Source organism: Pteronotus mesoamericanus, unplaced genomic scaffold (genome assembly GCF_021234165.1).
Source record: "Pteronotus mesoamericanus isolate MK-2021 breed Mesoamerican mustached bat unplaced genomic scaffold, CSHL_Meso_final contig_94, whole genome shotgun sequence".
NCBI classification, from domain to species: Eukaryota; Metazoa; Chordata; class Mammalia; order Chiroptera; family Mormoopidae; genus Pteronotus; species Pteronotus mesoamericanus.
The window spans coordinates 50894304-51142756 of NW_026555285.1; the positions used below are offsets into that span (position 1 = coordinate 50894304).

Consider the following 248453-nt stretch of genomic DNA (forward strand, 5'->3'; position numbering starts at 1 on the left):
CCCTGTTCACGCTCCGATATCCGCCTTGTCGGTTCGCCTGCCCCGGGAGGAATGGAGCTGTCGCGGTGTGCGTGCGCACACGTGTGTGAGTGCGCGTGTCTCTGACCTCGCTTCCGGCCTGGCCCTGTCCCCCGAGGGCGTTCTGTGGCTCTCAGGGGGTCCAAGTGCATGCCGGCCCGTGGCTGCCGTTCGGCACGCAAACCGCTGGACCTAGGATCCGTGTCCCGATGCTGTTGCTTACTGCCCTTTTGGCTCTGGGCTTGCTTATTTATTTATTTATTTATTTATGTTTAGAGTGCGGGGAAGGGAGGGAGAAAGGGAGGGAGAGAAACACCGAGGGGAGAGAGACACATCAGTCGGTTGCCTCTTGCACGCTCCTAGGCTAGGAACTGAAACCGCACCCCCGGCCTGTGCCCTGACCAGGAATCGAACTGGCGACCGTTTGCTTTGCGGGATGAGCCACATCGGTCAGGACTGGGCTCATTCATGAATAACTATTTAGCCCAGTTGCGAAAATTTACTGAGGCCGTGCCGGCGAAGGCATGGAGTCCATATCTGGGGGGTAGAGGGTGCTCCTCACACCTTTCTTGTGTTGAGTAAACTTATTTTCACCTCACGAAACATTCTCTCCAATCTGAATCTCTGACTATAAAAATGCCCTCCCTTAAACAGGAATGCAAGACAACAGCCACTCACTGTGGCTGGAACATAAATCGGCACAGCTTTTCTGGAGAGCAGTGTTTTCATGAGCCAAACAATTAAAGGGGCACACACTGTCTGACCCAGCCGTTCCGACGGGAGGGATTTGGGCGCAGGAAGGAGTGCGCCTGCCCGGAGATCCAGCTCTGAGGGCACGCGCCGGAGCCTTCCCACAAAGCCCTGGGAACACCACGTGCTCGTCGGTGGGGAAGGACCGACAAGATCACGGGACGTCCATGCAAGGAATCTGATGTTGTCATCACCCCCACCCCCCGCAGCCTAAAAACCCACCAGTTCCCCCCCAGGGATAAAGATGAGCCCCCGCTCTGCCCGTAAGACCCGCCCAGCCCACCTCGCTCAGGGGTGCCCCGCGCGTCTCCTCCACCGCGGCCAGGTTTCAGAGGAGCCGGGGCTCGGCCTCTTTGATTCTGTGTTGTATTCTCAGTAGCCAGCACATGCCTGGTACGAACCATTTGCGGGATGCATGCGTGTGCCATACTAAGAAGTTTGCAATTCATCCTGTGGGCCTCCCTGAGAGAACATCAGCAAAAAAACAAGGTGGTTTGACTCTGAAAAAGAAAACTCAGTCAACAGTTCTGAGGCAGGACGGCAGGGGCTGCAGGGACCGGTTTGAGGTGGGGGCGGGGGCGGGGGCGGGGATGATGTTCAGGAGGAAGCACCTACAGCCGTCACCCCCTCATATCTCCCGGTGGGAGAGCAGCACACCGACTAACGCGGCGTTTATAGGATGTGGAACTTGTTTGTCGCGGGCGAGAGGGCACGCTCAGCGTCGGACTTGCTGACCTCAAGGCCACGTAGGCCACGCAGGGGAAGAGGCGTCTCACGCAGCCTTCTCCTTCCGGGCCTTCCACGGCGGCTTCCTCTGGCCTATCAGCAAGGCCGCGGCTCGTTCTTGTAAGAACAGAGCACTTCCTGGAGCTTTGTTTCCTCCTCCTCCCAACACAGTGTCTGTGGGAAGGTGTGACATATGTTCTGTCTACAGGTGCTTACCGGCCCTCTGCTCTCTTGGCAGCTCTGAAATGCTTTCCGGAAGGTTCCCCGAAGCCAAATCTGTGCATCGGAGAGCCGGAATGCACAGATGGACAAGGCCAGGCCCTGTCTCAAAATAGCACTTTGACCCACAACCTGCAGCGAGATCCGCCCAGGAAGCTCCCGAAAGGCAGCCCGCAACCCAGGCAGCGGGTCTGCAGAAGCCAGCCTTGCAGGGAGCCCGACTGCTGTCCTTCGCGACAACCCAGGAAGCCGAACCACCTCTGTGACAATCTGCCCCGACGGCCAGGACTTGATTAATCACTGACAGTGCCCCTACTTTCGTTCCGGCTTCCAGCAGGAAGAACTGGACAGAGCCAGATAGGAGCCCTCCCCTCGCCCTGGCTGCCGCAGCCCCGGGGAGTCCTCCCCAGCGCTCTGCCGCAGAGACACACACGGCGCCGGCACACACCGCACACGTACGCAGGCCACACACAGGACACAGCCATGCCTATGTGCAGCACAGGCACACACTACAGACACACGTGCGCGCATACATGCACGTGTACCCACGTCACTCGTCGGTCCCCCACGGGGAGCCCAGGCACAGGCTCTGCCCCCGACGCAGCCCAGGAAGCCGCAAGGGGACCCCGCAGGCCTGGGCGGCGTGTTGCTGGGGGTCAGGGCTCTTCACGCTCAGCGTTGCCACGGGGGCTTCGGAGCAAAAAGCCCCGCGCGGGCTCCGGGGCGCGCAGTGCTGATGCACGACCCCCGAGCGGCTCTGGCTCCCTCCACGCGGCCTGCGCCCTCCCGACAGCCCAGCCGGCCTTCCTGGGGCAGCTCCCAAGCCCGCCCAGGTCGGGCACACAGAGGCCACGGCCGGAGGGGGCCCTAAACCCGAGGCCGGCCTGGATTTAGGGCCACATAAAAGAGACGCGAGCCGGACTTTACGGTGCAGAGCCCACGTGGTGCTGTGGAGCGGGGCGGGGGGTTGGGCGGCGATGGGCCTCTGGGGGCCGCAGGTGGCAGCCTCGGTGTCGCTGGCCCGCGTTTATGGGGCTGCTTTTGCTCAGACAGGCCAGCGGAGCTGGGCCGCGGGAGGTGGTCGGAGCCTAGGAATGTCCCGTCCAGTCCCGTGCGCCCTGCAGTCAGGCTGGGGCGGAGCAGAGTCGCGCCATCTCGGCTGTGACTCGGAGGAGTGATCCCGTGGGCCGAGGGTGCCCTCTGCCGCTCTGGGCCTGGTGGCCCTTTGGGGCTCTGGTGAGGAGGGGCCCCCAGTGGCTGCGATCAGCTGGCACAGGCCGGACACGAGGCTCTGCGGTGGACAGACGTCCTGCCAGCGTCCCGGGCCCGGCCGGCGGGGTCCGCCCTGCTTTGGAAAGGCTCCTCCGGGCGGGCCGCAGGCTCAGTTACTGAGCCCGGCGGCTTTCTCCTCCGGCCCCGCGCGGCCCTCCGCGGGTGCTCCTCAGACCCCTGCAGGGCACACTTGGCGGGAGGGGAGGCCGGGGGCGCAGGAGGCAGGGCGCCCACAGGCCTGTGCGCGGCACTGTTGCAGAAAAGCGCCCCGAGGTGCGGGCAGAATCCCTGCGGGGGCAGGGGGAGGTGGAGCCTGGAGCAAACCAGTGGGTGCCCCGAGCTCTCGGTTCCCCAGTTTCAGAAACCGGTGCGGGCAAACTCTTCGGCCTCCTCTGCAGAGCCGGCAGGAACAATGGGGGCTCCTGACGAGGCAGCACTGGTTTGCTCAGCCAGGGAACCGGGGGCTTAGAAAACGCTGTTCAAAATCTTAAAAAATGGGGTATCTGCAAGGGTGAGACCAGGGAGGCCAGGTCAAGAGCGGAAATGGAAAATGTCCCGCTGGGTCCGGGCTTTGACGGGCCTGTGGGAAAGGAGAGGCTCTTTCACACGCGAACGGCCCGCCAGCTCCCGTCAGAAGAATCCAACAGATTAATAGGTGATTCTGATGGAATAACGAAGCCTCTGTCTCGGGTGGAACGTTAATTATCACCCCGCTGTGGAGAAAGCTGACAACGTGGATCTGCCCGGGAAGAGGAGAGAGTGCTCTTTTTCGGTCAGTGGAGTTCTCTCTCTCTCTCGCTTTCAGAAGTGATGCAACGTGAGGGAGAGGAATGCGATTTTTCCCTGGGAGCGGGGAGCGGATGATTGGCTCTGTGAGTTGGGAGCCTGCTGCTTTCAGGGCAGGATTAATAATGGACGGCCTGCTCCCTGCGCGGGGCGGCTGCCCTCGCGGTGGCCGGGGGGGCGGGGGGGGGGGGGGGGCGGGGGGGGCCCATGAGGAGCCCAGCTGCTTCGGGAAGCCTCTGTGGCAGCTCCTCGGGCCCCAGCGCCGGCTCGGCCTCCCTCTCCCCAGCCCGGGGGCCTGGCATCGGGCTGTCTCCTTTTCCGCTCACGGCCACTTTCCGAGCGCGCCCAGCGGGGCCGCGGCCCGGCCCCGTGCCCGCTCCCTGGCGTGGCCGCCGAGGGTCGGTGAGGCCGGGCGCCCGGCGCTGCGCCCCGCCCTTGCTGGGGCTGAGTCCCAGCCTCCGTCTGACCCACCGTGAGCGCCGCCGCATTCCCTGAGCAGGGTCCCGCGGCCTGGGGTCCCTTCCTCCGCCTCCTCCCCGCCCGCTCCTCCGTACCCCTCAGGCCCTCATTCGGGGGTGCCCTCTGGGGGGAGCCTCCTCTGAACCCCCCTCCCAATCCCCGTCAGATGGACACCCAAAGTGTCCCCTGCTCCCCGTGCCCCAGCCTGATCATGTGGCGACAGCTCCCTTACTGGCTGCCTTCCCTCCCAGGACGCTGACCGTGGAAGGCAGGGCACCTGGTCGCAACGTGCTAGAACCGGAAGCAGCCGATGAGCCCTGGGCGGCAGACGGGCGCGGGCACCGCGGGCTGAAGCGCCCCTGGCGCCGGCGGGGCCTGCGCTTCCGGGCCGTGGCCGTGGGGGAGGAGCGCTCGGAGGGGGCCTGGCCGCCCGGGCGGGGCCGGGCAGTGAGGTGGGCGGGGCCGGGCACGCCCGGGAGATGCCCCGCTGGTGCGTGGACGGGTCTCGTTAGCCGCCCCGTTCGGGGGGGCTGCTCATCCGCATGAAGATCTAGAAAAAACCAAAGGTCATGTTCTGTCCGCGCTAATTCCGTCCACGATTCCCGCGGAGCATCTCCTCAGGCTGTTCTGAGGGATGCGCTGTCAGGCATCGAAACGCCTCCTTCCTCTTAAACTCTCCCACTGAGGCCCCGGAACGTGAGACCGTGGCAGTTGTGGCCTAAGGCGCCCTCCTGCCTTCCCTGCTTCCCCCCCGCCCCCCCCCCCCCGCCGGTCTTCCCGGGCTTTTCCTCCTTCCAGGGGTTTTCCGAGGGCGGCGCCCCCGCCGCTGTGACAGACAGGGCCACAGACGTGTCTGCAGGTGACGGCCGCCGGGGCGCGCTCCCCGCATCCTCCCCGGCGCAGGGCTCACGGTGGCGCCCGGGCAACGCTTGCCGCACAGACGGACGTCGTTCAGCAGGCGACTGCGGCGCGCTTGCAGGCGAGGGCCCGTTGCAGATGGCAGGGAGGGCGCCGGGCGGCCTCGGAGGTCCGAGGCCAGGAGCGGAGCCAAGAGCTCCAGTGGGCACGGGCGCCGCCCGACGGGCAGATGGCAGCCGCCCGCTCCCGGGAGGCGGCCTCGCCGCCGCCGCCGCCCGCTCGGCCTCCCCGGCGGTGGGGCCTGTGTGCCTGCGCTCTGGACCGAGAGTCTCAGAAGACACCGCAGGCCGTCCAGCCGGGGGCCTCCCCTCGCCTCTTCCAAGTCCCCTGACCCACAGAGGAAATAAAACCGGACAATGGAGTGGCCCCTTCACTCGCCTAAGCCGAAGGGAAGCGCCTCGTGTGCCGCTGGCACTCGCTCAAGAAGCGTTTGAATGAATGATTTGAATGTGCAGGCAAGCTGGCAGGGACATCTGTCACCGTGCGGGCGGCCAGCGCGGGTTTGGCTGGTCCAGCTGGCTGGGCGGGGTCCTCGTCCTCCCCGGGAGCCCCTCCCGGGGTGCGGGGAAAGGCTACCTTCTAAGGCAGAGCGGAGCCTTTCTTCTGTGTGAGGAGATGTTGTAAGACAGTGCCCAGAGTGCTTCTTGCCCTATTTCTTTTACCCATGTACCTCCTTCCTTATCTGGACAGAACAAATCGCACCTCTCCAACCACCGGCCACGGGAGCCGTGGAGCCCTTTCCTGTCCGGCTCCCCCCCCCCCCCCCCCCCCCGAGGAAGGAGTTTCCCCCATTTCTCATCCTCTTCAGGGCTCAGGTTTTGGGCGGCAGGTTTGGTGGCGCTGCCAGCCCTCCCGAAACAACCCTGGGCCTTAGGGGGCAACCCCTTGGGCTCCTGTGTCCCAGCCATTGCCCCGGGAGTCGGGAGAGGACCCCTGGACCTCGCACCAGGAACCGGCGGGAGGCCAGCCCGCGGCAGCCGCCTGGGCACAGAAGGGAGTGGCGGCTGCTGATGTTACAAGGGCCGGGAGGTATTCTGGCACCTTCAGGGGACAGCAGGGCACCGGCCGTCACTTTTGCCGGCTGCCTCTCCAATCTCCTGGCATCGGAAAAACCTCAGAGCAAAGGACGGGACGCCGTGGCGCCGTTTGGCAGTGTTTCCTAAGGTCGACGCGGCCCGTGGAAGGCCTGAGGGGAAACCGCGCTAAAGATGGCAGCTGAGTCCAGGTCAGGGGTACGACGCCCCTCTTCTCCCGAGACCTGGTGCGCCCAGGCTGGGGGAGAAATTAAGGCTGAGCTGTGCTGCCTTGGGGTTCTCCACGTCCCTGGCCCAGGCGGGCTGGTAACGCCTGAAGAGGGACATTTTTGGAATAGCTGTTTCTGAACGATTCTCATGAAATGGACACTCTGCTCGGAGGCACATGTGGGAAAGCTGCATTCTGACCGCATGACTAATTTGTAAAGCCTCGCTCCGAGAGACAGCTCCCCAGGAGCGCAGCTGGGCTCTTCCTTTGTGGGCTGGGTCGGTTACGAGCTGAACTGAAGTGAAACTGTATTCCGTCCCGGCCGAGGGAGCCGAGGAGGGGACGCCGCGGTGAGGGCGCCACGCAGCCGCTCGTACACCGAGTACTATTCTTTTATTAACTTTAAGAACATGTTTTACATAAAAACAGGCAACATCAAAAAAGCTCAGTCGATAAATGAACATCATATATCACAGCTGACTTCATTCCACATTCACCTACATGTATGAGCTTAAACGGAGAGGTTAGGAAAAAAAATTGGATCTCATTCCAGCTTTAATCATGGATACAAATCGTCGGAAAGTTCTTTCATTAAGATTCTCAAAATCAAAAATTACCCTCTGCCCTCTGATCCATGCAGCAATTGATAAATTCAGTCTTTTCAAAGGAGACGTCGAACTTTTTTTCTTGCCCCAAATTGAAACCTTTCAGAAACTTGCTTAAACGCAGCAAGTCCCTAGCCTACCTTTTTAGTATGCATGAGCAAAATACTATTTAATTTCACACTCAACTAATCCTTTGATAATTCTCTCTCCGCCAGAATGAAAAATGCTGTTATTAATTTCTTAATAAAATTTTCAAAAAGTTATCGAGGATGTGACTCTAACCTTGGACCAGTTTCAATTTCTTTTTATTTTTTCTGAGGCTACATTGAAGATTAATGTCGATGGCAAGTGAGAAATTGCCCCTAGAGAACTATCCAAGGTGTTTTTCTTACCACACTGAATTGGACTGGAAGGAACTGACATTATAGCATCTTTATCATCCCTCGTGAAGTCCCACTTCCTCTTCATACCAACAGTGAAGGCTTGTAGAACCATGATTTACTCTAAATTAATCAAGTGTGTCACAGACAAAAATGTACAATTTTACATCGGAGGAACACGAAGGGCTCTCACTTCGGCTGACGGAAAGGAACGCGGAGGAGATTCGTGGGTTTGGTTTAATTGCAGACCGTGCTTTTCCTCTCGAGAGAAAAGAACAAAATGAGACCTCGCGCTTGTCTCCAAGGGCAAGATATGGTAAACCTCACGACCAAAACACCTGCCCGGTAGAAACTCCCTCCCTGAAAAACGATCCCCGCAGTTTCAGCGTGGAAGCCCAACAGCAGCAGCAGCGGGGGCGGGGAGGGGGCAAAAACGAAGGGGAAAGCCCCCACCTCAACCAGAGACACCCTAAGACTCTGCAGAGAACTTCCTGGTTCCCACCATTGAAGACCCTTAACGTTACTCAAGGTATGGCTGCGTGTCTGAGCTAATAAAAAGTCAGGGACCTCCCCCTGCACCTCCAGAACGTCCTTACACACGAATTACAGGCCCCTGTGATGACGTGTGTCCGCGGGCCCCACTCGTTCCGTTCCGTGTGCAAGCACCGCTGAGCTGATTTTAAAAGCACACATTTGCAGGGATCCGGTGGTCGGCGCGTCCTCAAGGTGGTGGATTGATTTGCTTTTAAACAGAAGTAGTTTGAAGCGTGTTAATTTATGCCCTTCTTATCTCTGAACTGACAAAAAATTGTTAGTTTGGGGAAGTGCTTTTAATCACTGTTTTCCCTTTGGACTTCTGGCTTCGTGGAACTTGATGTTGAAGTAAAAAAAGAAAAACAAACAAACGAAACCCCCCCTCCCCTGAAGAAGCGTGTGCCTGCCCCCCCCCCCCCCGCCATCGCTGCACGCAAAGCGGGGGCCTGTCTGAGAGGCCCCTCCCACGCCCCGAGCAAGCAGGTGGGCGGCTCGCAGAGGACACTAGCCTTTGAAAGGAGTGCCTTCAAGTTTTTAAAAATCTTTGCTGGGACAGAAAAAGATCACGGAGCATTTAAAAAGGTAATGATTTATGAATTACAGAAAAGATACGTTATCTACAATCTATGCCAGGTGGCTCGGTATTTATTTTTTTGAAATGCATCCCAATGAATAATCCCATCACCTGCCAGCTGGGAGCGCGGGGCTTTCCGAAGCCCTGAAACCGCGATGAGGGGGAGACGCACCAGGCTCTCGGTGGGTCTTCTCTCCGGAGGATCGGGCAGGGCAGAGAACAGGGGCAGCGAACCTTCACTCGGGTTCAGGCCTTCCGTCTGGAGTAAACCAGCCCGGGGCACCTTTTTACGGTCAAATTAAAAACCTTTGAAAATAGTTCATCACGGAAAAACGACAGTCTTGCCTGGAGAAGGGCGAGCGGGCAGCGCCGTAACGCTAAGGAGGCCCTCCCTCAACCACGGCCGCTCCCCCGCGCGGGGACAGAGGTGTCTCGCGGGCGCCCTCGGCCAGCAAAGAGCCGTGATTTAATGTGCGTGAGCTCTGGTCAGACGGTAGCTCCGTGACCCTCTCAGCGAAGCCAATTTTTCTTTCCTCTTTTTTTTTTCCAACTGAAATATGTTTCAAAGGGTGAAGGAGCGCAGTTTCAGCCTTCATTCACGTATATATTGCTTGCTGTCAACAATGCCTTATGGGGCTGTTAACCGCAACCCGGGGCGGGTGGGGTGGGGGCCGCCGGCAGGCCACACGAGTCTCACTGAATACAAAACACCAAGCGTTTTCAGTTGTTTATTGGCATTTTTGTCTCTGCTTATTTTAATATGCACCATGTGTAAGTTAGATGAGGGCTACTGTAAAAACATTTCCAGGGACTGAAATCTTACGTTTCCTTCTAACAGGTGGGAGCAAAGCACACATTCGTCGACTGTGAGGAGTAAAATGATTTCTGCTACAACGTCAGAAGAAACGCGTTCATCGCTAGGAACAGTTCTCATCTACAGAGGACGCACACAAGGCGAGGAATGAAAGAGTCCTTTCCCAACTAGCCTACCACCCAATGGAAAAGTCGAATCTTAAAACTCCCTTGAAAATACCACATGGCCGGTCCTGTGTTGCCAAAGGAAAGACAGCCCTGTCCCCAGACCACCACCGCGAGAGCGCGATTCACTACTGAGAAAAAATGTGGCAACACGTGCGGCAATGATCGAATCGATAATTACAGAGATACACTGCCGTAATGATACATGTTTATTCGATGACAAACTGGGGAAAAAAACAAGATCCATTTGGTCAGAGGAATTCCTTAAAGAACACCACCACTTCATTATTTCAGACTCGAACTATCCCGAGAATGTCAGGAAAAAAGAAAGACGAGAAAGCGCTGGCTGAAGGCCAGGCAGCCCGGACACACCCACGCTGTCAGCCTGCCTTGTGCTTGTCGGTTAACCCTCTGGGTGCCACGTCCCCGGCGGCAAGGGTCCTGATCGCGCGATGCTGAGAGATGGCTTTCCATCTGGTCACTTGATGTTTCTCCTTGACAGGCCACACCCCACTGTGGATTCAGTGTGGGCCCCACACCCTGCGGCGAGGTGCTGGGCCCTCCACGCTGGACGGGCGCCACGCCGCCCTCTGTCGTGTGCTGGGAAACCCCGCACAGCCTCACGGGGTCCCCGGCCCCCGGAGACGCGGAGGGGGAAGGGCCGGAGCCATGCGCCATGCGTTCTGTGCGCTGGATGCTGGAGCGCCGCCCTTAACGCCCGCGGGGAAAGCCGCGACTCGGAGGGAAAAGGGCGCGCGCAGCCTGCGGCCGGCGGGTCGCTATCCTCTGTGTCCCCGCAGCTGGAGCCGAGGCCACGCTGCGTGGCTACTCTGCTGCCACTCAGAGCAGTGCTTCGCTTTATCGTTCTAGAGAAAGCAGGGATTTCTGACCTAGTCAGGCTCCTTGACTGATGCGGACTCTTTCTACGCAGCGACACCCTTCCTGGTGTTCTGCCCTGCGCCCCTGCTCCAGACCTGACTGAGCCGGGCGACGCGGCGACGCGGCGCGTTACGGTCTCAGGACTCTCTGAAGGAGGGGACTCTCAGTAAATAACCTACTGTTCACATGTCAGGACGACACAGTCCAAAGGAGGAGTAAACCTGAAGGGGGAAGAGCAAAAAACTGAGAAAGCCACGATGCAAAAATCATGACATGATGGGATCCTAACACCTCTATTAGCAGAGCCCACAGTCCATGAGTCAAAGGGTAAAAAGCAGCCATTGAAGACCAATGTGTATTTGAAAGTAAGAACTGACTCTAGGAAGGCCGAAGACCGGCAGGTAGCGGAATAGAGTCAACACAGAGACGGGACGCGCTGCCAGCCATCCGGATGCAAACGGCACAAGGCGGCACTCGTGGGTCTCCTGGGTCACACACCGAGCAAACCAAACCTGCCTCCGCGGCCCCCGGCCGGCCTCTCTCCTACGCATCGCGGCGACGTCCGTCCCAGCAGCAGCTCGACAGGAACGGGAGGGAAGGTGCAGGTCTCACACGGCACGCAACCCAGAGAGGAAAACCACCTGTCCCTCTGGACAGCAGCAGACGGAGGCCTGCAGGAAGGGCACCTGGGGGCGGGGGGTCTGGCCCCCGAAGCGCTCCCTGTCATCTTCTGCTCTGCCCAGGAGAGTCTAGTAGGGAACCCAGAGGTACACACGGAACAGCCTCACCGGTGGTCCATTTCCTTCAAAGCCATTTTAGAAATGCTCTGGACAGTTTTCTCACTGTGCTTTCTCCTTGGCTGCCTTGCCAAGCCCGGGGCTCCCGTGTAAGGATTCGGCACTCGGGACGGATGTCACACTGAAGACGGCAGCACGGGAAAAAGCAGGTGAGAAAAAGACCAGGATCTGGTTTCCTCTGTTTGAAATTCCAGCCCTAGAGAGCACCTGGCAGTTTATTGCTCTTGTCCACCAGTTGTTGTTTTGTTTGGCCTTTCCCGGAGATGTCCCACAGCGAGACCCTCCCTCAGCAGGCGCGAGCCCAGGCGGGAGGCTGCCCGAGGTCCGCGCCCGCGCCAGCAGCAGCTGAGGTGGAAGCAGCATTTCTGGGGCGTCATCAGCACATCTTTATAGGGGAACAGGGTGGAGGGGGAGGGGCACCTTTTTTGGGGGTGGATATCAGGCTGTTTGCCACAGACTCGGTTCCCTCCGCTCGGGCTGCGGGACTCATGGCAGCTGCCAGTCATACGGAAAAAGGCTCTTTCTTAATCGGATCGGGAGGAGGAGACAGGGGGGCTTCTGCCTGCGGTATAAACCTGCCACATTCTGAACCTACAGGGAAGGACAAGCGAGCTATTATTCCGGGTGTCTTTCTCGTCCAGAGCTCAGCATCTGAAAACACACCTTGATCTGCAGCAAAACCAAGACACGTGTGCATACGTCCACAGGCCTGCGGGATGCCCCGCGGGGCGTCCACACGCAATCCATGCACTCAGAGGGTTAACGTGTGCGTATTACACACGAGCTTGACAGAGGAAAAGAGTCATTGCTTTTGGGTGTAAGGAGTCGCCAAGTCGCCTTAACCCCTTGAGGACCCTATGCACGGCAAGTCACCGTCCTCACGCAGAACATGCCATCGCCGGGTGCAGCCGGGGGAGGTCGCCACGGAGAGGCCCTAAAACACACCCGCTGTTTTGCCGCTCGGGTGTCGCGTGCCGGAGAGATCGGATGGAACTGCTTCACGGAAATAAATTTGGGAAAACGTCCCCGAGGCGCGGAGGGTCAGGCTAGGACTCGGAGGGCGAGGGGCTCGTTAAAAGGGCGAGTTGGGGGAGCGCACGGTCTCGGAGGAGCTCGGGGAGAAGTCTTCGGACTCCGAGTTGAGCTCGGGCGGAGCTGGCGGCGCCGGGTACCGGCTCCTCACATCCGGGTGGCGTCTTCGTCGGAAAACCTGCCTCTCCTTATCAAGAGCGGTGGTCTAGCAGGGGCATAAAATGAGAAAGAGGACAATTAGGCCAAAGGGAGTGGCCCCCGGCGCCCTTCCCGAAGCTTCCTGAGGCCAGAGAAAGAGGCTGGCTCGTCAGCCCCTCCATCGGGGTGCCTCGCTTCTGTTGGCAGCGCTTAACCGCCGTGGGGGCTCTCGGCTCCCCGCGAGGGGCCGAGGAGCCCGTGGCCGTGGCACCGGCAGGCACCGGCAGGGTGGACGAGGTAGGGGTTCCCCGCTCCACGGCCCTACCCACGCGCCCCCAGCCTGTCTCCTGCCCCGGGCGCCTGCGGTCCGCCCTGCGGACTGGCCCCAGGGCCGCCGTGTGACCCAGGGACACCAGGCAGGGCCGCCTCCGTCCGCACTCAGCTCAAGGCAGCTCTAGAGTAACGGTCAAAGGCGAGGGCGTCGTGGGACGGGGACACAGGGCCACGAGCCGCCCCACCCCCACTGTTTCAGCGCCTCCTCCTTCCCAGCGGTCTGTCTGCTGCCCAGGGGGTGCCAGGCCTCCGGGGAGAACCGTTTCAGTGTGAATGAAACCAGCGCCTGCAGCAGAAAACAGCTCCCCGTGCACTGAACTCGGAGGGAGACCTTGCCAGCGATTTCACTGTGTAAAAAGCTTGTTTTCCCTGTGGTGTGCGCTCATTAACCAACGGAGGCCCAACTCCGTAGGTGCTCCGACCGCCGGTCGCTGGGCCTCTTTCTCCCTCAGTTTACCCCCGGGTGTGCGCCCCGCCACGGCTCTGCCCTCTGGGAGTGGCATGGCTGCGAGACAGATTTACTGGGTGCGGGAGGGACGGGGCCGTTACAGACAAACCCCACGCAGAGCGCGCAGCAGCGGGTACAGAGCCCGAAGAAACACACTGAGCACATTTAAAAGTCGAAGGCATCCCGGTTTCAAAGTCCCTCTTTAAAAGGATGTAGCCTGGAGGTTATTCCGCTTTTAAGAGATTACTTTTCCTCTACAGGGATATACCCCACCATTTCCCCCCTTGAAAATTTACTATTCGCTTCTTCAAAGAACAGAGATAAATTTATAGCCGGCCTGGTTCGGAGAACAAAGTGAAAACTAAGCCCCTCGTATGGCTGGGCGTAGCAGCAGGGCCAGGGCGGGGCGGGAGCCGCCGCTGCAAGCTCCCAAACGAGGCAGAAAAGCCGGCAGAGGCGGCCGCTTTAAAAACGGGCCGCTCGCGGAGGGCCAGTGCCGCAGTCTCCGCGGGGACGACTGGGGACGACCGACCGGGCGCTTCGCTTCTGGTCTCCCCAGGCTGTCCCTGCGATGCTTCGATGACCGGCCTGTGGAAGCGTCTACGTCTCGTTCCTCCACTTGCCAAAGTGTTGAGGGCCAAGGTCTTACACCCGCTGGCTGTGCGCACGTTTCAGTGCCCCAAACCCAAATCCCTAACTTTATTTAAAACGCTGTGAAGTCACAACACGGTGTTCCGCTTTCAGAGCACGTGGAACACATCCCGCGCGCGGAGATGGACGTTTGTGAAAGGCACTGTGTCGGGCCTGACTGATGTAAAAACCACTCGGTTGTTAACTCCAGGAGTAACGTAAACTCTCCTCTGGCTCATAAAACAACAATCCTAGTCTACATCCCCTGAGGACCAGGGGAGCCCTTGGCGTTGGGCGCAACGGAGGCTTTGCGGCGTGGGGCCGGCGGGCCCGCGGGCCGCGGCCGGGTTCGGGGGGGGGGGTTCCGAGGCCCACTCTGCCCGCCACTGGCCATGCGGCCGCTCGGTTCCCAGGTAAGCGGGGGGCAGGCTCCCCCCTCCCCCTCAGATGTGCTGGAGGTGAAGGGGGATGTGCACAGTCTGTCTACACGGTGAAGGTCCCAGAAACACAACAGTTTGTTTTCTTCACAATTTGACGTACGATGTTGTTTTAAAGTTAAGGACCTGCAGGTCAGAGGAAGACAAGGCGAGGACCAGCTCACAACAGTAAAACTCACCTCCGAGTACTCGCCCCGCCCCGCCCGCACGTCTCCACGGTCACCTCCTCCCCACAACCTCGGGGCTGCGGCCACGGCAGCAGGCCACGGCTCTGCGAGGACCGCAGTCCTGTCCCCGTGGCAGCTGGGGACAGGGTGCAGGCCCTGCCCCGTGGCCCTCAGTCTTCCTCTCATTTCTCCGTGTCCCTGGAAGGGCCACCCTCCTCTCTGCCCTGTCCCTGGAAGGGGCCACTTCTGGCCACCCCTACCAATTTCTCTAAGTAGCAGCTCTAGCGGGGCGCCCTCTGCAGGCGACCCCCGGGCTCACACGCCCTGCGCGTTCCCGTGTGCGTGGGGTGGGGGAGCGGGCCCAGCGACGTCCTGGCAGCTGTGTTTGGAAACATCATGGCAGATCACGTAGGTGCCAGGGAATCAGGATGAGGGTTGTTTCTGCTGGACTTGCAGACCCTTAGGACGGACGGGCAGCTGTCAAGCATTCTCTGTTCGATGCTTTGCCTCTCCAGGCCGGGAGCTGAGGCCCAGGCACGGGGAGGGTCTTCCCCGCGCCGCGTCCCTAGGAACAGAGCTGAGTTCTCCTGCGTGGGGCCCGAGCGATTCTTCCCCTTGGCCCTGGCGTCTGCGGACACAGGCTTCAACGGCGCCGTGCGCTCCGGGGGCCCCTTCCACCCGCCCCCCGCCCGGGCTGCACGGGGAGGGCACACCTACCACGGGCAGCGCCAAGGCCACGGACCGGGCTTTCCCATCCGGTGGCCCGAGTGGCCTGGCAGGGTCTGCAAGCACAGGGTCCACGGTGTGCCCAGTCCCGCCCCGGAGCCAGCAGCCCCGGGGGAGGCCGGGGCGGAAGAAGAAAGGCAGCCGCCCAGCCGCCCGGGCCCTCGCAGTGCTCCCCATCGCTGCGCGGGGGAGGGGGCCCCGGCGGACTTGCCCTCCCGGACGTCCGGGGGTGTGGGGGGGGAGCCACCGTCCGCAGGCCTCTCCTCCCCGCTCCCAGCTCCACGGACCGTGGTTCCTCTCACACTTCTTCCCTCCCTGCGGCCCTGAAGCCTGGTGCTGCCGCCACCGTGCATCCTGGCGGCACCACCAGCGTCTCCCCGGCCACACGGCAGACGCCGCGGGGGGCAAGGTCAAGGCCGGGGCGCCCCTCTGCGCTCGGCACAGCTCACCGCACACAACGGATGCCGGCAAAGGCGGTGGCTTTAGAAATGGAGAGACGTGCGAGGAGGTCGCTGTATTTCCCTCCCGAGCACTCAGCCGCCGCTCCACCCTCCACGCTGAAACCTCCTGTTTATACCAAATCTCCACCTTGGCGGGATGGTAGGCCCAGGGCCACTTCCCACATCCTGGTCCAAGGAGAGCCAGCGCCCCGGTGGCGGGGGCGGGGCGGGGGGGGGGCGGAGGTGGCGCGCGCAGAGAGCAGGGATGAAAAGGAAGAAGCTCCCACCGCGAGCCAAGCCAGGCCCAACCGTGGGGCCGTCCAGATTTTAAACAGTGACACATTTCCTCTCGGCCTCAGCCCGTTTGGTTTGGTTTGGGTTTGCTTTACTTGCGATCAAAACAGTCCTACCGGGTACACCCGTGCGCGTCCTTTCGCCACGCTCCCCTCCGGAGCTCGGCCAGGGCTTCCTTCCCGCCTGCTCAGGTCTAAACGTTTTCCCGGATCTGATCCACTGTCTCCTCGCACACCGCCCCTTCTCGTCCCAAATTTCTGAGGCCAGTGCTGTCTCATCCAAACGCCTGCCACTTCTTGCGCACAGGACTCCTACCGTCTTTTCTGGGCTTACCTCCCCCAACCCCGCCGGCTTCTCCGTGGGGGAATCTGAAACTCCCCCGCACTCTGAGTGCCTAGCGGACTGCGGCACACGTGTTAGGGGCTTATTCAGTATTTCTTTACGAATACGGAATTAAATTATTTCAGATGAGTGCATGCTTCCTGAGTAACAAAAAAAGAACCCCACGCAACTCCTTAATACAAAAGAGTAAGAAGTTGAAAGTATTATGAGTCAATATTTAAGTATACGATTTATACTTTAGATATGATCCAATGCTGACATTAAGTAATGTTAATACCCTCTTATATTCATATATTTTATCAACTCACATCCACTTACTGCAGTTCAAAGTCAGCACTGTGATATACGAAACCTTTAGAATCTTAATTACGGCCATAAAATTACGCTGTTTAAATTCCACAACTGAATTCTGTAGCCCCCCTACATAGGACAGATGAATTCAGCAGGAAAATAGAACAATGGCCTATCCCATAATTTTTTACAGGCATTTCTATAAAATATATATATTTTTCAACGGGCAATTTGCCCATCAAAGCATTCGAAGTATAGGGCTTTCTGTGAAGAGCTTCATCACAAACCTAAATTCTGAGCCCTTTCTAACATTTCTGGAGGCTGCTTTGCTTTGTATTGATCACAAAAAAGTCCCCAGACATCCAGCCCAGGAGGCCTCTCCTCCCCAAGGCCCGCCTTTGTGAGGCTAGTCTGTCCTCAGGGGTCCCTGTGACCAGCCTCACAACTGCGGCCCCTGGCAGGCTGCTCGTCTGAGAGTCTTTGGCACACACGGTGCACAGCTCTGCTGGGGCCCGCAGGCCTGGGCTTGCCGCAGGCGCGTCCTCCGAAAGTCGCCCCTCATTAGGAGCTCCTAAGGGAACCTGAAACCCGCGTTACCCCATCTTGGCGCTAATGACCCCAGGTTAGAGGTGAGCAAGAAACCTCTTGGGATACTGGAGCTGACCAGTAGTAACCAGAGACGACGCTCTAGTCTAGTTCCTTAAAATATGCTCTTCTAGTTCCACTAACAACGGCTCTTCTGAGCCCTGGGCTTAGCTAAGCAAGAGTGGACAGGGCGTCCTGGGAAATAAATAGTAGACCAAATACAATCATGTAGGTCAACGAATAGAAACCTACTCCACACAGAGGAAACACTGTGCGCCGCCACCCCAAGCTGCCACAGCAAGTGTGAGCTACGCTGGGCAAGCCCACGTCACAACATAGCACCTCAGGGAGCCGCCCGTGCAGCCGCTGGGACTCTCGGAGGGAGGAATGGACGCCTGTGGTCGCTGGCGGCGCCTCCCACAGGCCAGGCAGGCCTCGGTGGCACGGTGCTTGCTCACACCTAGGACGGCCACTCCACCGCCAGATCCAGGCAGGGGTGAGCCTTTGGGAAGAAGAGTTGTCTTGGGCCACGCGTTAAATACATTGTGACATGGAATCACAAAAAGACCTTACCATGTTTTAAGTAAATTTATGGTTTTGTGGTGGGCTGTGTTCACAGCCGTCCTGGCCTGTGGGTTGGATGCCCCGATACTGAATTTCGCTGGTGGCCTCCTCTGTCCCAATGAAGTGGCACCCAGCCCTCGGGTACTTTAAGTCCTATGGCTGACACTGAATTTGGAAATTGGCATAAATGCATAGGACCCACCCGTGGCACATCTATGCCACGCCAAGGGGACATGCAGCGGGCGGAGGAGGGTCAGGCGTGACGTGCAGACGTGAACCGAGGCCTGAGCTTTATTCTGCCGGCCTGCACCGCGCCCAACTCTGTGACGCTTGTCTGGCCTGGCAGCCTTAGCCGAAACCCCTTTCGGAGCAGCGGTGGAGGAGCAACAGGAGACCAAGCTTTGTGTCCTGGTGCAGCTAACGGCGTGACCACGGACCATGGGTGAGAGCCCTGGCGTCCCAGCCTGCGTGGCGGCGGGTGCGGCTCCCCACGGCTGCACCCCCCTAGAAAACACGGGGACCGCACTGCACGGCGCCCGCGAGCTGCCGTGACGGGCTCCGTCTGTCTCTAAGCAAACAACGGGCCTTACGGTCCACGGGTCCGCCCGCTGCCGCGCGGGCTGGCCCCACCGGAGTGGCGCACACATGCACGTGGCCCGGTGGCGTGTTCGGCGTGCGGCGACTACTGGATCTACTGACTGCGTCTTCAGAGGCGCGTGTGCACGGCTTTCCCTGCCTCATCGCTGGCCATCACCAATCGTCTTCATTAATAAAAGAACAATGTAGTGCCTTTGCCTTGCAGCCCATCCATTATTTGCACTCCCCGGGGGCAGAAGCGGGGCGGCTGCGCGCGCTCATCCCCGGAGCCTTCTCCGTCGCTGGCCCTCTTCCTGCAGGACAGGATGGACGGGCGGGCCACTTCAGAAAGGCTTGGTCTGCTGGGAAAACTGAATGGGGAAATCGGTAGAAATCGGCTCCCTCCTCACTGGAGTCAGCTTACTGCCACGGTTATGATGATCGTTTTGTTTTGCTTCGCCATCCGACTGGGGTCTCGCCAGCCAAGGGCAAGGATCGAGATGCACCACCGCGTGGCGTTTCCCTGCAGGGAGAGCGACCATTTCCAGGGCAGGAGGCAGCTTTGCAGAGCCCAGCCCAGCGGCCTGCTGAACTGCTTCCAGGGGCGACTCTCTTCGAAGTGGATCCCAGGTCCCCCCTTCAGCTCCTCGGCGCCTGCTGCTCACCCGGTTCTTTCTAGAACCCCAGATGCGCCCAGCTCTGCCGGGGCCCCCTCCGCAGGTGCCACCGTGTGCTCTGCGCTGCACCGCGATGTTCTCAGCGTCAAGGCTGAGCTGCCCTGCCCTGTTGTCTTTCCTCCATCATCCCAGTAGCTGGAGAACAAGCGCAGGTGTCATGTATTTAAGGTAAATCTGTGAGAATTCAGAGCTCACGATGCGGGCCTGCGAGGGAGTAGCTCCTTCCAGCGCAGAAGCAAGGCTGTGGCTAGGCCGGAAGACTTGCTCTCGAGATGTTCATGGGATCTCACTGTCCCAACTTTGATTTACCCCAAACTCTTCAGAAAACACATTTACCGTTTATATTAACTTCCCCTTCATCGGAAAGGTCGATCGTTTATTAACAGATTAGCTAATGCAATAAATATGGAGGATCTTCTGCGCGCCAAGCACTCCACCAGGTGGTGGAGAGGCGGCTTTTAACAAGCCCAGCAGGTGGTGCCTCTTAATTTGGAAACATTTCCCCCATCGAACAAGAGTTGGAGAACTTCTGGAGAGACCAGATAATTAATATTCGAGGGTTTGCAGGCCATATGGTTCTTTGACACAGCTTCTCGCGTCGACCGCCGCAGGGCCCGGGCAGCCGCAGGCAATTCGTAAATGAATGGGCACGGCTGTGTTTCAGTCCGGCTCTGTTTACAGAAACAGGCAATGAGCTAATTGGGCCGATTGGCCGCGGTTTGCCAGTCCCTGCCGAGGAGGCAAACATTCTAAACCTAGGCTTAGTCGGGATCCGGGGCTGCAGCCTCCGCTAAGTGAGATGGTACGTGGCTTGTTAAATCCTCACCGCAGAGGTGGAAGGTTGATAACCCTCTTCTCATTGTCACGACGGGGAAGAGGAAAATCAGAAAAGGGACACGTACCCTGGCCAAGGTCACACTGCAGGACGCAGACGCCCTGACAGCAAAGCCACCAAGCCTCTGTGCTCGGCGCCGCTGATCTGGGATCCAGTTCTTCTCCATTTGTAGGACTTTTTTTTTTTTTTCTTCTCTGTCACATGTGGGACATCGAGTCAAGAATTGCTTGACTTTCGGGTGTTGACATTTAACCCGGTTCTTAACAGCGTTAGTGTGTCAGGGCTTATGCTTGAGGTCTTCACGATCAATTCTTCGCTGCACACTTAACAGCTCCTAAAATCCAGAGCGTACCAGGCCGTGAACATCACCGGGGAACGGCTGCCACGCAAGCGTGGCAGGAAAGAACACACAGGAACGAGTGAGGGTTTTTTTTTAAATCAAAAAGAGGGAAAGAGATTCTGAAGCAAGGTCCAACTCAACGGTATCACCGAGTTTTTGATCAGTCGTGTATCGTCGAGAATCTCGGGGAGCCGCGCGGAATCTCACTTCAGCTTACACCTAGCCAGCACGTCTCGGGACGCCACGGCCACTTCTCATTTCTAATAGTAAGTCCGTTACATTTTAAAAGGACACACACACAGCATCTGGCAGAGGTAACGCCCCTGAGTGCGCTCGGCAGGGGGCGTGAACGTTGCGCAGGAGATGGCCAGCGATTTGAACGTGTCGCCTAAAACGCCCAGGGTGCGCTTGAGTGCAGTATTGTTATGTTAGAGTTCCATGCTAACGATCTCTTGTAATAAAAGATCTTGCAATGAAAAAGGAGGCGTTATTTGTGCTGGACCCTGTATATTCTTGCCGTCCTCTCTTAGGAGAGTTCAAAGAAAATGAACTCTCCAGCGGCCACCAACCCGCATGATGTGGTCAATCAACACAGGCGCCTCACTGCCCCCGTTTGCCCTTCAGCCACCGCTTCTGGACAGCGCCCAGCCTCTGAGCCTCCTGCAGCGGGTCGCTCGCTTCCTGGCACCCAGGCTTCACTACAAACCCCGTCACAGCTCCCCACACGGGCCTCCGTGCGCCCAGTGTGAGCGGTTTTAACGTTTCAACCTCTGCCCTTTCTGGGTGTTCAACTGTCTGTCCCAAGGGAGGGGCAGGGTCCCGGGGGCTCTGACACCGGCAGCACCGCTGTCTGATGGGCAGAGCCACCTGCCGCGCGGGACAGCTCGCTGTGCGCCCTCGGCTGCTGGCTGAGGCTGCTGGGGAGCTGGGGTTCCTCTGGCTTCACGGGAACCTGTTTTCAACCCTGTGCTGAGGAAGACGCCTCCAAGGAGCCCCGTTCTCTTTAACTACTACTGAGCCTGAAGACGTTGAGTAGCCTCCCGAAGACCGCGCTCAGCCCGGCCACCCCGAGCGCAGGCCCTGGCGCTCGCGGGGGCCCCCACGGCCTGGCTCCCCGCCTTCTGTTACCTTCCGCGGCCTTCTGAGCTGGCCTTGCTTTGGTATTTGCTTTCTTTAACTGGCTCCCCGGTCCTGGGGGTGCTCTTCTCCACGTGGTGCTGGCCATCACACCTGCCACAGGACGGCCCCACGTGGGAGAGGCGGCCACGCCCCCCAGGGGTAAGGAGGCGTTCTCAGGAGGGAGCAAGGACTGAGGGCGGGATGTCTTCTTGTGGCCGGTAGCAGAGCCAGGAGGGAGGGAGGGAGTGGCCCAGGCGGCCCACTCCTGGGCGGGTGTCCCCCAGGCTGGGGGCGACAGGAGCAAGGTCTTCTGGGAAAACCAGCCCCGCAGACCCTGCCTACGGCTACCAGCAGGCAGGGGGGTGAAGGAGAGCAGGAGGAACCCCGCTGCCCCCAACACTCCTGTCACCAAAAAGCCTGTTCAGAGAGACAGGCTGCTCCGGGCGCTGGGAGGAGGTGCCTTCCTGGCCCAGGCGCCTCCGCCAGCAGCTTCACCAAAAGCCGGGGGGGCTCCCGTGTGTTCCGCCCAGAGCCGCGAAACCCACCGTGAGCGCCCGGAAACCCACGGAAGCTGAGCGAGGACGCTCCCCTGTAACGATTGTTTATGTCAGGCGGTTGGCTGCCACCGTGGGGCGACAAATGCTTCCACTTCTGCGGAGATAAAAGGCAAGCATTTGCAATCAGGGAGCAGAGCGTGTGCGTTCCGGGGCTAAATGGCGTTATAAAACTTCCTAATTAAGCATATATGCCAGCGAGGTTTTAGCATCGTTTCTCCAATTTAGCTTTACATACTGGGCGCGCTGTCTCGCTCGGCGTTAACTATAAACATTGTTGTTACTGCCCCCGGCTGGAAGGCAGAGCCGTTTACGGCGGAAAGAAAAAGAGATTATCTCCCATCTGCTCCTGCCCATTATTCAGAGACGTGTCATTTTGTCTGCTGATGGGCCCATCCCCAGGACGGTAGTCAAACGGCCCCTTCATACTCGGCCATGTTTATTAATTATCGTGTTCACGTGGCGCTTCGCCCCCCCTCCCCGCCCCCCGTAGTCCCGCACATTTGCTGATCTCACTTTTCAAGCATTTTGGAAATTAATTTATATGTGTGATTTTTGTCCTGCAAAGATGCACCACTGCAATTAGACATGTCCAATGCCTATTTTTAATTGTATCTCCACTTCACTCATATGTGCTTGGGTACTTTTATGCCTGAGGTTAGGAGACATACAATTAAAAAAGGATGGGACATGGTGTGATTCAATTTATATAAAGGACAAAAACCAGGCAAAGCTAATTAAGGCAGATCGAGTCCCGGTCGGTGTTTGGCCTCGAGGCGAGTGACCCCCCTGCAGGGGGTCGGGGGCGGGGGTGCCGCCAACAGTCCGTCTGACCTGGGTGCTGCTTACGGGCCGTGTGCAGTGTGCGCACATGCGTGGAGATGTTCACTCATGATGTCCGCTTTCTTCTGAATGTATGCTATCTTCCAGGAAAGCGTGGAAGATGGGTGATCATCTTCACATAGAAGAGTCCACACAAAGGCACATTGTGGCCCATTCGCCACCGCCCCCAGCAAAGAAGGTCGGAAATAAAACAGCGTCCTGTCTCCACCTGCAGAGCTCATTTCCTCAGGTGACTGGAAAGGCGGCTGCGCACCCCTGCACGCCTCTCCGGCTGGGGACACACACAGCCTTTTATGTCAAACAGGCTTTCAAAGGTTTGGGTGAAGTCTGGGTATTTTCTTGCTTGGAAAAGAGTGAGAAATTAGCAGGATCACAGTGCATTTGAAGAGTCTGTCAAAATGTCACCTTTTCTGCTTCCCTAAATCCTTTGTTTCAAGTGTCTAATTACAGAAAAAAATTAGCACCAATAATTGGCGGTTAGGATGGTATATAGAGAGGGTGGGGCAAAAGCAGGTTTACAGTTGTGAGTACAGGAAACAGCTTCATGTATGAATATTTATTAATTAGTGTATTACTTTCCATATAAACTGCAAACCTACTTTCGTCCCACCCTGAGTATATCTGTATGTATGTGTGTATACATATACACACACTTTTTTTTGTCTTTTTTTTTTTACAATTTAGTCTTCTAATCCATGAAATGACATCAGAAAGCTGCTACATCGCTGCAGATCGGCTCCATCACGTGGGAGAGACAAGTGCCAAAGCAAGTGGCATTTCTCTTAGCACATGCTAAGATGTGGGGCTTCACCGAGAGGTCACTTCAGAAACGTTAGGGTGGAGCCAAGTTCCCTAGGAAGCCTCAGAGTTCGTCGCTCACTGCATCAGAAACACCCTGTCTGTGGGTAACTTACAAGACACAAACAACACCCGCTGAAGGAAATGCCAGGTGGCGGGAACAGAAAAACGACTGGATAGAATTCTTAACCCAGTTAAAAAAAAAAAAAAATCGATACCTCCCATAGTCCCCTTTGCTTGAGCAGATAAGCCAGCTAAGAAATCTGACAGTTACAGAATATTGAAAAATAAATTCATGCAATAGCTAGTACATAAAGGGGTTACCGGGGGGAGAGAGGTAACAATAAAATGAGAACCAAACCAAACCAAACAGAAAGGTGGAGTGTTTGAAAACACAAGCTTGTCAACACACACAATGCATTCTACAGCTCGCTGTTACTGGGAGGAGCTTCACTTCTAACGGTGAATGCATTGCTTCATTCCTCTAATAAGGTCAAGGTCGGGCTTGCTGACTTTAAAATGACAGTATATACTTCTATAGAACATACACTCCGGTACTGTTGTCGTTCCATTTGTTAAGGGACAGAAGAGCACTGGAAATCATTCTTTTAATTGACAACGTCAGGAAAATGCTTTGGCATTAACTCTAAATATACTGTCCTTTTAACTGCAGGGAAACTTGATACTGAGCATGTGCAATGGAAAGAAAGCTGGCAAATGTCAGTGTGAATAATGGGTGAAAAAAAGGCATGAGGGGGTGGGGCATCTCAATCAAGATTAAAATGAAACCGATAAAGCAGCATATGGACTGGATAACAAATCAAAAGCATGTTTATCCACCGAAGGAACTGGTGAATGGAGACTGCCAGCACGTTGCCATGGAGACACTGACTGTTGAGCTGCACCATCTCATACCTTATCCAATACATTCCTGGTTGTTGGTAGTAGTCCAAAGACCCTGATCTCTTGATGGTAAACCCGTGGTCCAGCTGAGCAGAGAGAAATGGGGGCAACTCAGTGGATCGACATTGTGCTAAAGCGTTAAGACTCCAGACCAAGCTGTTCTTCACTGACTGCCTATGGACATGCAGTTACCACGCCTCTTCTGCAGGGCGACTAGCTAACGTGCTAAGCCTGCACACTGAAAAAGAGAAAGGCGAGAGAAGACGCTAATCCCTCATGAATACTCGGAGGCCGGTTGTTAGGGAAAAAATCTAATTTGTCCAGTAAGTTTTTGAATGCACATTTAACAATATCCTCTCAGTTTCAAAAGACATAAACACCTCTTCGTAGTCCACAGAATGGAAAAAAGGTGTGACAATTACATAAAGTACTGAAAGCGGCCTTAGCTACCTACGAGGGAGCGGACTGGACCCCCAAAGTCTCACCCCATTGGGCTTCACTTTTGAGGGCTTCGTAAATGTGAAATAAAGGATGAAAAGAATCGGGTTTGGCTCCCCCATAATCGCAGCTACTTGGCTGTCCTCCTTGAGGGGTTAACCTTCAAAAGCAGATCTACGCTTTAAAAAGTCAATTCTCCTTCTGAACTGAAAAGCTAGAATGGAAAACAGTAATTTTTTTTCTCTGAAAATATAGAAAATAAGAATAGTTTCCATTGCATATTAAAAATGCTTATTACAGTGAAGGGCTTATGACTCCCAAAAGGCGCAGTCACTAGAAGACAGGGTAGTTCCCTGCGTGGTTCCTCCCGGAATGAGACGCTGGCCTAGGGCTACCGCGGAATAAAAGGCTCGGCCCCTCCATTTGAAAAGCAGGCACTATGGCGGACACCCAACACTGCTCACTCGGAGGGCTTGCTGCTCTGATTACAAACCGGGCTCTCCCAGTGTTCACAAAACAGCAGTGTGGGATTTCGGCCTTGTTTAAAATGCACGTTTTATTTTGGTGAGAAGAAAAATGGAAGGACCCTTGATCCTGGGGAGGAGGCTGCCCGGCTCCGTCCGGCTCCGTCCGCGCCGGCGGCCCGGGAGTAGCTGGCTCTCTGCTGCCACCTACAGGCCGCGTGCCCGTTACGCCGCGCCCGGCAGCGCCCCTGCGCCAAGGTCGCTCAGGACGGAGCTTCCCAGAACCACAATTATTTGTACACTGATTAGTATGGATTTGTTCCATTAGACCGAAATGCTCCATTTGCATGAGCAAAATGCAAACGAAGAACTTTGAAGCATTTTGAAAATTATTGGTTAAAATAATAAACAGCATTAAATGAGGAAAAATAAATTGGAACTGACATCTTAGTCATCGGTTCTTCATCAAGCTGGGCAAATCTAATAAAGCCTCCCTCCCCCCCTGAGCTCTCAAGAAGTCCACCGTTAAAACGTCATCTCTAATTTCATTTTATGTCTATAAATTGCATTTTAATAACCTTTTGTTTCCCCTTCTCTGCTCTGGTTTTTTTTTTTTTTTTTTTTTGGTTTTTTTTTTTTTTAATCCTCCAACTACTGGCAAAGGTAGCAGAGAGACAATGGAAGCTTTCTGAGAGGTAGAGTGCGGCACTTGGGAGACAAGCGATGGGTCTCTGCCTCTTCCCGCTGCCTGACCTGCGTGTCAGAGCATCTTTCTGCTGTGAGCCTCCAGCTGGTAATTACTCTCCCCGCCAACTCAAGGACCTCATGCCACCTTAATATAAAGTTATCATTTGTCCTCTCTTTGGTGTTAATAACAGAGGGGGTGGGAGGCAGAGGAGAAAAAATGACCACCAACAAAAGCACCGCGGCTCCGAACCACGCGTGCGTATTCAACTGCGCTCAGGGGATCAGCTGCACTGGGTCTAGCGTCTGTTTACTGTGCGGTCGGTCCGTTTTTCCTTTGTCACTCTACGAAAGAACAAGTGCCATAAACTCCTTTATAAGCATCATTAATTTCCAGCAGGTAGTTAGGTTTCTAATGAAAGAAAGAGAAATTACCATTTAAAGACTAATGATTTAATACTTGATTTCCTGGAAGTAGTTGATCTCCTGATAGATACTACATTTTAGGTGGTAGTTTTTTAGTGTTAAAGGCTGTATATAATTCCCAAATTCAGTTCCACGATAGAGGCAGGTTAAAATAAAATACAGCACTTGACACAGCTCCTGGGGCAAGCATGCGTGCTCGTCGGGCGGGGGGGGGGGGGCGAATTCTGTCTGAATAAGGCTGATGCTGACAGCAGTTTCTTCTGTCTCTATCAAACAGAAGCTGCGGCAGTATTATATTAATTACAGGAATTCCTGCCATGTGGGTGCATTAATAGTTGCCCTGTGTTATGAAATCGTCAGACGGGCTCCGTGGATGCAGCGTCTGTGACGCTTCCTTCTCCTGCCTGCCCCTTAGATCCCGCCATCTAGCCCGAGAGCTTCTTTGCGGCTGCACTTGAGTGTGACTCAGAATGTCACTTAATTCCAAGGCTGCTTTTCCTTGTGGGGGGGGTCCCCTGAGACTCTGTTTTTGCACTCTAAGAATGGGAATGACATTATAGAATATAAATCCACTGCGCCCCTACGATTTTGGAAGGTAGTAACAAAGGCGGCCGTACTGGCCGGTCTCCCATTCCCAGCCCCCTCTGGGCCGGGGTCCCCCCGCCCCCCCGCTCCCGGATCTTGTGGAGGGCGTGGGCCTGGAGGAGGGAAAAGCATTCTGGAGAAGCTGCGTAAACACGAGCCCGATGTCAGGGCACTGTCTCCAGAAACGGCCCTGAAATCCACAGCCACTCTCTTCTGGGCTTGAGGTGTTAATGGTAACAGCCAACACGTGAGTTGTGCTTTAGTGCTGACAAGGCACTTTTTCAGCTACTTCTCCAAAAAGGTAATTATTTTGCGTCTGAGTTCAGCCGATCATTATTTTAAAAAAATTTTGTAGTGGGTGTAGTGGATAAAGAAGATTAAGCCTGCCACTGATGCATAACTCAGCATCGCAAAACCCATTTTACAATTTGTTAAGTCTATTACCCGTTTGTACAGTTTCCATGGAAACAGGTTAGTGATGATCTCAGAAACTGCATTCAAAATGGCCCAATCATCATATGTAGGGAAAATAAGATCAGCGGACCTTTGATCATCCAATACTAACTGGAGTTCCTGAAACCTACTTAGACGAAGTGTTAGTGAGCTGATCTGGCTTAGGTTTCGGAATTCATCCAGGTGCGATTCAAGCCGGCTTCTCCCTCACACCTGCGCCATCTGTCCGTGGGAAACCGCGCTGGTGTCCCTGCCCTCCGTCCCTGCGAGACTCCTGGACCGCCCTGAACAAAGCCATCACCGAGCAACCGAGGCAAACTGAACCAAAGGCTAATTAAAATTTAAAAAAACAAAAACAAAAAACAAAACAAACCCAGGAAAACGAAAACTCAGTGCCAGCAGTGGAGGAAGCAGCCTTGCTGGCCCCGTGAGCCCTGAGCGGGGACAGGAAAACAGCCCTGTTCATGGACACGCGTGCTGGCAGCTCGTTCCAGAGGGGAGCGTGGCGTCAGAAGTTTTGGAACAGACATGCCTCCCGCATGAATGATGAGAACAGAGTGTCTGGGTGGAGCCGAGAACCGCCACAAGACTGCGACGTCCAAAAATTGCTGGTTGGATATGAGCTGATAACAAAGAACGCTGACCATCTGCAGAGACAGGCAGGACAACGACCTCCACAGGGGACCTCCTCAGAAAGGACTCGAGGGAGGGGGCGGCAAGAGCGACGGACACCACAAGGTCCTCAGCAGCCCTGAAGTTCAGGAATGCGTCCCGTTTAGCACGGCCACGTGTGCTATGAGCTGGTGGTTGCGCTCATGCGACTCACAGCCGAAAGGCTTCAATCAAAAAACACGAAATGCAAACCGTACAAGAAAGTGCATGCATGCATGCGCGCTACCTGCAAGATCTGGCAGCCCCTGCCAGATATCTGTAACCCAGGCCTGGGCTTGGTGGCCTCGAGTATGTCACTACCATACGCTTAGCTCTATCGAGAGCTCCAGCACAACCAAAAAAAGAAAAAATAAAAACACTGTCAAAGTTGTTAAATATTTAGTGTTGCTGGGGAGCAGGCGGTACTGCTGAGCAGCACCAGTACTTTTCAACATTCGACAACATAGTGTCTCATTTCTTTGTTTAGAAAGAAAAACAGCTTGAGTGATTTCACATTGACTACGCTGTTAAAAAACAGGAAGTGATTAAAAACAAGTGATCTGGGGCTTGAATATATTTACTCTAGAATTTGACACCAGGAAGTATGAGGTTTCATTATTTCTCTACCCAATTTAATCTTTGCCTGGAGCTGCTCTCAAGTTGCGTGCAGTGTGTGTCTGCATGTACAGAACAGAAAAAAAAAAAAAAATTCCTCGTGCGGCCGCCTCCATAAAACGGTAAATGTTAAAAGATTTTCAACTTTAAAAAAACGAGCTTCCTAAGGAGCAAGACGTCATGATTTCCGTGGGTGCTCGCAGCATCTGGCTTCCCTAAAAGTCTCCCTGGGTGAGCGCCCTGCCCTGGGTGGCTTTCCCCCGGGTCCCACCCCGAAACCCAGTGTCCCCACTGTCTCCGCAGCGCCGTCGGCTCAGCGCCCCCTGCCTCCCACGCCCTGGCAAGAGGACACCGCGAACTCCTCTCCACAGAGCCCAGAAGTTGGCACCAGTGCCCAGTCCAGGGCGCGGGAGGTTTCCTGCTTTTAAAAATACCTCACGGAATGAATGGAAACGGCAAGACACCCTGGAGGCGTCAGGTAATGAGGTGTCCCTGCCGGAGCCCATCAGCGCAGAACGCAAGACGTGTTCCAGCCCTGAGCTGCCTGGGTGCTGTCTCAAGAAGTGACCCCTCTCTGCCATGTCTAGGGGCAGCCCTCCAAGGAAGGCCAAGGGCGTTAGGAGAGTCCGAGGCGGGTATTTCAGATGCTTACTGCTAGGACGGAAACGCCAGCCGCCGTGCTGTTCGGTTTGGGGCCGGTGTTGAAATGCTTCTTGATCTTCCCAGCTACTGACAGCTGATGTTCATTTTCTGGGAGGCCATCATCCTGGGGGGCGGGGGGAGCAGGAAGGAGTGAAAGGAGGAGAAAAAGAAAAAAAAAATGAGAGACATGGAAAAGGAGGCCAAGATCTGCTAGTAACAAATAGGCAGGGATCTTAAAATTCGTAAGGTATCGGAAATAAACCGACCGACGCTTTCCCGTTAAACGCTGCGGTTGGAAGAGCTGCTCCAAGGTCTCGTTCGGTTTCCACATCTGCCCCCAAATTAGTTTGTCCTGTCATCTGATCCTCAGAATTTTGTCCCTAAATAAAATATTTTACCTCTGTTTTCCATTTCTAACGAAATCACTTTCAGCCATGGTCCTCGGGACATACGTCAAAGAGCCAGTTAATCTGGACCACCGCCACCACGACAAAAGTCAATGGAAACATCTTTTTTTTTTCCTGACCCAAAAGTTTTATCCTCTTACCCCATCATTCGGACCTACGGCCGAGGGCCCGCTAGGGCCAGCAATGAACTCAGCCTGGTTCCAGGGCTACGCATCAGCTGTTCGCTAATCCGAGACAAGCGTCCAGGCAGAAGGTGCCTCCCTGAGTCCTGAACCCCGCTGCGGCCTAGCAGACCCCTGCGACCGCGACGCGGCTCCCGCTGGGGCTGGCTTCAACGAAGGCCTCTGCTCTCGGCCACAGCTGCCTCTTGTGGGGGCTGGACAGGCTGTGCTCTTTCGTTACATGCTGTTAGAAGGACAGCAACCGAGTCCTAAACACGGTGCCGTCACGTGCTGGATCTTGGAGAAACGTCTGCGTGGACTTCGGAGCCCCGAGGCTGTGTCTCACCCAAGTGCTTTGGCACCGAGCAGAGGCCTAACAAGCGCGTGGGGAACAAATGAACGGAGGGAGAGTGGAAGGTTCGTTACGAGCTCTGAAAACCCAAGTCTGGAGTGGGACTTGGCTGCCATTCGCCATGTCCCTCCTCCCCTTCCCCGCCGCCATCCTGCCTGTCCGTGCCCGGCTGCGCCCAGGGCGGTCCGTGGGCCGCTCTCCACGCCGGACGCGCCTGCTCTCCTGCACAACGCGGGCTGTCGGCGGGGGGCCTGCGGCTTCTTTCCACATCTGGCGACCCGTCGATTCCGCCAACACTCACTGCGCGCCACAGAGCGCCTGGCCCTACGGGACGCGGTGGGGACGCGAGGGCGGGCCAGAAGCCGCAGGGGCGCGGCTCCCGGGCACACGGGCCATCGCTCTCTCTTCAAAACACGGGTCCGAGCCACTGTCCCCACACACTTTCCCCAGTGAAGCACGGTTTGTTCTCACGGTGCTTCTGTAAACTCTTCTGGATGAGGGTGGCCTGTTGCCACCCAGGTCGTGTTTAACAGCCTGGGCACAAGTACGGGGACAGCACACAGGGCCCCCCCCCGCCCCTCCCCCAGCAGCCCTGGCCCCGCAGATGGAGGGGCCGGGCCTGGGTGCCCCGCCCTGCCTCCTCCTCATGGCCCTGCCCCCGCCGCCTGCCTTCCCTGCGAGGTGCCGGCCAGCTCCAGAGCTGAGCGCTCATTTTCTCCGCGCGCTCCTGGTGGACTTCGCGATCCCTGCCCTGCCCTGCCCTGGTCCTAACCTTCTGCCAGGATTCCTAGCAACCCTCCTAGACCTGGCGCCGGGCGCTCGGGCCCCCGGCTTTACATTCTAGGGAAGGTCTCCGCTTCCCCTGGGTGAGCGGTCCTGGCGAAGCAAGGAAAGTGGTGAGGCGGCCCCCGCCCCCGAGCCGTCAGAGCCGGGCTGGAACACAGAAACCTTAGAACCTCTCGGGATTTGTTCCTAAGAAAATACGGAATCTCAGCCAGAGAAGGTGACTTGCACATACACTCACACACACCCCCACAGCGACTACAAAGTCTGCGGAGTTGCCACATCAATTCTGAAGGCTTCGAGCACAATTGGATTAAAAGGCATAAACAGCTGGCTTTGCAGGGACCTAATCTGTACCTGAGGCACGTGGATCGATGACGGAGATTTAACTAATTTACTGTCTTGCATCAATAAAATAAATAGGGCCATTAAAAACATGCATTTTATATATACATCTCTATCGCCATTATCCTGAATAGATTATGTGCCAAAAATGTGCTATGAATTTTCTCAACGTGACAGACCTGGAAGTATGTTACAAATAGTCCTAGTATGACTACCATACGTTCTGGTGGGTAGTTCCTGGGAGGAGTTTCTTGTTGGACACAGGCTGGTTGTGGTTTGAGGTCGGTGGGTTTTGATTTAGAAATTCCCATCCACCACTTGACAGAGCATTGCAACTGACAAGCACAAAATAAGTTTGCAAAGTGGAAAATGAACTCTCCCAGCTGCCTGCAGGAGACCCAGGCTCCTGGGCTCCATTTCGCAGGCGGGTGCCGCGCAGGTGGCCTGGGGAGGCCGTGGGGGCTCAGCCGCGAAGACACTCAGCCGCCCGAGCTCCCCGCTTCCTTCGGGGGGCCCTGCCCCGCCCCGGCCCGCCGTGGAGCCCTCTTTCTTGGGTCGTGGGTCTGGGCTGCCGTGTGTGCACTGCAGACTCAATGATGAGTATCTGTAAAATGCACGAGAAACGTGGCAACCTCAAGCGCTTTACCACCAGAACATGGAGGGTTGGCTTTAAACAATCCCGTGTGTTTCCATTCGCCCAGCAGCAGCGCCAGGTCTCCTGCCTGCGGGCAGCCCCTCCGCGTGTGCGGACCATCCCCAGCTACACGGCACCCCGGGACCCGCGACGCCCCAGGCACACCCTCTGTGCCTGTAGTTCGCGCTGCCCTTGGGGAGAACACGTGAAGGAAATGAAGGTCTCCCTGGGAGAAAGGAGAGGGAGACATGCCCGAGCAGACGCGGAACTCCGGGTCCTCGCCCCCAATTTACGGATCTGGACAAGTGGCGTTGTGGGATCCTCTTACTTTCTAACAAATTCCGCCAACACCGGAAGCTGAAATGTTTATATATTTTTGTGGGCAGGGCTGAATGTTATTAGCATGGAATGTCTGGGTAGGTTATCCAGGCTCCTGTTCTGTTCTCTTTCCTAGCTTCTTCATTGTTAAAACAGTATTTTAGCTTAGCAGTAGTTCTTCAGAAGAGCAGGCAGTGAGATAGAGGAGGCCAATTAAAACAGAAAGGCCAGGGAGCGGAGGGAGGCTGGGTGGTGGCCCGGACTTACGTCCAGCCACCCAGGCTCCCGTACGACCAGCACGGGGGCTCCCGGCCTTTGCCCGTGTCGCAGTCGCCTGGGAACCGTAGACATTCTCAATGCCCGGACGCCCGTGCAGACCAGTTAAGTCAGAACCTCGAGGGGCAAACCCAGGCATCGGCCTTGGGCTAGAGACCCCCCTGAGCGCCATGTAAAACTGGGAAAATAATTGGAGGCGCCACATAGACTCCCAGAACTCACGACCGAGGCGGACCTTTGCCCTAGAGCATCAGAAAAGAGCACGCACTAAGGCAGGTCAACGCTTGGAAAATCAAACTGCAAAAATTGTGTTCGAAATGTTAACATGGTTGATACGTTAATCCTCATTGTGAATACGAATTCAAGGGACTCGACTTTCTCCCTGGGCGCCAGAATGTTCTAGATATAGGACTGCCTGTTCCATTCTTATGCTGGATGTGCCTCAATCATTTTGTTTCTGTACTAGATGAGTAATACGGCGACTGACCTTAGCCAGGGCAATTCCTGCTGGTATTCTGCAGCTACGTCCATGGAAACGGCCGTGCTGCGGGAGGTCAAAGCCGAGCTGATAATCCGCATCATCAATGTGACCTTGGAGCACACCCACCGGATCGCTGTTTTGGAGGCGGATGGGGCTTCCCCTCCCACATCAAGCCCCTCCGGTGCCGACAGTGATTCCCCTCCGCATCCCGCCAGCGCGCGGCCATGGAGCACAGCGTGGGTGCCTCTCTCGGACGCTCCCGTCTAGCGAGCACCGAGAGCCCCGGCCCTCCGGACGCCCTCTCCACCCTCAGAACCACCTGGGGGCTGGATTCTGTTATCTCCATTTCAGAGGCGGAAACACAAGGTACAAAAGCGCCCACCCCGCGCTCCTTCCGAACCTACGTTCTCCCCCAGACGCCGGGCTGGCTAGAACCGCGCCGGCACCCGCCTCGCTCACGACGTCCCCCGTAACGGAGGCTCAGCCCCGGCGAGCACGGTGGGATGTGCACCCCAAGTGCACAAAAAGGTAAAAACAGGAGCCCCAAGGACGCTCCGGGGTGAGGTCAGAGCAAGCAGCTTCCGCTGCCCAGATCTTCGGATCCTACTGCTCCGCGCCATTTCGTAAGAGACTGCCTCTTCAAGGCCAAGGGCGCCAGGCGAAAAGGTCATGCTGTGAGCAGCGGAGAGAACGGAGAGAACGAGGATAAATGAGAGCCCGGGAAGAGCTTTCTGATGACCTCCTTAGGGCTCATGTAATTATTTCCTTTTTTATTTTTCAATTACAGTTGACATTCCATATTATTTCATCTAATTGGTCTTCCTCTCCGCCTCAGGTAGTGGCCTCGGCGCTCATCAGATACAATCTCATCCCCGAACGCGCAGTGTCCAGTTAAATGGACTCGCGTTGGAAGTCCTGATTTATTTATTTGGGTCGCTTGGCTGTTCACTTGGTGCGCTTGGAGACCTCAACGAATACTTACTGCTGGCTATGAAAGCCCATATATATCTCTATTATTTTGAGACAAAATAGTTTTCTGATTCAGTGACTACATAAATACACCGTATAACTTCAAAAATTAAGCAGTCACTCTCTACATTAAATGTTTAAAGGTTTTCAGCTAAAATCATCTGGGGTTTTTTTTCCTGTCGAATTAGACAAAGGGCATTCTTTAGCTGGAAGTCACCTGCACAGCTCCCTAAATGCTACCCTTGCTTTTAGCAGATGCCTTTAGGGGGTGGGAGCGGGACCCAGAGCCAACGGCAGAGGCCGCAGCGCCAGAGCGAGCTGCGGACCCGACCGCCACACGGTGGGGCCGCGTGCTGGGAACGCAGACGTTCCGGCGGAGGCGTGTCAACGCCACCCCAGGAGCAGGAGCAACTTAGTTCTGCCGTGGTAACAGTCACATTTTTGTTTCTTTACCCCACCGAGTTGGGATAGACTGAGGTGGGGTCCTATGTCTTGGAATCAGGGCATGGAATCGTGTGATTTTAATGGCCTTCCTGCCCCTCACCTACGTGGACAGATTTGCCCGCGGTTACAAAGTTATCTTAGAGCGCATACTCGGGACCTGCCAGAGCCGCCCTGCTGGTCCCCCGCCCCCAGCGCCCCCCAGGATGGAGCTCTGGCTCCTCCATGACGCCTCTACCAAGGCCATGGGGACAGACCCTCCCCGCTGCGCGTGACCGTCTGGTGGCACCCAACACGGCTCCTGGAGGGCGGGCCGGTCAGCAGTGGCTCCCTGACGGCAGCACATTTAAAATACCTCAGACACACCTATGAACCTCTTCCCTCTCTAGCTCTTCATTCTAACCTTGCAAAAGCCACGTTACAAACTCCGGTTGCCGGTTCATTCTCTGGTCCCACGTTCAGTCTTTCCGGGGCAGTGGGGCCCTTTGGGGCCCACGGGCTTTTCAACGGCGTGCGTATCAATCAGAACTGACCGCTCCACCAAGAGGAGCTGCCGTGCCTCTCCTACCCCGCGCAGGTAAGGGACGGGGCCGGGCACGGCCCAGGTAAGCGCTTCGGGAAGGCTGCTCGCCTGCACGAACAGCCGTCACCGGGGCGACGATGGGCCTTGGCCACATTCGCGGCGCCCTCGGGGGCACCAGCGGGAGCGGGGACAGCCTGGCGCAGGGCACTCAGAGGCAACGGGCTCGGAGCGTGGACGTCGCACTGCGAATTTTGGCCCAACTACACACTTCGCTGCTTCCGACAGGCCCCCAGCAGACCCTCCGTCTCCTCATCTGTACAGTGGGTCGAGCACTGCCCGCCCACCCCGCCGGCCCATCGTGCAGGCTATTGCCAGGCCTCCGAGGGAGGCTTCCCGACCTTTCCCAGGTCATCGCAAAGCACGACTGTTGATGAGCACCCTGGGGCCAATGCACAGGTCGGGAGGCCGCCGGTGGCCGCGGGGGACGCGGGCTGCCCGGCCTGCCTCCCCCAGGGGCTGAGGGGAGCCGTAGCTTTGCGCAGCTGTGGGCCCACCAGGAAGCGCTGCTGTGGAAGCGCACTTCACACACACCTTCGCCGCCCACCCAGACAAGCTCACGCTCACACACGTCCTCCCGCCACACACGTCACCCTCCGCGCGGGCGAGCGGGTGGGTTCAGCTGCGCGAAGCGCCGGCGAGGGCTGTCCGGGCACGAGACCCCGCGGCCTTCGGGGTCTGGCTCAACGCTGCGCGCCCACCCTGCCTGACCCTCAAAAGTTAGTCATGCTGGGAGGCACCCGCGGGAAGGGCAAGGCGGCACCTCGGAGAAGCGGGGCGCCCGGCTGGCTCTGACGGGCCCCCGGATCATTCCAAGCAGACGTCCCGGAGCTGACGGTTCGAGCCCGTCCCCACCGGGGCCCCTGTCCCCACGCACGCCCACGCCGCCGCGCCTTCCAGCCTGGCCACGGACTCCGCGCGCCCACGGAGGGTTACGGCGAGGGTGCGCCGTTGTGGGGCGCTTAAAGCAGCGCTGGCCACGCTCGAAGGTGGGCACACTGTAGTGTTAATTACTGTTATCGTTCAAAACAAATCGCACTGTTCAAAACAAATCATGTCCGTCGGTCGGAGGGCCAAAAACTAATGACTCCACTCTGAAAATCCCCTTCGGCTGAAGAGGCATCCTCAGACCTTCGTGCTCGTGTGAGGGCAGCGGCGCCTGGGAGCTCTTAGAAACGCAGCACCTCACACCCGCCCCAGGAGAGCGGCACCTCCAGGAGAGCCCGGGCGAGGGGTGGGCACCGGCCAGCCACCGCGGGTCCCTTGTATTTTAGGCAGGAAGGAGGCAGAAGCAGTACCGACTCCGGGGGGTCTGCTCTGCTTGATCGAGGCCCCAGCACGTGGGTGGGGGGTGGGGGAGCGACCGCGCGCCCCTCCCCGCTAGGAGGAAGCTGCAGCTGAATCGGACGAAGCGCTTTGAGCAGGGCACTGCGACAGCGCCCACCCGCGCGGAGGGTCCCGGCCCTCGGGGCACCCGTCACGGCCCCGTGGCTGAACGTTCCAGCACGTTGACCGGGGAGTAGCTAACACCAGCGCGACAGTCTCATGAGGAGGTGGCATCGGGAGGAAATCCGCAACGGGGCAAAGGGGCGTGGGGGGTACCCGCGGGGACGGGAGGGAGCCACTTACGTTTACCCAGGGATGTTCGAGGACCTGCACGGCGGAGAACCGCGGCTCCACGTCGACCAGCAGCATCATGGTGATGAGCTCCTGTGGGAGGAAGGGCCGTGGGGCTCGCCTTTCAGGTCGGAATCGGGGCGTTTTCAAGCGCAGCCGTTCTATTCGGGACGGCTCTAAACCTTAAGGGTATCAACTCAGCTGACCCGTGGCTACCTACGCCTTTACACGTCAAAGGAGCAGTGGACATTGGGAATTGTATTCCAAAGAGCTTGTAGTTGATGGGGAAAAAATAAGGTGAAATGATCATTGAAGCCAATTTAATAAACATGCTTTTAGTAGAAGAGAAATAGATGCACAAGTTAAAGGATTATGATTACTGTCTTTGTCCAGGATTTTGCACTTTAAAAACAGATTTCTAAATAAATTTAATATAAAAATCACATTTTAAAAACATCTTAAATTTTCATTTTGGAAGCTGAAAGTGAAAATGTGGGTTTTTTTTCCCTCTTAACTACAAGGTGGCAGATTTGTTTGAAAGAAAGTTCTGAGAAAAAACACAGAACTGCCAACAGCTAGTTGGTGTAACAGAAACTATTTTTAGTAGCCAAAGAATTCTAAGGAAATATGTCAGAATCGCTTCAAAAGTTTCCAGGTCAATCACCACACATAAAATAGAACTATGAAGCAGGGAACGACTCAACGGTCCTGGAACCAGGACCGCGCCCTCGTCAGCTCCCGCCGCGGTGGAGCAGGAAAGCCCAGCGGGGCCAACGCTAGCCTCTCACACATCTGCCCGCTTCGTAAGGGACTGCGCGGACAGGTGTGTTCCCGTCGCTCACGTTCCCGGCCCCGGGGGCCGCTCCGGGGCGGAGACGACCGAATTCTGCCGAAGGAAGCATCCGCCTCCATGTTCTCACTGGGCCAGGGCCCACTAAGGCAGCTACCGTGTGTGATGCTCTCTGCCAGGTGCACGGGGACAGGCCTCTCCAGCGGTGACCTCCAGCCCGTGCTCACTGGTGGTGGCACGCCGTGGAAAGGGTTGGACAGGCTCCGGCAGAGCCGCTCGCAGGGGAATCACGTGCACGCCCCTGCGGCAGCGCTGTCCCGGCTCCCTCCCCCTGTGCCCCTCCCCCTGTGCCCCCCCCCCCCGCCCCCTGCCCCTCTGCGGTTTCCTTCGTCCAGACGCAGGTTCTGGCACAGCTGACGACCACACGAGGCCTCGGCCCGCTCTGCGTCCTTTTCCACAGAAAGCGGCCAGGCCCGCGGAGTCTGACGCTAAACTGAGCTCATACTCAGGACCCAGCGAAAGAAAAGCTATGCACCCCCAGTAGTCAGAAGATAATCACTTCTCCCCTTCAGCGTTTCAAATGAAGTCGGTGTTTGGATACATAAGTTGAAGGGATCAACTAAAATATATATATATATTTTAATCTCAGGGTCTACTAACGTCTCAGAGTAAGATTGTAGGTTTTCTTAGAGGTTGATCTTTTAGTTTAATGGAGCAAATCCACATGCCTCGTCCCCCCTTCCTCTAAACCCTGGTTGTTTTTCAAGATCCAAGTTAAACCATAGCTTCCCTATGAGGTCTTGCTGGATAATTTCAACTCATGTTGAGCTTTCTCCACTTTGCCTAATTAACTGTTCCATTCATTCGCTCCTCCATTTATTTATGTATCCACTCAATATGCACTGAGTACCAGTTATGTGCTGGCCAGTATGTAGGCACTAATGATACAGTAACGAACAAAATAGACAAAAATCTTTGTCTTGACAGAATTTGCATTCTAGTGGGAAGAGTGAGAAAATAAGTTATGTAAATAAAACGTGTCCGCCTCTCACTCTCTACAAGGGCAGACAGAGAAAGGTAATGAGGTGGTATACCAGATGGACGTAACGAGGTAAGCGCTACGGAGAAAAATAAAGCAGAGGAAGAAAATGAAATGAGCCCGTCGGGTTTTAGAGCTGTAGGTGGGAACCGGGTGGCCTGGGAAGGCTTCACTGGGAAGATAAAATTAGGTCAAGACCTAGAAGAGCTGAAACACTAAGCTAAGCAGAAGCCTAAGGTGGCTGAAGCCTAGTGTGGGTGGGGCACGGCCAGAGGCTGGAGCAATGGAAAGGGCTGAGAACAGGGAGGGAGGAAGCCAGGGAGGTGGGGGCACTTGAAGAGGTGGGGTGGCTGGGAACAGGTGACTTGATGGCTGTGAATCTTAGAAACAACTGGCAACAAAACCAAAATGTGTATGGAAATCATAGTCACAATATCATTTCGTCTCTGTGCACAGTGAGTCCGAGTCGCTAATTCCATTAAGCCGCACAGGCTCTAAGGAAGAGGAAGGTGCTAGAAACCTACCTTTGCGGAATCAGAGACGTTATCCCAGTAGGGAGAAGGGAAGTCCACCTGCCCCATCAAAATCTGGTCAAACAGCACCTCCTGGTCATCGCCGCTTCTGTTGGGATGAAGGACAACAGTAAGGAAACCGTGGGCCCAGAACGTCAGCTCAGGGTGTGTCACGTCATTCTTGGGCGTCGGACCCCTTCCCTTCCCCATAAACGGGTAAAATGACGTTTTACGCATTCAAAATGTCCGTAGGGAACCGTGCTGGCAAATTAAGATGGAGTGCGTTTTTAGATGATACGAAGGAGATCGATGGAGAGCATGTGAACCAGCAGGCCCAACATGGGAAAAGAGCAGGCGGGGTAAGTGACATCCTTCCTGTTGTCCCTTCCCGCTGCAGGCCCCCTGGCCCGAGAAGGCCACTCAGAGGCCCGGGCAGGGCCCCGCGGGACGCATGCCGGGGCCCGCCCGTACCCGCGGAACGGAGGGAAGCCGCAGAGCAGGATGTAGGTGATCACGCCGGCCGCCCAGATGTCCACCTTGAGGCCGTACCTGCAAAAGCCAGGGACGCTGGCATTAGCAACGTCAGGCCCACGGGGCATGGCCAAGCGGCGCCACCCTGGCCAAGCGGGCAGCACGGAAAGCCCGCCGACAGACACGGACCAAAACCCGCCGGCCACACGGGACTCAGGGAAAGAGTAACGAACAGAGAGGCCAACTGAGGCACAGGAACAAGAGCCACGGCGAGGCGCGGCTAGGCTCGTGGGCAGGCTCAGCGAGCGACGGGCTGCCGCCAAGACGTTTGTTCCAGGCGTGTCAGTTTTAACACGGGGTGGACCCTTGAGACTCGCTCACTCCCTATTTGAGAAATAATAATTACATACAGGACATTTTCCAATTTATAAAGCGCTGACCTATGTTATCTTTCTTTGTTTCCCCAACAACTCTGTTTTCCAAAACAGACCGTCTACTGGGAGAGCAGCAAGGACAAGTGAGGGAGCTTAGGGCTGCGAGGGCTGGTCCATGGTAAGCACGGGGCCAGCCCGCCTTCCCTCCCCGATCCAGAGGTTTTCATTCTCACGCTGCTGCACAGAAACCAGCCAGTTGCCCTCTGATGCCTGAGGGTGTGCGCACCTCGCAGGGAGGCAAGGGCACCAAGTGGGCCCAAAGGGACCAGTGGGGCGCATCAGGCCAGCTGGGTGGAGGGAGCTCAGGAGGCGGTGCTCATTGCACACAGAGCCGCCTGCTTCTCGCGTCCCCAAAGAGACTTAATTGCCACCATTGTATGTTTCTCTGTTAGTCTGAACACTTTTTACTCTGGGCTTAATAACTGCCATTCTACCTCTAACCACGGCCAACGGAAGCCTTCAACGGGATTGCAGGAATGCCGGCAATGCAACTGGGTGGGGAAAACAGAGGACAAGGCTCCCACTATCAAGTAAGACAAGAAAAAGAGTTGAAGAAACCTGGTCACTGATTCTGCGCGGTGGGACCCTCGGTCCCGTCTCTCCCACCCTCGAAGCAGACGGGCGGGTTCCTGGGCAAGCACAGCGCTTCCGTGCCCCCGCGGGAAGCACTCACCCGGTCTCCGCGATGATTTCCGGAGCCACGTAGGTCGGGGTGCCGCAGACGGTGTACAGGGGGCCGTCCACGATGGTGGCCAGGCCGAAGTCCCCCAGCTTCAGGGACTTGCTGCCGTCCTGGTGTTCATATACCTGGAGGGAGGCACAGAGCAAACCGCCTTCACCGAGGGCTCGGGGGTGCTTTCTGGACCGAGGCACAAGGAGCGCTGTGGTCCACGCCTCCTGTGTCTGTCGCAGAAACATCAGGCCCTTGGGCAAGGATGCGCCTGGGCGAACAGCTCTCTTCAGATCACTGCAGAATTAGAACCGCGGGGAAGGACCAGCAAACGGAAATCCGCTACGCAGACTGTGGCGCCTTCGCACAATGGGGCGTCCCGGACCTACACAAACGGGGGTGCCAATTCGCACTTACTGAAATGCATCAAGTTTGGAAGTGAGGGCAGCAGAGCTCCGATATTGGTTTGCATTAAATGTCTATTAAAGAAAAAAAAAAAAAAAAAACGCAGGAAGGAAAATGAGAGACTGTGGTGTGTCTGTCTCTGGGTGGTAGAATTACGGGAGTTCTTTTTTCCTTTGCTTGTCTGTATCGGATGTTTCTACAGTTAAAGCTGATTTGCACAATCCAAGGAAATACAGAAAGTCTCTAGTGCAGTATCCCCAAGATCTGAACATGATTACCACTTTATCTTAATATAAGAAGCTTTAAAAATGCAATTTTTCAGTAATTGAAAGGAAAAATCTACATGAGTATTAAAGCACTTTATTTTTTAAAATAAACCATTGAAAGGGAAATTAACATTTCAGTTCCCCTGCGGCAATTTGGAAAGATTTATCCAGTGCAGAGTCCGCTTCCGGTCCAGGTTTCCGTATGGAGGCAGTAAAAGTCTCCAGTCCTTCACCCGACAAATTAAGAAAAGGATGCACGTGACCATAGGCAAGTGTTTCCACGGCGATAGTGCTAGCCCAGGATCCAACCACATGAATCTGCTCTGAACAGCATCTCAAAACAACTTCCACTGTGTCAAAGAAAAGGTCAAAGGGGACTCGGAATTCCGGGGCAGCGCCCCCCACCGGAACCAGTAAGATGGAGAGGCCAACAGCGCGAGGCTGGCATTCCCAGCAGGGGCGGGAGGAGCCGCCGGGACACGGGGACATGCGCTCCCAGTACCGAGCTGGCCAAAAAGTCCGGTACGTTTTTTCCGTAAGAGGGCTCCAGCAGCTAGCGCTTCGCTGTCTTGAACTTCGTTCGACACCATTTTGTTAGCTTGTATTGCGACAGCTGTCACATCCATGTGCATTTTTTAAAAACTATCAAAGTTGGTGAATTTTTGTGAGGCTGTTTTAATACTGAAGATGGGAGAAGATGTGCAACATTTTCGGCCTGTTGTGCTTTATTATTTCAGAAGAGGAAAAAACGCAACTGAAACGCACTAAAAGATTTGTGCAGCGTATGGAGGAGGTGCTGTGACTGATCGAACGTGTCAAAAGTGGTTCGCGGCATTTCTTGGTACTATTGACATTTGGGCCAAGTAATTCCGTGCTGCGGGGCTGTCTTAGGCACCGGAAGATGTTCAGCCGCGCCCCTGGCCTCTACCCCCTAGACGCCAATAGCGGGAGATTGCCAACATACTCAAAATACTCGAATCAGGAAAGCTATTGGTGAAAATGAAAAATGTGACTTTTATTTTAAGGAAGAAGCATAAGGTACTTTTTGGCCAACCCAATACATCGGAATCGGTCTCCCAGCGGGTTGCGCCCCGTGCACCCCGCCCCGCCCCGCGGCCGGCCGTGTTCAGGCGCACTCGCTACAGCCATGCGAGCCTCCTGCGCGGCCGGCGCCTCTCTGCACGCCAGGAGCGCCCCGCCGCTCCCCGGCCGCATCTGCCTGCCTTCAGCAGAGGAGACGGACTGCTCGCTGCACGGCAGCCCACATGCGCGCGTTTGGCCCGCTGAGCCGCCGCGCCCGCAGTGACCCCTCGGACCCACTGTCCTGGCAGAGTCAGGCGGATCCTCCGCTCCGGAGAGGCTGCGTCTTTTTCTGGGCAGAGAAGCAGCCTTGCGCTTTCTCGACCCTTTACACTCAGAGCTCGGAGCCTCTCCCCGGGGCTCGCCCATGGTCAGTGTGGGCTGCCCTGCACTTGGATTGTTAGCGGAGGGACAACCGCAGGTCCCTCACAGAGGTGGCTTTGTCCTACTGTCGTCTGGGATGGACACCGCCCCCCGGCTGGGACGAAGCAGCTGGCCAGCCCTGGTCGGCACAAACAAATCTGAGGGATGAACTTGAAGGCGTCAGAGCTGCAAAGGACGACGTCCCCAAACTGCAGCGCCCACCGTTCTGTCATCCAACGGACACGCCGATGTCCCCCACGAAGACGGAAACATCGAGGAGGTCAGCAGGTGTATTCCCCAGAAAGAGCCTGATTGTTTACCTTCTTCATTCCATTCTGTTACCGAAAACCTTTCTGAACACATGAAGTACTCTCTTTCTTTGAGGTTCTATTAGGTCCACACATTCATGGCGAGTGTTTTGTGGAATTGTGAAGATTTCGATGTTCACAACTCCATTTACACAGGAATCTCCTGCGCTTTCCTAACCACACTCTCCGAATCACGTGACTTGACTCAAAAGTCGGACAAAAGCAGAGGCTGGCAGGCGCGGCCGTGAGACGTGTATCGGTTCTGAATAGGGCCATGTAATTCTCGTACGCGAAGCAAGGTTTTATTTTTGAATGTCTACGTTTTGATAGAAAGTCTATCTTACCTATAGCCAGCCATATGCCAATTTCATTAATACAGCTGAACGATAAAATCCAAAGTTTCATTAACCACGAAAAAAGCATTAAGAAAACTATCTAAAATAAAGAAAAAGAGGATTAACTAAAAGTAACAATATCCCTTAAATAAACCAATGCCATTTCCAAAAAATACCTCGAACTCTCATTTTGATGGAGTCTGTTCCTCTCTTTGACCACGTCTACCATGCCCCCCTCGGCTGCTTTGGAAACGGTGCGGCAGAACTTTCGTGAACATCGGGGAGGTTGCAGCAATACTTAGAAGAGACAATAGGAGCTGAGAGACAAAGGCCTACACCATGTAATTGAAAACATTTGTAGACACAAGTGCACTCAAAATGCTTCAGCAAAAATGTTTTCGCAGGTGAATAAACGTCCAGGCCTCTAGTTCGGAATTCTGTTTAACTTCACTTAGTGTCAGCGGGGCAGGAGGCTGGGATGCTTGGGGTTTTTCTCTGTCAACACTTTGAGCGGAGGGTACGGAAGAATACATTCCAGCTCCCCTCCCCTCCAAGGGGGGGCCTCTGCTGGCGGGCGCAAGGGGCCCGCTCACACCTGGGCTCCCCCGGCACCGGGCTCGCCCTTCCCTCTCCCCGCCCCGCCGCAGACGGGCGCGGGGGAGGCCGCCCGACAACGTAATTAAAACCCTGAAAATCGCGGATGGCCAACCCATCTGTTTCAAACACATACGCGTTCACACACACACACACACTCACAAAATCATCTCCAGAAAGTCTTTTCCTAAATGGAGGCTATAAATTCACTTTGAACCAAGTTTTTAATTAAAACGTAGGAATCGGAAACGCTTCTAACAAGTTCGCGTTTAAAATGCAGAGCCCTTGGCTTCTCGACCCCCTGCCTCGATTCCGTCCCGGCTCCTCCCCGTGTCTCCGCAGCCCGACCGCGTGCCAGGAAGGACGGTACAGGCTGCAGGCGGCGGCGGGGACGGCCTACGCCGGCGAGCGCCGTCCCGGTGTAAGGAGACGCTTGTGCTGTATTTTAAAGCCTTCATAAAACACGACCCACACGTGAGGTGGGACTGCATTAATTGTCCATCAAAGAGCAGTCACAACGTGAGATGTAATTTACCGTTCATCCCGGGCCCTTTAAATACTATAGATGTTCTCCCACATTTTAAACGCCGAGGGGCCATTAAAGAGATGAGGATTAGTGCAAATTACCCAGTATGTAGTGCTTTCACTGTTTTAACTAAGCAATAAAACTGTGTAATTGTACAACACTAATTGAATGCAGCCACACATAATTGTGGGCTGCCATATGCATCCTATTACCACGAAGACTGTTGGTATTTTGTAAGCCACTCTTGTGATCATTGCAGATGGATACAGCCAGAGAGGCTGTTCTCTAGGGTTTATTATATGGCTATAAAGACATCCCATGATTTGACAGACTAAATGTGTTAAATGGCAACAATTATGAAAAAGGTTCCAATTAGAAGCTGAAGGCATGTTCTACCGCGAACAGGCAGGTGAAAGGTCAGGTGTCGGAGCTCTGGCACGCTTTTACACAAGGTTTTTCTCTTCCTAAAGAAGCGTTTTATTTCTGCTTCTTTTGCATTTATTTAGGGTTTCGCTGTAGCTGTAACTTGATGAACGGTAGATGTTTGGGCATATGCCTGATTTCCCATGGATTAGAAACTGACACCATTCGGAAAAGATCTTTGAAAAAAATAAAAGAGTTGAAATAAATCATAAAATGCAGCCGGTGGCCATAAAATAATAGTAAAGGTCACAGATAACCTGAACCCAGTCAAATGGTTCCTATAATTCCCATAACAGAAGACTGTAAGGTGGCTAATGCAACAGATGTGTTGGAACAAACAAAGTTCTCAATCTTGCTGTGAATTCAAAGATAACCCTGTCACAACGCTGGCTAATGAATCATTAGCGGCCACTAAACTGTTTTTCACAGGGGAGCTCCATAAGTACTAAAAATTATTTCACCAAATAAAATGGAACAAAAGTGGCATGAAATCGACAAAAGCCATGGAAAAAAGTTAATTTACTTTTTCACAAATTTGGTTCTCCTTTAAAAAGACATAGACGGCCACAGTAGACGGCCTTGATCATTCTAAGGGAAACGGGTTAAATGTAAATCTCGGTCTTTAAGGGGTAAAACGAAGGGTTCAGCGGAAGTCAGGCTTTGCTTGAGTGTGGTTGGCAGGGTACGAGAATGTCGCGCACCAGACGGACAGCGATTTGAACATGCCACCAAAAATGGCATGTGGTGCGCTTGAGTGTGATATTGTTATGTTACAGAATTACATGCTTATGATTTTGTCATTTTAAAAAAGGGGGGCGTATTATTTGTGCCGGACCCTGTATAACAACATCTATACAATTGTTTTGCAAAATATCCTTGTGGCACACATACCTTAGAAGTAACTCTCTTAGGAAAAAACGATGAATTTTTTTTAAACTAAATACCTATGTGTAAAATTTGTATGAAATCAAACGTTAAGTGAAATAATAAAATGAGAAAAGTTGTATAGAAGTCAGAAGTCCGAGGAGGCATACCCATATGGGAGGGAAACGGGAAACAGTTCTTCTGAGGGTTCCGGGAAGGCGGAACGTTAACACGCACCGCGGGACCCTGCTTCTCACCCCCACTAAGAGCCCTGAAGCTACCCACGAAGAGCTCCGCGCGCCACGGCGAGACGCGAGACACGCGCCCCGCGCGCACCCCGGGCTCCGCGCGACACGGCGCAATCCCAGGCCGCTGTTACAACTGCAGGCGGTGAAGGTCGCCACCACTTTTAACAGTCATTACCTTTTTGTCACGCAAGTAAGATCCAACAAGGCACTGTAGGGAAATTACAGAAGACGGAGAATTATGCAGAAAAGGACTTAAACTCACCCCTGTTCCTGATGCCTGGAAGCAGCCCTCGGTGCCCTTCGGAAGCGTGGCCTTCCAGGGCTGCCTCGCTCGCTCGCTCGCTCCCGCTGGTGGGCGTGCAGCCGACACTCCCCCCTGAAGCCTTCCCACCATCCACCGGGCTGCCGTGCCCCACGTGACGAGCGTCACCGCGCGCTGCTCGGTCCACCCCTCCGCTGGCCAACCTGCAGGCCCCTGACGCGCGAGTTCCGGTCCCTCGCCACCGGGGGCAAGTGGCAAGAGCGCCATCTGTTGGTGGCGACACTGATTTAGTGCCGAAGTCTAAGGCACATGGGTGCGCCCGAGACTCACACCGACTTGTGTCCATCCATCGCCCGCCTTTGCCCGCGCCAGGCCACGTTCTCTTGCTACTGCTTTTCTGCTGCGATCACCAAAACCGCCACCCCAAGCCCCGCAGTCCATCGGGGCTTGTGCTCACTCCCCGTTGAGCTCCAGCTTACTGATTGCGGGACTTGACGGAGCTAAGATAGTTCTGGACCTTAACTGCCACTTGACGTAACACACCTACACTGCGGCTCACGGCGCCGCCGATTAGGTCTCCTGCTCGGGAGACCCACAGCCCCTCCCTTTGGCTGACCCCCAATCCTTTAGTCAACTGTGGCGGCTCAGGGTCATCGCAGAGGCCGGGCGAGTGCGCCCTGCGCGGTCCCTGAAGGGCTGCGCTTGCCCACGAATCGGCTGCCGCGCTGCCCTATGGTTAAGAAGAGCCGGAGCACTGCCCGCCTACTTGGGGAAAAAGGGACAATCTCGGCATGGAAAACGAGGGCCACGCGCCACGCAGGCCATCCCTGACGCACAGGCAGGAGCAGGCGCAGGACGGATGCGCAAAGGAAGTTCCTGCCCCAGAGCGACATGGTTTCTGAACATAACTGTTTACATTGCAAGAAAATGACTGTGTTTATTTCTGGGATCTAACAAAAACTACGGAGGTAAGCTCTATTTTTGCCAGTAAAGACCTTCGTTTTCCTAAGGAACCGGTGTCTGCGCCTACGGATTACGAAGGCCCCTTCCCCCAGCGCCCTGGGCAGTGGCTGCTCCTGGTTTTGCTGCCGAGGCTACACGCTTGCCACCTAGTGGTGACCCGTGGGAACTGACGGCAGTTGCTCTTCCTAAGATGGGAGCTTTTGTTTGGAAAAAAGCAAAGGGTTCCTTTTACTCATAAGCTCCCACGTCCGGCACGCGCGCGTGCACGCCCACACCCACCCGTGGTCCCAGGCATCAGCCGCTGGGAATACCGTTCTGCCTCCTCCCGTTCAGCGAGGTTGGGGCCGAGGCCCGTGTGACTCCTCAACTTAAAAAGGAACCAAGGAAGGACTTGCACTGTTGCGTGGAGCCCGTCCTCTTTGGCGTGAAGAAGTTTCATACGCTCACGTCTCCTCTGACCTCACGTGCGCTCTCGTCCACATGACACTCACCCATACCTGAGGGAGGTCGCCGTCAAAAAATTACAGCGTGGGTCGCGGACATCGGAGAGATCCATTCACTACTAGCGTGTGCTGAAAAGCGAAAAGACCTTAAAAACCCTGCAAACGCACAGCTAGTCATGGCCTTGAACCTGTGCGCCGGATATATGCGACAATCTTAAAGGGAAGTTTCTTGGTATCTCTCAGATCAGCCACAACCTCCGCAGCATCCGGCCTGCAGAGCAAAACGCACTGCATAAAATCTTTGGCATAATTAACTTGGTAAAAAACAACTTGGTAACAGTACAATAATAAAATTGTAAAAGATGCCGATATTGCCTCGGTTCCCAATTTTTTGCCTAAAATGTGGCTGGAAACATCGCTGCAAGTCAAATCATAGTTTCTCATTACAATACTTTGACCTGACCAAATACTTGGGTTTCAATAAATCATTCATATATATAATCACAACAGATCCTTACAGCCAAACTACAGTATTTTTAGATTGTCCTGTAAGGATTAAAAATGTAAAAGTCTAAACTTGTTCCGTGTATGCAATCATACTACATAAAATAAAACCTAGAGCTTAGTTATCATTTATAAACAATGCCTTGCTAGTTATAACAAATACTTAACTAGCAAAAACCTTGTGAGTTAGAAGTTCTTTTGAGCCCCTTCATAAAACAGCAGTGCAAAGTGTGCAGTGAGGCCTTCCTATTTATTTGATGAATTTACCTGTACTGAGAAAATGGATTTAAAAATCTCTATATAAAATTCATGACAGTGTTGTTCAAAAATAGCCTTTAGGGCTATGTTTTGCCCTGATGGAGCAAATCCATACATGGTAAAGAGTAAATTTTTTTTTAAAACCATGTCAAAAAAGATAAGAGATAATTTCTACAATATGCAATTTTATTGTTAAAGTTTTACTTTTAGGAATAATTTGATTTTGATCACAAATAAAAGGGGAATAAAAGGGACTGGAACTACTAGTTGCATGTTTTCCTTTTATCTTCAAAAAGCGCCCTGGAAGGAGGTCCAGAGGAGCTGAGTCCCTTGTTCAAGGTCAGGGGAGCGGCCTGAGAGGCGCCAAGCCCTGGCTTGACCTTTCGTGCGGCCGACAACAAATCCAGACACGGGAGCACGAACCTCCCAGGCGGCTCCCTTTCCCACAGGAAGCTGAACCCGATGTGAAATTAGCAGAGGCCTCACGTGCCATTCGTGAATTCGTCCTGATTTTGTTACACCCATTCTGTGCTCCCACCTATTTTATCCCCTGGCAGGCTGATGGCCGCAGGCCTCGCCAGGGGCCTCCCCGCGGCAGGACACCCCGGTTCTGGGGAAGCAGGCCGATGTCGGTGTCTCGTGCGAATGTGTCTTAAACCGAGACTGTGAGCAACTACAATGGCGCGAGTGTGAACACTTGTACGCAGATGCTATTTCACGTTCTTAAGTTAGAAAAGAAAGAAAAAGGAGAGAACTTCCTTCTTCTCGAGTCATTGAAAATACAGTCGCCTGCGCTCAAGACTTACCCAGCACCCTGTAAACTGTACAGTCAGCCAAGAGCGCTGCCCTGTGATCCGTTACGGCGTTTGTGGAGACAGGCGGCGCTCCGCTGAGAAGCGAAGCGGACCGGCCAAAGGGGAAAGGGACCTGAAACTTGACTTCTCCATCACTGACTCTTCGGAGCTCGGAGGGGTGTTTAAACAAAGGCCCGGTTGTGAGCCTGTCCCTCGAGAGGGTCCCACGTGATCCAGGAGTAGCGATCGCCGCGGGGACAACGTGGCTGCCGCCGGCAGGGGGACGTGCAGGCCACGGCGGAATCCGCCGTGCAATCAAGTCGGAGCGCCGTCCTCTGACCCCGGCTGCCTGCCTTAGCCAGGAGCTGGCAGATGACTGACCCCGCTGCAATCAACGCGCTGTGCGTGTGTTTATTTCTGAAATGCCTGTTTCCTGCTTGGATGCCGCCTCCCTGAGGACCGATGTCTCACTTCTGGGCACAGCAGCCGGCACGGGGCTGACATGCCGTCAGCCTGGCATGTCCTGGCATGTCCTGGCTTGAAGCGCTCTGGCACCTCCAGCCCGGGCCCTGAGTGGGCCAGGGCGAGGGCAGGGACCCCGCCTTTCCGTGAGTTGTGACGGCCGCAGGCAGCCCTTTGAGCCCCCAGGCGCCCCGCTTCCTCACTGTCACATGGCACAGCAGGGGAATGCACCCCTCCCTGTGGGAACTCAGAGGGACAGCGAGTGTGGAGCCTGCACCCACGCGGCGCACACGATGGCTCTCCAGCGCGGTGGCCTCATCGGCCTTGACTGGGTGGCCGGGCCAGGCCGGGCCGCCCCTTTGCTCATACACCCTGTGGACACGGACCGTGGAGGCGCCTGCTGCCGCCGCACCCACCTGCCCCACCGTCCGGTTCGGGGGGGCGGGGCTGCGAGGAGGCTCGGAAATTCACCTGTTAACAGGCATCTGGGAGTAATTCGGAGGTGGGGGGATCTTTAGACCACCCTGGGAGAAACGCTGCTTTAGAGAGAGGCTCCTCAGCTCACAGGTTTCTGAAGAGACGGACAAGCTCATAGCCACACGGCGTTCTCAGGGCTGGGTAAGGGAAGGAGGGAAAAATACCACCTTGGGGGGAATTGAGTCAATTCATTAAGATTCCAGCCCGACCAGCTGACAGGACTTGCTGCTGCCGCGCTCACCAGGGGCAGCTCTCGGATGCCCAGTCCGTCCCTCGGCTCTTTCCAGTATGTCCCCGCACAACAGACTCGCAAACAGTACCCATCTGCTTGCAGGGCGAACTCTCGCTGCCTCCCCGGAGATGGGGGGCTCGCGGAAAGCCCCCCAAACCGCTGCAAGAGGGGTGAGAACGTCGCTGATTTTTAAAGTCAGCCTTCATCATGGTTACTTTTACGCTGAGGGGCTGGTGTCCTTAAACACCTATTAGGATTTATTCTCCTAGCTTTCAGACCATACCAGTGGTAGGGGGGCCCGGGGGGTGGGGGGCGGGGGGGCAAAACGTAGGGTTACCATTGTGAGTGCCCGAAACAGAATTAATCCTTGCATTGATATGCATTATTATATTCTTTTCCATGCCAACAACTGTAACCCTACTTTTGCCGGCCCTTGCCTTGTTGGGATAGAAATTTGGGAGACAAAGAGGAACAGAAAGGGCTCCCTTTTTTCCCCCCCAAGGAGAACTTTCTAACATGAAAGTGCTGTTGATAAATAAGAAGCGTGTGAATAAATGCTCCCCGTGACCCTTGGCCTGGCCCTCAGCCTTGGCCACCCGGGGCGTCCAACCCCCGGGCCCCACGCGGCCCAGGGTGGCTGTGAATGCGGCCCAACACATGATCGGAAGTTGACTTAAAGCCTTTTTTTTGCTCATCCGCTCTCACTCATGTTTGTGTATTTCACGTGCGGCCCAAGACAGCTCTTCTACCACTGTGGCCCGGAGGCGCCCCAAGGTCGGACGCCCCTGCTGGGCCCCCAGTTCGGTTCGCACCTGCTCCCAGCCACGCACCGGCCCCCGCCGGTCCACACGGCAGACCCCTTCCCTGCCAGCCCGGCGGCCGGCGGAAAACTAGCCCGTGAGGAGCCGTGTGGAAGGAAAGCCGAGCAAACGGCAAAGACAAGGCAGGGGCGCGTCGCAGCCCCTCGCGCGCGCACGGGGCTCGGGAGCCCCTGGGGTCGCGCTTCTCTCACCAGCAGGTTCTCGGGCTTGATGTCGCGGTGCACGATGTTCAGGCTGTGCAGGTACTTGACGGCGCTGGCCAGGTTGTACAGCATCCCGCTGGCGTCTCGCTCGGTGTATTTGTTCGTGGAAGTGATGGCGTCGAAGAGGTCGCCTCCCTGCGGAGAGACCAGCGGGCGGCACGTTAGCGCTGCCGGGGGCGGGGGGCCCCCCCAGGCTCTAAGCGGGTGAGGGGCCCGCAGCGGCGTCGGCTCCGCAGGGCCGCCCCGCCCCCTCCGCCCCAAGGCCCGGAGCCCTTGCGGGGCTCGCGCTCCACGCCACAGCCTTCCCTCCAGCGCTCCAGGGGAGACGCGGCGAGGAGCCTCTGCCGCAGACGGCCGGCCCCCGCCGGCGAGGCGGCCAGAGGCCTGGGACGCCGGGGTGTCCTGGTGGCACCCGGTACGTGCCTCACGCCAGCTCCCCGCAGGAGTTCCCATTCAGAACCTAACCCCCCACCCACCGAACGGAGAAACGGGTAGTAATGCAAACAGCCCCCTTGTGCCCCGGGAAATCCTCAGGGAGACACACACGAGTCCCTGCGCCCTCCAGACTGAGCGCTCCCGGGGTGGGCGTGGCGTTTTCTCTTTCCATACTGTGCCTCTTTGTAAGACCCGGAGAGAAGGGCCCGACGCTGGCGTTGCAGAGATGAGAGAGAGAGAGAGAGCGGGAGGAGGGCGGAGAAATTGCAAAGGCGGTTTCCCAGGACCGTTACGAGGGGTACCCCCCAAAAACCTGAACTTTTATAAAAAAGGAGCATGTATGCGCACAAGTTTAAACGTCAGTCACCTGCAAAGTCCTCGCCACGTGGTACAACACACCGATCCAGACTTTTTCCCGCTGCGCGACCGTTTTTGAACTCCTCAGTTTGGATGACTTTTAGTGCTACTGCCATTTTTTTTGTTTTACTTCTTCCATGTCGGCAAAACGTTTCACTTTGGGAACTTTTTTAATCAGGAGAAACAATCACTGGGGGCAAGGTTGGGCGAACAAGGAGGGCGGGGCACAGGGGTCATGCTGTTTGGGGTCAAAAACTGCGGAACACTCAGCGCCCCGGGGGCAGGTGCACCCGTGAATCGCCCGTCATGAGATGGGAAAACACGCTGAAAGAATCTTCAAACAGAACTTACTGGAGCCGAACCCAGCCTCTCACAACAACGCCCGCTGGTGCGCCGATCCAGAAGGGCTCCTAGAACACTCACCCAGCAGGAAGCCTGGACGACCAGGGGCCTGGCCTTCGGAAGGTAACTCTGGGGTTTTTGCGCCCTTCCTCGTATTCACCCGAACTTGTATCTCCCCTGTTCCCGGCTGACTTATTGGTGTTTGGTGAGACAAGGAGGCTAGACTCCCATCTTAGTTTGGTTGATCTGAACCGGGTGAGAAACCTCGGGCCGGATGTAAGGCACAGCGTTTGCATCGCCTTGCCTCCACGCACCCGCCCAACAGCTGAGCACGGTACTCAGTGGTGTTCATCGGCTCCCTGGGTGGCGGGGACTGGACTTTCCTTTTTAAATAGGCTCACAATTTCCAGATCCCCGCGCGGCCTGACCTCCCGCCCTGCGCCCTCTCTACTCGGCAGGCTCCCCGTCCCTGCAGCCTCGGCGTGTCCCCCGCTACTGCCGCAACACGGAGTTGTTTTCCGAATGAGCACGTCCGCTCTGGACTTCCTGTTTCTCCCAAAGGCAAGGCCGTCCGTGCCCCCCGGGAGGCAGGATGGCCCCCGTGCTCCGTGTGAGCAGCCGCCGTGCGCCGGTGCGGCCTGCAGGGCCCCGCCCTCTCCCGAGGTGTCCCCGCCAGGCCTCCCGGAGTCTCCTGCCCCTTCATCCTCAACAAAGCAGCCGCGAAGCCGGCCAGCCCTTCCATGAGGGCCTGCAGGCCCGTCTTCCACACCCTCCCATCCCGGGGGAGGGCGTGCTTGTCGCTTGTCCCGGGGTGGCTGGGAGGAAGCTGACTGTCGCCTGCCCACGGGGCGCGTGGGTGTGGGTTTCCTGTCTCTCTTCAAGGAGCCGGCAGCCTGGCCTGCGGCACCGCACGTTCCGCCCCCACCCTTCCCTCTGCCTTGTCTAACCTCTTCTCCTGCCCCTCCTGCCCCTTCGCGGTCGCCGGCCCCAGAGCTGGCCCCGGCCACCCTGGGGCCGAGCCTGTCCTCGCTGGAGCTCCTTCCCGGGAGTCCCGTGCTCTGTGCTGAACTCCCAGGGCCGGGCCCCGGGGCCGCCCCCCGGACGGGCCCGCCCTCTGCAGTCTGCACGTGCGCCCTGCTCCCGGCTCAGGCCCAGGGTCCTGTCCTTCCTTGTTACGGGACTGGGCGTTGAATCTCGGTTCCCTCGCTTCCCGCAGCGCAGGCCTTGCCCGTCCTGTGGCTGCAGGCACCCGGGCCCGCAGGCTCAGAGAAGCGCGGCCCCAGCCAAACTGCTCAGGCAAGTGCAACAGGCGCCTTCGGTCGCGCCTGGGGCGGGCCTTCGCTTCCAGACCTGGCCTGGCAGCAGCTGTGGCTCAGGCCGAATTTAGGGGCAGGGTCCAGTGGCCCACGCTGGGCTCTGCAGACTCTCCCGTCCGGGGAGGCTCTGTTGGCCACCTCGAGAAAACCTGCTGAGTCTCCTTGGCTGCCCTTAGCTATTGTCACCAGACCGAGCCTGCGCCTGGCAGACCATGTTCTGAGCTGCTGGGCCTCGGCCTCGCTCATTCCTCACCTGCACGCTGAACTTCGTCTCCGCCCTCTAAGGCTCGAGGACGGGGGGCCAGCTGCTGCGTCACAGCACTCGGGGCGACAGGGCTGGTGTGACGGTGTAGCTACACACAACAGAGAGGTACCCCAAGGCCGGGAGCTACTTAGGCCAAGGCCAGGACTTGAACTCGTGGTGTAATTCTAATATCAAGACTCTTCGCCATGACGCCAGTGTATACAGATGGAAGCCTGACTATCGATGGGAGGAGACAAGAGCTGAGTTACACGGAACAGCAGGCGGCCTTGCACAGGTTGGTTTCATTTTTCCGAAATACGCACCTTCACCAACTCCATGACGAGATACAGTTCCGTTGGCACATCCATCTCTTCAATCAGAAGAACGATATTGGGGTGCTTCACTCTTCTTAGGATGGACACCTCGTTCTGGATCATGTGCTCCTGCCAAGAAGAAAGCGACCGTCACACACACACCCAACGCGGGAGGAGCTGCCTCAGAAGGGGCAGGTCGTACTCAGCGAAGGGCAAGGGGGATGAGTTTTGGTAAAATGCCGGGAGTGTATCTGGGGTCCTGGTCTTGGGAGAGCCTAGAATTGCCCACAGATGTTGAGGAGGTCCTTAGATGATGCCTGTAATGTCAGAACTTTTCACAACAACTACAAGTTCCTATACGAGTCGGGAATAAAACCTAAGATCGCAAAAGTAATGGAATGAAGTAGCCAAACAAGCAAATACGGAGAAGGAACAAAAATAACACATAATCATTCTAGCTCACTTTTACTCCAGAACTGTTTATAAAGGCATAATCTAATTAGCCTATGACTTCTATTCCACAAATGCAGCAGCCGGGGTGAACGTATGCTCATTTGGGACCTGGTTTCTGTGTCTCTTTCCACCCCCTGATACTGTATTTTCACAAGAATAACCCTCATACATACTTTGCCTCGACATTTGCTTTTCTTGATAATTTTCAGAGCATACTCCCTCGCCGTAGACCTGCAAAGAGAAAAAAATTTTTTTAAAAATAAACTTAATTTCAGATACATTGAATCATCTCATGAAGGATTTCTCTCTTCTCCCATAGACCTTGCATCATGGTATGAACATTTTGTGAATGACTCTTTACCTTTTTTCCCAAGAAACATTTCAACTGAGCCAATGGAAAGACAACACACACGCGAGGGCAGACGCCCCGTGAGCGGCCCGTGCATCCGTGGGGCCGCGCCCTCCTGGATCCCGCTCCCGCCCCGGCCCGCGCCACGTCTGCAGGCTGCCCTGCCCTGCGCTGCCATTGGGGCCTGAAACACACGCGAGTCTCCGCCCTCCTCTTCCCAGCTATCGGAGGTGCCGGCTCCATGAACTGTGGCCGTGGCCGCCTCCTGAATAGGCCACAGGCACGGCCTCCTCGAACACTCTGCAGGGGCCGTGCACACTCTTCAGACCTGGTTCCGGGTGCAAGCCCATGAGGTCTGCTGGAGAGCTCACGGCTAACAGGACTGCAGTGGAGAAAGGGCTACACTTGCCCTGGCTGGCGTGGCTCCGTGGATTGAGCACCAGCCTGCAAACCGAAAGGTCGTGGGTTCGATTCCCAGTCAGGGCACAGGCCTGGGCTACGGGCCAGGCCCCTAGCAGGGGGCACGCGAGGGGCAACCACACACCGATGTTTCTCTCCATCTTTCTCTCTCCCTTCCCCTCTCTCTAAAAATAAATAGAAAGAAAGGGATACAACGGTTACCCGAGCTTCCTTTGACCTCTTGGTGATGGCTGTCCCATGTCACAGAAATGACAGGGAGGGGACAGGGGAAATCAGCTCACGCTCCCAAAGCCACGGGGTGGCATTACAGGCAGGACTCCGAGCTTTTGGGGACTCTGCTTCTCATAGACCCCAACCAACACCACCTGCCTCCATGGCGGGCGTCGTAGGGAGGGTCTGGTCACCGCTCCCTGTGACCGGCTTCCTAAGCCGCGCGGCCGTCGCTGAGACACTGCTGTGCCGGACACCACGTTTTCCTGTCCAAGGACACCACGCGGGCTCAACGGTCATGACCAACCCCTGCTTGAATGGCAACAAGCGACACCATTTCCCTGCTGGTGGGAAGCCAGGACCGCCAGGCCTCTTCCCTGCAGACAAAGCCGGCCTTAGGGGTCCAGGCGAGCCCAGCGGGCGTGCGGCGGGCGAAGACCGGCACTGTCAGATAGGGGTTTAAACGCGTCACTGCGGAAAATCAAAGCGGGTCTCCCGGGTACGCGGGTGAGGAAGAGAGCGGTTCGCTGTGAACGGATGAAGAGGCCGGACATCAGCTACATGTTTCAGGGGAACGGCAGACACGGTCCTGTCATTTGCTCCTAAAAATGCTTCTTCCGCCCCAGTCCCAGACCCCCGCGCGATGCTAGCTCACAGAAGACAATAAACGTGGGCTGAATTGTTGTCATTACGTCCGGTGACTGAAACCGGAATAAACTAATCCCGCGGAAGCCTGTTTTCTCCACCAGAGGGCCTTTCAGATCCGGTGGGAGGAGGGGAGCCCCGCTCGGTGCCTCAGAGGCTCCCCAGCAGGGAAACCGCCGGCGCCCTTGGCTGACTCGGTCGTGGTCGGTCCTTCGAGCCCCACCTGGGCGGAGAGCAGGTGACAAAGGACACGTGAGCTGGCCTTGGCCCGATGCCGGGCCTGGGTGCTCAATATCCCCACCCCCGCCCCGGCTGACACCTGACCACCGGCCAGGCCACGGCGCAGGGGACAGGAAAAGCACTTCAGTGAGAGGAAAACGAAACAGCGACCATTAGAAACGTGGAATGTATGGGCAAGTAGATACACAGAAAGCGAAATTACAAAGGGACTCCGCACATCCTAGATGAACCACAGGGCCTTTAAGTAGCCTCCTCTTAAGAGGCTTTCGAAGACTCGGTTTGCAAATTTAAGAATCCTTTAATAGTGAGGAAAACAAAGGGCAGAAGTCTTTCTGGATTCTGCTTTTTGCGAATCACTGAAAAAATTATGATAATGCCAATCGGAGGCTAGAGTCCGGGAGCAATTCCCTAGCTGGTTGCGAAGGGTTCCTGCGATGGCAGGAAGGCTGGCCTCGCGGGCTGGCTGCTGGCAGCAAAGCCGGCCGGCCCAGAGCGGCCGGAGACGAGGCAGGAGCCGCCGCCACGCAGCGGGTGGACGGAAGGCCGGTGCGGTGGCGGGGAGGGAGGTTTCCCCGCGTTGCCACCTCACCCTCGGTTCCCATGGGATGAGGAACCCCGAAGCACTCAAAGCAAAGGGCTGGTACAGGACCCAGGAAGGCGGAGTAGCCGCCACGGCCACCGGACTAGGAGCGGGGTCCCCAGGGAGGCAGCCGGCGGCTCGGGGGAAATGTGTGTGAGCTGACCTGCCGAGGCCCCGGGCGCCCTAGGAAAGAGAGCCTTCTGGGGCCCCCGCCCCGCCCCCGGAATATTACACAGTGGGACCAAACACGCCCTGAGCTGCCGCACATGTTACATCCGACGCGAGCCCCGTGGGGGACCACCAGAATCCATCCTGCCGACTTCCTGCCCCGACTCCTCCAGGGCAGGACTATAAAGCCGGAATTGAATCCTCATTCTGGAAGCACATGTTTGCGGGGGGGGGGCTAGAAAGGCGCCCGCCGCCCAGGTGCAGGGGCCGCGCGGGGCCGCACAGTAAAGTCTGACGGCCGCTTTGAGCCGGTGAGTGGAAACAGGTGGGGAGAGCGGGGCCGGCAGTCAAGCGCCTGCCACCTGTGTGCTTTGACCCCCGGCGGGGTGCCCGTGTGGCTCGTCAGCGAGCAGTTCCAAGCATGTGCGGAGGGAGGGCGCCTGGTCCTTGTCCCCAAGGAGACTGTGGTGTGGCGTTTTGAGAATAGTGAACACCTGAATCCCTGGAGAGGTGCCGGCCGCCGGCTTGCTTGCTCCTGAAGGGGGACCTGGGGACCCCCGACCGCCGTGGCCAAAGCTGCCCCGCGAGCTTTGCTTTCCTGCTGGTCCGTGGGAACCCGGTTTGTAAGGTCCCCTTCCTACTGAGTTTGACCCAAGGTTAGGACACGCACGCTGGAGAGGAATCTCCCGACTCCACCCGCTTGAACAGACTCTCATGTTTAACGCTGGGGCTGAGGACGGCTTGGAGAAAGCCGCCTGGTTTCACGCAGTGGCTCGCAGCCCCGGCCAGCCTCCCAGCCGCCCCCCGCCCCGCCCCGCCCCGCAGGGGGCAGAAGGGTGCTCAGAAAGGCACCGCGCGGGGAGGGTGCAGCTGCCCTAGGCTGACGCGCTTTCCCTTGTTGCTTGCTGTGCTGGGAAGGTTTTTAAAAATAGTAGGTGGACCTGGAAAAGGAAGAACAGCTTCGTAACCGTTCCCCCACCACAGCATTTGCTGAATTTGGGGCAAGGGCTTGTGCACGGGGTGGGGGGGTCCTGCTGGGGAGGGGCGGCTGCCTGGCCCCCGGGGCAGCCCACAGGGCCCGGCGCGGGCCTGGGCCGGCGGGAGCCGCAGACCGGCGAACACAGCGGCGGGAACAACGGCCCTCCGCAGAGAGGGTCGGTCCACAGCCCACGGCGTCCAGCGGGTAACGACACCGAAGCTGCCGCGCAGCCTGGGTCGGCGGCGGCGGCCGCGCGCCCGCGATCACACATCCCCGCAGTGGGGCTGCAGTCTGACTCTGAGCTGCGCCCGAGGCCGTGGGCCCCGGAGCATCCCCCCGAGGGAGCGGCGGGAGAGCCCCGCCAGAGGGCGGCTTCGAAGCCTCTTCACCGGCCGTTTCCCGGTCCGCCCTCTTCGCAGGACCCGCCCCTGAACCGCAGGCGGGTCGCCCTGGAGGCCCGAGAGCCGGCCTGCGGAGACCCGTTGGGGCTCCTGACCGCGACGGCTGACCCTTGGTGGGAGCGGTGAGCAGGCCCGGGAAGCGGGGGCCGCGGCCTCCCCGCGGCCCCCTGCCGGCTCCAGCCTCTGCTCGCGCCTCTCAGCGCTTTGCCTTTTCTCTGGGGCCTCAGAACGCTGCCCAAAACGGCTTCAAAACAGGACGCGTCTCTGCCCGCCAGCTGCCGTTAGCAGGTCCCAGGGGCGCCTGAGGCTGCGAGGACATGGCAGCCACCACCGACAGATGCTGGCGTGGGGCCGTGGGAAGGAAGGCCGGGGCAGCACGGTCGTCGTGGCCACAGAGGGAGGAAGCATCTCCCCCGCGACAGCGCGTCATTAACAGAGGAGCCACATACTTGCTCTGGTGAATACATATTCATCCTTCAAAACACGGCTGAGTGTCCCCGCCAGCCATGTGTGCCATCCGGGCCCTCCCAGCATGCATGTGTTTCCCGGGACCTCTGGAAGCTCTGGGAGAGTGCTTCCTGGTGCCTCGGGGGGGCAGGGGGAGGGCACCTGCCATCTGTCCTCGGCAGGAGAGGGGTACGAACGCTCTTCGGAGCAATCTGGTGTTTAGACTCCGAGGGTTCGTACAAGGCGACCCACGATGTGAACTCAGGCAAAATAAACACCAGCGGAACTGGAAAGAAATCAATGAATTCTGGACGGGAAAATGAGGCGTTTCTACCGGGGGACGAGCAGGGCTGTTGAGCTAGGACGCCACCCTGATCCGTGTGCTCGCGGGGACCAGCAGCGGGGGCCGCCGCCCCTGGCTCAGCAGATGGCAGGCCCTGGCCAACACCCAGACACCCCGCCGGCCGCGGGAGGGCGCAGCGGCCTGTTAACAATGGGATTCTCTGCTGCGGTGGAAGCGAGCGTTTCCCATCGTGAAAGGCGCCCACGACATGTGAAATTACACACGCACGCATGCTTCCCCCGACTGCCTCTGCAGCCTCTGCAGAGGCTCGTCTGAGTTAGTTCCTGACCTCGCTGCACAGGGACAAACGTGTGTGCGGCTGCGCCGCGCCGAAGTCGGTGGGAGCCGCCGCGTCGGGGACAGCGGAGAAGAGTGGCTGGGGGCGGGCCTGAGCCGGGCTGGGACCTGCGCCTGGCTGAGGGCTTGCGAGCTGAGCGGTCGTGGCCCTTCTTTGTAGAAAACAGAAACAATACGGACAGTATGAAATCATTACGGTCACTAAGGGAAACATCGGACGGTAAGGGCCTTCGGCGCCGTTTTTGCTCAGGAAGCAGGGTCGCTCCTGGTTCTGGATGCGGGAGGCCCAGGGCAGTTAACGGGACGCGCTCTCTGTCTGGCAGAGACCCAACGGCGGTTGGGCTGTGGGTCGGGGGGTGGGGGTGGTGCGAGGCAGCGAGGGCAGCGAAGGGCTCTTCCGAGCCACCAGTGGCACCAGCCTGTCCTCCCTCACAGAGGGCAGCTGCCCCAGCGTGTGCGGTCACCGCCAGGGAGACCCCGCCCGGCGGGTATGTGGGCGGAGTGAAGGTTGGGGTCCCCTGCCTCCATCTGGAAGGAAGTACCTTCCAAAGCATGGCAGCGGGCTCCTGGAGCAAATCAGGGGACCCTGGCCACACGAGGGACGCCCCCCCTGCCCGAAGCCCGGCACAGGCTGGGGACAAGGACAAGGTCTGCTCCTCAGGCTGCGGCTTCTTCTCGGGTCCGGGCGCTCTCTCTGCGAGGGCCATGTGCGGAGGGGCGCGGGGCTCGCACGCGTGAAACGGCGGCCCGCGGGGCAGAGCCGGCTGCCCCCGGGGAGGAGGCGGGTCCCCTGACTTGTTTGGCCGGCCCAGCCCCGAGGGGACACTGCCCGCTGAAAGCGCAAGAAACGGAGCCCAACCTGACACCGAGCTTCGGGCTTGAGGCTCGTCTGTCGGGCCTGCAGCCCTAGCGGTTGCCACCCCTCCCTCTCGCAGCCGCCAGCCCCTGTCCTCGACTGCGTGTCCAGGTCCCACGGACGAACCTTCCCCCGCACCCTTCCCTGTGGCTCCCGCGGGACCTGGCTCGCTCGCTGTGAACACTGTAACGCATGCGTGCCTTTTTTGCTGGAATCAGTACATAAGCACTTTGAAGCTTTTCAAGGTCATTATAGTTAATTTCATGATTGCATGTGACCCCCATGTGTAGACATATATTCTATACAAGGACGTCTGATCGCTACAAAGTGCCCCCCAAAAATGTGGGGAAAAAGTTACTCAATGTACGTACATACCTTTTTTTTTTTGACAAAATAAATGGACTTACTTGAAAAATCTGGCACAGTTTCACCAAGTACGTTAAAAAGAAAAATCAACGCCCTTAATTTATAGATTGTCCCCAGGAATCACTACATTTTTTAAATCCCCCCCCCCCCCACCCCAATGTGGACCTGCGGCATTAACCGATCCCACGCGTGTCTGCAGGCTGCCCACAAAGACGCGATCTCGGAACACGCGACGCCGAGCTCCCTTCAGCGCCGGCGCACGCGACCGCCCCCTCACCTCTCCACGCACTCCTTGACGACAGCGAAGTTTCCATCCCCTATTGTCCTCCCGACTTTGTAGCGCTCGGTGATGGTGGCCGGGATCTGGAAGCCTTCCTCCGACACATCTGAAAGAGGCGTCAGTGCGTTTTTATTGGGAGGGGAGGGAACGCAGATGCTGCACAAGAGGCCGTTACAGGCACCACCTCATCGGCGGGACCTGACGCAGGGCCCGTGGGTCCTTCTCCGGGCGGCGAGGCCAGCCGCGCTCTGCGGACGGCATTACTAGGCCGACATCGAGCGGCCCAGGCGCACACCCGCCCGCGTCCAGGCAGCTCGCACTCTGCGGCAGGGGGTTCGGAGGACCCCCTCTCTCTGCGTCACGTCAACAGCATTGACTGCACACCCACGGTGTGCAGGGCAAGGCCGTTTCTGCGTGTGGCTCGGGAGGGGTTCCCGGCGGCCGCGTGCACCACGAGCCTCAGGCCGCCCGAAGCGGAGGGCTCCGGAGACTTCCATGGGAACGCGCCCCGAAGGCCACCCCTCCCCGTATCCACGAGCCGATCTCACAGTTCTCACCAGCAACCTGCGGAGCAGATGTTGGGTGAAAACTGCAGTATCGATTATGTCTGCGAACAGAACAGTTTTGTAGTTTCAATTACGTGAGCGCCGCTAACACAACACATTTTCCCCCTTAAACTGTACTTTGAAAGTTGCTACAAATGCCTAATAATGCCTTATATATTCAAGGCCATAAAACTCAATAAGGCACACGTAGGTCACATAAATATACTGGGTAACCTTTCACATCTTGGCGGTGTAAAAAGCCTTTTATGGGCGGGCTCTAAAATTTAGTTGCTTGAAAGTTATAAATCCCCGCTCTGCCTCCAGCAGCCTGAATACGGAACGGGATGGAGGCCTGGCGCGCCGTCCCAACGGGCTCCTGCTCTGACCTTGAACCATACGCCGAGACTAACCATTTCTTCTCCGAGTGAAACTGGAACCTCAGGCGGGGAACGGGGCTTCCTGGGTGAGCCCCATTTTCGCGTTTCATCGGGGTTGCTAGGGAACAGCAAATGGACGCTGAGAGCCGTCAGACACCTGCTGGGGGCCCCCGGCGCTGGGTCTCGGGGAGACGGCGTTCCGCCGGCTCCACCCGGGGTTCTGGGGCGGGCGGGGTTCCCGCAGAGCGTGGTACCAACGGGGGGGCTTCTGCAGCCGCCTCACCGGACGCCCTCGCAGTGGTTTCCAGAACAAAGTGAGAGCCGGAGCCGGTGAAGCCCCGGCCCCCATCCTCCCTCCGGCAAAGGAGCCAACCATTGTGCCCGTTTGAAAGGCTCAGCCTGGTTTGTTTGTTTGTTTGTTTGTTTTATAATCTACACGGGAGTTCGAGGAGGTGGCTGGCGATGTTTCTGATGCACTGCCAAGCACCCAAGTTCACGAGACCTCTCTCAGAGGATGTGCGTTTGAGGCCCTTCAGGACACAGGCCGGGGAAGTCAGCGTCCGGGGCTGCTGGGCGGGAGAAGGAAGAAGGTGCCACCATCCCTCCCCCGTCCCCCACCTCATGGGAGCGCCAGCTCTGGGACCAGTGACAGAGTCAATGTGTCTGTTGGGCTAAGGAGGCCTCGCCAAGGGCTTGCCTACTCGAGGACCTCGTCACGTCATTAGGGAAATAGGACACATGGCACCGAGAGTCTTCTGGAAGGCTGGGTTTCATCTCATGGAAATACAAAGAACAGTCTGATATTTCAGGGCCGCTGGGAAATGAGCCTTGCGTAAGCTGGTTCCCTCACGTGCTCCCCCCACAAGGGCCTTTTGGGGGACACTGAGCCAACTCATTGAAAACAAATGTGAGGAGCTGACTGTCGCAGGGGTTCGATCTCGTTCCTAGAGGCCTCCCCGGAACTGGCTGGAGCCGGCCAGGTGTCTCGCCACCTCGCCTGCCGGAAGAGGGGCGGGGCAGGGAGAGCCGGGGCGCTGCTTCCCAAACCGCGGGGCCCCCGGCCGTCTGGCCGCATCTGTGACCGCGTCCCAGAGGCATTCTCAAGCGCGCTGGTTCACGGGACAGAGACCGCCTTCCCAACCGTCACCGGCTCATTCTCCCTGTAAGTCCGTGTTTTCACCGACCGAGCTCCCTTAAGTTAGAGGCCGCCTGCAGGGCTGCAACAGGGGACCCAGACAGGGTGCTGAGAGCCAGCAGGACGCGGACACGCAAAGGCAGAAGCGGCGCCCTTCCGCTTCCCACGGCCGGCGCGCCGAGGCGCCTTCCGCGCCCAGAGCACAGACACGCCCCCAGGTTAGGCCGCGGCTTTCTCTGCCGGGGCCCGCAGGGCGGGCGTCGCCCGCCTGGCTCTGCCGGAGCAGCCACGGCGCCCTGGAGCCAACCTCGCCGCCCCGCCCGCCGCCCCCAGCAAGCCCCGCGCTCACCGCCGTCTCCAGACCCGTCGTTCTCATCCATCGAGCTGCACACTTTGGTGGACGCGAGGGAGGTGGAGGAGCCGCCATGCTGGGAGCTCTGCAGGGGAACAGACCAGAACGGGGACACGTGGTCAGGGCGCCCCGCCCCCAGGCACCACGCGCCGCCGGGAGCCCCGGGAGACAACGGCACCCACCGCCCAGGAGGAAGGGGGGACTCGAGACCGTTCAGCTAGGAGCGCACCTGCTCCCCAGCCGGGTAGCTGGGGACAGACTGGGCTAACTGGGCCCAGCTCGTCATCTTCCATCTGGACGTCCCCTGGCTTTGATTCCTTCGACTCCCAACGCACGCCTTCTGCTCCGGGGCCCGGCGACAGGAAGCACCCCCGCCCGCCCCCGCTGTCTGCCTGCCTACGCGCCTCGCACTCGGTGCTCTTCAGAGCACACGGACTGTGTTTCTATTCTTACCACGGGAAAATGTTCTCTTCAGTGTGTTCTTAAGATAGAGCCTAAAGAAATTATCCAGCCTTACCACATCCTCGGAGGAGGGGCCAAGAGCGGGTTTAAGTCCACTTTGCAATGAAGACACAGCCCTCAGCGGGTGATCGATACACTAAACGTTACCCAAAAATCTGAGGAAAGACAGGAGTGGACGGCTGTGCCTGGTGACTGCCCGTATTTGGGGGGAACCTGGACCCAAGACCCACGAGAGCAAACAGGGTAACCGCTCGAACAGAAAGCTCAGAGGATGCAACCACCAAATATTTAACACTGCGCTCAGCCACGGGGCAGAGCGTTAACAACGAACGTGCCCATCTCTGCATCTGTTCCTTGAGAAAACCGTGTGCGCATTTCAGTGCTATTTCTAAATAGCGAACACAGCCTGTCCTAAAAGCTCTTCCTTCTGTCTCCCTGCTTCCTCCACTTGGTCGGCCTGATGGGAGCCGGCGGTGGTGAGGGGGCCGCAGCGGCGCGGGGCCGGCTGTCCGCGGAGCGGGGAAGGGACAGAGCAGCTGCAGGTGAATTAAAATTGGCAAGGTGGCGAGAAGCACAGTTGACCTATTTTTCCGCTGCTTACCTGTCTCCCTTCCACCTCCTCCCCACGCCAGCCGGCCCGACCGAAGTAGGAGGGAAGAGAAGTTTTTGTATAATTTCAATACGACCTACAGTATCTTGCCCGGATTTTCATTTTCACCCAAGATGAATGTAAGGGGGGAAATGCTACCTCAGTCTCTGCGGGGCCACCTGCGTCCACAGCCACAAAACATTTTCCTGAGTGCAGCGCCGATGAGCACGTTCCCCCGGACGAGTTCGTCAAAGAGGACAGTTGACGTAGCTGGGACAGACGCCCAGTCCACAGCAGTGATGGACCTGCTTCCTTCGAGGACACTCGAGAGGTTCTGTGGTTGATCTAGTGCCCCTCCGAACGGCACACAGCCTGTGTGGTGTGCCCTTTGTTTCCTGGTGCCAGCAGAACCCTCCGTTAACCAGCCTGGGGACTTGAGCTCTTTCCCCAGCCCCCCTCTGCGACCCAGCGCAGACGTTCAGCCTACGCCAGGCTAGGAGGAGGAGTTCAGAGTTCTTCCGGGTGGGACACTACCTAGTCCCAGCCCACTCTGTCGCTGGCATCGCGACTGCGAGCCTCTGAGCCCTGCTCTGGGACAAGACGGATTTACGGTGTTGGTGCCCGGGAAAAATAAACAGCAACATTACCACGTTTGAGGGGATGGCGTGTGCTTTCCAAAGGCGCGGTCTTCCAAGCGGAAGGGCAGTGAGACAATTTCTGAAGTGCGGTCTCTTCTTCTGGGCTTTCCCGCCCCCGACGGTCTCCAGCTGCGTCACCGGTGGTGTGAAGCGATGGAGACACATTGCGGTGCGGGGTGGCAGGCGCTGTCTTGCCATGTGGTGTGCGAGGTTTAGGGACACAAAGACACAGCCCTTCATCCGGCACCAGAATCACCAGTGGAAGCCAAGGTGCCCACGGTTTGCGTACTCCGTTCCAAGCGCCTGCTCTTTTCGTAGGAACGTCCGCGGCTCGCTGCGGAACTCTGACCCGCAGTACAGGAAAGCATCTCCCAAACTGCGATGTGGACAAACCAACCTGCGGGTGTGACTCACGGAACTGCCCTCCCGGCCACCGAAGTGCGCGGCCGGCAGCTCCCCGCATGGCAGGCGCCCAAATGCTTGCCCGGCGCCAGCTGTGTCTTCTCCACCTAATGGACTGAAACCCCCAAGGTGTTGCAACTCTTTGAAAACAAGAAAGGGGTGAAACAGGTTTGCTTCTGCTTAAAATGGCTTATTTTCAACTTTCGGTGTGTGTTTTTGAAAATGTTCCCCGAGTCACTTTTAATCCCCCGCTGTCGGAGGTTGACAGATGGCCGCCAGTTAAGAGGAAGACTCCCTCACCAACGGCCTCCTCTGCGAATTAAAAGTTCTCCTCTTATTCTTTATGCTCAAAGAGAGCAGAACAAACGTCTTAGATTTCTAATGGTGTTACCTCTTCTTTTCCCCCAAAGAAGTAAGGTAGTTAACATCACACACTAGCACTTCCCTAAGACAATGACCATTCGTGGATGCAGGGACCGGAATGGACCGTAACTATGACCTATTCCACCCGCTTTCCTCCAGAAGCCAAATCCCCACCACAGACATTCCAGGGAGGTCGTCAAACAGCTTCTCTCTAGACGCCTCCAGCAGCGAACCCAACGCAGCCTGGGGCAGACCCCGGGCCGCGAACGTGAAGCAAAGGAAGTTCTCCCCCAAGCGACAGTGACACGATGCCGCCCACTCTGTCCACTTACTGGTCTGAGCTGCCACGTCCAGAGCGGCCCAGGGTCGGCCTCGCCCGTTTTGGCTACGGCAGCGCGTCGGGCACTCGGACAGGGCCACGGGCCCGCTGTGTCGTCTCCTCAGTCTGAATATTCTCAGGGTGTTGTCGTTGTTGTTGTTTGTCATGTGACAACAACAACAACAAACCCTGGGAACTCCCTCCTGGGGGCATACTCCAGTTGACCACGTATCTCTCCGAAGCTGGCGCTCAAAATAAAGTCACTATCTGGGTGCGCCCGAGCCAGCAGGGAGCAGAGCAGGGTGGCGCGCTCTTCCCGCGGCCCGCGCGTTTTGCTCGCCCTCCCGGCCGAAGGCATTTAGTGGACAGCATGGGATTGGGGCTACCCTAAATATGCCAGCGTCGTGCTGGGACGTTGGGATTATCGTCCATAAATCAGACGGAAGGATTTTGAAAGCAATAAAGGAAAAGTGTGTACAGTCTTGCGCTTTAGAATTAACCCGACGAGATCAATCAGCCTTTACTTAGGACCAACAGCGGCTGAAAAGCCCACTTACGTTTTGGCGTGCTTATAAAAATGAAACCCATTTACTGGTTTGGTTTTTCTGAGCAGATAAATGATTCTCTAGTACACACGATGGTAAGATTTTGTGTTTTCTTCCACTGGCGTGTTAATTCCAAGGCATCTGAGTGTACAGTGCGAAACACACAGTTATTTTAGAATTTAACGCAGTTAGCTGCTCGGCGAGATACTGTGCCATCTGAAATGTCATCGCCTCCGAGCGCCTGTCGCGGGCGCCAGGCGGGCCAGGTGCTGGCAGCTGCATGCTTTGAGGGCACGCCTTCCGGAAAGCGTCGCCCTGCGTCGGAACGTCCCCCCCCCCCCACCCCGACGCGGCCCCTTAACGGGAGGTCTCACAGCGGGGGAGACCTCGCCGCCCCGTGTGAGGGGGAGAGGCTGACGCAGCAGCTCTGGCCTCCTTTCACCAAGGTGTGTCTGGCACCTGTGGTACAAAGCAGCCCGTTTGAACTGTGAATCCTGCAAGTTACGCCTGCCGCCTGTTTGGATGGCGTCATGGACCTGGGGTCCACCCGGAACAAAGATTTCAGAAATACGTGATTAGCCCCATTGATCTGGTCAAGGTAGAAAAATCCCACCGGATAACTTTAGCTTTGGCTGATCAGCCTTGTTCATCTCACGGCACGTAGAAACTAATTGCTGAAATTCTGTGCCACACCCAAAAATGTATTGCTTGTCGATCTGACAAAAATAGGTATGATTTTAATTGCTTTGCAGTAATAATAATGATAGTAGTCATAGTAATTACCTACCCTTTTTGCCTCAAAGTCACTTCTAAAAAATAAGGTACTTATACTTGTATATAAGGCATTCTGGTACCAAGAATGAACCAATCAGATGCAACCTGCTTATGTGATGTGACCAATAAGATGCAACTCTATTATGTGACATACATTTACAGTTCAAGACAAGACAGGACATTCACACCGGACAGCTATTCTTGTGCTGGCTGTTATCATTTTTTATTTGACAGTCTGAGGGAAAAGAGGTCCGTGCCCCTGACTAAATAGTCAGGTGTTGCATGTTTGAAAAATGCTTTTGGCACACAGGTTGAAAGTCGCTGGTATACAGTTATTACTTTGTCAACATTACTTTGAAAAATTGTAAAAAAGCAGTTAAGAAATCAACCACATCAACTTCATAAAGGAAACACAACCAACAAATACTTAACAGATGCAAACAGTTGTCTTGACGGTGACTTGATTTGACTGTCTCAAGGTGACCTCATAGAACAAAATAAAACCATAATCTTGGTGTAGAAAGCTTGAAACCCATGGAATGCTACGCGTATGTCGGAAAACCATACATGTATTTACTTTCCAATTGGGGACAGAACAGTAAGTTGGTGACCCCAGCCTGTCATAACTAATAAGGACTCATTATTTGAAACAAGGCACAGAGCGAGCTCCTTTTCCCAAGCTGCTCCGCCTGCCTTCTTCAGAGTGTGCTGAGCCGAAAGGAAGTTTCTGACAGAGGCGCTCGTGTGTCCAACGAAGGGGAAATGCTAAGACATGTAAAATGTTATCATAAAGATTTGCTCCAAGTTTTTAAAAGCCTGAACAACTGTTATTCATGCAAGGAGGTGACTTAGAGAAAGAGAACATGAAAATGGGGATAGAGGCATTAAACCTGTTTTAGCGAAACCCTGGGAGCCAAGGTTCCAACCCTCAGTGCATTTCGTTACCACTTTCTCGCGTCGGGAAGTCAGTCTGCGTTCCTACTGCCTGGTCACTATGCTCAGGCCACATTCTGTAAACTCAGAACCTGAACCCGTGGTCTTGAAGGGACTGTCATGGCGGGGGACAACCACGTGTCCTCGAATGGTTCCCTCTTCATGAAGCCACAGTTCAACCATGGCTGGAAGGGGCCCCGGAGGGTACCTGGCTGGTCCCGTCTCCCTAGAACGGCTCCCTCCTCATGTGGAACTCACAGTCTACGACAAAGGGAGGCCTCTACTCTTCCAGGCTGGGCTTCATCCTAAACTCTGTTACACCGAAGACTGTGCACACACTCGGGGATTACAAATTTGTCAACGTTCCGCCCACTAGTATCATTATTGCTTTGGGCATTGATTACATTTAGGTCTTCAAGGCAATAATAAAGAGAACCCAGGAAAGTAAACTGTACTTCTATGGTTAAAATGAACGTGGTAAAAATATTAGATTTACAACCAGAATTCTGGACTTCTATAACAACTTTAATGTAAAAATTTTTTCTAACTAGACCAGCAGAATTTCATTTTCTCCCTTATCCCATATTACGAATGAAGCAGAGTATGGACTTTTGTTCTAAACTTAAGCTGGGTGATCCAGTATTTTATTATCATTATTATGGATTTCCTGACATACTTACTTATTTTATATATTTATTCAGTGCTTTTGAAATAATGCACACATTATACACGCAGGACACACATATGCACATTTAGCCCCCTGCAAATTAGACGACCCTAGAAAAATGGTTTCAAGCCCCCTAGACAGCTAGTACTTCTCAAAAAACATATGTCAATTTCTGTTCGCAACCAGTTGCCAGCGCCTGGCTAATTCACCCTTAAGGCAACCCAGAGAGGGACGCGCCCCGTTGGCTGGCGTTGACATCACCAGCCGACCCAGAATTCCTCGACAGACCGTCTTCTGGCTTGGTTGCTGCTGCGGGCCGGGCGCAGGTCAGGTGTCCTCCGGGGCCGCGCGGCGGTCACCCAGGCATCCCCGCAGACGCTCGCTGCGCCCCAGGCCCCACACACGGGGTCACGCACGTCGCTCTTCCCCCACACGGTGGTTTCCATCTCCACGTCTCCTTCTCTGGTTTTCTGAAAGAAACTCACTGCACACCGCAGGTGGTTTTTCCTGTTTATTGTACAGCGATTCTAAGGCAGTATCACAAGTTAACTTTGCGGGGAGTGGGCCCAGGGGGAGAGGCCCGCACAGCGTTTCATGGGGAAGCACCGCGCGAAGGGGCGGGGTGCGCGCACGGCCGGCCGCTGGGATGGGCCCGCTGGGCTCCCTCCGGCTCCGCAGCCGCATTTTCACAACATTTTAACACCAAATAAATGCTCTTTGGAAGAGAATACACATCCAAGCAAGTCAAACTGTAACCGGCCATTTTACAAAAATCGTATCCAAATTTACAACATTCACGGTGCGTTTTGAAGTAAAATGTCCTTCAGATACACTCAGTTCCTTGTCGTTGATGAACATGAACTCAGAACACAGGTCATGAAAGAATTCACTTCCATAGTTCTTTGCCTACGACCTTTCAGATACCTACTACGTGGGCTCCAGACATTTTGTGGCCACATACAATACAAACACTCACGTGTGACATGCATCATTTACACTGTCTTGGAAGTTACCCATCATCTTTACTAAAATGAACATTTTAAAGACACTATATATCATGCATCTTTGAAAATTATAGCTTGGGCCTCAGGTTTCCTGTCTTTCCCACGCGCTTCACAGGCACAACCTTACAAATGTTTTTTTGCTGACGGTGTAACATGCTGCATCAGGCAACAGGGACATTGAAGTAGACAGAGCTCTAGCTTTCACACTAGACTCCTGCGGGACGTCCCAGTCAAACACGGCTGTCACCAACACATGCGATCAGGGAAGCCAGCGAGGCCAGCGCAAGTCTGCACAAGTAGGCAAACAGATGCGTGTACAGCAAATCCATCCACGTCACGGTTTCATGTGTGTACATATTTATATAGACATATACACACATAGAGCAAGTACAATAAGGTTACTACTAAAAATAAGTCAACAGTATAAAATAGCGTTTTGAAAGAACATACAAAATCGCCTTACAAGTTCTCTGGCTTTGTGATTGAACCTACTTCAAATCAAATACCACTCAGATTCTCTTCTATTTGTTTCCGTATAATACTCAACTACTCACAGATCTGTGGAAGAATATTTCATTTTTTTAGGGAATACGGACTGACAATCACTGCATTGCGCTCATATACACACATTAGAGAAAAATCTGTGAGACTGTTCATTTTCATAATTGACTATCAAGACATTAACAATATAAATATGAATGTGTACTCATATTTAAGAGTCGACAACTATTGGATTTGTCTAAATTTGAATTATTTTGTGTGCGTGTGTGTCTAGATTTCAATTTTTAAAGAAATCAGTACATCTGACTCTTCAGAACTGTTTTGCCCTGCAAGTTTAGCAAACTGCTTTAGACCTTGAGTATGCCCCACCTGGTATGCCATGGGCAGCCCTGTAGGGCATGAAGGTCGTCCAAAAAATTCCACAATAGCCAGTAACTCGTAAGGCTGTGTGACAAATACCACACTTTACTACTGAAGGCCTTTCCACATACACAGACACTTAAATAAGCACATCCATATACCCTCTGAGCCCCGTCAATGTACATAAACACCCACACACCTCTACAGATAGACGGCCACCTAGAAACAATTTAGCAGTCCAATGGCTACAATATGTGGAATTACTTTTCAGAACTATTATTCTGGATTTTCATTCATCTGTATTAAGACATGCGGCTTTGAGACGTCACTGTTTTTAAGTTTAAAAAGAACAACAGCCCGATCAGGTGTGCGTCTGCAGTGGATGCAACCGAGGTGCCCCTCCCGGGGAACACAGCGCACACACACGGTGCCTAAATGCGGGTTCAAAATGCTTTCAGAAAATCTGATTTGATTTTTTAATATTTAGAGGAGCCAATATATAAACATAGGGGTGTGTGCAGGTGGATGGACCTGGCACTTTTTAAAAGCCCCCCCCCCACCCCCCGCTTAACTGATTGAGCAAGACGAAGAAGGACAAGCCACGCAGCTTCCGGAGCCAGCCTCTGAATTCACGCTGAACTTCACACTCGCTGTGTTACTGGGGTTTGCCTTTCTAAAATGCTGAAAGCAGGGAAATATTTATTGGATCTTTTTCTATGATGCCTAAGGGAAAAAAAGGGGGTGCAAATGAAAAACCATGACGCTCTGAACTAGAGCACAGCTCCTTCAGCACATTTAAGGATGGAAGTGCATGTGTTTTTGCTGGAGTTCTCTCCTGCACAGTAGAAGAATTTGAAAATTCAGCATCTATCTTTTTTTAAAAGAATTCTATAAGCAAGTAGATTTTAACTGCCTATAAATCATCAATTTGGTTCCATTAATAAAGTGAAAATGCCGGTGTGTTGCTAAGGATTTTTTTTTTTCCCCTCTGCTGGAGTGTAATGGAATTAGGTTCTGCACAGAAAGAGATCTCAAAGTCTGTAACTGGTGTGCTGTTCCAGTCTCGGAGGGACTTCAGTTTCAAAAAGCAAATGATATATATTGCCCCTGAACAGCCCTTTAATAAAAGTCATATGCTGAAAAGATGCCACGCTGTGGGTTAGCCTTCCCTTGGAAACACCAGGTAGAGAGCTGGCCGCTGCATCTATTGCCGAGTAGAACAAGTCCAGCTCTGGCTTTTTCTTTTTCTTTTTCTTTTTTTTTTTCTTTTTTTTTTTTTTTTTTGGCGCCATATCTAAACAGAGCTGTGGACTTCATCTCCACGGGCAATATCCACCACCTACCCAGAACAGACAGCATTTATTGGGCCTGTCTCAGCAGTGGATGTCCGTAAGATTGATGGTGCCAGGAAGCTGAAATTATTGGGATTTATTTTTGTTCTGGACCATCTGACCCCACCAGGTTTAAGTTCACTGTTCCACTGCTTTCTCCGCATTTTGGACCGTTCAGACAGACACATACTAATCTTTTATGGACTCAACTGTATTAAGTAATGCATTTTACAAAGACATAACTAAAGCAGACACCAGCAGGGGCAACTTCGCAGATGTTTACTGTTTCAGCTAAAACAAAGCAGCCTTTTGATCTCAGCAGGAGTCTCTGTTCCCTTCTATTGGAAACAGTCTTAAAACTGAAGTCTGGAACAGGTATTATTATGAACTGTTCTTTCAAGATGGAATGGTTCAGTTGGCGGTTCTCGAATAACCTGCCAGAGAAGTGTCTTTCTCTGCAACAGACAGGATAATGAGGCACTAATTATTATAAGGCTAAGTTTCCAAATGCTGTTGGATTGCCTGGACGGGGTTTTGTTTTTTGTTGTTTTTTTTTCTTCTTTGGGTTGAAATATTTTGTTCTCTTAGAAAGTGAGATGGTAACATATGTAAGTATAAACCAGATGGTAAAACGTGATAGTTGAGCAATTTATCACAGAGTTAAATTGCTAACATTTAAAACAGTATATGACAACTGAATCGCTCTCCATCTTGAACCAAAGGTTTTGTTTTAAAATTCATTTTTCAAGTAAAATTTGAAAAAACTCAAGTAAAAGCCTGCAAATGGCATCATCCATTTTTAATTTATCACCTACTGAGATACGTCAGGCCTGCTGAATATCAAAACCGTGCTTCCTCAGCCTTGCGCTGTTAGTGTTTGCACGAGGAAAACGAAACGATCGCTACGCTAGGGCTTAAATACAGCAGACCATACACATTCAATTAATCGAACATTCAGGTTTCAAAATAATTATTTTCTGTTTAAGCAAAGCCGACCATAATTTTTAAAGAGACAACTAGAAGAGCAGAATTAGTACGTTAATGTTAACAATGGGTTATGATCATAGACTTGGTTTAACACAAAAGGAGTTTTGCATATGAAAATTTTGAAAGCAAGGCCCGGGATTTATCGGAGTGGGGATTTGGATAGTGTGGGCCTCCTTTGTACAGTCTCGTTTAAAAGAATTTTGCTTTTCAAATTGATTTTTTGGAAGAAGTCCAGGCACAATTTTTTTTTTTTTTTTTAAGCTTGGGTGTAAAACAAAGTTTCCTGGCTTCAGGCTTGACCCATGTGAAAAATTGCATACATGGTTGTGACAGGAATTACATAACTTACAGCTCTTCATGTCAGTGTTTCATTTAAGCTATATTTAAGCTGTTTTCAATTTAAAAAAATTAAAATTAAATTTGCTCGACAACAAAAAACAAGGCAATTTTCTAATCCCTAATGTTAAAATTTTCATGAGATGTCTCCTTGATGTGGGCGTTTCTCCTCAACTCCACTAACCCACAAGACGAGAAATAGCTTTGTCTACTGACTAGGAAGGAAAAAAGCGACGTGAATAGTTTCATTATTTTGTGATAAAAGTACCTTTAAAAATCGGCAAAGCCACATTTTAAAAAGAATTTAATGCTAAGAAAACATGTGTTTCAGGACTCTTGGAATCTACTTGACCAAAAGTGCAGAAAAACAGCATCCGCACGTCGGCTTGGGCTGAAAGAGAAGGCGCCAGCCGCGGGGGTGCTGGCTCCGGACCCGCCACTTGCGCACCCTGACCCTCGGTGCCGCCGGTCCACGGCACCCCCGGCCCAGGCCTCGCAGAGGCCTCAGCCGCTGAGCCAGTGTGGGTTCCGGCTCCTCCAATCAAACGCCGCGGGCGGTAGCAAAGGAAAAACTCCTTCAAGGACTAGACATCATGAATGTGTTCACTGCGAAATGCTTTGGGCTTCGTAATTTCAAAGTATGCAAAACTCTTTTGTGCCTTGTGTTGTTAGACATTTGCTTAGGGAACGGGAGACCTTCACCCAGTCACAAACCATGTACATGGCTCCGGGCCTCTTTTACACTGAGTCGCCTACTGAATCCAAATCATCCGGCGAGAGGGGGCGGTACAGGTCCTGCAAGACGAAGGGCGGACAGGTTCGTTTACTTGGCTTTCGGGGGGGTGGGAGGTGCCCTGGGGCTCTTAGGAGCTGAGCGACGCTGAACGAGCGGGGTCAGCGTCATTACCCCTTGCGGAGTCACCCAATCTGGGTAAGAGGGAAGATAAGAACCGAGAAACCATCTAAACAGCCACGGGGGCGCGAATGCCGCCTCATCGCCTTGGTCAGCCCGCACTCGCTCGCCCTGTGCCCAGCACCGTCCACAGCCCCCCAGGTCCGGCAAGGCCAGCCCGGCGGGCGCGTGCCCGGCTACCCCTCCTCGGACGCCGCCCTCCCGTCCGGAAGGAGGAGGAATTCCTTAGAACCCCAGCCGATCCTGGACGCAGCCAACCCCAGTCCCAGAGCGGCAACTCAAGTGTGGCGGCGTGTGTGCCTCGCGTAACGCCAACGACGTTTCATTGCCTTTTCAAAGTTTATGTTGGAAGGACAGGAAGAATGCAAACCGGCCCCCCGGCCCCCTTCCTAATATTCTTCCCCGGGTCCCCAAACGTTCACCTGTCACCCCTGCTCACTCCCCCACCCCCTGCCCCGGCAGCCGGGGGACCGCGCGCTGATGGTAGCCCGGCAACCAGCTCCGATCCCGTGTCTAGGTGTCTAGAATCCCGGCTTCTCTCCCACCCACTCCGCACCTCCTCTGAGTGATGGGATAATCGGCAGAAGCCGGCCGCGGGGGCGTGTGCGGGGCGCTTCTCCTCGCCTGCGCAGCGCCGCTCCTGACATTTCAAAGAAAGGGGACCCGCAGAAGCTCACGGGCGGAAAAGATCCTCCAAGACCTGCTTCTGCGACCAGCCAACCGTTCCCAGAGAGCAATTTAAACAACTCTTCTGTAAAAATAGGGAGGTTGCCTAGTACAGCGCCACCAATACTTCTATAGAGAAGACTCGCTGGCATGCAGACTCTTACTGCATGTAACTATTCTAAGCTATCAAAATAGACGGCATAAAAATATGATTCTAAGGGAGGGGGAAAAACTGATCAGGTTATCATAATCAATATAAATGAAAATGCAGGTTTTCTTCTTTGCGAAGAAAGTGAGCAAATGTCTCAATATTCCTTAAAAAAAAAACCCCACTTATGTTCCTATGTGTTAGAACCAGGTGTGGGGGGTGGGTGGGTGGGTGTGTGGGTGTGTGTGTGTGTGTGTTGGGGAAGTAATTTTCCGGGCCATGTTGCCAGGCAACAGAGAGGGGAAAATAGAAGTAGCTACTGTTTTTTCAGTTTGCAATAAAAAGAGTTAATTTATTCGTTGAAATGTCTTCTTTTAGCACTTGCCATCTTTCCCTTATTTCAGGGTTTCCTGCACAGGCACCCAGCCAACCATGTGAGAGGAGCCTTCGCCAAACTTGAACCAGGATCCGTTTCCAGGGGGACGGGGTCCATCTTAACGGGGAGGGGCCACGGGGTCACGGGCTCCACAGGGAGATGAAAGCGGCGGCTGCTGGAGCAGCTGGGACGTACCCGTGCCTGGGCTTGGGACACGCACGGAGGGTGTTCGCTCGTGGCCTGCGTTCAAAAGCCTGGGCTCAGCGCCATCTTGGGATCACCCAGCGCTCTGCTCACAACATGTGCTTAATAAATGTTTTCAGATGATGACACATCCTTTCTTTCTCTAGAACAAATGGGATTGTTTTTCCCTCTCAGGTAGGGCGCTTGCATCGTTACTTTCAGTGACAAAAGGATGTATGGGACACCCGTCCTCCTAGGCAGCCCCCGGGTGCTGACGACGTTAATGAGGCAGGCTGTTGCCTGCACAGCTGCCAGGCGCTGCGGGAGAATTTTCTGCCTCAGTTGGACGAAATAATAGTGAAGTGGAAAGCGCGGCACGCGGCAGTGAGTCCTGGCCTCGTTCTGCAAACAAAGGCGACCGTGGAGCCACGCGCTCCACGCTCCAGGATGGAGCCCCAGGATGGACCCCTGCGCAGCGCGCGCCCAGGGGGAGAAGCTCAGGCCTGCAGCGGGGCCTCCGCGTCACTCGGCTTTCACCTCCACCACTGAGCAGGACCGAGGGCCCGAATCTGAGCGCAAGGGTTCAAAGGATAAAGAGGCATTTCTCTGCCAGGTGTGATCTCCAAAGCAGACACTTCAAAAGAGAGGATGTTCCCCAAGAAGGGCCTTCCTGGGCCGTACCTAACGGCTGTCCCCGTAGAAGGGGCCCCAGCTGGGGACTAGTCCCCCAAAAAGGGCACCCCCTCCTACCCTTCCTCACCGCAAGTACAGACCTTTACTCGGGAGATTAAATTAATTTGGCCGAGTCTTCTTTGAGTAGTTTGCTAATGGCTCCTGTCCTTTAACGTGCCACCTCAGATGGTGGCCCAGAAGGAAGCTACAGTGCAAACACGCGGGGGAACCGAAAGAGAATCACCCAGTTTTCTGTCTGAAAAGCGCCCCCGTTGTTAGCCTTTTGTTTTTCCGACCGAGACCCGGGGAAGAGAGCAGACTTGTCTAAGGTACCGCGGCCACTGTGGAGAGGGGGCTGGTGCCGCGCCTGGGCCCGCGGACACTCCCACCCAGCCCCGCACCAGGCCGGGAGCGCGTGCAGGGGGGCAACGCCCTGGCGCTCGCTCGGTGGGACACTCCCAGGGGACCAGCGCCCGACGGGGCCGCCGCCCCCACTGCAGACGGTGCTGTGCACCCTGAGCAGGGGCGCATCCATCTTGGTTACCGTCTAAATGTATGGAATTTAGAAGCCTTGTTTCAGAACACTTAATAAGAGAAGCCAAATTCAAAAGCCTCGTCTTCGAGGTCGAAAGCCTCCAAAGAGTCCCTCCTTCCTCGGTTACTCAGCGAGCACCATCCTGAAGCCCCCCACGCCCGCGTCCCTGCCCACCTCGCTGGTGGAACGGAGCGGGGGGCCTTCTGCTTCCCCCACGGGGCCCCCCACCCCTCCTCAGTCTTGCGTTGGTGTCACTAATAAAGGCAAGCAGCACAGGCTGTGAGGGGTAAAACCCGCCGTTCCTCCATCCCCCTTCCTTGGCACAGAGAGGCGAACAGTTTTCAGGAACTTTGACTTTGACCTCTGAGTTCAGCCACCTTCTCCATCATTACACCAGAAACTAAAAATTAAATGCAGGGACTGATGAAGAACGAGCTGCCCCACCTGAGTGTCGTTCACAAGAACACGCCTCCCCCGCTCCGTGCCCCGGAGCCCCCCTGGGCCCCCGCTCTGCGCCGCGCAGAGACCCCGAGCTGGGCCCGCCCTCTGCGGCCCTTTTCTTCTCCCTCCTTAAGACAGGCCGCGGCCAAGGATGACGCCCCGGGAAGCTCGTCACAACCAAGGAAGCCCACAACGACCAGGACCTGTCCGGTCGGGACAGGAGGTGCAGGGTGTCGCCGAGCGAAGCAGCAGCTGTTTGTTCTTCTCAGAGGTGAGACTGAGACAGGTTTACAGAGCGAGGAAAAGCCCCGAGGTCTAGCTAAGCGAACCCACGGCCGTCACGAGGGACCCGGTGTCGGTCGCCTCCCGCCCTCGGGCGCCCGGTTACCCCCGAGAGACGAGGGCGCCACGGGGAGGGGCGTGTGGCGGCGCCGGCCGGGCCGCGCAGGGCCGCAGCGGGGAGCCCGCACGTTTCCTTACCCTCTGCTTCCGCAGGCTCCCCGGGCTGGTCGGCGATGGACTCGGTGACTTGCCCGAGCGCGGAGTGGACAGCTGGCTCCCAGGCGTCCCATTAACTGGAAGGACAAAGGACCACAGACAGGGGAAAGGCACGTTAGAGCAGTTGCAGGACAAGCCCCCTTCTCTGAGGAGTCCGTAGCTGTAGAGGGGCGTTGGCCGAAATCGCAGACACCTTTGCATCTGTGGCCCCGGGAAAAGCCTAGCACACAGCCTGCTTCGGGCGCTCAGCGTTTTGTTAATCCAGCGTTTGACAGAGCAGCAGGTGACACAAAAAATTTTTCTTAAGTGCACTTTTCCCAACTTCCCTGCTGAGCTGTGGGCGATGCCTTCAGCTGCGCCGACAGATGCGGGCAGTGTGGTTGGGGCCTGGGGACACGACCCGCGGGGCTCAGCCGCGGTTCTTTATTTAGCTCCCGGAGCCGCCCAGCCGGAGCAAACACGGGCACAGCTGACAAGTGGCACGCTCAGCGACGGGTTAACCTAATGCCCGTCGTTTCATAGGCAACAACCCACGTCTAGAAGTTCCTGCTTCCACCTCTGCCCTGCACGTCTGTCCTCCACCTGGACTCTGGCAGGACCTGCCTTTCGCAGGACAAAGCCGTTGGCGGACCGCATCCTCACCCTCTGCCTTCACCGCTGTCTGCAAAGAACAGCTGCCGTCTGACAGGCTTGGATCCCTGAGATCTTACCCGGTGGACAAGGCTTTTCTCCACCACGGTCCCTAATCTGAATCAAAGCCACACACCCCAAGTCAGCGATTATTTCTCTGAGCCACATCACAAAACACTTAAAGACATCACTTTGTGAAGCTCCAGAAGGCCGCCATTCTTTCCCCCATAGAAACGACATTTTTACACGCCTCACACCCACAGCCGGCGACGCAGGGCTGGCAGGGAGACACCGGCGTCCTGGAGGGAGCACGACCGCTGTCCCCAGGGAGGGCCGGGACGCAGGGACTTACCTTCTATGAGTTCTAACATGGACACAGTCGCAGGGGCACCTCACGACCGCAAGAGGCGAGTCCCTCCCCAGCGCGAAGCCGAGCACCCGCGGAAGGGGGGCGCGCGGGGACTCGCCAGCGACGGCTCAGGCTGCTCCGGGAGCCAGCTGAACGAGGCGCAGGGCTCGCCGGCAGATGCCTCGTCTGCGTAAGGCTGACGTCTCCCCGGCGGCAGTGGGAGGTGCGGGTTCTGTCTCAGGCTCCGTCAAAGGTGTCTGTTCAGCCTCCTGCCAACGCGGGAGCCCCTGCAGCCCCCTCCCCACACCGCTGCCGCCCGGAAGCCCGAGCCCTTTTCCAGTACTTTGCACTGAATCATAACCGAGTGCCTCGGGGGGAAGGGGCCCAGTGACTCATCTGAAAATCCAAATGACAGGAACTCTTGCAAAGGCTGGTGACTGCCAGGTACTACAGACATCCTGACAAAATCCAGTGCCAAGGGATGATGCTTATTGATTTTTCAACGCAGTGGATGCACCAAATCTTTGGGCCCACGAAAGTGGGAAGCTCTTTGTTCTGTCCTCTCCGAAGATCTTTTAAAAATGCCTCACACTGCGCTAATTCATTTGCTGCTTTGCCTTTGAAATTCATTTGGTGATTAAAAACAAAAAAAACAAAAAACTTTTTCTTTCCTTCTTCTTTTTTTTTTTTTTTTTCCTTTTTTCTTTTGGCAGCTTGAGACCAGAAGCACGGAGCATGCTTTACTTTGCCTGCGCCCTGTCTGCCCCGAGCCTGAGGCACCGGCCCTTCGCCCTGGGCTTCGCCGCCAGCGGCTTCTCCGTGGAGTGGGCTCCGACACAGGCGGGGACGAAAGAGCTGTGGGCAGGGGCGTGACCCCAACCCACAAACCGAGAAGCAAGAGATTCCCTAGGAACGGACTGAGAAACAAGTTGTATGAAGGTCCTGTTCTCTTCGCCCACGTCTCCACATCTTTTCGTCCCACCTTAAGGCTACACAGACTGGGAAAAAATGAACAAAGGGGGATGCAAACCCAGCAGTGACATTTCTAAGTTTTGGGACTGTAATCTCATCAGGCCAATGTGGGGGGGCGGGGCGGATAAGAAAGAAAGTGGGTTCCTAGGAAAACAGCCTTAGAAATGCCTAGCTTAAAAAAACGAAATCAAACAACAAAGAGCTTGCTTTTACTAAGTATCCATTCTGCGTGCCTCTCAGTTTATTGAAGAACTTACTTTCTATGGAGCAGTTAATGCACTTAAAGCATACACACGTGTGTGTGTGTGTGTGTGTGTGTGTCTCTCACATGTATGATCTCATTTAACTCACAATAGCCCCGGAAGGCAGGCTGTATCACTTTGCAGATGAGGACACGGAGGCACAGAGCGGTCAGCGGCGGGACCAGCACCGAGGGGCAGAGCCTGGGGTCTCACCTCGCGATCCAGAAGCGCGTGCCCCCGGCCTGTGCAACCTGACCACGCCGAGGGGGCCGTCTTCTCCAGCCCTTTCCACGTCTGTCACTCGTTTATTTTTCAAATATTTTTATTCTTGTTCAATCACAGTTGCCCCCTTGCCCCCATTACTCTCCCTTGCCCTGCCCACCCCCCTCCACATTCAACCCTCCCCCCATTGCCACGGTCCACGGGTCCTTCTTCCTCGTTCCCCAACTCCCATGCCTCTGAGCCTCGCCTCACTGTGTCCTCGGCGCCCTCCTGGCCCTTCTCCTCATCCCGGGGTCCCGCGAGTCCCCAGGCGCAGCCCCGCCGCTCGGGGGCGCTCCCTGACCCCGTTCGCGAGGTTGAGTGACCTGCCCCCGCTCCCGTCACACAACGCGCCTCATGATACACGCTGCAGGCGTCGTCTCCCAGCGGGAAGTCAGGAGCCGCGGCTTCGCTGTCTGTCTATCTTTGGGGACCTACAGGCGCCTGGAGCACGGCTCAAGCTCGGGCGATATTTCTTTAATTTCCTGGAGGCAGGAGCAGGGAAGAGTTTACAATGCCCCATAGGATCAGGGGGGCGGGACAATGGGCCCAGGTGTTGAAGAGCATCTTCAGAGCCACTCGGCAGCTGAGGGTGAGCACCTGGGCGGGGGCGCGGGAGGGCCAAGGAGCGCGGGGAGGACTGAGCTTTAGATGCAGCAAAAAAAAAAAAAAAAAAAAAAAAAAAAAAAGGCTTAAAACTCAAGACACACATCATCAGCCCTGTTGACTTTCTCAGTGCATTTTGTTTTCAACAATTTCTTTGAAACCCCGAAGCAGAAAAAAACCCTCCGGAGAACGGATGAGGCCAAACTCTCTCTACTAAAGGAAAAGGCTGAGCTAAAAATTAATAGCCAGCAATCTGCCTTTGAAGGCGTTTGAAATAAATTAAAAAGCTGACACATTGGACTGGTAAGCTCATTAAAATTCTCTTTGCTTCCCCAGCTTGGATTCTTGTGTTATCTGCATATGTTGCATGAAATAATTTTGTGTAAGAAAGTAAAGTTCGAATGCCGTAAATAAAGAGACGTGAGGATTTCCAGAGTCGCACACAAGCACGTTTTCAGCCTGGGGAGGACGGCCGGCCACGGGAGAAGGTCAGGCGCGGAGGCCTGCAGTGTTCCCGCCGTGCCCAGCGCCCGCCCGGCTGTGGGGCGGTGCTCTGTGCGTGGTGAATGCACAGGCAGGCGTGGCCAGGAGTGTTTCTGCCTCTGACCGTGCGCTTTGGAGGGCAAGGAAGTCCACGCGCTCAGGCTGGAGCTGGGGGGCGTGAGGCGCCCGCGGGGGCTTGGCTGCATGGGCCATGGCTCCCAGCGAGAGATCCTAAACGGAAGGCTCCTTCTGTGACAGGTGGCCATCCAGCCAAGTGGGAATAAAAACTCCAAAACAAACAAACAAACAAACAAACAAACAAACCCAAAGTTCTGCCATGGGATCCAAAAAGTGGTCCAAATTCTGAAATCAGTACCCTTTCAGGACTGCAGCAATGAAAATTCAAGATAGGTAAGTGTGGTTTTCCTGTATTTATAATATTAAAAAAAAAACCCATAAAGCAAACTAAACTTTTTATATTCTTATTTAAAGCAAATGAGTGCATATTGTACTCTTATTTTGGAGACACCGTGTTATAAATTGCTTGTACAGATTAAAAAAAAAATTTAAAGAATTTCACTTTTAAATTACACATTTTAGGAGACATCTGTGTTCCACGGAAAAAACACACATGAATAAAGATTCAACCCACATTCAATGCTCTTTGCAACGCTCTTATATATTCTTGTTCTGTTTAAGAAGCAGCTAAGACTACTTCCCCTCTCGGTGATACCAGAGTCCCTGTCCCCACGCACAGCCGTCTGGGGCTCTTTAGCCTCTGCGTGTGCTGTTCTGGCTCCTGGCTCCTTTTCTTCTAGCTCCAGTGGCCTCCTTGGGACTCCCTGTGCTACGGAGACTAATGACAACTCAACAGGTACGTGCGTTTTGTGTCCTATACATTGTTCAGAGGCTCGCCCCGTGAGCTTCTGGAGAGCAGAGGCCGTTGCTTCCATCTCCGCGGCGTGCGCCCCGCAAACGTCCGACGCTGGCCCGCCAGTGCTCCGTTCCTCGGATTGTGTCGACGAGCTCCTAACACAAACAAATCACCTAACTGCCTTCCGTCCCAAGAAGAGGAGCCGGCGCGGGATGAAGAGAAGAGTTGTAGGAGATTCCCACCCTCACTCTCACACGGGCGACGAAGGACACCTCCTGTCTGCCTCTGACACACGTCAGGCCCATGGGCGGAGCCTCGCCCCGTCTGCGCTGGTGCCTCGGGCTAATTCTGGGGCGTCCAGGGCCAAGCACCACGATGTTATAAACTGCGCTCTTCGGCCAGGCGCTCCGTCAGCTATTTCCTGGGGATCGGAGCTGTACCAAGCGGATGTGACTGCGAGGTGTAAGGGCAGTCAGCCTGCCGTGCGCACAGCGCCCGCAGCCCCGGGCGCCCGCCCTGAGCTGCCCCCGTGGCCTCTGTAACTCTGGGCCAACCCGGCCTCCCAAAATGAATCATGTGATCATGTAACAACCGGTAATGTCGTAAGGGATCCTTGGGACAATCCAAAAAGACCAAAGATGAAAGCCCACATAAACGCTGAGGTTTCACGTAAATGTAAGGTAACGTTATCACGAATAACAGCGTAGCGTGAAAACTGGGCACGTCTTAACTTTACACCACGCTCCACTCTCTGCATCGTGTAGGAAGATGGTACTGGAAATGGAAATTGAACAACGGAAGTGGAAAGACCACAAACTTTAAGTCCCCATTTTAGGAGGGAAAGCGAAGATTCTCCATTGTTAAAAAGCCTGGTTCACATTGGAGATGGGGGTTCGGGGCAACATCCGTGCTTAAGAATGTAGCAGGTATGAAAGGGACATGACTCACGTTCCAGTGTTGGCGGCTTCTGGAAAACACACGACAGGCTAGGTTTTGTATAATAATGCTGATGCAGTCAAAACAGAGAGAGTGCACTGCTCCTCCCCACTAGGCCTAAGGGCCACACTGAGTGCAGAGAGGAGTCTTCGCTACCTTCGGGGAACGGGCTCTCTGGACAGCCAGCCGCTGCCCGGGCCCAGGAGAGAGATGGAAACAGCGCGGGACCTCCTCAACCCTGGGCTTAGGACCCCCGGAAAGAAAGCGGTCTTGGGTCACAGACACAATCCACGCATTCGTGACTGGGCAGGTAGGCCGCTCGGCAACGTGCTCTCAGTTCTTGCAGACCATCCAGAGGAAGGCGGCAAGACGTGGGAGCAAGTCACAACCAAGAGAGCCACTGCACAGCGTGCGCAGCTACACGACCAGGAAATGGTTGCAGGGCCTACCTTCTAGACCAAAGTGCAAGAAGTTGACCTTTTCACCTGCTCAAAAGCGTCAGGTGAAGCAAACGCGATCCATGCTCTTGGGCGAATTTTGACCTAGCGGGTGGAGACGCCTTGAACACAGCGTTACTCTGACTGGGGAGACTGCGCTCTTTATGGAAATCACCCCCCGGCATGGCATGCGCCTCACAGGTGCCAGGTTCGTGCTGGTCAACCCGACCAGGTTAGCTCGGTCCAACTCCAGCACAGAGTTGAGAAGGGCATCAGGGAAGCAACAGAAAATAGAAACGCTTGCTTGAAGCAACCTCTTGATTCTTAGGTAACATGACTTATCCATTTTAAACTCCTAAAAGCGACGGTGCCAAATGTTGGCAGTCACAAACCCAAATGCATTTAATACATTTGCCTATCTGCTTTTTTTTTTTTTGAGTTTCCAAAATTACTTTTGGTAAATGATACATCCATCTATATTTATAAGATTATAATTAAATATACTATATTTGTGAGGCTTATATAATCTTAGAGATGCTGAATAGTGACGATGCTACCAGTTGGTTTTAAAGTGAAATAATTTTCTGTATTCATTTTTAAATCCTGTTAACATTAGATTCATGATTCTTCCTATTTTAACTCAAATTTTAGATTATTTTGGGGAGTAAAAGAGGCTCTTTCCTATTTACAAGGTAATTTTGAGTTGCAGAAGTTCTCTCTCGGTGTCCCCTCCTGGGCCCCCTTCACCACCGGCCGCCGCACCCAGACAGGCTGGAAGGTCGGGGCGCTGCTCTTGCCCCCACGGGGAAGCCTCCGCACAGACAGTGGCCGTCCCGGGTCTCAGGACGGCGTTCCTCGACCAGTAACCTGACCCTGCACCCCCTTTCCTTGACCGGCAGGGACAACACGAAAGAAGACTTCCCCCCCAGCCCAGCGGCATCCAACTGCCCACAGCCCTTAAAAACGAAGCCTGTTAGAAACAATACCCAACACTTAACAGCCAGAGCGCACATCCCCCGAGTCCCTCGAAACCTCTGTTCTGGACAAGGCCTCGCGTGGCTCGCCACGCGCTGTTAGATGCGTCACCTCCACTGTGCCTGCTACTTCAAAGCCCATGGCGGACACTGAGCCAAAGAGGAGCGGAAAGATTAAGTAAAATTTGTCAGTGTCAGAGCTGGCTTGGGTCAGGAACGAATTCTGCTTTTTACCATCGATGACTTTTAGCAGCACCGATAATGTTTCCATTAATGTGGGCCTTCTTGCTCCTTCACATCCTTCTGTGATTGTACTAAACAGCCGAGATTTAGGGTGACGGGCTGTCTGGGCGCATGACCTCCTCCTGTCTACTGCCCCGTGGGAGTTCATCCCACGGCCCAGGCAGGCTCCGAGGACATGAGCAATGTCCTTTGACCAAGGCTGAATATCCTCCAAAGAGCTCCGTTTTACCCTGCCCGCTGGGTAATGAACAAGCCGCAGCTGTGGGCAGCCGGTGACTGGCAGCTTCGTGCCGACAATGCGCCTGCCCGTGCACCATGTCTGGGGCACAGTTTTTGGAGAAACATCAAATCCCCCAGGTGACCCAGCCCCTCTGCAGCTCAGGTTTGGTGCCCTGCGACTTCTGGCTTTTCCCGAAACTGAAATCACTTTTGAAAGGGAAGAGATTTCAGACCGTTGACGAGACTGAGGAAAATACAACAGGGCAGCTGGTGGCGACTGGGAGCACTGCGCCAGGTTGCAGGGCGCCGACTTTGAAGGGGACGGAGGCGTCACTGTCCTGCGTACCATGGTCCTTGTATCTGGCACCTTCTTCAGTCAATGTCCCCACTTTCCGTAGTACCTGGCGAATACCTTTGGGACAGACTTTGCAGGCCACAGACCACCTGATCGGAATCCTCTGGACGGCTCGCTAAAGCACAGGCTTATGGCCTTAGTCAGAATCTAGGGGGGCGATCAGGATGACAGGCTTGGTCGACCTAGTTACCAAGGGACGTTCCTGCCCGCAGAGTCACGCGGCCTCACGTCAGGGTCCATCCCGCGGGAGCCGCCCACCCGCCCTTAAACTAGGCGGCGCCACATCGCAAGCGCCAGGCGTGTCCCCAGACTTAGTCCCCACTGGCGGCGGCACGGGCTGTGCCGTGAGAAGGGGGCGGCGGGAGACCATTGCTGCCACCCTGAGCGTGAGCGTGGAAGAAGAACAAGGTCTTTGGGGACCGAGGGGGCCAGCGAAGCCCCAAGGAGAAGGCGACCCCGGGAGAACCAGGGTGGGCTGTGCGCTCCGACCGCCCAGCGCGCTAAGGCTTCCTTCCTCCAGGGCTCACGGTGGAGGTTTCGGTGTCGCTTCTCCTCAGGGAACACAGACGACAGCCACTGTACCTCTCGACACGGAGGCTGCACTGCACGCAACAGCGCCGCGGTGGGTGCGGGGAGCCAGAGGCGGCCTGGCGGCCCCAGCCTGAGCCGAGGTCCCCATCCCTCGTCCCATCCCTCCAGGTCCCCCGCCGCCCAGCCCCAGCGGCCTCTGCAGAGGCCCTCAGGTCCTTCCTCCTAAGCGCTTCACTGCCCTCATGAAGCCAGGGGACAGCCTCTCGGACGTCTGTGTTGTTTAAGGTCTCCCGTTCACCAGCTTATATCGCTTAGTCAGTAATTATTCACGAAATGGACCTAACCTCTGAGTCCAGAAACCCCACCCCCACCCCAGAAAGACAAAAACGGAAACCACCGAACACACTCGCCTCTGCGCCAAGACCACGGAGGGAAAAGGGGGGCGTGGGGCGGTCATCCTGTGCGCGCAGGTGCCCCTGACGTCGGCGCTGGGGGCCTGAGAGAGACAGGACGCAGCCCAGGTCCCTGCGGCTGTCCCCGCCCGGGCCTCGTCGCTCCCACTGCCCTCAGCCCCACAGCCCGGCGGGGACCAGCCCTCAGCAGAGGGGCAGCCCATGCCCCGGGGGAGCTCCTCCTAAGCCAAACGCCCTGCAACGGGCGCTTTCACCGAGGCCCCTGGCGGGGGACAGGCGGCGGGGGCGCGGGCGAGGGGTCCTTGGCCTGAACCGCTAATATCTGTGCTTAGATGTGTATATTGTGCAAATCTGGGCGCCCTGAGTCGTCACTCAGTGAGTTTTCCGAGCTCGATGGCTTGTCTCACAGCCAACATGTCCGCCCCGGGCCACGCTAACCGGTTCCCACGCCGCAAACCGGAGCGGGCGCTGTCCTGACCCACCCCGTGTCCCGCGTCCCGCGTCCCGCACGAGGCGCGCCCCCGCCCCCGGGCGCCCTTACCTGAGCTGGTGGAGGCCGGCGACTTGCTGCGCCGGGACGGCCCCGGGCTCTTGGCGGCACCCCGGCGGGACGACGAAGCTATTTTGGTGTAAGATGTGGACTTCACGACGCGACATTCTGCGGAGAGAACAGAGCACACGTCACGGGGGGGCCAGGGCACACATCAGCGAGCATGCACGACGCAGCTGGAAAAGGGGCTGCGTGCCGCCCCCCCACCCCCTAGTCCGGCCTGCTTCCTGCCTGCCCTGCGCTCACCCGGAGAAGCCGCGGCCCGGGAGGCCCCTTGCGCCTCCGAGCGGAGGGCGCTCCACGCCTGCCCGCGCGCGCCCTCGTCCCAGCAGCGCTTGGGCGGAGCCAGAGTCTAGGCGGGTGAAGAAGTGATCGTGCTGGATTTCTCTCTACGCGCCCCTGCGCTCCTTTGTGTCCATATGTCTCTTTGGGGATAAAATGTTCTCTCTTCCAGGGAAAACGTTAGGGGAAAGGTCAGCCTCATAAGCCAAGACAGGAAGCGGTGCAATAGGCCACCCCTTGGGGAAGATCCCGCCCCCTGGCGCTGACTGTTCTCGGGGCCCTGGCGGGTGCGGAATGGACAACGTTTGCTCGGGGGAGGGAAAGTCAGCGAAGAGGAGACCTTTGCCCTGCCCGAGAGCACCCAGCGAGCCGTGTGGCCACAGGACCAGGTCTGTGGGGTGGTTTTTGGTCTGAGCCTCAGAAACAACCTTGCTTTGGCTGGACTGAAATCGTTAGTGTTTGTGTACGTTAAATTCAACGCTCAGCATCTTAAACAGCAAAGAGCTTTTTTATTTCCCTCTTGGTGAGTTGCATTGACCAATGAGGACGTTGTATAGATCCGCGCATCTTCTGCTTGAGGAGCCATTTTCAATAAATAAAAATAATTTTATGCTTGTAAGGATGATTAATATTCACGGTGGATAGAAAAGTGTAAAGAATATAAAGAAAATTGAGTGATGCTTTTTTTTTTTGGAGGGTGGTATACAAACCTAGAATTTTTCCTACTCATTTATATATTTAAACAACATTGGATTAGTCTGCACATATCTGTCTGTTACCAGCCCTTTTTACACCATGATACATTGTGAGCATTTTCACTCTAATTTGAGAAGAAGGAGAAAGAGAAGAAGAAAGGAGGAGGAGGAAGGAAATCCCGCCTTGAGCTGTGACATTTGTGTCCCCACAGCCACAGGCAGAAGGAAAGCTGAATCAGGGCATCGCTGAGTGCGCCCAGGCCTCCGCAGCGGCTACTCAGGCCCCTGCCGGCCGTCTTGGCCTGACCAGGTGGCCCTGCAAGGGATTCCCACTTCTCTAAAAGAAAAAAAAAATCTACACAAATGGACATAGCAGACATTAAAAGATGGAAGCAAGCAAGCAAGCTGCCCTAGCCTTTGGTCATCGGCCTAGCCTTTTGGAAGGACATTAGCCGCCGGCCAGGACCGCTGTACTGGCGCTGGCCCATTGGCAAGCTGCCGAGTCAGTCAGTACTGAGTGTCCTGTGTATGCCAAGCCCCAGGCGCTGCGGGCCAGGGGGTCTGGGGGGGGGAGTGCCGAGTCTCCCAACTGGAAACACCTGCCACCCGGTCTCCCCTGCTTCTTATTTCATGGACCTCACGCTTGAAAATGTTGGTTTATGAAACAAGCCGCGCTAAGTAATAATATGTTTTCTCATTTTAAATCAACGTTAGGCCCGCAGCAAGGGCAGGGTGACCAGGACTCTTTGTCCCAGGTCATGAATGTTTGGAGTCATCGAAACTGAAAATAATCATTTTACAGGCTCAGACTCTAGTTAGCAAGAATGAAGAGTTAAAACAGAAAGTTACCAGATGGCGCGCATGGGTAATGACACCCATCTGTGAGCCACAACACGCAGTGAAGAGTCGACTTCAGGGCTGGCTGCACGCGGCGCGCCGGCGGTGCCAGAATGCTGGTGTGGCCCCCGCCGCCGGCCGGGCCTGGGATCGGCGTCCAGTCGCCGAACCCATCCGGCCACACTAAGCTGACATTTTTCCAGTTACCAGAAACGAGGTATTTTAGCCAGGCAGCTCTGTCTTAGAGCAAACGTAGGCCTTTCATTTGACTTTTTTCTGTTTTTTAAAAAAATTTTTTATTGTTCAATTATAGTAGCCCCACTTCCCCCCATTACTCTCCCTGCCTTGCTCCCCCATTCAGTCCCCCCCCACCCCGCCCAGTTGTCCCTGCCCGCGGGTCCTTCATCCTTGTTCCTTGGCTTGCCTCCTCCCCTTCTTCCCCCCATATTCCCTCCCGGCCCCTGCTGGTCACTGTCAGTTGGTTCTTTATTTCCACGTCTCTGGTTCTATTTTGCTCGCTTGTTTGTTTTGGTGATTAGGTTCCACTTACAGGTGAGATCATAGGGTATTTGTCTTTCACCACCCGGCTTATTTCACTTGGCATAATGTTTGAGGAGCGGAAAAAAGCTTGCGGGCTCACGCCATGCTTCTATAGCTTCTCTTGCTTCCCTGGGATTTAGCTCTCACCGTATTACTCATCTATCAAAAGTATTCATTTTACTAGTCGGCCTCCTCACCCCCTGCTCCGCGGGTACTCGCTGGTACCTGGCATATCACAAAGCATGTAACAGCTGTTCAGGAAACATTGGCCTGATTGCTGTCAATTCTGTAACTACTCGTGTGAACTCTTACGACTCACTGAACTACCGCAGTGTCTCATTTTCCGGACGAGGACACTGAGTTTCAGAAAGACCCAACAACTTGCACCAGAGCCTAGGTCCCCGGATGGGGGCGCCCGCCCCGCCCCGGTGTCCGAGGCTGTGGTCCCAGCACCTGTCCCACTGTGACTGAAGTCTAGGAAGTTTCAGTCCCTGCCCGGGGCCAGGGGGAGCAGAGGGGGTGATCAGTGCGGAGGATGGCAAATATCAACGCTTATCGACGTTAAATTAAAAATGTAGCATACTGCTGCTACAGTTCCATCAAGGTGTCAGTTGCAGCAGGAAAAAACAATGAGCTCTTGGAAGGGAAGGGACCGCGCGCCTGGAAGGCAGCGGCCGGACACCCGCGCCCGGCGCGACAGGACCAGCGAGCGGCTTCCAGAGCTCGGCAGGCATGAGAACAGCCCTGAAAGGCCAAATACTGGAGACAGAAAAAACTGTAGCAACTGCTTTCCCCCCCTAAGGTGGGGAATAAAACCAGTTGAAGAAAAGTGCAGTCCCGGGTCCTAAATGAGGAAAAAAAATTACAAAAGACTCCAACCATCTTTCCCGTGAAAGTTTAGATTTCAGCCATTGTAATAAATCTAAAGGGGAGTGGCATTTTATAATGGGGCACAGTGCAGGGAAGGACAATGTTTAACTGCTTTAGAGAGGATGCCGAGATCTCTGTGGGCTTCAACCCACGCGCAGGACACGTGGTGAGTCAGGGCCTCTGAGAGGCCAGTGGCGTCGGAAACTGTGTGTGTTCCCTGCGCGCTCACTTTCACAGCCTCCCACCGGGAGGAAGCAGCCACCTCCGCTCTCCCTCTCCCGGGGGCGCGTTTGCCTTTGGGGGACAATCGCTTCATTCTGACAGCTCTGGCACCCCGCCGGCCGCCTGCTCTAAGGCGGCTGCGTGTCCTCCGCCTGCGGGGACACCAGGCCAGCAGACACTCCTCAGAGGCAGGGCGTTGAAGGCCGGTGAGCAAGCCGCTCGCGGGGAGCTGCCGGATGGCAACCGCTCCTGCTACCAAGGATCGCGGCCGCCCCCAAGTCCAGGAAAGCAGATCCAGCGCAGTAATTGGGTCTCTGGGGACCGCCTCTCCCACAGCCACCAAGCAGGCACAGCTTGGTCCGGTCCCCGATTTAGCACGTCCCCGTATTCACAGCTGCGGGAGGGGACGCCTCATTCTCCCCTACGTGTCTGCTGAGGACCGCTCTGCAGAAGTTCTTGGGACTTGGTAAGAAGTTAAACCAGTTCCCGCTTCCCCCGGGACCCAGCGGTAGAAACCAGGCCTCTGCCAGGGACAGGTGCCGAGAGGGGAGGCAGAGGCGACGCTCCCGCGCGGCAGACCCCGCCCCCGTCCCGACCCCGCCCCCGGAAGTGGCTGCGGGGCAGCTGCGTGCCGGGGTGGCGCTGATGGCCAGGGGCTCTCACAGGCTTCCGGGCACCGAGAGCCCCCTGCGGCCACCCGACGGGGACATTCACGCTTTCAGCGGGGCCCGCCTGCACCCGTGGAGAATGCGGGACAAGGCCCACTGCACGCGTGTCTGGGGGGCTGCGTGACACGCTGCACGCTGGCTGCGGGTGCCCTTGAAACGTGGCGTGTTTCACTCCTCTCAGCCCTCCCCCAAACCAGCCCGACCGAAAACGCTCTCGGGCGGCCCCTCCGCCCGACTCCCGTCGACTCTAAAAGCGGCGGCTCTGAACGCTTCCGGGGCGGGCCGGCCGGCCGGGGAGCGGCCATTAGAGCGGCCGCCGCTCAGTGGTTCCGCCCCAGCCTGATTACAAGGACGAGCTCGCTCTCGCCTTGGCCAAGGTGCAAAGCCCACAAAGGGGACAGTCTTCTTCTCCGGGGCTAGTGCAATAAGGAGTCAACGCACCTTCGGCGCTAGAGGCCTTGTACATATGGCCCCCGGGTGGCTGAGCGGACACTCGCCACTCCGGCTGCTAATGGTCCAGCAAGTTGCCCTTCCGCGCCCTGTCGCTCTGGGAACGCGAAGGTTATCTGCGGTCAGAGTCACCTCGCACCTCCCTTCCTGTCCCCGTCAGTCACTGTCCAGCTCGCGCTCCAGCGCCCGTCGCTGGGGGCTTCGCCGCCTCCTGCCTCCTGGTTCCGCAGCCTCTCGTCCCGATTAGCCTCCAGCTCGTCAGCGTGGGCGAGCCTCGCACGGCAGAGCCGGGTGACTGATGACTAAGTTTACTTCCTGGGGGCCCGTAACAGCTGCCACACTTCACGGGGGCGTCGGAGGGGAGACCCGGGCGTGGGCGCGCTCCCCGGCCGTGGGTCCTGGTAGCGACGGAGCCCATCCTCTCCTCGTTTCTGTGCCACCCGGACTCCAAGTCACCCGACAGCACGGTGGCCGCCCAGCCCTGTGGGCCGCGGGCTCTGGAGCCCGTGTCGCGTCCCCAGGCAGCACCCGCAGCGCGTCTGGAACAAAAGCAGTCAGCTCGAAAGCTCCCACGCATAATTTTTAAAAAAAGACGGTATGGAGCAGCCTGACTGGAAGCCCAGGCGTCCTCTGGAGCCTCAACACCTGAGACTTGTACTTTCTAAAAACACAGCCCCGTGTGCCTAAACCCAGCGCCTACACCGGCCCCCCACCCTCTGCGACACCCGGCTGGCACCCAGATGGCCGCACAGGCTGTCACCGGCGGCTGCTCACCAGGCGGCTGGGCCGGGGGCAGGGGGGGGGGGTGGGGGGGGTTGCACAACGTCGAACCGATACATAACCCCGCAGAAGGCTTGGTGGCCCCTGGACTTTCGGTGCTAACGGCTCAGGAGTCACCCTGCAGACCTACCATTTCGATAGCATGGCGATTCTCTTCTCCAAATGCCCCCTTTCTTCAAACAAATGCTAATTTCCCCCCCCCCCAACAGCGGAGAGTTACAGGAGGTGGGTGGGTGGCTTTGCTCCACTACATTGTCTGACAGCCTGGTGCGTCCGCTGGTCGGGCGAAGGTGGGCTGGCCACCTCCCCGGGAGGGCGTCTGCGGACCGACACACGCGGCCGCAGCCCCGGAGAGCAGCAGGCAGCTGGCCCGGGCCAGCGCGTTCAGGGAGGCTGGGTCGGAGCGGGCGGCGGGGCCCAGCGCGGCTGCGTGGACCAAACACACTCTGGCTATGTAGTGGTTTTTGTTTTTTTTTCAAGTAACTCAGATACTGGTGGTTGACAAGATGAAGGGACAAAGACTGCAGGACAGCACGCCGGGATTGCTCACAGACTGGGGAGTCCGACGTTTATCTCGGCTGTCGTGCCGCTGCCGCCGTGACCAGCAACAAGGGTTTCCAGCCAGGTTTTAAAGAACACGGACTGGCATCCACTCGAAAACTTTGACGTGCTTGCTAAGGACAGGGAGGCTGGCCAAAGGGCACGGCACGGAACTTAGAAAGTGACATGCATCCTGGACGCAGAGATGGCGACGGTTCTGTTCACAGCTGCACCCCGGCTCCCGGCTCTCTTGCTTGCAGTCACCCCCCAGTGCTCTCAGCTGGCTCATCGCGCTGTCCCCGAGTTTCAGTCCTGGGAGGGAGGAGAGAAGGGGGAGGCCTCCAGCCCCAAGGCAAGAAAAGCCGCTCCAAGCCTTGCTGTCCAAGTTCTTCCGTTCCCGAAACTGATGTCGGTCTGCCCTTCGCCCCGCCTGTCTGCGGCTGCGTTCAGTGCCAGCTGCTGGGGTCTCCCTGGGCTCGAGCCACCAGCTGCCGGGAGCACCTCCCTAGTTGTGGCGGCCAAAAATGTCTCCACACGGTGCCGCATGTCCCCAGGGGACCTGTTGCCCCTCGCTGAGCACCGCTGCCGGACCTCTTCCTCCGACGACGCTTCCTGAGGGTCCCTGGTCCATTCCTCTGTCCTCCTTGAGGGCGTGAGCCAGGCCGTCGCGGGGCCTTTGGCACATCCTTCCCGCGGGTTTCGCCGACAGGAATCGCGGTTTCCTCCAGGAGCGCTCTCTTCACGACAGGGCGTCCCAAGTCCAGGAAACAGCACTCCTCTCCTTCGTTTCTCTGGCCCGGCGTGTGGTTCGCAATTAGACCACAGACCTCTAATTGTAATCCTTTGTTGTTCCCAAATAAACCCATTTTGCTGGAGAACTAGCTCACTGTCTATTTGATTAGGGCCAACAATGCTGCACTAGATGTTTTGGTGCCATGGGTCCGGGAATTTATATATTCACGTAAGTACCCCGGGGGGTTCAGGTAACCTGAGAGGTTCAGAAGTGCTGCCTTACCGGAGGGCACACGCCTCGAGAAAGGCACCCGGGGGGACAGTTAAGAAGGGCTCTGCACAAGGCGGGCCTGTCCCAGCCAGCTCATCACCTGGTCGGTTCCATCAGAATAACCAGGTTCTTGCTGGGGGAGAAGCTCGAGTACAAAGGGAATTTCCAGGATGTCACATCCCCTCACCCAGACACTCTGTGAGGCGGACACCGGGCCTGACGGGAAACGGAGACTGTCCATCGGGAAGAGGTACCTGCGCTGGAAGTCCAGTCCAGGCCCGAGTCCACACTGCGTGGGCGGGACTCGATGAGCACCGCGCCCGTGTCTGGAGGGAAGGGCGGACCTTGGAAAGACAATTCTCCAAAGTTATCTTTGAGCCTACACTCTCCTCTCAGTGAGGAGAAAGTATTAATTCAATAGGGAATTAAGGGGAAAAACCCGAACAATAAGAGCAGGAATAAACCTTCAGACTCTAGTGCAGAAGAAAATGTTCAGAACGTCAGGGTAAGTGACAGGCTGCACTTACAGCTACAGAGGGATCACGTGCTACTCAAGGATAATGACACAAATCCACTTCTGAGCAAAGCCTCATTGGGACAGAATTTAATTTAGAGGTTTAGCCTTCAAGGAATAGGGACAATCACAGGTCTTAATAACACTTAGCTGTTTTGTCAGGGAAGAGAACAGGCAACACCGATGTGCCTGTTTGGCAGAACACAGACCCCCAAAAATCAGGAATTGAATTAAACATTCCCTGCCTCAGGCCTTCAACTTATTTTTATATATAATTCAGACTGCCAGTTTGTCTGCCCATAATCTCAAAATTAAAATAATGAGAGCCTTACAATGCAAAGGTAATGATTCTACAGATAAAAGAAATAAAATGTGGGAAATCTTTTGTGGCTACTTTTCCACAATCAATAGTTATAGAGATCGTGAATGGCATTCATTTCATAAAATAATAGGGAATTAACATTGTAGCAGACGTTCCCTTCCCCTTCGGTGGGAAGGGAAGTTGCTAGATAATAAAGGAGTGAGATCTTAAAGCTTTTAGTTCCTTCCAAGGAGACACTCTAGAGAACGGAAGCCACTCACGCTTTCCGCAAGGGTTTACATATTGTTCTAAGTATCAGCGGGCTTTACAACCACGGACTTCTCAGAATGCGCCGCAAGGGTCCGCCGAAGGCACAAAGGCGTTTGGAGAAGCGCTCCGCCGGGCCCCGCAGCGACGTTTTTGCTGAAAATGTCAGGAGGGGCCATCGGGAGACCCACTGGAAAATTAAGCACTGCGAATAAATGTTTTCTGCGGCAGGAGCGAACGCAGGAAACGACGAGGAAATAAAGTCTCCCCTTTTTTTAATAACTTAGTACAGGAGCCCCACAATCTTCACATTAGGACCTTTTTGTACAGCCTGTCAACAGCTTTGGGGACAAAGAAAAAGCAGAAGGGAGGTTATTGAAAAGGCAAGGGATCTTGGGTGGCAAAGGGGAAACAGTGGGACAACTGTAATATCATAAACCATAAAACATAATTAAAAAAACACAAAACAAAAAAACCTTAACTAGGGCAACACGTGAAACCAGCACGGAAAGCCTCCGGGTAGCTGACGTATTTCCTGAAAAACCAACGCAGGACCCTCTTTTATAGACCTGGCAAGGGCTTGTTGTAAACGAAGGACTCATTGGAGGAAACTGATTGTCGGGAGTAAAACGACTCCTCATTGGCTGAATATTGCCAGCTTCCCATTGGCAGAGCTGTTCCGAGGGAGGCGGGGATAGGAGACGCATTTTCGACACCGCCCTTGGCAGGACCGTTGTCACCCTCTTCGGAACTTGGGGTCCCTCCCGTCTGCTCCCCGACAAGGCTCTGTTTCCAGCTGGAGGCGACTTCCCTAAGGGTCAGCACGCACTGCCTCCGGGGAGAAATGCTTCCCTCGCACACATTTGGACGAAGGGGGCGCTCGTCCCAGCAGTTCGTCCTGCGGCCTACATGGCGACGGGCGCCACGTGCTGGTCACAGGCTTCCCAAGCGCCACCGGTGAGTGGTGGGAGAGGCGAGACGCTGACGCGACCACCTGTCCACGGCCGACCAACAGAGCAGCCCTGTGGTTGCTGGGCTCAGATGGGTCTCGGAGCTCGGAGCACAGTTAAAATGCTGCACGACCAAGCAAGGCAGCGGCCTTGGCTTTTGTCACTCATCCTGGCCGCTGGACTTCCGGTAGCGGGACATTGCGGCTCACGCCGCATTCAGGTGTCGTAAACACGAACCGACAAAAACCTGCTGGGGCATGGAGTCGGGAGAGGGCTCCCGCACGTGTCAATCAGACCCTGACCGGAAGAGCCGGGCCTTGACGCTCAGACAGGAAGAGACGCTATCGAGTACGCCAGCGTCAGATCCCGCCTCCCCCTGAACAGCTCGGCCAATGGGAGGCTGCCAACATTCAGCCAATGAGGAGTCGCTTTACTCCCGACAGTTTCCTCCAATGAGTCCTTCGTTTACAACAGGCCCTTGCCAAGTCTATGAAAGGGTCCTGCGTTGGTTTTTCAGGACTTGCACGTGCGTTGTCGTTGTCCCGCTCTCCGGTAATGCTGTCGTTTGTTGTCCCCAGACATGGGACCACATTTTGCTGGAGAAATAAATGGCTGGTTGGCTGTCACCATAGGGCCAACCCTGCTGCGTTAGCTCCTGAACCTTCCCGTTCCTCTGTGCTTCACATAGGTCAGTTTCTGGGAGGAAAAGACCGTGTGAGGAAGAATGATGAGGAATTGGGAATCTGGGGCGAGGCCATCATTATCCCTTTTAAAATACAATTCCCAGTTTCTTATTCTGTGAAAACTCGAGGAAGACCGTCATCTGGGACCTGATCTCCTGAGCGTAATTTGATCACTTGTGTTGTATAGCAAGTCATTTGTTAAGAGGGGCGTTAGTACCAATAGAGCCTTTAGAGGAAAGTATGTTCACACGTAAGGAGGGTCTGTCCGGAAGGTATCCAGCCATGTACTAAGAAAAAGAGACGTTTATGGAACAAGATTCAAGACGACGCATGAGCAGGCACGGTGTCTGGTGAAGCTGCCCGTCACCCGCTGCCCACCGCCGTGGCCTTCCCAGCCATCCCGACGGTGTCCGCGGAGGGGTGTTCAAGCTTCTGATGCAGACTCGTTGCTCCCCTCGCTCAGTCATTTGGAATGTGACGGCCACACACACTGCACGTGCTCACTCAGTAGCGTCGCCCCCCCCCCCCGACTAGTACAGTGAGGGCGTCATCGCTCACCCATGCACATTCCAGTCCGCTCCCCTTGGCCGCCAGGTTACATTAATGTCGGGCAAACCGCGCTCGGGAGATCAACCGTGGCTGGATTCTTTCCGGACAGACCTCGGGTGTAGGAAACGTAAAATTATCAATGACAAACATTGCCTGGGTCAAAAAAATTTCCGAACAGATTCTGCTTTGTAAGTTCTTTCACATTCATGACATGTTCGGGAGACGTTTTCAAGAGTGAGCTGACACTTGTGGGTAATTCTCCGTATCTGAAACTATAAGACTTTCTTTCCTCCCTTTTGCCAGAAAGTGTAATATTTATTATTCTGTTTCTCATGTTTCCTTCTTACTTTCTTTTTAATGAGAAGTAGCCTTCACATCATCTGCCTAATAAAATCCTCGGTTGTATAGTTTAATTGTAAAATATTCTCTTCATGAGCCATGTATCTATTTTCCTTTCTATTCCAAACGACAGACATTAAATTACATCTCTGGGTAGATGTGATTAATCATCTGTTCCAAAGTGAAGAAAAGAAGAAAAAGGTTAGGCGCATTTAAATTAAAGCCTCTTTTCTTTTCCTTTTTATTAGGAGAAAGCAGACGATGGGTTGAAAACCTGATTTATTTCCCTTAAACCTATTTGAAGATCACCTTTAAAACACGGGGTCAAATGTGGCTTGAAAGGAACTCCCTGTGCAGTACTCATGTAAGTCCCTGGGTTATAGTATTTCAAGGCTAATAAATACCGTAGCCCTATGAAGGCAGCCATCTAATATGACAGCGTACGGGATTTGGGAGTGACCGCGGTCTTTCAGTGACAAGGCCCGGTTAGAAGGGAGACATTATGGTTGACTTGGGGGGAAGCTGCCTGAAATCACAGGATTCTGCCTGAATTTGGCCCCCTGCCTTCGAACAAATGAGTCATTACTGCAACCCACGGGGTAGTTCTCTCTGGCAAAGTGATTCACCAAATGATTTCAGTAGATCGCTTGCGTTTTGTGGCTACACTTATCATCTTCGAATATTTACCCAATAAATTGCAGTGTGGGGCTAAGGTAAACTTGTATTTTTCTCATTTATCTGGGCCTCTAGTTCCAAAACAAGGAGGAGAGTGCCAAGCCATGTTTAAAGGCATTCGGTGACAGGGAGGGTTTTTTCTTCTGTCTAAAAATATTAGCAGAAATGTATTTAAATAATTTTTATAAGTCTGTTCTTGTTTAAAAAAAAAAAAAGCCAGACAACTAATCTTGTCCTCCTCCTTCCTGGCACATTATGCGGCTGATAAACATGAAAGAACCTACGACCTCAGTTAAACGAGAGAGATGATGTTGGACATAATGATCTCTAGTGGGGGCTGCTGGGCCCCGCTTCGAAGGCACGTTTGGACTTGGGAAATAGAAACACCTAGTGCAAAAGTTTCTACTTGGACGTTAATCTATCAAAATGTTTTATAATGGATTTATTATTTTTAAAAAGATGACATCTCCATGATAAAAATCCAAACTGCAAAAAAAAAAAAAAAAAAAAAAAGTGAAAAGAAAACCGTAACTAATTTCCCATGGGCAGCTAGGAGCTACGGCGTGCTGTGCCACACTAGGACTTTATGTCTTTCCTTGGCAGCCACTTATAAAGTTTATGAACTAAACTTGCTCCTCTTTGTTTAGATGCAGCTGATAATTTATTGACTTTTAAAAATTATTTAAATTATTTTTTATTACTTTTGCTAGGAATATAGTGGAAGACATTGTATGATTCTGATTCATTCTCTCATTATTTTTTAATACTGGGTGATAGATATTTTTTAATACTGGATGATTTTTTTTTTTTTTAAGAAGAAACTTGCCTTTTGAGTCCCTGATTCGTTATCCACTCCTCAGCCTTAACATTTTTATTTTTACAAACCTCTCACCACGTTGAATTCTGCTTTCTCCCAAGCCTTTTCCTTTCAGTTTATGAAGGGACATGAAGAGAAAATACACGGGCAGCCCACTGCAGCCATACAATTGACAAGGATGCATTTGTTTAATAAGTACCATAAAAAATATTTAATGATATGGGATGTTTAGGAGTGAAAAATGTAGATTATAAAAGAGAGTAGGCTGTGCACAAGTATGCCAAGAAATGTGTTAAAAGTATATTTCTGAATCAGTTTTAACAGTAATTTTTCTCCCCCAGGTCAAAAGATGGCATATAATTTTTTCTGCATTTCCAATTTTCTGTATTATACAAATGTTGCTTTTAAATGGAAAACTGTTCTTAAATTTTATAAAAGTTGACATTTTTAGAATGACTCCAAATAGTAAAGAAGGACTTAAAATAGAAAATGCCTCTCCTCACTTCCTTTTACTCTCAGTCCAGAGCCCCAAAGGCGACCACTGATAACTTCCTGGGTGTCTCTTCAAATGTCAGTGCTTACATAAGCAACGCAAATATGCACATGTGTGCGTATATGTGTGCATGTGTTCTTTTGTATTAAAATATGATGCATACTGTTGATGCTTGGATACTTTTCCTGCCTAACAATACATGTTGGACAACTTACTGTGTTGGCTGATGCCGGTTGACCTAGTTCGTTAGTGACAGCGGAACATCCCATTAAATGGCTACATAATAATATATGTAGCCGGATCTCCATTGACACCTTTTACTTTTTACTGCTCTAGATTGTTGTGATTGCAAATAAACTGCAATGCACTTTATAATATGCTTCTGTACACTTGCATACAACATTTCTAGAGACACCGTTGATGGATCGACGATCAAAGGCAGACGGGCCTTGAAAATTCTCACACGTTGGTGTCACTGGGCAGGATCCACATTCTTACCACCTTCGCCTGTGAGTTTTTTCATGCTCTCCCAACACTTTCCCTACTGCTAAGTTAAGAGGGGATTTCACTGCTGTGTTAATTTACATTTTGCGGCTACCTGGAGGATTGAAAACTGTTTTCCCACGTATTTATAAGTCAGCCGGACTATCTCATGAATGGCCTGTCCGTATCATTCATCCATTTTTCTGTTGTTTGTCCTTTCTTTTTGCTTGGTAAATATTGTGTGTGCATGATAAGATTTAGCAGCACATACATTTTAGGGAGTATTTTTACCTTTGTCTCCAGTCTTTACATTTTGTAGCGATTTGCCATACAGAATTAATTGTTTTGCATTCTGATTGTCCAATACTTTCTCTTATAGGCTCTGGGAATTACTTGTTATAAGAAACCCATCCAATAGGATGTTTAAACAAGAAGGCACCGAGTGTTTTCAAGGAACGTTCTCATTAGGCAGGTGATGTTGCAGGCTCTGGAAATGACCAATGGCTATACAGTCAAGGAATGACTGAAGGAAGTAGCACAAAGTGCTGAATTTCATAAAAGTCATAACAGTGTTTAAAAAGAGCCAAACTGGACTGTATTTTAAGCTTTCCATTTTTAGCATCACCATTTCCTTGTAAGAGCTGTAACAATCACAGCTGCTTCATCCCCAATTATAACATCACTTTTGTTACACAAAATGACTGCCGTACAGAGCTAGGCTTATAAATACATGTAGGATTTTTCTATTTGAATAAACTGACCTGTGGGACTGCTAATGGGTACAGGCTTATTTTGGGGGTGATGATTCTCTAAACTTGATGACGGCGGTGGCTGCACAATCCTGTGAATCTACTCACAGCCACTGAGTCACGTGCTGGAAGTGGGCGAGTGGCATGGTAGGCGGATCCCGTCTCAGCCAGGCGGCTCAGGCGGCGGCTCCGTGGGTGCGCGGGGAGTTCTGAGTGGCGCTGTGGGCTGAGTCGCCGTGGCTGGCCCTGCAGCGGCCTCAGCTTGTCCATCCCAGGCAGGACGGGCTTCGGCCGGGCCAGCTTTTTGGGGGGGGCTCCTCTGTGTGCGTCCTTTTCCCTCTTCGTTTTCCTCGGCCCTCCTTCCCTTCTCGGATCCTCTCGATCGGCCTGCGGGGCAGGGCATGTGGAGGTCTTCCGTCCTTCCGTCCTTCCCTCCTAGGTGTCTGTGATTCTTCTGGTCCCTGGGATTAAATCGTGTCACTTCGGTGTGGATGTGCTCTAACGTGACACGCTACAGTGCGGGTTTTGGCAGAAGGGAAATGACAGCCTAGGACGGGTTGGGGCGCCTGGCCTGCCTGGTGCCAGCTGGGGCGCATCTGAAGGAACCTCCGTGCTCCGCTGCGCCCTCATCTTACTGAAGAGACTGTGACAGAGCATGTTATTCAATCCCATCACCTGCAACAGTTATTCAGATCTTTTCCTTCTTACGTTTTTATTTACGATCTTCCATTAAAACGCAATATAAAAAACAAGTCTCTAAGCATTATTACATCACTTCCCGCAGCTCGTGATGGCTGTTGCTTTCATCAATAAGTTCTGAAGCATCAGAGTGTGAGTCAAAATCAAGGCGAGCCACCTCTCTGCACCATTTGCAATGCACCAGTGATGAGCGAAACTAAAACTAATTCACCCAGATCCGTGGGCTCGTCCTTAACATGCGTAACTGGTGGAGCACTGCCCAGCTTCCCGATTCCATTCACTGATACGTTTATGTCAGGTGCTCCTGTGCCTTCGACTTAGGAAAACGTCGCTAGACATCAGTCAGCATCTAACAGAAAGGGATCAGGCAATTAAACAAATTTTGTCGCGTACTCTGGAGGACCCCACGAAGGTCCCAGGGCACAGCCGGTGTCCTCAGGGAGCTCGCCGTCCACGAGGAGGCTTAGCCCACCTCTGCCGTAGGAGGCGCCCTCACGGTGCGGGACAGCCAACCACCCTACCACCAGCGGCAGCTCCCGCTTCAGCCCTTCCTCCCTTCCCCGTTCCCCACGTGGGACGGCGTCCGGCAGCCCCTCCTGCCACACACCTCGGGATGTTCATCTGTTCACCTGGTGCTTTTAGCGTGAGGTGCAGAAACTCTTCTGGGCTGGAAACACACGTGGAAGCCCCTGACGTCCCGGAGAGAGAAGGCGAGGTGACGGAAACGTGCCAGCGCATCACTCAGCATTTCCCCCCCGGGCGCCCCTGGGCCGCGTCCAGACGCTGCGAAGCGGGGTCCACAGGAAGGGGTCCCCATGCAAGGGCGGGGAAGCCCCAGCCTCCGCAGGGCATCCTGGACGTGGGCTCTTCGGCTCGGGAACAAGAGCTGAGGTGAGGAGAGTTCTCCGGATGTGTTTCCTGATACATCTCGGTCCTTCAGAATTATCCTAAGCATGCCTGTATAAATAATAATAAGCAACGACCCACTGCGGTTCGGGGTTCACGGCCCTTTGGGACAGCGTTTCGGTGACCAGACAGGCACCCTTCTCTAAGCTGCATCTCTGTTTGAGGCGCAGTCTCCCCTTCCCACCTTCTTGCGGTTCATTATCGGCCTTAAATGATATCGCTAATGGTTAGTCATGTCTTTGTATTTATAGCATGTGGTCAGTGATCTCTATGAATTACTTTATGCCAAGATGTTAGAGGAGAACAGCAGAAAAGCATCTATTTTATGACAAACCTTAACCATTTTCCAGTGATCATTATAATTTAGTATACATGTGGTGGAGGAAAAAATCTGGAATTGCCTGCAATGTGTGAACTTGAGGACGAACTCTCTTTTAGCTTAATGAATACAGTGTTCAGGGAACGTAGAGTAAATTATTTTAATTTTAAAAATGGACTGTCACATATACTACCACCATCCCAAGTTTATTTTAAAAATTCTACAGATATCACAAAAGACACAATTCCAAAGCATTATCAAGACTGTGGGTTATTGCCAGTGGTTGCTTGAACAGCTCATGAATGTTTTTTTCTCATTCATATAAACCTAAAACTCAGCTAACAAAAATTGCTCTTTGTCCTCCATAACTTAATTAACCACTATTACTCTCCCAGATTTTTAGACGAATACAGGTACAATGCACACTTTGACATTATCATTCAGAAAAAACCTCAGGGGACATATGTTAAACATATATATGCCCCAAAGGGGAAGGAAATATTTTAAATCTTTATTTTTGAAAAAGGGTTTGAAACAGATGGAATTTGCTTCTAGAGCGCACAAGTTTCCGAGTTTGGTTAGATTGTATGTAGCAAAAGTAAGCAAAAGTGAAAAAATTTAAATATGCAATGAGAACGTGATAGGTAGAAAAACACAAGGGGAGGTAACTAATGTCTTTTCTTGGCCAGTACACAGGAAACAGCTACGCTCCTCCCACCGAGGGACCCAGCAGGGCCCCCCCGCCAGCAGCTCTCCTGCGTCAGCACTGGCGCGGCACAGGGACGGCGCTGGGACCTCGGGTTAGGCGACCCTTCCGGCCAGAGGGCAGGGCACATCCAGGTTCAGGCCATCCCTGAGGCACCCAGTGCGCACGGAGGGAGGCCGAAGGGATGGGGGCTCCGAAGCCTGGAGAAGAAACGCATTCCATCTGGGTGGGAGCGGATGGCTCCTGGGAGCAGGGGCAAGATGGAGGTGAGCTCGGCCAAGAGAGAGGGTGGGGCTCGAGGCACGGAAGCCGGCTGTGACCCAGTCATTCGATGAGATCAGCGGGGAAGGGGGCGTCTGGAGAGGCGGGGTCTTCGGGGCCACTTGAAAGAACACAGGCTTTATCCTTAGGGGACAGGGGAGGGGGGCGAGGAGGCTACCGATCTGTTGATGTATCTCAGAGGATGAGAGTGACTTGGTCATAGTTTTAGAGGGAACACGAAGACTCGGCATGAGGGACGGATTTGAGGAGGGCAGAGCTGGAGGCAAGACGCCCAGCCCGGCGGCTGCTCGAAATGCCCCGCGACCTGAGCGCTGGCTGACCCAGCCTCCTCTCGAAGGCCGAGGGCGGGTCACACGGCCGGGTCAGGTCGTGGGGAGGAGGGCGGGTGATGTTCTGGGAGCTCGGAGAACGGGCAGGCGTGAACGGACCGAGGGTGCGCAGAGCGAGTGTTTGGCAGTGTCGCTCGAATGATGGCAGGCTGGGTCCCCGTGGGGCTGTTCTGGCCTAACTCCGTTCCTGTCGAAGGCCGGGAGACCACAGGATGAAGCGGGACTAGGCTCAATTCTAAAGGAGCAGATCGAGCAATGACTTTTGTCACCAGTTAGGTGGGGAACGCCTTTGCTGGTTCTGGGAGGCAGCGGGCTAACTGCCCCTCTCGTGCAAGGACAACATAAAAATGCCAGATCAGCCGCTCGAAAATAAAACAGAACTGAGACGAATGAACTCGATTCAGGAAATACTGCAGAAGCATCCACACCCGAGAAAGGACAGTGCGACTGATAAAACTGTACTTAACATTCCAGTGCTCAGAGAACTGGCTTCTTATACTTAAAACATTTTCATTTTTACTCTTACTTTTTGTGTTTCTAATAATAAAAATTTCAGAAGTGAGAGGCTATCTATATCACCAACAGGGAACTTTATTAATATTGTAGAGGCCTTCACATACATCTGTGAAAATGTTAACTTATCTGGATCTAAACTTTGAGATCTACAACAGGACAAGGCACAACATGCGGCTGATTAGGGTGACGCTTCTTTGACTTTGGTTGTCTTTAATTCCCTTCTCTTACTGCCTCCAAGGTCAACTTTGAACTCACACCCAAGGCCTATAAAAGCCTAAATAAGTTTCTAATGACAGGTTCAAGATCATTCCCTGAACCTACAAAATGTCTACAAACGCCTTACCCTCGAAGAGCAGGCCACAGGGAGGTGCCGCTTCGCTTGTCAGCGACATAGTGGTCCCTGCCCAGTTTCCCAGGAAAAGCTTTAAGAAGAAATAAAACACATTTATCCTTATCCCAAGCCCTTGGAAAGATCTTTAGCTGTGTCTTCTGAGTAAATGTGTAAGTAGACACGTCTGAGGAATCTCCTCTTCCTAATGAGTGAGCGGACACAGCAACAGTAAACGCTTCCCATCCTACAAAGGGCTCATGGGGGCTCAATGAGAATCCAAACGGACTGCCGTCTCGCTACCGTAGCATGTTTGCAACAACACTGAAGGGGGACACATTTAGCACAGGCTGGTTGGTTTAAAGGGAATTGTAAATTAGAATTTTAAAACGTGTCCAAGAGGGACGGCAACAGAAGCCCACAGGTCTCGGCTGGGAAGCCGCGGTCGGGCTGCCGGGGCGCACGGTCCAGACACAGCCCTCCGTCCTTGGACCTCAGGGCACCGCGTGCTCCTTCCTCAAGGGACAGGCAGGGAGGGGTGCTCGGCCCCCGGGGAGGCACAGGCGTCCAGTCACTGGCCCTGAGGCACCCCCTCCCCCGGGGCCCGGTTCACGCCCTCCCTTCTCCCAAAGGAGGACGAAGTTTTCAACTGTGTTACCAACATGATGATAAAAAGAGGAGATTTTGGTCTCACCTCCTCACTACTTCCATATTCCAAATAGTCTTAGGGTAACAACACAAGAGGGGCAGCGGCCTGAGCATCCATCCCAGTCCTTCACATGTGTGTATGTGAAAAAGTATGCGTGCCGCGCATGAAAGAGAAAGAGAGAGACAGGGCGCACAGAAGGAGCCCGCGGCACTGGGTTAGAAAGAACGCCTGCCGGGGCACTCACTGCAGACACTGGGGAACCAACTCAGCAAGCGGGGTGGGGGACCCCATGACGCTGTGGTTTGAGCTTTAAGAAGGAACGCTAACCACAGCCATCGCTCTGAGCGGCCCACGCACTGCCTCATTACCAGGCAGCGCCGCGACGGCCGTGCCAATCAGCAGGTCCGTGTCGCATCAACGCGCGCGTTTCCCGCAGCGCTGAGCTCCGCTAAGGGACGGCCGCCTGTGTCCTTGATCGCGCCGCTCACACGGCCACAGGCCCGCGGACGCCCGGAAGCCCCGGCACGGTGAGGCGGGGGCGAAATGGACGTGGAAAGTCACGATCTGGGAAAACACGGGCGTATCCAGAAATAAGGCCGAGAGGGGCCGCTGGGGAAAGGCGCGCCAGCTGTCCTTCCGCGGCGCGGGCGCGGGCGCGGGCGCGGGCACTGGCCTTGGACGGGGTGAGCTCTGGGGGAACCAGCACGGGAGTGAGGACCCAGCAAACGCCCAAAGAACACTGGGCGGGTATTTTGGTAAATATAAATTTAAAACATCAAAAATACCCCGAGCTTTCTCCAAAATCATACCTATTCTACAATAAATTGCATTAAATACACTTAGTAAACTCTTTTATTCATCGAGAACCCAGCCGCATGGAAAAAATATGTCACAGGAATTAAAATGAAGTAACGCCAAAGTACATAAAAAGAAAGCGGTGAACACTAGCAACGGGCTGATCTAGATAATTTGGGTCAGGCGGTATATGATTAAAGAAATGCGGTTACAGCGGGAGAACATGGGCCAATTTCTTCAGCTTTAGGAGGTTTTCAGTTTAACTAAATGGGCATTCTGTAGAAATTATTCGCCACGTTTTCTGTAGGAGCACTGGGCAGACGCACCCTCAATCTACAGCGGGGCTTTTGGAGCTCACACTCCTCACGTTTTGGCCAGACCGTTCTTGGCCGCGGGGCGGTCCTCTGCACTGTGGGGTGTTCAGGAGCAGCCCTGGCCTCTACCCGCAACGTGCCCCAGGCACTACCTCCCACCCCTAACAGTGACAAGCAAAAATGTCCCCACACATTGCCAAATGTCCCCCCGCCCCCCGCATTGAGAATGTGCAAAACTCTAGAATTCCGGTAACATAACCACAACTCAAACGCCCGGCCGAGCTCACGCTCTTACACCAGCACGGGGCACTTTCTCTTGGATGAGAATTCTCAAGCCACAGGAGAAAATTAAACTCAGCCAAAGGAAAAATGCAGCCAAGTGTGCTTGAAGGTAGGTGTTGAGAGAGTGAGAAAGAAGCAAGAAGTAAGGAAATGTGCTGTCTTGCCTATAAAATTAAAAACAGAGGATATAAAATAAACTCAGCAAACACAGCAGATTATAAAAATACGCTTCCATTCTACATTATGGCTTAAATAGCGGGGTGGGAACAACGATGAAGCGGAGGAGACAAGCGTGGGGAAGCGGTAGAGGCAGGTGGCTGGGGACGTGGCCCGAGGCCAACAGGAGAGCCGGACGGGCGGGCTGGCGGTTAGGGTGGCTCTGCCCTTGGCCCTCCGCCTCTCCTTCTTCGCAGCCCTCCTCCTCCTAGACCCTGGGCCAACACCTCCTCCTCAGCCCTGACCAGCTGCTCACTCTGCGTGGGCACTGGGACCAGAGACCCGAAAGCAAGGGAGAGCCCACAGCTGCCGCTGAGGGCGGCTGTCCGGAGACAAAGACCAGAGTCCTGATGTGTCCCGTGGCGGCAGCCCCATCAACAGGTGGGACTGCGGACCCCCAAGGTGTCCATATATCCAAAGCCGCTGGCCAAATCTTTCTAGAAGAGATGAGCTCATGAGGGTCCAAAGTCCTGATTTAAAAGACACTACCGTGACTCACCCGGTAAGGCAAGAACGTCCTCCTGACATTCGAGTAACCGCCCCATCATACGACCTGGGGTCCCTGGGGGCCAGGCTCCGGGTACACGGGAGGCGGGCGCTGTGGGGCGCACGCGGCTCTTCGGTAACTCCCCCAGTGAGAGCTGTAACCAGCGCCTGACAGCTTCACAAACGGAATTAGGTATTGAACTTTGAACACTTCATCACCACAAGCTGTTTCTACTTAAGGGGACTTTTGATGAATTGCTTTTATCAGCTGCCCTTCAGCATGAGATTAGAAACACAAGGCCTTCTATTGGCCCCGAATGATCCTTAACCGACGCCGGGTTGGACCAACGGGCCGCAGCGACCAGGACACCGTGGGAAATGCCGGGTGTCACTAGGGGCCGGGGGGCTGCTTACGGAAACTCAACATTCAACTTGCAGGATGATCCTGAACTTCACAACAGATGTGCTTTCTATTATTTAACATTCAGTGTCTCATCGTGGCCTTTTTCCCCCCCCCAAAAAGTCTTTAGCCTGTTTTTTCCCATCTCATAGCCATCCACTTGATGAATGTCTTGGCCAAGTTATAAAATCAAGTTATAATGACCATGTGTGGTACCATGTGGCTAATGTCAGCCAAAGAGCCTTTCGTGTTTTCTAAGGAACAGGGCACTGCAGTTAATGCGCTCAGAATTATTTTGAGAATGTAGAAGGCCACACACACACATGTTCTAGAATAGACTGTTCACCCCTCCAAAGCCAGGCTTTGACACGTGGTCTAAGAAAATACTGACGATTCAAACAGGCTCTTCGAACAAACTACTAAAAACCACAGCCAACTCCCATGTTACTTGTTGAGTGAATAAAAAAACCGAAGGAGAGCAGGCCTTGAAAAGTACATTCAAAGCGCCGAGAGATTTCTGAAGAGGGGACGATTACTTCCAACCCGAGGGTGTAGAGGGGCGTCCTGGGCTGCACCTGGGCTGGCCGCTGAAGGGTGGGGACACAGGCGGAGCGGAGGGAGCGGGCAAGGCCTCGCGTCACAGCCGGGCCGTGGGCGGGTGTCAGCGCTGGGCGCCTGCCGGTGGGCGGGGCGGCCGGGGGCAAAGCCGGCCACGTGGGGCCAGAGTGGCGGGGCAGGAGCTGACGTCCGGCCTTTCTTCCATGGCCTCTGAAGGGTCTTTTTGTTTTGTTCGTTTGTGTTTTGTTTGTTTTTACTTTTTTTTTTTTTTTTGCAAGGTAGTGGCGTGGTCATGGGCTGGGCTGCAGGAACAATGGACTCGGCAGTGGCTTGAAGAGTGGCCCAGGGGAGACGTCACACAGGCCAAGACCAGGGCGGCCGGAGGTCCCCGGACACCGGCAAGGCCCCCGCCCCCGGCCGACGCGGCCCCGCCAGGCCGGGGCTCGCGAGGGTCCACAGCCTCCCGTGAGCGCGCCCAGGCTCCCGCGCCCTCTCCGGTGTCATTTCCACGGACAAGCAGTCCTTCTCATTCTCAAAAGAAACAGACTAAACCCAACATTTCACAGAGTACTATTTATAGAGAGAAGCCTCCGGAATTGGTCATTGGTATTATCATATAAATTATCTTTTTAAGTTTAAAATAACACTTTCAAGAGCATTAAATTGCCCCTCTGTATTCCAGGGCTACTCTGAAACTTCAGTCTCCAGGGGCGTCCCGCACGCAGCCCGCGGTGCCGCATGCAGCCCAGGACGGCTGTGCATGTGGCCCAACACAACATCGTAAATTCACTTAAAACGTGATGAGATGTTTTTCTGATTATGTGTCGCAATGTATTTAATGCGTGGCCCGAGACAACTCTTCTTCTTCCAGGGTGGTGCAGAGACGCCAAACGGCTGGACACCCCTGGACAGATTTACACCCTTAAAAATTAGCTTTGGAGGTTAGAATTTTAAAATAGGAATGCACGGAGATTATTATACAACTCCAGAAGGAATAACAGAGGGGTAAGCGTGCCTCCTCGCCTGATGTTGGCGTTGGTAGCAGTTGGACAATCCAGACCAGGTAAACAGTGGAAGGAAAGCAAGGTTTCCCAGGTGTTAGCAGCGAAGAGCCAGGGCGTTGTGAATGAGTCCTAGGCATGAGGAAACCTCTGCCGGTACCACCTGGCATTTCTCAGCAGAAGGTCAAGTTTTCCTCACCACCCAAAGGCGACAGGCCACTTTGGTGCCCAGACCAAGGAGGAGAACGCCTTGGGTGTGCACTGTGCTAATTCCACACTAGGTCAGACAGCGGGGCTCCCCGGCTGGCCCACTTCTGTGGGGCTGTAGTTTGGGGGGGTGCCGGAAGTCACCAGCTCCGCCTGTTGTTGATTTAGCAAAAAACACTGTTTTATCCTTACCCCTTTGTGCTGGGCGATAGTATTCAGATGCACAGATTTTCTTGAATAAGAAACCCTAAAGCTTTTGCCATTAAAACAAAAATGTACCTCTGCAAAGCCATCGGAACAAGAATGCCAGTTTCCAGAAGCCTGCCTATTTCAGGGAGCGGAGACGGGGGCCCCGGAGTTGCCGTGAGCGCTCTTCCGCTGGCATTGGGCCGGCACCAGACAACACGCCCGCCTCTCGCCAGGCGGTGCCAGCTGCTGTATGTAACGTGTGGAAAGGGAGGCGCCCCCGGCGCACAGCCCCGACCCCAGGCCCCACGGAGCAGAGCCCGGCGACCGTGGCGACAAAGCAGGGCGGGCCACCTGTGGTCCCCCGCCGGGCGGCAGCCCACTTTCAGATGAAAATCACATGCTGTCGACACCAGCCGTGATGAGCTGACATGCAGAAGGAAGAACGAGGAGAGCCGAAGACGAGGCCGTATATCCGTTCTCCAGAGCCCATACAAGCGGTGCCCAGTTTTCCCGTGTGGATGGTCCCCGCCCCCACGCCCTGCAGCGTCGCGCCCTAGTGGACCTTCCCGAAGGCTGCGCCCAGCCACGCGCACTCCACCTTGTCACTCCGCACTTCGCCCATACCTTTGGTTGGGCAGGAGTTGGAAAACAATTTTTTATCTTTCTTCTTATGCATCTTCTCAAACAAATTACTTTTAATGGAGATGCCCAGAGAAAGGTTATATGTTCTCTGAAAACACGTAACAGCCCAGACGGACCTCACAGTGTGAAGTAGGAGAGAGGATAAATGTAATTCTTGCTATGAATTGTTGCAAAGCGCCTTTCCCGAGCACACACTGGGATCCTGAGCACGTGAGGACTTCAGCCTTGGAGCCCCGTGTCAGGAGGAAAATACAGTCGCCAGAAGGAGGTCCGATAGACGGCCGTGTGGGCCAGAGCCTTGGTGCTCAGAGCCGAATGCCCACTGCAACGATGGAGCGTGCGCACCAGAGACAAGGAGGCACTGCCCTTTAATCCACCGGCCTGGATTATTTTATTACTTATTGGTTGGTGGTGTCGGTATAAGAAAAAGACAATTTTAAAGAATAAAAAAATATATTATTAAAATATATATTAGCCAAATTATTGTTAATGGAAGTATTAAGCGAATATTTTCTGAGGCTGCCGAATGTTGAGGGTTTGTTTTTTTCTAATGAATTCTCTCTCAAGAGATAAACATGAAGGACCTTCTGAGAGCAAGGAGCACCGCGGACGCATCTCTGTGTTCCCAGCGCCCAGCGCAGTCCCTGGCACGCAGGGCGGTCTCGCCCTTCCGTCCCTGGGAACAGGAAGCCGTGAACCCGGGAGGCGGAAGACTGCAGAGCCACGGGCTGCAGAAATAGTTTTATGAGGCACTAAGTAGCAAATCAATAGTCTAAAGAAGCATTTACTGTGGCACTATGGCTTCGGAATCGCTACTAATGGTACCCCAAATTTCCCATGAGGAAGTTAAGTGCTCTATTCAGTGAATGAGAAAACATAAACATCAGTTAAGCCTAAGCACGAGAGTATCATATTAAGCATTTGACGCCATGAGGTCGTTAAGCCTGAGAACGCACCACTAATTTGCAGACCGAAGAAATGGAAAGATCTCCGCCCTCCCCGCCCCCCCGCCGAAGTCACAGGATTCCAACAGCAGCAGGTCAAGCGTCAAAGCCGGGCGGCAGGAAACAACTTGCACAGAAAGGGCTCCACACGGAGCTTCCCTTGAACCGTTGCATCTGCCGTGTTCTCAGTCCCAGAGGCGGCGCACCCCTAATCCGTACTCTCCACTCTTGACTCTCGGGGCTGGCTGTTCAAAGCTAGATCCTCAAAGGCTGACTGAAAAAAAAAAACAGGCCGAGGAGCTACTCAAAGGGGAGCAACTCCGCCTTCGAGGCAACGTCTCGCCGGTTGTCATACAGATGTTTCATCGCTCAGCTACCCAGGCTGCTGGTGAGTGCGGTGTCTACTCAGAGCCCGTTCCAAGCCTCAGGCCTCGGTGCGGCATACACATTTGCACGCACGAATACGTGTTTTAAAGCAAGGGACCAAGCAAGCACATCGAGGGGATGAGGTTTTAAGGATGGGAGCCACAGGAAGTCGAGGCCACTGCTCCAAATCGGACGTGCAGACTCGGGGGGACGGGGGACGGGGTGTCGTCCAACCGCCAGACTTCCAGGTCCCAGTTAGTGAGCTGGCACCTGCGGGGAGCCCGCCCCAAATTCCCAGAATGGCGGGGAGCCAACCCCTCAGAGTCCCGTGGGCTAAAAACCCCAGAACAGCCCTGACACACACACACACAAATAACCTCTGCACCTGAACACAGCAGCCCGCCCAGGCGGCCTTCCGTGCCCGGCCACCGTCTCGCCGCGCCCCAGCCCTGCCTCTAACCGGGCGCCCGCGGGGATGCAGGAGGTGGGGGGCTAAGCTGTCGGGAGGGGGAGAGCAAAGGAGAACGCAGGCCCAGCCTTGTCTCCGTGTTTTCCACCGTTCTCTCAGGTTTCCCATTACACACAAACCGGAAACAAGGAAGTAGACGCGTATAACCGGGAGGCTTCATTTGAATCCCAGCCCGGGGACCCTCCACCTGCACCTTTTAAGCGTCACAGTAACGTGGCCTTTTTTAAGTAACCAGTTATCCTGAGAATATTTCCAACAGCGATTAGCAGCGCGTTTCCCTGGGGAGGCACCAGGCAGGGGTGTCCTCCGGCCGCTGGGGACCGTGCAGTTGGTCTGACACGCACGTGGGTCCTGGAGACACACCCTCAGGGTGTGGCGGTGTGGCGCGGGCGGGGAGCCGGCCGCAGCCCGCCGCTCACGGCCAGCGGATGCAGGGACAGACGGAGGCCATGCCTGGACCCGGCTGGGGCCTGCATCCTCTTCTCTGCACATCCTCGGGCTCCAAGGCCACGCTCCTCGTTCTTAACAGGCAAAGGTGTGGTCCTTTCAGGGCGAGCAGAGAGGGATGGACCCGGGCTCTGTCCTCGTGTAACTCGCAGATAACTTCTTCCTTTCCAAAAACACACTGACTAGATTTGGAATAATTATACTCCTCCACAAGATACAGCTCGCTCTGCAGTTTCCTGGGGAGCTGGGACACCAGCTTGCACCTACGGGGTCACGTGGGTGCAAACCTGAGATGTGGGGGAGGGAGGCTGGGGGAGGCTTCCGAGCGTCTGTGCCAGAAGGGAGCGTTCCGGACGTTCAGCCGCCGGAGGGAAAGCGCTAACGCCGACTGAGGCACGGTGTGGGGTTTGTGCCTGGTCGCAGGGCTGGCTTGCCCGGGAGGGACTCTTGCCGTATTTTAGGCAGAGCAGGAGAATAAAGCTGGTCCTGGCTTGGAAGGGCTTGAACGCCAGCTCTGCCACTTGGCATCTTGTTCAGCCACTCGGTCAGTTCAGCAGGGCTTGGCAGAGCAGCTGCTACAGGTGTTCTGCAGAGCCAGAGCTGGGAGCGAGGCGGGCAGGGGGACAGAGCGGCTTGGGGCGGGGCGGGGGGGACGACAAGGCTGCTGGCCCTGGGACACCAGTGAGTCACAGTCTGCACAGCCTGGGGCAGGAGGAGAGTGGGGTGTCCTTTCAGATGCAAAAGAACAATTGCTATCAGCAGTCACGAAATAGAAGCTGGATGTTTATATTGATTACGAGGCCCCCGCAAGGTCTTGGCCAGTTTCAAATCCCTGAGAGCCATCACCAGTCCTTCCGGGCACAGGCAAGGGCAGGGCAGGCCCCGGGCAGGTCTGGGCTCTACTCCAGTTCTGCCCCGCGGGCTGTGCGGCCTCAGACATGTTTTACTGTCTCCCTGGCCCCCTCCTTCCTCATTCCCGTTCTTCCTGAGAAAACTGGAAATGCCTCCAGACAGAGGAGGTCACACTGCCTAGCAAGTCTTCAGTCGGAAAGGACAAGAGCTACCGTAGTTTGCCACGCATAATGCATATCCACATTTTTGGCCCAAACTTTTGGGGGGAAAAATCTTTCATTTTAATGTTTTAACTTAATTTTTTATTCATTTAGACTTAGAAAACTTGTTTTCGTATTATCAAGGAATTTCAGCGTTTAGTTTTGAAGATATTAGGGTACAGGAAATTTTATGTAACAAGTAATTACAACACACAAGAGCAGAGACAAGGTATTTCAGGACCGACCCATGTATAATGCGCATCCTTACTTTCTCCTTCAAAAATTTGGGCGAAAAATGTGCATTCCACACAGCAAAATCCAGGTATTTCATTATCAGCAGGAGCGGCAGCGATTCTCTTTCGATGCTTTATATTTCTACACCTTGCAAGGGCTGGAGGTCAGGCATCGGAGTGGCAGAGGGGCCTCTCACCCCCGTCCCTCCCTGAGCCAGCGCTGGGAAGGAGTACCTGGAGGACGGAGGGGACCCGGGGCCTGGTCCTGCCTCACATCCAGAGGTCTCGCTGAGTCCGGGGCTCAGCCCCTGCTGGACTCGGCGGCCAGGGGGCCGGGGGCAGGCACTGCACGGCACCCTCTGCCACTCGCTTGCCGCCCCAGTGTTTGTTCTGCAGAGAAGCGGGACTCAGGAGGTACCCAGAGCGACTTCTGCAGCGCTCGTCACAAGAATGGGAGATCCGCGAAGGTCGCTTTGACTCGGCACCACTCTCTGTACGGCCCGTTGATCTAATTTTCCTAACCGATCCGTGCGGCGCAGCCCGCTGTGGGGGGAAGCGGAGGCAGAGCGGAGGCACTGAGCTTTTACATCTCAAAGGCCCTTGGCCGCTGCACGTCTCCGCCCCCAGCCCTTGGCCCGAGCCAGAGCCGGCAGCGTGAGCACGCTCACTGAAGCCCACCTGTCTGCCACATGGGCACGGAGGACCAACGGCCGGAGGCCCTCGGGACTTCGAACCCAGCCGCCCGCGGTGGCACGCGGGTGATTTCGACACTAGAACCTCCTTCCAGCCGGTCCCGGGTTCCATGCCTTTGAGGTCCCGCCGATTCAAGACCCGGCGACGTCCCTCCCTGGGGGTGTCTTGCCCCAGGAAGTGCACACCATCCCCTGCCCGCCCCGCCCTCACCAGCTTGTGCTGCAGGGGCTACGGCTCTGCCCGGGGGTCGGGGCCTGCGGGGAGTGCCTGCGGGCGGGAGCGCGTGCCCCGGGGGGCCTGTTCCACAGGGCGGCTCCGCCCCACGCCCCTCGGTTCAGCCCCCCACGTAGGCATTATTTTTGAGAACCACCTGCTGTACTCAAGCAGTTGCTTGTCAATAATTCACCGTCAAAAGCCAAAGGCGAGCAAACGGTTTCAGAATCCAAGTTTCCCTACTCTGATGGCAGCTGCATAGCCGAGCGGCTGCCCCGCAGGCCGGCCCTCCTCCGGTCGCCCTTGGGAACCTACCGGACAGAACAGTGGCCGCGGAGGCCAGCGGGCATTCCTCCCCGGCGGCCTGTCCCGGGCACCGCGGGCTGCGCTCCCCTTGCAGACGGCCAGAGAGGAGGTAGTTAAGCAAGAGAAGTATCATTACTCTAAACCCTTCAAACCGAGTCCTGCAGCTGCTGGCTACGAACCAAAGATGAGAAATTACAGAATCAGCTGCAGCGCATTTAAAAGACTATATAAAAAACGCTAATGCTCGCACCACATTGAGGCCAAGCTGCAGAGTCGGTGCCGTCTATTAACTGGCCTATGGGATCAGTCCCAGACCAGGAGGCGCCCTGAGGGTGTTTTAAAAGTAACGAAGTCAGTCAGCCTGATAAAATACTTTTCTTGGGCTTCCAAATAGGTTACAAAAAAGCCTTACTCTGCTGTAATGCCTTTTAAATGGCACACTTCCACTTTAATGCATTTTTTGATAAACAGTATATATAGTTTATCATCAAGCGGCCAATTAGTTTTGTTGTCATTTTGGATAGCTCTCTGCGCTCTGATCTACTTGCCGGCAGTCCAGGTGCGTGGACTTGATCCGCGCCTGTGCAGAGAACAAGGCCGGCAGACGCGACAGCAACCGGAGCCGGCTGCACACGCACGGCCCGCCACGCCGCCTCGCCTGCGTTCGTGTCTCCGTGCCTGAGTCCGCAGGGACTGTGTGCTCTACCGGGCCTTGCAGTTCACACATAAAGCTGGGACAGAGAGTCACACCCCAGAACAGCCTCTTGGCCGGGGTGGGGGTAATCGGTACCTGCAAATTTACTGAGAATGACAGGGCCCCCAGGCGTCTCAAAACGCACAGCAGAGCACGTCCCCAGCCCAGGACGGCCGAGCCCTCCTCCCGGGGCCGCCGCGCGGCCCTGGCCCTGCCGGCCCCTTTCTGACAGTTGTGGCAACACCGTGCACCATACGTCAGCGCCTCCCAAATTCACGAACACACGGATTGTTCGGTTAAATGGTAAGAGGTTCAAAATAACACTCTGAAATCTGTCCCACTATAATCAGGAGGCGAGGGCTTCTATGCACCCAAATACCAGGCATAATGTCAAATCATAGTAGTTGTCCGTTACATGCCGGCTCTGCAACATGATCTTCATCCCTATCATCGGGACCATGTCTGGTGATCAGGACCACGCTTGTCCCCACGTGTCAGAAGACACAGGCTCAGAGAGGTTACCCGGGGTCACGCAGTCGATGACACAGGACAGTGCCGGAGCGGGTGCTCCTGCGGGCGCGCTGCAGGCGAAGGCGCCGCGCGGACTGCACGCCCGGCACCTGGCTCCGAGCCTCGGGCGCCTCGCCTGAAAGGGCAGCGTCCGACGAGAAATCCCCTGAGGTTCTTTTGAAACCCACGGGCAGAACCTCACCACCTCACCGGGCAAAGCGAAGGCAGCTCCCGAGGGCCTGACAGACATGGACGCGGGGCGTAGCGGGGCGCGGCGGGAAGTGCCCGCAACGTGCCAACGGGAGGGGTTCCGCGCAGACACGTTTGCAGGGGGCTCGGCCCGGCCGCCCAGGTCAGCACCGTCCGCCGAGAGCTGACCCTCTGTGTGGTTATTGGAGCATTTCTGCGGCCCTGACGGACGCGGGCGTCCAACTCCCGAGACGGGGCGTCAGACGGGAGGCCCTTGAGGTGGGGCCGGGCGCCTCGCCTCCCCGCGGAGATCCAGTCTTCGAGGGGTCCGTGTTGGCCTCGCTTGCTTGCTTCCTCCTCCCCGCGGGGGGCGGCTGGCATTGCTGTCGGGACAGAGCCACCCGGTGTCCCCGCCCTCGCGCGCGCCCCTGGCAGCTGATGAAAACCGCGCCTGGGCCTGGCCGGCGCAGCGCCGACCGTCACCGGGGGGCGCAGGGTTTGATCCCCAGGTGCCGGCAGCAACCCGTCAACATTTGTCTCTCCCCCTCCCTCTTTCTCTAAAACCAGTTTATAAAGAAAACAAATCCTTGGGTGAGGCTGACAAAAATCAATGTGTCTGGTCTTCCGCCTGGGTTCTTGGGAGGGAGCTCCAGCCCCCCTACAGCTTCCTACCTGCCCGGAGCATGTCCTGGGAAGGCCCCTTGGATCACGGCTGAGTCGGGCTAACGAGGTGACAAGACGGCGCCGGTCCTGCCAGAGGCACCGACCACGCGACCTGCGGGCAGGGCTCTAGGCTGACCTCTCGGCGCGGGGCTCCAGATGGGGGCCCCCCGCGTGGCCAGGCACTGAGCCCACCAGGCCTCCGCACTGCCATCCGGCAGGGACTCTGCACGTGGAGCTCCGCGGGCCTCCCTGGGCGGCGCGCCCCTCAGCGTGTGGGGCGGGGGGCGGGGACGGGCGGCGGGGACGGGCCCTGACTCCACAGGAAGGGGCGCAGACGCTCCCTCCCCGCGCCTCCTCTTCTGGCTGGTCCGCCTCTGTGTCCTTTGCAACAAAACGTAATCTTGAGTGTCGCGCCCTCCCGAGTCCTGTGAGCTGCTCTCCCAAACGCTTGAACCTGGGAGGGCGGTGGGGGGAGCCCCGAATCTGTAGCCAGTTGATCAGGACGGTGGGTGGCCTGAGGGCCCCTGCGGGGGGTGCTGGTGTCTGCATTTAGGGCGCTCTTGCGGGGGCAGGGCCCTGAACGTGGCGTCCGCGCTCACGCGGGCTCTGTGGCAGGTCCCTGGCGCTCACGCCCCTCCCGGGGCCTGGGGTCTGCACGGCTGGCTCCGCGTCCTCCTCAGCCCTCTGCTCACACGTCACCTTCTCGCTCAGGTCTCTTCTCCGACAGCAGCAGGTCCGACTGCACCCACTCGCTTCCCCCACGCGCCCTGCCCGGTCCGCTCCCTCCCTCCCTCCCCCACCTCCTTGTTCTTCCGCTGCTTGTCTTCCAACACAGTGTCACGGCTTATGACTTCACTTGGGAACCACCCTCCACTCCTAGCAGACAAGGGTCACGGGGGCAAGAGTTCCCTCTCCTTTGCTCAGCGCTACACGCCCACTGCTCGGAACAGTGTTCGCCTCGGTAGAGATTCATTAAGTGCTAGTCAAGTTGCGTGTATGCGCACACACACAGTGCAGAATCAGGCTCCGGTAACGTAATAAATTGAATTCACGTGCATGGCCTGTAAACCTCTTACTTGGAACATGAAATTATCCTCATTTTCATAACTGGAAAACCCATTGCATATGGTATCATTTTATATCTCACTGGAGGGAGAAGAACAGCAGCATTCATTTCTCCAGAGATCTCGGTACCAACCGGAGTGTAAACTGATCTCCTGACCTCACGGCGTTCATGGAAAAAAGGAAAGAGGTTTCACAACGTGAATTTGTCTGGGCTGACGTTAAGGCCGAGGGGGCAAAGCTGTAAGAGAGGAAACGCTGCCCTCTCCAGAGCCCGTGTGCCCCCACGCGGTCACGGCTCCGTTCTCGGGGGTGGCGGGGGGCGCTGCAGTCACGTCCGCGAGATGCCCCGCCTGTCGCCCTGGTGGAAGCCCACACGTGGCCGAAGGCAGCCTCGCGTCAGCTGGCCTGGTGCACCGGCACCAGCGGACCAAACATAGGCTCGATTGTGGCTTTGGCCGACCGGCGGCCGGCCAGGCGCCGGACCCCTGACGAGGCGGCCGCACTCACCCCTCCCCCGCGCTCCCAGGGTGTCTGTGCCCGTCCCGCTGCGGGCGTGGCTCTGGCCTGACTGTGCGATTAGAAGTCTCAGGCACGCAGAGAAACTCTTCTTCAAAGTGCGTTAGGTCTCCGAGGAACGTGGGACTCCTGACTTCACCGTGATTCTGCCCAGTGACACACGAAGGTAAGTCCTTCACACAATCGTGTTTGGTTTTTTATCCTCAGCCAAGGACACGATTATTGATTTTAGAAAGATAAGAAGGAGCGGGGAGAGAAACATTCATCAGTTACTTCCTTGTACGCACCTTGACCAGAGGCTGAACCCGCAACCCAGGTCTGTGCCCTGACTGTTCCCACCAACTGAGCCACACTAGCCAGGGCACACAATCATTATTTTATTCTATTTTATTTTATTTTTTTTTACTAAAATCTTTATCCATTTGTTTATTTTTGAGCCGTTGAGCAAGAAAATCTAGCTTTAGTCAGCCAAGAGTCATATAATATCAGTATTGTATTATATCACAGTTATTCAGAACACTAACAATATAAATCTATAAAGACACTCTGTATCCGCATACGTGTCACACTATTGCCCTGTTTTGAAACTGGATTTTAGAACTGCCTTCACAAGAAGTATTTTTCCAGGGATTTCCACTTCCTCTGCTTTCCAGTAAGCAGACATTTAACTTTCTAGAACCTCCTCTGCTTAGACCTCAAGAACGCCTGACACACAGTAGGCCCCTAACGCCGCCTGGCATGGGAAACGAACCGGCAGATTTCCAACAGGAACAAGCCCTGACTGTGTGCGCCCTGCGGACCCGCGTGAAGAGCAGGGTCCTCCCTGTACCCTCCTGTACTCGTGCAGGGGACACAAGAGGCTGGGTCCCCATCGGTGGGACTGTCCCCCAGCCGCCGGAGGACAGAGATCCAGCCAAGGGTGGGTATCGGGCCTCGGGCTGCCCAGCCAGTGCTGCCGTGAGAAAACACACGAAGGTTATTGTCGCTTTTCGTTTCTTTGTCTTCTCACCCGAAAGCCATGCTGCTGCCGCAGCTCCTGGTCTTCGGCTCAACACGCCCCCAGGAGCCGAAGGCAACTGGGAACAGCCAGGGCCCGGAAACCAGTGAGCCCTAATTTCCGCTCCACCCTCGCTCCCCATTCATCCCCAGGCAGAATGTGGAGGCTTCAGGCGCTTCCGTGAGCAGAATGAATGACTAAAATTAGTAAGAGGCTATCTGGCAGGAATACAGTTAACGTACCGGGTGGAGGTTCAGGTGTGCCACTGAAGAAACAGAGCCCGGCCCAACGCCCTTCCAGAAGGCCCGGTGCGGCCGCTGGCCACGGCGGCCCACAAGCCCGCGCCGTGGGCGGCGGCCTGAGGAAACCGCCATCGATCCCAGGCTGCGCGGGAACAAGCGTGACGCTCCCATTAGCTAAGGTTATACTCTCACCGCCATCGGAAACCCCCCCGGAGAGCTGCCTTCGGCTCTGGGTCTATTTAAGGGGGTACTGCGGACCACGGAGCACGAGGGACGGGTAACCCGGAGAGTGGAGTGGCCTCCGGAGAGTCGGCTGCAGGGGCTTTGCCCAGGAAGCCTGGACAAACAGCTTCTGGGAAGGGTCAGCCTCAGGCCTCTGCGGGCCGACGGGCGGGCCAGGCTCTCCCTGCGCCTGCTGAGTCCGCGCTGCCTAGGCTGGTGGGTGGGGGGGTGGGCGGGGGGCCCTTGCGGGGTCTGCGGGGCTGGGGGCAGAGGGCCACACGGCAGAGGCCCAACCTCAGGCGCTGACGACCCCGCCCGATGAAAACAAGGGGTCCGGGAGCCGGTTTCTGCCCTGACCCTGTCGCCCACGGGCTGAGTGGCCCTGAGCAGCTTCTTAACCCCTCTTCACGTGGCTTGCCGTATTTGTAAAGCAACACCGCCGAGCCTCTCTGGGACTCGCACGAGATAAGTACTTACAAAAAGCATGAGAACTCGGTCATTGACTGAAACCAGGTAGACGGGGAAGGCAGTGCGGAGAAGGCAGCTTTGGAATTAAACCTCAAAGGGCACGAGGGATGGGGGGGCCGTGAGGAGGGACGGTCGGGGTTGACGCGACCGTGGGAGCAAAGACAGACATGCTGAGAGTCAGTGGCTTTGCGGGGAGCAGCAGGGCTGCTGGGGCTGGGGACGGGGCGGGATAAAGCAGCGGTAGCAGCGGGGAGGGCCCGCAGGCTGACAGCCGCCCTCCCGGCTCGCAGGGGGCCTCTGCGCGGGGGAGGGCCGGGCCCGTGGATGGGGGACCCCAGCCTCTGTGCGGACCCGGGGCGGGGAGATTAAAGCCTGGGAGGCCCGTTAAACAGTCATTACAAGAGTCTCCGCCAGAGATCACGACCTGGGATCACGGCAGGGGCACGGGAAAGCCGGGGACAGCATGTCGCTAATGGAGAGAGAGAGAGTGGGGAGAGTGAAGGGCGAGTGAAGGGCGAGTGGGCGCCGTGCGAACCTGGCGTCAGGGAGGACGTGCGAGGCCGCGCGCGGACCTGGGGGCGCGGACGGGCACGGGGCTGCCCGGGGAGACGGCGCACTCCTGGCGCCCGGGACCGGCTGCGCCTCAGGTGCTGTGGAATTTTCACGCGCCGTGCGCAGCGGAACGCTGGACCGTGGTTCTGGGCTCGCGGGACGACGTGGGCCCAGAGGCCGAGATGCGAGAGAAGGTGTCCTCAGAGGCTGCGCGCGCTGTCAGATGTAAACAAACTTGGCTTTGAACTCTGCCTTCGACATTAACTAGCTGTGTGGCCTTGGACAAATTATTTATCATCAAAGCCTTAATTTCCTTAATTGTAAAATTGGGAAAATTATACGTACTTCAAAGGCTCGGCTTATTGCGTGCCATCTGGTTGCCATTTGTCACCGTCACTGTCTACCATCATTGCCGAAGCCATTAAGGCAGATGAACTTGGCTAGGAAGAGAGTCATTAAGAAGGAAAAGGGCTGGGGAATGAATCCTAGGGAGCAATTATTAAGGGATATACGGCGCAAGAACAAACCTGAGGAAAAACGAGGAACGGTCAAAGAGGTGGGCGAAAGACCACGGAGGACCAAGGGGACAGAGTTTCAGGGAGGGAATCATCAAACATGTCAAATGCTGCAAAGAAGTGGAGGCGGAAGAAGGGAAAAAAGAACGAGAACGTTGAATGAGAACGTCAAGCCACCTGAGGTTCTCTTTGTTTAGTGGAACCCTTACCTATGCGGTCAGAGTCGGAGGCCGCTGCAAACGTCACAGGGTTTCAAAACGGTATTTCTACCCAAACTCCAAGGGGATAGAATTCAAGATACCAAAGCACGTTGTAAGACGAAGCACCTTCTATAAACTTCAGATAGAGACAAAAAGTTACGTGCCTGAGCCTGCCATCCCACCTCAAAGGTATGAGAGGCCTGAGTTATTAGAAATTGGATTGGTGAGAAGGTTTCTTTTGAGAGAGCTGCACCGAGAACCCCCTTACTCTGAAAGAGGGGAGCTGCTTCCCCTCAGGCCAGGTGGCGCCTCGCGGGCAGATCTGAAGAGCTTGATCTGTGTGGTTGGCAGGTGGGGGGCAACGGGAGATGGTATTTGAGTATTTGTCTTTCATCCGCGGCTCTTGGGCTGCAGGGTTGGGAGACTTGGCCGTGCCAGGTGGCCCGCTGTTGGGGCAAAAGACATATAACTGTTTTGATGGCTCTGATGGAGCTGGCGTGAACCTCATTTAAATTCTTCCCAAAACGATCATCCGAAGCCAACAGGGAGAGCTTTTGAAAACAAGGATGGAGGGGAAATGTCCAAAGCTGGAGGAAATGGGATCGACAATATCAACAAAGAAGGGTGAAACGTTCCCACCGAGGGTCCCTGAAGAACCGTGCCAACTCCCCCAGAGAAGCTGGCCTCATACCTGAGCGGCCGGCGCAGGGCGCCCGAGGCCGCCTCCGGCGGGCACGCTCGGGCCAGGACCTTCCCCTCCCTGCCCCCTCACCCGCTCCCCTCCGGCTTCCCCTGGTCCTGAAACGGTCAGACCCACGGGTCAGAGAGGAGGCGAGTGAAGAGCAGAGCCAGTCGCAGCCCCGCCTTTCTCCTTCTGAGGAGGGACTCGCTACCTCGAGCCCCGGTCAGGGGTGGACGGAGAGCGTCAACTTTGAATGACTGTTGCCTGGGACCGGACATGTTCACTTCGGCATCGAGATGGTGACGCGTAGCTAAAAAACCCCACAACACATTTTACTGTCTTGTCTTAGGCGGGAGCAGGAAAGTCTTGAGGTTGCCTACGTATCCAGTGGCAAGAGAACTGTCACTATACAGATTTGAAAAAAGACTGGAAGACAATTTTTTACATGAAACCCCATCCCCCACCCCGTGCATAATCCTTGTGTTTTCAATGTTCCGTTGACCCAAAGGCACACAAAGTGAGCCAGGACGAGGGGGTGGAGGCCTCAGGGACAGGCATTTTCTAAACGCTGTCGGCAGAGAAAGACAGGACACTGCGGGTTGATGAGATGCTAGAGATGACAGAAGGCTCTTTTGGGAGAAATCCAGGGGTGGCCACAGGCTGGGGAGAAAGAGGCCATGAAGCTAGGATAGCGCCACCAATCCACAAAAACGACAGGAAGGGCGGGCCACGAGGCAAGCCACCAAGAAGAGGGGAGACAAGACCAAGAGAGGGGAACACAAACAGAATAGTGTGCAGCGGACGACTCCGATCGCAGGGCCATCGGGGGGAGCCCCCTTCCTGCATGAAGGCGGCGGGTGGCGTTCGCGGCTCTGGGCGGGAGACCGAGGGCCCCCGGGCGCAAGCAGAGAGAGACTACTCCGGGCTCAGTGTAAGAAAGACACGCGCTGAACACCAGCGCTAGTGGACAGTGGAATCGGCCTTCACGCCACGCTCCGAGCGTCCGGAACACAGCTGAGGAGAGAGGAACGGCCGCCGTGCTGTGAAGAGGGACTGGTGTCTTGGCGGGGCAGGTGACCTGGTGGTCCCCGAGACTCGTCAGGCCCAGGACTCATTTTTCAGGTTGTATTTGTAGGGTTCCTCCCCATCAACAATTCAGATGTCCTGGATCCTGAACACGGTATGAAGAAGCCCACTTTCTGGGGCCCAGAAGAGACAGTGGGAAGGGAAGGTTGCATGTGTTATACAACGTCTTGCTTTGCACAGTAGAAAACCATCTATTTGTAGCAAAGGAACAAGCTGGTCCCTGAGGGAGAGTCTGTCTCCCAAGTGCGACACTCTATATGTCTCCATAGCTTGGCAGTGGATTAAAATGGAAAGTAGCCCTGTGTTCCGGGAAAGTTTATATTTGTGCGTGAGCTAAAACAGAGCTATGGTGGAGGTGGTCTCTAGAACCGCCATGGATTCCCACCGCCAAGAGGCAGAAGGGGACGTGCTAACAAGGGCGAAGCACGGTAGCCAGTGTGTTCTCTGTTTGAAGCGCGAAACAAACAACCGCCCCCCCATACCCTCCCTTTCAAACATCAGGCTGCGCTCTATAAATTAGCGCAGTCAGGACTGATCGTACCAGTATTTCTGTGTGACAGTGAAATGTCACAGAAACACGGCAATTATTCAATAAGGCAGTGCTAATGTTGGTTTGGTTTTTTGTTTTTTTTTTTTTAAATAAGAACTGTACCTTCCTAGAATTAACATCTGTTGAAACACAACGTTTTTCAGCATAAATTACCACACATCTCAAAGAAGTCTACCCATAGATTCAATTTAAACCGGCCATGTGATGTAACTAAAATTTAAGCCCTGGCTGGTGGGGCTCCGTGGACTGAGCGTCGGCCTGCAAACCAAAGGGTCGCCGGTTCGATTCCCAGTCAGGGCACAGGCCTGGGCTGCAGGCCAGGTCCCCAGTAGGGGACGCACAAGAGGCAACCACACACTAATGTTTTTCTCCATCTCTTTCTCCCTTCCTTCCCTTCTCTAAAAAGAAATAAAATCTTTAAAAATATTTCTTAAATCTATAAAGAACTGTCAGTCTCTTGTGACCCATGAGTCATTCCATCACAGTGTGTTTCCGGAGAGAAAACACACAAGAGCAATAAAGCAACACTTTGTATTCTGGGTCAAAGTTCAGTATCTCAGATCCTTTGACATCTTTGTTTCATTTATTGTGGTTTTAACTTTTTAAAAATGTTTCTTTTCCAATCGCAATTTTCCTTCAACCTTACTCTGTATCCGTGTCAGGCTCACAGCACAGCGGTTAGACAATCAGGCACTTTACAAAGTGCTCCCCGATCCTCCCGGTGCCACGTGGCACCGCACGTGGTCATCACCATGTGCCCACGTTCCCTGGGCCGCACTTCACATCCCCTGACCGCCCTGTGACGACCGACCGGTGCTCCTGAGTCTCCCCCCGTTTTCCACCCGGGCCCCCACCTTTTCTCGCCTCTGGCAACCGCCTGTCTGACCTCAGCACCGATGAGACTGCTTCTATTTTGTTTCCTCATTTATTTCGTTCATTAGAGTCCACATGTAAGTGAAATCGTATGGTATCTGCCTTTCTCTGTCTGACTTCCTTCACTCCGTGGACCACCTCCCTGCTGTCCTTCGACCTCGTCAGACATGAGCCCTATGAAACGTCGCGCTGTGTGGGAGGGCTCCTGCCTCCAGTGCGCTGTGCCCGGCACGCCGCCTGGCCCGTGCTGAGAGCTTGGCTCACTGAGTCAGCAAACGATGGCCCTCGAGAATGAGTGGGCCCTGGCGGGTGCGGCTCAGTGCACTGGGCGCTGGACTGCGAAACAGAGGGTCGCCGGTTCGATTCCCAGTCGGGGCACCTGCCTGGGTTGTGGGCCAGGTCCCCAGCGGGGGGCACTTGAGAGGCAGCCACACATGGATGCTTCTTTCCCTCTCTTCCCCTCTTTAAAAATAAACACATAAAGTCTTTAAAAAAAAATAAAGAATGAATGAAAACCCACAGGGTGAGGCGGCCTGGCCTTCCGCCAGGCTCTGCACACCTTCCCGGCGTCCGCAGCCCAGCGCAGAGCAGGGCGCCCGTCGCCCATCCCGGGGACCCAAGCCCGCGAGCACGGAAGGGCCGGGACTCCGGAGGGGCCGGCCGCAGACGCCCGGCTGGCCCTGACGGAGGGGTGGTTTCGGCTCCCCGAGGTCCCCTCCAGAGCGGGGCGAACATCTTCCACAGTCCTCAACCCGCCCGCCCCCCGCCGGCCACAGGAGGTCGCCGAGCGCCCCGACGCAGGCCCGGGGCACATCTGCTTCCCATCGCGCCCACCCGCGGCCCCCGTGCCGGCGTCCAGCTGCAGCCCACGCCGAGGTGCCTTTCGGCTGAGGTGTCGCTCCCTCACATCAGTCACTGAGTAATGAGGAACACAGTTCTGGACGTGCTTTGACATTTATTATCTCATTTGGGGTCCATTACAACCCAGGAAAAAAAAAGGTGTTTTACAGAATAGGAAGCAGGCGCGGGATGGCGAGACCACACAGGGCGCAGGGCGCGGGGCCTGGGCCAGCCCGGGGCGCCCGCCCTTCGTCCGGGGCTGCTCCCCCTGCCTCAGCACCTAATCCTGCCCCCCCCCAACCCGGGAGCTGGGGGCAGTGAGGGTCCGAGTGAGCGGCGGAAGGCAGCTTCTGCCTCACCTCACTCGGGACAGGGGCCCCTGCAAAGCGGTTGGGGTGGAACACTTCTAGAAACATCCACCAAGCGCAGCCTGCGAACCCAGCACCACGGGGTCCCTCCGGGAAGCCGAGGAAAGGGCCCCTCTGGAACGACATGCCCAGAAAGAGCCTGTGCTCACAGGGCTGCGGTGCGGCGGGAAGCTGGACTTGGAGCTGGGACCCTGTGCAGACACGCGTGGACACGCCTGCACGCACGCACATGCGGACCCCAAAAGTCTTACTGCGGTTTCAAACGTTCATAACCTCAGAAGTATACGTGTTAACAAACCTACAGAAAACCTCATGTGAGAGTTCAATCATTTAAATTTCTTCTGCATTTCCCTACGGGGCACACTCTCCCTCTACACCAGCTTTGTGAACGTGATTAGCACCTTTCCTGTTCGGCCAACGCCTGCCAGCCACGGGCCGAGGGCGGAGCAGAGGCGACCGCACGCCCAGCGAGCCGCGCCGCCTTCTCACTGGGGCTGCTCTTCGGGCTGTGTTGCTGCTGACCCCGCGCGGAGCGCTGGCCTTTTTTTTTTTTTTTTTTTTTTTAAATGAAAATCTCGCAGGGGCGTCCAACCTGCAGCCCACGGGCCCCACGCAGCCCAGGGTGGCTATGAATGCAGCCCAACACAAAATCGTAAATTTACTTTAAACTTTTTTTTTTTTTTTGGCTCATCAGTTTTCGTTATTGTTTGCGCATTTAATGTGTGGCCCAAGACTACGCGGCTCCTCCCGGTGTGGCCCAGAGACACCAGAAGAGAGGACACCCCCGCTGAGTGAGAGGGTTACTTGTTTGTACCCATTCCAGTTTATCTTCTTAGAAACTACCTGTCCTGCTCAACAGCCTGTGGCTCGCGTCCTGTCTGCGACTGTATCAGCCCACGGATGGCCTCACCCGCACGCCACCAGATGCGTGAGGGGCACTGCTAACCCCGCCGAGCGGCGCAGACCCCGGGCGGAGCCCTGTGCGGAGAGGTTCACCGGGCACGGTCCCTGCCGTCAGCGGCGCCGTGGGCTGTTCCAGCAGAGATCCCTCCAGCCCACCGGATGCCGGCCTGTGAATCAGCGCCTTCCGGGCCCGGCAGCCGGACGAGATGCGTAGCCACCGGGCGCACGCGGACGTCAGCGTCAGCTTCACCTTCGCCGCCGGGGCCCTGCCAAGTGCACAGCCCGCGTCCTCGGCCAGCACCCCTCCCCCGCCCCGCATTCGCTCCTCGGGCAGCTCAGGCGCCCCGCCCTCTGACAGGTCAGAGGAGGGGGCGACTCTTCACGGCTGTGGTTTGTGCTCTCCTCTAGGGAACGCAGAGCTACAGGTGTGCAAACCTGCAGGCGGGTCAGAACCAACCAGCAGAAACTCCAGTTCAAATAAAAGCTGGACGAGTTCAGACATCTGTGGTGGAATGACCTGTGTCTCCCTCGCCTCCAAAATAAAAGACATGTGCAGCACGTGGCGGCCTGTGACCCCGACCTTGCTGAGAAATAGGGCCTCTGCAGGCGTCACGCAGTTAAGACGCGGTGGGACTGGAGGCGGCGGGGCCCTAACTCGGCAACTGGCGTCCAGACAAGAAGAGGCAAATCTGGACACACAGAGAGAAGGCCCCGTGGAAGGGGAGGCAGCGATCAGGTGGCGCTGGGACAAGCCCAGCGACGCCAGGATCGCCAGGATCGTCAGCAGCCCCCAGACGCCAGGAGGGCGGAGGGGAGGACCCTTCCTAGCGCCTTCGGTGGGAGCAAGGCGCTCCCCGTGCCTTGACCTGGGACTTCCGGCCTCCGGAGCTGTTAGAGGACGATTTCTGCTGCCCTAGCCCCCGTCTGTGGGGCTCAGTCACCGCAGCCCTAGGAAGCCAGCGCCTGGACGCGGAAACATTAAGTCTCAGGGAGGGCCTGTGAGCATCAGAACCGAGAGCTCAGGAACTGGTGAAAACAGACAGAGAGGATGGCAGACACTTAGAGGCCTGAGCAGCTGGCAGGCCTGGCAGCGGTGACGACACTGGCCAAGCTGGTTTGGGGGCGCTGGTGCGGAGGCTGGGGTGGGGCGGGGGACACACGGGGACATTTGGGACAGACTGCTCACCAAGGGGGTAACTGTCCCTTCCAGGTGCGAGGTAGGCATTTCGCAACCAAATCTTGCCTTGTTTTCACGGCAACAGGCCACCAATTTGTCAACTAATCATCAATGCAGAAGCGAGGCCACGCTGAGCTTCCGGTCTGTGCTTTGGCGTTTTCCCTGCGCTCGTTTCCTCCTCCTAAATTAGGCGGCGGCCAGCGCAGGACGCGGAGCAGCTGGCCGCAGCCTCCACCCATCATGGAGGTGTGCCCACCATTTTCAAAGGTGTGAAGACACTGCTCATCAGTGACGACGTTGCTAAAACAGTTCCCTTTGGAGCTGGAAACAGGAAGGCATTTGTTTTCTCCCCAGTGAAAACTGAGGGGCGGGAGGAGGCTCCTCGCCATTTGTTCCTCATGTTGACCCGGCTCCCGCGGAGCCACGGGAGCCATGTGTCCCCAGGGGACAGCTTGTTGCTGGAGAGACCTGGCCGTCCCCAAAGCCACTGGGGGATGCATCGCTGCTCATCCCAAAAACACGCGGGGGGCTGGGTTCCCCCTGGAAGATGACAAATAAAGGCGCCGCCTTGCGGCACAAGGCCGCTGCTTGGTGCCGGGACAGGACCACAGCCTGGTGCACGCAGTCGCTCTGAAGAGACCTGTGCTCCCCGCTGCCGCACCTGCTGGGAAGCTCCTGCGGTCAAGCCGAACACGACCTCCATGTGCAAATGCCGTTCGGCGAGCGCAGCAAAGCTGGGCTGCATCATGCGCTCAGAGCACTTTCCAAAAGATTCCAATTCGAACACATTAGCAGCAGAACACACCGTACACGTGACAGGAGACTGCAGTTGTCAACGTGTGAATTTAGCCTCCGGGGTGAGTTCACCCAAGGAAAGAAAATCTCAATTTAGATCCTCCCCCCTCCCCGCACTCCACGTGCCTGGTTTAGGATTGGGGAGGGCGCTGTTACTCAGCACATGCCTTTCACACCAAGACACGGTGAGGGGATACCTACCAGAGGGACAGTTTGACGTGGGCCTGCAAAGGCTGGACCTCCAGCCATGGGCAGGGTGTCCTGGGGGCCGAGTGTGCCTGTGCGCTGCTGGGCCGACAGATGGACAGATAGATGGACACCTGGATAGAGAGGTCTGTGTACATTCTATTTAGTGGAGAAGGATCCTAAGGGAACCACACGGGACTCCCTGGTACTTCTCTGTTGCGTTTTCAGAAAGCCTGCCCTGCCTGCCCGTCCGTGCAGGCGACGGGGGCGTGGGGGGCAGGCTGTAGGACCTCGCACGGTGGGTGGGGGAGCCCAGCCCGGGCCTCCCTGGGGCCAGGACGGAGATCCCGGCCTTGGGGGCCCAGGCCGGCTGTGCTGAGGGGGACGGGGCTGTACCCCAGTCCCAGTCGGACGGTCGGTTTTCTACACCATGGCGGCGAGTGAAGCTTTCATTTCAGAGCCCGTCTGGTCTCCCAGGCCGTTCTGCCAGAAGCGGCTACTTTCTGTAAACGCGAAGTCAGGGCCACCTCTTTATTTCAAAACTGCGCCGTCAGCTGGTCTGCGGGACCCCCAGCAGCGTCGCTCCCGCACCCTGGCAACGCTGCCTGCGCTGAGGAAGGGGCGCACGCGGGGAAACCCTCCCCCGCCACGGGGACGCGGTATATGTGATATATTTGCATCAATCTTTGCCCCCAAGGGGCATGCCTATCAGAGATAAAGACAGAACATATTTGGAAAAAACTTATTTAGAAGGGAAGAGGTACCAAGCCGCTCTTCCTGCTAAAAATCTGAACCAAAATAACTTCAATCTCTCAAATGACACATCTATATATACTTTTACTGGGCATTGGATGTTTTCACAATACATGGCTCATCTTTCTTATTCTTATCCCTCCCGACACACTCTGAGTTGATCATTTCATCATTTATGACTGTAAGTCATACGCTTAAATGCATGCAGCTGATACGTGCATACGTACACAACCTAGATACCCCGTGCAAAAAACAGTCAGCTGTGCTCGAGCAGGAACGTCACACCACGTCGCTGACCTGGCGGTGTCAGGACTCCGGTGCCGCCTGTCCCACCCACGTGGCCAAAAGCTCCCTGGCACGTGTCTCACTTGCATCTACCTGGGCACAAACTGCATCGTCATCACTTCAAAAGCCGTTCCCAACGAGCTAGACCCTGAACTGCTCATGATTACGCAACACTCCCGTAATTCAGTTAGAAGTGCGACTGTCATGAGAAGGCCTCTTTCGAAACCTTCCCCGTGACGCTGCTCCGGAGGCTGGGATCATTTACAGCAGCAGAAAAAGTGACTCCCAAGTCACAACCTTTGATCGCTCATTTCCTGAGACACGTCCGTCCCTGCTGACCAACTGCCCCTTCGTCACACGGCGGCTCCGGCGGAAGGACGCTGCGCTCCTCTGTCGGACGCCTCGGGACGGCAAGGACACCGAACCGAAGTCTTTAAAAGGAAAGGGCACAGGAAGAGGCTGCCGGGAAGCGGGGCCTGGGAACGCACCCAGTGGTTCTATGTGTGCCCATCTCTCAAGCGTAACATTTGAGGAACATACACAGTTAAATCGGCAGAAATCCACCCCATGGTGTTCCACGGAACATCAATTTAGCTATTAAATGGTCATAAATTAGCCATCGGTAATTTATCCCTCTAAGTGATTTAACCTTCCCCATTATCATTTCATCTGTTTTCTATATATATTAAAAAAAAAATCAAAGAAATCCGAGCAACAGAAAAGCCGCGCTGGGCCGGGATCTGAAACTGATTTGGTCGCTCTGGAGCTGACATCAGCCTGGCCTGGCGCGGCTCGTTGTGCAAAGCTGCCTCAAATTTCCCTTGGTTTTGAACTTTTTTTTTTTTTCCTTACCACTTTCATCTAGCAAGAAATCATCCTGGTAACGGAACTTCTCTGGTCCACATGCAATAAAAATGTCATCGTCACCAAAAAAGTCCTGAAGGCACATCACCTACAAGAGAAAAGCATGGCAATCAGCAAGCGGTCAGTGGAACAGCGATCACACCCACGCACCGGCAGGCCCGCGGCGCGGCACGCAGCCACTTCCCGTCCGGGCGGCCGGCCGGCCCGCCCGCCTCTCCCGAGGACCTTCAAAGCCGGGGCGCGAGCATCTGTTCCCAGTAAGAAGCTTGTTGCGCTGCATGGGGCGGGGGCGGGGGCGGGGGCGGGGCGAGGAGGGCAGAGGCAGCGACTGGCACATTTACTGCTTGATAGACCCACAGGCTCGGGAGGTGAGAGCCCTGTCCTTTCATAGCCGGGGGGAACGGGGTGACGGGTGGGGAAGCAGCGCCCCTTTCTTCTCCTGGGCGTCAGGGGCCCTGAGAGCAAGGAAAGCCAGCCTGTGATTTCTAGCAACAAAGACATTTTTTAGGAGCTGAAGCCGTCACGCGGACGCGATGAGTGCCGTGCGGGGCGACTACAGCAGACAAATAGCGGTGTCATAATATGAAGGCAATGATATCCTTTCAGCCCCCTCCACCGCGAGCGGACACAAAGATGGAAGCTTCCAGAAGAGGAGTGACGGGAAAAGCCCGTCCTGGCTGGGACTCGGGCTCGCTGGCCAAGGCCGCAGTCCGCCCGCCACGCAAGCGATGCTCGGCCGTAAATGACTCCTGCGCCCGACTCCTCAGTCACGGAAAAGGAAAGGTTTGAAACCACCTTTTCATATTTATTCAACTTGCTGCGCTCCATTAAGAACGTTAAGAGCTCAACACCGTTTTTGCCCGTAACCATGGTCGCCAGGCATAACCTCGGGTGTGCGGCCCTCTGTCTCTGGCTGTGCGGCGCGGCATTCTGCTCGCCGTCTGTGTCACGCCACCACGAGGCCCCCGGGACACTGCGGATCCCGACCTCGTTTCAACGTCCCACGGCCACTTGGAGCAAACAGCATGCACGTAGGCATGACTGTTCTTTCTGATTAGCAATGGATGAGAAAAGGTACAGAAATGTAAAACCCTTGTTTGCACAATGGCCTGATTTTATGTATCTACACAGGGTCATTCCTTTTTAAATGTGAGGGTCTCAGAACTGAGTGTCATTACCAGCTTAGAAACCTAAGTTCCATTTATGGATTAAAAACAAAACGTGCTCCCTGAGACAATGGGAGAGTGACTTCCATGAAGTCCCCGCTCAGCAGGTGTCAGGTGCGGGAAGCATCTACCGAGCTCAGACGCAGGGGAGAGGGAGAGAACTCAGCGCGGGGAGAGGCGGGGGCCCCCTCTCCAAGCCCTCCTGCTTGCCCGCCCCCCTGCCCCCCCGGGGGGCTGCTCCTGGCTTCCTTGTCTCCCCACGGCTATACATTCTGCCCCGGCAACGTCTTTCAAATCCAGGCCTTTCCCTGCCCGTCCCCCACCCAGACCTCGTCCTTCTACCTGTGGACCTTGGCCTGCCTCTCGGGAGTTTCCTCGCCCAACCTCCTTCTCTCTGATCCACCCTGTTCGATTCTGCCAATCCACTCTTTCTCAGTTACCTTCCAAAATCTCTCTCCATGGCTCAGAAAAACAGCACCGTGAACGTTCGCTTTCTGAGCTTGGCACTTCAGACCCCTCGAAATCTGGCGCCAACCTACCTTTCGTGTCTCCAGTAGATTTAGCTGTGACACAGCCTCTGACACTGAACAAAACACTGGAGGGACGGAGGGAGGGACGGATGGAAGGACGGATGGATGGAGGACAAACGGATGGGTGGATGGAAGGGCTACGCTCTAACCTGACACACTCTCCAGCTTCTTTACTTATTTTCGGAGACGGGCTTTTTCCTTCCCCCTTGTGGGGTGCTCGGCACGGCTGCCTCCCCATTACCGCCCACCCCCGTCCGCGCCCAGTCTTCCCTCTCCCCTGCAAGCCGAAGTGACTCGCCCCTGCTGTGCGCCCCGCGTCACCCTCCAGTGACCGCCCATTTCACCAATGCCTGATTCCTTGCCCGCCACTCTGCGTTCACCTGCTGCCGCAGGTGTACAGAGTTCTACAGCCCACTCTCTTATCTCGGGGCCTCTTAGGGTTTGTCACCGACTTTTAGCTTTGTGGGAACCAGAGATTTGTATTCCCCGGAGAACACTGTCCTCTGTCCCAGTGCCCCTACGTTAGAAAAGAAATTGTATACATACTGCATGTCACCAGTAAAGGAGGTCATCAACGGATGGCGCACGATGCACACGCATCTGCCAACGTCCGATTCCAACCTCCTGTTGCTGTCAGTCTATGCACCTCACCGCCTATAAACACCCCCCCCCAGTGCATTAGAGTGCGCCCCCGACGGCGTGGGGTGTAAGGCCGCACCCACCGCGCCTCAGAGAACACGGGCGGTTACAGCTGCCAGGTGTGAGGGAGGGAGAGGTCCAACAGGGGCCAGGCCGCCCCGGGTCCGGGCCGGAGTCGCCATCGTCACTGTACCCACGGCCCAGTCGCTGAGTCCTCTCGGCCACCAGTGTCGGTGCTGTCCTGATATGTTTTACCCCAGTAACTACACGATGAGGACATAAAGATGAAAACTCTTCCGGCGTGACGCAGCAAGAAGAACAGTTCTGCACACGTTACTACGTCACATCACAGGACAGCCTCCTCGATCTGCATTATTAGAAGACAGCCTCTGTTTGGCAACAGTCAGTTGTTACTATCCATGTCACAGATGAAACAATTGAGCCAGATTAAGCAGAAGATGCGCAGCGACTGGAACCCGGGCCAGTTAGAATTTAAAGGCAGGCTCTTTGCAACCAAGCTGCGGGAAAACAAGCCTATCCAAGCACACAGAAACGCGTACCCTGCGCTTGTGGTTTTATGAAATTCAGTTAATAAAACCATCGTAACAGCCATCACATATATGCTACATTTACAGTGTATACGAGAAAGTGTCCAATAAATTTTTTAAAGGAAGTTTAATTAGTTCTCTGACTCACACAAAAAAAGCGTCGTCAGTGTTCTGACTCTCTTACTGTGAAATCTGAATTCATAGCTTTTCCATTACCTTGTCATTTCACACAGTCCTCCTAGGAGGCTAAGCTACGTACAGGATAAAAAAAAAAAAGAGACAAATAGGGACTTCCTCCCTTCTGAGCTTCCGGTCTGCCTCCCCTGCGCCGGCGGCAGCGATTCAAACAAAGGCAATAAAAGCGGCTGGGGCTGCTATTTACACATTTCCAAAGCAGGGCCCTGAGGTCCATCCCCCGCGGTGGGGAGAGGTCTCCATGGTGACGCTGACGTCACCCAGAAGGGCGAGATCCTGGGCGGTGCCTGTGGGATAGTATTTTCTTTACAAGAGCGCCCTCTGCCCACGAGACGCGGGATAGCTCCGCAGCCAGAGCCCCGTGTGTTCGAAGCCACAGTCGCTGGGTCTTAATCAGGCGTCTCTCCAGGCGTTCGGTAATAAAATACTTCACCGTCACCTTTCTAATGTATTTCAAGTGAGATTACAAACAAACTGCAAACACAAAAGACAAGGCATTTGGTCCACTTATTGGAATCATTGAGCGTGACATATCCTTTCTGTTTTAATTTTCTTTTAAAAAATACTGATTTATAATGTCTCATTCTTCTTGACACTAACAAGGATAAGCTTAAGTGCTCTGCTGTTGACACTTTAACGAGATGCTTTTTACCAGGAAGGCATGCTTGTACTTCTGCTTAAAAAACAAACAAACAAAAAAGCCCAATCACTTGAGTATCTAAGGAGCCAGCATCAACAACTTCCTCCTTTCTGCACATGGGAACAGGCCCATAGACGGTTTTCGCTTAAAACTCGGCTCACACGGGTCCCCTCCTCGTGCCCGAACTTCATCTGGGGAAGGGTTCTCTTCCAGTTTCGTTCCGTACTTGGCTCCTTTCCTCCACTCATAGCATCGAATGTTGTTATGCCACGTGCTAAAATGTCCATCACTGTGAATTCTCCTGCTGTAGGAGCATATAATTCCATATGCTTCTGATTCTAAAATATGCCAACAATTAGTTTATGGCCAGATATTAGGAACGTGTTATGTTGTCGTCACAAAAATACACTCTCCATTGTTCCTTTACTACCTTGTGTTTCTCTGATGATAAACTTACACAAATGGTAACTTATTTTACAACAGGACTCTTCTCCCTGCTGGAAAATTCTGATTAAAAAAATCCCTTAAGAAACTCTAGTTCTTTCCCTGAGAAAGATATAGCCATCAAGAAAAGAAATAAATGGTTCGAAGGATAATCATAATAAACAGAGAAAGGAAAAGAAAGATCCTTAAACTGTTTTTTACAAATGTGAAGCTCTACGACACTTTCTTTGCAAAAGTGGCTAATGTTGTTGAAATTAAGAAATTAGCTAGTAGCTAACATCGGAATAAGATGAGGACGATTAAAGAAATGGAAAGAAGAAAATATTCTTTTTGAAATGCAAGCAACTTAATTTGATGGGTCAATCTGAAAAAAAGGAAAAAGAAAACACCCACCGGTCACAGGATGGAAAGCGCACTTACCCCTCGGAGGGCTCCCTGCTGCCGGGCTGCGCGGGCGCCAGCTCGGGCTGCCTGTCTGCAGCGCATGCGGCCTCCGCCGCCACCCGCAGGCTCCGGCCGCCCGAGGAGGGCAGCAGCCTCTTTTAAATGCCGATTTGTCATCACGTCCCCTGTTTTTTTAAACACTAACATTTCTTCTCCTCCTCCCCCTGCCCCTCCCTCAGATGCACAGCCAGCCCCTCGCACTAAGCACTGACCGGCCACCTTGGCTCGGCCACCTGATCGGTGTGTGGCCTTGGGCAGCCACAGGACACCGTCAAGCCTCCGTTCCCTCCCACGCTGATCCTGCAGAGTCCTTGAGAATTCAGGAAACAAATGGCAAGCGCTCAGCACCATCCTGCCTCCAGTCGCTGCCGCTCTTCTCCTTAGTCTGGATCAACTGTTCAATCTGTGCAATGGGGCCAGTAATAAGAACTCACTATTGCCAAACAGAGGCCGTCTTGTAATGCGCCCTATATTGGAGGTAATGTAGTTACCGTATATCGAGGAGGCTGTCTTGTGATGTGATGTAGTCATGTGTACAGAAACTGTTCTTGCTGCATCGCGCCGGAAGAATTCCCATCTTCTCCTGATGTCTTCGTCGTATAATTACTGTGGCAAAACCTGTTAGGACCAGCGCAGACTCCATCGCCATCCTCATCACCTTCATCACCGCCCCCATCGCCCCCACCGCCGGCACCGGCAGCCCCTCACACAGCACTGCCGCTCCGAAGGCAGGCGCTGAGGACACAGACCCCCGCCGCTCGGGCGCTCTGCGCAGCCCACGGGCCGGCGCGCCGCGCTTCGGAGGCTGAGCCGCGTCTCACCGACAACACCGACCTCAGCAGCCGTCGGTCCACGCGCAACGTCCAATTACATCCTCAACTTAGTACACGAAAAAACTACCTTCACCCTCACTCCATCTGGCCAACGGAAACCTCTATCCCATAACATCAAAATTATTACTGGGGGAAAATAGGGTCCCAAAAATATATCTGAGAGCAAGTTAGCTTTTATAATTGCTCGCGAAAACATGGCCTGCAACTGCTTGAATAATCGTGCCGTTTTTGGAGAATTGTATTAAGATGGAAACACCGCTGGTAAAAGGCCGGGAGAGAAATAGCAACAGTAAGATTAAAAATTTCACAGTCCAGAACAAAGGCCTGGTTTCAAAACACGTTTTCACACATAAACGCTGACATGAGTATAGCTATGAATGCACACTCGGTGGTATTCCTTCTTGAATGGCCTTTTAAAATTTTGTATATGGTGAACAAAACATTCTAGGCAAATACTTTTTCTTTGTGCTTATCCTCAGCGATGACTATGAGAGCTTTTCCAATTCTTTTTCTTATCCGAAGAGAGAAATGGATGAGTGAAGGCCGTGGGCCGGGCGCCGCCGGACACGGTGCGCCTGGGGCGACGTGTGGCCCCGACCAGGGGCGGACCCTGGGGAACCGGGGGGCTGTGCGACCCCGGCCGCCCCCTCTCCTACACAGGGCAACAGTTCTCCCACGGACAGGTTTCCTAAGAGAAAACGAAGTCCCATTTTTCATATGCAAGTCCCCATTTTGAAAGTTGGCAATACATTCATTTTTTTAATAAAACCACTGTGCCCTCCAAATAGAACATGCCTGTGCCCTAGATTCAACCCACGGCTGGCAGCTCCCTGTCTCCACACTCTGTGGCCAGTAGCCGGGGCTCCCGTGAGCAGGGCCAGCTGCCGGGGCAGTGCCAAAAATTCCCCGCGAGGCCACCAGGCTGCCTGGCAGACGCCAACACCCAAAGGTCCCACCCAAAGGCTGGACAGGACGTGGCCGAGACCCACCGCCATGGCCCATGAGAAAGCGCACCCCGCGGCTGGTCTGTGCACGTGCGTGAGCCTGTGCGTGGCGGCTGCGCTTGGGCGCGTGTTCGCGCGTGCTGACACGGCTGTCCTGGGGGGAGGGGCGGGTTTTGCAGCCGAAGCTGTTGTTCATGTCCTCCCCTGCTTCCCCCAGGCCTGACCGGGACTCTCCCGTCCTCCTTCCTGGGGGAGAAGAGGAGCAGAAACAGACCCTGCGGTGAATCTGCCACGAGGTCAGAGCAAATGTTCTCCGCTCACCGGAGAGGCAGCAAAATGAAACCCTCCCGTCAAGACCGGACACACATTCCACGCCAGCCTCCCTCCCCTCCCCCCCCCCAGGCTGTCCCTGCGACCAGGGCCAATCGGGAGGTGAGAAGCTACCAGCTCCATCTGAAAAGTGGGAGGACTCCCGTGAAAAATAAAAATCAATCGTAACGCGGTAGTTCCCCTGTCGGTCACGTCGGCTCCACCCAAATGTGAAAACTCACCAGCCCCACTCAGAGAAACGCTGGCTCTGGTTGGAAGGAAGCAGAGTGAGGGAAGTCAGCCAGCTGGGTAAACGGAGCTGGCGTCAGAGGACAGCGAGGCGGGGGGATGAAAATCAAGGCCTTTGACAAGTAACTTCTCCGTTTACCTATGAGGCTTCCCGCGGGTGGGGACCGAGTTGGCGGGACTCTCCTCCGCTTTCACCGCCTTGTCTCCTAGTATTGAGGACCTTCTCCCAAAATACCTCGATTAGCCCAGACTGTCCCTAAGGGCTCACGACCGACGCTGCACGGTCATGTGGACACGTTGTCATGTTCCAATCCCCAGCTCACAACGTGTCCACACAGAACAGCACACAACAGCAGCTTTGAACAAGCAACGTAGCTCTGGATAGCTTTGAAGAGAAAAGCCAGAGAAAACCCGGGTGGAAAACGCAATTCCGTTCATTGCTAGTTGAGTGACGTGGGCCAATTCCGCAGCATTTAGAAATCTTCTTTTTTTCATAGAGAGAATAAGGATAACACTGTATTTACCTCCCAGGATGGTAGAAAGAATTCGATAATATAATGCATAGACATGTGTCAGACATGGAGCAAGGGCTCAGTCAAAAAACAGTATGCAGTTCCTTTCAGAGAGAAGGGAAGAAGGGAGAAAGAGAGGGAGAGAAACATCAGTAAGTTGCTTCCTGTCCGAGCCCTGATCAGGAAGCGAACCCATAGCCCAGGTATGTGCTCTGACCTGGAATCAAACCCACGGCGTTTTGGTTTACGGGACAACACTCCAACCAACTGAGCCACACCGGCCACGGCAGAAGCTTTGTGTTTTCTCATGTTTTCTGTGAAGACTGGGATTGCCAAGGATGGGTTTTATATTGAGAGACTAAAGGTTATTATTAAATTTTTGGAATTTTCCAGTCAATAATAAGCAAAACTTCAATGTTCTAGGTGTTTGTAGGACCATGAAACAGTTAAACCACAACCGCGGTGTTATAACAACTTAGGAAAATCCATTTGTTTTGGATAGAAAAATACTTCTAGAACCAGAACATAGTCATTAAAGTATTACCACTGTATTATAAAGTTAAACTTGGAGAAAATGACCTTTTTTATGTTAAAAATACTTTTTAAAAGGCAGTAAAAGACACTTGTAATAAATGCAACACGAAACTTGAGAACAATCAAGAAATATGATGGCTCCTTTTCTGTGCAGAACTTCTGGAAACAAATTAAATGTAGAAGATACAGGGTGTAGAAAACTACAGAATCAAAGGCATTCAAAGGGAAGGCGGTTAGAAGAGCCAGGTTCTGAGAATGTATAGTATAGGTTGTGAGGGGTAAAAAAAAAAAACAAAAAAAAAACAACCAGAAACAATTTCCATTGACAATGAAATTATGAGAATTCCAGGAGCAAACAGGAGAGGAGGAAACGAACATGCAAATCGCATGAACGCGTGACGCAGAGTTCAGCGCCATGCCTGGGATTTCAAAACCGCCAGCGCCTTCCCCAATCTGGCACGCTCGCCCGACAACCCAAATCCCCGCCTTCTTGAAGCCATTAGATACCGCTAACCAGATTACACCACGGCATGTGGCCGGAAACATTTATTTTCATCTCACAAATTAAATATTCATAAACGTCTTGCTAGAACAGAATTTCCACGTTTGCATCCAAGTTTTTCTCCACACACACAAGTCTCAGCACCGAAAGCCAACAATCTCGGAAGCTCCGGCTTCCCCTGGGTTGTGCACTGAGACTCAGGGTCCAAATCTGGCCCCGCTGCCTGTTTTCGTCCAGCCCGTGAGCTAAAAATGTTTCTCCCATTTTAAAAGGACTGAGAAAATAAAAAGAAGAAGAACATTTTGTGTCAGGCGAAACTGATGTGAAATTTGTATTCGGGATCCACAAATAAAGTTTTATTGGAACCTCAGTGCCACACGCCGGCGTTGGAGACCACGCGGCTCGCAGAGTCTAGAACATTTTCTATCTGCCCCACTGCGGTCCAAGCCTGCCGCTCCATGACTTCCCTTGCAGCTTCCGTGGCTTTGACGTGAAGTCAGCAAGCTCCTTACCTCACACATTGGGAGCTGCTGTTCTTACATCACCAGTGCACTCTGTTGAACCTAAGTCTGGTGGTGAATGTGTCATTCGCAGTGCTGACAATTTTAAAAAATAAGTGCACGCAACTGTCTTTCCGGGAGCACTATAAACGTATTCCTGTGCACGCCAATCCCCCGCTGCTCTGTCCGGCCCAGGCGAGGCGCACGCTGGCCACGTGCCCCCATCCGACAAGTCAAACTGCAGGGACGGCCCCGCGTGTCTCTGCTCTGACCAAATGGGACTGAGTGGCACCAGCATCCGGAGCCCTGTATGGGGTACACACAGCCCTACCTCCATCTGATACCAATACACTTTGGGGGCCCAATTTCCTTCACCTGTTTGTAAGGGACGTTTCCGCATTTGGAAAGAGAGCTGACCCTTCCCTGAACAGCACGGGTTGGAACCGTGTGGGTCAAGTGGAGAAATCCGTGTCCAAAGGGGCCCACGCCATGCAAACCCGCCTCGCTCAAGGGCCAGCTGTGGCTGCTTTTCAAAGGGATCTCAGTTTGCCAGTCGCTCTGCAAAGCACAGAGAAGTCTCTGTTCGGCGAAGCCCTGGCATGGCCGCCCACAGAGGAAAGCTCCCTGGAAAGCAGCTGAGGGCTGGGCCAGAAACCTCATCGCTCCCTCGTCTCTTCTGAAGGCCTGACTGGGGGCCCCTGAGAGTTGACCCACGTTAATTCCTCTGTTTTCCGGCCCGGCCCACTCAAGCGGCACGGGGGCGGGTGGGCGGTGGCTTCCTTTTTCTCTTATTTCTTTTTTTCTCTTTTAATAACTATTTCCTTCTGTGCTGTGGCTGACTCTAGAAATGCTGTTCTGGGCCCAACAGAACAGATTAAAAACCAAGGACAATAAGAAACCGTCAGGGATTTGAACCGCTCATCCCAAAGGCAGGAGGGTCCCAGGGCGAATTAATAGAGGTTTGAAATAACATCACCGAGGTTAAGGAGAAAGGCTTTTCTGAATGCATATGTGAGAAACGGAGGGCTCAGTGCGAAGGGGCTGCTGGAAAACAAGTATAAAAACTCCTTAGACTACAATTCATGTAAAAATAAAGATGGTTCATACATCAGGGTGGCTACTATTTAAAAGACACGGCAACAGACAATCCCGAGTGTTGCTCTGGAGGCAGGGAAGTTGGAACCTTTCTGCGATGCTTGCTGGGATGTAAAGCGGTGCAGCCGCTGTGGGGAACAGGAGGGCGGTTCCTCGAGAGACTACTCAGGGAACTGCCATTTGGGCCAGCAATCCCACTTCTGGGTGTATATTCGGAACCGCGAAAGCAGGGTCTCCAAAAGATGCGCGTGCGCCCGTGCGGATGGAAGCCGTACTCACGACAGCCAAAGGCGGAGGCAACCCAAGCATCAACCAAAGGAAGAAGCAAGAATCGATGAATAAACGTGGTACATGTGTACAAGGGAATATTAGTCAGCCTTAAAAAGAACGGAAATTTTGACATATGCAACAAGATGGAGGAACTTGGAAGACATTATTCTAGGTAAAAATAAGCTAGTTATTAAAAAAACAAGTATTTTACGATTCCGCTTTCATGAGGTACCCGGTGGCTGCTGGGGAGAGGAGGGGGCCCAGAGAGCTATTGCCTAATGGGTACAAAGTGTCAGCTGGAGAAGATAAATAAGTCTTTTGCTGGTTTTGGAATTAGGGCCATTTGGCCACGTAAAATGAGCTTCAGAGTCTTCCGTCCTCTTGAACTGTTTTTGGAATAATTTGAGGAAGACAGCTGTTAGTTATTCTTTGAACGTTAGGTAAAATTCACCTGTGAAGCCATCCGGCCCAGGGCTTCTGTTTGTTGGGAATTTTTTGATGACTGCTTTATTGTCATTAGGTGTCAGTCCATTCAGATTGTCCGCTTCTTCCTGGTTCAATCATGGAAGGCTGTACGTTTCTAGGAATTTCTCCATTTCGTCCACATTGTTCACTTTGCTGGCATACAGTTGTTTCTGTGGAGTCAGCTGTTCCTTCCCCCGTATCGTTTCTGATTTTCTTTATTTGGGTCCTCTTCTTTTTTTCTTGATGAGTCTGGTTAAAGGTTTGTCAACCTTGTTTACCTTTTCAAAGAACCAGCTCTTCATTTCACTGAACTTTTGCACTGTTTTTTTTAGACTCTGTTTTGTTTATTTCTGCTCTGATCTTTATTATTTCCTTCCTTCTACTCACTTGGGCTTTGTTTGTTGCTTTTTCTAGTTCCTTTAAGTGTCAAGTTAGACTGTTTATTTGCGTTCTTTCTTGTTTCTTGACGTAGGCCTGTGATGCTATGAATTTCCCTCTTAGGACTGCTTTCCCTGCATCTCACAGACTTTCGGATGTTGTGGTCTCATTTTCGCTTGTTTCAAGGTATCTTTTGATGTCTCCCTTGATGTCATTGTTAACCCATTCATTATTAGTAACATGTTATGTAGCTTCCACATCTTTGTTTTTCAGCTTTTTTCTTGTGATTGATATTTCTAATTTCATTCATTATGGTCAGAGAGAAGATGCTTGATACAATTTCAATCTTCTTAAATTTATTGAGATTTGTGTCCTAACGTGTGGCCTAACCTAGGAAACGTTCCATGTGCACTTGAAAAGGATGCATATTCTGCTGTGTGGGGGTGAAATGCTCTGAAGGCCATTGTTTCTTTGTTCACCTCCTGTCTGGAACACCATCCATTGACGTTAAATAGTAGGCACCGAGATCCCCGGCTATGACTATCACTGCTGACCTCTCCCTTCATGTCCACCAAGATTCTCTTTACATGTTTAGTTGCTCCTATGCTGGGTGCACAAATGTTGAGTCCTGATGGGTTGTTCCCTTTATCATTATGTAGTGTCGTTCTTTGTCTCTTACTATAAGCTTTGTTTTAATGCCTATTTTGTCTCATCAAATATTGCTACCCCAGGTTTGTTTGTTTTTTTTTTAAATTTCCATTTGCATGAAATATCTTTTTGCATCCACTTATTTTCAATCTGGATGCATCTCTCATTCTGAGGTGGGTCTCCTGTAGACAGCGTATATATGGGTCTTGCTTTTTTATCCACTCAGCTACTCTTACATCTTTTGGCTGGAGCATTTAAATCATTTACATTTAAAGTGATTATTGACAGGTATGTATTTATTACCATTTTATTCTTTTAACTATGTTCCTCTGTTTTTTTCCTCCTTAAAGAAGACCCTTCAACATTTCCTGTAATTGGTGTTGTTGGGTAGTAACAAATTCATTTAGCTTTTTCTTGCCTGGGAAGCTCTTTATTTTTCCTTCAATTTTAAGTGATAGCCGTGCTGGGTAAAGTGGGCTTGGCATCACTTTGAGTATTTCTTGCCACCCCCTTCTGGCCTGAAAGGTTTCTGTTGAGAAATCAGCTGACAGTCTTACAGGAGCTCCCTTGTAGGTAACTGTGTTTTCTCTTGAAGCTTTTAAGACTCTCTTTCCCTTTAACCTTTCCATTTTAATTATGATGTGCCGCTCTGGGCCTCTCTGGGTTCATCTTGTCGGGACTCTCTGTGCTTCCTGGGCCTGTGTGTCTTTTCCTTCCAGCAGGTGAGGGAAGTTTTCAGTCATTACTTCCTCAAATTCATCCTCTGTCCCTTGTTCTTTCTCTTCTCCTCCTGGGACCCATAGGATGAGTGTGGGAGGGAGGAATGGAGGACAGGTGTGGGGGAATAACTAGGGAGAGGGTGGGATGAGGGAGAGGAGAGTGGGGGCAGAGAGCGGCAGGGAGGACGGGGCGAAGAGGGAAGTAAGACCAGGGACGCAGGGGGACAAAGTGTGTGCAGGAGAGGGCGGGGGAGGGCGCAGAGAGGAAATGTGGAGCGTGACTTCTGTGACGAGCTTTCTCCCCAGCCCCCTTTACACCGGCTGGGTCCCACTGGGGGCGGGGAGGAGTTCTGTGTCTTAACAAGCCCCCCGCTGCCTAAGCGAGCGTGTGCGGGCTCCTGCTCTGGGCCCCCGTGGGGCTGGACAACGGGGTGCTCGTGAGGGCCCACAGCAGAGGCGCAGCCCTGCTCACCGACGCGCTGCATTTCACGGAGGCACCGGAGTCAGCGCAAAGCGCCTGCGACTCCATGCCTGTGCACAGACCCCAGCTCCTGACCCGGGTTTTGGGACTGGAAAGCAGCCCTGTATGACAAAGGGACAGAGGCCCACAGGCTCTTTCACGTCTCCTGGAACACGGGCCGGCAACACGTTGACACTTGAGCCCGATACAGTACGTTGTGAGTGAGCCTCTGCCAACCCTGGACAGCCCCACCTCGTGGCCAGGGCCCGCCCCGCTGGCTCCCCTCCCACTCCTTGCCCTGCCCTGGCTCAGCGCTGCCCCCCAGGGCTCTGCTCAGGCACCTCACAGTCAGGGAGGGAGGACAGCGGGCTGGGAACAGCCCCTGCAGCTGCAAACGCTCCCGCTCCCCCACCTCCCTCCCCTCAGGTGTCAGCACTTTTGCAAGAGGAAACTGTGTAAGCTCAGCACATAGTTCACTGTGAGATTTTCCCGGGCAACGAGGGGAAGTGAGGACAAACTGGAAGCAGGTGAGGAGACACATCCTGGCGAGGGGCCACTTCCGGCTTCCCTGGGAGTCCCCTCCAGACCAGCTCCCCGGGGCCACAGAGGCACGTGGCTTCTTTTTGTCACAGTCTCTAAATTGTGTATCGGTGTCTTCTGTGGACCCCTGACAATGTCATTTTCCTGTGCACTGCGCTACCAGGTCACTGTACTGGGTGGCGCCCAGAACCAGCTGGTCGACCAGTTGTCCAGGAACTTCCCTGGCACAAAGACCTCCAAGCACTGCTCTGAGGTGAGGGTCTCCGGGAGGGGGCAGGCCCAGGGTCTTCTCCCCAGGGTTGTATGTGAAGCCGGTCACTGAAGGCCGGCCAGGGGCTCCATGCACAGCGGACACAACCTTCAGACCCACCGAGCCGGGTTCTTCCTGTTCCCCAGCCTCTTCTCTGCACACACTATTCTCTCTTGTAGGGAATTGGTCTATTTTGTTTCATTTCTAGCCACACCGTTGTTCAGGCGCGCCAACAGAGACCCACAAAAGGTGAAATGAAGCGTGTACAAGCTCCCGTCTATAACCTATGATGTCCAAATCATTAAGGCGTGAATAACAGTGAGCACCGTATCCTGCTGTGTAGAGGGCACACTTTCTGGCCCAAATTTTTGAGGTAAAAATAAGGATGCCCGTTATACATGGGCAGTACTAATTCCATAGCTATAGAAATGGCTTTCATTCTTTTATTTATGCCCACGTTACCCCAGGAAGCAATAAAAAAGGAAAGTCAGGGTGGGCGGAAGGGCTTCAGAACCAATTCTGGGCCCAGGACTCGGCCGCGCCCCACAGCGGGCCAGCTGTGCCTGGAGGCATCCGGATGCCCCGCAGTGGACGGGGAAGGCGACCGAGCAGAGTGGCATCGGCCCAGGAAGAAACTGTAACGCCCGGAGGGTTCCTAGTGAGGCCTCGCACACTGGTGTCACTTTCAAATATGTCACTGTATTGACACAGTATAAAGAAGACATGAAGAAAGCACATGCGCCTTTAAAAAAAGAATTGATCACCTGTTCTGTGCAATTCGACATTCCCTTTCTCTATTCAGTACGTTCACAGGCACCACTTTTACAATCAGCTTTCCATTCTTCAGCCTTCGTCCTTAAAACAATATTAAACGGCGAGGAGGCTCAGACATGATCCATGGCAGAACAATTTGCCATGTTAACAACACAACAGAATTGGAAATCTCGAAAAGCACAGCCACCATGCAGTAACATATTTTTCCACATGGTGTCACTAGAACTCCAGCAAAGCCCAACATGCGCGGCCTAAGAGATTACGTCAGATTTCTACACTTTTTTCTTTAAATGCCCCCATTTCATGCAAAAAATATTACCCAATGAGCATGCCGTGAACTATCAGCATAACGATCACACAGAACCCTCCTACCAGGGTCACGCAGGAAGGCTCGCCCCCGACACCACACACAGCCATGACGTACAACACTAGTCACAACAATAACAGCCGTGTATTGGGTCCAAAGCACATGTGAGAGGCTCGACACGCATCATCTCATCCAAGCCTCGGAGCACTGTCTTCCCTGAGTGGCCGTTGCGCCTGTTTGCCTCCAGCGGAGGAGTCTGACCGCTCTGGAGTGTGGCCCCTTCCAAAGCGGCCCCCAGCGCCCAGCCTCTAAGCAACGAGGCCGCCGGGGGCGGGGGGAGGGGGAGGCCACATCCCTGCCCTGAGCACGGCAGCCCAGCTGGGACACAGACCTCAGCGCCAACAAGCAGTAGCCAGATGCTGGGAGCTAAGTGCCACGCGCTCCCAGCGACGCCTGCAGGCCGGACCCGACAGCCCGTGCCCCCCGGGGGCCGAGGGTCATGCGGTGACAGCGTGGAGGGCGGGGGACAGCGGGGGACTCGGAACCGGGGCAGGCACAGAGAGAGCCGCGAGGAGCGCGCTGGGGCAGGAGGTGCGGGACAGCGCTGCTCCCCGGCGGGTGCTGCCAGCCCGCCCGTGGGCGGCACTGTCCCCGGCGGTCCCTTTCCCGTAAGGGAACAGACCGAGTTTTCTTTTTCCTTCCAGAAGATGCTGAGTCGGCTCCTGGGTCAGAAGACAGTGACTCACTGGGAACGGATCCCGGCTTGAAAGGCCAGCCACGGTCACTGCCTCATTCAAACCTCAGCAGCTGGAGAGCAGCGGGTTCCCCGCGCCGCAGCGGCTGCCGCAGGGCGGACCGTGGCCTTGGTCTCCGCAGAGGCGGCCCCCGGCGGGGCACGCTCGGAGCAACCCGGCCGTGGCCCGCTGGGTCCGCGCACACCAGTTCCCCGTCGTGCTGGGTGAACGGCGTCGCCGTGTGCTGTCGGCAATATTTACAATGAAGCCGGATCTCCTTGGGGCTCCTCAGAGGAACCCCTCCGTGCGTTCGTTTGATTTCTGACAAAACGCACACAACATTCGCCGTGTTCGCCTTTTTCAAGTGGGCAGGCTGCTCAGGGGTGTTCAGTACACTTGCCCCGTTGTGCGTCCATTGTCGCTGTCCACGCCCAGCACGCCCTTCCTCCGGCCAAGCTGAAACCCTGTCCCCACGAAACTATCCCTCCCCGGCCTCCCCCCGAGACGGACCCTGGGAACCACGGTCCCCTGTCTGCCCCCAGAAACCCGGCCACTCCAGGTACCTCTTACGAGTGGAAAGACAGCGTTTGGCTTTTGGTCCCTGGCTCATCGCCCTCAGCGTCCAGGTGCCCAGGTTCCCCGCGGCAGCCCTGCTGTGTCAGGCTGCCCGAGGGACATCCCGCTGAGTGTCCCTGGCGCAGTTGCTTTGCCCACCCATTCGTTGGTGGGCACTGAGGGGCGTCTACCTCTTGGCTGCTATGAACACAGCTGTGCAAATATCTCTTTGCGAACCTGCTTTCATTTTTGGGGGGGTGGGAGGGGGATATACCCAGAAGTGGAATGACCATATCAAACGGCAAATCTATTTTTAATTTTTTGAGTATTGCTGTACTGTTTTCCGCAGCGACTGCACCGTTTTCCCTTCCCACTGACAGCACAGAAGGGTTCCAGCCTCTCCACAGTCTCACCCACACTTGCGATCTGTTGGGTTGGTTTTTGTTTTGTTTTTGAGAGTACTGTGAGGCGGACCCCTGTGTGCAATTCTAAAACTCGCGCAAAGGCTGAAGTTCTGTGAAAAGGCCCCAGTTATAGAACACTGCCGGAGTACTTCATGGTTATAGACCTTCCTCACCCACGTAAGGTTTAATCACTTAGTGCCTCTGGGGGCCAACTCAGCACCTGGCAGGATGCGGGGTCAGAGCGGAGGAGCCTCAGGCTGGGCTCCGGGCGCCCCGGGCGCTCTCAGGAACCAGGAACCTGGCCCGCCAGCGCGGTGACGGCAAGCAGCCTGAGTGAACTCCCACGCGGCAGTCGGAATTCACGAGGTTCCACCCACCTCTGAACCCTGAAGGGGCCACCGGGAGAGCACAGTGAACATTAACAAAGCAAAACGAAAACTGCTGCGGCTACCCCAGCGGATGCTTTCCCATCCGTTTTCAGAGTACGTGATTTTATAAAAATCTGAAGCTGGACCCTCAGTCCCATGCTTGGGGGAGATACACCCACGACTTGGGAGCGCTTGGCTCTGCCCGTTAGGGTGGAGGGTTTCTGTCCACTCCGTGTAACAAGCTTCCTTTCTACGGCCGGTGGAGCATTAACCTCTGGAAAGTATCTTCCAAGGAGCCCAGCGCGGCCGTGTGCTCTGGGCCTGGCCACCCCACACGGTCCCTGTGCCGCCACCATGCTCAGGAGCAGGGCCGAGGACGGCAGGGAGTCACGGCCTGACCAGGAAGGCGGGAGCCCGCAGGTAAGGGGCAGGGCACACGCAGGAAGCGGCCGGAAGCCCCCTCCGCAGCGCCGGCGGGCCTCGCCCCTGGCCTGTGGGCAACGCTCGGTCTTTGAGACTCACGGTCTCAGCTGAAAGGCGGGGCGGTGTCCCCATAGCGCGAGGGGCGCTGCTGAGCGCGCGAGCCCTGCCGGCACACAGTAGGTGGTCAATAAACGCTCCCCAATCCCTGGCTCGGGGAACCGGAGCCTAGCCGACCACTCCTGGAGAGCTCCCTTTCGGTGGCTGGGTGTCTGCCTCCGGCTGGTATGGCTTCCAGCCGCCCCCCGGGAGGTGGAGGCTCATACTGGGTCCAGCGCCAATAATGCCCCTTTCTTATCACAAAATCGTAAGCATGTCATTCTATAATGTAACAATGTCACACCCAAGCAACACCACATCATATTGTGGGTGAGATGTGCCCATTGAAACCATGAATTTGGGCACCTGCACTGTCACCCTACCGACCCCACTCAGGCGGGCCTCCCTTCTGCTGGGTAACGGAATTCTCCGCACGCCGGCCCGGGTCCCTGATCCGGCGCGGCGGGCCCCAGAGGCAGAGGGTTCCAGCACCGGCTCCAGCTGCGCCGGGCAGGTGAGCCGGCGTCTGGGGCCACTCCTTCCTCCCGGTGTCTGTGTGGAAAGACGGAGCTTCCTGTGCCCAAACCCTGTGGGGGGCCAGTCCCTCCCCACTCCCTGACGCTCAGCCGGCTGCCAGGTCCCCATCCCCTCGGCCCCCCTTCAGAGGGAGAATTCAGCCTCCAAGGACCTGGGGGGCAGAGACGGGGTGCTCAGGCCCCTCTCCTCTTCCCATTCCATTTGCATCCTCCCTATTTTCTAGAATTCCGAGCCAGGTCTCAGCGTTCCTCCCCTCCCCCTGGTCTCTCTGCCGGGAAATGCACCCACCGCCCCTCCCCCACCTGCCCAGCCCCTTCCTCCTGTGGCGCTCGGCAGCCCCCAGCACACCGCGCACACGCGCACGCACACACATGCACGCGCGCACGCGGGAGAAGCTGCTCCAGGCGACGTCCGCGCCCGGGGCCCAGCAGCCCCATCACCTGTCTCCGCAGCGCCTCCTGTCACCATGGAAACAGGCCCCCCCGCAGGCGCTCCAGACAGACGCAGCCGTTCCTGGGGCCGCGCCTGTCAACCCGCCCCAAGCCTGCGCGCTTAAAATAGAAGCCCCGCGAATAAAAACAGCAATTAGGGAGATCTGGAAATCTTTCTGAATGCGGTTCAGAAAGAACCCGCTGCTGCCAGCGGACGCCCCCTCCACGTCCCTTCTCCCCAGTCCCCAGCAGAGGTGGCAGGGCAGGGGGGCGTCTGCCGGGAAACAATGCCGCCCGCCCGCCCCGCGGGACAGAGCCGGTCAGGCTTCCTGGGGACTCGGGAATCAGAGGATTAACAATGGCAGGTGTGGGGCCCGCAGTCCCTTCGGACACTCTGACGCAGGGAGGGTGGGAGGGAAGGAGAGAGGGACAGAAGGAAGGAAGGAGGGAGGGAGGAGACGGAGGGAGGGGCGAAGGAAGGAAGGGAGGGAGGGAGGGAGGGAGGAGGGAAGGACAGAGACCTCACACACACTAAGAGAAGACACAGCATTTAGGAAACAAAAACTACAATGCAATTCTAAAGAAGCTAAATCGTCAATACCAGGGACGTAGAGGGGGCTGCAAAAGAAAGCGGGCCCGGGGCCGTTGGTTTGCAATGGCCAGGGTGGGTGCGGGGCCTGGAGGCCGCAGCCCAGGTGTGGGGTTTCCCACGGGGCCTGCGAGGGAGGCCTCCTCAGGAGGAAGTCTGGATAACCACTTTTAAAAAGCCACCCTGTGTGCCCTAAGGAGGCTGACTGTTCTCACGACTGTTCCCACGAAAGCGCTCCAGAACGGGGCAGGGAGGGTGGGCACGTGCCAGGCTCCAGCTGGAGACCCGCTCGCGCCCGGACGGCGGTGACGTCTATGCAGAGGGGGGACGTGCACACAGACGGCCGGCCGGCCGGCCATCGCTCCCACCCGCGCCAGCGCCCAGGAGCCCGCCCTGGGCCCGGCGTTCCTACGCCGCCCTGACCTTACGGCTGATCCTGCCCTGGGCCTTTCTGCAGACGTGGGAGCCAAGGGCAACGCTCTCCTTTCTACTCCTGGCAGTGAGGCGCTTCACCTTCCGGCGCAGGCGACCTCTTGCAGATTCAAAGTTCCCCGAGGGGGCCTGACCCCGCCCGGCCTGCTGAGGCTGTCCCTGGGCAGGTGGGGGCCCACGGCTGTACAGCTGGCTCCAGCCCCTCAGAGATGAGGGCCGCATGTTTGCAAGGCCACGCGCTCACAGTGCGAACTGTTCCTTTTCCAGAGCTTTTCTTGCAGGGCCCCTCCCTGTGTCCCACTTCTTTCCCACGGGGGCCAAGTGCACCCCCCCCATCCTTAGGGGGCTCCCTTCGGGGCTTTCCCTGCCCCTCCTCACCCTTCTCCTCTTCCTCCTGGGATCCCCCGGCTCCGCCCGCCCTGCATCTCCTCCATCGATCAGGGCCTGGGCGCCGCTGTTCCAGGGCTCAGCAGCCCACACTCGCCCCGACTGCGAGAGCCATTTGCTGCCACCGGCGCCTGCAGGGGGACAACGCGCCCAGGCTGTCGGCAACGCATGTCGCTCACGCAGGAGCCCGAGGCCGCTTGTGCCAGCGCTGTGCAGACAGCTGCTCTCGGCCGCGTCCCACGGGGACACGCCGGCGCCGACCACCCCTCCCACCTGGCGTGCCAGGACAGCCCCCGGAAGGTGGCCCGGCACCCCCGCGGCTGAGCTGCCGCCCGCCTGGGGGCAAGTCCTAGTTTTTCTTTGGCGGGGGAGGCGCAAAAAGTTTTCACTCCTTTCTTGATTCACTCCTTAGAGCTTCGTCTTTATCTCCTCATTGCGAACATCCAAAGGAATGGCCACAGAGCTTCGCCGCTGCACACAGGGGCCCCCTCTCTACTCACTCCCTCTGCGCGTCAGGAGCCTGGCCGTCAGCAGCTGACGCCGACGTTACAGACACTGGTGGCTCCTCACTGTCCCCTGCAGTATGGCGTCTCTTGATAAATAGCAGTTTCCACGGAGATGACAAAGGGACGTTGCCCATGTGCAGGGAGCTCCTGAAACCACCGCGAGCCGCCAGCTCTCGCCCGCCTCTCGCTCACTGTTCACCTGCAGGAGGAAGCGGCCCAGCCCTGCACCACCCGCCCCAGACGACCTGCCCCAGCACGTTGGTGCCCCACCCCTCGCGCCACAGGAGCTTCGGTGACTTCAATTGTCTAAAGGATACACGCGTTGGAGTTTCCAACGTAACCGGTACAGAGACTTATTCACATTCTTCACCTTTGAAGAAAATAACCTTTAATCTTGACAAATAACTGATACGTGCCAGGCAGAATCACCGCATTAGGCAAAGCGCATGCCGGCATCATAAATCACCTCTTTTCTTTTTTCTTAAAGAAAGTACAGCCCTGGGGTGGCCAGTCTTAATTACGTTCTGCGTATGCCCAATAAAAATAAGGAAATTACGGCTGAAGGCGGGACACTCGTAAAGAGACCATCATAAGCCCAGAGAAATACACCTGTGGTCCTGGGTCCCCACAATGTCTCCCTTTTAAAACCATGTGTTTATTGTCCCCACAGACATAAAAATCAGTTTAATATCAGAGCACAATCTGCACCAATACTAAATACCAAAGTACACATTTTTAAAAGCCTACTATGTGTGCATGAGTACCATATTTCTGACACTACCCTTGAAAGGATGGCATGTACTTGTGACTTTATTTGGCAGCATCGGGCCCCCCCCCCCCCCGCCACCGGCGCACGCAGCGGACACAGCCCTCCCCACGTCCCGCCCGGCGCAGCGGGGGCGGCGTGGCCCGGAAGGGCGGCCCGAGTCCCCCAGCTCGGCCGCTCTGCCCACAGACCCCGGCCGGCCGGGGCCCTTCGGGGGCAGCAAAGGGGTTTCAGCTCCAGCAAGACACTTCCAAATACGGCAGGACGGCAGGGAGAGCTTGGCAGCAGGGAGGAAAGGAAGCGGTCTCTTCTTCCCAAGAGAGAAGCCGCCTTTGCCACCCGCCCAAGGTGGGCGCACCGCCTGCGTCCTGCAAAAGCCGCCCGGTCCCCAGGGCATCTGAGCAGAGGGGGCGCTCTTCGGTGCCCTTGAACGTGGGTCCCGCCGGGCAGCTTGGCCCTGCCCTCCGCGCTGCCTGCAGGGCCTCTGAGGCCCCTCCGGGCGTCTTGTCGCGACCCCAGGCCCTGCCTGGCCGTTCCCGGCCCCCGTTTCCCTTCCCCGAGCCTGCCTTGCGCCCCAAGACAGGGGCTGTCAGCTGGTGTCACACGCACTTTCTTCCCCCGACTCCCAGACACAGGCCCAAAGCCTGGTCGCCGTGCACTCCCTGCGGCCGGGCCTGGGGCCTCCGGGTCCCTCGCGGCGCCTGAGGGCAGCTGCCCCCACGCGCGGGCCTCGCTGGGAACTGGGAGTATGACTTCCCACGGGACGGGTTTTTGTTGATTTTTAAACAAGTTTCCCAACGGTATTTCTGAATATTTCAACTAAGTTATCTGGAATCGGGTGGAGTTTTCTAACATAATGTCTACAAAGGAGGCCTGGAGAATAAAAGGCGGCAATTTCCAATCCCTGCAATGGATTGCTTCCGGTTTCCTGGCGGCCTCGGTTCCTGAAGGGACAGGCAGTCAGTCCCTGCCTCTGGCAAATCCAGGTCCAGCCCCGGACGTTTTGGGAGCCTGACTCAGCCTGTCCGGCTCTAGGGTCAGGCCACACGCCGCTCACCTGCCAGGAAAGGATGCCAGAGAGCTCTCGAACACGGCATCGATAAACTCTTTTAGATGCCTGGGAAGTGCCACATAAAGCAACTAAAATGTCAAACAAAAACCTATGTGACACCGCTAAGCATGAAAACTATGCTTTAGGATCACACTGGCCTGAAAACGTTTTGGCTGAGTTGCCACTCTACGAAGTCCCAAGGTCAACGATGACAAATGACCACATCCTTTCCGATGGACGACTAACGCTCAGGTGGTACCTTTCTGGTTCACACATGTTCCTCCTATGAACCTCCGCTGTTAACCGGTGAGAGCCAACATGGGGTTCTGATGTTTTGAAACTCAATGCAGTTGGAATCCACCCAGGAGGCCAATAACCCCTATAATGTGGGGAAACGTGCGGGCCTCGCTTTAGCGAGGCAAACGCTCGCACAGAAGAATAGTTCCGGACCGCGTCCTGGCGCACATCTCTAAAAGGAAGGACTGCGGTGGCACTAGCTGAGGACACCGAGAAGAAGCCGCCCTTCCTTACTTCTCTTGCTTTCTTGGCAAGAAAAGGCGCTTCTGCACGTTGGGTCCAGGAACGAAAGGGGAAATCAGAAGGACATACAGGCATCGCCCACTTTTCCCCAGCAACGCGCACTCAACTCCCGCGGCTGCCTCAGCGCTTAAAGACCAAGACCATCGGCTTTCACGTGAACGAAGTTTCCTCGCTGGCTTTATTTCCTTACCAGTAACACAGCAACTGGCCTGGTGTCAAACACTTAGCCTCCCTCTCTCCCTGGCTGGGCGGCTCAGCTGGCTGAAGCACCGTCCCGTACACCGAAAGCTTGCGGGTTCGATTCCAGGTCAGGTTCCCTCCCCGACCAGGGCAAATACGGGTGGCCTGATCAATGTGTGTGTGTGTGTGTCTCTTTCTTTCTCCACCACCTTCCTCTAATAGAATCAATAAGCATGTCCTCAGATGAGGATTAAAACACAAAACTTAGCATCGACCTTGACCTGTACAATCGTATGTCCAGTTTGCCTGGGGTGGTCCCTGTTTATGTGTGTTCTCTGCATTTGGCCAGTTTACTGTTCTTCCTGGAAAAAGTCCCAGGCTGGGCAGGGACCACCTGATCACTCTGTTTGCACCTGCCCCACTCCAAATCCTGTTGATGTTTTTCCTTCCTGGTACCTGGCCCCCCACATTGTCATTTAAATTCCCCCATCGTGGGGAACTGCTCTAATATAAATAATCCGCCCCCCCCCCCCCCCCCGTCTGTGATCTCTAATCTCTAACCCATTATACCCATGAATCTGCCGCTTTAAAATCCTCAGCATCTTATTGTTTAATGGCTTCACTGCAAATTCGGGCCCTCAAGGCCATCCACAGCCTGGCCCTCACGCTATTTCTGGGCCTCGCTCCCAGAGGCTTCCGTCCGTCCGTGGCCGGGAGGCCAGCAGGGCGGGCTGGGGGGCGCGCCTGAGCACCTACGCACCTGCTACCCACTCCGCTCAAGCTGCTTCTGCCGTTTCCAACGCAGAAGCTGTTCTCCTGCTGAGGCCCAGCTCAGGCCTCACTTCCTCCCCAGAGCTCGCCCGGCAGCCCCGCCTTCGGTCGCCTCACCTACATGACCTTCCCGCAACAGGCTCACTCGGCGCGCGGCGTGGCCCCCGCCCTGCCTCCCCATCTCCTCACGTCTCTGTTTTCCTCTCCAAGTAGGCCCGAGGCTCGCCGAGGCCAAGGACCTCCCCTAGGACGTCGCCCGCGCTCCAGCAGCCCCGGGGTCCGCTCACGGCAGGAGGGAGGCGCAGGAGACACGGCAAAGCCCAGGTCCGAGCCCGGCTTGCCTGGATTTGCTGTCGTCTAACGGGGACACCTCAGGGAGGCGGCTTGACCGCTCATCCTGTTTCCACGTCTATGCTGTGGGGATGAGGAGGAGGATGCTGCGCCCCGGCCTTCACCATCAGCTGTTGTTTACAGCCAATAACATGGGTCTGCTATAAATTACAAAGGGCTGTACAGGAGAAATCAATCGACATTTTTCGATAATGGAAATAATAACGATTACCCAGCCACAGCCCAGTCAGAACTCATATCCCATGATGCTTCTGAGACGTGTCCCTGGAGCTGATCGCCTCCCGGGCGGGTGCCACGGGGCTGGAGCGCAGCCCCTCCCCCCGCGTGCTCATGAAGGAGGCTCCGGGAGGCGTGGGGCTCTGAGTGACCGCCCTTGCCCTCCCTGGTCACGGCCGATGGCCTTTACGAGCCGAGGGAGGCTGTGGACGGTGGCGGGGAGCGGGGAGCGGGGCCGCTCCAGGTCAGGTCTTCCCCTGTCTCACTCGGCTTTCAAGTCCTTTTCTCTCATCTGCAAAACATCCTTTTGAGGTGTTGGGACCAGTGCCCTGAACCCTTTGGAAAGAAGGGGCGGGGGAAGGTGCACGTAGCCTCCCAAAACCACCCACACGGAACGCTCAGTGCTGTTCAGCGGGGGCAGACCGAGGGCAGCGGGCCCCACTTTACAATTTCACTCAGGCCGGATGGAGGCAGCCGAGCTCCAGGGCTCTTCCGGAACTTTCCATGTGGCAGAAAGCTGCGCACCGGCAGATGTTTGTGGCAGGAGTCGAGCAAATTAGATGAAAGGCGCGCGTGAAGGCGGGTGGGGGCCCCTCGGAGGCTGCTCTCTCTGTCAGCTTCCCGCAGCACGCCATCAGCGACCACCCTGCAGCCCACAAGGACAGTCTCGAAAGGATACTGCTCAACCCACTCAAGCCACATATTCTTAACGAAGAAAACGTCCGCACATTAGCTTGCAGGGAGGCAGCCTCTAAGCTAACATGAGGTGCCAGTTTTGCAAGACAGTTTGCCCCTGGTAATTATACTAAAAATAAATGAAGGCAGCCAACTGGGGAAGCTCTCTGTCCTTTAGAAAAGATATTTCATGTGCCTTCAAGCTTCATTATCAATGGTTGGCTGAGATCAATGAGAGGCTTCCAGCAGCCTGTGCCCAAGACCAGGCTCGACAAATGCGGCATTCTTCTGGCAGACGTAAGACAGCTCTGAGTCAGCCCTCGAGTGCCTGGCCCTGTACGTGAACTTCTGAACCTGACCCAAAGCTCTTACGGGCTTTAACATTTTCCAGCAGTTGCATCATTAAGCCACCGCATATGACGGTGGTCCCGGCTTACCCCCCGGCCACATGCCATGGGGCCTGTGAGGGCGGCCAGCACGCATCAGCACAGGAAGCCGCCGCGCGGCAGGAACACGGCACCCCCTCCTTGGCGACGCGCTCAAAAGCACGCAGGTTGTCACTGCAGCGCATTCGATTTGAAAAAAATTAAAAACCACAAATTCAGAAAGCTTTGAGGAGCGATTTGTGAATGTTCATCAAATGGCCTACACTCTCAGCAATTTGTTCCCACGTGTTTCTTCAAAGGTAACTCCTTAGTAACAGGGTTTCTTCCTTTTCTTTCTAAACAGCTTCCATAAAATAAGATCAAGAAAATAGAGAAAGCTATGTTCGATTATGAGGGTTTTCTTTTTTTTTTTTTTTTATATCAAATTGTCAGTATTCCCATTTTTTCCAATATCATATATTGGAAAGATAAAATCTAAGTGCCTGTGTCTAAAAAAATTCAATGGAAAATGTGTTTAATGTTTGAGTGAAATAAGCTTATGTTCTTGCTAAATCTAAGGCTACACATTTTCAACGTCCTGGTTAATATGGGACAATGTTTTTAATGAGACACTCACCAAACTATAATAAAAGGGATGAAAAGAATTCAGGGAACAAAGAGAAAGAAACCAATTTTGTAACTAGCAAAATCAGAATGAAGAAGAACATTTTTACTTTTATAAAAATGTTCCTTTATCTTTACTGAGACCAATTCAAATATTACGGAACCATCTGAAAGGCTCTTCAGGTTCATCAATGACGAACAGGAACTCATCATTCAGAATACACATTCCCCCTCCTCAAACACTCGCAGGCCACAGCGGCCTTTCTGCCGGAACCGAAGGTGAGCTCAGCAATGGAAGACGGCCTCTCACGGCCTCCCAGGGCACGCACGAGTGCAGGCAGAGGAGATCCATGTTTTCTAGTCGTTTTGACAAGGATACTGTAAATAAAAACCTAGCAGACGTGTTTCACACCTGAGCATCCAAATTTTAAAAGTCTGCCTCAAATATCTTCTCGGTTAGACATTGCTTAAGGCCACCAGTATGTTGGACCTACTTTAACTTCAACTGAAGTCACCGATGCCCCCGGGACGCGGGGCAGGGGAGACCTCTGTCCCTGGGGACTCCCGCCGCGGTGCCTGTGCTGCAAACAGCCCGCGCGCGAGGCCCCTTGTTGCCACTTACAACGGTTAACCCGGGTGTCACCCTGGCTGGGCCCCGGTGCCCGGGTCCGTGGCCTCTGCGAGGGCGTTTCTGGATGAGGTAGCATTTACGTTGGAAACGTGGAGCAAAGCGGGTCGCCCTCCGTGTGCCGGGGGGCCTCCCCCCATCAGGCGAGGGCCTCCGGACACCGAGAGCCTGGCCGCGCCCTGAGCGCGCGCGCGCGGCCGGCCGGCGGCCTCCAGGCCCAAGGGCAGCACAGGCCCTGGCTCGGGGCTCCGGCCTGCGGGCCCCTCCGCAGGTGTCCGAGCTGACAGCCTCCCTCACCCCGCGAGGCCGTTCCGCCGGGGACACCTCCTCTGTGTGTTTATCCGCCCGCGGTCCCCGGTCTCGCGGGGGCCCTGACCGAGGCGCCCGCTGCCTGAGGGGCCGTCCTCCCTGAGACGCTCTTCGCGCACCCCCTGCTCTCGCCTGGGCCGCCGCGCCCCCTTTTTCACCTCACGGCGCACAGAAGTGAACGGCTAAAACCCTGGGGCGCCCCAGAGAACGTCTGGCTAAGCTGACAAAAAAAAATAAAAATGGGTATAATGTGGATCCGTTCACACCAGATGGCTACTGTTGTGCTGGCTGTGTTTTGTCGGTTGGTTTGTTTTTTGACAACCTAAGGGAAAACAAGCCAGTGCCCCTGACTAGATAGTCGGGTATTCACTGGGCGTTTTACATACTCGGGTGCCCCCCGCGGTGGGAACCTCTGCTCTCCGTGAATAGAGGAATGCTGGTTTTGCATATTTAATTCTGAGAATGGGCGTCTGCTTTCTTGGCCACAAAGTTATATAGCTATTTACTTAGGGCTTTAAAAAACCAACGTTTGCTCTGGTTTCTGTGCTGCGTGTTCTGCATGCAGTCAGGTCCTTTCAAGCGCCTTACGCCCTCCCTGCACTGGCAGGAGGGAGCCCGTCCTCTCCCAGCCGGGAGAGGGGCGTCCCGAGGCCCCGAGTCAAACGCGGGGCGCTGAAAGCTCACCGGTGGCTTCTCTCTCCCGGGGCCACAGCTGGGCTCTGAAATTAACTCCACGATGAGACTCATCCACATACAAATGCGAAGCCAAAGACAGCCCACATGCGGTGATCCCCTGATCCTCTCCACGGAATGTGAAACACATTGTCTCACTCACGTTCCTTTTGATGACAAGGGAATATGGAAAAAACGTTATTGATGAGGGCCGGCCCCAATCCAAATGAAACCTAGGCAGATACGGTATCTGTGATCTGCCATCTGATTTGTGGGCAAAGGACATTTTCACATTCCTGGCTTTTTCCAGTGGGAACGGAGCCGCCACGTTCTGATTTCAAGGGCTGATTTCGTTCTGACAAAGCAAAACAGTTCCACCGCCCACCACATGTTTACATCTATCAATAGTTTTTAATACCAATGTCCTGAGTGGGGTTGGCCTGGTGAGGTTCTTTGACTGGATTGGAAAACATCTTTTCTCATCCAGAAAGTTTCAGCTAAGGTTATAGGTCATGGGGCTTGCGTTAGAATAGAATGGTCTTTAAATGGGATTTTTTTTTTAAAGGCAAAACAAACAAAACACAATAAAAGCAAAGTACACACTCTGTGGATTAACTACTGTCCTTTGCTAAACCCTAAAAAATCAAACTCACGATTCGGAGGCGCCCTGGCTCGCCTGGCGTTGTCTGGAGTTTAGCATTTTTGCTTCAGGTTTTATTAATGAAAATACAAGCAGCCCATCTTCCGACTGAGTGGGGCTGGCGACCGCTCTGGCCGCCATCGCGGGTTTAGACCCTTGCCGTGGAAGCGCCACTCAGTAAATTCCCCTTTTGACCTACTGACCTCTCACCTCCCTCAGGGACTTCAGTTACTGACTCTCTTCGGGCAGCTTTTTGTGAAGTGCCCTGAGGTTAAAAAAAAAAAAAAGTAAAATAATATGTAAATAAAATTTAAAATTGCACGAACTTGCAGCAGTCATAGGGAGAAAATCAACTACAATGTCCTCCAGATGAAGCAGAAGAATATGCCACCAAGCACTGCTACCCTCGTAACGCACCAAACGCGTGGATAAGTGATGAATGCTCCACGCGGAGCAGTTTGGAGCAGACCGATCGCACGCACCCTGGCAGGCAGGCCTCCGGGCGCGGCCCCTCCCAGCGCCTCCCAGCGCCTCCCGCCGCGTGGGCGGCTCTTCTGCCTCCTCGCAGCCTCTCCTCTCCTTCTGCCTCAGCCCCGGGCCCCACCACGCTTCGTAGACAGTGGCCTCCGAGACCCTCCCCGTCCCAGGCCTTGTGCCCCCACCCGCCCGCCTCCGCAGCTGCCCATGGCCCTCCCCCCTCCCCGTCCCCCTCTGGTCTCCGTCTGGACCCTGTAGCGACCACTGGGGTCACACTTTCTGCAGGGACCAGAAATCCCTCGTCGTCTTAGCCTTTTGTGTAGCCTCCGGCTCTCGGTAAGCGCCACCATCTTGGACGCTTGGCCGGACAAATAGTTTTACTGAGAAGCCATCCCTAAATCCATGGACCAAATGGCCTCTCCGTGGGGCCCGGGGGCTCCGGGGCTGCGTGAGGACCATCGCCCCCAGCAGCTGTCCCCTCCCTAGGACGCCGGCTGAGAGACTCAGCTGTCTCCACCAGCTGGCCTGCCTCCTCCTAAAACTGCCTCGACTTGTGATTTAGCCTCTTCCCCTTCCTTCTGAGTTTGGAAAGTGACGAGCCGCTCAGGCTCTTAGGGTGACACCATCCATGTGCGCTCAGGAGCCCTTCCTCTCCGCTCCCCCTCAGACAGCGAACTGCCTTGCATCTCCCTTACGCCCAAAGGTCAAGCAAGGGGCGTCCTCTGTGGCTCCCCACGCCTCCTTCCCTCTTCCTTCCCGGGGCCAGCAAGCAATTCTCCCCTCTCCCCTCATCCTCCAGGCCGCCGCTGCCTCCTCCACGAAACCAGCCGGGTGCCGTGCACATTATAGACAAATGTGCAGCAAGTATCTGCTGAACCAAGTGAACAGGAGTGTGTTTTTATTACGGTAAGTTATCTTGTGGGGCTTTCTTCTTTCCCCCTCGCCTGAGGGCATGTTTTCACTGCTTTTAGAGGAAGAGGGAGAGGAAAAATAGAAAGATAACAACGTGAGAAAGAAACATCGATCGGTTGCCTTCTTGTAAGCACCCCGACCGGGGATCGAACCTATGACCCTTTGGTCTACAGGAAGACGTTCCGACCAACTGAGCCAGGGGCTTACTCGTGGGGCTTACTTTTAAAATCAAATTATGAACATTAAAAATGACACTAGAATAGAATCAGAGAGGGTGTAAGAAGTTCCTGACTGCTCCGTGAATGAATAATATGTCATCAAGCTTGCTTTAGAAGAAACACTCTCATAAAGGTTTTTAAAAAACTGTTCATATTTTTATTAAAGGTACGGCGCCCGGTTGAAAGATAACGATTACAGTTTTACATAAGATATGCTGTCACGGTTTTGCTTTAAAAGAAAAAGCGTCCTTCCCTTTTTAAAGATACCCTGCAGACACAGGTGCAGATGGACTGAAAACGCCCAGAGACAGTTAAAATAAAGGCAGCTGGTGTTACTAGAGGTTAGGCTCCTAAAAGGTACCAAACTTGTACTGGTTACTAGATAGCGAATCCAAAATATATGGGGAAAGGTGAGTCCTGACTTTAATGGTGATAAAGGATTCTGATTGTTGGGTATGGTTTTAAAATTCCCCCAATGAATTTGTGCCACCAAAATTACAGGCGGGCAAGCACACTAACTCGCCTACCAACAGCAGCCAGCGGCCGTGGCGCGGGACAAGCCCCATAACCCGACGCTGTTGGATGTGTGAGAGCCCTCACCGGCAGAGCTGCGGCAAGAGCAGGGTGTCACACTTTTATATCTAAAAAAACCTCTTCCTTTAAAAATATCAGTCTATAAATTAGCATTATATTCCGTTTTATCTCATCAAGGCAACCTAACTTCAAAGTCTTTGAAAGGTCACCCGAAATACGATATTGAGGAATGTAGACCTCAATAAAAGGAAGCCATCTAGAATGACTCATGATGTTCACCATATTTTTCTTTTTGTAGAAAACAAAAGCAAACAACAACAACATTGAAACCCTGCATATGTTTTTCCTACATGTCACTGAAGGGCCCTCTACCATTTGACTTGAAACTGCCAGCAGACAGCTCCCATTCAATACACGTTCGTTAACTGAGTGAGCACACGCGAATTTTATACACATGACCCGTATTTTCAATACACTACCTAGGTACCCTGTACATCGCTGCAAAAGTAAAGGTCTACATAACCAATGCCTTTGTAGCAGTACAAGAATTGATGAAAGATATCTGTAATGGCAAAGGAGCGTGCTGCCTTTTTGGACAGACAGTAATTCTTTGGGCATCATCAAAGCAACAGGTTTTGGTGGGAAGAACTGGCTGTCTATTAACAAGGAGGTCGGTTCTAGGAATTGTCCTGGTTCATGGGACCTTGTGCAGGACGCGTCCCTTCCCCAGGCCAATGCCTCCTCATCTGCAAAGCAAAGCACTGGGCCAGGTGCCTTTCGGGCCTTCTCCATGTCTGACCTCCTACAGCCAGGGGCTCCCTTCACGCGGGGCCCTGAGACACAGCCCTGGTTTGCGAGGAGACACTTCCCTGACTCGGGCTTTACACGGGAAGACGTGTGGCCCGGAGCCAGCCGTGGGCCCCGCCGGGGGGCCCGCCGGAGGCCAGCGTCGGGCGACGCGGGACTGATCCGAGAAAAGATGAAAACCCAGACTCGTCACTCCAGAGGATCTCTAAACAAAGCTCTCATTTTAGTTTATTTTTATTTAGTGGGGTAAAGTGTTTTTTCTTGGAAGAGGCAAGGTCAGAACCCATGGTCTGGATCTTTCTGAGTCTCTCTTAATTAACTGAGAAAGAAAGCACATCATTGTACAGGTCAAGCTAACTGGAAGCTTTGCTTGCTTTCTTTTCATATCAGCCAGATGAAGCTTGGATGCACTTTTGCCTTTTTGTTGTTGTATAAAGAACTGTTTGGCTTTGATTATCTACCGTATCCCGTTTGAGAAGTACGATGAGGTTGGAGGGGGAAAATAAAACCCTCTCAAAAGACAACAGCTGTCCTCACAAGGCCAGGTGTAGTGTATGAAGAAAAACATCCCATTTTTATTCTTGGCAATGGCCAATGCAAGACAGGTTAGGCAAGGACCAAAACATGGGAGCAGAGGCTTTTTGGTCTTTTCAAGATCTGCCCTTTCTTTAGCAAGAAAGGTGACAAATACTTTTCCCAAAACAAGTACGGTACAGTCAACAAACATGCTGACGACTTTTACGCTGTTCAAGCAGCTTTCTGTTTCCTTGTGTATCGGCCACCGTCGGCCAAAGGGCTCCTCTGGGGAAACAGAGCCGCCAGTGTCTGCGGGAACAGCATGGGCTGGAGAACGCGATGAGCTTGCCACGCGCTCAGCGGCCTGCAGAGCGGGGCTGTCCTCCGGGGGTAAGGACCGGCACGCTCTTCTGAAGGGGTGACGACCTTTTCCCAAGATTTGACAGGTTAGTGAGATGCTCATGTGACGTTAACATTTTCTTTTCCTGACGAAGCCTTTTAAGCAACAAATAAGGAAGGTTCGAACAGCGTTTTACACTGGGGAGCGCAGGGAGGGTTATACGTGCTAAAGGATCAAGAATTACAAAGGGAGTATTGAGGCCCGCAGAAAAATGCCGTATTCTGGCTCATGCGTAGAAGTGGGTGTGCATGGGCGTGGTGTGTGCATGTTGTGTGCACACGTGTGTTCTTCTAGGGGTGCTGCTTCTCTCCACATGCCACCGCCCTATCCTCCACCGTGGTAGTGGCAACTGAGTCGCCTGAGTTCATGGTCGACTGTTTTCAATTCTTTGGGAAATTAACAGAATAAATTATAAATTCTCAAAGACCCACAGTTCTTCAGAAATCAAAAAACACACACATGCTGCTGGAAGGAAGCTTCCGCCGTGACCCAGGGGACAGAGGAAGCGTCCCCGGGACAGAGCACCCTGCCTCCCCGCCCCACGCCGGCCGCCCCGTGTCCTTGTCCCAGCTCTCTGCGCAGCAGCGTGTCTCCGCAACCCGATCCCTCTGGCACCTGAGGCCTCTGTACATCCACCACCAAGAGAGCATTCTGATGCCAAACTGATCCCGATCAATCTCGTGTGACTTTGATGACTATGAGCCACATTTTCCAAGCTCGGAATGTTCCCGAGCTCGACCTTGGAGACTGGGAGGACGAAATGGCCTTAAAGGCTGTCATTCTGCCCCAGAGGGCGATGAAGGAAGGTCGCGAGACTAGAGGGGATGATGGGGACCTCACCTCCGATTCTTTGGATGTGAATATACGTTTGCCATTCCCCCGAGTTACTAAGAATTTGGAGAAACAGAGTCTCATACATTGCTGGAGACATGTAGTGTGAAGATGGATAACAAGGACCATCTAATGTATCAGAAGGGAATATCTGAGGATATACAAAATACTTGCTATACATCACGGCAAGATTGCTTATAAGAATTAAAAAAAAAACCCTGTAAATCGGTAACAACAGAGTGTTGACAAACTAAATTAAATTAGATCCATAGAAAAAAATATAGAATCTATAAAAATTGTTAAAGAACATTGTTAGTATGAAAAACAACACAACATATTGGTAAGTGAGAAAGTTATAAGACAATATGCAAACTATGATTCCATTAAAACAAAAATAAATGGATGCACAGAAAAGTTTGAAAAGATAAAACAGATTCTATGGAAGTAGTTATTTCTAAAATTTTACTGTCTGCATTTTCTTGTTTCTTTCTCTAATAATGAGCATCTATTTTCTGCAATTACAAACCAACGTTTCTTATTAAAAATGAGTAGTCAAATTGAACAACTTTATTAACTTAGTTTGTTCTAAGACAAACTAGTTCCCAATTATTACTTCATAAAGTTTTTAACATGATATTAATGGCTCTAAAAAGAAGCAAAGAAAGAAGGTTTACCCATGAAAAATCATGTAATTGACAACAACGACAAAACCATCCATTTCCCGGATGTTCGGCCTTAATGGGAGGCCTTCCTTCATGGTTGTATGCGACCCCGAGCCACCAGACCTCTAAAAAGCAAAATCATTTTCTGACCCGGTTCTAGTAATTCAGCATGCGGTCACAACATCATCCCATTATCTTTGGGCTTCCACAGGCTACTCAACAAGAGAGCCCATTAAACAAATAATTTTTAAAAATTAAAAAGACAAAAATGTCGCATATGCTGGTTCCTGCAAGTCAGCGCGACAGAAGCGGGACTTGCGTCGCTCACTCCTCAGGCTGCAGAGACAGGGCCAGGTGACGGCAGGGGCTCAATATGTGAGTGTTGACTAAAGGAAGGGGTGAAGCGTGGGGAGGAGGGAAATGAGACGGAAAGGAGGCGCCCCAAGAAAACCAGGAAATTTCATGTTATCCCACAGAGAACACGCAGCGCTGTCAGAAAGCAACGAAATCGCTTGTGAGTTTTAAAACACTACTAATACCTACCACTTACAGTCTGATTTACTTTTCACTATATGCTCATTTATTTTTTCTAACGTAAGAGTCATAACAGCTCTCTTAAGTATTAATGTCTTTACCGATGAAAAAACGCGTGGCATTGAAAAATTGGACACCAGCATAAAACTAATAAAGACACCAGAAAGCCCAGTGGAACTTAAGTGAAATACCACCACATGTGACTCAGTGGAAAAAACAGAATATACGCTTCAAAAGCTCCATTTATTTAGAAACTCTCGATAAGATGACTTTCATATGTGTTCTAAATCCTTAAGCAAGGAGTTTGGACACCGGCTGAGCGTAGTCGATTATAACAGAAGCGCGCTGGCAGGACTGGGCGTGTGGAGCGGTAACCGAATGCCGCGAAATACTCTGATAAAGGAGGTCTACCCTGAGCGCAAAGAGCGCGACTGCAGATGCAGGTCCCAACAGAACAGCGGTCACAAGAAGCCGCCTCGCACGTCCCCACTCCTCTTTCGGGGGCCAGGAAACTGGGAGACAATGATGATACCAGATGCGGAAAACTCAGGACAAAATCTTAGGCCGCAAAAGCACATGTCAAACTATTATTAACTTCTCTTTAAAGATCAAAGACAAAGCAATCATAAAACTCCACGAAGATGGCCAAGTGCTTTTATGAGGATGTCTGCCAACACTCTGCAAGTACCTTTTGAAAACCGTATCGGAGGAGGCCAGGAAATAGACTCTCCTTGGCCGCAGCCAGACCTGCGTCTGGCGGGGTCCCAGCAAAGAGCAGGAAGGCCCCCCTGTCGGCCACCAGCCTGTTGCCGCGGCAGGAGCGGAGGACGTGAGGACGACAGGGGGACTTTTAGAGAGACCGCTGTGGAGAAAAGGGCAGAAGGCTCAAGGCTGGCACGTTTTCCAGGGAGTCCGGGCAGGGGGTGGGGCCGCGGGAGACCAGACGGGCGCCCAGTTTAGAGAAATTCTATGGGAACCTCTGGTTTAAACTGGGAAATGGAACAGCCACCGGAGCCAGATCGACATGTGAAAATCCATCAAATAAAGCGAGAAACCTGATGCGCGGCGCCATGACGCTGCACTGCACCGACACTCCGTTTATATTTTAACAACCCCTGAGCCTTGCAGCGCAGACCCCCATCTACGGCTTCCCCACTGAGAAAGGCCCTGGCGAGGAGGGGCCCCAGGACGCGGCCCCGGAAAGCTCCAAGCCCTGCAAGGAGAGGCCTTAGAGAGGGAAAAATTACTCTGCTTCATCGTCAGAGAAATTGCCTGGCCGCCTCTTGGGCAAACAACCTTCCATCTGAAGTGGCCTGGGCCAGGAGCAAGCGTGGAAGATGGAAGAGCAGGGGTTTGGAGCCAGGAGCCCCGGGTCTGGTGCCCAGACCCAGCCGACCCCAGTGCGGTAAATTTAGAGTCTCTGAGGCTGAAGTTTCCGAAAGGGTAAAATGGAACAGTGAGGAAACCACAAGAATCAGATACGGTTGTGTGTGTTTGAAAGATTATGTCTCAGTACCTTTCCAGTTTAAACATTTATACATATGGCAATGTCTGAGTGCTGCTTGCTGTGCTCAGAGCACAGTTCTTTTCAACAGTGACTGTTACCTCGCTTGAGGAAAAGTTCGCACGAGGAAACCAGGTTTCCCACGCAGGGACAGGAAGCCTGCCTGAGAGGACAGTGACGCTGATGTCCTGCAAGGCTCATCTGTCACCCGTCCGTCCTGTGTCAGCCTGGAAAACCCACGGGCTGACCGCTCGCCACCCCAGGCGCACCTTGCAGAAACGCCGAACCACCGTGGGTCACAGCCCTTTGGGAACAGGCTCAAGCGGCTGACATCATGGCCGCCCCGCTCGAGAACGCCGCGGGCGCCTTCGACGCGAGCACGCTCAGGGGAGATTTTGATGGCTCTGGAGGCAGAAGCATCATCCAGCAAAAATGCGCCTGAACTTGCAAAACCTCTGTCCAAGTCTGCTGTGCTCACACAAAATCCCTGCCACATGGCTTTAGTGACTCGTTGGCAGGCGGGGGGTTGCGAGCTGGAAGGCTCTAAGGTCTCACGGAAGAGCAGCAGACAGAGGCAGCAGCGCTGCCCACAGGGCCCGGGATACGGTCTCTGCTGGAAGGCTGGAAGGGCATCAAATACACCCTGTTCTCTAAAACAGCATTTCCTTCAGAGTGCTTTCCAGATCCCCACTGTCCGTGGGCAAAGAAACCCTTAGAGAAAAAGAACGAAACCATCGAAACAAAGCTATGAACAGCTACATTCAAAAGAACCAATCAAACGGAGGTGTCCTAAAAAGCATGCGCATCCAGTCGCCTTGGCACATGGAAAGTGTTCATAAAATAGTGAACAGTGTCACGTTCACCGTATTTCTGTCTGTCTCTGACATCTGACAAGTTAGGAATAACTATTTTGAGGGTCATTTGTCAACCCTGACACATCCCAACTATAGAGGCAATCCCTCATCACCAAGCATATTTAGGTTTCTGCTTATGAGCTAAAACTACGTCCAGCTATTCCTCTTTGCGATTCAGAGCGTTAGCCATCACCTAGTTACTGACGGGATATTAGCTTTACTACCCACTGCTGTCTCCCAGCGTTTTACGTGGGGGTGAAGGGCGTGTCAACAAAACACATGCCTCAAGGAACGAACAGGCTTCCCTTCTGCCATTTGAAAGACTTCGCAAGTCAAATACAGGTTATTTTGCATTCTTCCTCAGAGCTACGATACTCCAGAGAGCAAGTGCTTTGTTGCATTCACAACCTTAAATTGCGACTAAACCGTTTACCTTATTTTCTCACACCTGAAGAAATGCCGCCACCTAGAGCTAGAATCTAATAACCCGTGAATGACTACTGAGCCTAATCTACGTAAAAGGCCAATCCCGACTACACCGTTTTCAGGAAATTTATCCACAGGACAAAGGTTACCAAAGCCTGTGCAATCTCTCGGAATTACTGGGGGGGCAGAAAAACAGCAGGTATATCAATGCATTAATTGACCATAATTCTTGATCTTTTTACTACCCTGTGGGGGGGGGGGGGATAGCCTTCCAGTAAGAACAGGCATGACTGAGAAAAAATAATCACATTATTCACGATAACAACACATTCAGATGATTTGTATTTTTCAAACAAAACAGATGTTTACATTTAAACTGCAGGCTCATCAGAAAGGTTCTTTGAAGGAAAACTCACGTGTTTGCACCCTCGTCCCTTTCCAGGTACCCAGAGAAGAACGTTCCCCACATGCGCCCTTCCTGCCCCCTCGCTCACACGTCGCTTCTCCGGACCCCGGGCTACTGCCCGGTAGTTCTCTCTCCACTCACTCACTCACCTCCATTCGTATCCTTCCTCTCCCCCATCCTCCACACACACTATCTGATTGTGCCGGCTGATCCACGGGACACTGATATGTCTATTCAACATATTCCCACCCTCGACATATAACAGATACTCAGCACTTGAATGAAGATTAATTATGCCAACACCCTCCAAATCCCTGCAGGGCTGGGGCGCGCCGCCGCTCCTCCACAGCGCGTTGAAGCCCGTGTTTTCTGGAGGCTGCTGGTTGGGCCGGAGGGCAAACGATTCCCCGACTCCCCGGGTGTGGCCCCCTCCTTCCTGACAAGTCTCCGTGCGGAAGGGAGGCGGGTTCCTCCGAAGGGGTTTTACATGGAAGCCTTGGTAAACAGACTTCACTAGATGAAACCCTCAAATCAGACAGTTTTATTTCCCACCCCCATGGCGAATTTCAGCGCCTAGCACAGAGCTTTGGAAACAGAAGGCATTTCATATTTATTATGTCAAACTGCCCGTAGGCCCCCAGGTTATTGGACTAGATGTACTTTAAGTATGTGCCCAACCCAGAGCGTCTATGATTGGATGACGTCAACAGGGCTGCACGGAGACCGTCACAGACCTGTCTTAATTCTGCTGTCCCCACGGCAGCCCCCACAGCTTCGTCGGGGCCCGGCTGGGGTTTCCTCCCCCCACCCCGCCGCTCGTCACTCCCAAAGGTGCCCGGCTGCATTTTGGGGGGCCCTTTGACCCAACGGCCTTCTGTATCTCTCCCACAAACGAAGTCCGACCTTCACTGTATGTGTTCACACTGGAGAGGAGCTCAAATCCTGTCCCACTTCTGGAAATCTAAGTATAAACGGGTTTGGAAATCGAAATGTTCAGTTAATCAGCAAATCACTCAGTAGCCGGCACGACCTCTTCCAAGTTCTGTTTGGACCTTGCGATACTGTTGCTAGTTTCCATTTGGCCCTTAACTGCAGGCATTTCCTTTCATGAAAAATTCAAACAGCCCATATCCAAAAGGATATTCTGCCCCATTGCTTGTTTGTGAATTTTAAATTTATCTTTAGGTCTAAGCAGTATATTCTTATCTGATTGGTATGCAAATTTATTTTAATTTTGCTTTTTCTAAATACTCCATCAAAGTGAGCTTTTTTCCATGATTAATGTCAAAAATATGCTCTGAATTAATTTCATTCTGTCATTTTCCTCCAGAATTTTAATTTTAATTAAGCTGCTCCTTTACCTTCATAGACTGTGTTCTTTTAGCTATCCTAGGAGTTCATAAAATACCTTATGGCATTTTTCTTGCCCTATTCCCGTCTATTTCTCCCGAAGTCAACTAAGATTATCCAGCCTGAGAAATAGAAAGGAAAAAGAGTGAAGAAAAATTAACAGAGTCTCAGTGACCTGTGGGATACAGCAGGCACACCAACATACATTCAATAATACTCCAAGAAGGAGAGAAGAAAGAGAGAGGGACAGAAAGAATATTTGAAAAAGTAATGGCTGAAAACTTTCCAAAATTGATTTTAAAAAACTTGATCCATACGCCCTAGAGACTCAATAAATCCCAATTAGGATAAAATCAGTCCAACATCCAGGCACATCATAATCAAAATGTCAAAAGTAAAACACAGAGGCTCTTGAAAGCAACAAAAGTGACCTTTAAAATCTTATTTAGGATTGACATCTGATTTTTCATCAGAAACAATGGAGACCAGAAGGCAGTGGGATGGCATACTCAATGTGCTGGGGGAAAAAAGTGTCAACTAAAAATTCTATATCTAGCAAAGGGAACCTCCCCCCAAAAAGATTAAAATTGAAAGAATTTGTCACTAACAGTCATATGCTAAAAGAAATACTAAGAGCGTCCTTCAGGCAAAAATGAAAAGACGCAAGGAATGGATTAATAGAACAAAAATAAGACTTTACATATAAAAATAGCAAAATGGCCAACAGAAATTCTATTTTATCAGTAATTACAGTAAATACAAGTGAACTAAATACTCCCATTCAAAAGCTGAGATTGGCAGGCTGAATTTAAAAAAACATGTTCCAACTGTATGCTGTCCATAAGGGACACATTTTAAATTCAAAGACATGAGTAGCTGGAAAGTAAAAATATAAGAATATATATAAGACGCCAACAGTCACCAAAAGTTAACTGGAATTGTTATGCTAATATCAGACAAAGAAACTTGAAGGCAAAAATTGTAAAGAGTCATCTACCAAAAACATATGACAATTATAAACATAAGCACTTAGGACTACAGCCCGAACTACAGGAAGAAAAAAATAAACAACTGAATGGATAAATAGACAATTCAACAATAACTGGATATTTCGACAAACCTCTTTCGATAATGGGTAAAATGACTAGGCAGGAAAAAAAAGGTATGGAAGACTTAGAGATTCAAACAGCTACACCTAACAGACCTGTATAATACGTTCCACCCAAGAAAGGTGGAATAAACATCCTTCTCAATACGGACATGAAATATTCTCTATGATAAACCATATTCTAGCCTCTAAAACAATCCTCAACAAGTATACAAGAATTGAAATCATACAAAACATGTTCTCTGATCACACTGAAATGAAATTTAAGGATTAATAAAAAAGGACATTTGGAAAATTTACACAGATGTGGAAATTAAACAATACATTCCTAAATGACCAATGGGTCAAAAAGAAGTCGCAGTGGGAATTAGAAAATAGTCTGAGAAGAATGGAAATGAAAACACAAAGCAAACCTATGGGATGAGGCTAAATCAGTACTTACTGGAAAAATCATAGATGAAAAAGCCTATATTTAGAAATAAAAAAGACCTAAAATCAATAACGTAATCTTCCACTTAAAAATGGAAAGAAGAGCAAACTAAAGCCAAAGCAAAAAAGGAAGCAGTAATAAAAATCAGAATGGATATAAACGAGAGAGAGAAATACAAAAAAATGGAAAAAAAATCCATGAAACCAAGTTGATTCTTTCAAAGGATCAATAAAGTTGATAAACTTCCAACTAAATTATCAAGATAAAAAGGGAATCTCAAAGTTCTAAAATTCAGCAATGAAATAAGGGCCATCACTTCCAACTTTAGAAAAATACAGAAAATTATAAGAGAATACTAAGGACAGTTATGTGACCATAAATTAGATAAACCAGACAAAGGGCACACACTCCTGGAGAAGCACCCTCCCAAAGAAACAGACAACCTTATACTACAAGTAAAGGGAACAAGTGAGCAATCAAAAACGTCCCACATGGAAATCTCAGGAGCAGATGGCTTCAGTAGTGAATTCTACCAAACAGTTAAAGGATCAACACCAGTACTACACACACTCTTTCAAAAAACAGAAGAGGAGGGACCCTATCCAGCTCATTCTATGAAGCCAGTATTATCCTGAGATCCAAGCAAGACATAGGCATCGCAGAAAAAGTACAGGCTAATGTCCCTTCTGAACACAGCAAGTCTTCACCTAACATTGTCAGTAGGTTCTTGGACCTGCAGTGAAGCAACCAGTTTTTACCACAGACTAATTAATACAAACAAGAGTTAAGTTCCTACCACGTCTCATCAAGCTATAATGAAACAACGGTGAATGAAATGATGCTATCGGAGGACTACCTATATAAATACAATAATGCTCAACAAGATACTAACAAACTGAATCCAGCATCACGTAAAAGGGATTGCACATCACAACCAAGTTGGGAGGATGCCCAGGAATGAAAGATGGGTTTACTATCCCAGTATCAATCCACAGACTGTATTAATAGAATAAAGGAAAAAATCTAACTGACCATTCCAATAGACACAGGGGAAAAAAAGCAGATTCGACAAAATCCAACACTCTTTCAGGATAAATACAGGGCAAAAATAGGACTAGAAAGGACTTTGCACAACCTGATCAAAGAGCATCTACAAAACAGCTACTGAGGACATCACACTCATCAGCGAGAGCGCGCACTTTCCCGCTGAGATCAGGGACGTTCGAAGGTGCCTGCTCTTGCCGTTGCTATTTGGTGTCGCACTGCAGGTTCCAGCCAGGCCATTTAAGAAAGAAAGACATCCATCTAGACTGGAAAGGAAGAAGTAAGACTACCTGTATTTGTAGATAATGTGATTTTGCATGTAGAAAACCTAAATCGCTTAGGCTGCCTCCCTCTCTTGGCTATTGCAAATAACGCGGCAATGACCACACGCATGCATTTGTCTTTTCAAATCCGTGGCTTGGCTTTCCTCGGAAAAATACTCAGAAGTGGAGTTGCTGGGTCCTTCTTTGTCCTTTGTTACAGCCTTTTTAAAAGTCTGTTTTATCTGGTGAAGTATTGCTACCGCAGCCTTTTTGTTTGTTTCCACATTCATGAAATAGCTTTACCATCCCATTTCTCTCGGCCTGTGTGTGTCTCTGGACCTGAAGTGAGCCTCTCGTGGACAACGTATATAAAGGCCTTGTTTTCTTTTCTGTTCAGCCACCCGTGTTTTGATTGGAGCATTTAAATCACTTACCTTTAAAATAACTGTTGATAGATATGTAGCTCTTGCCATTTTATTATTCACTTTTGTCTTTCTCTTCTTCTAGAAGTCCCTTTAACATTTTTTAAGATGTAAGCATAGGGAACACAGCCAAAAATGTTGTAATAACTCTGTATGGAGCCCTGTGGGTGCTCAACTTATCAGGGCGATCGCTGCGTAAGCTACGTGAGTGTCTAATCGTGAGATTGTACACCTGAAAGTAATAGAACATAGTATGTCAACTGTAATTGAAAAACAAGTATTTTTTAGAAAGGCTGAATCGAAAACAGCTATAAGTCTCTAAACTAGCAATAAACAATCCAAAATGAATTTGGGAAACAATTCCATTTACAATAATATTAAAAAGAATAAAAATAGGAATAAGTATAAGTAAAGAAGTGCAAAATTTGTACAATGAGAACTACAGAACATCACTGAAAGTCACTTAAAAAGACCAAAGACGTGAAAAGCTGTGCAGTGGCCACGGCCTCGAAGACTTGCTCCCGCTCTGCTGGGAGCTCTACACGGCCTCACGCTGACCTGCCGACTGAACGTGATGTCCGTACAGCGGTCTCTCTGTCTCTCTGTCTCTCTCTCTCTCTGCAGAAATTTCAAAGCAATTCTAAAATTCTTATGAAAAGACAAGGCACCTAACATCACCAAAACTATACTGAAAACTGAGAATAAAGTGAAGATATGCTTCTCAATTTCAAAACTCACGACAAAGCTACAGCAGCCAAGGCAGCACAGTATAGGCACAGGAAGAGACAACTGATCACGGGGGTGGAACTGCGAGTCCACAAATAAACTGACATGTGCGCTCAGCTGGTTTCCAATAAGGGTGTCACTCAATGGAGGAAGGAACAGTCTTTTCAACAAAGGGTTCTGGGACAAGCAGACACGTACATGCCAAAGAATAAAAGCATATTTCTAAGAGAATTGAAAACTCACTATTCATGAGACCATAATTGGTAAGAGCCAAAAGGAAGAATCAACCCGAATGTCCATCAAGGCATTACTCAGTCAACAAAATGAGGAAAATGCATTTAATGGAATATCATTCAGCCATAAAAAGGAACAAAGAAGAGATAGATGTTACCACATGAACTGAAAAATACAGGGCCTGGCAGAAGGCAGGCCTGCGTGAGTGTGGTTGGTAGAGTAATAATACGGGCAGAATAATTTATAGTTTTAATTTGAACATTGTACCTAAAATGTCATAGGGTGTGTTGACTGTGATATTGGTATGTTACAGCAGTACATGCTCATGATTTTCTAATAAAAGACTTTTTAATAAAAAAGGGGCGTTACTTGTGCCGGAGCCTGCATTAGGCTACATTCGAGAAGCCCAAGGGCCGCACGTGGCATGGTTCTAGTCGTAGGAAACGCCCAGAAGAGGGAAGGCCTGCGGCGCGCTCAGGCACGGCCGGCCCCAGCGCGGGCGCCCCCCGGGACGGCGGCGGCCGTCGGGGCAGAGGGAGGCGGGGCCGAGCTTTAAACCGCCACTGAGGACTGCCAGGGGTGCTCGGAGGCACTGCAGTATTTTTTAATCTTGGTGGTTGTTGTTGTTCAGTGACAGTCGTCCCAATTCCCAGCCCCCCCGCCGCTCTTCCCTGCCCCGTGCCCCCAGCCCCCGCTCCCAGTCACTCCCCACCACATTGTCCATGTCCATGGGTCCTTTGCGCATGCTCCTTGCCCCATTGTCCCCTATCCCCGCCCCTCTGGTCCCTGTCATTTTGTCCTTTGTTTCCGAGCCTCTGGTTCTGTTTTGTTCATTGTTTGTTTTGTTGATCAGGTCCCTCTTATAGGTGAGATCCCATGGATGTGTCTTCCGCGGCCTGGCTTATTGCACTGAGGGTAACACTCTAGTTGCAGCCACCCTTTGGTGAAGGCGAGGAGCTCGCTCGCTCTTCCTGCTGCGTAGTAGGCCACTGTGTAAACGTACCACAGCTTTCTGATCCACTCATTTACTGATGGGCACTCAGAGGCTGCTTCCAGCATTAAAATATTTTTTAAATGTAAAAAAATAATTCAAAGCTGCCGTGAGGTACTCTGTTTCCAAAATATCATTCTGCCGCACCATAGAGGAGGGTGGAGACGATGGTCACAGTTTAAAAATCTAAGAGACAGTTAGGGCCCAGCAGCGGGGAGGGATGAGCTGAGAGATCCAGTCTGCCTTCTGTGGACTCCCCCCGTCCCGCCGGTAAAAACTCCCACCAAAACATAAGCCCCCTCAGCGGCACGGTCGTGACACCCCCATCACGTACGAGGCCCTTTGGACTGTGCTTGTGAACTCGGTATTTGGAGTTTGTCTTTGAGGGTTTTAACACCGCGCATTATCCAACTTGAAAATAAGCCTGGTCCGCTCTTCGTTTATTCTTAAGCTACCCACAGCGGTGAACGCTGAACACTGGCCACGGGAACAGCGTCTTCCGGTATGTCAAGAACTTGACGCTGACAAAGACTTTCTTCACAGGAAATGCAAACGCAAACTTCAACTCAACCCACATCGGCTTTCACAGATGTGAGGCAAATGCGATTCCACTATATACGCACACTATATAATGTGTTTATTAGCAGGGAAGGCAAAAGCCCGGTCAGCTCTTCCCTAGCAGATCTGCGCAGCGCCCGGGGCGTTGGCCTTCAAAGGGGTGGGCACGCCCTCAAGAGGGACTGTTTACCCCGCACCACAGAAACGTTTGTTTAAAATACATTTTAGGATGGGTTTATTAAATTACGTCACTTCTGCAAGTCAGGCAAGCCTCTTTTAATTGTTGCTTTAGGGCTCCGGGAGACATTTCGATTCACATTTTGGAACAAGATTCCATTATTTTTGGCAAATGTTTTTGCACCGCCTTGGGAGCATCTTTCGCTGACAACGAACTAGTTTCCATGGAAACAAAACTGCTCAAAATTCACTGTGAGCAGTGATATCTTTAGTCAACACCTTCTCAGGCATTATTCTAATGAACTAAGATAATTGGCTGGATTGTTGGGAACTATTTTTAACTTATCATCTATCACCCATATTGGCAGAGAAAACTGGAGGCCTTTGCTTCGCTGACCCTGAGTAGGACGTACCTAGAGAAACCCACCTCTTCGTGGGCTACCAAAATCAAACCTACTTATTTAAACACTTTAGGTATTAATATTCTTTTTGGGTTTTCTACTTGTAAATGCTAAGTCACATGGCTCATGGCTACGGTTTCTTCTTGTTTTCACACAGGGAGGTTTTCCCCGCAGCGTCGGAAGTATCGCTGAGACACAACCCAGGAACGACCGCAGAGCTCAGGGTGAGTGAACACATTCTATGGCTTCAGCAAACGCCTATCTGGGGTGACCGCCCAGGATGATCACTGCCGCTCTGGGGTGCACAGAGAGCGGTGGGTTAAGTCTTGAAAACGCCGCGAGTTTCTGGATGCGACACACGTTTCTGTACCTAATACATTCGCTGGGCAATCGGCCACCTCTTTTCTATGGATGGTTGTGGTGATACGCATTCATATTTGACTTATAAGTTAATTACGCTGATGCTTTTCAAAGACTTGCTTTTTGGTTTTCCTAAGTATTTATAAGATATAATTTGAAGTTCTCAGTGGCTCTCCGTAATGAGTTCAGATCTTTCTAGAGTCGCACCTGCGGGGGCTCGGGCAAGTGCGTCCTCGGGTCCGGGGGAGACGCTGAGTTAGGAAAGGCCTGAGGAGGCCTGCGCCCCGCGCTGAGGCCGTCACCCAAATCCCCAGCGGGCGCCCGGCAGGCTGGAAGGACGCAGCCGGAAGGGTGGGCTCCACATGCCTCCCCGCAGTCGGGGGGACAGAGCCCTTGTCCAGCGGCCCCCGGCCGCACACCAGGCCGGGAAAGCGGATGGGGGCCCCCTCAGTTCCATCCCCCCGTTTCATCTCCGCTAACTCCCCTGGACTGCAAGAGCGAGGCGCAAACTGAGCTGACGAACACACCCTTGGGTGAGAGCGAATTCTTTTCAAGTCATTTGGGAGAATTCCGTGTGACAGAAACAAAGGGGGCAACAAAAGCGAGTGCCCCCGGGGGGCAGCGGGGCCCAGAACTGGGGCGCAGGGGCGGTGAGGGCGGGCGGCTGTGTGCCTGGGGGGTTCCACCTGGCGCGACCCCCTTCTGCGGGGGCAGCCCCACCGCCACCAGACCCCTTTCCCGGCTCGCGCTCTGGCTTTCGGAACTCGAGCCCCGTAAAGACATTTGTACACAGTTTGCATCCAAGCCAGAAGCCGCTTTTATGAGTTTGGCCCAGCGTCTCGCTTGACTTTCACATGACGTCAGAGCCGATGACCTGATCCCGGCTGTTGCTGCTTCCACGGCTCTGGCCTCTGGGGTGGGGCCCGGGGGAGGGCGGGGCGGGGGGCCGCTGCAGCCCCCGCGGTTAACCCGCTCCCCGCTCCCAAGCCTTTCCAAACACGTCGTCCGCCGGCAGTGCCTAACACCTGCTCTGCATTCTGCACGGGTAACAGGAAGGCTTAAAAACCTAGTAAATGAGAGGCAGCTGGTGCGGTGTAAAGACTAAGCTTTGGCATCAAACACTTTAAACCACCTACCAAGCCACTTACTGCTGGTGTGATCCTGACCAAGTACCTTTTTTTGGAGGGGGGAAGGGCGCAGGAGGAAGAACAGCACCTACTCTACCCCGTGGAACTGCCAGAAGTCCTAGGAAGACCAAGCACACCGAGTACCAGCCAGAGCCTGTTCGTGGTGGCGCTCAATAACGATTCACTGTGTTTTAAATAAATCTTTATCCAATATAAAGTGTTTTGAACACTTCCTGAAAATCGTGTAAGGTTCCAAAGTAAACAAGCAGCTGATGGTCTTCCAGGGGTCCTCCAGGGAAAAGGCAGAGCGTCCCGGGGCGGGGGCCGTGGTCCAGGGACAGCCCCCGGCACCCCGAGAGTTCCCTCAAGCCCCTCACGCTGCTGTGACCTCTTCGCAGTGTGGACCCTCGTACGTGAGTCCTCTCTGCGGCTGCCCTGGCTTCCCAAGGCCGAAAGTTCGCCTTTATCACTCTCACTGGCGCCGCACACGGAAGACCAGTGTATTTGTAACGATCCGGTGCCACCTCTCCCAGCATCTGTCATTGACGGGGTTCCCACATGGTGCCAGGGAGTCCGAATACAGACAGGCCTCAGTCCACTTGCTGGTCTCGTAGTCAGCGTGCGCTTTCATCATTTTGTTGCGGAAGGGAATCTGGCTGCTGTTTGCACTGCTGACGACTTCTGTGCCTCCGTCTAATTCCTGGCCAAGGGGTGTTCAGGCAGAGCCCACGGGGACTGGGGCGCGGCTGAGCTGTGCCCCCCTCAAAGGTAGAGAGAGCGCGCGGGTGGTCGTTCTCCTCGGCCCTAGGCGACCCTTTGAAAGATAGTAACATTGTCCAAACAACTTGTACGTCCACGCGTACGGTATGCTGTTTCTTGGAATTCTTGAATGACAAACCTAATAATATCTTGATTTTCTTCATAACACTTGCACCATCTGCTGCGGATTGTCGTAACAAGGACCCCTTCTGTTTTCATGTGCTCAGAACCGAAAAGGGGGTGTGTGTGTGTTTAGAATATTTCACGTACAGGTTAACCTATCAGATTCCATATGTGTTAGGTGCTGGGCACTAGAGACCATTATACTTTTAATTATTAATCCTAAGATACACCATGGTAGTTATCGCTTCATCGGGCCTGGCGTTTGGGGGGAGGACCCACAGGGGGATAAGAAGTGTAACCGTCCTCTTAACGAACTCCCAGTATTTCTGAGAATTATCCTCGTGAGAGAACCGAAGAGCTGGACTCTACACCGGAAGTACCAAATCCTGAGTCATACGCACGTCAAGAGTTTTCAGGCACAGCCGCCTGTAGCCTTGGGTGGCAGTGAAAGTAAGGTTTCTTGGAGAAAGAAAATCCCTCACAGGCAGCTGGGCTGCCGTTCTTGCTCCGTGTAGCAAGGCTAACAGAGCACCGAAGGGGAGGCGGAGAGCGTGGCACAAGACCCGCAGCCCCTCCAGCAAAGCAGGAAGCCAGACGGCCTCGGGGGCTGCACCCGAAGTCACTCTGACCAGCCGGGCCCCGCGGGACAGGCGCGGCCTGGAGAGGCGCCGCAGAGGGGGGCTCGGGGGCGTGGGGAGCAGGGCCCGGGAGGCGGGCAGCATCCTAAGCGTCCGCCCCGGCCCCTCCCCCACGCAAGGCCAGCTCCAGGCCCACGGGAGGGCTGGGTGTTCCCAAATGCTTGCGAAGTGGTTAAAGGCATGAGGACCCTCCAGGCGCGAAGCAGAGAATCCCAAAATTGCTACCCACTGGGCAAGGGCTCGGACGCCTCCCTCAGGCTGGGGGAGGGACACCTGAAAGGGCATCTTGAGGGCCTCCGCGCAGGGCTTGCTCTCTGGTGCGGGGGACCAGTCACACACTGCCGTTGCTTGGCACGTACATTTTCTTTCTTTCTCTCTTTCTCTCTCCCTCCCTCCCTCCCTCCCTTCCTTCCTTTCTCTCTCTCTCTCTTTTTCTAAATCATCACCCAAGGATATGTTTACTGATTCAGAGAGAGGAAGAGAGGGAGAGACAAACATCCACCCACTGCCTCCCGAACATGCCCTGACCGGGGGTCGAACCCACAACCTTTAGTGTCCTGGGCAACGCCCCAACCAGGCTCGTTTTTTCTTTTAATAAGCACAGAGTCTCAGAGGCGTTTCCAGGAGGCCTCCCTCGACAAACGATGCACATGGGTCTTTCAGGAGCCTCCTCCTGGGCGGCGCCGTTCAGGGAGGTCCTGGCATGTTTTCCAGAAACGCCGGCGGGATGGCGAATGCAGCCGACATCTACTGAATTTCCGCTCTGTGCTCAGAGAAGCACAGCACAAGCGACCTCGTCAATTCTAAACCCACGTCCGTGCACTGGGCGCTCTTCTTCCTTTGCACACGACACGGAGGTGCAGACAGGTCAAGGGGGACAGGCCCAGGTTTAGGTAGCCGGGAGGGGCACGTTCGAGACTTTCTTGAAGCTTTTCTGATCCCAGAGCCAAGGCCGCAGCGCCCCGTTTCAGAACGCATCCCGGGGGGACAGAGCTGAGGTCGAGCATCGCGCGCCACCGTGTTCCGCGGAGCAAGAAGGTGGATTCCACGGTGTGGCAGGTGTGGCAGTCACTGGTCAAGCTGCCTGCCCTGAGAACCCTTCCGGATGTCCAGCCGGCTCTGGGTCTTCCGCTGTTCTAGAAAACGTGGTTTTCAACTTTAAAAATGACTTCGTTTAAAAAGATAAAAATGCCTCACTTCAGGTGAAGCATGGCTGGGGATCTGATTGGGGAGCAGAGAATCTCACATGCAGATAAGTCTCTAAAAGCAAAGCCCAGAAATAACTCCTGGCCAGCCGTGTATTTCTGAAGTGTGAAACTGCAGCCCACTGCCAGACGTCCCAAAAAACCTGCGCGGAATGAAAGGACGGAATCTGGTAGAGCGCCTTCCGCCCTGAGAGCTATACCGGGCGGCGGGCAACTCTGGCTGACGCGTCCCCTCCCCGCGGCAGCAGCTGGCCTCGGGCAGAAAAAGCAACCAGCGGACAAAATTCACACTCCTCAAAACATGCGAACATCAGGGGTTTTTTTAGCCCTGCTTTCTTCTAAAGCGAAGCAAGGCAAGCTCTGTCTTTAAAAAAGAAAAAGTTAATTTAAATTTAAGTCGATATTCTTGCTTTGCAGTGCTGCATAGTCAAGGCTAGAATGTACATGTGTACACACACACACACACACAAATGCACTGTCCTTCTAGCTTTGAAACAAGCTACAACGACAAAAAAAAAAAAATCTGTGCCTCAGTTAAACAAAGATCTAAATTTACCACAAAATCCTAAAGGCATGACCAAGAGCCAAAAATATATTGCCACATAGTGTGAATCATTTACTGGAAAATAGCTCCAGACTCAGTGTCTAATAGAGCATATATTATTTGTCCTAAATTCAGAACTGAGATGGCTTTCCTAAGGGCAGACATTTATATAACGTAGCTTTCCTCTGAGTTTACCTTATCAATGAGGAACCAAAGTTAATTTCATAAAACTCAAGATTCTAGTCTCTCGGTCTGGCAAAATGACACTATTTCAACTACTTCATCAACTGCAGCAACGGCATCTTAGGAAAAGTGACTCTCTGGAAGCGATTTCCACCTATTGCCCCCGATGGAATTTTCTGGATGGGGTTCCCCCAATATTCTTGAACAGCGTTTTCTTGTTATAAATGAGACAGCTCTCGCATGTAAATTAAACATAGGCATCCACTGTTTGTTAGTTTGATTTTGCTGGGAACGTCTAGTCACCTACCTTCTGAGAAAAAAAATGAAGTCACTTCCTTTTTCAGAACAGTTTTATTTATGCAGGAAACGGCTCGGAGACGGAGCCCAGCTCCTGGGGGCCCCACTCCCCTCCGACTGTGTCCTCCGTCAGTGCTCCGTCAGCGGTGGCGCTACGTCGTGCACGAGGACGACAAGCGAGCCGCTGTTTCTAACTCGAGCCCACACACCGCGTTCCGATGTCCTCAGTCTCCCCGGCCTGCTCCCTCTCCTGCCAGACCTTCTCCGTGACACGTGACAGGCGGCTGCCACGCAGCATACGTTACACGAGGCTTCTCGGGGCCGTGGCAGTTCCTCAGGCTCCCGTGGTTTTGGCGCCCTTGACGGCTTGGAGGAGCGCTGGCCCGGTACTTGTAGACAGCCCCCCACCGGGACTGGCCTGCTGTCTCCCCCAGGACGAGGCTGGGGCTCCGGGGGCGGGGCAGGGGGCGCCCGGGCCAAGCACTGTTCTCGCCGCCTCGCATCGACGCGACTGGGCTCCTGGCTGAGGCGGTGCAGGCCAGGCTTCTCCGCCGGCACGTGCACCCTCCGCCCTCCCGTCCACGCTGTTCTCTGTGGCAGGGCGTCACCGCGGGCCACGCCACCGTCACTGGTCACGCTGAAGGAGCAGGGGCTCTGTGGCATGCCGCTGGGGGCAGAACATCTGCATACGTGCGCAACAACTCTTTTGCATGGAAGATGGGTCTCTCTCCCCCATTTATTAATTTTTCCGATCAATGATTTATATCAGTTTGGACCCACAGACCTCTTTTTTCTTTTTTTTTGCTTTCGGTCCTAACCCAATGCTACCTTGTTTCCTGTACCACACACGTCGCGTCTTGGCCGCTGGGAGCTGCCCCTCCAGTCCCCCTCCCCCGCCATGGGCGGGTCTGTCCGCCCTGCGTTTAGTCTGAGCCCTTCCTCACGCCCTGGCATGACTACGAGATGTTGATATCATCTCGTAGTGTTTCCTGCCCTAGTCCCAGAATCGGCCGTTTCTCCAAGCACCCCTGGTCCCTTTTGCTGGAGAACGGCATTAAGAACAAGGCCTGGGCATGAGCTGTAGCTCCTACCGTGGGGCTGTTGGTGGATCTGGCCTTCTCGGGTGCTAGAGCAAGGGGACAGGAGTGTGTGCCAGCCCACGCACACCCACGTACCTACAGCTGCTGCACTACGGCGCCGCCTGCGCCTACGTAGGCTCAAGAAGAGCTGTCCCGACGCGTCCGCCTCTAACGCACACCCACCTGCGCCGTCTCAGCCTCCTGCCACGCTTCTCCGCAAACCTCCCCTCCATCAGCGAGCAGCCTGGCCCCTCTCCCGAGCCCCCCGCTCCCTAACTGTCGGCCTGCGTGTGCACAGGCGCGGCTGTACCAGCGCTGCTCACCCAGCCCCCCGGGGAAACACAGCCTTCAACCACAGACGGTGCTTGAGGGCGGTCCCCTCCAGCCCTGCAGACCCTCTGCTTGTTCCCCGAGTCACCCAGGGCGGCACCTGACCCCTGGGGAGGTCGTTTCAGACACCTGCCATTCCGCTGGACTGTGTGGCCACGTCCATGTGTGGTCATGTCCACGGCTCTTCAAACAGGAGGCTACGTCTATTACGCTGTCTTTATTTTACCCTAGAGGCCAGAATATTTAAAGAACTCCATTGTGTTCTAGGTGCCCACGTACTTTGAACACTATGTTGATTCTCTGTGGCCACGGAGTTTATTTATGGTGTTTGTCTCTCTTTCTGTGTGTGTGTGTGTCTCACACACATGCCCATACCTCAATCCATTCACTATTCAAGAGTCTCATATGAATCTACATGTTGAACCATTTCATATTTTAGCTTCTACTAAAATAAACTAGACCTTTTAGAATTATGTATGAAGGATATAAGAATATAATATAATGCCCTGGCTGGTGTGGCTCCGCGGACTGAGCACCTGCCTGTGAGTCAAAGGGTCGCCAGTTCGATTCCCAGTCAGGGCACAGGCCTGGGCTGCAGGCCAGGTCCCCAGCAGGGGGCGCGCAAGAGGCAACCACACATGGATGTTTCTCTCCCTCTTTCTCCCTCCCTTCCCCTCTGTCTACAAATAAGTAAAATCTTTTAAAAACTTGATAAAAAAGAATATAACATAACGCACTCTCTCAGAGATGACACCACCTATAAGATTTTCATCCTTTCTCCCCTCATTTTTCCCCAGTTTCTAAAGCATAAGCAAGGAACCAATGTACTGGCTACGCTGCCCCCCCATGACCGGAGCAGCCCGAGCCGAGGCCGGGGCGAGAGGGGCTCGGAGCAGACGTGAAGTCTGAGCTCTGCTTCGGCGCCTCCGGTGTCCGCTCCCAAAGCCATGGCGACAGGCGACCCGCCGAGGGTCGGGTCGGACGTGACGCAGCACCTGGCACTCTGTCCGGTTTTATCTGCCTATTGGAGAGAGTTACTATGTGACCTTGTCACAAGCCATCCCTAAGAAAAACCAAAATCTCTCAAACATGGATGTTAAGTTACGTCTGTCTATACTGGCCTCACAAAACAAAGCATGGCTAAAATCGCTTTCCTCTCTCCTTTCCGTTATAACCTGACGTACATAAGAGATGTTTGCCTAGGAACTTGGCCGAGAACCTGGCAGCCAGGCGTCTACCCCCACCCCGCCGTGGGAAGAGGTCACAGGGACTCGCCGCGCCCTGCCTCCCACCGGAACCGTGGCCCACGGCACTCCGCACACACGTGCCGTGGCCGAGAGCCGAGCGCTGGGGGCGAGGGGGGTCCCTGAGCTGCCGTACACGCTTCCCGGAGAGAATGCTGCTGTCGCGATGCTGTACCCGAGCTCACCAAAGGGCATGAACAGCCCCCAGCCCATAAAGCTCACCCGGTGCTAAGGACAACGTGGCCAGCTGGGGCCTCCGGGGAACCCTTTTGCGGGCGAGGCCCCCGGCAGGCGCCCGTGGGGCCACGGAGATCCGGTGTAACGTGGTGGACCCGCAGATCCACTTCGGGAGGTACACAGAAAATCAAGCAAATGTTAAACAACGAACCAATGACTCCAAGCAAAGACAGTCAAATGTGAAACAAAGAATAACAGTGTACTCCTGAACTCAGCAATAACATGTAAATGTTGACTATTTGCTTGATGAACATTTGTGATGCGGATGCCTCAGTGCGAGGGAGGGGCATTGAGAAAAATACAAGATAGTTCCTCACTTATCAAAGGAGTCAAAAATAGTATCAAAACTTGATAAATCAAGAAACAGAATGATGAGCACTCTTTGAAAGAAATATGGAGGTAAAGACCCAAAATATACTCCTTACAGTAGAGTTAAACTGGCTTCCAAGGCAGGAACAATACATATCTTAGGGTGAAGTAGGGGTATTAATGATTTTTTTCCAAAATTGTATTTTGGAAATTTTCAGCACCCCAAGTAAAGCTGAAAGGATTCCAACGGTGAACAGCCGGACACTCGGCACACAGCGCCTGCCGCGCACACTGTGCCGGTCGCGTGCGTTCCTACCCGCCCACCATCACTCTGTGCAGAGCACACCTCCCTTCGGGGGCCTTTCGAAGCGCGTTGCAGACGTCAGCACACTCCCCCCGAGCACTTCAGCATACATTATACCTGTGCTGAAAAAATTTTTTAAAGACCTAAAAAATCCAGCACATTAATGAGGACTTCTCCCCTCGCCGGGGGAACGCAAGCATACACACACACACACACACACACACACACACACACACACACACCTCTCTGTGGCCCAGCAGCCCGTGAGGAACACGTGACTAGCTTGAATGTCACAATGTGAACCGCCGCAGTGATTTTAATGGAACTGCACGGCCCTCTGATCGTGCCGTGGCATCTAAATTAATGCAAATTATAGCACGTCCCCGCCGAAGGCTGCCTGAACAGGGGTAATTTTCTGAATGCGGTTTAACAGGCATTGCTAAACCTGGCACCTTACTTAAAACACGTCCATGACTTGGGGGCCTTGCCCAGATCCATCCATCACACCTCACAGAAACCAGGAAGAAAATCAGCGATTTGACATCTGAGGGACCCTTCGCTCCAAAATCCCTTTGCTGGCGCAACGGGGAGCGCACGAGGGGCAGGGCGGGGCGGGCAAAGGGGCTCTGGTGGGACATTCCCCGGCGTGGCTGTGGCGCTCCCTGCAAGAACCAGAGCCCTCTGGGCGGGGCAGGGTGTGATGACCCCATTCCTTTCAAGGTAACGGTTTTTACTGCCTATTTTTTAGTAACTCCTGACTTCCAATACACATACATGAAATAACGAACTGCAGGCACAAAGTCGGGGACGAAGGAGACCAGGCCCACAGAAGGGAACGGAGACTGGAAGCCCCAAACCCGTAACTACGGCGCCAGGAAGCCGGCCCTGGGGGCAAAGGGACGAAAGCACAATTCATGTCCCCGCGCAAGGAAACCAGCTGTCAAACGCGGAGGCAGCGCATCCGCCTCCGGAGGGGCCGCCAGACCGACGGACATGTGGCTCAAGCAGCGCGACTCCACGTCCATGCTCGGTGTCCCACGTGGCCGGGCTGGAGCAGCCGACAGGCTCCGGACGTGGCCACAGCCGGGATCCCACAGCCGGGGAGCTCTGGAGAGTATCGCGCAGCTTAGCCCCGGAGTGGAGAGCTAACAAAACTGTAAACGTCCTCTTGTACTGCTCAGGGAATCGACAGCTATTGCATAGCTTAATATCAACTTGGGGACGGTACGATTTTACTTTACATGGAGTGACTCTGTGTCTGCTTCCCTCGGCACAGTTTTGGCATCGAGGCTGCACTCCGATGATGTCCTGATCTCGGGGCGGCCCCGTGGAGGCGGACGGCACGGGCCCGAGAAGCGGATTCGCAGCTGCTGCCGGTCACGGTGGCGTAAATGCTCTCACCGTGACCTCTACGGCCAACTTCGAAGCCACTGTTTAACAAGGGCCTCAGAAACCTCTTTAACAATCAGCTCTCGCAGGCTGCTTGGCACGAGCCAGCCGCAGCCCGTAACCGGGGATTACCGTGTTTAACACACTGTTACAGTTTCCCTTTATCACTGAATAAAAATTTACCACACATCCAGTGTCGTCATTACAATCTTTTGGCCCACGGGTAGCTGACTCTTGAATAATAACTTTTAAATAATTAAACCTATGCAGTAGGGAAAAGTAGGGTTTCTCAGTGAACCTCAAATACCTTGATATTCTAGAACGCTTCCTGAGAGCAGACATGAGTTAAATAAGCACAGCAACGAACACAAGTCTCAACGTAGGCGCCGCACACAGATCTGATGGTCGCGGACGCTGAGTTCCTGCTGAGCTTGAACAACATCAATAATGTAGCAGAACTTGAAACCAAGAGTGAGAACCAGGAAGAACTGACGCCAGTGTTCACGCTGCCTCTCACCATGGACGGCGGAGCGACCAGCCTCAGACGATGACAAAACCGTCACCTGGTTCAAGACCTCTGAGAAGCCCCAGGCCACTCGCTCTGCCGGCCATGGCAGCTCCCGCTCTGGCGGTCTCACAGGTGAGGATCTGTGTCCCCAGCGGGCTCCCCTCTGCCTCCAGGGGCGAAGGGAGCCCCTCCCTCCGTCACGCACGAGGAGCGCGCTGTCCTCGCACTGACGGGGCTGGCACGGGGCCCCCCAACCAGTGTCCCTCGAGATGGAAACGATACTGAGATCGCCCCCTACCCGTCTGGAACAAGGGCAGGCCCGGGGAGTCACCGACGCTGAGGGCAGACACATTGCCTTCTGCTGGTCTGGGAAGAGGCGGTCAGTGTGCGGGGCCATAGCCTCTCCCTCTCTTTCTCTCTCTCTCTCTCTCTCTCTCTCTCTCTCTCTCACTCATACACACACACACACACACACACACACACACACACACACAGCACCACACCCCCAGCCTCGGCCGTGAGCACTGGCCCTTTTCACAGGTCATCAGACCGGGATCCCTCAGGCCTGGGCTGAGGCTGCGGAGGCAGAAACACACCCACCCCACTCGCTCCATGCGGTTCATGGGGCAGTGCCCCCTAGTCCCTCTCCTGTTATTTAAAGAATGGCGCCAAGATAAGGTCCCTCCTTAGACGCTCATCCTTCCGGCTCACACCTGCATCCTCTCTAAGGCGCATTTTTGTCTGACGGGGCACCAAGGGCTCCGGGGAATCTTCGGTTCTTCCACGCAGCGGAGCGCGCACGCTCCTGGACTCCCAAAGCCACCCCGCCGCGCCCCTCCCGAGCAACTGGCTGGCTCACGCCCCTGCTCACCCACACGGGCACCTCCGACAGCAAAGGGCTACCTCCCTGTGTGACGAGGACACAGGACTTTCTCCCTGTGTGGACAAGGACACGCTGCCTCTATAACGACACACGGGTACACTCGCCTCACTTGATGCTTGCCCTTTGGTCCTCGCCCCCGTAGAGCCCACCCACCGCGGTCTGACGCACTCTCGGTTATTCGTCGTGACAACTTCCCGAAACCCTCTGTTCTTTTCGGTCCGGTCATTCATTCCCGAAATCCCTTCCCGCACACGGGCTGGGTTTCCTCTGGACTTACTCCGATCTGGGCAGGAGCGAGGCGGCCTGCTCCTCCGCGGTGGCAAACCGAAGCCCCGCCAGAGCGCACCCTCTGGTACCGCTCAGCCTCATCTCCCTTTAGACCGAAAGAGCAACGCGCCCTTCTCCTCCGCGGCAGCTTTCTGGGCTCTCGTGCTCCCCTTCTTACAGTGGGAGCTGTCGAGAGGGCTCTGTTTACGGATCAATTTATTTTAAAAAACCGAGAAGGGAGTTAATCTGTTCAAAGATTAGCCCTCTTTGAACTCTGGGACCAAGGAGACCAGGCCAACAGAACAGAATGGAGACTGGAAGCGCCAAACCCGGAACTACGGCGCCAGGAAGCCGGCCGTGGGGGCAAAGGGACGAAAGCACAATTCATATCCCCGCGCAAGGAACCAGCTGTCAAACGCGGAGGCAGCGCATCCACCCCCAGAGGGGCTGCCAGACGGATGGACCCTCTCCTAGGAAAGAGGAAAAGACCCTTAATGAAACCCATGAGCTCCTTGGAACCAAAGGCTGCCCTGCACAGGAGCCTGAGCCTCCTAGGCGATTCGCGCTCCAATTCCACCTGCGCACCCCTATCCCTTCGGACTCCGCCAAGGGGCTGCTGTCCCCGCCCCCCGCCCCCGCCCTTCTCTGAGCTCCCGCACTCGCTCTGACAAGAACACTACCCCCCTCCAGTGCCGTGGCTTTCAGAGCCACAAAGCTCCCTTCCCTCCCCGCCACCGGCAGACGTGCGAGGCGGACTCTGCCTTAGAAGGAGCAAAGTCATGGGGACGACATTCGGGAAAGAAAGGCGCTATTTCTGGGTCACTCGGCAAGTCCGGAGAGCAAAACAAGAGCCCCAAACCTGAGCATCGACGATCAAGAAGAGGCCACCCTCAGGCTGATGACTCCCTCACTGTACGAGACTCCAATGACCTCCAGCTGAGGCCCGCGGCGCGGCCCGAGGAGCAGGGAGTCAAACAAGGCATGGCTTTCCCCCTGAAGGGTACAGTCTCCGAAGAAGCCCGACGTGTAAAGAAATACGGAAATAAAAGGAGGGAAGTGTGAGAGAGAGATGCAAAATCGTGTGGGTTTAAAGACAAAGAATCAAGGGGCGGCCCCAAAGGGTGGGACGGGAGCCGTACCCCGGGCTCAGCCTGCGGGGCTCCCTGCCCGTCGTGACGGGAGATCGGGGGGGCGCACTCAGAGGACGGTCGCAGAGCCCAGGCGGGGCAGGAGCCTCCCTGAAGCTCACCCACAGTCCCCAACCCCCGCACCAGGAGAGAGTAGGCGGAGCGAAGGGACAGAGGAGCAGGGGTGCTGTCCTGGATGGGGCAGCCGGGGACCCGCTCACCTGAGGAGGTGAATGTGCGCAGAGACCAGAAAACAAGGGAGGGAACAGCTGTTTTCACGTCTATATAAGCACCGAGGACAAAAAGCTGGGAGAGGCCCTGCGGACTGGACTGGGGATCGGCCGGCCGTGCCAAGGAGCAGCAGGGCGGGGCCCGCAGCCCAGGACCCCCACGGCACCCGCCCCCGCGCTATGCTCCCTGGTGGGGGGCCCGGGGAGAATCCCCTGCCCCTGGAGGGGGCACACGGGCAGAGCTTGAGTGCAGGGGGGCGCCTGCGGGAGGGGCAGGCGCGCAGGGCGGGGAGGCGCGGAGCCGCGGCGGCCGGGAGAGCAGTGTCCCAGAGATAAACCTGCAGAGGACAGGCCGGCAGGAGGGAGCGAGGGAGGGCAAACGGAGACACCATCGTTCGGTTTCCGCCGTGCTGACAGGCTTCCCGTGTGAGCGGAACAGGCTTTGAAATCCCGACTCAGGGCCGGGATATTCCGGGCTTTGCTCCCCTGCCCTCCGACGACCTCCTGCCTTCATGTCCGGATTCCAGTGCCATCCCGGCCCCCGGTCCCCGTCAGAAAACCAGCGGGAAAAACCGCCCGCTCCTGCCGCGTGGTCCTCGTCAGCCTGCGCCCCCTCTTTCCATGAACCGAGGTGTGGGCTCGGCATCCCTTTCTCCGTAACAGACTTCACAGTTTGCTTTCCCTTTGGAACGGAACAACAAGGCGGAAAACCTACCGTTTTTCCCACGGCTTCTTTTCATGGGCCCCCAAAGAACACCGGGTGCTGCGGTGTTCTCCTTTGTCTCCTCGTCCCACATCAGGCGGAACAAACTCCGACGCCACGCTGCCACACACCCATGGCCCATTTTCTCTCTTTGGGGCGACGGCAGGGCCACCTCACCACGTTCTAACCTCTTCCGAGCTTCCCAGAGCTCCCGGGGGCTATGGTCCGCCAAGGGGTCTGTTACCTCTCTTTTAAAAGAGTTCTCATTTCTGCGGAATTTTTAAATAAGAAATCTTAAAAATATAAGAAGGTATAAAGTTTTTTAAAATGAACTGTTGAACGGCTTAAGTAAAAAGTCCTACCATCCGAACATCAAAGGGTACTCAAAAGCATACGATCAACGAACGTTATGTGTATATATGTTTACGTACATGCATGCATGCGTGTATACCTTCTCCTTTTTACCTCAACGGCAGCACATCACCCAAACCTTGGGCACGAAAACACACTGGTTTAGAATCGCTTCCACGTACTCACTTCCCGGACGGAGCCCAGGTGGGCACGCACCCACTCGGGCCCGCGCAGGGGAACAGGGTCCGTATTTGAATTCCCAGCACGGCTCGAGAGTGGCTCTGTCTCGCTATCTCCTGTCGCCGGCGCCGCCATGGCTGCCCCGCCGCAGCCCGCGGTCCGAGGTGCGTCCGCCAGGCGAGCCGGACTGGCCTGGGCTTCTGCCGATCAGAACCGTGGACAGCGACGCGCCCTCCCGGCCCCTTTCCGCGCCAGACGAGGATTTCCTTCTTTCCTACGTTGCATTGACTCCGCTATTGCAGTTGTCCCAATTTCCCGCCCCCCCCCCGCGTTGTCCCTCTCCACCGGGCACCCCCCCATTCACGTCCACGGGTCGTGCACGGAAGCGCCTCGGCCTCTCCATTTCGCACACTCTTCTTCACCTCCCCCGTCTATTTCGTGCCCACCAACTGCGCTTCTTATTCCCTCTAAGAATTCCTTCCCCCCTTTCTCCCACGTCCCACTCCCAAAGGATCTCCACGTCTGTGATTCGGTTTCTGTTCTGTTTGCTTAGTCTCTTTAGATTTAATTGTCGATAGCTGGGAATTTACCGCCATTTTAATGTTCGTAGTTTTGATCTCCTTCCTTTTCATAAATAAGTCCCTTTAGGATTTCCTGTAATAATGGCTTGGCGGTGACGACCTCCTTTAGCTTTTCCTTATCTGGGAAGCACTTTATCTGCCCTTCCGTTCTAAGTGATAGCTTTGCTGTGTTTAGTTTTTCAAATGAGTGACTTCACTCCAGTCTCTACTTTCCTTCCTTAAAGACCTGAAGACATGGGAAAGAGTAAAGATGCTCCAGAGATCCGAGCCCTGGCAACGTTGGGAATTACGTATCTCAATGAACGCGGGCCATACGCGTGGGCGAAGAACAACACTTAAGCCGGAAGCCGATGACTCGATCAGGCTGGTGAGGGAGGAACAGCAATGCCACCGTAAAGGCCCAGGGACAGGAGAGTGAGCTGTGATCTTCTCTGCTTTAAAGGGACCTCAGTCTTCACTCCGAGGCACCTGTGCAAACTCATCTGCGCTCGGGGCCCACGCAGAGTTCAGACGAGGGCTGGGTCCCGGGCCTCCACCCGCGGCGCAGACGAAGGCATGCTCTCAGCCGGCGCGGGCTCCCGGCCCGCAGACGAAGGCTCGGGAGGGCGAGGGGTGTCAAGCTCTGCACTCGGGCCAACCGGATCTTTCCCCCTCCGACCCCTTGACTTTGAGAAGGGTCTGGCGAGGCAGCCGGTCGTGACTCTCTGTCCGGTAAATGGGCAGCCCCGTGACAAGGCTGTATGGAACGTGACGGAGCCTCACGGGGCTCCTGCCACCCAGACGCCTACGGACGTGGGGGTAAGGCGAGCCTGGACCTACCCAGAACGATAGCAGCAAATATCAAGAGGGCAGGGCCGTTCAGAAGGGCCCCAGGGAGCACGTGGGGAGAGTTCAGGGAGCAGGCGGGGCTGGAGACGGGGGTGGAATGCGGCGGGGAAACGGGCAAGCACACACGGGGGAGGGCCCCTCCGCGGACAGAGCGCGCAGCTCCCCCTCAGCGGGCGGGGCCTGGCTCCTTGGGGTCCTGGGCACAGGCGTCCACGCCAGGACGGGGTTCTGGAAGCCCACGGGCCCAGAATGAACAAGGCAGGGCCGGGATTTTAGTAAAAGATGAAAACCAGAGGTCAACGCCAAAGGCAATGTCAAAACGCGGGGCTGAGAGGGAGCTATGCTCAGAAGGCAGATGAAGCCTCGGGCCGCGGGCCCCTGAAATCGGCCCGGCGGGGAGCAGTCCCCGCGGAGGACGGAGCGAGCCTGCACGTGGGCCGAGCCCGGGCGAGGCTGTTAGGGGTCCACAGGGACGCGAGGGGCCCAAAACGGGTGGTGGCCCCGGGAACGACTTCTGGGGAGCGCAAGAGTGGATCAAGAGTGTGACAGTTGTGGGGCGATTTGGAGACAAAGCGGCAGCAAGAACCACTGCCAGGCCTTGCGGCTGAGAAGCACGTGGGCCCCCACGTCAGGAAGTGCCCCCCCCCCCGGGAGGGCCGCGGAGGAGCATGAGCTGCTACTCACGGTGCGCGTGACCTCCAGCCAACAGGGAGTTCGGCCAACCAAGGGGTGGGCTGGCGCGGCCCGGGCAGACCAGGAATCAGGCCCTCTCCCCTGTTTTTCTCAGGAACAGGTTAGTAACGATCAGGGACGCGATGAGAGCTCTCAGTTGGCAACCGTGACAGTCGAGGATGGTAACACTGGATTGATTCCGTCACTTTCCTAAGAAAGTTTCCACCCCCGAAACCCTGGCTTCGTAGGAAGATCGCCCGTCGGGTTTAGAATTATTGGAACGACCTCTCCCAACCGGATGGCAAACCACGCCTTCCAAAACCCGTCGTTAAATGTGGTCGGTCACGGCGGTATGGCTATGCCGCTTCTTGGCTGATGAGAAACCAAATAAAATTAGGGATGGTGCCAATACGTGCTTGGGTTATTTGTACAGAAGGAGCCTTTAAGTCAGGTGAAGACCAAAACTGGGGACCCTCCTTCCAATTCCTTACGGCGATGCTCCCCTCTCCGCTCGCCTCCCCTTCAAAACAAGCACACGCGCTACCACTGCTGGAGGGATCTTCAGGCCAGAAGCGTAGCATCAAATAGGGCCTCTCTCCCAAGAAGCCAACGCAGGCTACAAGCCTGCGTCCCATGAAATCATCACGATGATTTGGCCCCGAAACAAAGTCAAGGCCTTTGTCTCCGCAGCTGCCAACTTCTGGGGCAACGCATCGAAGCCCAGAAGATCCCCACTCGCCTTTATCAGAGGGGCTCACTCTGGAACGTAGAGCCTGAACGGCAGGCCGGGGAGGCGGGAGGCAGGCGGCAGGCGCCCCGGCAGGCGCCCCGGGGCATCCGCACCTCCGCTCGCCGTGGGCCGTGGCTCGTAGAGGGACTCCGCGTAGCTGAAGACAGGGCGCTACCTTCTCCCTCCGGGCGTTCAAACCGTGGGGCAGCCTGAGGGAGTCCCCCACCATCACTGCGTAATGTTTTCCATCACAAAGAGGACTCAGAAAGGTGTCAGTTCTCTCTGGAGGTAGAGCAGCAACACGCAGCTCACAGGCCGCCTCTGTGCACCCATGTGTGCTTCTGGCGGCCAATCAGCAAATCGCGCGGGCGTTCATGGGCCCGCCCGTGCCGGCTCCCTCTGTCACTGGCCCACGCCCTGCCTGCCTTTGAAGAGCCCACGGCCAGGGGCAGGATCACCAGGAAGCCGCCCTTCCTGTTCTGTCGGTCTCACGGTCAGGCCCCCGCTGCACCCGCTCGACCACGGAAATACAGCCCTCTCGGCGTTCACCCAAAACAAACGCTCCCTGCCTGACGTGGCTAGTAAATACACAATCATTAATTTTGAACTACTTGCCATGTATAATGAGCACCCACGTTTTGAGCCCAAACGTTCAGGAGGGGAAAAATCTTTCGTTTTAATTTTTTAATTCAAGTGTATTTATTTATATTTGGAAACAAAGCCAATGATTGTAGGCTGGGGCATTATTTTGTACCCTGATATCATTTTTGCTTTCTAGAGTTACACTTTTAAGGCATAAGCATAAATGCAAGAATTTAAAAATATGTATACAGATACAGAATTAGTACTAGCCATGTATAATGCACATCCTCATTTTTCCCTCAAAAATTTTGGCAAAACAGTGCGCATTATACACAGCACAATACAGTACAGGCCACTAAGTATGTATGTGTGTGTGTCTGTGTAAGAGAGAGAGAGCACACACACACGTGCACACACCAACCGGCCCAGATTTCTAAAACTCCTTTTGGCAGATAAAGTGCTTCCCAGACGAGGTAAAGCGAAAAGAGTTCATCATCACCAAGCCCTTATTACATGAAATGTTAAAGAGACATATTTAAGAAAAAAGAAGATCAAAACTATGAACATTAAAATGTCAAGAGACTCACAACTATCAACAACTCAATCTATAAAACAAACACAAAAAACAAAGTAAGCAAACAACTAGAAGAGGTACAGAGTCATAGACAGGGAGACCCTTCAGAGAGCTACCGGCGAGCGGGGGAAGGTGGAGAATAGGGGAAAGGTGTAGGGATTGAGAAGTAAAAATTGGTAGGCACGAAATAGCCAGGGGAAGGTTAAGAACGGCACAGAAAGTGGAGAAGCCGAAGAACTCACACGCCTGACCCATGAAAAAGAACTAAGAGGGAGCTTTCCGGAGGGAACGGTGGCACCATGCGGAGGGCAAAAAGGGGCAAAAGGGGGAAAAACTGGGACAACTATAATAGCGGAATCGATAAAATATATTTTAAAAAACCCCATGAGATTTAAAAAAAAAAGAAAATGAGAAGATTTGAAGAAATAAAAGACGAGGGAATTAAAATAAAATCCCTTTCGACTTACAGTGTAAGTTCGCTCTGTGGCATGAAGCAACAAAGTGACAGTGAAGAATGGGATCACTGAAAAGATGTGTTTAAAATCTAGACTGCAACACGCATTCCACCCCCCCCCCAGAAAAGAAAACTAGAAGCATAAACTGAGAGAGGTAAGACGCCAGGCGCGAACTCTGCGGCGGCAGCCCTAACTCAGACACGCAGGCAGGCCCTGGGTTCTGCAGGGGCGGGAGAGACGGTCCGCAGGCCGGGCAAGGGGGCGGCCATCTCGGCGGTCCTAGCGGCCAGAGCACTTGTGTGGGGAGGACCCGTGGAGACGGGCACAAGGCCACAGGGGAGAGGCCCCCCTGCACACTTCCGCCTGGGATTTTTTTTATTTTTGGCTACTTCTGTCCTTCCCCCTAGAGAATGACTCACTAATAATTCTGGTAGGGCACAGCAAATCCACAGGACCCTAAGTAAGAATAACAGTATATCTGGGAAAACTGGCAGAAATGGTTCCTCATCTCGCTATTGCAACACCGAGAGACGCAGAGGGGCGATGGGTGCGTGTGGTTCGGCCCCGAGTGGCTCGCCAGAGAGCCGAACACATCCACACGCCCAGCGAGCGGACGTTTCACGCAGTTACCTGGCGTCCACGCAAAACGAAGTGGCGGCCAGAGGCTTCTTGGCACCGAACCGCACCACAGTGAACCTCAACGTGCCCCATCCACATGCCATCTTCCGTGAGACGCTGTGTCAGCCACCCGGAGCCTTGGCAGCCCAGGTGCCCTGGTTCTCAGACTTCCCGCCGATGAGCAGCCCCTTGGGGACCCCGTCTAAATTTGGAGCGCGCCTGCCAGGTACAATTCTGCTCACGTCCTGGTCGTGGCGTCCGCAGCGGAGCTCCCTGTCGCTTTTAAATGTCACTCTTGTCTGCGAGCGCCCTGGTTCCTCCACCCACATGTATTATGTGGTGGCTTTGATGCTGGAGAAGTGCTTCATTCTTTTTTAAAGATTTCATTTATTTTTAGAGAAAGGACGAGAGGGAGAGAAACATCCACGCGGGGTTGCCTCTCGCCTGCCCCCTACTGGGGACTTGGCCCGCGACCCAGGCAGGTGCCCCAACTGGGAATGGAACCAGTGACCCTTTGGTTCGCAGGCCAGCACTCCATCCACTGAGCCCCACCAGCCAGAGCACTCAGCTTCATTCTGAGAGGCTCAGGGACCACAGAAGTTTTGGAACTTCATCTATGAAGGACATGCACAGGCGGACTCAGGTGACCCTCAATCACGTGTCCTCCCCAGCCGCCCGCTGGCCAACCGCGGGCGACCCCGTGCCCCTGAGTGCGCACAGCCCCGATGGGGCAGGAGCTGTCCGTCTCGGCCGCTGCTGCACTGCCCACGCTGAGGACAGCGCCCGATCAACGGCCGCTACGTCACTAGATAAACGGATCATCCCGCTACTCTCAGGCAGGCAGCCAGGGTTCACGGCCAAACACAAAACCAGCAGAACACAATCCAGAGAAGCAGCAAGTCCCACCCGTGCTTGGGGGACAGGGACCTGGATCTCAGCTGTCACCTCGACGCCCTTGCCAGAGTCACGCCTGCTGGTCCGCTCTGAAAACGGAGAGAAGAGCACCACCTGGCAGCAGGGCCTCTGTGGGAATCGGACAGTTGCATAAGGTGCCGGCCGGCCCCCAGACGCCCCCAGAGAATAACTGAGGACGGTGGTCCACGGCCCATGCGGACCCTGACGGTGCCGATCCCAAAGCGAGAGAAGATGACCCGGCGTGGAGAGCAGTCACTGTGGGAGCTTCTTTGGGGTCAGACCTCATCCACCGTCAAGAACTGGTGGCGAGGCCCTGGCCAGGGAGCTCGGTTGGCTGGAGTGTCATCCAGATACATCAAGGTTGCGGGTTCGATCCCCGGTCAGGGCACATACAAGAGCTGACCAATGATGCATCGGCAAGTGGAACAGCAGATCGATGTTTCTGTGTGTGTGTGTGTGTGTGTGTGTGTGTCCCCTCCTCTTCCTCTCTCTCTCTCTCTAAAACCAACCCATCAAATGAAAAAATAACTGTCGAAGACACAAACCATCATCAGGTTCGACACCCCGTATCACACCATGTGCCGGCCACCCTGCCACCCCCTCAGGCCAGCAGCCCTGACCAGCGGTCACCCAGAAATCCCACGAGCGCGTTTCCTGAGACGACGCCAGGGCTCCGCGGCCTGCAGGCCGCTGTCCGCCTCCGGGGCCCTCTGGCTGCCTGTCTGTACCCAGGCCGCCGGTGACCGCAGGGGCACGGGGCCCGATCTGTTGGCTCTGACGAGCCCGCAGCTGGCCCAGCGCCCCGTGCATGTGGCAGCAGAGTGACGCTGATATTCATCGAGATTTCCATCATCTACGCCGACGATAACGATGATTAACTTCTGCCCGAAAGGCCCCCCAAGGTCACCGGGATGCTGCTGCAAAGGGCCTTTGGCGTTGACTCCTAGGTACCATGGAAGGGTCTAGATGTCACCTTCTCAAGTTCAATGACCCCAGTTGTCCCACGAATGTGACCAAGGGTAAAAAGGAAAGGAGAAACCAGAGGAGGTTCCCTCTCTGCCTGAGGAAGAAGTCACATCGCTGGCTTAGGGTTCCACGAGACTCTGACCATTTTCAAAATACATGAAAGAAAAATTATGCCCTGTGACTCTGTGCCCCAGCAACTCCAATGCCCCGAGACTCGTTTCTGAAGAAGGCACGGTATCGGTCCCCGGGGAGAGGGCCAAGGAGGCCTAAGAAGACAGCAGGTGTGCCCGACACTTCGGAAGTCACTGCGTCTGCCCGTGCCCGCCCCAGGCTACACGGAAACGAGGGAAAAGGTCGGTGTCGGGGACTCCGTTTCTTTTCACCTTGAGAGGAAGGGTAGCCAGTACCCCTTCTGGGGGAAGAAAACATGAGAAGAGCAGCATAGGACTATTCACTAAGGGGACAATCATATCTGGTGTGTATTTCAGAGAATTTAGTTAGGAATTCAACCTTTTTTTTTTAAACTTTCAAATGATAGGCTTATTCATGAAGACACATCCAACTGTTGTCACTCAGCGTGGCCCATAACATGCCCGCAGTAAATATGTGAGTCAATCAAAGGATGAGTTGATGTTGTTCCAGGAAATCTCTACAGAGTTTCATAAATCCACTGAACACACTATTACCTTCTGAAGTATGACTCACTGCGCAGGTTTCAGCACATGGACAGCTTCACTTTATCGGTAACAATCAGGTAAAACGGAAAGTAATGAAGGTATATATGCAAAATGGCTCTCACAGAGAAGGCAAAGGCCACCGGGAAGCGTCCCGCAGGATGGCGGATACGCGCCCCGTGTCGCATTCCTGCCGCAAACAAGACCGAACACAGGGAGTCGCCGATTTCACAGAAAAAGGAAAACGAGACGCCCATAGGTCGGAAGACCCACGAAGCTCCGAGCGTCATGGGGCACAAGGCCGTGGAGTGAACGGCCGGAAAGGAACAGCCTCATGAACTCGCCCTCGCTCAGCACGAACGCCTCTCGGCCGCACGGAGACAAAGGTCCGCGGACCTTCAGTTTCTCAGAAGGTGGGAAACCGGAGGGAGGGGCCCCCTCCTCTCCTCCCTTTGCAAGGAACTGCAGGGCCCTTGTACAAAAGTAAGGAACTGTGGAAGTTCTGCGCTAGCCCATCGTGTTTACCCCCCAGTGATGGCACCTGCCTCCTGTCACCAGACGTTTATTCTCAAAGGAAAACAGGCTGCAACGCCATGGCTTTGGGTGCATGACCTGCTCTTCGACCTCCGAACAGGGCCAGGCCCCCGATCCCAGCGGCCCACACGGCACCCGGAATCTCTCCACGCGCTCACTCAGCTCTCCCTCTGTGAGGCTCGGCTTTAAACAGGCCGGAAACACGTAAGATCGAACGCCAGGCACCGACCGTGCCGGGCCAGTGAACGGTTCCTCCGCCACCGTGTCCCCGAACGCCGAGGGCTCCCCAGAGCACGGCCTCCACCTGTGCCCGGCCCCGCCACTCGCTCCTCTGCTTCTTCACCCGCATGGGCCTCAGTTTACTCCTCTGAAAAACGGGACGCCGCCTCTTGGGACAGCGCCGGTCTTAGGGGCGTTGTTGTGATGAACAGGTGTTGGGGGCTGAGTGCGTGCTGGGTGTCACAGAGCCGCGTTCCGTGACGCGGCGAGCACCCCGGGGCACGGCGTGCGGGGGCGCCTCCTGCGTCCGGGGCGAGGGGCAGCGGGACAGGAGAGCGGTTCGGGAGCGCGACTTTCCAACGGCCGGTGTGGGGGCTCGAGGCCCCTCAGCTCCTGAGACCTCACCGGCACCACGCGAGACGATTAGGCAAAGGCCCAGCCGGATAACCTGACGCGTCCTTGTCACATTCTGCAAAATCTAAACCGCCGACAACTACACAGCCCCTGAAATCATCATGGAGAACGGCAAATGCTCATGCCGTCATATATGGAAAAGGAAAAACATCAAATGGAACACAGAAGGGTACCTACATACCGTCTCCATCAACTGTCTAGGAAGGTACCAAAGCGCTAACTGCAGGGTAAAGGTCTGAGCGGCGCCGTTACGGCTGTGTTTTTACCTTCCGCTTTGGCCCAGCTGCTGTGTGTGTACAGGAAAAAACGCAAGAAAAAGTCAGTCCCAGACGTCACCGTTGCAATTCCCGCTTGAATGGCACGTCACAGTTTGCCAGGGCTACGATGACTGTGCCGTGTGGGCGTCCCACGCGCCAGGAAGCGCTGCTGTCAGGCCGGGCGCCCGCAGGCGGGGAAGGCCGATTCCCTCAGCACCGCGGAGGGCGGGGACAAGGACGCAGGCCGGGCGGGGCTCTGCCGGCGGCAAGGGCCCCTGCGGCAACCGGGCCTGCGGGGTAGACCCCGCGGCTACAGCCACCGTGTTCGCCACTGGGGGATGGCGCCTCTCCAGGCGGCAGACGGGGTCTAAATGACACCCTGGGCGTGGCCCAAGGACATCAGGCAGGCACACCTGCTTCCATCACCGACCTGGAAGTTTGGAAGGAATCTATGCTAATAGTAGCTTCTTCCTTTCTTTCCTTCCTTCCTTCCTTCCTCCCTCCTTCCTCCCGCCTCCCTCTCCCCCTCCTTCCTCTCTTTTCCTTTGCATCATAATTAAGAAATCACAGCACCAAAGAGCCCTCCTTTCTGCAGGGAAGTCACAGGGCGCCCAAGATGTTTTCATTAAGTTTCCCATCTGCCTCTCTTGGGTTGTCCCCCCTCACCCAGGCCCAGAGAGGGCAGGTCAGGAGCCCGCCCTGCCCCCTCAACCCACCGTCCTAAGGGGGAGGAGCCCTGGGGCCGGAAGGAAGCAGGCAGCCTGCTCTCCAGCCCTGTGCTCTGCAGGGAGGGGGCTTCCCCTTTGCGGGGGACAGGGAGGACAAAAGGTTGACAGTCCGGACATCGGGGAGCGAAACAGCTGCTTGTCTCTACTGAAGTGTTCACATTCTCAAGGTACAGGAACAAAATAAGCATCCAGAAGGATATAATTAGGGAGCATGGCCAAAGCGACGAACGCTTTAAAAACCCACAAGACTATCTTCACATCCCAGCACTTCAGATTGTCATTCTTTAAAATTTATGGTCAGAGAGACCCAGAGCCACGGTTCTGGGTCTGTGAAAACATACTGTTCCTATTACTTTGGCAGTCGATGGCCTGGCACGTTCCATTCGGGGCCATAAAGATCAATTTCTCTGTGTCGAGTTGAAACGCTTTGGACACTGTACATCGTTTTGGCTGGCTGCACCGTCAGGGTCTCAGGTTATAGATACAGAGCCATGGAAATCAATCCTCAACTCATTAAACAAAGCCACAAAAAAAAAAAAACCTGCTTGGTATTCAGGGACTATAAGCCTCTCTAAATAAATCTTAAACTCAGCTTTGAATGACTTCTACATAAAACTTGTGGAATACAGTTTTACAGGCCAAAAATTAAATGCTTAGTGTTTTTGTTGGTTTTTGGTTTTGGTTTTTGTTTTTTTTGTTCTCCTTGAGCTTTCTCTACATATTAATCTTGGTAGGGGGCAGCCTTTCATACAAATTTTCATAATTCTTTCACAAAGAAATCTCTAGTATTTAATAGCTACTCAACTTGGTTAACAAAGGAAGCTTTTTAAAAAATCCTCATGGGTGGGCGTAAGACTCACTGACTTAAATTAACGTGTTGCCCACAATAACCTTCTGCAATGCCTTTTTGAAGATGCAGGGGGAAGTCCACAGTTCCTTAGACTCCGTTCAAAACAGAGCGTTTGCAATCCTCTCTGCAAGAGCGTATGTGATGCATGCTATGAAGTGTATGGTCTTTCAAAACACACCCAGCTACTCGGGAGGCACAGGAACCTCCGGATTAATGCGAAGATAAGGCAAGGCGCAGGGAAAAAAATAATAATACAGTGTATGCTACTCCTTCCAAATACAGCAATTAGAGAAAAGTACGGCTTTTCTCTGACTTACCTTGAATACTGTAATATTGCTTTAGGACCGCGGAACATGGTCCCGTAGGCAGCCAGACAGACGTCACGCGGTGCGTTCCATGACACGCCCTCGCTGCGGGGCAGCCTGCAGCGCTGTCCGGGTGCAGGGTCCTCCCACCGCGTCGCAGTAACTTAACCTCCGTAATAATCACGCGGGACATCAGTGTCAACGCCACGTGTCAGAGGCGGCTGAAGCACTGCAGCAACTGAGCGCTGAGGGAGAACGGGGCCAAGCACCACGTTTTGTTGGTCGCGTTCAGAAAATGAGGCTTGGAAAATATTAGTTTTGAACGGTAATCCCCTGGGGAAAAAGAAAGCGCCAGGGGAATCTTAACTCTTTGAAAACGTAACCCTCTCCGTGAACCCGAGCGATGGGGACGAGGTGCACAGGAGGCCGGCGGACGCCGCCCGCTGCCTGCCACGGGGCGGGTGGGAAGGGGGTCGCGCGGGGCTGTCTTCGGCGGCCGCAGCCCAGCAACGTGTGGCATAGTTTCCGCCCCGCGGTTCCAAGCATTCGGCCCCAGGAAAGCAGCGAGGCTGGCTCCTGAGGTGACGTTCGGCCCTCAAATGGGGGCAGGAAAGGCCTTCCCCCAGCGGGTGGGCCTCCCCGTCCCAGGCCCCCTGTGCCGCTGCTGTCCCTGTCCCCTCCCCTCAAGGGGCCTCACGTGCCCTCGGGCTGAGCCACCACCGTGGATTTTCGGCGCCTCTGCGACGGCCACCTAGCTGTCTCTTGTCGGATGCCCCCTCTGTCACTCCGTAAGCTGGGACAGTATTTAAGTCGTTGTGTACGTTCCACAGTGACCTGCAACGCGTACGAGCTGAAAATTGTAAACGCTAGCCCTGGCCGGTGTGGCTCAGTTGACGTGGGCATCGTCCCGCAAACTGAAAGGTCACCAGTTCGACTCCGGGTCAGGGCACAGGCCCGGGCGGCAGGCCAGGTCGCTGGCTGAGGGCGTGTGAGAGGCAACCCGATCGAGGTTTCTCTCTCCCTCGCTCTAAGAATAAATAAATAAAATCTTGTAAGAATTCTCGGGAAAGTTTTAAATGCCAGCATCTAGTGTTCTGCCTTTACTCCTGAACGTCCTATCCAGCCGCGGCAGCAGCGAGCTACACGGTCCGCCCGTGCTCCGGCTGGGAGCTCCAGTCGGCGGGGAGCTCCGGAGGGCCAACCGGGCCTGGCAGGGAGCGAGGCTTTCGATGTAATTTTGACTCAAGCGGCCTGTGTGGTTACAGAAAACAAAACCCACAGGTATCCATAGAAGCTACGACTTTACAATCCCCACTTGTTGCCCAGTGCCTGAAAAGGCAAAAAAAAAAAAAAAAAAGTCTCTAGTCCAACAACTTCCTAAAGTGGCTGCCACCCCAGGTCTGAATCAAAGGCAACTGAGTGTTCTCCCAGAGGAGCCGTTTGATCCTTCTTGAGGCAGACGTAAGGCCAGTTCCAAAGCTGACCTCATGGGATGCTGCTGAGGGGTAGGGCCACGAAGCCCAGGAAAGCACCGTTGAGAAGCTCTGGGAACGCGATCGATATAAACTAGCAATGACAACCCAGCGTTAGCTCGTCCCCATCCAGACACGATGACAAAGGGTGACTTCAGCCGCATCGGTTTCCAATCGGGGTGTCCTTACGCAGTCGGGTCGGGCTTGCACCGAACCACAGCAGCCTCGCTTCCTCGTCCTTACGCAGTCGGGTCGGGCTTGCACCGAACCACAGCAGCCTCGCTTCCTGCCCGCCAGGGTGCTCTTCCCTGGGAGGTTGCTTAGCTGGCCGCGGACCTCGTTCCCCTGCCTTCGCTTCCTACCCGCTGCCACGCATCACTGTTCTCCATCCCTACAGAGGCCTGAAGGATGTGCTGTTCCGGCAGGAAGACGAAAGACAGCCGCGTGGTCCCAGGTGAGCGCGTGACTTGGACCCGCCCACACGGAACATTGTTTTACATACCTGCACGTGTGTGTGACAGCGCGCACACTTCTATTCTGTTTTGCAACCCTTTGACTTCCAAGTGTGTGCCCAAACGCAGTATGCCAGCATCTCTTCCGGCGTGGCCCCTGCGCAGCTTCGGAACCCAAGCTTCTCGTGAAAATCAACACTTAAAACGGCTACAGTACCGTAAGTTTTTTTCTTTCTTAACACAGAAATCACACGGAAGAGAATGAGCAGATTTAAAAGACGATCTCACCTGAACTAAAAGAAACGGATATTCGTCGGGCACTTTATAAGATACAATATGAGTTGACAAATGCATCATGTAACCTTCTCTCTGGGAGGTGTGCCTAACTGTTACCCTCTCCACGGCAGAGGCAAGGAACCAAACGCAGCCCGTCAAGCACTACGCCCAGGCGGCGAGCTCAGCCTCGCGGGGACGGGTCCCTCGGGGCGTCGGCACTGACGCAAGCCCCCGCTGCGCGGTCCCGCGGAGCCTCCCAGCAGCCCCAGCGGGTCAACAGAACGCAGTGACCGGCCCGACAGGAGCAACACAGCCGGAGAGACCCAAGCGCACTCACGCTCTTGTTACAGAGGCGCACGGAAATTCATTCGGAAATTAACGGGCGCGCCGTCACCGTTCTTATGATTGATATAATGAAATATTTTCAAATTAAGCACCAATCTGACGAGAAAGGGAAATCCCTACTGCTGCTTCTAACTACTGCTTTTTAAGACAGCTAACTCATCCATTTAATTACTTTTCAGGGTTTTTTTACTGATTTTTAGAGAGAGCGCAAGAAGGAAAGAGCGCGAGAGCAACACTGACTGGTTGCTGCGCTCATCCATGTACTCACTGGCTCACCCGCACACGCGCCTCGACCAGGGCTCGCACCCGCAGCCGTGGCACAGCAAGACCACACTCTAACCAGCTGAGCTGCCCAGCCAGGGCCACAATTCACCCCTTTCAAGGGTATGGTTGAATGATTTTTAATCCTAAAATGCACCCATTTGACGTGTGAGCCCCTCCCCCCCGTCCAGCTCAGAACGGCCTCACCTCCGAAGGGCGGCCCCCCCCCCCGTGTGCGGCGCCCTCTGCTTTGCCCTCCCGCCCCGGGCGCCCACGGACCTACTGAATCTTTACAGATTTGCCTGTTTTGGAAAACAGACACGATTTTTTTACGGGATTCTTCTGGCCCAGGCGCCTCACTCAATATTTTGCCTAGGTTATCTCACTTTGTTCTCCTACAACCGTGGGACGTACTCTCTGCCCGTCTCCAGCCAACGAGCCTGAAACTTGGAGGGAGAGTCGCTAACCTGCCTCAGGAAGAGCAACAGTCTCCACGCCGTGGGCCCACAAAAGGGACCGGCCTGTATTTTAAGATCTCCAGTCGATAATTAATACAATCAGACGCACTGACAAAATGCTATACTCCAAGCCGAGCAAGGAGGGTGAAGGGCACTCAGCCAGGATTTAATTCCCCCCCCAAGACCCAATCAGCCCCTGGGCCCGGCAGCAGCGGGGACGGCTCAGCGGCCTCACGCCTGAGCTGCGGACGCGGAACGTGCACTTGTCCTTCACACCTACTCTGACAATAAGGATCTTGGCCACCTGGACTCTCAAAGAATCATTCACCGTGGAACTCCACGGGCGACACCCCCCCATGACACAGAGTCACGTGGACCTTCCACACACAGATCTGAACCCGAAGTAGCAGGCCCAAGGCAGCTCCTAAAGCACGTCTGTGTGAGCCAAATCAAGAACACGCCCCTGCAAGAACTACGACCTCTCGCGCGTGGCAGCGGGGACAAGGTTGGTGGCAGCGTTTTAATGGGACTGATCTTTGGTTGTGGTACAGGCTCATGTGCTTCAGTCACCGGTACCGCCAACTGGAACGTCAGCAGATGTAGATCAGACGCCCGTGTCATGCCGTCACCGAAGGTAACCAGGAAGATGGCACAGCTTGTCTGGTGTCTTGTAACTGCAGTAGATTCTCTTTGTTGAATAAGGAGTCACTGGCATCCAGGGATTGAGGACACAGAGACGGGAACTCAGGAGCGGGGGACACTGCACAACCGCCCACCCCCACCCCCGGCTCGCTCCCCTCGGAGCCCGTCCAGAGCGTAGCTGTCGGATGCTGATCGAGGTCAGGAAAATCTGTGGGCCTCCTTCGGGCTGGAAATCAAGATGGAAGCCCCACATGGGCCGGCGCAAAGATCCCCCGCCTGTCACTGCCAAGAATGAAGTCACTCGGTGGCCGGCTCTCAGCTCCCACGCTTTGTGCAGCCAACGCTGCTCCTTAGCAACTGGCGTCGACAACTGCGTTCCCAAGGAAACCAGAAAGCCCGATTTATAAAACTAAGAAACAAAGCAACCGCAAAGGCAACAAGAGACACAGAGATAACTCCATGCTCACCGTTGCGGCCGAATTCCTGCCAGGGAAGCCGTGTAAATATTTTATTTTTAAATGTTTAAAGATTAAAGCTAATTTTTTACGTACACCTTATCACCCCCTGTCCTCTGCATCTTTCTGAAGAGTAGTAACCAATACATTTTTAGGATTCAAATGAGGAACAGCATCAACAATTTAAAAACAAACAAAAACAAACAAACAAAAGCAAACCAGATGACTCTGGGAGATGAAGGTTATTTTAGAATCATCCGCAAAGTGTGTGCGGCTCCCATATCAGAAGCAGAATTCCATCGGCTTCTGCATCTGCCGGTTTCATGTCTGTAGGTTCTTAGGCACTATCACCACGGCTTCCTGAACAACAGCGTTTCCTCGTGTTGGAGGAAATAGATGGAGCCCAGGCCAAGGGAAAATGCACGAGGCCGAAGGCAATAAAACGCAGGTACTCCTCACACGCTGCGCTGACCGTTCTGGGAAATCAGGCAGGTGTCCTAAGCCACGGCGACCTCAGAACCCAGAGCTCCCAAACAATTTTGTAAAGGCAAGTGAATGAACCATTTCTATGAAAAATTTCTGTCTGCCTTGTCAGCTAGACCATCACTTCTTTGCTGCAGAGGCAAAGGGGGTGAATTATTTAACTTCTGAGCTTCAAATCCTCATCCATAATGTGGGCAGAATTAATGAGAATTAAATACTATTGCATGAGTAGCAGCCAAGGCACTGTGTAGACGCTTAATAAACGCTACTGCGGTCTTATCGACAACACCCCTCTTCAATTTATCTTGTATTTCTTACCAGCATCACACTTTTTTTTTTTTTTAAAATCCACGGCTCTTTTTCTTAGGAGTAAATATAGTGAGCAGGAATTATGTGGAAAAACACAATGTTTCATGAAGAGAAAATTTAAGTTTCAAGACGTCCATAAAGAAACGCTGAGGCTGCCGCGTCAGCACGTTAACAACGTGCGTCCCGCTGCTCTCCTGTGCCCGGAGTAGGCGGAGCTCACACGAGAGGTCACGGTCACCTACCCTGGGTTCGAACACCGCCTTCGCCTCCCCCAATCTTCCTGACGGAGCCGAGCCAGCTCCTGAGAAGCGCGCAAGGCTCAGCTGTCGCGATCGAGCTGAGAGTTCAGGCAGGATGTCGCTCCCTGAAGCACTGGGGTCCTGCTTCCCTCCCTGTCCTGGGGGCCGCCCGGACCGCATCTCCCGAGAAGCCCCCCTCGCACGCACTGTAACAGGAGGCCCCCGTCCGCCCTGGCTCGCCCTGGCAGGATATAAAATGACCCCAGTTCTTTGTATCATCAGTAGTGGGATAATATCTCATTTAACGACGTGCCAAGTCCTTGTGACCTATACGGGGCCACTCCAGAGGCTAGGGCAGGGGAAGACCCAAAGTAGCAGAAGTTTACACGGAGGAGGGACTTGAGGCTTTCAGAGCGACGCGCTCACTCGCAAGGAACCGCCGGGTCCCGCCCCGTGAGCTGTCGCCCGCGCACCCAACTTACACGCACACGCCCCTAACGCTGGGACATGCCCGAGCCCTCGGCAGCTCCACGGCTGGACGCCCAGGCTGCCCCCGCGCCCCGTACGTCGGGGGAGCAACGTCTCCTCGTTAGTCCTGGCTCGGCCCTCAGCTCCAAGGTGCCTTCTCCTAACACAGGACCGTCCCTCAGATGTCGGAAGAGGCTCATCCTGTCCTATCCAGGAGAGAAGAGTGGACCCACATCTAGAGTGCTGTTCCTTCCTTCCCATCTGCAGGAACAAACCTCAGACAAATCACTTAGCCCTTCACCTCATCTTCCTTGTCGATACGTCTTCCTGTGGAGCGCTGGGGAGTGGGGCACGGGAAGGGGGAAAAGCAGGCAGAGACGTAGAGGAAGTGCCCCGACGTGCCGAGCCCTTGGTACCAGCCCCTCTCCCAGCACTCGGTGCCGACCGGCCAGCGAGGACGCGCGACGTTGTGTCTCATCGCGCAAGTGGACACACCCGGGCTTGCCCACGGTCACTCCGCTCTGACCTCTGGACCACCGCGCTCCCTCTCCTTCCTTTGGCTCGCGCTCTTTGTTCCCCAAATTGTAACATATGGTGTAAACACAGGTACAGACTGAAGTGTCCGCTAAAAGTTTTGCATCGCTTGTATCACAAAATAAGCATTGCAATGTATGTGAGATTCAGTGTAACGTTAAAAGTTTAAAATTAGAGCAACTTTAAGAGATGAAAGTGTCAGAATGCAATCATTATTAACATAACGAAGCTAAAGAACACAATCTGTCTCAAGTATATTTTTCCTCAAATTATTCCTGTTTAATACAGTCTGATATCATACAGGCTTACAAAAATAATGTGCTTTTGAAGAGGCACTCTTATTCCTCAGTGCAACATTAGACAACTTTTTGGCCAGTTCATAAAAAGATCTAACGAAGCAGAAAAAAAATTCAAAGTCACGTTTTCTTTCAAGGATGCTGAAAACGCGTTATAAAGACCACCCACGCTTCCAAAGAAGAGAGGGCGAAAGCGGCGGCTTCAAGACCCCGATTTCAACAGTTCTCACTTAGAAGTCCCACAGAGAGAGCACAGGTGCCCTTGCAACGCAGATGCTCACTTTAAGGAGACGGCACCCTTTCCAAGTGACATCGCTCTGGGTTTCTAACCCGAGTCTGGAAGGAAAGCCCAGCGACACCAGCGGTACCTCATCCGCCCGCCACCCCCGGCCACACACACACACTCACGCACGCACACACACACACAGGTCTCCCCATTTTTACAAAGAGTTGCATGAAGCCATCGTTTGAATGGGATCTCTCACTTCTTCCAGGAAAAAAAAACAAAAGAAAACCCTCACTGAACAAAGCAGAAAGCCCGCGAGAATTAGGCAGAGCAGTGGATTTCCGGGGGCATCCATCGTGTGGAGAAAGCTCTGTGTTCCCGTCACTTGCCCTTCGCTGGAGTGAGCGACAACAGCGCCCTCAGACCACGGTGACGCTGGTCCCCCCGCCAGCCCCGCCAGCGCCAGGAAGTGCCAGCCGAGGAGGGCGGCCAGGCTGCCACCTGCCCCCTCTGGATAAGCTCATCCCCAGCGCTGCTCTTCCAGCAATTACTTGGACATGTCATTTGGCACGTAAGTTCTCAAAAAAACACAGCCCTCCGTCAGACCACCCTAACGAGCACAGTCCCCAAACCTCACCGAAGCACTAAAGCCGCTAAAATATTTGCATATGAAAAAAGAGAGTCAGGCCCGCCCCTGGTTTAGACAAAAGCCTGAGCCCAGGACCCTGGCTGCCCCCGAGCCTTGGCCCCCCCTCACCCTCACGCGCTCCCCGCTCCCTCGTGGACAGAAGGGACTGCGAGCAGACGGCCACGGGAGGCAAAGGCCAGAGCTGCTCACAAGCCCCACTCCTGACGAGTCGAAGTCACGGTCACAGGGATGGGCTGTGACAAAAAAAAAAAAAAAGTGATTTCTTCACAAACCCCTGGAGCATAAGAATTTCTGGAATCCCCGTGGAATTCCTCAGCCACCTGCTCCAGGTTACCCACACATCCCGAACCGACATTTAAAAGTCCTTACGGGGGCGGGGGAGCAGCTAAGAAGCAAACAAACCACTTCCCCTTGGGCCACAAGAAAGCATCGTATTTAAGGAGGACAATGCTGGACTGTCCTAACGGATCAAGGGGCGGCCTTCAGCCCCAGCCGGTCTTGTGGGAGCCTTTCCGCCCTAGGCTGGTGGCTTCGAAGGGCTAGGAAGTTCTCCAATATACGCCGAAACCCCCTAGTTTGCCAACTGACCTGGAGACGCAAGTCTCTGCCATTTCTCTTCCATGTTCAGATGAAACAGCCTGTTGGGTCCCTCATCAGCCCGACTCCAGGCCCCGTCTGGCAGGCAGGAACATATGGCAGCCACCCTCCAGGTGACAAAAAGGAAACCTTAAATGGTTGTGATAAAATGTCCAATGCACCCTGGCCGGTGCGGCTCAGTGGACTGAGCGCGGCCTGCGAACCAAAGGGTCGCTGGTTCGATTCCCAGTCAGGGCACCTGCCTGGGTCGCGGGCCAGGTCCCCAGTGGGGGGCGTGCAAAATGCAACCACACACTGACGTTTCTGTCCCTCTCTTTCTCCTTCCCTTCCCTTCTGTCTGATAAATATTTTTTAAAAAACTAAAATGTCTAACGCAATCATCAAAGCACAGGCCCTACAAACCGCACAGATGCTCCTCCACAAGACGGAACGTGGAACAGTCTAAGAAAGACAGCACTGTATTATTCACACCCCAGCCAACCTGCCTCACCACCTTATAACAACTGAACGATCTGCGGAATACCTCCAGAAACAATTCTTTCCCATAAGCTTGCTCATTCTTTTTTTAAAATTCAACAAGTATCAGTTCACGGAGGGCCCACCGCGTGCCGCGTGCAATGGCGGTCAGCAGCTCGGCTTCTTCCGCCGGCCCTTGGCCTCCCGGGGTGGGGGTGGGGGTGGGGAACCTGTTCCTTCGGGAGCTCTGGGCTTTCTGCTCAGCACAGGACCTGGGAGGGGTACTTGTAGTGTCCGAGTCCACAGGGCCACTTCCTCGTGGATTTCCGTACGCTTTGTGGCGGCTAGTCTCATAACTAATTAGAATGCATTCGAACAGAAGTACGGAGAAGGGTCAGATTAAGTAAGACTTTCCTTTCTCGACAAACACCATATGATCTCGCCTGTAAGTGGAACCAAATCAACAGAACAAGCAAGCAAGCAAAATGGAAGCAGAGACATGGAAATGAAGACCTGACAGAGACCAGAGGGGCGGGGAAAGAAGGGGCAGGCCGAGGCAGGGAACAGGTCTAAAGGACTCGTGGGCAGAGACAAGGGGGAAGGGCCAAACGGGGGGGGGCGGGGCGCACAGGGCAGGGAGAGTAACGGGGATCGGGGACAACTGACTCTGAACAACGGGAACTCACATTTTTCTTAAAGACGTTCCTTTCTCAAACAATTGCTTTTATCAAGAGGAGGAAAACTAAATTTAATTGTCTGTTGGCGTTAACCACAGACGGGGCAAAGAGGCCCTTCGGGTTAGACTCTGGCAGAGGGAAAAGCAGGGCGTTCCTAGGGCGCCCGCAAACGCGCGGAAAGGGCCGTAAATATCCGCCGGCGGTCCTTCCCTGGTCGAAGGAGGATGTAAAGAGACTGCACGCAAGGGCCGCCGGGCAGTAGCTAGAGCCATCTCCTTCCATGTCCCTTACTGCCAGGCAGTAACTTGCCAGACTCTTGGTTTCACACGTGGGACCGCAAGCGGTACCGCTGGATGCTTGGATTTTCGAAGGACTGACACCCACCGGCAGGCCCGTGGGGGTCCCGTGCGGCAGACAGCTTTCAGAAATTCTCACGTACATTCTGCTGAGAGAAGCGGCTCCAGAGGAGGCAAGAGACGAACTTGAAGCTGTGGAAGGCACCAGCTGGCAGCACAGAAGGGGAAGGGACCAACGAAGGCAGGGACGTGGGAGCCCAGTTCTGGACAGAGTCATCCTATTCCAAGACTTGCCCGGCAGGGCCGTGCTTTGTGGGACCTTGGTTCCGCGGAGAAAGCCACGGTCCCCCTGCTGTACTGGCGTCCCCAGCACGCCCCTATCCGGAAGACCGCCTGGGAGGGACCAGCAGGTCACGTGAAGAAAAGCGAAAACTGAACCAGGTGTGAAAGCGGATGTGAGAGGAACAAGCCACTGCAAACCAGTCTTCGTTACTACTGGTCACAGGGCAGCCGGTGTAGTTTTTTAAAAACGACTCCGAGGAGAGACTTACACGTACCATGTTCCCTTCAAACACGAATTATCTTTCCATTTGTTAAGAGAAACTCATGTGATTCTATAAACCAAGACGTATCTCTGAAAACAAGACTCCCTACAGATTTGTCATCTGTTGTGGAAACAGGTTGTCTTATCGCCTACGGCCCAAGGTAAACGATTAACGACCGATGTCTTCTTTACGTACCCACCGAAGACAAACTCCGACCCTAGGACTGTGCCTGAGCACGCCTGCAGTATTATATTTTAAACTATCACACAATGAGTCACGAAACGTCCTCGGCCCTCTCACTTCTCCATCAGACTGGCAGTTCGTAACTGGCTGACGTTACCTGCGCGCGCTCACGCACCTGACTTTTCAGTGCGCCTGAGTTGGAACCGACTGGCGAAGCGTCTCAGAAGTCTCCCCGGCGGCCAAAGGAGGCCTGTGTCCCACCTGGGTTCACAGATGTTACTGTGGGGATAAAAACAGGGCTTCACGCAGTGACTGGGTCTTCGGGTCTGTGAGCAAATGTTTAACTGTCACGAACCTCCCAGTAGAAAGTGTCCACGGTGGCTACACGTCACCTCGTCACGTTTCCATCTATGGTTGTAGGACTTCCATGTTTAAATGACATCCATGCTAGTAAAGTACTGTATATGAAACATAAATTCCCTTAACGCATATTTACTAGGCACCTGATAAGACAAAGCGCCATGTCAGAGGCACCGGGGTACCTGCTGGCTCCCCAATATCCAATCACCCCCGTAACTCAGGTCCCTGGGCTTCCGATCCCTTTGCTCCCCAAGGATCTCTTCATAGGACTTGTCAACCTATCGAACACCCTAAGGAATTCTTAATGCATCTTGACATTTTTGAATGATAGTTACTTTCCATACGTGTTTTAAACTAGAAATGGCATTCACTGAACTTGGGATGATATCTATGAAATACAAAAATTTTTCTTCTCCCCACTTAACCTGTTCTATGTTTTCAAGTAGTTTTAATTTACATGGCAAATGCATAATAGATAATAAAAATTAAAGTGACTATATTTTATGTGGTATTAGAATCAAATCTCTATTAAAATGTAGATAAATTAAAATGTTATAATCTTGTAAATGGGATTTTTATAACGTGATGTCCCTTTTGCACCAAAAGATATTGTCTGTTTAATAACAGTCCGAGGCGATAGCTTTAATCTCAGTAAATAAAAACTAAGTTGAATAAAATCACGTTGTATTTTCTTTTCAATATGACTTTCCTAAGTACGGGAGCCGCCTCAATGCGCACATTATAAACACTGGCGTTACCATCGCTTCGGATTCTGCCCCTCGTTAATTTCCTATACTTAACCAGCGGTTCACTGTGGGTATAAACTTAACAACAGAGGGCTCAGGAGAAAACCGACGTAAAGCTGCGTGATGGAGGACACCACAGCCCGGCTCCGGCCGCTCCGCGGAGCGATAAGCCGGCGGAGACCCCAGTCGGCCGCCGCTCGCCGCTACTTGATGCACGCTCGCTGGCTCTAAAACTGATTCCCTTTTAAGGGAAAGGTTTTGAAGCAACAGGGATACTTGTAGGTTTTAAGAGAGATTAAAACAAACGCCGTTCCTGGAGCACGCGCCTGGGCCCTCCAGGGACGTGAACCAACGGGCAGGAACCACGTCACCGGTCAGAAAGCAGGCTGCCCAGGCCAAAGCGAAGCGCTCGGAGGGCGCCCGCTGAAGATGATCAGTTGAACGGCAGGACTGTGCTTTCCTACAGGGAAGGAACCAGATGAGAAGAAAAAGTGAAACTGCCCCACAAAATTTTAAGTACAAGTGAAGGTGCGAAGGGGAGAGGAGAATTAAAAGGAAGCGGAGTGGTAGAGAGACAGGTTGTCTTCCTGTGCACAGGAAGCTCAAGATTTTGGTTTTGATAAAGCAGCAAGTGAAAGCAAGCAAACCCATGACCGGTGAACTCAATAATTTCCCTGTGAATAGGAAATGCTCGTCAAAAATCCGACGTTTTAGGAATCAAAGGCACGAAAGCACGCGGGCGGCAGAATTCACCTCCTCTCTCTCCTCGTTGCTTCAAGGAAACTGAATATGACCTAAGCTTAGTTTCTGTCCCTTGACAAGTAAATATCGAGGACACATAAATTTCCTCCAGGGGGATAAAGGACTGGATACTGATAAGCACGTTGTAGAAAAATTAAACGCTGCTTCGCCTGTGAAGCGTTAGCAACCCCAGGCCAGGGCGCGGGGCAGAGCCTCAGGGGTGAACATGGGCCCCAGGAGGGAAGAGCCACTGCCCAAAACAGACAAAACCCCTCCGCTAAAGACACAGGTTTCTGATTTCTTTTAAATCATCAGTTAGTCATTTTTTTCCCATTGTGCCATTCCTGTTCTTATTCTCTGTGGTCAGCTCTGGCTGAAGGGAATTCTGATAAAGACCATTCCCCTTAGCATGTGAGAAACCCAGGCCCTCAAAGGGGGCCTTAAGATCTGCAGACCAGCGTCACTGGTATTGATGTGTTGCCTGCACACGACTCTCTCCAATGCAGCTACCGCCCGGCACAAATCCTCTGGCTCGGTGGGTGGGCAGGTCACCGGGGAGGGGGTGAGAGAGACGTAGAAACAGCCTCAGCATCTCATCAGCCTCCGAACTGTGCCCAGCACTGAGCCCAGGGTCTGCGGCTCTCAGCCTGGGACCAGCTTCTTCCCCTACGCCCACCCTGGAGAAGCCTCCTGCAGGAGCCTAAGCCTCCTTTTGGGATTTGACGATGGCCTTGAATGAAAAAACGATACCTATATATAAGTATCTACGTAGCTACATCTCTATCTATAGACGGGTAGATGCATAAGAGGTCTGTCCGGAAAAAGTCCAACCATTGCTAATGTAACGAAAATGGCTTGTGCAACATCCATGTAACTGGCAGCCAAGGAGAGGGGACTGGAATGTGCATGTGTGAACAATGGTGACTTCACTGTACTCGTCAGTGCGGGTGGTAGACACTGTTGAGTAAGCACGTGCACTGTGTGGCCGTCACATTCAAAACGACTGAGCAAGTAGAGCAATGAATCTGCATCAGATTTTGCATTAAGCTTGAGCATGCCTCCGTGGAGACTTTTCAGATGATTCAGAAGCCACAGCTGTGGGCAACTGGTGATTGGCAGCTTCATCACGACAACAAACCTGCTCAGGCATCACATCTCGTGCAGAGTTCTTTGGTGAAACATCAAATCACCCAGGTGGCTCGGTCCCCCCGGTGCCCAGATTTGATGCCTTGCAACTTCTGGCTTTTCCCAGAACTAAAATTACCTTTGAAAGGGAATAGATTTCAGAACGTCGGTAAGATTTAGGAAAATACAACAGGGTAGCTGATGGAAACTGAGAGAACTATGTGAGGTCCCAAGGTGCCCAGTTTGAAGGGGACTGGGGTGTCCTTGTCCTATGTACAATGTTCCTTGTATCTTGTATCTTCTTCCATAAATGTGTCTATTTCGCACACTGCATGGCTGGATACTTTCTGGACAGACCCCGCACACACGTGCGCGCACCTCCCGCTTTCTGAACATCACACCACATCACTTTAAGGAAGACCCACCTTAGTAGCTGTTTTTGCTAATGAAAATAAATCCAAAGAGGATTCCTGCAAAATGCTTCTAAGCGGCACAGTCTGTCTCTGGGGTGACGGCCTGTCCTGGCCGAAGGACTCGAAAACCGCAGAGCCCCACGCACAAGGGACCTCCAGGCCAGGGCTTACAGCAGAGGCATCCAACCTGCGGCCCGCGGGCCGCATGTGGCTCAGGGTGGCTGTGAACGTGGCCCAACACAAAACCGTAGATTTAATTAAAACTCGGCGATTTTTTGTGATGATGTGTTGCCATGTGTTTTACGTGTGGCCTGAGACAACTCTTCTTCTTCCAGAGTGGCCCAGAGACAGCACAAAGCTGGACCCCACTGGAAGCAACTCCAAGAGGCCAACGAGCAAGGAGGCCACATGGATCGAGGACACATGAGAACTGTGCGTGGCTCAGCCCTCGGGTGCCACCTCTGCGGAACAGGTGGCAGCCGCTGGGACTCTCACGGTGCCACGGCTGGGACCCCCGCGTCGCTGGTTTCCATCGTCGCCGCATGAGGCGACCTGAAAAGCCGGCATCTCTCCCTGTCCACACGTTCGCTCAAAGCACTCGAGCTACTGGTGCTTTTAAACAATTTTCTATCCTCAACCCCCCAACCTAGATTCGCCTTTGAACACTTCATCGGGCACGGGGTTTCCCAGGCTGTTTGTCTAGCTGATTCAAGGACTCGGCTACACTACTGAAAAGAGGAAGAGGAGGAATGAGTGACCTTAGGGGAAGTCCCTGAACAGCCCACGGACCCCTGTACCACAGCGGGCACAGCAAGACGGCGGCACCGCCGGCCACTCTCCTGCGGCAGCGCATGACGACCTGGGAAGGCATGGGGCGCGGCAGCGGTGGCAGAGCATCCGAAGAGGCCCATCAGGCCCTGGCGTCCGTGAGGCTGACCCCCGCAGACCCCCGCAGACCCTAACCCGCAGACCCTCCCAGACCGCTCGTGGGGCCGACTTCTCTTCTGAACAGAAGCAGCTCTAAAGACCCGCGGGTCCAAGGGAAGCACCTTGGTCCCTCCTGGGAGCCCAAGCACAGTCTCTTTGTGCTCCTTCCCTGTTCATTCCCCTGCAGCCTTTCCTCGCCAGGAAGAGGATGTGTCGCTACACAGCGAACGCCCTTGACCATACCGAAGGCGCGGCAGAAAAACACAGGGGCAGGCGGCTGCTGGGCAAGTGGCTGCCGGCGAAAACCTCAGAGCAGGAAACGTCTGGGTGGCAGTTCCCGGACACGCTGCTCCCTTGAAAAGCCTCAGCACACGTACGCCTGTTTGGTGCTTTAACATAACCCACGCGGTAGAATGGTCACACGCACACGCTCCGGAGGGAGGCTGGTTCACGCCCACATCTGTGTGGTCTTAGACAGGTCTGGGTTTTGGGGGGGGTTTTTTGGTTTTCAACAAATTCTGTGCCTTAGTATCCTGTTCCGCTAAACAGGGGTAATAATCAAGCCGTTGGGACAATTAAACAGACTAATACATACAAAGCATTTACAATATGCACACTTTAGCTATCATGTTATTATGATAGCTCAAAACTGCTTTCACACGTGTTACCACAGTGCCCTCTTACGCACTCTATGAAACGGGTGGTCGTTTCAACCACGTTTTCCTGGTGAGGCTGATGCAGCTCCGGCAAGTGATGTGCTAAAAACGTAAACAAGCTGTGCTGAAGTCAAAGACTCGAATCTGGTCCCTCGACACTATCTAACCTTGACTTTGTTTCCACCCCACTAACCCCCAGCCAAGCCAGCCATCACGGAATCCGGACACTGGGTAGATGCCTAAAAAGCAGAAACCTGTTGAGAACGTCGAAGGGCCTCCTCTAGGAACCCACTCTTAGAACAAACAAATGACCGGTTCACATCAGAGTTCCCTCAAATAGCTAAAGTTGACTTTATACTCCATGGGGAGCAACTGTGGAACCACAACACCCTGGAACGGGTGGGGAGGAAGAGTTATCCGTACGTATCCTTTGTCACAAATTAGACTTTTTATGAGAGCAGGTCAACCGCCATCTAGAGAAGACTCCACGCAAAGACGCAGGACTCCCAGAAGGCTGAGCTGCCCGTGACAGAGGGAAAGTTGACGTGGGACCTTCACCGCACCATCGTTGCTGTGACTCACAGCCTCGCAGTGGACCCTGTGGTCACTGATATATTGGTGACATCCGGGCTATTCCCCTCTTAGATGCAGAAAACTCGGCGTTTCATCCCTCAGGATCCTTATCCACGCGCCACCTGGGCAAGTTTTATGAGACGAGCGGAGGACGGGTGAGCGTAAGTGAACAATTGGCAGGCGTTCCTTCCTCATACATTTCATAATTCACAGCACCTGAATGCATCTCCGGGGGAGAATTCTTCCACAACAAACATCCTGTCCAGCATCTGCCTCTTCTGCTAATTCACTGCTTGAATGTGTCGGCCTTTGGGAACTTACATTTTTCTATTGAATAAGACCAACCTTCTAAGTTATGAATCTAGTTTTTTTGATTTTTTTGATTTTTAATATGTACTCCACATACAAGTCATTCACGTCAGCCCTCAGAACAATTTTTGGAAGGCATTTGGACAGATCCGCCCGAAAAGCTAACTCGCAAGCAGAGCTACGGTGCTACACATTATCATCTTAAACAGAAAGATCCTAGAAGACTCTCGAAGACCGGCCAAGCGCACGGTACACGCATTCGCGTTGCTCTGTTCGGCGCCCCGTCACGGCCCTGTCGGACCGCCAGGGGAGTCCCCGGAGACCGCCTCTCGCTTCACCTGAGCGGCGCACACTGAAGTGTCCACTCACCCGCGTCACCTGCCGTCGACATCCCGTAGCTGAAGAACCCCCTTTCGTTTTAATCTAAAGTTATGTTTCCTAAACAAGATGAATATTCTAGAAAGATGCCGCCCAGAGGGAAGCCCTTCCTTCCTTAGCTGTGGACTTAAAACCTACAAAATGTAGATAAATCTTACCAGGGAACGTTACCGAGAGAGTAAATTCTGTAAACTATTTAGGCCGAAGAAAGGATCTGGGTTGCCCTTCACTGGCTGGAGTGCCCGCCCCCGTCTCTTGGAGGCTACGAGACATCCGTTACCTTAGGACACGACTGGAAACAGGCGGCTCAGGGGCCCCGCTGTGTCCGCAGTTAAACACGGAAAGAGCAGAATTCCCTGAGCAACCACAGCCACTGCAGAGATGGGCGTCTTCGCTGCAGTCGATGGATTTGTTGGCCACACGGCCCAGCTCGCCCGCCGCCACAGGCCCCGGAGACGCGCCCCCGCCCCGGTTCCTGCCGCCGAGGCCGCGCAGCCCCGCGCCCCCTCCCCTCTCACCTGCTTCCCGTCCAGGGTGTACAGGCGCTTCACCACCCCCGAGTCCAGCTTGATGGCGTCGGTGATGTCAGTGAGCACCTGCTCGAAGGAGTGCGCGGTCTTCTTGTTCAGCAGGATCCGGACCGCCTTCCGCGGCTTCACCCCGCTCCGGATGATGGTGACCAGCTTGGGCCGGATGAAATCCTTGTTCTCCCGCACCTCCGAAGGGCCGCCCTTGGCCGTGGCCAGCGACGGCACGGGCCGCGACGCGGAGGTGGTCTTGACGTTCACCGACCAGTTGGGGTTGACGTTCTTGGTGTACTCCAGCTTCTTGAAGGGCTCGATGGAGCCGCACACGTAGCTCTCTCCTGCAGAAGGGAGACAGGTTTCCGTTTACTCGAAGGCAAATTCACTCCTTTTTCCCTAGTCTTTTTTTTTTTTTCTTTCCCGCTTAGACGCCAGAGTGAGGGGTGACTTTTGAAACCAGGAAACATCATTAATCATGAGTGAAATAGAAAGATTTTTGACTTTTTAAAAAAGATTTTATTTTTAGAGAGATGGGAAGGGAAGGAGAAAAAGGGAGAGAAACATCAGTTTGTGGTTGCCTCTTGCACGCCTCCTACTGGGGACCTGGCCTGCAACCCAAGCCACTGCCCTAACTGGGAATCGAACCGGCCACCCTTTGGTTCCCAAGCCAGCACTCAGTCCACTGAGCCACACCAGCCAGGTTGACTTTTTGACTTCTAATAGGACTCAGTCAGCCACAGATTGGTATCCTGGGAGGAAAAAATATCATCATCCCTCCCTCCTTCACCTTCGGGGAGGCGAGAACAATATTGTCATTCAGTGACCTCAGAAAAGCATAGACCTGAATTCTCCGAAACTTAGAAATACTGGTATTTGCAGACAATGTCAAAATCAGAGGTACATCTCTATTTACTAGCTGAAATAATGTGAAAACTAAAAGGGGGTCAGAAAAACGCATCTTAAAATAGTTAATGTAATTTGTAAATTTGACAGACGCGTTCGCTAACGTTTTGTAAAATCGAGAATTCCAACAGCAAGCCAAGCAAGCCAAGCAAGCCAAGCAACCACGCTGCCTCTTCTGACATCTACGTGGGGCCTGGTGAACCACGCACACCGGACACCCATTCACACTACGGAAGATTTTGAGACTCATCAACTTACACAGCGTAGCTTCATCAACTGACTCTAAAACAAACACGATTACATAAGACGAGTAAGAACTGTAAAACACAGGGACGACAGCTGATAACACTCTAGAGCATCAAGAAGAAAGTGCTTTCTGAGAGGAGGACCTCAATGTCCTCGCAAAAAAGACAACACATGTGAGACGGTGAGTATGTTAATTAATTAAATAGGCATAACCCTTTCACAACGTATACACATAACAAATCATCACAAGGTGCACTTCAAATATCTTACAGTTTTACTTGCCAGTTTTACCCCAGTAAAGCCAAAAAGAAAATACATAGATAAAACTTTTATTAAAAATGGCTTCTTAATAGGGAATCACTCAATGAGAATACTCAGATTAAGCAGATGTGGGTCACACACAAAAAAAGTAATGCACGTGCCAAGTGAAGACAAATTATAAAATGACTGATCTTATATATACATATTTCATAAAGTTAGTCAAAGCATTTTGAAGTTGAAGGGTTTATCATGGCTTCTTTTTCCGCGTTAATAAGCCTTTGTAACCGGGAATAGTTGAAAGCGTGACAGAGCCTTCCCCGCGGCAGGTGGGGCGTGCGGGACGCCACGCCCCACGCGGCCCACTCCCTTTTACCTAAATCCTCGTCCTAGTTGAAAACAAACAGTGCGAGGATCCAAGACCCCAGGACAAGCATGCACGTAAAAATAACCGCACCAGGGCGTCCAAAACGGAAGAGGCGCAGGCGAGCTGGCACGCACTTGGCTACGGGTTTTAAAATACACTCCTGTGTCTGTAGAGGAGACCTCCCCAGAGGTGGCACAATAGTGCGACGTTGGCGACGCCCCTTCAGTTGACCCAGCAGGTCACGGCCGGTCCCCACCCCGCTGTTCTCGGGATTCACACAGACAGCACGTCCACGGGGCTGCCGGACCACGTGCTTCGGAAGGCTCTGTGGGAAGACCGGGTGCATGGGACGGAGGACAGGGAGGGCAGGGAGTCTGGGCTCCCGGCCTTCACGCCCACGCGGCTGTGTGCGCGCCCCTCCCCCACCCCCATCTTCGGGCTCGTTCATTCCTCAGTCAGTGAGGGCCCGCCCCCACCGTGGCCACGATCCCCTCACCGGGTTTGGGGGACGATCACATTAGGCCCTAAAGGACAAAGTGCTCTCCAACGCAAAATGGCTACACCAATGAAAACCGTCGGCGGCTGCCGTAGGCCTGGAAGGAAAACTTAAAAATGAAACGACTAGAAATTGGTAGGCAGGTTTGGGGGGCAGGGTCCAACCTTGTGGCGTTTCGAGCCACACATTCAATACATTGCGACGCGTCACCACAAAGAAAAATCTCATCGTGCTTTAAGTAAACTGACCATTTTGTGTTGGGCCGCGTTCACAGCTGTCCTGGGCCGCGGGTTGGACGCCCCTGCAAGGTGTTCACCGTTTCCAGCTACGCTGTTACCAGCAGACGTCGCTTTGGCTCCCTCGGGTTGGGAGGGCGGCCCAGGCCCCCCACGGCAAGACACGCAGCCCGTCTTTAGCTGGTGACACTGCGCTGTCAGAACCCTGTGCTGTTCAGAGGCACCCTACGGTGTCATTATCTCTTACATGCATGCATCACTACGAAGCTAATAATTAAAACAAAAGCGTGGAGGCGGTCACACCTCGACAAAGAAACCTTTTTAACTTTAGAGAAGAAAACCATTGGAAAAGGGAAGAATTTTTAAAGAACTCAAATGGAATTGTCGAGAGAGAAAATAAATACTTTTTTTTTTTTTTTTTTTTTACATCTTCTTAGGTAGACCACACTCAAAACTCTTCAAAGCACGACAGCTCGGAGAAAGAAATGCTGGTTTCAAGGAACGATGAGGAGGAGAAGCCTGAATAATATTTCGCCTGTGCTGTGACCTGGAGGCTCCTCTGCCTGGTTCAGAGGACTTAAGACTGGATTGGAATCTCAGAGAATTCTTGGCGTGAGACGCGAAGCAGCAAGGACATTGTGCTCAGAGGGAAGGGGCAGGTAAAGAGAGGAAGGAGCCACCACCAAACCCAACAGCGCACGCCGCGCAGTGCTGCCCTTTAAGATCCGATACGTCATTTGGGAAGGCAGGAAACGTCGGGATGGGCTTCCTTATGCTGATAAGCTGCTGTTTAATTGTGCAAATATATTTACATTAAACCTATTAATGTTTAGGTTTGGCCTCACATTTTAGCTACTTTTATTTTAATCGTAATTCTGAACTTCTCTGCACCACCAGAGATCCAGCCTCTGTGTTAACTCTCAGGTAAATTATGATTTTGTAAAAATAAAAAAAAAAAAACAGCTTTTAAAAATGTAATAGTATCACTGATAATTGTAAAGTAACAAATCGTAATTATTGTGAATGGGAAGCACACAGTCTTGATTTGGTCAAGGAACTCTGGATTTCCAGTATTTAATCTCCTTATTGGGGCAGAGAGTTAAGAAGCATGTTAGAGTCTTGAACAGAAAATCATGAATAGATTGCGTTCAAGGCCTAACATGAAGTATGTACATTAAGGGTCACTGAAAAATAACCAAGTAAAACTTACAATTACTTATAAAAACTTAAAACTGATAAACATAACATGTAAAATTACACGCCTCTTTTCACACCCACGGAGCCACTCCAACATGTTGGAGTGTCATTTATACTGCAACAACACAACGAAAATTACCTTAGCTGAACCAAGGTGTATTTGAGCAAAGCAGCCCGGGATCACGTGATTTGTAGTAAGAAATAGAAATGGGGTCTTCAGGCCGTTCCCGGCATAGAGCTCCTAAAACCCTGGCATTTGCTACATGAGGAGAGCGGTAAAGGCGCCTTGATCTTCGGGACAAACCCGCCTCAACCACACCTGAGTGTCTGGGGCCGGCAGTGAGGAGCACCAACCGCAGGGAGCTTCCGGCCCCCCACCCCGCCCCACCGCGCCCCACCCCGCCACTGACCCCGGGGCGGGGGGAGGGAGGCGAGAGGGTAAGCTGATCCCCGACGGCCCACGATTTCATCCATCCCGCCCATGAAACGACGCCCCCACTCCCCCCAAGGACAGAGCTTGGAAAGCGTCCACGTGGTGAGCACGCGGGGACTCAGTGACGCACTTGCAGGGGCGCCGGGGCCCCAGGCCTCTCCCCACGCCTTGCCCTGCGGGTCTCCTCCGTTCCGTTGTAATAATGAACTGGCGATGCGCGAAGGCAAGCGTCTCCCTCCATCCTGGGAGCCGCTGTGGCAAACAGTCAGAACCCACGGCGGGGGTCATGGGAGCCTCCTCCCTGCAGCCAGCCCCTCGGCACAGGGACAACCTGGCCTGGCCAGTGGCACCTGAAGCGGGGCGGGGACAGCCTCGCAGGACTGCGCCCTTCACCGGTGGTACCTGGCGCTGTCTCCGGGGAAAATGGGTCAGAACTGAGCTGAATTGCAGGACACCCGGCTGGTGTCGCGAGAATTGCTTGGATGTGGGGGGAAAACCCACAAACATTGAAATTTTACAGCCCTAACGTTGCTTTGAAAGCTGCGGATTATGTACTATGGGTGACGTTAAACAAGGACAAAAAACAAAAAACAAAAAAAAACCCAGCAAAGATCATAGACAGTTTAAAGGAAATGGTTAAAAAAAGAAACGATTTAGAGGTGGAGCTGGCATTTATGAAGACAATGACTTGCTGGTTGGTTATGACAGGGCCGGTTTTGTCCCAGTTTATTCAAACCTAAGTGTCCGTCTCGGGACTGACCCTCAACTTGAAATTTAACACGCGGTGTCCGCAGCCGCCCGGCATATGTCAGTACCGCAGGACAGCACCTGTGGCATCCGCTGTGGCTTTCAAAGGCGCCGGGAAAGGGCATTTGCTTTCAGGCAAAGCCAATGATAAAGAATGACAGTTAACAACAACAAAAAAAAGTAAGAAAATAAAGCACGCGGAATTATGTCTGGATCCCACCGATGCCTCCTAAAATATCGGAATATAATATCATGGTTTCTTCCCTGGAAGGTTTCGGTATTTTTTTGGGACTTTGGAGAACGGAATAATTTCTGTGAAAGCATATTAGGTCATTTTTAAGATAAAGAAGATCTGTGTTTTGCTTTGTTTTCAAAAAAGTCACATACATAGTTTTCCATTGTTGTATTTGCCATTAATCTTCAAAGTATGCAAACAAAAATCTGCAAAGGAAATCCTACTAGGTCATAGGCTCCCATTATGAAAGTAGAGACCTTCTCTCAGCCACTACCGAAGGCTCCCGGCAACAACGGGGTCCCAGCCCCGCCCCCGCAGCGGGCCAGGCCTTGGGGACTCGGCCAGGAACGCGCGTCTCCGCAACGTGCCACCAAACTGCACCTGCTTCCTCTCCCCGTCGGAGGGTTTTTGCGGGCGGAGAGCCATGACTTGTGAACTGCGGCTGTGACGTCGCGTGACCTCAGGCTGAGAATGGCCCCCTCACCTCTGCCCCTCACGCCACAGCCTCCTCTAGGATCCCTTCACGATCCACACGTGGCACAGTCCAAAGTATCCTAAGTGAGGCACGTGCATAATGCTTTTCATTTTTCCAGAGTATAAAGGTTCTTGTGGAAAACTCTGGCAATTACAATGCATCACTGTGAGTTACAGTAGAGGCTGGGAGCGCTCCACTATACACCGAACCCTCGGAAACGGAGCAGGGGCAAGGTACAGGAATGACGTTACTTACAGGATAAAGTATCATGAAGTGCCTCCTGGACATTGTATTTTACGAGGCTGCCTCACAAACACAGCTACAGTCCTCGTCTACCTGGAGGGCACTGGGTGAGGAGCGGTTTCCATCTGCTACTGAAGGCGAGAAAGCCGGTCCCCAAAGGCGCTCACGGACCTCTGTTCTGCAGAAGTCTTTCATAATGTAACAGTACAGAAAGACAAGCTGGCAGAGAATAAAGTTCTAAACTGTTTGTCAGCCCTGCGGAAAATGTTGACTTCCCCATTTAAAGCAACAGAAAAAGACCGTAAAAGGGAAAATGGGGAGATCCAATTTTTTTTTCATTTAAAACTGGTATAATTGCAAATTAAACTAAAATACAAAGAAGGAATAGACTGAGGACCTAGAATACCACAATGGGTTAATACAACATGCAAATATATTATCGTTTACTAAAATACAAGGTACGAAAGTATATGACAAAAGATAAAAACATAGTAAAATAGAAATATAAAATGCCACTGGAGACTATGTAAGTTGCTAACAACCCTGTCAGACAGCAACATGGCAAACTGCACTGGAAGACATAAAAAGGTGCTTTCTTCTGGCTAAAAGTTTCTCCAGACAAATAAGAGAACACCAAATAAACCGAAAGAAGTATATACAACACTGGCCATGAAATGTGAACATTTAGAACAGCCAACTAAACCCTCAATAACAGGTACACGACCTGAATTAGCGACTCGGGGAAGCGAAGAGGATTCTAAGTCACGAGCTTGTCTTCAAAGACCCGAGAAGGCAAGATGTGTTACAGGAAGAGATTTCACCAGCCAAGGCAGTGACAACTCCAGCGAAGTGGTCCAGGCGATTCTAACTCAAGAGGAGGAGAAAATCACCTCCCTTCCCCCACCTGTCAATCAGCGAAGAAGAAACGGAATTCGCGCTGGCCTGGGAAGCAAAGCACGGGTAAGATTTGCAGCGGCAGAAAAGGAAGATAGCAGTCCAGGTGCAAATAAAATAATAGCACGCCCCACTGCACAGTCGTCCAGAAAAGGGATGGGGAGATATTAGTGTGCCTTTCTCGATAAATAAAATAAAAATGATTCCGTGGACAGAGTAAGACTACAGCAGACAACACGGTCCACGTTCTGGGCCTCACACCCGGGTCTGAGAGAGGCCATACTGGCCGCAGGGTAGAGGGGCGGCTACATGGGGGACAGACGTCGAGATTCCGTCGGGAAAGCCGTTCCGGTATGACCACGAGGAGGTGGGGAACCCTGCCCCCCTGCACTGGGGACAGAGCGGACGGGAAGCTCTAAGCAGCACTTCACAGACAGAAGAGAACTGGCGACTGATTGGATGCCGGGCCCAAGGGAAGGCTCTCCCCACCCCTGAGAAGGTGAGACTGGAATTTCCGTTGTGACCCACTTTGCACACGATCGATCGGATAGGAGGGGCACACGCCTGGATGAGCGCGAAGGGAGGAAAGGAAGTTGGTGGGGCACGTACTGAATCTGAAGTTCCTGGGAGCCAGCCAGGGGGAGATCGCAGCCAGCGGCCGGCAGAATAGGTCCGGAGCTTGGGAGGGAGCCGCGTGGGCAGCCGCAGCTCTGAGGAACAAGGGAAATGCCCAGGGAGGCCACGCACCAGCGGGCCCAGGTGAAATCCGGGCGACTCCCGTCCTCGCAGCGCGCCCAGCGACGGAGGTGCCGCTGAAGGGAACCACGAGGACCCGGGCCTGGGGCCGTGGAAGCGAAGGCGTGGTGGGTACGAGTCTGGGAGAGGTGCACACGTCAGCACCCAACGCTCCAGGTCCCTGGAGATCACGGGCCCGGCTTTTAGGAGGCCACCCACGGCCCCACACCGGCCAGCTGGGCAGCGAGGCCAGACGGCTTGCGTTCACTGATCTCTCCGCTCAGTCCCCCCTTCCTCTCCCTTTCAGGGGCATTTACTGAGGACTTACAGCCGCTGTGTCAGACAGCGAGGACACCGATGGCTCTGGGACGCCAGTGTCTGCGATGTGAGTTGAGTCAGTGTGTGACAACGCGATGGGGCCAACTGGGGCTTGACATCCACGCCCTGCGGACCCCTCATGGGAGGCCCTGGGGCCGGGAGGCCGGCAGGCGAGGCAAGGCCGCGGGGTCGGGGCGGGGAAGCTGTGGAAGGCGGTCCCCTGTCCTCCCTCTCACTGCTGTCCTGCGAGCTCCCTGTGGACACACCCCGAATCGCCGGGCTCCATGCGGCACAAAGCCTTAGGCAGCCTGCTCAAGGTCACAGGGCGCACAAAGCAGGGCCAGGGTTCAAAGGGTTCAAGTGCAGGGGGCCAGACTCCAGAGCTGGGACTCGGCGATGAGGCCGCGCACCCTGAGAGGGCACCCACCCCCCACCCCCGCCTTGTGGGAGGACGCAAGGAGAGATCCGCCGTGCTCTGTGCTCCGCGCAGGAGCGAGTGATGGGAGACAAGGCCAGGCCGGGGGCGGGGCGGGCAGAGCCCAGTCGCCGTGAGAGGCACATCCAAGACGGAAGTGCGTCTCGCCCAGGCGTCAGCGGAAAGCCATCGGGAAGCTGCTGTACGGCACGGAGAGCTGTGTCTGTGGCAGCTTCACAGGCGGGAAAACGTGTCTGAAGACGGCTGTGTGAGACACACATGTCCCCCAAAGGTCAGCCTGACCTAAGGGAGGCTGTGATGGGAACGAAAAAGCAGGGGGGAGAAAACACAGATCCCATGAGGGAAAGCAAAGCCAAGATGAGCATGTTTACCCAGGGAGCCTGCTCCCCTGCGCAGGGCGAGAGGCGGGCCCCATGGTAGGAACAGGAAGGGTTCCTTCTTTTCTTTTTTTTTTTTTTTTAACTTTTTTGCATCTTTCACGATTTTCTACAGTGCACACTGTAGAAAAATACTATCACGCCTTCCGTCAAACAGGGAACTTTGTTAAAACAGTAAGCGGCCTTGGAAGCTGCGGCACCGTGGTGGAGAGGGGAGAGCAGGCTGGGGAACGTCTTATGCAGCATCCACAGGATCGGGCGACGGCCTGGACCGAGGGGGCAGGAAGGAGAAGCCGAGGGTGACGAGGAGTTAGGGGGCGGCAGCGTCTTACAAGGCGCAGAACAAGGGGGAAGGATACATTCTGAACGATGGAAAAGAACAACATCACATTTACACATGTTAAGTGTGAACGGACTATGGATTCGCGTGTCAGTTCCACATATCCAGGGGGTCGGCGTGCCAAAGGAAGGTCTGATTCGGAAATAAGTGGCCTTGGAAAAGTGGTCAAAATAATGGGAATCGATGACATCACAGGAGATGACCCTAAGCCAGGGAAGTGTTTGGAGGGGAGGCAAGAACAGAGGGAACAGAAAGTCACCGTGGAAACACCATGGGACTAACTGCTACGGGCAAAATCCACCGGCTGGTGCCCACGTGGGCAAAAGGTGAAGGAGAACAAGATACCGAGACAGCTTCAAAGCTTCTCCCCAAAATATTAAGTGATTATAAAGGGGAAGAGAGTAACTGCAGAGTGAAGATACCCGGAGACACCCCCTAACCCCCTGGTCACGTGACACAGCGGCGTCGCGTCCCGGGAGAGGACGCCCTGAGGTCAGAAGGGTGCACCGTCACGTCGGCGGAATACTCGCTACCGACGCGGGACTCCAACTCTGTCGTCAGGTCGCCCCCGACGGGGGGGGCGGGGGGGGCATTCTACGAAGTAACCGGGGAGCCAGCGCTCTTCAAAACATCAAGTCACCAAAGACGAGGAAAGACCGGATAATTGTCACACTTGGAGGAGACGAGGAGACATGACACCCACACACAATGTGTGATTCTGGAACCAGAAAAAGGGGGCGGGGAGTCAACGGAACAATGATGAAAGCCGAGAAAAGCCTGCGGCCGCGGGACTGCTGAGCAGCGCGGCCCGGCAGCGCGAGACGGCCCGTCATGAGGGGCGGGGGAGGGCCCGGGGGGCTCCCTATCTGGGGGACACGTCTAATACGCCCAAATTAATGCCCAATAAAAATTAAAAATGAGACAGGCAGCCTGGGGGAAGGTAACGGACTCTCTACCTCACATATTGTACTAATATGACTTCCTTGAGAATATTGCTTTTACGGAAAACATAAAAACCCAAGGAAAGAAGATGAGGGAAAAACATAAAAACCTGAGGAAAGAAGATGAGGGAAAAGAGCTTTACCACCTGCGAGCATAGACGGCCCAAGAGGCACGAACAATCAAGCCGCAAAGAAGAGACCGACCCATCTGAGCACATACAATTGTGTAAATCTGCACGGCAAACAGCATAGTAACCCCAGGCACAGGGCAAAGGCCTGGCTTCGCACCATCTCCCCCTCACGGCGGAGTGTAAATAGTGTGCCAGCCGGGGAAACAGAGGCAACGCAGGAAAAGCACAGCCGCGGCTCAAGGTCGGCCACTCGCAGGAAGGCCTGCAGTTGAGTTCTCCTTATCGAGTGCCATGGATTCTAAAACATGCAAGTCCATTTGGAAAGCAAACCACTATGCGCATCACGCACCATTTACTCCTAAGTGTGCGTGTGCACACATGCAGGCACAGACACACGTGCAATCATACGTACACGCACACTCCTACATGCATACTTCAGGCCAAGCACCCTCTCTCTCAACACGCTGACTCCAAATTCAGGCATAATAATCGGCGAGCAATTACAATAAAAACAGTACAAGTGACCACGGGACCGTTAAAACAAAGGACTTCACGTATGTCTTGGTAATTTGGAATTTTTAGCCTGACATAAATGAGAAAGAACAAGCTTAAAGAAAATTACGGGTTAAATACACTTGCCGCCGCACCCACTCAACAGATTTAATTTAAAACTCAAACGTCATCCTATTGGAAGGGGAAATGAGAAGCTAATAACCGGCAGTGAACTTTCCACAAAATTAGTACGTAAAGTGAGAGATAGGAACCTAATGATGAATGTGAAGCAATGGCTGGCATTTTAACCGACTAAGCAAAATGTAATTGACAAGGAAGCAAATCTAAACGAGTTTCCAGCTATTTCGACACTGCGTGCAGCTGCATGCTCACTGCCAGGGGTACACAGGAGGGAAAAAATAAATCAGCCAGTACGCGCACACACACACTCTGCTGCCATTACCACTCCTTCAATAGGGGGAAAAGGGTATTTTTTTTTCCAAAAGTAATTTTTTAACGTCGGAATATTTCATCTGCAGTCACTTCATATTGGTTGGAAAGCACGTGGAGGCAAAGGAAAATATTAACGCGTTTCTGGAAGCAGAATTCTTGGAATGAAGTCAAGGTGAAAAACTTCCGTTCTCAAGCAGAGGCTGACACTGACAACGCCTGGGCGAACGGCCGTCGCCCGCCCTCCGCGCCCCCTCCGCGCCGCCGCCGCTGAGTGCTCTGGCGCTGGCCCCAGGCTCCCGGCCAACCCCCGACTCCACCAATCCTTGCCCTGCGACTTTGAACAGGTGACTTACCCGCGCTGCCCCTCCCTTTCCTCATCTTAGGGTTAGGGCGGGAGCAGACCTTCCGGAAGCGCAGTGAGAGCTCCATGTGTCCGCGTTTGCGAGCCCGGTGCCCAAGGCCCGCGGGCTCTCAGGGCGGGCGCGGTTTTCTGTTAAAAAACTGAAGCAGAAGCCTGTGGGAAGCCCGCCATGGCTCTCTGGTTGGATCTGAGCGTGAAGTACTGTCGTTTCCCATCCCTCCTACCCTGTGCTCGAAGGACGGAACCCGGGGAACATCTCTGGGTCTGACTGCAGCGCCCCGCCCACCGCAGGCGACACCGGAACACAGCTCTCTGAGCGCAGGCTCTGGGCTCTTGGCATCTTTCCCTGCGAAACGCCACCCGCCCTCGAGGGGCGGTCTGGGGACCGCCGTGCACCTGGCTTTGCATTTGATCTTTATCCAGATCCCCTGGAGGGTCCTATCAAGTGTTTTCTGGCTCCTTCTATTTTCCCAGGTCATGAAAAGGACAGGGCCCAAAGGGGACGCAGAGCGAGTTCCTCTGCGCTCTTCCCTTTAATTTACGGGAAGCTCCAACATCTGAACTGAAGGAAAAAGGCCAAGCCTGCAGGCATCTTGGCAGGGCGACGAGTGGCCAGAAAGAGATGCGAATTCCCACCAAATAAACACGCCCCCCCAGTCCCATCACGCGGAGCCTGTCCTGGCACAAGGGCCGAGGACAAAGGGAAGGAAAACGGGGGGCGGGGCGGGGGGAGGACACAGACGCCTTCAGCCTCGGTCACAAACGCGGCCTCCAGGGCAGGACGAGAGGGCTCGCCTGTGTGCTTCTGGGGACAGGGCAACCCAGAACTCCACGGGATGGGGTGGGCGCGGTGGGGGCGCCGGAAGGCGGGCTTCCCATCACCTGCGCACGAGAGAGGGCATGACCGGCAAGGGATCCCTCTGGGATCCACCACAGCAGCGGGACCTGGAGACCCGGACCTTAGAAACGCCCGCTCTCCAGAGGCAGCTGGCTCTCTTCTCTCACGCCTGAGCACGCATCGCATCCCAGTCATTTCTCTCCAAGTCACCTTCCTCTGCTTACGACTTCCCTGAGGTGACTGGAGGCCGTGTGCCCTGCTCCCAGGGGGTGGGTACTGAGGCAAGAGCAGCTCGAAGCAGGAAACGCACGCGGCTTGCGCGAGCCACCGAGCGTGGACCCCAAGCAGCCCGACCTCCGCGTGGAACGCCTAAACCAGATCATTACCGCCGACCTGATTCGGACTTGAAAAAATAAGCTGAACCGATCGAGTCCTTTATAGCCTCAGGTACCGCAGAACGATCAGGACCCTATGAAGCGTAAAAGGAAGCACCGTAGTGACAACAGCTGCCAGGAGACCTAACCTGGGGCCCTGCAGCACCACCAACCACCATGGCACCGCAGACAGGTCACGTGAACTGCCGGGACCGCAGGCTCCCCGATAAAGCTAACGGGTCCAATACCGCTCTCAAGTTCCTCTCAACTCTAAAATTTCGTGATCCGTTCATTATTTTCAGCTCAAGTACTTTCAGACGTCACGATGGCAAGAGTTCAATTTTCATCTAGCAATGAAAATGAAGAACGACGTGATTAAAGACATAAAAGGGGCTTGTAAAATTAATGCCGCACAGGGGTGAGAAAGGAAAGCGAGCGTGCTGTGCACTGAGACACCTCTTCCTGCCACTCATTGTCATGAGCTGGCTGACCTACCACCCCTCGTTGGGGTTCTGTTTTGTTCTTTTACACTGCGGCAGGTAAGCAGGGCCCCGTGCACTGGGGGAGCGACGTGCGGAGCAATAGGGTCAGGGAATGCTGCCCCGTACCGAGCGGGCGGGCGCTGGCCAGGGGGCTGGGGCAATGGGGGTTCCCGTCCGCACAGCCCCTGGGGTGACCCCTCAGTGCTCACCTTCCACCAGCTGGTCCAAGCTGGAAATCTTCTTGAGCCCATCGATGGTGTAGATGGTTCTCACTCCCTGGGGCAAGTTCACGTTATCCGACAGAGTTCGGGTCAAATCCGCCAGCAGGGCCTCAAAGGACCGGAAGCGGTCCGGGGAGATGGCGTAGACGATGCCCTTGAAGTAGCGGTCCCCGTTGCGGTAGAAGCGCACCTTCTTGGCCTTCTTCTCGGAGCTGAGCGTCTGCAGCGTGCGCGTCCGGTAGAAGCTGCAGTGCGCACTGTGCGTGGGGCTGGGCAGCCCGTTGGCCCGCGAGCCCCGGCTGTATCTCTGCGCCTTGTCCCGCTCGTCGAAATGCTCCAGCTCCATGTCTCTGCCCAGGGACATGGTGCGCGTGGCTCACGTTCAACCTAGGGGCGGGCACAGGGACAGAAGCGGAGAAGCACACTTAGGTTATTTTAAGATCATGATTGGAGAGGCTCGGCTTGCGAGCAGCTGGTGGGAACAGCGCTCTCACGGATGGTATGTTTAATAGGAGCCATCAAGTTGGGACAAGAAGAGAAGACGACCAAGAACGAGGCGGGCCGTGGAAACAGCTTACTCATCAGCCTTCGTTTGATTAGAAACAACTCCCGCGGACCGACCCCCTAACAACACCTCAGGCTCTGAACAGCTGTTACTGCCAACAGTCACGGCAAACCTATTTACGGATGAAGAAACCAAGGCACAGAAAAACCTCCCCGAGGCAGGCAGCTGAGAAATGCCTGAACCAAGACCTGTGACTCCCAAGCTCGGGCTGCCGGCGGGGAGGGCGCCCGCCAACCCTGGTGACAGGAAGAGAGGCAGCGCCACGTCCCCCTCCGCCTGGAGGGGTGGGCGGGCCAGGACACAAGGGCCCGGGCGGCATGTCGTCATCACATTGTCACCGCGCCTTAGTGTCTGTGCTCCCCATGGCCAGATGGAATCAATCTGCAAGTTCTACCAGCTCGGGAGATTTTCCAACACATCCGCCAATCTAATAGACATTATTTAAAAGTGAATTCACCATAACTCATTTACGTCCACTTAGTGCTTCTGAGAAGTTGGATTAAAGGAGGGGGAGGGGGAGGGGGAGGGAGACGAAGAGGGGAGGGTGGGGAGAACAACAAAAACAAGAGCAAGAAGAAAGTGCAGAAGGGCCTTCGCTCCCACGGAGGCTCTCGCTTCCTGGTGGAGGAACTCGAGGCTTGGAGACGCTGGTTCAGACCGGACCCCGCACGAGCCACACAACCTTGAGAAAGCTACTTGGTCAATCAACATCATTAAAACTCAAGCCCTTGGCCACGCACGGGAACAACCACAGGGCCTATCCCGGAGCGAACAGCAATCATCAAATCCACTAACATACATACAGCACGTAAGGTAGCGTCTGGCATGTACTAAGATTTAACATTTGTATTAATGAAGTCGGCTTTTCTGTCCCCGACTCTGTCCAAGAAAGAACGAGCAGGAACAGACTCTCCCCGCTCCTGGTGGGCGAGGCTCCCGGCCCTGACCTCCGGGGGGCGCGGCCCTCGCCCCAGGCTCCCCGGTTCACCTTCTGCCGAGCCGGCTGGCCGCGAGCTGTGTCTGGGATCGGGCCGTCCTTGCTAAGGGCTTAGCTGACACGGCGGGTGGGGTCGTCCCCTGAGGGGGACCCGTGTTTTATCAGGTTAATCTAGCAAGTGGAAAAACCTACAATTCAAAGGTTCTAATGACAAAATTTCAGGGACGTTGAAATAAAAGATAAGGGAAAAAGGAAAATGCAGGGCAGCCACGTCTGAGGGCTCCCGAAATCCCATGACGTCCTCTTTCCGAAAGTCGGTCCAAACCTGCTGGAAGCGCCGCCAAGGCTCCCTGACCTTCCTGTGACCTCTGATCCATTCAGAGTGGCTAAAACTTCACGCTTAAAAGCATGTATCCCCCAGAAATGAATGAAGAAAGAGCTACCATTCGCTGGACGTCTGCGACGTGCTGCCCACTATGGCTCTGCCGCGCGGTACTGCGTAATATGCTGAATATTCTCTTCTAAACCTCCAGACAGTCCCACGAGGCAGGTAACATTGTGACTGAGGGTGAGTATGGGGTCCATCCAGGGCCCCAGCATCACAGCTGAGGGAGGCAGGATTTGAACCCAGGTTTTCTGCCCAACTCTGAAGTGGGCACTCCCTCCGTGCCTCCCCAGCTCTGCAGCCCAGAGGCCCAGACCCCCTGAGACTAGACCGTCCTGACCGGGCAAGAGGGCCTTGTTGAAGCCCTCGTTCTAACGAGCCCGGTGACCGCGGGCAGGCCACGGACCGGCTCACGAGTCCGCAGAGGAGGCCGTGGTCAGCGGGGCTCCGGGGCCGCTTCGCTGGCTCCATTCCCTGCTGACCCCAGCTGGGGCGGGGTGGGGCGGGGTGTGACTGCAATCTGGAGCGGTTAGCCCCTGGCCGGGTGGCCCAGTGGGTCGCAGCGTCATCGCGGCACAGCAGAAGGCCGCGCATTCCTTCCCAGTCAGAGCGCACGCCTGGGTTGCGGGTTTGACGCCTGGTGTGGCCGCAGATGGAAGGCGACCGATCAATGTTTCTCTCTCACATTGGGGGGGGCGGGTGCATGCGTGTGCGTGCGTGTGCATGTGCGTGTGCGTGTCTCCCCCGACCCCTTCCTCTCTCTAAAATCAACTTGTTTAAAAAAATATCCTTGGGTGAGGATTTAAAAAAATTAAATCTGAAGTGATTATCAGTTCGGTGTGTTTTCCTCCAAACAGGAAACTACCTCAGGCCTTTTAATCTGCAACGTCCAGGGAGAGGCACACGGCACATGCCGGTAAGTACACGCCGGCTGCCCTGGCTTGGAAGTTAGGTGATTTCACAACAATGATCCGTTGACACCCCGTCTTTCAGGAAGCTCTTGAATAACGGAACCAACATTTTGCCCGGGAGATCAGAGCCGCTCCTACTTTTTAAGATTTGTTATTAAAAGGAGCCCTTTGTCTCCAAAAGGGGGTTGGGGAGGTGACCCGGGCAAGACCCGCACCAACTCACTAAACTCTTCCAACGTGCAAATCAGAAAGGCCAGGTGGGCTTCCGAAGACGGCGTTGCCCTCCTAAGGCCAGCGGCCACTCTCCCAGCCCGAGGGTTTCCGCCCCCAGCCCGGGCAAGCCCGAAGGAACCAGAAGGAGCCCAGCCGCGGCAGCCACGACAGGGCCACCGGACAGCGCAGGTCCCCTCTGAACGTGCTCTGGGAGAATCGCAATTTGCGAAGACCAAAAAATCGAGCGACTGCTGGAAGCCCTCAGAGCAGGCGGGCTTTTAGAACCAAGAATTCCACAGCAAATGGAAAAAATCAAAAAGATCAACAAAGAGAGAAAAGCTGATTTTGTTTCGTTTTATTTGCATCTTTCCCTAAACGGCTCACACGGTCCCGCAGGGCAGGGACCCCTGGCACCCTCCACTGCCCTCCGGCGAGCCTGCCCAAAAGGAGGCGCTGACGGTGGCAACAAAGAAAAACCCCACTCAAAGTGAAACCATTGTCAAGGCGGCAGCCACCGCTCCACGTGCGTCAGCGACCGCGTGACGCATCCAGTCCTTCCGTGAGGCATCCGAGGAGGTGGGCTGCCCCGGCCCTGGGCGGCTCAGCCCCCCGTGGGCTCCGACCTCTGCTTGGCCAGGAAGATTCGCTGCGCCTCCAGGAGTTGCCGCCCTGCGCGCAGGGCGCTGAACGCGCACAGCCACGCGGTCACAGACCACGGGTGGCTAAGGGCCAGGGCCACATGTGTGGCGGCACCCAGACAGTGCCACACCGCCTGAGCCAGAGATCAGAGACACTTGGGTGGGGAAGAAGTGGGCGGCGGGGGCCTCACGCCCCAGATGCTCCCAACTGCCGGGCCAAAAATCAGCACCTCCATTGTTCCCTGGGGGACTTCTCACCGTTCTGAGGAGCCTGTGTTGCTCGGGCTCCAGGTGAGCTCATGAGTTTTTGTTTCCCTCCACCCAACACACACACACACACACACACACACACACACACACACAGACCCCAAGACATAACGTGGCATCAGTACTGCCACATCGAAACCAGCGCGAGAGCTGCAAGCCCCCAGGCCTATTTCTGCCCACGGACCACAATGCAGGTGGGCGGACGGGCTGGAGGCAGAGGCACGCGCCGCGGCAGCGTGGCTGCGCCCCGCCGGACGCAGACGTGGCAGCCGGTGTGTGAAACCTTCACACTGCTTCTCCATGGAACCGCTCTCTTAAAACTCCCACCTGACCCGCAGCCATGTGACACTTCATGCTTAAAACGCTGTCCCATTTTCCTGTCCCTGCCAAAGGCGATTCATCTGGGAACCTTCGTAAAACGCATTCAGAGAACAGCCTGCAGTGTGGCCGCGGCGCGCGTGTGCGCCCTAATCTGGACACCGGTTCCCTCACAGGTGCGGAGAAAGGGAGCCGGTTGGAATGGAAGGCGAAGCAGGGAATTCATTGGGCGATGTCTTTCACCTGCGCCGTCTCCTACCGGCATCTCCTGGCCGAATCTAGCGCAAGCCCGGCTGGCGAACGCAGCCTCTTTTGTGGGCAATGCAGGGCTGTGCGTGCGCTCCCACTAGGAGGAAAATGCCGGTCCCTCCCCGCGTGCTCTCAGCTCTGCAGGGTCTCATTCGCAGGGGAGCAGCCTCGCCTTCCCCGAAGGAACTTGCGGCGCCCACGCGGCAGCCGCCCACCACGCCGACATCGCCCCATCCGCCAGCGCACGCCGCCCGCGCCCGAGAGCACACAATGAGAGGCCTGGCCCGGCCCCTCCTAGGCGCGGACGGTGCTCGCTCCGCGGCGCGTTCTGACAATGACCAGCCCCTCGCCCAGCCCCTCCGCCCTGGCTCTCCTTCTCCACCAACAACGGGGCGAAACGCTGGGGCGGCGGCCTGGGGGCGGGGGTCGCTCGCCCGACTCCCCGTTTTAAACCCGGTGGCACCAGACAAAAGAGGCAGGTGCCAGCAGCCCCGGGGCCGCCCGCACACACCGCCCGCGGCCGGGGCCAGGCTGGCCAGGCGGGCAGCGCCTTTCGAGGAACGGCGGGCGGGGGTGCGGCGGCGGGCCAAGCGGGGCGTCCGCCCTGCCCCCAGCGCCCCGCGATCCCTGGCGCCCCGCGGCCGGCCTCCCCGCGGCTCCCCTCCCCAGCGACGGCAAACCACGCACCGGTCCGCCGAGAGACGCCGCCGGGGCTCTTTGTGGCCGCCTCCTGGTGCTGTCCTCGCCGGGCTGGGCGCGGCCGGCGCGGCGCGGGCCGGGGCCGGGCTGCCTGGGCTGCGGGAGCGGGAGCGGGAGCGCGGGCGTCTGGGCTTCGGCCGCTAGTGCAGGGACGCGCCCGGGCCCGTCCTCATTGACACGCGGCGCTCCGTACGGCCTCGCTGCAGCCTCGCTCCGCGGAGGGCGCGGCGGCGGGCGCGCTCCCTTCTCTTGTAGCGCTCCCGCCCGCACGCCCGCCCCGCTCCCTCCGCCTCCGCCTCCGCGTGCGCGCCCCGCGCCCCCGCCCCGCGCGGCAGGGCGCACCCACCGCGGCTGCGCCCGGCCCGCCTCCCTCCGCCCCCGCCCCGCCGGCGCCCGCTCGGGACGCGGCGACCTCAGTGCAATTGGCCAGAGCAGCCCCCTGCACGTCCCCGGTCCCGGGAGCGGTCGGCGGTCTGCAGACCCGGGCAGACCAGAGGGTGGACCCGGGCCCCGCGGAAGGGAACGTGGACGGGCTGGGTCTGAGCCAGGCCGGTGCAAGGCGGAGAGGTGAGGGTGGCTCAGCGAGAGGCCCCCTCCCTCGGGGGCAGCTAGGTGACCGGTTCCTCCCACCCCACACACACACTCTGATGGGGCCCCACGGCCTGAAGACACGTTTCCCGGGACCACGGGGGCCAGGACAGCATCTTGGTCGGGGTGCATCCCTGCGGCACCTCCTGCCAGCACCAGCCGACGCCCCGTAGTATCCCCCTCTGCACCCCCTCCTCGGGAAGGATAGACCCCACCCTTCGTCTCCAGTGGAGCCCAAGACTTGAGTCACCCTTGAAACTCAAGTGACCTCTGCTTGGAGCCAAATATGTCATAATAGGCTCCTTGCTAACTACAGAGCCAGGCTTCATGGTCAGCCCTCTCGTGGCCGCCAGCGCCGCTGGTCAGCGCTGGAAAGCCCCGCGTGCTCTCTGCCGAGCCAGGAATGTGCTGGAAACGCAGGCTGCTCACAGCTGACTCCAGCCTGACCGCACAGCCCGGGGAGTGGGAGCAGGTGCGGATTTGTGCAACCCTCCGCCTGTGTTCTGTGCCCCAGGCCTCCTGACTTCCAGCCTCCTGTTTGCCCCAATGTGTGGCTGGTCGGTGGGGACATAAACGCGCATTTTCTCTCCTGGAGCTTGCGCCCTTCGAGGGAAACCAGACTGTTCTTTTTCTCTTAATCATTGAGCCCAGTGATGTATTTGACTGGTTATTATTAATAAGAACTATTCTGAGATAATTTCAAAGTATGTAAATGCTAAATAAGTGGCATCTGTGATAAACGCAGCTCATGCATGTTACATATTCAACAAGTGCTGCAGCGTTTATTTTTCTGGACTGTTGAAGAGCCCAGGGGCGAGAGTGCAATGAACTCCCCAAATTAACTAAATGCAAAGTGCTGAGTCTATTCCTTCAAATTCTAATGCAAAACGAGGGCCAGGGGGTAAGTGTATTTTCTTGACAAGAGAAATCAGACCTTCTGTTTATCTTTCCAGTGGAAAATGCTAAGCGATTTCTGCCAAGTGCTAAACCAGGAGACAAATTCCACCTTCTAATCTAACCCCTGTGGACAGTCTATCACGGTCATTTCTCAAGCACCTAAGTCACTGGGCCGCCTCCTCCCTCCCTCCCAGCTCTCCCACCTGGGACGCGGGCGAATGGCTCCAAGAGGCGCCTTGGAGTTGACTCCCTCAGTTCTCGCTGGAAGCAGTTGGGCGTCATTAACCCATCGGGACACCTCATAGTCGCATAACTAATAATTAAGTTGAGGAGCACACTCAATGCCACACTGTGGTCCTATCATTTAGGCAGAACAGCGGGCTGGTGCTAAGTGGCCCCCGTCACCTGGGAGAAGTCCCTACACAAGGGCTAACGTTACTTCCAGGGCGGCCTGTGGCAAAGCCACGTCCTGCCCCATAATAATTCCTACTTGAAATGTAATTCACCAGGGAAACTCTAATTCAAGTGATTTTCAAAAACGGATGTTACTTCCTTCACATCGATCCAGGAAGTGACTGGATTAACGCGTCCTTTTCCCGTGAAAACCCGAGGTTCACAGAGACCGCATTCCCCACGGCAAAGCCGGCGCAGTGTAAGCCGGGACCGCCACTGCCGTCCCCACCGCCGCAGCCCTGCAGCCTGCGAGATGACAACAGACAGGGCCGAGTTCCGTCGCTGGCGCCTGTGAGCTTGGTTTTTGCTGCGCGGGGTATTTATGTATTTTCTTATGCTGTTCCCACCAGAGCCATGCCAAGTAGGCACGACTGCCCGCAGCTGCCGGGCAGGAACACAGGCATGGCAAGTTCACCACGCGCGCCCCGAGCCACACAAATGCAGGGCCCAGCTCCACTTTAAAAAGGCCTCTGGTTGTAAAATTCAAGTCAGTTTTTCAATTCTGTGGCCATGCGCTCGTCAGCAAGACCAAATTCGAGTGTGACGTGTAGTCTCTTTAGGAAAAGGCAGTCTTTTGGTCAACGAATGCGTTATTTCATAGCGGAGAGAGGACAAGTCGTGCTCCTGTGAACACGGCCTCCTGCAGGAACGGGACCGTCACGTGCGTCTGCTCGGAGCTCAGTTTGCTGTGCACGTTCGCATGTCAGGGTCTGACACAAAGTCGACGCATAATTTAATCTGCATGCGCTTTTTTCCCCGTGGAAGTAAACCAGGCGCAAACCAGAGAAGAGAAATAGAATCGAAGAATAAAAATTTTTAGTTGACCATGTATCTCTTCGTGGAAAATACACTCAGTCAGCCCCGGCTGGTGGGGCTTCGTGGTCTGAGCACTGGGCTGCACACCAAAGGGCCGCCGGTTCAGTTCCCAGTCAGGGCACAGGCCTGGGTTGCAGGCCAGATCCCAAGTCGGGGGCGCGCAAAAGGCAACCACGCATTGATTTCCCCCCCCTCTTTCTCCCTCCCTTCCCCCTCTCTAAAAATAAACAAAATTTTTTTTAAAAAATATGCTCAGTCATGCAGTCGGAGAGAATCACCCAGGTACGGGTCCGCGCGGGGACAGCTGCACTCGCATCTCCCCTCCAGGAGGCGCGTCTGCTCAGGCCCACTGGCACCTCTCTGCAGTCCTCCTGGGCGCCGTGGGCATGCGGGGCTCCCAGGTCGGGCCACCAAGCGTATCAGGTGCCACGACGGGTGTGAGGAACAGCCCATAGGCGACGGTCATCCCCCTAACTTTCCTGCGCGTGTCTTCCCGAACACCACGGGCTCCGTGTGGCATTTCCCATACTGTTTCCGAACCGCCTCTCATTACGGAACACTTACTCCCGCCCTCCCTGGGGATGACGGCAGCTCCGCGGCGGGCACATGGCAGCAGCCTGCGCCCTTTCCCCCCAGCGCAACGGCAGGCGGTCTTCCCGCCCCCAGGCTGCCGCTTCTACGGGTGGCACGTGCGACAAAAGGGACAAGGTCTCTCCTCAGAGCTAGGATAGACTGGGGGACTCTAGACACAGTGGAAGAGATTGCTAAAAATATTTTGTAACTGGCATTTAGCTGCGGCTCGGCCCTCCAAATATGCTGGGGGTCCAAACCGCGTCCGGTGCTGGGCCTGCACACAGGTCCCGGGATGCCTTCTGCAAGCCGACAGAGCTGCCCAAAGCTCACCTCTCTTTCCCGACTAAGAGGGACTTCCTTTAATAGGGGAGAGCCCAGCCTGGCTGCCTCCCCTGCTGGGCAGCTCCTCACATTAAATAGAGACCCACACCCCTGCAATTTCTTCGGGTAGACAGAACCAATCTCCCGGCCCCGCCTTGTCTCGACAGCCTGCTCTCGTGGACCGAAGTCCACTCCCCATTCTCTAAGAATTCCCAGCTCTTCATGGCTTCGCGTGTGACGTGGTTTGCAAGTACCAGTGACACGCTGTTCTCAGGACCTCCTTAAGCCCCCATCTCTCAGATGGCCCTGACCAGCCAGGGCAGTCTGACCGGGGAAACTCAGCGACTCAGGTTGCAGGCACACTGCTCCTACCCAAGGTGACTAACAGCGAGCCAGCGTCTCCAGCAGGCCTGCCCACGGCTGACTCATCCGCTCAGTTAAAACCTCCATGTTTGTCACGTGGTTTGCTCATTCTCCTCCTTTGTTCTATTCAGTTTGTTCGGCTGTATTTGGGACGCCTAAGTCCAGTGCTCTCTGCGTTGCCCTTACTAAATGGTGCCTTGTTCTCTGATCCAACTTTCTAGCCTGCGGAGTGAGAGCCTCTTGACACGCGGCCACCTCCCAAAGGTGCGACCCCTCCGGCTTCCCACAGTCTGATTACCAGCGTGTCAACATCCTCATCTCGGCTGTTGATCACAGCTTTCAGCGGGAGCGTGGCTTGCCGGGGCGCTGGGCTCGCCGCCCAGGAGCTCTCTCCAGGGTGACAGTTGATGGCAAATGACTCTCTCAGTGTCCCCGGGCACTGACAGAGGTTAGTGTGTTCTCTACAGCAAATAAGCATCTAGAGATCCACTGATAACGAAAATTCGCATTTCCACATCTAGGGTTACATCCTTGACTTTGAGGCCACTTTGAGGTCGTGACTACTTGATCCACCACACAAGTGTTCATTCATTCATCCATTTGGCCAGTAGTTTGGGAGCGTCTCCCAGGCCCCAGGCGCTGTGCTAGGTCAGGGACCACCACCCAGGTGGGACTACAAGTATTCTCCGCCCACGGCGCTGACACACGCGGATGCACGCTACACACGTCCCTGCCGCATTTCAGCATCGCGAAGGACGGCGAAGGGAAACGGCAAGGCTTTCGGGCTCTGAGGAAAGGACGTTGAAGAGAGGAGAAGCCCGCTGTCCGGGCCCCTGCCGGGGAGGCGGTGATTCCACGCAGAAGGGACCGCCCTGCGGAGACTGAGCGGGGAGCTGTTGTTCACTGGACCAGAGGCAGTGGCCGAGCCAGGGCCCGGGGCCACCAGAAAGAACGTGGGCTTTGTTCTGACAGAGATGGCAAACCACGGGTGGGTGTTCAGCAGAAAATGGGCAACATCAGAGTTGCGCACGTGAAAACCTCCCCCAGCTGTTCTGGCTGCCGCTGGAGCACATTGAGGGACGGGGAACAGGGACGGCCTCCCTGTGAGGGGCTGCTGGGAGTGGCTGAGAGAGGGACCCTGGGTGGCTTCTGCCTACTGCGGTTCCATCGTTTCATTTCATCGGTCGAGAACATGCAACGGTTATTAGCAGGTGTGCACAAAACAACGTGACCTCAGTAATATAAGGCAGGACCGACAGAATTATAATAAGAAAATGGAAAAAGTTTTAAAAAAGTTCCAAGTATTGATATCATCCAGTCAGTACTCCCTCCTACAATGCCATGAAAAAAAAAAAGAAAAGAAGAAATGAGTGAGTAAGGGAAAATTACTTTTCAGAACCCATACATTTAAAAATCTTCCAGTGTACTTTTACTAACCCGTGGCCAGAAGAAGAAAGGATAACGGGTTTTAGAAAATACATTAGACCGCCCGTGAACTAAGCTTTTAATTTCAGAAGTTAAAAAGAAATAGACAAAAAGACAACTTGAGATATTTAAAGAGGTAAGTAGAAGACCTGCTGGTAGGAAAAAGGATGGCTGTCCAGATTCGGCTTCCGCACACACCCCTAACATCCCCCCCGCTCCCCGCGGTGGGGGGGGGCCGAGCCGACCTATCAGGTGCCCGCCTCTGAAGGGGACGCCGGAGACCCTGATGGTCAGCAGCACGCTCCCACCGGTGGGGGGCAAAGCCAAGGGCCATGCTGTGAATGGGCTCCGGGGGCCTCACGCTTGCCTGCTCACAGGTGAGACGGGTCCCCGCCACCATCCGCAAGAAAACGGGAACCTCACGCAGTAACCACAGCCAGTAAGTTCTTGGAAGAGGGCCCCACGCCTCGGGCAGGAATCAGCCCGCCAGCCGGCATCTCGGTTTCAGCCTGAGGGACGCTGTGCCCGCGACCCCGCTGCCCGCACAGGGACCTGGGTAAGGAAGGGGTGTTGCTCCAGCTGCTGAACGAGCTGTCAGCTGTCACACCGCGACGGAGCGCCTGCAGAGCTGACCGAAGGGTACCGAGAACTGAGACACATTCCGGAGAAGCGTCAAAGACGGGTCCTTCAAAATACTAACAGACTAGACTGACCTGTGGCAACACCAGGAAAGAAGAAAATACAGAAGGTAAAAATTATGAATGTAGTATTAGAAATAAAAATGTGGACACAGCTGCAGATTCTAGAGTTATTTTAACAATAAAAGGGTATCACACAGAACCGTATACCGATACACATTGAAGCCTAGGTTAAATAAATTCTTAGGAAATACAATTTACCAAGTCTGACTCTAGAAGAAATAGAAATGGCATCCAGATTAAAACCTTCCCACATAAAAACAGTAGGCCCACAAAAACAGGTAAGTCCCACCAAACATCCAAGGAACAAATAATTTATCCCTGAGTGAAAAAGAGAAGGCTCTCAATTCATTATAAGGGACTAGCAAAACCATGATATCGAAACCTAAGAGCAATTCTTTTAAAAGGCAATTATAATCTTGCTCACCCATAAAGATAGATACAAAAATTGCCAAAACAAATTCAGCAATACAAAAAAATGAAGCACATCTTGAACTGGGAGGTTTAATCCAAGGAATGCAAGATTGGTTTAACAAGGAAAAAGTCGGTTAATGTTATTCATCACTAAAATAGCTTAAGGGAGAAAAATCATATAAAAATCTCAACAAATATAAGAAAGTATTAAATAAAAATTCAACATTAATTCATAATAAATGTCTTGGCAATAGAAGGGAAGTTCTAATTAAAAAGTCTCAAAATTCTACAGTAACCATTATACCAAATAAAAAAATATTAAAAACATTCTTTAAAATCAAGGATATAACAAAATCAGGGATATGACATTATTATTCAAACAAGTAAAAACTATAAAGACTAGAAAGGAAGAAACCATATCATCAGCATTCTTAGATAATATGACCCTCTGAATAGAAAATTCATGTAAACCTGCTGAGAAATGATTAGAACTAATAAAATAATTTAGCAAAGCTGATACAGAATAAATCTATAAAAATCAGTTACATTTCTATATACCAGCAAAACAGCTAGTAAATATAATTAATATGATATTATTTAAAATAACATTATAAAATACCCAGGAATAAACATTAGAAAAGATGTATATGAACTATGTAAAAATTATGAACTTTTGTTGAATGACCTAGAATACAAATAAATGGACAGATATACTATGCTCACATATTAGATGGATTAAATAATACCAACGTAACTTTTTCCCAAATTAATCTATTGATTTAATGTGATTCCTGTAAAAATGCCAGCCAGCTTTTGGTCTTTGTTGTCTTGCTTGTGAAATGTGACAAGCTCATATAAAATTTCTTTGGAAAAGCAAACAGGGAAGAATAAATAGCCAGGACTCCGCAACCGACAAGGAACAAGGTGGGCAGACTCGCCTCACCAGAAAAGTTCTATTATTCAAGACACTGTGATATTGACACAGCTATGCACAAAGCGAAAAAGGGAACAGAGAGTCCAGAGAGCACTGTGTATATAAAACGTCGTTTTATAACCAAGTGTGCGCTGCAGACCAAAAGGAGAAAGAGAGACTTTTCAGCGATGGTTTTAGACAATCGATTCTCCTGACGGGGAAAACATAAATGAAACCAAGCCCTGAGCATGTCTTGCTCAGGGAGCAACTCCAGATGCATTCAAGTCTTTCATGTCGACGGGAAAATAATAAGCAAATTTGTAGAGAAATATATTTTTGACATCGGGACTTGAGAACATTTCTTAAAAAGACAAAAATGCCATGAAAAATAACAACATGCTGCATGAAGCATTTTGCGTCATCAAAAAAGTATTATAAAGTGAAAGGACAGCCAATTGTATCAACTGTGAGGTCAATCTATCCCCAGTCCGGGCGTGTACGGGAGGGAGGCAAACAATCGGTTCTCTCTCGAGCAAGCTCATCGGTGTTTCTCTCTCTCAAAGCAATGAAAGTATGTCCCCGGGGGAGGATTAAAGAAAAAAAAAACAGAACAGCCGTATGACCCAGCAAACCCACTTCCTGGGAGACACCAGGGAGATGAAACCACGCGTCCGAGAACCACCCCGTATTCGCTGCGGCGCTCTTTGCGAGAGCCGAGGGGTGGAAGCCACCTACGGGTCTGCGACGGGTGAATGAAGAAAGCGCGAGTAGCAGAATATCTGTCAGCTTTTTTAGGAAAGGAAATCCTACACTTTTCAACAACGCGGACAAAGCCGGAGGGTATCCTGCAAAGTGAAATGAGCCACACAGAAGAGACGAATACTTCGTGGTGTCACATGTGGGAACCTAAAAAAAAAAAAGGTCAAGGGCATAGAAACACAGAGCAGAGGGTAGAGGCTCTCTCGCCAGGGGCAGGTGGGGGGTCGGGAAATGGAGAGAAAGCTTGGCAGGGGGGTGCACACCTGCAGTTTTAAGACGAATAAGACCTGAGGACCAAATATCTAACATGGCAACCGTAGTTGCTACCACTGCGTTTTATAGCTGCAATGTGCTGACAGCACAGGTGTCCTCACGCGCACACGCGCACGCACACTCACACGCACACACAGAGGTAGCGACGTTGAGGGATGGCTGTGTTAATTCCAGGTGGGAATCCTTTCGCAACGTTCACACCTATAAACCATCAGGCCGCACGCTGTAAACATAGTTCATTTTTATCTGTCAATTACACAATAAAGCAGAAGGAACACACACCAGAGCAGGAAACGTTTCACCAGAATCGACACCTGGCCCATGGACCCCAATGCTCCCCTGCCCGCGCGGAAGACGCTGAGGGTGGCCGTGCGGAACCGCAGGTGGAATCGGGGCGACCGTAGCCCTGTCGGCCATCACGTCGGGGGGCGGACGGCTGCCCAAAACGCAGCTCGGAGGGAGACAGCTTGCCGAAGCGCGTTTTTTCCCTGACAGCCGCCAGAGCCGAGGTTCCTGGAGCAGGGGCTGGTTTGTCAGCCGCAGCCAAGGCTGCTGTCTCCCCGCCCGCCCGTCGCCGGTCCCACGGCTGGGCTTCTGTCCTGTCTCCCTCGGGAGAAGGGCCCTGCCACCGGGCAGAGGCGAGGCGGCCCGTCCTGGGAGCAGCTGCAGCTCACGGAGCTACACGCGCTCCCCGGCCCCGGGGGAAGGGGTCGAACGCGTTCCTTGATTCCTAGACACCTGCGGTCCCCAGGTGCGAAGGCAGACGCGAAGGGAATTTCCAGGCAAAGGCCCGCAGGCGGCCTGTAACCCGGGGCCACCCGCCTGTCACAGGTGGTACAGCCGACTACTGACCGCTGGCACCTGGGAGGGAAAGCCCAGGCCGGAGCAGCGGCTGGGCGCCCGCTGTCAGGCCGAGGGCGGGGCCGTGCCAGGGTGTCCCCGGGGCCGGAGAGAGCAGGCTGGTGTGCGTGGCGGCGCTTCCCCGCTCCGCAGGCGGAAATCTCGCCGGGTGCCCTCCTGTGGCCCCAGCAGGGGCCTCCGCAGAGTCCCCGGTCAGGCCCCGGTCAGGCCCCAGCCCCTGGACGTGCAAAAGGTCAGCGTGGGCCCCACGGGGGATGAATGTTTCCCGGCAGGAGCTCACACGGGGCTGGGCGCTCCCAATTTCCACCACGTGGTTGAATTAGGCGACTAGAAAATACCCGAAGACTTTGAAATAAATAGCTTTGGGGGTTTAAACTGTGAAAACAGGGTAGGAGTTTCCTGACCCCACGTAGCATCGCACCTGCCTGTGTTGTGAAGGAGGGGACGGGCTGGGGGGCCCTTCCTTCGTACCGGAGACTCCGCATCATTAGGTCTCTCTCCAGCTCTGTCCTTGCTCATCGGAACAACGGGCTCCTCTGTGCCTCCCTGGGTCTTGTTCGGTGGCCAAGGGAAAGCGGATACAGCGCAGCCAGCGCCAGCGTGAAAAACCACAGTTCCAAGAACCCAGGTTAGAAAATGGATTTACGTCCCCAAATCCCACAAATCCCCATTCTTTAAAACAAGAGAAGAAGGGGTTTGTAGTGGAGAAGCGACAATGAGCTGAGTATCATGCACAAAAAAATCTGACCTTCGCTGATCTCCAGGACCTAAGTTTTCTATTTGAGGTCCTTAAAAAAAACTTTCGGATGGGGAAACGATGACATCGTCAGGAACAGCGCCGGCAGGTAAAGCCGAAGGGATGGCTCCCGGGGGGCTGCTTCTCCCCTTCCCCGTCACCACAGCCGTGAGAGGCGGGTTCTAGAGACGCCTCACGTCACAGGGGAGGAAACCACGGCAGCGAGGGGTGTGGTCGCTTCTGCAGGGTCACCCGCCAAGAGGGAGAGTGGGCCTCCGTCCAGGCGGGTCTGGCCATCTGCTGCGAACGTCTTCGTCTACTCCCTGAGCAGATGCTGACTAGGCAATACAGCGCTACCGACTGGAACCACGTCGCATCAGCCCCCAGAGCTTCATCCTCTTGCAACTGAAAGTTCCCACCTTTTACCAACCTCTCCCCATCTTCCCCAGCCCTCCGTCCCTGGCAACCCCTTGTCTAGTCTGTTTCTATGAGCCTTTTTTTTTTTTAAGGTTCCACATACGGACGTGGCTTTCTCTGCCTGGCTTGTTTCACTGAGCCTGATGCCCCGCAGGCCCCTCCAGCGTGTTGGGAATAGCAGGGTTTCTTCCTTTTTAATGAATAGGTAATATTTATATTTATATATATATCCATATACAGGAGCAAAAGTAGGTTTACAGTGGTTCCTACGGAAAAAGACATGCAAGTTGTGATTACTACAGTGGCTTCATTAACTCAACAGAATGTCACAATGGCACAGTGCACTTGGGGGCAATCTT

General features: G+C 54.3%; 1 protein-coding gene across 8 annotated transcripts; it reads right to left on the minus strand.

Moving 5' to 3' along the window:
* Window positions 1-9132: 9132 nt before the first annotated feature.
* DCLK1 (doublecortin like kinase 1) lies at window positions 9133-232769 on the minus strand. Of its 8 annotated transcripts, none has more exons than XM_054586553.1 (16): window positions 232394-232769; window positions 219171-219517; window positions 131885-131984; window positions 87439-87555; window positions 78355-78449; window positions 63730-63814; window positions 61318-61426; window positions 54913-54970; window positions 54296-54415; window positions 51267-51413; window positions 40451-40584; window positions 39344-39421; window positions 38885-38981; window positions 36544-36624; window positions 29178-29291; window positions 9133-12374 (listed from the first exon to the last, which is right to left on the minus strand). In XM_054586553.1, the coding sequence occupies exons 1-16, from the start codon at window positions 232767-232769 to the stop codon at window positions 12210-12212; spliced, it is 2223 nt and encodes a 740-aa protein (XP_054442528.1). In that variant the 3' UTR covers window positions 9133-12209. The 8 variants fall into 8 exon arrangements, with proteins under 8 accessions (XP_054442528.1, XP_054442527.1, XP_054442529.1 ...); XM_054586552.1 differs by having other exon boundaries at window positions 63727-63814; XM_054586554.1 differs by lacking the exons at window positions 219171-219517; window positions 232394-232769 and adding an exon at window positions 138977-139021 and having other exon boundaries at window positions 9135-12374; window positions 63727-63814.
* Between the last annotated feature and the right edge of the window lie 15684 nt (window positions 232770-248453).

Coding starts and splice junctions, on each gene's coding strand:
- DCLK1 (XM_054586552.1), bottom strand. CDS start 232,769: ATGTCCCTGGGCAGAGACATGGAGCTGGAGCATTTCGACGAGCGGGAC. Junction 219,518..232,393: donor CTTGGACCAGCTGGTGGAAG/GTGAGCACTGAG, acceptor TCCCTTCTGCAG/GAGAGAGCTACGTGTGCGGC. Junction 51,414..54,295: donor TCGTCATGGAGTTGGTGAAG/GTGCGTATTTCG, acceptor GTCTCTCCGCAG/GGAGGCGACCTCTTCGACGC.